Source organism: Lissotriton vulgaris, chromosome 5, assembly GCF_964263255.1.
Source record: "Lissotriton vulgaris chromosome 5, aLisVul1.2, whole genome shotgun sequence".
Lineage (NCBI taxonomy): Eukaryota > Metazoa > Chordata > Amphibia > Caudata > Salamandridae > Lissotriton > Lissotriton vulgaris.
Window position 1 is genome coordinate 312,992,501 of NC_141693.1, and position 288,358 is coordinate 313,280,858.

The following is a 288,358-nucleotide window of genomic DNA, read 5'->3' on the forward strand; positions in this document are numbered from 1 at the left end:
TGCGTGTATCTAACTCCAGTTAGTCAATCTCTTTCACCCAACATACAGTTTTCCACAGTAGTTAACTGCAGAATGGGTGAAAACCACAATACTTCAAAAATATATCTTAAATATACTTAATGTGCTGTATTTTTCAAGTGCTCCTATTAGCCGGCTCAGTGATACCTGCTTTATAACTCCCAGAAGAACTAATGCGGAGATGCCCCTTGGATTTTAAGTCTATGGCGTGCAGGCTACATATAAATACAAGCAGAGGGCATAAAACTGACACATATACACTAACGTGTGTACGTGCTTATCATGTGAATTAACTAGAATGGTCTAGGCAATAATATTTTTTTAACCCGATGTCAGGATTCAACATTTTATCTTTTCTCGTTTCATTTACCTTATTGCTCCTACCCGTTCTTACTAAAGAATGTCCTTCCAGCACTAACCAATAAAACAAACCACTAATATGTTTTATGTTCTAATGTTAGACTAGTTTTTGCTTTAAGGATAAAATCCTGTTCAGATTTTTTTACACAATTCTATTGTTTTTGTCTATTTTCTTGATCCAGAAGCCTACATTCTCCGTTTTACTGAAGTGTGATAAGAACAGCTCCCAGTTCTGAATCCACCCCTATACCCCCCAGACATGTTAACTTGACCAATGCATTGCTGGTTATAATCCACTTTAATTGATTAAACAGTGGGAAATAGCCTAGGGCTTGTGTGATTTGTTTAAAAAAAAATGAGGCGTGTCTAGCTGCAAATGGCCAAGGCAATGGCCAAGGGTCTCTGTGGGCACACTCGGCCTTCCTGGGGCCGACCCTAAATCGTATACACTGGGACAGCGCTCTGGGCGCAAAGAAAATTTGGTATTTGTTGTGGGGGCGGGGGAGGTCATATTGGTGTGACAGCAGGAGGTGTGAGGACGATGGGAGGGGTGCAGGGGGTTAATGGGGTGCTAACAGTTCTGCTGAGGAACATTAAGGGCTGATTACAAAGTCTTGAACGCAACCCGATTGAGACCAAGTGGGATGGAAGAGCTGCTGTTTGCATGACATTAAGTCAGGCTCTCCATGCTGCACCCCTCGGAATATTGGTAACCCATGCCAATGACCAGCCCGCCCAGGCACAAGGCTGGCCCTGGGCCTACGTGTCCAGATGTGAAATGCACCTGAATCCATTTGGCTGATACCAAATAGAATCCTCCGTGCTGCATGTGATAGACACAGCCCCTTAATTTGTCTTGACAGGGTGCCTTTTAACACATGGCTTCTTCCATGTTGGCAGTCAGAAAACACTGGAGGCGGGTCACCAACCATGCACCATTTACCTTCTACACTCAGAACTAAATGAGGGGTAAACATTTCACCAGCCACATATGTTAGTGAATTGGGACTGTTGACAAGATCTCAGTGCAACCACAGCAGTGAAATGTGGCTGTTGGTGGGTGTTAATGTACAAAAAAACACACACCTTCCCCCATTACTTGAGATGCTCCTGGCATAGGCCGCTTTGGGACACGTTTGTACATGCCTTACATAGACAATTTGATTTCTTTATGTACCACAGACTGCAAGCAAGCTAGGCCTTGACACTTTAATCAACAGGAGTTGGTCAAAGGTGCTCATGTTATAGACCTTTCAAGAATAGAAAGTGAAGTAGGCCACGCTGGGCTCAAATTTAATGTATGCAATAGACCCTTGCAGTTTCTTCTGGCTGTAAATCATTCAACCAACTCTTTTTTTATTTTTTTTTAAATTTGTTTTTATTGCAGAATTAGAAACCATTGCATACAATTGCTCAACCAGTACACTCATGGTGTCCCCCCGCATCAATCGTAAGAGCTTTGATCATACACAGCCATTCAGCCCGCATCCCGGAGGCCGGGCGGCACAGCGTCCCAGTTAGTAGCAAGACATCATGGTGAGCGTCCTTGAGGGACAATGGTCGAAATCGCTTTACGTATCTGCATTTTACCCCCCCAACCCCTAACCTATCCCCAACATCAGCCATCCTAGTCCAACATTCCAGTGCCACGGAGCCGCTGCAGTCCCGTTCCCCGTTCCCTACGAGGGCCTCGTCATGTCCGTCCCATGCTCCCCTGCCGCCCCCCGCTATTCTCCCACTCTCCACAGACCCAGTAAGCAGTCCCACTCCAGAATCGCTGCCGTATCCAATCTGCTTCCCGGCTCCTAGCCCACCCCTCAACAACCCCTAAACAACCCCTAGTCCCACCCCGCCTGCAACCGCTAATGGTGTGTGCTATGTTCCTGACTCTTGCTTGGGTCCCGCTACAGATCCGCTGATACCTCCGTACCCGTAAGCCTCGCGGTGTCCTCGAGTCCTATCCATTCAGTCCTCATCCTCCACCAATGAATCACGCAAAGCCTGCACTATCAATTCCCATGCACGTGCTGATTCTAAGGTCTTTTCATTATCAAGCTTGACAGCCTGCCTCATTCAGAGCACACTCTCGCACTCGGACCACCTCAGCAAGTCATTCGTCCACCTCCTCACAGACGGTCCCTCCCTGGACTTCCAGTGCCAGGTAATCTCTCGCTGCGCCAGTATCAGCCCTAGGTCAATAAACTTACTTGTCACCTTAGTGTGTTTGGTGTGTGGGAACCAGAGCAACAAGCACGCCGCCATATCAAACTCCACCTCCCTGTCGGTCACTTCATTGAGAAGTTCCCCTACCTCCGCCCAGTAAGCTTCTAATTTCGGACAGCTCCAGAGCAGGTGATCCATATCCGCCTCCGACGCCAAACACCTCGGACACCGCGCTTCCTGCACCTGGAAGTACCGTTTGATCTTCTCCGGAGTCAAGTAGGCCCTATGTAATACAAAGAAGTGCACCTGCTGGAAGCGCGCGTTCCTCGTGCCCTTCCACGTGCGCTTGAGAATATGGCTCCACACCGTGTCCGGAATGGGCCTACCTACACTCGCCTCCCATTTCGCTTTCAGCCCCAGGAGCGGTTCCAGCCCCTCATGCAGCATCCTATTATGTAGGTAGGTCACCGCCTTAAAGGTGCCAGCGGCCATCACTACGTACTGGCATGCCATAGTCGTGTCCGGTTCAATGAGCCCCCCTTTCCAGTGCTTCTGAATGGACGCCACCACCGCCGCATGCAAGAGGAAGCTTCCCTCCGGCAACCCAAACTGTTCCCGCAGTACCCCGAAGGGCACCAAGGTCCCGTCAACATACAGGTCCCCTACCACTTGCAGCCCCAACTCCTCCCATTCCGACAGTGGGGACCAATCGCCCCCGTGCGGCAGTGCAGTCAACATGCCTATCGGTATCTCCGGTGCATACGGTCGGGCCGCCTTCGCCCTCCTCAGACTCCTCTGCCAGCACAACCTGAGCGTCCGCTCCTCCATAGTGAGGCCTCGCAGCTCCAGTTTCTGCTGCATAACGATATAGGCCAGGACATGGCGTTGTATCCCCAACTCTTGGTCGCACTCCGGCCCTCTGAACACCCTAGCCACGTGCTGTGTAAGAACCTGAAGCTGCCCCGCCAGGTAATACAACTCAAAATCAGGGACGGCCATCCCCCCCTCAATCTTGGGGCGAAGCAACGTGTTCAATGCCACTCTACGGCGGCCATGCCCCCAAAGGAAGTCAATAACCATCGTCCGCAAGTCCCGAAAGATCCTCTGAGGAATCCAGATGGGCAGCGTTCGAAAATAATACAGGAGTCGTGGGAGCGCTACCATTTTCAACAGAGCGATCCTACCTAACACCGTCAGGGGGAGGGATGCCCAAAAGGACATACAACCTCTCAGCGCCCGTACGCACCGTCCAATATTGCCCTCTAATAGGTCCGCGGCCTCGTGGTAGATACGGACTCCCAAATAAGTAAAGCAAGATGGCTCCCAGACCACCCCCAAGTCACGTGCGGGGCAAGGTGCATCCGCTCGGAGCGGAAAGACACAGGTCTTCGCCCAGTTAACCCTGAGGCCCGACAACCGGCCAAACTCAGATAGCATTTCCATCGCCCCTTCCAGAGCCCGTTCCGTGTCCTCCATATATAGCAGCAGGTCATCCGCGTACAGCGAGATGTGGTGCAGCTGCCCACCGCTTGCGATCCCTGCATACCTGTCTCCCGACCTGGCACGCACCGCCAAGGGTTCAATCGCCATTGCGAACAAAAGAGGGGAAAGGGAGCACCCCTGTCGCGTTCCCCTACCAACTGGATAAGACGCGGACACCAAATTGCCCAGGCGTACTCGCGCCGTTGCCGAGGAATACAGCACCTTCGTCCATCTGCGGAACCCTTCACCAATACCAAACCTCACTAGCACTTCATCCAGATAGACCCATTCCAAACTATCAAAAGCCTTCTCAATGTCTACAGACAACACCGCCTGGGCACCATCCGTATCCACTGTTCCATCCAGTATCCCAACCAGGCGACGAATATTTAACGCTGTGCTTCTCGTGGGGATAAACCCCGCCTGGTCCCTGTGCACCAGGCCAGTCATGTGTGGGGCCAACCTGGTGGCCAAAATCCGGCTCAATATCTTGTAGTCTACCATCAGCATGGACAATGGCCTGTAGGACCTCACATCAGTCGCTTCCCTGCCGGGTTTTAGCAACGGCACTATCAGTGCTTCCCTCATTGACCCGGGCAGACCCCCCAACCTGTAAGCCTCCGTGTACACCACCAGCAGTCTGGGCGCCAAACTATCAACGTACTTCTGATAGAACTCTATTGGCAGGCCATCCACACCGGGCGTTTTATTTCGCGCCATGTGTTTAATGGCCGTCCTGATCTCGGCCAGCGTGATAGGCCCACCTAAGTCTTTTGCATCGTCATCGTCAAGGACCGGAAGCTGCCCTGACTCCAGATACGCCGCGATTTCGTGGGCCTCTACTCCCAGCTGACTCTCGTACAGCTCCGCATAATAGGCCCGAAAGCACTCCAGCACCGCCGATTGGGAATACACCGTTTCCCCCTGTGCATTTTTGATGCTTAGGAACGGGCAGCCTCTGAGTTCGGGATTAGCAAGCCTGGCCAGGAGCGTACCCACCTTATCCCTTTCGGCATGCGCTCTAATGGCGTATTGTCTGTAGTCATAGCTCCGGAGCCGTTCCGTTTCGGTGGCTACCACCTCCTTCGCCTCCAGCAACCAGGCCTGCAATTCCGGTCGGGTCGGCCTACGCCGCTCCAGTTCCCTCAGTTTTTCCTCCGCACTGGCAAGCGCATTCAGCACTGACAATCGTGCATTCGAAAACCTACCCAAGCATACACCTCTCACCACCACTTTCATCGCATCCCATTCAGTGGACCTGCATGTAGCTGTACCCTCATTCTCACTGAAATACTGATCAATGCCCTGTTGGACTGCGTCACTGAACACCGAGTCCTCCAGCGTGTCGGGCCGGAGCCGCCATGTTGGAATCGCAGAACGCTCCCGCTGCCATTGGACATGCACCAGCAGAGGATTGTGATCCGAGATGGTCCTGGCCAGATACTCCGTATGAGAGACCAATGGGGCCAGGGACCCGCTACACAGTACCGAATCAATTCTAACATGTAGAGCATGGAGTGCTGAGAAAAAGGAGTAGTCCCTAACATCCCTGTGTTGTTCCCGCCACACATCCAACAGCCCCCACCTATCCTGCCAATCCTTCCTATGCATGGCTAGCTTGCGTACCGGGGAGTCAACCAGGGGAGGGTGAGATCTGTCTAAGGCCACATCCGTGATCGAATTAAAGTCCCCTCCCAATATCACATGGCCCGCTAGGAAGGAGGCCAAGGACCCGGATAAACCATCGAAAAAGCGGGCCTGATCAACATTTGGAGCATATACACAGCTGAGAACCACATCCCGACCATATAACCTCCCCTCCACCGCCACATATCTGCCCTCGGGATCCACCACTTGATTCAGCACCTGAAACAGTATCCCCGCCCTCACCCATATCAGTACCCCTCTAGCGAACGCTGAGTAAGTGGTGCCAAAAACCTGACCCCTCCATCTCTTCTGTAGTGCGGTGCATTCCTGTTTCGTTAAATGAGTCTCCTGCAACATGGCACCCTGAACCCCCCTCCTCACCAAATACGCGTGCACTTTGCGGCGTTTGACCATAGTTCGCAGCCCTCGGACATTCCACGTCAGGCATTTCAAGTTAGGTAACGTCCCCATACCAGCATGGAGCGATCCAGTTCAAATGCAGCCAGTCAATATCCACACCATAGCAGTTGCCCCCCCCAGAACAAACTATTGAAAAGAAAACTCCCCGAAACCCACTCCCCAGGACAGAGCCCACAAACCCAGTGTCAGCCCCGATCCAAACCTGAAACCAAACACACATCTGACTAACCTGTGGTCGCCACCACAGAAGACCTTAAGGGCCCTGGGGGGGTGAGTTATCGCCGACCCCGGCAAGCGGAGCCCGCGCCCCGCGCTCTCCATCCCGCCATGCCAACGCGGCACCCTGCCCTGCTACCCACCCAGATCCAACAGGATGCCACCCTACCAAAAATCGTGTCCAAGTCCCACTGAAGAATCAGCCATGAAAAATCTCATCAGATGTCTGGGGGGTGACCACCGGCCCCTTCGAGCTTTCCGCCTCCGAAAGTTCCTCACCGGTCCTGCCACCGTCGTCGCCAGAGTCCGTCGCTGCCAGTTCACTCTCCGGCTGCGATCTCGTAATGGCCGCCGTCGCTGCAAGCGCCTCTCTCTTGTCCGCAGCCATATGGGCCTCCCGTTTCTCTCGCTGGCGCCTATTGCGGGAGCGGATCCTTTGGGACTGCCGGACCTGAGGCGGTTTAGGCCGATCTCGCCGACTTTTGTGACTCCTGTCCGTGCCAGCTCTGTATGATTCCAACCACAGCCATGCTTCATCCGGGGTCTGAAAAAAGTGCGTGGCCCCATCCAGGATTATCCGCAGCTTGGCCGGGAAGAGCAAGGAGTACTGGATGCCCTCCTCCCTCAGTTCCTTTTTCACTGCCAGAAATGATGCCCTATTCTTCTGGACCGCCTGAGTGTAGTCCAGGAAGATCGTGACCCTGCTGTTTTCCACCTCATATGGGCCGGAAGCCCGAGCTCTCTGGATTAGGAGGTCCCGGTCCTTATAATGAAGGAGCCTCACCACCATCGGTCGGGGGGGCGGCCAAGCGCTGGCGGGCGAGCCGGCACCCTGTGAGCACGTTCCAATGTGAAGAAGGAAGTAAGCCCCTCCGGTGCCACCACAGTCCGGAACCATTCCTCCATGTAGGCCACCGCATCCTCCCCCTCAATCCGTTCCGGCAGGCCTACGACCCGCACGTTGTTCCTTCTGTTGCGGCTTTCAGCATCCTCCGCCCGTCGTTCCAGCATGTCCAGCCGGGTCAGGATGTCTGTTATCTTATGTTCCGCGGTCACCACCGCCGGTTTCAGGTCCAATAAGAGCTGTTCATGGTCCTTCACCTTATCCGCCAACTTGGCGTGATCCGCTCGCAGGAGCCCCAGCCCCGTAGCGACCTGCGCAATGTCCTGCTGCAATGCCTCCTTGGTCGAGGTGATAGCATCCAGTATGGCATCCAAGCGTCGGTGTAGCCTTTGCTCCTGATGCATCATCGGCGGGGGGCCCTCGCCGACCTGGGTTAGTGCGGCCATCTTCTCCTGGCCCTGCTCCGTGGTGGTCGCTCCCCCAGCAGCCGCCATCTTAGGTTGCTTCGTCACCTCTGCACGGGCAGAGGGCCTCGCCAAGTCCCAACAACCAATGTCCAGTGGGACGTGCGTCTCAGCAATGATCGCGACAGAGTGCCACCACAATGCCCGCAACTCCAGGGAGCTGGAGAACCGGCGCCGTTCACCTCACTGCCACCAGGTCCGGTGGGCGGGGGAGGGGGAGAAGGAGTAGAGACGAGTAGTCGCCCCCAGTTGCCCTGAACAAATGCTGGGCACCAAACTCCCCGCCTTCAGGACCGCATCTACAGCTCCCACAACTCCGATCTCGTAGGAGCGGGCCACCCCGCCAGTCGAAGCCAATTCCGTTCAGTTTCGGTTTCCGAGGCCATCGGTCCGCGCCGCCGCCATTTTCTTCACACTCCGGGCGACACCTCGGCCGTCGTCTTACTAGGTCTCCACGGGGCCAAAAGTGCTTTCCGCCGCTCCCCAGTGGCTCCCCAACTCTTCGTAGGCCAGTCAAACCGACCAGGGGTCGCTCCGGGTGCTGATTTCAGGAGAATTAGCGGGACCCTGCACGGAGCTGCAAGCTCACGCCGCCATCCCGATCGGCGTCCAAGCCACGCCCCCATCATTCAACCAACTCTTTTAAGCAGATGCTGCATCCAGCCTTCTTGTCCATGTCACAATGCCCTTGACTATCTTCCAAACCCTGCTTGCTTTTTAGTAGCCCATCACCGGCTCCGTACCACGTCGCGTGACATACTATCAGCCACACACTCTTCTCAATAGCACTCTGGCTTCTGGTGCTTCTAGTGTTGTTTTTCCATTTTTAGAAGGGCTTAGTGCCAGCATGTACCATATTGATGGATAAATACCAAGACACTTATGTTGCTTTACTTGTTGTAGTGCATGATGTACATAGGTTAATTCTGTTACACAAAGGAGATATTTTCTACTACTTGGGTTGTGCGCTCTTTCCATCCTGAGATGTCAACCTGTATAGTTGGTCAAGTTGTGTACATAAGGGGACATGAGGCACCCTTCAATAGTAAGCACTAACCGGCTGAACTGCTGACAATTGAGCACAAACTTCTGTGAGTGACACACCTGAAATCACACAGTGCATCTGTCTGGTAAACCAGGCCAGTTTAATTTGCCATGTTTTGACTCTAAGAACGAGAGCTGTAATTCATGTTTTCGCAAGGCATCTTCTCTGAGTTCTTAATCCCATGTTTATACAATATATTTTGTTAACAAGCATTCCTATCGGGTTCCTGCACTGTTTTTCTTTTCAAAGGGTCCAACACATCCGTGTTTTATGGTCTTTTGAACACAAAACACTGGCGCGGTAGAAACCGAAAACGGGGGTATCTTGTGAGCTGAAATTTAATGGGGTTGAGACCCTATAACTCTCTAGAGCCTTGGCTACATATAAAACATGAAATAAAATACAATTAGCTCTAGCAGGGCAGATTCAAGTGCATGTCAACTGAGAATACGTTTACTATTGTTATCGGCAAGGATTATGATTATCCCACTTGAATATTTTCCAACAAATTTTCTTATGAACTGGATAACAATGCTGTGCAATTGTCTGTAAACAAATGCATCCCATTCCCCCTCAGCAGTGGACTTAGCATGCAAAACCCGCTCGCTGTCTGTCCGGTCCTGCGGCTGTACACAAGGGATTCATCTTCTCCACATCAGTGGACCTTGCACGCTGATTCATGGGCATTTATAACCTGCTTGCAGGCGCATTGCCTGACAGAGATTGTCTCAGCTCCTTCTGTGTGCTAGTTTCTCACCGGCAAGATGGTGGTAGGTTTAGCATTCTAAATAGTGCATATGCATACCCATGCTCCGTTCTGAAGAGACTGTAAATCAAATTGCTGAAACGCATCGACTGCAGAGAAAAGGAGCCCACCAGACAAGACTCATGATTTCTTTGCAGATCATTCCTTCAAGTAATCAGTGACATTGAGGTGCTATATACAAGCCTAGAGTCACTTCTTGACGTTCTGGCGGCGCACTGGGCTTACCCATATCTACGAGGCCACAGAAAGCCACCCTACCAAGATATGGTGTACGGCAACACAGCGCAAGTCACTGCTTTGCCTTACACTGCCTGGGTGAGGCGTACCATAGGCATTGCAGTGGGTGTTCCCACTTAACACCCATGGTTATTGACACATTTCCAGATATACAACATAGCGTGAACCTGGGAATGCTTCTAAGCCCTGCATCTGCCCAGGATAGGCCTATCTGTTGTTTTTGTGAAGGAAGGTGTCCCTTCACACAAACAACCCCATATCAAAGCAAGCACCCTTGCACCAGGGTGAAAGCGTGCCTGCATTGGTACATGGCAGCCATTTGTGGAGCAGTGCTTTGAAGCAGGACAGGAATGTTCCGTATCTCATCGATACCATGCATTCCTGACCTTTTCTTTTGATGCAGGGCAGCGCAACACGAAGCCTTGCAGAGCTGCCTGCGCCAAAGTGTTGTGAATGAGGCCCTTAATATGTAACTCTTCGAGATGGTCTGTTGTCTCAGGCAGCCTACCTATTGATGGTTCAAAGGCCTGAATAACGGGTTGACTGTCTTTTTAATACAAAGGGTTGACTGTCTTTTTAATACAAAGCACTGCGTTGGCAAGGATTGTGCATTATTTCAGTTATATGAGAATGTTCTGGTATTATTGTTTCTTTGTTTCAAGATAAATTAAAAAATTATTTTTGTATCGACATGTGTAGTGTCCTATATGACAAACAAAGCACAGCATTGTTATCTGGTTCATAAGACAATATGTTGGAAAGTATTCAAGTAGGATATTAATAATCCTTGCAGATAACAATAGTAAAGTTATTTTTGGTTGACTTGTGCACTTGAATCTGTTTTGCTAGACCTTATTGCATTTAATTCCAGGGGCATATCGTGGTCAGAAATATTGGGGAGAGACCTTCAGTTTATTCTTATTATTGGCTTGAGGGGGGCATTGGCGAGGGAGGGGAGTGTTAGGGGTACTGAGTGGCCCCCTCAGAAAGAAATACTTTGCAAAACAAATGACTGTCTCAAATACCTTAAAAAGAGATGGGGAGGGAAGTGAGAAAGAGAGAAAGAGAGAAAGAGAGGAAGAGAGGAAGAGAAGAAGAGAGAGATTCATTTGTGTCTATATTTAAAAATCCAGATGAAATCAGACAACGAATTCCTGTACCCAAGTTTTAACTACAGAATACGTTTAATTTGGGGCAAGCAACAACTAGTACATCCCCTTGAAGCTATGCCCTGACAGAAAAGACACATGCTATTTATACGGTTGAGCCAGAAACATTTAACCACAAGACAAGAGCAGTGGTGGGGGACCTGAACTGCCAGGATGGCTTGCCTTAGCGTTTGATTTACTCTAGTTGTGTTTGCTGTGCATCTCTGGTTATGCACTATACCTAAAGGTACCACTAGGCCTGATCGTGAAATTCCGCTCCGTTCGCAGAGTTTGCAGAGTTTTAGAGCACAGAGTTCCACAAAACTTCACAGATCAGAGTTTTTTCTTCGCTCGCCGACAACATTTAGTTGCCTCGTGCGAACCAGGAAAATTTTACTCCACTCCACCTACCGGCGAGATTTCTCAACGCGGGTGGTTGTGGATGGTCGTTACCACTTGCGTTGAGAAGCCTGCTCACTTTGAGGAAGCTGCCCCTGGAGTAGAACATCAACTCAAGCTGCAGAAAGAAGCAGCACTCTCTTGAGCCACACGTGGTGCCATTTGTGCTGATTTTACAGTGAGGGACAAACGCCTGGCGCTAAAAATCAGCACGAACGACACAACGTAACACACTCCGCCACCAGCAAAACTCCACGTAGTGCAGCATAGTTTTTTGGTCACTCACGGAACTCCGTCTGGGCCTAGTTACCACATGATCCCATGCCATAACGAACTCTACCACATTAGACCACGTCATAAGCAGGGTGTGTGGAATTATGCAATTGTGCGGGTGCCTCGTTCTCCGCGTAGCTATAGATTTGCTGCATTTACCACATAATTCACCATCTGCTACATAATGTGCAGATTTTAACAACAACAAAAAATTGTTTCTTGCTCAGGTGGTTCAAAAGTTACCAAAAACGCAGTGACTCATGTTGCCTTGCAGTGAAAGACCCTTTGCAAAGGTTGACTTTTCTGTTGCTTATTGTTATATTTGGTGATTAAACTGGTACTAATGATGTTCAACCAGTGCCCAGACATTGTTAACAAGTGCTAACATTACAAAAGAAGTAAGTTATACTATCACAAAATATGCAACGTTTTGCCCATATTTTGCCTTTTCTTGCCGCATAATGTGGCCATCCCCTGCCGCATAATTCCAGGGGCCCTGGTCATAAGGAATACTATTTTTAGTCCTGGGTTTTACTATTACCACCTATGGCATTGTGGGCATGGCGGTCTAGCTTCCTTTCATCTAAATCGACTACACTAACAGATTTGAAATCATTGATTTGTAAAAGGACCACTCAGGACTAGAACAGGAACGTCCAGGATAAGAACGTGGGGCCCTTGACGACATGGAGTCCTCTGGTAACCTTAAGCGTACTCAGGGATTTAAGTGGGATGAAAAAAAGTGTTAAGTGGGTCTCTAAAAGGGATGTGATGTATGCACACGAAATGCCTGTGATTCCCATGGTGTGCCACCCGACCTGTATTTTTGTTTCCTCTGCGAGCTTCCTGTTAAAGCATCCAAATATATAACACAATAACTAACACACACCTAAAACCAACCAGGACTATTGGCTTTGTCAGTGGTTGCTAGGTGTTTAAGATAAACTAGTAAATAAAAACAAGCGAAACAACCCAGGCCAGAACTAAATTGCTGACATGGAATACCTTAATATGTTTTTTTTATTATTCATTGTTTAGTAATCAATCAGTGCTTTTGCCATAAAGGTTAAGGACATGAGAATAGGACGTGATAGGGACCCTTTCAACAACAGGTTTTGGAACACTCCTGAAGTGAGGCACAGCGATAAGAAGCGATATGCAGAAAATCACACTTAAGGTCAAGCAGAGGCAGAGCCGGGGCCGTAATGATAATTCCGTGCACCGTGCACAAAGCATAAAGTGTAACTTAGTCTTGCATAGATACCACGGGGCAGATTTGCAAGCCACTTGTGCCACTTTTGCGTCACTTTTCCCATGTTAAAATTGACGCAAAAGTGGGGCAAGGGCTTTGTAAATCTGGCCAATCTGCGTGCGGGCAGATTTACAAGCCCCTTGCGTCTCATTTGCGTCAATTTTAACATGGGAAAAGTGACGCAAAAGTGGCACAAGTGGCTTGTAAATCTGCGTGGGGACAGATTTACAAGCCCCTTGCGTCACATTTGCGTCAATTTTAACATGGGAAAAGTGACGCAAACGTGGCGCAAGTGGCTTGTAAATCTGCCCCCACGTCGTTCCGTGTACACACGGACATGATTATCTGTCTAACGACCGACATGATTCGTAAAAAAACGCCCCGTTTACCAAGCGTAACGTCTGACATCAATTTTCTTCTGAGACGCTGGAGTCTAGGTCTCGCACCACCGCCTAAACTTTCTCACCACCTCTCCCCCACCCATTCTTCCTGGCTCCATAAATACCTGGGAAGGACAATCTGTCTCTATTGACCCATTTTCCTCACACTGCTGCTCTCTCGAGCGATTTACATCGCTCCCCGAGCCGGGGGTAACAGCGCGCCAAGGAAACACACCATGAGGAACCGCGCGTGCCCGTGAGGCTGCGAAACACCTCTCCTGTCGAGCACGCGCCCAGCTGTCTGCGCCAGCTCGTGCGCCAGTTTCAAACCCGCCAGGTAACGCGGTACGATTTCGGCGCACTAATTAAAAAGAATGGCTTTGTGCTGCTTTCATCAACGACGCAACACCTGCACACTCTTTGTTCCGCAATCAACGAGAGGCGAGTCATTAATTTAATGGGATTGGAAATTGTGCAGTCTTTTCTCAAGACCTATAATTCATTGCTCCTAGACATCTCAGAAAAAAGTGATAAAACAGGATTCCATTGTTCTCCGCACGAGAAACACAATGTAACTTCCTAGTTTTGTACACAATTAGTGTACCTAGGAGTGTTTGTTGCTTCGGGGCACAGCGTGACATGCTTCAGATACAGCGCATGGCTGCATGCATATGTCAGAAGTTGTAGTGGGAGAACAAACCACAATGCATAGCATTTGGTGTATCGGAAGTGGCCAATATCCCATTGATGGTCGGTTGTACGTTAAGATGGTGAGTTGTTGTAGTCTAAAACGAGTCTCTTGTATGTCATGATTCTGGGATATTGTAGCCACAAGCAGAGTAGCGGTTCTTCATGATTTTGGGGTGTTTTAGCCTCAGGTGAGCCTCTTACATGTCATGATTGTGGGGTATTGTAGCGTTCGTGAGTCTCTGGTATATTATGTTTGTGGGGCGTTGAAACTTAAGGCAGAGTCTCTTTGTGGGTTGTTGTAGCTTCTGGAAAGCCTCTTGTATGTCATGATTGTGGGGTGTTGTAGCCTCTGGTGATCCTTTTGCCATGATTGTGGGGTGTTTTAGCCTCGTGCGAGCCTCTTGGATATCGTATTTGTGGGGTATTGCACGCACAGGCACATTCTCTTTATTTCAAGACTTTGGGGTGTTGTGGCCTCCGGCGAGCCTCATGTATGTCATGATTGTGGCATGTTGTAGCCCCAGGCAGAGCCTCTTTATTTCAGGATTTTGGGTGTTGTATCCTCAGGTGAGCCTCTTGTATGTCATGATTGTCGTTTGCTGTAGCCACTGGTGAGCCTCTTGTATGTCATGATTGTCGTTTGCTGTATCCTCAGGTGAGCCTCTTGTATGTCATGATTGTCGTTTGCTGTAGCCTCTGGTGATCCTCTTGTATGTCATGATTGTCGTTTGCTGTATCCTCAGGTGAGCCTCTTGATTGTCATGATTGTCGTTTGCTGTAGCCTTTGGTGAGCCTCTTGTATGTCATGATTGTCGTTTGCTGTAGCCTCTGGTGAGCCTCTTGTATGTCATGATTTAGCCTCTGGTGAGCCTCTTGTATGTCATGATTGTCGTTTGCTGTAGCCTCTGGTGAGCCTCTTGTATGTCATGATTGTCGTTTGCTGTAGCCTCTGGTGAGCCTCTTGGATGCCATGATTGTCGTTTGCTGTAGCCTCTGGTGAGCCTCTTTGATGTCATGATTGTCGTTTGCTGTAGCCTCTGGTGAGCCTCTTGTATGTCATGATTGTCGTTTGCTGTAGCCTTTGGTGAGCCTCTTGTATGTCATGATTGTCGTTTGCTGTAGCCTTTGGTGAGCCTCTTGTATGTCATGATTGTCGTTTGCTGTAGCCTCTGGTGAGCCTCTTGTATGTAATGATGGTCGTTTGCTGTAGCCTCAGGTGAGCCTCTTGGATGTCATGATTGTCGTTTGCTGTAGCCTCAGGTGAGCCTCTTGGATGTCATGATTGTCGTTTGCTGTAGCCTCAGGTGAGCCTCTTGGATGTCATGATTGTCGTTTGCTGTAGCCTCTGGTGAGCCTCTTGTATGTCATGATTGTGAGGCACTGTTGCCCCTGGTGAAACTTTTGCCATGATTGTGGGGTGTTGCAGCCTCAGGCAGAGTGTCTTTAATTATTTTGGGGTGTTGTATCATCAGGCGAGTCTCCTGTGTGTCTTGATTGTGGGGCGTTGCAGCCTCCTGTGAACCTCTACTAAATTATGATTGTGAGAAGTTGAAATTTAAGGCAGAGTTTCATTATGTCAGCATTGTGGGGTGTTGTTGTCTCAAACCTCAGGTGGAGTCTCTTTATGTGATTGTCGGGTGCTATAGCCTTAAGCGAGTCCCTTCAATGGCACGGTTGTGGAGTGTTGCAGCTTCAGGATAGCCTTTGGTACGCCATGATTGTGGGTTATTGAAGCCACAGGCTAGCCTCTTCTATGTCATCATTTAGGGGTAAGCCTCAGGCAGGGTCTCCTTATTTCTTAATTTCAGGCTGTTATATCCCCAGGTGACCCTCTTGTATGTCATGATTGTGGGGTTTTGTAGCATTCGTTGAGTGTCTGGTGTAATTTGATATGGGGTATTGAAACTTAAAGCAGAGTCTCTTTATGCTATAAATGTGGATGTTGTAGCCTCAAGTGGAGTCTCTTTGTGTTATAGTCGGGTGTGTTGACCTTAGGCGAGGCTCTCTTATGTCATGATTGTCGGGCATTGTAGCTTCAGGGGGGCTTTGGTATGTCATGATAGTGGTGTTTTGTAGCCTCAGGCGAGGATCTGGTATGTCTTGATTGTGGGGCGTTGTAGCTTCAGGGGGGGCTTTGGTGTGTCATGATAGTGGTGTTTTGTAGCGTTAGGCGAGGCTCTGGTATGTCTTGATTGTGGGTCGTTGTAACTTCAGGGGGCCTTGTGATATTTTATGATCATGGTGTGTTGTAGCCACTGGTGAGCCTTTGGTATGTCATGATTGTGGGGTGTTGTATCCTCAGACAAGCCTCTGATGTGTTGTGATGTGATTGTTGGCTTTTGTAGCCTCATGCAAACCCCCCGTATGTCATGATTATGGGGTGTTGTAGTCTTTGGCAAAGCCTTTTTATTTCAGGACTTTGGGATTTTGTAGCCTCAGGAGATCATCTTGTGTCTCATGATTTTGGGTGTGGTAGCCTCTTGTTAGCATAGTTGTTGGGCGTTGTAGCCATTTGTAGTGGCTCTTGCCTGTCATGATAGTGTGATATTCTAGCTTCAGGAAGCACCTCTTGTCTCATGAGTGTGGAGTGCTGTAGCCTCACGCGGAGTTTCTGGCGCCTCTTAATTGTGTGGTGAGGTAGTCTCAGGCGTGTCTCCTTCATGTTATGATTGTGGGGTGTTTTAGCCTCTGGGGGTCTCTGTATTATTATTGTCTGGAGCCCTAGCCTCAGGCTAGTCTCTTGTATGTCATGGGTGTAACATGGTGTCATTTCATAACTTCAAACTTTGTTCCTCTGTCATCCCTGTCTTCTGTTAGGAGCTGCTATAGTTTCTGTACAAAAGTGATTTCATATTATGTTATTCTTATTGCTTTTAACCCCACCAAAGGAAGGTCCTTATAAGTGAGACAAACTCTCTGAAATGATAGTTCTGTTTCATTTATATTAAATGATTCAAAGGAGAAGGTTACCTTTAAGTAGAGTATACTATGTTATTTACACCATTTGAACATAGAACATCTTTTCATTATTCATTCATAATATCCTCCTAATGGCAGAGGGTTGTGTAGAATCTATCCTTGCCTAATGCTGTGAATGCCCTTACACTAGCCCTCTGATTCTTCAAGAGAGGGAGAAAGCCTGAAAAGTTACACATATAAGCTTTTTTGGCTAGTGCCTGAAACCGTGAATATTGAGGTGAACTCACTAGCAGTGGGAAGCTGCCAAACTGGCGCAAACCGAGGATATTATCTAGAGCAGTGGTTGACAAACCTTTTAGAACCAGGACCCACTTTTTAGAATGATAAACTTTTGCGACTCACCTACCTTTAAAGGACGTGACGAGGGGTGATTGCTGCTGTCTGGTTTGCTAAAGGAATCTTGGGGACATTCAAAAAGCTTCCCTGGGAAAGCATTCTGCCCGTTGCTTACCGTTGGCTTTGTGGTTTGTAACTCACATTTTCTCATTTTCTATTAACTGGATTTATTTGTTTTAGGATGCCCAGTGTGAGGTTGTCCCTCCCTAAAGAGTAAAGCCTTTCCACACTACCTCTCCTTGTATTTTTCCATGATTGCTCCTCCCTGCAAACAAGCCTGTAAATCTTGTTCCTATCTTGTCACATTTGCTGTGCATTCAAAGACAGAGATCAAGTTTCAGGTTCTCTCTTCTGAGGGATCTTGGTGTTTACTTTACCTTCTCTATCTTCAAAGTGATGGAGTTTATGTGACAGTCTTGTGGAATGCTGGGGCTAGGAAAGGTTTTTTTTTCCCACCCCTGTGAAGAACCGGGTTTTAGAACCCAGCTGCGCCAGGGGTACGCCCGAAGTCTTCAAGTTCACCTGTCTTAGAATACAGAGACACAGGATACTTCTCGGTGACATCAAAGATCACATTTATTGGCTGCAACCAGGAACAGAAGTCTACGAAGTACGACACAAGTAGGTTCGCTAGAGACTGCTCAATTTTTGTATTGCGAGACATTGTCTTTTATGCTAAAAATCACATTCCTGACAAACACCCATTATTTACGAATTGTCCAATCATAAGTAACATTGCAAAAGGTATCGCATGACAACAAACCCACTTTTCAGTTGTCCAGCCCACCATCAATTACACCGGAAAGCCCAACTTCATTGCTCGGACAGGCCGGACAAACCCATAATAAAAAACCACAACCCAAACCATAAACAGACCATAAAAGAAGGAACAGAAACAGATGTGAAGCAAGATAAAGGGGTGTGTGCGTGTACAATAAACTCAACAATGTCTTGTTCTTTGATCTCTATCTCGATCAACTACCGGACAAGGAACTGGCTTAGCAAGGTTAGCTTCAGGCTACGGGGTCAGTTCGCTCAGGTCACCTAGGAGTCAGCTAAAGTGTACGTGTACCAAAGACTCGTTCGGCCGTAGTCATCGGCCTATGTGAGGGCAACCACAAAATGGCTGCCATGCACAAAATAGAACCCAAGGGTTCAGAACGGAATCCCTAAATACGTAGTGAATCCATCGGTCTAACATGGCGAAATCACTCGTACTTGCCGCACTCACTAGTTACGGTTCGCTACTACCAAATTCGTAACGAAACCATGACCTTTATGAAACAGGTTCAGAATTCACGGAACCTCACCTGATAACATTGTAATGAACTGTGCAAGTATTTCAGAATCAGAATTAGAAAAGCACAAGTAAAGCACATTTTTTGAAGTTTGTTGAAAGCAAATACTTTAATATGATCAAAACAGATCAATACACTAGGTGATGCTATTACCACACATTATCATTTGTGTACTGTATAGTTTTATTAGTAAAACTGTATGTCTGTGCAAATCTAATGGTCATTTCAATTGAAAATGTGTTGTCTGTAATGGCAGTGTGCTATTCCACCATGCATATTCCACTCTACGTCTCTCCCCTCTACTCTGCACCACTCCATGCCACTGCACTCTATTCTGTACCATTCCAGTTTACAGCACTCAATGCCACTGCATTTTGCGCCACAGCACTCTACTTCACTTAGCACCACTCCACTATACACCACTGCACTTTATGCCTCTCTACTCTACTGTGCACCTCTCTTCACTATGCCAATGCACTTTCCATCACTGCACTCTTTGCCACTGCGCTCTACACCACTCCCGTCCGAGCCACTCCACTTTACTCTGCACAACTCTACGCCACTTCATGCCACGCCACTCTGCAACACTGCACTGTATGAAACTGCACTCTATGCCAATAAAATGCACTCTAAACTGAACCACACCACTTTGTGCCCCTGCACTCTACACCAATCCACTTTCTGTCACTCTAATCTACTTTGCACCACTGCAGTCTATGGCACTGCACTCTACACCACTTTACTCTATGCCATTACTCTCCACGCCACTCTACTCTATTGCACTGCACTCTACACCACTTCACTGTACCCTGAAACGATGTACTCTACGCCACTAAACTCTACACCGCTATACTCCACTCCACTGTATGCGGCTACAGTCTACTTCACTGTACTGTATGCCACTCCATTCTACACCGCTGCACTGTATGCCATTGCACTCTACTGTGCACCACTGTACTCTATGCCACTGCACTCTTGGCCACTCTACACCCCTATACTCTGTGACACTACTCTGCAATACTGCACTGTATGCCACTGAACTCTGTGCCATTTTACTCTGCACTACTGCACTCTGTGCCAATGCACTCTACAGCAGTGTACTCTGCATCACTGCACTGTATGCCACTCTACTCTTCATCACTCCAGTCTGTACTACTGCACTCTTTGCTACTGCACTCTACAGTGCACCACTCTATTCTACGTCTCTACATTCTATGACACGCACGGTACGCCCCTTTACTCTGCGACACTCTATGCCAATGCACTCTACACCAGTCCACTCTACTGCACTCTACAGAACGCCATGCCACTCTACGCCACTACACTCTACTCTGCACCACTCTTACTCTACACCACTGCACTCTACACCACTGCACTCTATGTCACTGCACTCTACTCTGCAACACTGTACTCAATTCTACTGCACTCTATGCCACTCTACTCAGCAACTCACTACTCTACCCCACTGTACTCTGTGCCAATGCACTCTACACCACAATACACCACTGCACTTTATGACACTTTACTCTGCACCACTGCACTCTACACCACTATACTGTGCACTACTGCATTCTATGACAATGCACTCTACACAACTGCATTCTGCAGCCCTCCTCTCTACGTCACTGTACTCTATGCCACTGAACTCTACAGTACTATACTTTTCTCTGCACCACTCTAGGCCACCACTCTGCACCACTCTAGGTGCAGGGTAGAGGACACTCTACCCTGCACCACTGTATGCCACTGCAGTCTATGCCACTCTACTTTACTCTGCCCCACAGCACTCTACATCACTGTACTCTATGCCACTCTTCTCTACTATGCAAAACTCTAATGTACACTACTGCATTCTAGGATGCTGCAATGCATGCCACTGAATTATTTGCTGCTGCACTCTATGCCACTGCACTCTATGCCACTATACTCCGCAACACTTTGTGCCGATGCACTCTGTACCAGTCCACTCTAACCTATGCCACTCCACTGTACACCACTCCACTCTTTGCTGCTCAAAAATAAGACACTTTATGCAACTCCACTCTACACCAGTCTCACTCTATGCCACTAAAGTTTAGTCATGCTGAACATCAGCCATGCTGGTGTACAACATGGCTAAAACACATTGGCAAAGCCAAAAGCTCTAACATAAGTGAGGCCTATTAGCTTTGCCAATGCTTGTTTAGCTTAAGCATAGTGTGGTAGCACACTGTTATTTAAGACAGCACATTTTCTAGTGAAATGGACATTAACTTTGAACAGGTATACAGTTTTACTGACAAAACTATAAGACAAACAAATGATTTTGTGTGAGAATCATAAATATTTATCATCAGTGGATCAGCAAGTAAAAATTCTTGATTTGTTTTGATTGTATTCAAATCTCTGTTTTCGGCACAATTCAGAATTACAAAGCAATGTGCTTCGTTTTGCTTTTCTACCTGCTAAATGTATATAGTTCATTTACAAATGTTCACATTTTGTTGTGTGTTACGAAAAAGGACATCTGATCCTACAGCCTTTCCTTTCACGCTTCTTGTACACCAGCAAGATTGTCACATAATTCACTTTAATAATCCTCTCACTTTTCAGTCACAGAAAGAAATGTAATCTTCAATCCTATGTTAAAAGAATTAGCAATTTTCAGACGACAGCCAGACATTTGGGGCCCGATTCACAGAACAAACTTAAGTCAAAATCCTAAACTTACTACCATTTTGGTATTCACAGAAGGCACTTACTCATTTTGGTATTCACAGAAGGCACTTACTCATTTCGGTATTCACAGAAGTTAGGAGTCCTAACTTTAGGACTCCTAAATGCCTTCTGTGAATACCGAAAGTCTTAAAGTTAGGATTTTTCTCAGTTTAGGAGTAGTAAAGTTAGGACTCCTAACTTTAGGACTCCTAAATGCCTTATGTGAATACCGAAAGTCTTAAAGTTAGGGTTTTTCTCAGTTTAGGAGTAGTAAAGTTAGGAGTCCTAACTTCACTATTCCTAAACTGAGAAAAGTCCTAACTTTAAGACTTTCGGTATTCACAGAAGGCATTTAGGAGTCCTAAAGTGAGGACTCCTAACTTCTGTGAATACCGAAATGAGTAAGTGCCTTCTCTGAATACCAAAATGGTAGTAAGTTTAGGATTTTGTCTTAAGTTAGTTCTGTGAATCAGGCCCTTGGACTTTATCTTTGAAGCAATTGCAAATGTGGCAAGATCAACAGACTTTAAAGGCATCTTTATGTATTGCTTGGAATATTCCTGACCCAGCAAAAATTGCTGATACGACTCACAGTTTGTGAAACACTGATGTAGACCTCAATCTTAAAATCTAAAGCATATACTGTATGGACTACTGGGCCGGCTGAGGTCTTGAAGTGTCATTGGATACAGGCAGCTAAAAGGATCTGCAGCAACTCTCCCAGAGTGCCTAGAGGCCCATTAGAGACCCCTCACTAAAGAGACAGATGAGAGTAATGACATCAGCAACTAAGTGAAGATAGTTATACCACTACGAGTAGAGGCTTTACCTAGCGAGCTCACTCCCCTGCACTCCCAAGAGACCCTTTCTTGCAGCGGGAACTCTTCCTACGCAGCATCACAGATAAACACGATCCTAGATCCGGCATTTTAGGAACATGGAAGCATTACCTGCTGGGGTCCTAGATTCAAGGAGAGCAGGGCCTGCTTTAGGGCAGTGACACCGATGCTGCCGCACTGGTTTGTGGAGGGGGATGCTGATCTCAGGGGGGTGCTGTGTTTAGCAATATCTTATGATTGGAGAGATGAGGGACACTTTTGCCCGGTGGTAGAGAGAACATCTGAGGCGGCGGTCATGAGTCGTGGGGGGCTCGAAAATTAATTGTCACACTGGGCACCACTAGCACTGAAGGAAAGTATCTGCGGGCCACAGCAGCGGCTCCCCTCACCGTACCAGGCAGGGCTGCTGAGTAGCCCAGAACATGTTGAAATCAGCGAGGTTAGGGTATGGGGCTTAATAGGCCGGTGCATCTCCTCCAACACCAATGCCTCCTGGTGGTTCTTATTCAAAAAGTTATTCCAAAAAGATCATTTACTCCTTGATGATCACACAATACTCAATTTATAAAGATGTGTCATACTTCAAAATATAATTAAAATGTCTTTATAGATGCTTCTTTTCACAATGTCACAACCTGCCAAAATGTGTTTTGAGGTAACTCCCTTTGTCAAGGTGCATGGTTATTGTACTATTTATCCTCATTGAAATAGTAATCCAAAATGGGTATTTGAATCTAATGTCATGTGTGTGCTGGAATGCGCTCCCTCCCTACCTTTCGTCTCCGGATATTTGTTTCTCATGAAACATGTTGACCCCACTGCTCTATTATACTGTAGTTAAAAGTAAAGACTGCAAGGCCCTTCTGTTCATAGGGCCTGCATCGCTGGGATTCAAAATGTATGTTTGTGGTTGGAGTCAGTTGAAACACATACCTTCCTGCATTGTCCAAAAGTCTCAGAAATGAAATTCTTAATCACAACAAGGAAAAGGTCCACAGTGCCACAAGCTGAACAAAATCTGGAATGGTCAGCTAACTATATAGCATTGCCCTACCTAAAAGGGATTTTTTTCTAATTCTCTTGTTCTACTATAATTTTGAGGAGTTTATTAAAGTTTTATGTATTGACCTTGACTGGACTTTCAATAAAATGCTGTTTGTAATAATTGTTTTATACCATATCTGACTGAGAGTGCATGTCTCTGTGTATGAGTTAGGCCTTAACTGCTTGACCAAGTTACCTTGGAGATTGAGGAAGCCTTTGGATGCTTCAACATTCAACCTGAGACCAAGTATCCAATATTTCAATCAATCCAAGAGATATTGAAAGAAATATATTTTTCGTTAGGGCCATAAAATGTGGCTTGATTTGGCTTTGTTCCTTGATCATTTAGTTTATCTAACCTGTTCTTGACACTGCCTGGGGCTCCGCAGTCAATAGGATAAGATTACAGCAAGATGGCGGCCGCGTAGTGGTGGCTGTTCGCAGCGTTGCAGTGAGGACATGGTTTAGCATCTCAAACCTCGTCTATGTAGCCGTACATCAACTACCTAATTTGGCCAACGATCTGGGAAAGTCTCGATGCTTGTAGCCCTTACCTGTCGGGTGTTCTGGCGGGGGTCGGCAAGCAGTTTCAGGCAGGCAGCAGCGCTTGTCTGGGCTATCCTCTCATCCTGCCGCTGGACCTAGGCGAGTGCTGGTGTGCAGAGCGGACGGAGCAGGCTGGGAGCAGGGCGGGGAGAGAGGAGTGAGAAGTGGAGTTCATGGAGCCCGCAGAGCTTGCAGAGAGAGAAGCGGCGAGGGGGGGCTATGGCTCTGAAAATAATCGCCGGCACTAAGGCTGTGGTGGCAAAAAAGAAGTCTAGGAATGATGGGGCAGCACTAGAAGAAGGAGAAATATCGGCGAAGGTGCAGACGCCCCCGGTGGAACCAGCTAAGAGAAGCAATCAGACATCGGTCAGGACCTGCCAGGCTACGGCTTCAATCGCTGAGATGTTCACTAGAAGCGGTAAGGAGAAGGGTACAAAGGCAACGGAGGCCATGAATGTTGGGGACGGTGCTGACTCTCAGGAGGCTGAAGATTCAGGCAAAGGGCAGAAAGCTGGTACTGGTGTTATGCAAGCCCCCCTCCGGGGGAAGATACTGGATGTGCCCTAGTAATCCCCCCTGCAATGGCAAATACCTATATAACTCATACCCATACAACCCCTGGAATGATAGATCACCCGATGGTGAGCCTAACGGGGCCAGACAGTGGGGTGCTAACTGCTAACAATGAAGCTATGAGCAAGGTGGGAGACGGAGCCAGCATCCAAGGGCAGAGTGACCCCGTTACGATAACGACTACGGATCAGCAGGTTCAGCAAGCTCTTGAAGCCTCTACAGGAAATAATGGTGATACGATTGTAGGGGGAGAGACTGGAAACTCAGTCTACTTGGATATAGAGAGCAGTAAGAGTATTCTGGACTCAGAGAAAGAAAAGGAGAAGGTCCCCAGTGAGTGCTTCTACTCAGTATCGGAAGGGGTGGAATGCTCAGAAGAGGAGGATGAACGAAGTTCCTATATCGGGGATAGTAACTTGGAGTCTGAGAGTGACCCTGAACATGAACTCCCGGTGACGGCAATTAAATCTATCACCCTATCAAAAACATATGACCAGCCCCAATGAGATTTAAGCTGGGATCATTCCTCCTCAATGCCACTTCAGGGCCGCCCTAGTTTGGAAACAACCCAACTCTCACTATTGGAGGTGATTCGTCAAGAAATTCTCGCGCACAGGGAGGAAACACGGCAGGATAGCCGCAAATCTCAAGCAGCGATGAGGAAGATGCAGGGCGTGGTCAGGAAATTATCCAAAGCTTGTGTCAACGTGGGGGACTGAGTTTCTAACCTCGAGGAAAGGGTAGTTACAACAGAAGCGGAGGTCTCCGCGGCTACCAGTAAGGTCGAGTCTCATTGCGCCCAAGTTACCGATATCCAATGGAAGCTAGAGGACATGGATAACAGGCTCAGGAGGAACAATCTGAGGGTCCTGGGAATACCCGAGGGAGCAGAAGGGACGGATGTTAGAGCCTATGTTATCAAGCTTTTTGAGTTGGCATTCCCGGAGCTATCTAGCTGGAATTGGTCTGGAGAAATCCAGAGGGCGCACAGTACTCCTTTCAAAATGCACCGCAATGCGAGGGAAGGGGACAAACCAAGGGCGAGCTTAATCTCCCTGGGCAACTTTATTTTGAGGCAGGCCATCGCTGAAAAAGTAAGACCAGACACAAAGAGGCCCAGTGAAGGAGTTTCATTCTTTGTCCGCCCAGACTATTGTCACACGACGGTTGAGAGGCGCTGGAGGTTAAGACAAATGATCAAGCCTTTTCAGGAGAAAAAATGCAGGCTTACCTGATAAATCCAGCACAACTGAAGATAATCAATGAAGGGCGGACGCAATATTTCGCATCAGAAGTAAAAGCGCAAGAATATCTGGACTCTCTTGGCAGTCAGTGAATTATTTTGTCCACCCTATAGTATAGTAAGCTTGGTAAAGTACGGCCACCTGATGGAAACTAAATGTAATAAGGGGTATCAAGCTTTTGAGGTAATCTTTAAGGTAGTCCTCACTGTTTTCACTGCAAACCATCACGTGCACAGACATAGGTCTGAGCGCTTCACGAGGGAGGGTGCTGGGTTCAGGGGGGCATAGGGGGCAGAGGGGGAGGAGAGGGTTGGAGGGGTGGAGATGGGGGTTGGAGTGAGGGTTGGGGGAGGGGTGGTGTTTTGGTGGAGGGGGGAAATAAATGCAAAAAAGAGAATTCTTGACACAAATGTAAATTTAATCCGGCATATTAAACGTGACTTATGTATCAAATACGTTCTCATCATTCAACTTATGTAGGCTAAAAAGAAGGTAGAATGTAAACAGAAGTATGTCCAAACTTAGGATTTGCTCTCTGAACGTCGGGGGTCTAATGATTGGAAAAACAGGGGAAGACTGTCTGAATTTGTAAAATCTGAACAGATGGACATCTTGTGTCTACAAGAAACGCATTTACCATGGGGGAAAAAACATTTGTTCAACTTAAGTGGATATGAGATCCTATCTTGCTCCTCTCAGACCTCAACAGTAAGGGGGGTGGCTATCATAGGAAAGGTTGGTCTAGGCGGGGCAAAACGCTTTAGGACAGATGCTATGGGCAGATGGGCACTGTGTGAGATGAATATAGGTATCACCATCTGCGGGATATATGTATCAAATCAGGCGACCCTGAGGTTTTCGAATGCATGGAAAAGGAATTGACTGGGTGGCCTGCCCCTATTGTGGTCTGCGGGGATTTGAATATTGCAGCAGATTTTGGGGGGGAAACTCCATATGCTGGTCGTAAACCCAGGGTCTTACGTGCTGTCTGCTTCATGTTGCATTTGCATGGATTAAGTGATGTGTTGGGGAACAAGGAACCGGGAAACCCGGGGTTTACATACTTCTCATGTACATTCCAGAAGTATACTAAATTGGACTATTTTATGGTTTCCAATACAGAACTTAGTAAGGCAAAGATTCAGAAACTATCAAAAATAATCTCAGATCACAACCCACTGACCCTGATTCTGAATTCCCCTAGGCCAGTTAAGAAGCAAAGGCCCTGGACTTTTGATAGAAAGCTAATAGCAGACAATACCTATGTGGAGCATATTAAGATCTGGTCTCAGGGGTATTTCGATGCAAACAGGTTTAGCGCATCACGAAACACTGTCTGGGATGGTTATAAAGCAGCATTAAGGGGGAGACCATTAGTTACGCTGCCCATACTTGGAAAAAGATCAGTTCGGAGAGAGAACAATTAGTGAATAAATTGGTAGAAGCGGAGGAACGACATGGGAAAGATATATCGCAGGGTAGAGAGGGGACAGAAGGTCAAGCAAGAGTCAGCTCTATCAAAGCGGAAATACATAAACAAATGGCAAGAAAAGCAGCCCCCGAATATCAAGCGCAGAGAGGTAGGCTCTACGAGACAGGTGAACAGGCGGGAAGGGCGCTTGCACTCCGTATTAGACAGGCTGCCTCCAAAAATGTTATAACCCGCATCGTACAGCAGGGCCAGGACTATGTTGAACCCCCGGAAATTCTGAATGTTTTTAAAAGGTACTATCAAACACTATATCAGGAGGAATTAACCGCAGAGATACCAACAGGAGAGCTGGGGGAGACAGGAATTAAACTGGATCAGGGGGACAGGGAAATCTAGGAAAAGGACATCACTCTGGATGAATTACTGGGAGCCATACAAGAGCTAGCACTGGGTAAGGCGGCAGGCCCAGACGGCATACCCCTTGAAGTATATAAAAAGTTATTAGAGGAAACAGCCCCATTGCTCCTTGATTTCTTTAACGGGATAATAAATACGGGTAAAACACCTGAATCATGGAAAAATACGAACATAGTGGTGTTCCATAAGAAGGGGAAGCCAAAAGAAAATCCTCGCTCTTATAGACCCATATCCCTTATAAACATGGATAATAAAATGTATGCAAAAATTCTGGCAATCCGATTGGGGAGGATCATTGGGAGTCTGGTTTCTCCCTGGCAGCATGGTTTCATCCCAGGCCGCGGTACCACGGACCATATAAGACGAACAATCACTCTGTTTGATATCCATGCTGCAGGGGAGGGGGGATGACAATGATCCTCCTCGACGCGGAGAAAGCATTTGATCGTGTTAGGTGAGATTATCTGTGTGGAGTGCTGGAGGGAAGAGGGTTTGGACCAAGAATTCGGAAGGCTATCCAAGCGTTGTATTCAGACCCAGTTGCTAAGATCCAAATGATAGGCGAAAGTTCAGATAAGATCTATATAACAAGAGGGACACGGCAGGGGTGCCCCTGCTCACCCATTTTGTTTGCGCTCTACATAGATCCATTGATACAGCGGATAATGGATAACTTAATAATAAAACCTGTAATTACAAAGGACTTTGAAACTAAAATCTTGGCATATGCCGATGATTTCGCAGTTATCTCTGTAGAACCGGATGCAGCACTGCTGGCCTTGATTGATATCACCAAGTCATTTGGGAGGTATTCAGGTTATCGTCTAAATGAAGAGAAGACCCAAGTGCTCTGCTCCCAGAATATAGCTAAATCGGATCTGAGGTTCGTTGATTCGGCTGTATATTTAGGGGTAACGATCAATGCTCTACCTGATCACAGCATTAGAGGCAACTTTGCCTTAATATTGAAATCAATGGAGGTAGATTTGAAAAGAATGGACACATTACATCTGTCAATAGTAGGGCGCGCTAACGTCCTCAAAATGACAATGTTTCCAAAGATTTTAAACATGTTTCGGGCTATTCTCTTCCTAATAGACAAAAAACTTATCAAATCAATAGAAGCTACATTCATGAATTTTTTATGGCAATACGGAAAGGTTAGAAGATCCTTAAAATGTATGTCACTGCCGCTGGAAAGAGGAGGCTTGGGGATACCTAATATAAGGTATTATCACTGGGCCTGCTTATTAACTCAAATGGCAGTCCTATTTGACCCTGCCGTGAATGAACCAAATGCTTCCTATAGAAATGACAACTCCCCGTCAATATATGAATTAATATTAGGAAGGGAGGCAATTGGGGTATTATTGAGAAGGACAGAGCAACGTTATTATAAGAAAATGAGATACAAGATGATAGAAAGTATCTGGGGGTTCTGGACAGCAGTGCAGAAATGCTTGGGAATTCCTAGGTATAACCATCATACACCCCTGTGGAATTCGGGGTTGTTCCCAAATTTATGTAGTGACGGTATGTGGAAACACTGGGAATGACAGGGTATTCTGACAGTGGGGGACATTATGATCAGGGAAGAGATTAGACCCTTAGAAGATCTCCAACAGAGATATCCCCTGCTAGGTAATCAAGACTTTAAGTATGCTCAAGATACCCACCCATACAATAAAATCTAAGAGGCCACGTATCGCTCTAGGCAAAAGGTGTAGTATACTAGACTATCTGATGGGAGGAGGGTGTAGAATCAAAGGCATGCATAGAACATTAATGGAGGAAATTCAGGATGACATGGAAAAAAACGAGGCCTCATGGGCCACAAAACTGGAAGATCCTGGTGTAGACCTGGATAGAGCACTACAGCTGGATAAAAGATTCTTACGCTTCTCTAACCTAAAGGCGCAACATTTTAAAACGCTTTTTAATCTATATTATACACCCTCTAAGCTATTTGAATAGGGGAAGAGGGAGGATAACAGATGTCCCAGGTGCTTGGAGGGCCCAGCGGATCTTATACACATGTTTTATCAGTGTGAAAAACTCAGAATGATTAAAAGAGAGCTCGAGGTATTCTGGGAGGGGCTGCTAGATATTAAGATAAGTCTTTCCCCAACACTGATGATTCTAGGCTGCGAAAGCAAATTGGCCTTAAAAGCGGAGACGGAGGCCCTGGTTTTTATCTCAGTAGCAGTACTCCGTATTCTCATCTCAGCAGCCTGGAAAGATACGGTTGCACCATCTTTCCAGATGTGGTTAACCAGACTTTTAGGCATACACAATTTAAAGGCTGCCCTATATGAGCTTAAGGGCAGAAGAGCACGGGAGATGGGTCTAAAGATTTGGGCACCCGTGGATAAATGGAGGGCCACTAGGCTGCAGCAGTAAACAATATAGTGCTGAACTACATAATGATGTATATAACGGTTTTTTATATTTGCTTTCCGTTCACTGTATAATCTGTATTTGTATGATTGTGTATATATGATGTCTCTCTTTTTTAAGGCTTCAATCTGTTCCAAGGATCCTATTTTTAATGTCGGATGATATTTATTTCTTGTATAATGAAGTTAATTTTTTATACTGTGTCAATCAATTCTCAATAAAAATTTAATAAAAATAAAAAAGGATAGGATTATAGCTCTGATTGTAATACCTTCACCGGCTTTATCCCAATTATTTTCAGACAGAAAAATGGAAGTACTCCGAGGCTGGGCTTATATCACCTCACCCCCCCAAAAAAACCCATAACATAATGGGTAGCCACAGCCAATGGCCCATAGGTTAAGAGAGCTGTGGTTCGGAAAAGGTTGGGAACCACAGCCAATGGAGATACCTAGCGGCATGGCAGGTGATTGCATTGAGAGTCAGTCTACTAAGCATCATAGGTCCTTTTGGTTGTAGTGAGGGTCATAGAATGCATTGAATCCTCCTTCGGGACAGACTTGGATCCATTTGCGGACGCATCTTATCAAGGATATTGGGCGGTACACTTTGCACCCCTATTGTGGGGCATCTTCCCTAACAGCGACACATGCAACACAGATATTTTCTTGTGCCTGTTATTTCAGGAATTTGGATGGATTTTTATCGACTTTAATTGAGAGATCATTTACTTTGAGTACAATTATACTGCTCTTCTCATTACAATTTGAGCCCTGATGAAGTTCCCTCAGAGGAACGAAACGCGTTGGCTGATGTCCACCTTTTACTATCTACAATAATAAAAAACATTTTTGACTAACTTGGAGGAACTGACTCTACTCTTGGTGCACCTTACCTTTCCTACAAAAAGGGTCATAGAATGCTGCTGGCAGTCTTATCCTGTGATCTACAGGTCACAGTGATAGTGCTCCTGAGATACTAGTGTATTGTGATACATTGGGCTAGCATTAGGGTAATACACACTTCAGCTGCTGGTCACAATTGAAAATTGCATGGTATTAGGCTGGCTGCTTTTTAGTTAAGGTCAGGGTCTTTTTACCCATAGGGCTGTTGAAATTCCAAAGTCGTAGATTGTAGCCTGCCGGGTGCAAAGTTCCAGGACACCTAAGGGTGGTGTCAGCCTTTCAAACTTCTGGAAAATTATATTTTTAATTCTGACCCACCTGGGTACAAAAGTCAGAGGTGGACTTTGTGGTCCTGTTATTAATTACAGGATCTGTCTGCGAGTGCAAGGATTATTTAGTTGCAGGACGTTTTCCTGGCACAAAGCAGTGGATGGATCCTCAGATACCTGCTTGGAACACTCATCTCATTTGATTCCCTGCTATACAGAAGTGATGGGCCTTGGTACAGGGAGTGATGTGCTTCTTCAAAGAAATAACAATGACGTTTGCTCACAGGCGCTTGTCCGTCATTCATGGTGACTGCTTAGAGGATTATTGCCTCTACCTGTGCAAAGGGTTCTTTGTGATTCTGTGGGTCTCTTTGGTGTCTTTTAAATGGTGGCACTAGGAGCTGCAGGGTGACTGTGGGTGTAGCTATGTAGTGGTCTACTTTTGCTCTTGTGGGTGCTTTTCTCCATCAATATCCTCTTTAGACTGGCCCATTAGGGTGTCATCATGTCCTCTTGTGTATCACACCACATCCTAGGACGGATAGGCAACTCCCAGTTCTGGAATCTGGAAAGTAACACATGTCCAGGAAGGTCAATTGTGTGTAGGAATGCAAAGTACTGGTTCGAATGGGGCTGTGTATATATTCAGTTATGACGGCGCTGGTCAGGGGTCCAGGTCCAAAGAACAACAGGCAATTTTCGACATTTTGGGGTCAGCCAATCATAGGAGAGAGAGTGCATCCATTGGCCTATCTTCAATAGTGAGCTAGTTCAAACTCTTCCCAGCAACCTCTATCAACAGCTACACCAACCAGTCAATGCAGAGCACCTCAACACTGCTGCATGCGTTTATTGTGCTCCTGATCAGTGGGGTGTTGTGGGTGTCATGCACCCTAATACAAGAAAGGAAAATGAGCCCTGGGTCCCCATAGGGTCAGAATTAAAATTCATAATTTGGATGCTGTGGGCTAATCACGCCCCGGGGTCTCTGTGTTACTGCACCTGCTTCTCTAATGATAGCCATGCCTCAGTCTACAGATCTCAGGTTGTTTTTTCTTCATCTTTCCTTTTCTCCTTCCTATCTCGATCTGTCTGTTCTCCCATCTTGTCCACCCTCTTGCTATCTCTCCTCTCTAGCTCCTTCCTTTTTCTCACTATATTTTACCTCTTACTCATCCTCACGCCTTCTTCCATGACATCCTATCTCTTCCCTCTTCCACTTCCCTTGCACCTTTTGCCCCTCTTATCTGTTTTCTTTCCTCTTTCTCTTTTCTCCCATTCTGTCACTCTTTCCTCTACTCCTCTCTTTCAAATATTTCACCCTCTCATTTTCCTTCATCCTTTTCCCTTCTCTTCTTCGCTTTTTCCCTGTCTTCCACACCTCCAACCGGCTCTAGCCATCCCTCCCCAAATCTTTTTACTTTCCCTTCTTTACTTTTTCCTTGTCCTCGACACCTCACACGGTCTCCCCCACCGTCCAAAAAATTCTGAGAGGGCGGACTTTAAAATAACTGCAGCCGGCACAGAGCCCACTGTGCAGGAAGAAGTACTCGATTATCTGAAAGGTGCCCTCCAGCACTTCCGTTTCCTACCGTCACTCACTCTGAAAACGTCACCATCGGACTGCGCCAGGACACAAACACAAGCGTAAACAAAATGTGAATAGCCTGGGACCAATGGATTCTTTTTAAATACCTCGGATGCGCACAATAGTAAAGGAGCACTTTTGTGTGAAGAATTGCATTCATGTTGGAAGGAGATTAGAACGGAACATGCAGAAAGGCTCAATTAAGCCTAATAGAGACAAATCATTGAGAAACGCCATTGTTGGAACATTAATTACACTGACTACTTTTTCATCCATCCTCCCAGGCTCGTGCTAGATAGACACAGGCTAGGGAGTGCCGTGCATTGTGGTTAACTTTGAAGGCCTCTGCGTCTGGGAACAGTATGGGGTTTAAGGTTTCTGAAATTAACGTGAAGACAGAAGAGGCACTGAATATATAGCTCAGGTTTTAGAATGTAGACGTATTTGTTATGTCCATTGGAGCAGCAAGGGAGCTTGAGGCACTAATCCAAATTCTGTAGCCTGACTGGGTAGTAAAAGGCGGCCATATCTGAGGTCCAGTGTCCCCTACCCCCACACACACTCTTAGGCAAGAGACCATTTTACCTTCTGCATTGGTAAGACCTACTCGTGGAATTAAGCTTTTTTTTTTTTTAGGACAGATATGTGTCCCTATATTATATGTATGTTATACTATGCATTGCTAGATAATGGAATACTCTCTTAAGATAGAAAGCTTCCATTGCTCCCACTTCCTTTGGAATCGCCCACAGACAGACTCACTCTAGTACATGGGTCTTCAAACTGTGGGGCGCGACCCCAATGGGGGCCGTGAAGTGATAGGAAGGGGGTCGCGCATTCCCTTCACACTTCTGCCGAGGCCCATAGCCAGGGCCGGACTGGGAACCAAAACCGGCCCTGGCAAAGTGCTCGGCCAGCCCCCAGGGAAGGGATTAAATGGGCGACGGAGCGCTTTGCCGGGGCCGGTTTTCGTCCGATTTTGTTACACGGCCGATTTTGCAGCTATGCTGCAAAAACGGCCATGTAACAAAAACGGCCCCCACCCTTGCGGCCCACCGGGGGATTGCCCGGTGCCCGCAACGGCCAGTCCGGGCCTGCCCATAGCTTCAGCCCCCCTCCTTCTCCATAGTGTCTTTCAGCCTGGGCTGCTACAGTGCAGCTCGCGCTGCTGGGGGCTCGGCTGGGAGGATTCTGGAGTCTTATCTCCAGCCGCCTGAGCTTTTCACAGGTCTTTAAAGACCATTTGAGTATTTACATGCCTTTGTTAACTGGTGACCTAAGCTTAGTTTTTTTAATAGTTCCAGTACCCCCTGGGCACCCACTCTGCCTATTCCTTACATTTGTATTTTCACACTTACTGCTGTAGTGTGAGAATGCATTTAATGAAAAGAAATATAAAGTTGGGTAGCCAAAAAGAAAAATGCCTGCTCTTGACACTAAATAGAGTTATAATTAAAAAAGTATGTATTAATTAGCTATGTGACTTTTCTGTCTTTGTTCTCTTTAATTATCAGTCATGGATCATTGAGGTAGCCCTAGCACACAATTAAAAGTGCTTTCTATTTATATTTGCTGTTCTAAGTATTCACAGATAAGTGCTAAAAATACAGCTTTAGGTGACTGCTTATTTCTGGGCCATCAAAATAATGAGCTGTATCAGCACATTATTTATTTCCTCCACCCTCGATCCCTGATTAATGCCATTATAGCAATAGTTTAACTTATATCTGAAACCCTATGCTTCAAGTTTCTGGGAATACACCCTGCATTCAGACAACTCACTCCTCATTCTCGTCTTCACTTTCACGCTCATCCTGCACTCACACTGATCACAATGTACTCACACTGATCACAATGCACTCACAGCAATCACAATGCACTCACACTGATCACCATGCACTCACACCATTCACCCGCTCACCCTGCACTCACACTGATCACCATGCACTCCCACTGATCACCATGCACTCACAACATTCACCCGCTCACCCTGCACTCACAGTGATCACAATACACTCACACTGATCACAATGCACTCACACTGATCACAATGCACTCACACTAATCACAATGCACTCACACTGATCACAATGCACTCACACTGATCTCAATGCACTCACAGAAATCACAATGCACTCACAGCAATCACAATGCACTCACACTGATCACCATGCACTCACACCATTCACCCGCTCACCCTGCACTCACAGTGATCACAATACTCTCACACTGATCACAATGCACTCACACTGATCACCATGCACTCACACCATTCCCCCGCTCACCCTGCACTCACACTGATCACCATGCACTCCCACTGATCCCATGCACTCACACCAATCACACGCTCACCCTGCACTCAGTGATCACAATGCACTCACACTGATCACCATGCACTCACAACATTCACCCTCTCATCCTGCACTCACAGTGATCACTCTGCACTAATAATGCGCTTGCACTGTTCACCCTTTACCTCACCCTGCAGTCACATGAGCACACTACTCACCCTGCACTCATGTGACACTTCACTCACCTCTCCCCCCCTCACTGCTCAATCTGTAGCTCACTCAAACAAGGCCATCACTAACCATGCATTATTTCGTCCCACTCTGTACTTACAGCCAAACCCAAATTCATATGGTCACCTCACTCACCCTGCAGTCACTCCTTTTACCCTACTCTCACAGTGTTGCATCGCTCACCGTGCAGTCACTTGGGTACTCTGGTCACCCACACAGGGTTTAGAAATTTTTGTCAGGAGGGGGTCCTTATGCCTGAAAATGTTGACAGGGGGGGTCTCGGCATCCAAAAGTTTGAAGACCTCTGCTCTAGTAGGATGGGTGCAAACGTCCTTCGAGACATGAAACGGATGGAATGTGTCTACTGTCAGAATTCTGATGCTTTCATAGAATCCTGGTAATATTTGTTTGCTTAAATTTTGTCTCTTCAGTTATTACCCACTTGGACTCCCTTGCACATATCTGGACCGTGCAGCTGGCCCTGAAGGTTTGCGGCCATTCTGGCTGTCTCATAACCAGTCACATGGAGCAGAGCACAAGGTCACTTTCTTATTGGCAGAATGACACCTATCAGAGTAGTTAAAACTACAGGTTATTTCAGAAATCTCCTCAGCGGTTCTTCCACCATTCAGAATCAACACTGGACTGTCTAATTATCCCCAGGGAGGTGGTTCACAAAAATGCCACAGGGATCATAAGCGACATAAAATGTAATTTGAACGCAATAACATCACAGGAAGTGACGTCACATGACCTTTGACCTGCTGTCACTCTCTCCTCAGCTGTTTCTCACCTATATATCTTTTTTTATTATGATTCTCTCACCTGTTGCTGTCCCTTTTTAGAACCCGATTGTCTCCACCTTTATCTCAAAGGTGCCTTGCTTATTGATCTCCTTATACCTCATGCCCTTCCTTCTCTCACCTCAAAATCTCAGATGTTCTGTCTCTATTTCAGGTCTCTAGCACCTGTCTCCAACCTCTCTTAAGCCAGTTGCCTGTCTCTTTCGCTCCTGACTCACTATCACCTCATTGTCTCTCACTGTCCCCATGCCTCTCCCTGGGCTGTTTTTCTCACCTGAATATGTCTCTGTCTAAAAGTTATATGCCCCCCATTTAGCTCTTCCCTTTTACCACCAATCTCTCAATGTTCTCCCTTCGTCAGGCGTCACTTTCTCACCTGCTCATCGCCCCGCCGCTATCACCTGTCTTCCCCTAACCCAGAGGTCTTCAAACTTTTTGATGCCGAGACCCCCTTGTAAAACCTTTTTAGGGGTAAGGACCCCCTTCTGACAAAAGTTTCTAGAAACTGGTACTCCTCATCATCATCTTTTGACAACCATAAATGCGCCTGTTAGACCTCATCACATCCATCCATCATTCATCCGCCCACACTTTCACACATCCATCCATCCTTTCATCCTTCCATCCATCCATCCATCCATCCTTCATCCATCCACCCTTTCATCTTTCCATCCATACATCCATCCTTTACCCATCCACCCTTCCATCCATCCACCCATCATTCATCCACCCACCTTTTCACACATCCATCCATCCATCATTCATTCATGCAACCTTTTATCCATCCATACATCAATCCACCCTTTCATCCTCCCATCCATACATGCATCCTTAATTCATCCACCCTTTCATCCATACATCCATCCACCCACCCTTTCATCCATCCACCCACCCATCATTCATCCTCCCACCTTTTCACACATCCATCCATGCATCATTCATCCATGCAACCTTTTATCCATCCATACATCCATCCATCGGTCCACCCTTTCATCCTTACATCCATACATCTATCCTTCATCCATCTATTCTTCACCCATCCACCCTTTCATCCTTACATCCTTACATCCATCCTTCATCCGTCCACCCTTTCATCCTTACATCCATACATCTATCCTTCATCCATCTATCCTTCACCCATCCAACCTTTCATCCTTACATCCATACATCCATCCTTCATCCATCCACCCTTTCATCCTTCCATCCATACATCCATCCATCCTTTACCCATCCACCCTTCCATCCATCCACCCATCATTCATCCACCCACCTTTTCACACACCCATCCATCATTCATCCATGCAACCTTTTATCCATACATACATCCATCCACCCATTCATCCTCCCATCCATAAATCGATCCATCATCCATCCACCCTTTCATCTATCCACCTACCCACCCTTTCATCCATCCACCCATCATTCATCCCCCCACCTTTTCACACATCCATCCATCATTCATCCATGCAATCTTTTATCCATCCATACATCCATCGTTCATCCATCCACCCTTTCATCCATCCATTCACCCATCATTCATCCACCCATCTTTTCACACATCCATCCATCATTCATCCATGCAACCTTTTTTATGTTCAGAAAGATTTTATTAATTTTTTAAGGCAAAAGGAAAAAGCATAAATACAAGCGTAATCAATCATAATATGTAAAATTAACATATAACCTCTTCTCTTAAAGGTGATCCATGACCACCAAGCATGAACTGAAAGAGAAGCATCTTTCCAACAGAAAGTAATGGATTTTAAGGCAGCTGTGATTAGAAAATTAAACAATTTTGCCTCTGAGTCCGAAAGGGGGTGAGTCAGGGCAATCGATTTGCAAATTAAAAAATTAAAGGAAAGATCATCTTGTAAAGGTAAAATTTTCAAAATTACATTCCATACTTCCAACCAAAATTTCATAATAACTGGACACTCAAATAACATATGGCGTAGGGATCCATGCAACCTTTTATCCATCCATACATCCTTCATCCAGCTACCCTTTCATCCTTCCTTCCATCCACCCTTTCATCCATCCATCCTTTCATACATCCACCCTTTCATCCATCCACCCTTTCATCCACCCATTCATCATTCATCCACCCACCTTTTCACACATCCATCCATCCTTCATCCTTACATACATCCATCCACCCATCATTCATTCACCCACCTTTTCTGTGCCTTTCTCATGGGGCAGGGGGGGGGGGGGGTCAGTATCTCTCTGCGTGTTTTTCCTTCTTTCCCGATCATGGGAGGGCATCTCTGTGCCTCCCTGCTTGGGGCGGGGGATGTGTCACGGGACCCACAGCTCCAGGCGCGCAATATCCATTGACCTCAAAGGGCAGGCTACACTACAGCCTGCCCCCCAGCCCCCTCCCCGACTTCCCCCAGTTCGAAACGGCTTCAGGGACACACACAGCCATACCCGAGTACTTGACAAGTCTTTTACTTGTTAATGAGGCTTCGATGTTTTTTAGGCATCGCCATGAGCACCCTCATCAGCCCAAGCCAGGGACAGAATCTGCGACCCCTTCAAAGGACTCCACGACCCCCCTGGGGGTCGCGCCCCACAGATTGAAGACCTCTGCCCTAACCTGTTCTTTATTGTTCCTCTATCTCACACCTGTCTTTCCCTCTCTTTCTGTCACTCTTTTCCACGTCTCTAATACTGTCATCCAGTCTCAATGGTCGTTCCCTGCCTGATTCTTGGCTGTCTCTGTCACCTGTCTATGTGTGTATCACCTGTCTATATTTTCCTCACACCTGTCACCTCTCTCAAATGTCTATTTAATCTCTCGCTCTCTCACACCCTTGTCTTTCGATTTCTCACCTGCGTCTCTGTAGTGTAATTTTCTGCTCCTTCTTTCGTTATTTTCCCCTTTTTTGCCCTCATATCTCTCCCCACCCTGCTGTTTTTTCTTATTTCTTGCTCCTTTCACGTGTTCAGGGGCAGCAGGACTCCTTTTTAATGGGGCCCTTCACTACGCTTGCAAAAATAAATTATTATTTTGCGAGTTTGTTACTTCCCTTGGATCTGCCTACCGCTGCGACTTCTGAATCCTTCTCGTGCCCACAATGTGGCTGCGAGGCACAGAAAGTAAGCAAGGCTCATTAGAGCCTTGTGTGACTTCTTTTGTTTGGCACTGCTATTACACTTCTGATGCCAGGGGTCGCATGGACAGTGCCAGGGGTCGCAGGAGGCTAGCCAGGAGCCCCAGCAGGCCCTAAATGACGTCCATGATTATTCCATTTGGCATGTCCACTTGCTGCTGGCACCTCAGCTGTTTCTCCAGCTCCTACTGGTTAATTGAGGCTGGCACAGTGAATGTTTTAGGAGAGACAGAGGAAAAAGAGGAGAGAGGAGAGGCAAAAGGAGAGGATAGGAGGAGGGATGCTAGCTGGTTAGAGGATTCTTGATATCACTGCTTTTATTTGCGAGTCCAGCTCTGACCAGAATTGAGAAAACACATTTTTGGCCAAGAGAATGACTCGGAGAGTGGCAGTCACAATCCAAGCCATCTTTAACCGACTGCAATCCAGGAAGGCAGGGGTACAGCACATGCCATTTTAATGGCTGTTAGAATTGTTCCCACTCAGGGCTTTTATTTCTAGTTGTGTAGTACTAACAGTGGCAGAAGAACTTGTACTAGTAATGGCACCACTAGTAGTAGTAGGCCTCTACATCTCATCTTCCGTTACAGAGGCGTGTGCACAAGTGACCTTGTAGCCAGGCATCTGCAGCACCAGCTCACAAAAGGTGGTGGCAGAACAGAAAAATGCTCACACTAAGACATTTTACACAGGTTATAAATAGGGCTCCCGGTTTAATGGTATTTATATTTTTGTCATTTCAGTCTGTATTTTTCCATATTTATTTTTTGGTAATTTTACTTGTATTTATCCATATTTATTTTAGGTTTTGTGGAAAAAAGAAGCTGAAATGTGTATATTTCTTTTTTTATTTAATGTACACTAGTGCCTGAACGTCTGGCAGGTTTCAATGATCTAAATACACACACACACTCAGATGATAAAATATGCACTTATAAGAAAACATGCTCATTTTAGTATCATGGTTGTGCAAATCTACTGCTGTTTAGGGCTCTTTACTAAAATTCTTTTATTTTTGTAATCCCCTTGCCTGTCAATCGGCACAGCTTTTGCCCTGGCAGTCATGATTGACAGCATTCAGAATCACTCAAAAACAACCCAATTTTCGGTTTTATCCACATTTAAAAATAAATACAGACAGGAAAATAAATGGTTTTCTGTCTGTATTTATCTGTAAAAATCTGTAAAAATGGAAAACGGGCAGCCTTAGTTATAAATGTGAATAAATTGATGTCAGTAAGGTGGATATTTTTTCCACCTCGAAGTTCCAAGCTTCATTTCAGCGCTTTAGACTTCGCCACCATTGTCTTTAATGTCATTTGATCTTCACTCTAATTGTCTATGAGATCACTCATGCTTCACTCTCTTTATCTACGGTGTCTCACAAGTTTCACTCTGACTGTCGATGATGTGCCTTGAACTTTGTTCTCATTGTTTACGGTGTCATTTCAGATCTGTGATCATTGCCCATGACATCACCGGAGCTTCATTCTCATTTTACTTTCTGTTGAGTTTCACTCTTGCTGTTTGTGCTGTCACTTCTACTTTACTGTCACTGCATATGTCACGAGAACTTTGTTTTCAATCTTTCATGTCATTTGAGCTTCACTATTATTGCCTTGAGCTTAAGCTTCACTCCCTTGGTCTAGGTTTGAATCGAGCATTATATCCCTCGCCAATGATTTATCTTCATAATCACTCTCTTTGTCAATGATGTCACTGAGGATTCACTCTTATTGGCTATGATATCACTTAAGCTTCACTTCTATGGTCTGTGGTGTCACTCAAGCTTTAACCCCATTGTCCATGATTTTACTTTAGCTTCACTCTCGTTGTCTGTGGTGTCCCTCAGGATTCATTCTAGCTTCACTCTCATGGTCTGTGGCGTCACTCAAGCTTCACCCCCATTGTCCATGATTTCACTTCTGCTTGGTCTATGGTGTCCCTCAGGGTTCATCTAGCTTCACTTCAATGGTCTACGGTATCACTCGAGGTTCATCCACACAGTTTATGGTTTCACTTCAGCTTCACTCTTGTCTGTGGTGTCCCTAAGGATTCATTCTAGCTTCCCATGGTCTGTGGCGTCACTCAAGCTTCACCCCCATTGTCCATGATTTCACTTCTGCTTGGTCTATGGTGTCCCTCAGGGTTCATCTAGCTTCACTTCAATGGTCTACGGTATCACTCGAGGTTCATCCACACAGTTTATGGTTTCACTTCAGCTTCACTCTTGTCTGTGGTGTCCCTAAGGATTCATTCTAGCTTCCCATGGTCTGTGGCGTCACTCAAGCTTCACCCCCATTGTCCATGATTTTTCTTTAGCTTCACTCTCGTCTGTGGTGTCCCTCAGGATTCATTCTAGCTTCCCTCCCATGGTCTGTGATGTCACTCAAGCTTCATCCCCATTGTCCATGATTTTACTTTAGCTTCACTCTCGTTGTTCATGGTGTCACTCGGGATTCATTCTAGCTTCCCTCCCATGGTCTGTGATGTCACTCAAGCTTCATCCCCATTGTCCATGATTTTACTTTAGCTTCACTCTCGTTGTTCATGGTGTCACTCGGGATTCATTCTAGCTTCCCTCCCATGGTCTGTGATGTCACTCAAGCTTCATCCCCATTGTCCATGATTTTACTTTAGCTTCACTCTCGTTGTTCATGGTGTCACTCGGGATTCATTCTAGCTTCACTCCCATGGTCTGTGGCGTCACTCAAGCTTCATCCCCACTGTTCATGATTTCACATGAGCTTTGCTCATTGTCTCTAGTGTCACTCTGGAGTCATTATTTCTGTCTGTGATGTCACTGAAGCTATACTCTCATTATCAATGGTGCCACGTGAGCTTCATTCTTATCATTTGTGATGTCACTTGCCCTTCATTGTCTGTGTCTACAGTCCCATTCAAGCCTCTCTCTCATTGTGTATCTTGTCGTTTGAGCTTCACTCATCTTTCTATATGATACCACTCAAGCTTGCGGACTTTGGGGTTTATTTACATGCCCCTAGCACCGATTATGCATCCGTTTTTTTGACGCACCGGCGGCACAGTGTGCTTGCCTATATTTACAAGGCCACATAAAGCCACCCTGCATGGCTTGTCATGGCCTGGTAAATATGCTCCTCGTTCAGGCATTACTCCGCGTGAAAGGGGTATCCCCTGTTTTGTAGGTGTTCCCACGCAACATCCATGGAACCTAACATATCCCAGATTTACAAGGTTTTGTAAACCTGGGATTGCGTCAGATCCCTACTCCTCTCCAGGTGAGGCGTAAGGGGGTGCAACGAGGAGAAATACATTTATTTCTCCTCGCTTTTCCTGTTTCTATGTGTGCTGCATTCTTCAGCACACGTAGAAAGAGGAAAACACCTCTTGTGACTCTTTTTTGTCTCTTCCTGCACCAAAACAATCACCCCTGCAGTGCAGATACCCCTGCACCATGGAGCAAGGGTGCGTACGTTGGCGTGAGGCAGCCCGTTGTGTGCCAGCGTAGGGGAAAAGTACAAGAATGTTGACGCATGGCAGCTCGGCAGGAAGGCTTGCTGAGCTGCCGTGCGTCAAAATATCATCAATGATGCCCTTTGTTTTTGACGTCAACCCGACACCCAGCATGAGATACATGCTTATTATGACACAGCCTCATCGCCAGTTATATATATATATATCAATAGAAATCACACAAAGTGCTTGTGCTGCTGTTATTACTGTCTTTGATAGGCAGATTAACAGTTAACAAAGAAAGAACATGCCGGAGAAGCGGTGATGACAGGAGGAGGGTCAAAGAGTAAGAGGGAAGGAAAGGCGTTTGTGTTTGCCTATAGGCTCAGAGCGGATAATAGTATGCGAGTCTGACTTCATGTTAGCATCAAGGTCACCTTGGCGTTCAATGACATCACCGTACACTTGAGACAAGTAGATTTATTCTACAATTTGTATTAGGCGCAAGCGTTAATGCCTTAATCCATCCAGGACGCAGTTCTAACAAGGATATATCCAGTGATGCGAAATCCCAGTTGCCGCACAGTGGCACCGGTCTCCGTTGAGACCAATCCTGTTGTCTTGTGATAGGACCCCTGGACAACCCAGAAGGGTCAAAGGTGACAGAATACTGGCATGTAAAGGGGTTGTGGTACGTTGCCTGCCTCCTGATTTTAGAAAATGTAGCACACGCCATTCATAACAAAAGCATTGTCCATGGTTAGATCCATGTAGTGCTAAACAATCGGATTTGTCGGTTTCTAATATCTACAACAGTCGGCTGGATCCAAGGTCGTCGCAGGTCTCCCTATGTGATGCATGTGTTGCTGTCCTGCTCTTGCTATAATTTCGTACAATGTGCTCAGAATCATGAACTTTTTCATGTTTGATGTGCTTGATTGACCTCACATGCATGGCCATCAGTTCACCCAAAGGCTAGGGGTAGCGGAAGTGACATCACATGCCATTGGTCCTTTACGTTCACCCCCACACACATGCTTATACATACCTACAGAATCACCAATACACACGCTCTCCCTCACATAAACACACTCACCTGCATGCATGCACACAGCACACATTTAAAAGCATTTGTTGGATACTTCAGCTGCCAGGGAGGGTCATGTTCCAGCAAATTGTGCTCCGTTTTTGTTACACGAGTGGTGAATATTGTTATTCACTATTAGTGTAATAAAAATGACAAAAAACAAGAAATTTGGACCTCCAACCGATGTCCATAAGGACGAGCTTCCTTCCCCGTGTTCCTGGCACCGATTTTGTCATCTCTGAAGCCAGGGGTCACTATTGCAGTGCCAACGGTCACAAGGGGCTACTTCTAAAAGACGTCCTAGCTCCCACGTCTCTTATCTCATCCATTATTCACAAGCACGTCACCCAACTGCTTATTACTACACAAACTGTAATACCGTGATAACTAACAATGCCACGTTGCTAAGCAAATTGTATCTGTTAGGATTGCTGTGCCTTATACAAAAATACAACATTATCTAGCAAGCATATGCTATTGAACTAGAGCGTAGGGAGTTGAATCCATTTGCCCAGGATCACACAGAATGCCAAGAGGAGAAACTCTCATGGAATCAGCGATAGGTCGTAGCGCGGTGTCTTTGTCCTGAGAGACAGCACGCAGCCACCTGTCATCTGCGTCCGGGAGGTCTGTCTGGGTGTGTGAGGCGGGACCCTCCGAGCACTGCACAATCACCCAGTGAACCGATCATCAAAGCAGATGCCTTATTTCTTGACACACCTGTCCGTCTAAAAGCATGAAGTCTCAACTTCCCTCTCGCCTGCAGTTGTTGCTTTTTTTCGTCTGCGTCTATTAATTTTTGCCTTCTCTTCTAAAAGCCCCCCGTCCTCCCTTTGTTTTATCATTTAAATCTGTACTTGGCGAGGAGTGCCAGGCAAACATATCCTAACACTCACCGGCAACCGTGCAACCCAAAGATCTGCTACAATAAACTCAATTGTGAAGCAAGTGCCACGACCACCACTGCAGCAGCAGTTGCAGAGGCACCAGGAAGCCACCGCAGTGAGCATGGGTAAAGAAACCTCTTTGCGCGCGAGAACAGCTTATTATTATCAATGAGGGATGCGCATCTGCCTGCGAAGGGTTAACTGCTCTGGAAAAGAAAGAACCGTTTGGATAAATCCCTCCTCTTAGCCCCCCGCCCTTCCCTCTATCTCTTTTTTGCGTCTCTGTAGTCTGCTTGCAAAGAGAGGATGCAATGTCAGGAGAGCGGGGGACGCGAGGCTCGGAGTGGTTGCCCTTCTTCAGTGGCTGAGACGTCCCCTACCTGCTCAAGCACAGAGGCAGCGCGCGGACACATGACAGAGCCTCACCGGCGCGCGAGCGAGGCGCCAAGGCGCGAGGCTGGAAATAGCCACCTTCCCAGAGAGGCACTTTGAGGAGCGCTCTTTTCTGCGCGAGGCGATGGATTTAGGAAGCCTGCCACAGAAGCACAGTAGGTTACTTCTTTTATTCTTGCTTCTCGTGCAGTCTGCCTTTCTCTTTACCTTTGTTTGAAAGATGGCCAGCTTTTCCCCTCAAAATATTACGCGGTCTAGAGGTCGTCTGTTGGCCAATATGCAATGCCATTGTGCGCTATAGAAACAGAAGCGCTGTGAGGAGGTATGTGTCGCAAGTAGAAAGGATGTAGGTGTTTGTTGGGCGTTGCAAAGGAAAGTCTTTTGGAGGTAGTGGCCAGTTTGTTATGAATGGCGGTGTGGTCAGTGGGTGGTCTGCTTTGCCTCTTGCAAGCCCCTGTCAGTGATCATGTGGTGCTGAAGTTTGCCAGTCTTTGCTAAATCTCGCGTGTTTGCTGCTGAAAATAATTAATCCTTGCATTAATTAGCCTCTCTGTCTCCTGAGAAAATCCCGCACACAAGACTAAAGTCACGGCCACTAGTAATTGCAACTCGGCAAGTCAAATTCTGACTTCTACAAATAACCCCCAGAGGCTGAGCTGGTTGAGTCTCATATAATCCATTCATTGATGTGGCTCTGTTGGTCAAGATTACGACTCTAGTGTGTAACTGGGAGTCTTGGAACAGCGCCAAGGAAACTTTGTGTGGCGCAGGAAGGGACGCGCCCAGCGCGCGAGAGCGCTCGCGCCGCGACGAAGACGCGCTGCTTTCCAGGAGTACGTGGCGTTCGGTTTGTTGAGACGTCCAGACTGGCTTGACTCCTTTCAAGCCAGCTCGTATTATATGCAGCACCGTTTGTAATCTGCAACTACTCAGGGGTTGCCTCCGAAGGCACTAAACGATGCAGAACATCGCCCCCAAGTGTCACTCTCCATGGCCGTGAAACACTATTTGTCCTCTCTCTGTCGCCAATTAAGGAAGCTTCTATTGCGTAACAGGTTGTTGCCTCAACAATGTGCGTTTGAATACCAGTGAAAAGTCTTAACATGTCACGCGTATTGGGCTGCGTGTTAGCTATTAGTAGCGCCGCGAGGTGGTTGGCACTTTGACTGTGCACTGTATTCTCATTCATCCATTAAAGCACGCCGATAAGCAGACCTCTCTCTCACTCTCTCTAGCAAAAGCCCTCCTTCAAGGCACTAACCCGAAGGGGAGACAGTATAGCTGAATTCGGACTCGGCGCCCGAGGCTGTTCTCGCCGCTGTCCGAGGTGCTGAAATGTTCCGCTCCTGGTAGGAGGCTCTCGGCTGCTGCAGTGGAACACGATGCCGGGATCTCAATACTGTTCTGTGTTGGTGGTATTTTTGTGGTATTATCTGGCCGGATCAGATAGGTTTGCGTCGGCGGTATTTGAAGTTGTTGGTGGGAAAGCTGCCGGTCGAATTTGTATTTGTCGTCAGTAACTTGTGAAGCGACTGATGTTAGAAACATACTACTGTTCTCAGTCCTCGTAGGTTGAATTTGTTATTGTTACTAGTAGTGGCATTGCGACAGATTGTAAAAATTCAAATACAGCCGACAAAATCAACTACCGATGTCACAAAACTGTTAATATGATCCAGTCAAAGTTGCCAGAAATTCAAATCCCACCTATAGAAAGCTGTATATATGAGATAGGAAATACCGCAGACAGTGCCTTAATCTGCTACTGTTTACATGCTGGAGCCAACACCGCTGACAACTTCAAATACCCCTGACAGCACGTTATTTACCTGTTCCAACGAATAACACCTATAAATTAAAAGCAGACACATTTAAGTACCCCAACACAAAACTGTTTCGTGATCCCTTTCATTACACGTATAACTTCAAGTACCGCAAACACAACACTGTTTACATGCTCCTGCCAATCCCGCTGACAAGTTCAAATTTAAATACCGCCGACTTAGTTCACATTACTAGTGCCTGACGTCAGCCCATGAAATATTTATCTGTGGACTCTCTCCCAAATGCTGCACAGTGCACCAATAAACTGTGTGCATGAAACAGGCACTGTGCATGCTCGTTGGCTCGGTTTCCAATGTTGTAGCAAAGTGCACATGCCCCCTCTCCTACCGAAAGAAAAGCAAAACCCACATTAGACATGGGGTCTATTTTCCATACCATATCCAGCCAACTCACTTTCAGAAAGAAACTCACGCCCCACTTACTCTGAGTTATCCTTGCACCTGCGTTTTCAAGCCAGACGGCTGCTTGGTGCCGTTCAGTTTGCAGATTCGCGTTGTAAAGGTTCATTCATTCATGATTCTGTGCGCTTGCTCTGATAACTCGTTCTTTTTGTGGGAAACCAAGAGAGCCGTGCATTTTCAGAGCAAAGTGCTTGGTTGGCTCTCTCTGGGGACTTTGAGGCACTTGAAAACCGGGTGGCATCAGGGTGTAGGTGGAAAAAGGGAGCTATGTGCTCCTGCTTTGCTCTTTGCAGACACCCACCACACACCAGTGTATTTTTATTGGGGGAGGGTTATAATACTTTCACAACTTCAAGACATGTGGGAAGCATCTGCTTGTAGCCTTCTCATTCTTTTGGGATGTGGCACTGGAAGCACAAAGTCACATCTTTCTATGTTTTTGTGTTTGGTGGGGCAGTAGCCACTTGAATGAATGAATGAAATTATATTTGTATAGCGCATGGCTACCCTACAGTGACTCTTTACCTGTAGGGGGCACCAGCTGCATGACTCCACCTTCATCATGTAAGCATAAACCACTTGAGCTGCCCTAAATCACTTAATTTTTTATAGCAAAACCAAAGGGGATGATGGGCGGAGCGTTGGAGCAAATCAAACACTCACCCCCAGTCAACTGATCTGGGTTTAATCCATCAACATTCTTTAGCTCACTCCACCACCCCAGTTCAGACATGGCCATATGCAAATCAGTCTGACCCTGTGCCTCGTGGCAACAGTCCAGCCCGAACTGCCAAGCCATGTCTTTCCTGGACCGGAAACAAGCATCCTGGGACCGGTTTCTGGCTAATCAGCCGTCATCAGCCAGGCTAGCTTGAATCCAGTAGCAAAGTGAGCAAGGGACCCACGTCTGGGCATACCCTGCCAACTTAGGGCGAACAAAGCGATACGAAAAGGGGATGATGGGCGGAACGTTGGAGCAAATCAAACACTCACCCCCAGTCAATTGATCTGGGTTTAATCCATTGTCATACTTTAGCTCACTCCACCACCCCAGTTCAGACATGGCCATATGCAAATCAGTCTGACCCTGTGCCTCATGGGAGCAGTCCAGCCCGAACTGCCAAGCCATGTCCTCCCTGGACTGGAAACAAGCATCCAGGGACCGGTTTATGGCTAATCAGCCGTCATCAGCCAGGCTAGCTTGAATCCAGTGGCAAAGTGAGCAAGGGACCCATGTCTGGGCATACTCTGCCAACTTAGGGCGAACAAAGTTATTTTTTATAGAGCAGGGGAAATGGGTATGTTGGTATATTATACGGTGAGAGGGCACTAGGGGTGACTTTTCAGGTCATAGTCACACGCATTGCACACTGCTATCTGTCTAATTCTCGTGGGGGGCTTGTTACATCTTGGCCCCTTAATCTTCATCGAATGGAGTTTTGTCCTTTATTTTTGAGGGAGTGTCGCATAGCACATATAATCTTACTAAAGATGTCGACACTACCTTTTGTACAATGATACTGTTAAGAGCGGACGCGGAAGGGAAGGGATTTTCATGCCCAACTCTTTTTTGTTTTTTTGTGTGTGTTAGACCTTAACCCTTCAGGTAGTGTTTCTCCAAACTTTTTGCTTTCTCCTCCTGGGTTTTGCTGATTCTCTTGTTAGGGCCTTCAGGCCTGGGGCACTTTACCACTGTAAATGCAGTGGAAAAGTGCACGCTCCTTTCCTGCATACGTTAGGAAGTGGTGCTTACATAGGGCTGCAAGTATGTGTCTCGCCAGCCATTGCAGGCTAGTGTGTGCCCTTGCACTGATGGTGCTTTTAGAGACTTGTCCAGCCTGCCATTGCAAGCTGGTGTGTGGTTTGCATCAATGGTGCTCTTAAAGACGTGTCCAGCCTGCTATTGCAAGCTGGGGTGTGCTTTGCATCGATGGTGCTCTTAAAGATGTGTACAACTTGCTTTGCAAGCTGGTTTGTGCTTTGCATTGATGGCACTCTTAAAGACGTGCCCAGCCTGCCATTGCAAGCTGGGGTGTGCTTTGCATCGATGGTGCTCTTAAAGACGTGTCATGCCTGCCATTGAAAGCTGGGGTGTGCTTTGCATCGATGGTGCTCTTAAAGATGTGTACAACTTGCTTTGCAAGCTGGTTTGTGCTTTACATCGATGGCACTCTTAAAGACGTGCCCAGCCTGCCATTGCAAGCTGGGGTGTGCTTTGCATCGATGGTGCTCTTAAAGACGTGTCATGCCTGCCATTGAAATCTGGGGTGTGCTTTTCATCGATAGTGCTCTTAGAGACATGTCCAGCCTGCCATTGCAAGCTTGGGTGTGCTTTGCATCGATGGTGCTCTTAAAGACGTGTCATGCCTGCCATTGAAAGCTGGGGTGTGCTTTCCATCGATAGTGCTCTTGGAGACATGTCCAGCCTGCCATTGCAAGCTTGGGTGTGCTTTGCATCGATGGTGCTCTTAAAGACGTGTCATGCCTGCCATTGAAAGCTGGGGTGTGCTTTCCATCGATAGTGCTCTTGGAGACATGTCCAGCCAGCCATTGCAAGCTTGGGTGTGCTTTGCATCGATGGTGCTCTTAAAGACGTGTCCTGCCTGCCATTACAAGCTGGTGTGTGCTTTGCATCGATGGTGTTCTTAGAGACGTTTCCAGCCTGCCATTGCAAGCTGGGGTGTGCTTTGCATCGATGGTGCTCTTAAAGATGTGTCCAACCTGCATTGCAAGCTGGGGTGTGCTTTGCATCAATGGTGCTCTTAGAGATGTGTCCAGCCTGCATTGCAAGCTGGTGTGTGCTTTGCATCGATGGCACTCTTGAAGACGTGTCCAGCTCATCATTGCAAGCTGGGGTGCGCTTTGCATCTATGGTGCTCTTAACGACGTGTCCAGCCTGCCATTACAAGCTGGGGTGTGGTTTGCATCAATGGTGCTCTTAGAGACGTGTCCAGCCTGCCATTGCAAGCTGGTGTGTGCTTTGCATCAATGGTGCTCTTAAAGACATGTCCAGCCTGCATTGCAAGCTGGGTTGTGCTTTGGATCTATGGTGCTCTTAAGGACGTATCCAGCCTGCCATTACAAGCTGGGGTGTGCTTTGCATCGATGGTGCTCTTAAAGACGTGTCCAGACTGCATTGCAAGCTGGGGTGTGCTTTGCATCGATGGTGCTCTTAGAGACGTGTCCAGCCTGCCATTGCAGGCTGATGCGTGAAATTGCACAGTTACTCAGACTGACCTGTTTAAGTCACTAGCCATCCTGAGATGACCTTTCACCTCTACCTGAGTACCTCAAGGGTGCATCTTAAGGCATGAAGTGAGTGGAAGGTAAAAGGCCGGGCAGATACCCAGATGCATCCCCTGCCCAGGTAATGAGAAAAACCCATGCATGTTTTCACTGCCAATGAGGTTTGCTTTTGACATTGGCTAACATGGGGAAATGATTGAAATCATTTCAGACTGCATTTGAAGATTACAGTGGAGCAGCCTCATGATATTTCATAGCATTGGATTTGCAGTAACATCTCTTTGCTGGTGGTAAAGGTGGCTTTGTCATAGTGTGCACAGAAACCCCACTACTAGAAAGTGGGCATTTATGTGCTCTAAACTGTTTGTGTGCCATGGTGCCTGGCTGCAGTCCGCACTGCAAGTTGAGGAAGCACATCCGGGCATTACCCAGCGACAGTTATGAAACACTGGGCATTCAAGTGTAACAACATACCTCTGCCATTTGTGGGCCTGGCTACAGAGATTGTATGAGGAGCACTTTGCCTCCAAAGCCAGATCATGGCCCCAGTAAAGATTAAGATCTGCATTCCAAGACAGACAAGACTGAAATTTAGGGGAGACATCTGTGGTTCAAAGGGCAACCCTTTGAACCACCCCCAACTTCAAAGGCACACTCCAGTATAACTACTGGTGCCATACGTCAGCACGGGTGAGATATGCTTATGGGGACGTAGGACCGGAGAACCTGGACTATGTCATGCACATTGCCAGAGGACTTTGTTGTGTACAAAGAGGATTACTGCCATTGAAAGGGACCATGTGCCCTTCCTGAGTAGTGGCTGGCCTGGGCCGACTACCTGCTTCTGTGTGACACCCTGAAGAGTGACCTCCAAGGGCTTGTCGAGCTTGCCGCCTGATCTCTTGAAGGTCTCAGTGACACCAAAGATCTCCTAAGAGGGACCCACAATGTCTACCGGTGACACCTAAAGCGTGGTGCCCTCTCAAGTGCCCACTTTGTCTGCTGGATGGCAACTGGGAGCACGGCGTGGGCGTGGAACGAAGAGCTGTGCCTGTATACAAGATTGTCTTGTGCGCAGCCCGAAGACTGTTCCGCTTCTAAGGTGTGAAACCCCCTCATCGTGGGGAACTTGGCAAGTATAAGCATCTTGTTGGTGGTGAGCGGATTCCCCAGTTGTGGGATTCAAGTAGCCCGCTTCATCAATCGTGCCGCATCTTTCTTGTGTGACCCGCTAACTGCATACCATTGTTTGCAGTGTCCGATTCACAGTTTACGTCCTTCACAGGTGGGGGCGTAACTGTATTAGTGCTTCATTGTACCTCGTGAAGCATTGCTGAACTTGCTCCTGTGTGTGTGACTGGAACTGTCTGGTGTGACCAATATGTACGTACACTAGTTGGTGTGCCTCATTTCCAGGTAGGTACGAATTATGCAACTCTTCATTGTGTGTGTGACAGGAGCTGTCTGGTGTGGCCAGAATCAATGTGCACTCATTTCCAAGGAGACACAGATTTTGAAACTCTTCATTTTAAGTGACTGGAATGGTCTGGTGTGAACAGTATCTCTCTGCACCCGACATTGTGCCCAGATTATCTGGGTGTGACTCTGATCAACGTGTACCTGACTGGGTGCCTCTGCCTTCCGAGAGGCCCCCCTGCTTCAATCTGTAATCATCAACTGTTCCCATACTTGGCCCTCAGCGTGGCAAACCAACTGCCCTCTTTTCACCTAACCCTTCCCAATGACACTGCATTACCAGCTAGTATTGCCTGGCTCGGGCCTGGGTGGTGAGAGTGACTGACTGGGCTGGAGAAATGCCTCTGAGAACTATCAGAAGCAAGACTGTGTGACACCCCTGTGCTTAGAAGAACTGGGCGGGTGCCGCAAGACCTCATAGGGACCCCTTTGGTGTGTGCCCTTGGCCCATGTCTGCTCCGCATCCTGTGGGTGAACTTCCTGAGTGGCTGCCAAGCCCCCTTTTGCTGTCTGCCTCCTAATTGACTTTGCTAGCTACCTCCACCTGTTTTCTGGGACCCTGACCAAGAGTGACTTCAGCCTCATGCAGCCTAGTGCCCTGGAGGGGGAGGACAGAGTTTCAACAATAGGTATGTGTAGTATAGTTGGGGTGAGTTGGAGGGTTAAGGTAGGCTTCGGCCATGGTGTCTGCAGAGTGTAACCGATTGACCTGCTGAGTATTACTTGCAGTGCATTAGAGTACTTATTGCGATTGTGTGCAAACACTTCCTTACGGACTTGCCTGATATCTGTTGCACCAGAGTGAGTGTGTGTGTGGGAGTGACAGTGGGGACCCGCCTGTGCTTCATGACATTTGTGGACGGTTTGCCCGATACATTGATTTCTTACCAGAAAAGCATTACATTTGACATTGATTGTCCACGTGCGGCCATTGCCTGCTGTGCTGCTAAAAAGTGGTACTTTTTTTTATGTGTGTTCATATATCTAATATTGTTGTGACCCGGGATGCATCTTCTAACTGCGTGATCTTGAATCATAGGAATTGTTTGGGTGGGCCTGGGGCGAACAACGTGCTGCTACGCATAAGGGTGCTGAGGGGAGGGGTGTATATTAGAACCTTTCCAATGTTTGAGTATTGCTGATGTCATTTGACCATGGCTGGTACTGCTAGCAATAATTCTAAAGTTTATTTGTGCATTATGTTCATGTTGTGTTGATTATTACACGTGTTGAATACAAATGTTATTTACATACATCTCAAGTGAAGTCTCTTTTGTGACGCTCAGTGTATTTATCGTGAGCGAGTGCTGTGCCAATGCTTTACACATTGCCTCTGTGGTAAGCCTGACCGCTGAGTGCCAAGCTACCCAAGGGTGAGCACAGGTTATACTGTGAGTGTAATCACCCACCCCTGACAGGAGTGGTAGGTTCTACCTGTCTGTGGTACTGCCTCAGCCAACCAGTAAGTGTCAGTTCCAACAGGGTGGATAACATCCCATGTCATATTCATGTTTGTTGTTGATGGCAGACACCATCATCACAGACTAAAAAAAATATGAGTAGATTCAGCTTTTTAAAGTAAATTGTTGCATTATCAGTCTGTAAATATGATCATATATTTGTTCTTGCACACAAGTTCGAACTTCACGAGGGCATGTGATCACAGATCTTGTTTGTTTTCTACAAAGATTACCTATGTTCCATTCATGCAACCTCAGAGTAGAGAAATGTCATGTGCATTTATCCATCAGCTGACTTATGTTTCCCTCATGTGGGTACTTATAAAGCCTTTCGGATTTTCCAAGGCTTCAGAAGTGGTGAAGTTATGTTGTCAGTTACCTTAGTGTTATGGGACAGGTGCCCTTCCCCGTGCTCATGACGAGCTCAGCTTGTCATGAGGCACAGTGCTTGTGTGCTCATGACGAGCTGAGCTCGTCATAACCACACCCGTTCCCGTGGAACGCTCAGCACTGCAGGGGAATTATCCCCGCGTGTGAGCGTTCCACGGCTCATGACGAGCTCAGCTCGTCATGAGCACCGGAGCACCGTGCCTCATGACGAGCTCAGCTCGTCATGAGCATGGATGGAGTTAATGTAAAAAAAAAGTCTTCTGAAAAATCAGTTTCTGTGGTGAGTCTTCCTTCGTCAACACCTATACAATCTTTGTATTATTCTAAAGCAATAAAAAAACTGAAAAACACAGAGCATGTATGTCAACCTCACTCAACACCTTTCCCTTCTGGAAGGGGATCTTGGAGAAGGTTGTCACCAACTCCCTGTGTTGCATATTGGGGGGTTCGAGATTTTATGGTTGACATTGGCTTGTACTCAACCTGGACAATACCTAGGCGGTGATCACAGAGGCAGTAATGACTTGTGGTAACGTTTCTGTGGTTGCAGGGGCTCTGTAATGCGGCCACACCCTGGTACGGTAGTGATGTATTTGGACGTCAAGGTAGATAGAGAGTTGGCCGTGAAGCCTCAGGCCTGGCTTTACAGTCATATGTGTCTGTCAAGATGTAAACCTCTACCAGATTCTGTCCTGCCTAACTCTAGCAGAAAGGACCCCTACTGTTTCAACTTTAGTGGGATGCAGACAGTGCTTGATTTGTAAAAACAGTAAGTACCAGGGCCCTTCTCAGCAGGTGACTGCAGCTTGCACCATCCATTGCCCCCTACCATTGTTGCTAATGACAGTACGGACCATACTCCTACAAGTGCGACGGTTCAGACTATTCCAATCCACCCAAAGCTATAACAATGGCTTGGGCGGCAGGTATTAGTCATTATTATTGTATATTGATTTTTAAAACAACTATTGTGTGCTCATTTCAAAATTAAGCCAACAGCGCCACCATGTGGCATAATGTCATAATACCCAGCATTGATAATTAAGTACCGGTGCCTAGTAAAGGAAACCACCGGCTCAAATTACGCACTGGATGCAGGGGTGATCACAGCAGGTTTCCCAGTTGGGGTATCCCCAGAGGCATCTGAGGTGGACGAAGGTGGTGCAGAAAGTCTATGCAATTCTCTTTACTAGTGCTTTCAACTACGAGATAGCCTGTCATATTTGTTGCCCACATCACCTTGGATCACTTTAGAGACCTGTGTGTCGTAGATCATGTGCACCTTGTGAGATATCCCAAAGTTGTTAAGGACACGTACGGACACTACACACTGGAATGCTGTGGCCCTTCTCCAGATGTTCTCCTTCTCAGAGAGCCAGAATTTGAAAGCAACATAGAGAATGGAGGGCATTTTGTTGATCTTGCTCCTATATCCTGGACATTCTGCCCTTTAAGCTATGTGTAATTTCTGACTACCCAAGCTTCAGACAGCATGTCAGACTAGTCTCTTTACTTATCCTAAATGTAACCAATGAGAGTGCAACATTTCCCTCCCTGACATTTACTGCCATGAACCAAGAGGTTTATTTGTAAAAAAATAAGTGCCTGGGCTCTCGTCAAGAGGCAGCTTGCAGCAATCCATTTCTCCTGTTAGCGCCGCCTTAAACAGAACCAACTACTAACCATGAAAGTGGGGAGAGGATGGGGCGTAATGGGCAGAGCAGCTGACCTTGCTGCTGGGGAAACAGGTTTGAGTCTCGGAGTCAGGTCAACATCCTGTGAACCTGGTCAAATCACTTACTCCCCCCATAAATGAATGGATCCTTAACAGGTGCTCATGAAAATCGCCTGTTGATGATTAAGTGCCGGTGCTGAGCTCCGAACACCACTGGGTCAAATTAAGCACTGTATAAACCCCATGGAGTTTCCATGCACTGCATAGTCAGTGACATGATTAGTGTTCAGTTTAGAAATCCTGCTCTACCAAGTCAGTCTCTCTCTCTCTCTCTCTCTCTCTCTCTCTCTCTCTCTCTTTCTCTCTCTCTCTCTCTCTCTCTCTCTCTTTCTCTCTCTCTCTCTCTCTCTCTCTCTCTCTCTCTCTCCCTGTCCTGTCCTGTGACACAGAGCTCACTTATTATTTCCTTATCGTAATACTATCAGAAGTAATTGACACTCTTCCAGACAACTTAAGGAGCGGGTGTGCTATATGTAGTATTATACCCATTGCTGGGGCCTCTACAGGCTGTTAAAGACCCTCTACCAGAGTTATCGTCAATAGTGGTTCCCAGAGAACATTGTCAGAAACCCAGCGGGAAGACGAGCTCCGTTGATGTCGCCGGATTTAATAAATGCGATTCATTTCGTAGAGGCATTTTGCAATGGATTAATAGAGGGAATTAATAAATAAAGAAGTCTCTCACCCAGAGAGTGAACATCCCCCCTCAATATAGTTTTACATCATTTGGAGGTTATTTACGTCCTCGCTTCATTTCTCACCATCAGTGCCAAGTAGTAATATGTCATGGGTAGGCGAAAGGAGGCGGTGGGTGGTAGGCTATTTATTTCTCCGTTGAGCATCATACAGGCATCTCTTCCAAAATGAGGACTGTTATCGACAAATGTGAGCTTCCTGAATAATGTGTGATGTGATTCATGCGCCTAAGATGGGGAGACGTGGCGGGTTCCGCGTTATTCCCCTCCTGATATGTCACAGCCATATGGCGCGTAATACGGCTGGCTCCCCTTTTAGAGTGATTGGCTCTGGCCATATGGCACGGTTGATATGCTTTTTAATACATAAGCGGTGTGTCTGAGCCATAAATCACTGTGAAAGGTTTTTTTCTCATAGCACAGTAATATTGTGTGTTTGACCCGGATATTCTAGACGCGAACCACATGCCTTCCGGCCTCGTGCTTGGAAATGATAACCTGACCTCCCGCTCTCTAGAGAAAAGGCGGCTTAGACCTGATCTGATCACCCTGAGCAAATATATCAAAGAGACTTATCAGTATCTGCAGGAGCAGCTTTGACACACAGAGCGCTGGTCTTTGAAATTAGAAGGCTGCGGTTCTGCCTTCGGGGGAGAAATGCTTTCCTTCGGCCAATCAGCACCAAGATGTGGCGTTGGCTGTCTTAAGGAACACGCTGCCCGCATGGACGTACAGATGAAAACTCAGCTCTGATTGGCCAGACCTAGAAACTCCGCAGGGAGTGTTGAATCTCTTAAATGCTCAGTTGATAGAGCCCCAATAGCTGGTTTGGAGGGTTATTGGGTGAGATGGGCTCGCAGAACTGGTTCTGAGTATTTCTAAACTTAAACTGTAGTTGATTCCTGACAATGATCGCTGTAGCAGCTTCTAACAGTTATTGTTTGGATGGATGTTACATGAGGTTATTTCTACCTACTGATTTGTAAGAAAGGCCTCGAGAATAGAAAGACCTTGGAAAAGTCTAAAAACTTTTTTGTACTACTCTAGTCCACCCATTTCTTTTTGCATTGGTATATATCACTTAGCTCAACATGAGCACCAGTTACATTACACAAGGAAACATTAATTTTTGGTAGGCACGATAGAGATTAAGGGGCACACGCAGCATGAAAAATACTGGCCACAAACGTGCCGATTCGCAGAATCGGCCCCTTTGCGACCTGTATTTTGCCATTTGGGATGCATCAACCCAAAAGCCATTCGCAAATTAGGTCATCGGAAATTTCGCTATGACCTATTTTGTGAATGTATTTAGGGAATCGCAATTTGCGGTTCCTTAAATTCCGTGCAATAAGAAATCTGAGTTTGTGACTTTGCATTAAGGAATCATAAATTACCTTTAGGTCCCCTGGCACCCTTGAAATTGCATTCGCAATTTGCAAGTACCTATTTCATACTCGCAAATTGTGAATGCTGTCCCATTCATTCCTATGGGCCTCTAGGCCCATAGGAACGAATGGGAAGGCATTCCCTTATAGCAAATCGCAATTTGCCATTCGCTATTAGGGAATGTGCAGGAATCGCAATTTATGTAGCGAATCCTGCATACATAAGGAATTGCGAGTCCTTTACAGTGATTCCTTAAAAATCGCTATTAAAGAATCGGAATTCCTTACTTTGATGCATGGGCTCCTAAGTGATCTGCCAAGAATCACAGGCGCTTTAGCTGACGCCGAGACTGGAACCTGGTTCCCTAGTGCAGCTCTGGATGTTAGGCCACATCATCTCCTATCTTCTGCTTTGTGTTGGCGTGTGAATAAATGCTTTTGTTTGCGAGTGTATTACCCAGTGAAGTTGACTTAACATGATTTGACTTTCATGGATAGTTTGAAAAACTCACTTGGATGAGTTTCTTAAATCCGTAATACTAAAAAAATCATAAAATGAGTATTGCTAAAGCTAACATTAGAAAGATTCGCATACAGACATGTCTAGTTGCATGTAGATCCTTTCATATATGTACCAAATCTAGACGATTCTGCATCTGTTGAAGTAATTTCTTTGAATGGCCACTTGGATGTGTATACAGGCATTGATTGCTGCATGCATGAACCCACTTATTTAATATACGTGTTTCTTTTTGAAAAAAAATGATTTGGGCTTTTCAAGCCTGGATAGATACATCGAAAGAAGTTAAACCCCTCACTGCGCTTGCAGTTGTTAATGCTATGATGGTGCTGATGAGAAAATAAAGTGATCGCTAGGCTGTTATTCCTCCACTGAGTTACAAAAACTTTAACAAAGTGAGAAAATAATATTTTTCGCTTGGATGTAGTTGGATAATTGATCAGTTACCGTGCCTTTGAATAATCAGAGTTGAATAATGCTTGCCCAATGTGCGATTGTATGACATACTTTTCTTGTATACCCTGATAGTCACAGACAGCAGCGCTTCCCGACTCTTCTCAACTAACTTTGATACAGCTCAACTCCCTCAGGGGGACTATGCAAACTGCCATAGCATACACACTACATCACTAGAGAGCCAAGAAAACAATTTATTTTTTAATTTGAAAAGTTTTATATAGCGCGAACATGATACCTCGTGATTTCAACTACTGGGGATTCTAAAATTCCCCATTTTAATGTCAACGAATCTACTAATTCGACCATGATCACAGGTGGCGTCGAGTTGCTTGGTCATCTCTTATGCTAAGGGGTACCACTGTATTATTGCTCTCTTGACAGCGCCGAGACGCCTGCGGGCATTTGTTTGCGCTATATTAAATGTTAAAAAATAAATAAATAAATTGTTTGAACCTTCGAAACAATTTTGATGTTGAGGAGAAACTTCTCAGGATGGTTAAAACTGCTAGTCCAAATCCTTTTCCCTTCCTTAACTAGTATATGTTTCTAATCAAGGTAGATTGCTCTGTGTGTCTTCCAAGGATATCCAGTTTGTCAGCAATAGATACGGAACTGCCAAATTAGGTGTGGCTGCTGATCGATTTCAGTTATGACTTTATGAATATCTTGGTAACACGGAAGTGCATCTGATTCTCCTCGGGTGCCGACCCTCCTGCCAATGCTCTGTCTGTGATGCCGATTGTTAACGGTGGTTTGGGATGCGGCCCGAGTAATTATCAGTGGCAAGATTAATTCAAGCATTCCATCCATCTCCTTTGATATACTTTAGAGTGTTGCACAGACTTGGGTCCTGTGCACACTGTCTCATTGGAACCAAGCTGTCCCCAGCCGATGAGTCCAAAACTAGGCGAAACCGGTCCTGGGTTGCTTATGTTCCGGTACAGGGAGGACTAGGCTTGGCAGTTTGGGTTGGACAGCTCTGATTGGAGCAGGATCAAGAGTGATTTGCATATGACTGGGTCCAAACTGAGCTGACATGGTGTCCAAAATAACAATGGATTGGGATGCGGCCTGAGTAATTACTAGTGGCTGAGATTAATTCAAGCAATCCATCCATCACCTTTTGTATACGTTAGTGTGTGGCACAGGCGTGGGTCCTGTGCACACTGTGCCATTGCAACCAACCTGTACTAGTCCTGGGTTTGTTTTGTTCCTGTTCAGGGAGGACCTGGCTTGGCAGTTTGGGCTAGACTGCTCCAATTGGAGCAGATTCAAGAGTGATTTTCATATGACTGGGTCCAAACTAAGGTGACATAGTGTGCAAAATAGTGATGGATTGGGGGCGGAACAGAAGTTGGTCGCCCGCCTCCCGCCAGCCTCCCGCCCACCGTATTAAATGATATTTAAAATCCTAAAATTAAATTTAAAATAAAACTTACCTTATTGTGGGCGCATACTTGCCCATCGCGGCTTCATCTGGGAACTGCGCATGCGCGGGAGTCTGCGCATGTGCATTCCTCACCAGGAATGCGCATGTGCAGGCTCCCGCGCATGCGCAGTTCCAAGAAGAAGCCGCGATAGGCAAGGATGCGCCCGCAATAAGGTAAGTTTTATTTTCAATTTAATTTTAGGCTTTTAAATATCATTTAATACGGCAGGCGGGATGCGGGCGGGAGGCACGTAACGGAAATATGCAGAGAGGCACGGAGATTTTTTCAATCTCCGTGCCTCTCCGCTAAAGTCTCTTATGCGACTTCCGCCCACCCCTAGTAACTACCAGTGCCTGGGATTAATTCAAGCATTCTATCCATCACCTTTATGTATATTTTAATGCTCTATCTATGTCATGCAAAGCCATCTGCTTAGTTGGTTTACTGCCACAGGTCGCATTTTCTAAATCTGATCTGTTTCAATGTAATTAAGCTTGTGGAATGGATGTTTTAAGGTAGCTTGCCGGTACTATATAAAGCATCTGGACCATCCAATAAGCATGTTAGAGGGATGCGTCTTGCATGTCATCATAGCTATGATGTGATTTGATTTGTCAATTTATAAAGCATGCGAATGCCCGAAGGCATCTTGGCGCTATGATAGACCCTCGACTCTCATGAATGGTAGCTAGAGCTGTGCAGAAAACAACCAGGTTTTTACTTCCTTCCAAAAGGATTCCAAGGATGGGTTGATTTTTATAGAAAACGGCAGCTGATTCCAGGTTCGCGCTGTATGTACCAGGAAGCTTCTTCCACCCCAACTAGCTCGTCTGAGTTTTGGGACCCTAATGAGTTTCAATTGGCCGGATCTAAGAAGTCTGGTTGGTTCGTATTGTTTTAGATGTGACTTCAGGAATTGTGATCCTGTTCCATGAAGTGCCTTGTATGCCAGGCACGGTGATTTGAATTGCACCCTTTTTGCATTTGGCAGCCAATGCAGGGTTTTTAGTTTGTGGCTGATTGCCTCAAACTTAGGTATTCCTAGAACGTACCTGGCTGCTGCATTCGGCAGGCGTTGTAATTTGGTTATGATTTTTGTCCTTGCTCTGGCATATAGGCCATTCCCGTAGTCCAGTCTAGACAAGGCTAAAGCTGTCACTACTGTCTTACGCGAATCCTGTGGTAGGTAAGGCAGTATCTTTTTTTAAGATGTACCAGAGTGTTGATGCCAGCTTGCTGGCTTGGGCGTCAAAAGAAAGATTGGTGTCTAGAGTAATGCCCAGATTCTTCACTTTTTCTGACGAATCTGGGCATCTACCCAGATTATTAGGCCACCAAGCGGGGGACCAGATGTTTGTGTCAGCCCCTAGTATCATCACCTCACTCTTCTCCCCGTTAAGTTTTAGGCAATTCTTTTCCATCCATTGGCTAACCTGTATCATGCATAATTGAACTTTTTCTGCTGTGTCCTCCACATCCTTGCTTATAGACACCACAATTTGGGTATCGTCAGCTTAGGATATTGGGGTGAAGCCACAGTCCCTTATAATTTCTGCAAGAGGGGCCACATATAAGTTAAAAAGGGTGGGGCTCAGCGAGGAACCCTGCGGGACCCAGCATGGTGAGTTGAATGGTTTAGATTTTGCTCCTCCTAATTCTACCGAGAAAGTTCTGTTCCCATTCCTAACAGTGGAAGTAGCATTAATGAAAGCAGTTGTAAATGGAAAGTGAATAACTTGATGCAGTCTCGATAGTAGTGAACAGCTTTGTAGCCTATGGTCCAAAACGACAATGAAACCTCAAATAGTGAAGCTTACACAAGAGAGACTGAAGATCCTCCTGAAACCACAGCACACTGCATAATGCTAAAGATAATAGCTGGAAAAAATTGGTCTCCGAAAATGTCCCTACAAAATCAAGTCATCAATCCTAAAAAACATAGCAGCACACGATTACAAGTAGTCATAACTTTAATGAACTCCACTCTCACCCCATCAAAGCCAAATACAAAAACATTTGTAAACTATTTGGCATACAAAATCAGTAATATCAGAGGACATCTCTGGTCCCTTAATTAGCTTACATTGCCTCTGTCCTCCTAAAATGACCCCAACACACATGTAATATATTTTTTTTCAATTTCCCCTCAACTCCTGGCGGATGATGGTCAGCTTTTTGCTCAGATCGGTGCACTTCCTGTGTGCCTTCAAATACAGCCAATCCAATGGTTAGTAAATTGGTACTAACGGAATTGGACTCTGTCAGTCACACGCCTGCCTCTCAAAGTGAAAACAGTTCAGATGTATGGCCATTTAACTCACCGCAGCAGACTGTATTGTGTAATCTGCAATTTTAGATCAGGTGCCGGTCCAGGCAACATCAGAGAAACTGCGACTGGAAGAAACCAAGATTATGTGTTTGGTTTTCTGGATTCGGAAGCCACCTGCCTTCTTTGCCCTTCCACACAGTATTTGATAAAACCATCTACTACGGAAAAATGTATATCTAGTAATAATGTTGCGGCACTTACCATATTTCCAATGTTAGTTTTCACCCTTTATTGCTGACAAAAATTACTAGTTAAGGAATCCGGGACTGTCATCCCAACTTGAATGACTGTTGAAGGTTCTGCAGACTCCTTTTCTACCTTTCATAACATGTAACATCTACATGAAGCAGCGGGGAACATTAGAGGTGGGTTCAGGTGTCGCCTTTCTCCAGCGTGTGGATGATACGCTTGCTTATCACCAAGCATCTTGCATCAGTTCACCACTTCTCTCAAGTCTCACCTCACCAGGATTGAATTCAGGATGGAGGAAAACTTTCTGAAACCAAAGCCACTGGTTACAGAATTCCTTCTACTTACTCACAATCTCCCAGTTTCCAACTACAGATATTCAGAACTATCAAAAACATTATCCCTTCCTCACACTTCAAGAGAGTGTACATTGGTGGAATGGGGACCTCATTTTTCCCTTTTGTTATTTGAAAACATTTCTCCCCTTGGAAAAAAACCTTTCCTGTCTCCTCATAAAATACAGGGGTGTACTCTATCCTTTCCAACCCTGGAAAGACGCACGCCTCACATTTTTACAATTGTAGGTTTACATCAAGTTTAAGGCTTGGAAACCAACCTGTGAGTTCTCCTCAATGGACCAAAAACTTACAACTTTATGGAAATTCATGGCATTTTGCTTTTTTTTTGTGTTTATTTAACAGATAGCGCAAACGTGACCCGAAGGTATCAGAGCGCTTTACATCCCACCAGTTGCGTTACATGAGGACACATTCTTTTTTTTGTTAGGCACGGGGAGATTAAGTGATTTGCCCAGAATCACAGGATGTTCAGCATTGTTGCCGAGACTCGAACCCAGTTCCCCAGATTCAGGTCGCCCTCTCTAGCCGTTAGGCCAACTCCTCCCTGCATGGTCAGCTTCCACTCCACAGACTGCCTACTATCCCCAGCTTGATGCCAAACTAGGGCTACTGCAAACGATCTGTCTTGTTGCCCAAATTCTTAAGTCCCGCCTACGAAAGGCAATTTGTTCCTGATGATCTGACCTGGGATAGAGAAACTGAATCCATAAATGAGGTTTAAGTTCATGCGAACCCTCCTGGCGCGCGGCGAAGCCTCGCCGAACGAGGTCTATCATTTTTATGAGCTATCAAAACAAACGAGGCATGGTGCGAGTGGAAATCCATGTTACTGGCGTAAAGATTGTATTAGCATTTATATTTGCCTACTTTCTGCTGCTTGCTGGCTGAATTATGTTTTATTTATGAATACACGTTCTGTTTATATCACTAACCAAAGTGAGGCGCAGAAAGCATCAGTGGGTGCCGAGAGATGCTAACTGCTGTCACACGCTCATTTGCTGGATGCTGATGAAGCGGGAAACGAAGAGAACAGTTCACAAATATCGCGAGATCTGAGGGTGAGAGGTGGGGGTAATGAGGACACGTGACCTAACAGTCTGGGGGTGCCTGCGTTCAATGAAAGGATCTCCTAGCGGGGTCCGGAACCTGTCCCCGCTCCTCCCCGCAGATCCGTGGTAGCCTCAGCGCGTGGCTGGTATTGTCTTCCATCGATTGATTTCTCTGTGAAGTCACTGTTGACTAATGCGCCTCGTGCCTGTCAGTGTCAGTTACTCAATACCCTCGCACAGTAGAAGCATTACTAACCCGCATTTTAATAATGCATGTCCTCAGATGCAGTTCGCAGTGAAGTGACGGCAGATTTCTTTGAGGAGGCCTGCCTGTTTCAAGGCACACACCTGAGAGTCGTCACGGCTGCGGCCTATCAGTGCAATATTCGATTCTTAATTCATTCGATGTCACGTGCTCTCAGCGGGTTTGAATCGTAGAAAAGAAACTTAGCATACCTGTCTTCCCGGCAGTGCTTCTTTAATTTCCACTTAATCAATCCACCTATCCATCCATCCATCCACCCCCACACCCATCCACCCACCCACCTGTCCTTCCTTCTGTCTATCCATCCCCGTACATCCATCCATGAGGTCACCACATCCATCCACCCACCCATCCATCCATCCACCCACCTGCCCTTCCATCCGTCCAGCCATCCATCCACCTGTGCATCTATCCATCCATCCACCCACCTGTCCTTCAGCCCCTCCAGCCTTTCATCCACCAACCTGTACATCCATCCATGAGGTCACCACTTCCATCCGTCCACCCACCCAATCACCCACCTAACCGTCCGTCCGTCCGTTCGTCCGTCCATCCATCCATCCATCCATCCATCCATCCAGCCATCCAGCCATCCAGCCATCCATGCATCTATCCCAACCCTACGGTTACTAAATACACTTCTTTTTTGTTGGTGACAACAGACCACTGATAGACACAAACAACTTGAAACTTAGCATCGTAATTTTTTCAGCTCAAAAGACAGTGCAATGTGGAAACAAACACCAAATTCACGGTTGTTGTTCTGTCTTCAGTTCCTTGCAGACAGGAGACATTTTGCTCAAAGCATATATATTTGTTTTATTTTCACTGTGCTGCCCTTGTGAGGTGTTGCACTGATATTTCATTTTAGGATACATCGCAGAGCCAATATGGAGATGTATAAAACAGTCAAAACACACAGTGCCTTGAGACCCTTATGGGTGAGTAGTCGTGCTTTACAAGTCATTGATTGATTGAACAGGTTCTAACATCTTAATTCTCTGTTTTTTCCACCCAACACATTTCTTTCCTCTCCCTTACTTGTCTTCACTGCACCATTATCCAGCGAATGACCTCTGCAAGCATTGTCAATGCCAATAGGTCTCACTTTAGTGTTCTTCACCTTGCATTTGACCAGGCACAACTTTGAACTTTTAGGCACACACGATCTCCAATCAGCCCTCACTCACGCTGGCACTATTCACACTATGCTCATACGTAGAGCCCTCCTGCATGGATACAGACCCTCCCTTCACCCCCCCTTCATACCAGACACTCCGCTCACCTGGACTCATACCCCATTCTTCACTCAAAGGATCGATGCTCTTGTTACCGGGAGGTCCTACACATGGGGGTTCCCTCAGAGGTGATCCTGCACAGGTGTGACCCTTATGAGATGCCCAGTACATGATGCCCTTGTCAGCCGGGGATACTGCACACGGAGTGCCCCTGATGATAGAAGGGTCTCCTATGGGTGCTCCTGTTGGGCGAGTGCTGCTCAATGGCACTGCCCATGGATACCCTTCTCAGTCTGGGTTCCTGTACTGGGGTACCCTTACTCTGCCCCATATTCTGTGCTGGAGTTCATGCTGCTCTTTTTTTTTACTAGAAAAGAAGGAGCAGAAAGTGATATGAGGATTAGGCCTGGGTGGAATTTCAATTATGCTGGAATAATTGAGTCATATCTGTAATTCCATGTCGCTCTTTGATGCGGAATTACAGATAATTAAGGGATTACTCCTGTTCGCATAAGTTAGGGGGAAAAATCCCACCGCCGGTGACCGCTCAACATTGCTAATTGTGCTTTGATGCATTTAGTGCTATTTCTTAGTGTAAAATGGCATCCTTGCGTCCATTTTGGATAGAGAAAATAGCACTAAATGCCGTAAGTAAGTTGTGAAAAAATTCTACCCCAAGAGCACATTTAGCGAGCATGAACAGCTACTTAGGTTCGCTATTCATGTTCTTTGCATTTAGTGCTATTTCTTAGTGTAAAATGGCATCCTTGCGTCCATTTTGGATAGAGAAAATAGCACTAAATGCCGTAAGTAAGTTGTGAAAAAATTCTACCCCAAGAGCACATTTAGCGAGCATGAACAGCTACTTAGGTTCGCTATTCATGTTCTTTGCATTTAGTGCTATTTCTTAGTGTAAAATGGCATCCTTGCGTCCATTTTGGATAGAGAAAATAGCACTAAATGCCGTAAGTAAGTTGTGAAAAAATTCTACCCCAAGAGCACATTTAGCGAGCATGAACAGCTACTTAGGTTCGCTATTCATGTTCTTTGCATTTAGTGCTATTTCTTAGTGTAAAATGGCATCCTTGCGTCCATTTTGGATAGAGAAAATAGCACTAAATGCCGTAAGTAAGTTGTGAAAAAATTCTACCCCAAGAGCACATTTAGCGAGCATGAACAGCTACTTAGGTTCGCTATTCATGTTCTTTGCATTTAGTGCTATTTCTTAGTGTAAAATGGCATCCTTGCGTCCATTTTGGATAGAGAAAATAGCACTAAATGCCGTAAGTAAGTTGTGAAAAAATTCTACCCCAAGAGCACATTTAGCGAGCATGAACAGCTACTTAGGTTCGCTATTCATGTTCTTTGCATTTAGTGCTATTTCTTAGTGTAAAACGGCATACTTGCGTCCATTTTGGATAGAGAAAATAGCACTAAATGCCGTAAGTAAGTTGTGAAAAAATTCTACCCCAAGAGCACATTTAGCGAGCATGAACAGCTACTTAGGTTCGCTATTCATGTTCTTTGCATTTAGTGCTATTTCTTAGTGCAAAATGCAACGTTGTGTCCATTTTGGATGTGAGGGGCCATTTTTGCATTAATAAATAATGCTAAATGCAGAATTACTCTTGTTGCTCAATTCCCCACAACCATGCAGAATTCTTAGGTAATTCCATGTGAATACGCTACACAGAATTAGGCTAGTTACGCCCACCCCTAGAAAGGATCCTCTGTAGAACAAGAATGCACGTCACGACAGGGTCATGACAGGTAGAAGAAGGGACCACAGTAGCATTAGTCCTGGAGAGATGGTCCTGGGACAGGACAACAAGGATGAAGGGCTGAGGGGATTCATCACAACAGTAAAGACCGAGAGGAAGGGACAGAAAATTGAGTGGCACATAAATAGGTTTGGAGTGTTTGAAGATTACGGGGGTTCAGGGATAGAAAAGGTGGGACAAAAAGAAGACTGATCAGCTGGTCACCCCTAATCACACACCTAGTCCTACTAGACCCACTCAATTCATCCTGTACCCTCAGTCAGCCCACCTCCTTAGCCCCAGGGCATCCATAACCTCAATCACAGAAAATCTGGTTGGTGATTGGGCAGTAGAAGAAGCGTTCATTGGACCATAGGGTCAACGCTTCTCCTCCAAGGGCTTGAGTGCAGAAGCATCATGGTTGCACTGGGGACCTGTAGCCCCTGCTCTCACTGTGCATTGCAGGTACACTGAGCATGCAACTGCCTTCCAGCCGCTCACTCCTGTGCGCATTCACACTGCACAAGTGCACTGGTGTCAAACAAACACACAGCCTGACACCATTGCATGACACATGCACACCACCGAAAAGCAAACATCCTAAATACCAGTGTCTGTATGTGAATGTGCAAGGCATGTGTACATGCATGTGCACATTCTTCTGTTCCTGTGTAGATGCTGTGGATGGAAACAGTGGAGAAGTGTGGCTCACTGGTTAGAGCGGCAGACTCTGAAGCAGTGATCGGGCCCGGGACCAGGGTTCAAGTCCCGACGCGGCAGGGTCTTGGGCTCAATGTCTGCGGACTCGATAATTATTGCCTCGGCGCCTACTCTAATCATGGGTCGCACGCTGCAACTCTGGGCAATAGCTTGCTTAATCTACACAACGGCCCCTACAAAACTTGGGTGCCCAGGAGGGGAATCTCACAGGGAGAGCCAGGAAGGGTTCCACAGCGTTATACAGAGCCGGGACGCCCCGTTGGGGGCAGCTATGCGTTTTACAAAATACACTACATTTACTACACTACTACAGTGGTTGACTTTAGTATTAAGGGGAAAGTGACTCTCAATTGAAGGTCCTCCGGTCACTGGTGGGAAAGTAGGGGCCTGCTTGTGACAAATGGTAGTCGATACCTTTGGGCCACATCACAAAACATGGCTGTCATCTTTCAATGTTATCCCTGCTTCTGGTTGTTACAGAAAGTGTGGTCAGCAATCCGATGTTGTATGTTTATAAAGAGGACCCCTGGCCTTCTGATGTGGTGCTGCAATATTGTGCACATAACTATTTCCATTTTGGAAGTGAGGGTGCATTTTGCGCTAAGAAAACAGAACTAAATTTCAGGAGTAAGTTGGGGAAAAATTCCTACACCGGGAGCACATTTAGCGAGCGTGAGCAGATACCTTCGACAAACAGGGCTTTCTTTGCATGAGGCATGCTCTGTTCTTGAGAGTGCATGGTTCACTTTGGAAAAGGTACACTCTTGCTTCAGGAGAGCAGGGCTGTCTTTGGAAGACGCATGCTTCTGCCTTAGGAGAGCATGTTTCGCTGTTTGTAAAGTGGCAGGCCTGCTTCCAGAGGGACATGTTTCTTTTTCCTTCAATGCAAGTGTCTCATTGGTTAGGGAGCATTCTATGTTGAATGGGAGATCTCGTGTTAGAAAGGTGCTGAGCTCCTTAAAAAAGAAATGCTGTCTGTTTACAATGTCAGGATACTCCAGAGTATTTTGTCTTTTGTATTCAAGTGAAAACCCCTTTGGGATATTTGGCTGTCTTCAGAATGTCAGTGTTCTACTTAGAAGGAGGGAGTGTCTTATTTAACAGGTATACCTCTCACTTTACATCTCTCTCGCTCTCTTTCCCTCTGTATAACTTCAGAATAACAAGGCTGTTTCCAGGAAGACATGCCTCTTTCCATAAGTTCAGGCCTCTCCTTAGAAGTTAATCTCTCTTCATGATGGGGTTTTTAAAGCTCAAGCAAAAAAGAAATGGCCTAAGCATGTTGGTGGAATGGGTCATTTAAAAAATGTATTAATGTAAGCGTTTGCCACAAAAAAAGACATGCCACATAATGTCCTTGCTGTACAAATAAACCTTTTTCAACCCCTTCACTGCGGCGGCTATTCTGCCGCAGTGCTAAGGGGGCGGGGCGGAAGAGCGGCGGGCGCATGCTGGTGACAGAACCGCTCCGTCACCAGCGTCGGTTGCGCTGTGCTTATGACGGAGCGGTTCCGTCATGGCCCCGCCCGCTCAATAGAACGCTCAGCGCAGGTGCGGAATTCGCGCCGCGCATGTGCGGCGGGCGGGCCATGACGGAACCGCTCCGTCATTAGCACAGCGCCACCGCAGCTGATGACGGAGCGGTTCCGTCATCAGCAGGGAAGAGGTTAAATCATGCACTGATGCGGCCGTTTTACCAGTGATATTTTTAATAACAATCCTTTCACGTGTGCCATGCATTTTCTTCTTACAAGTAGTGAACGAAACAAGGATAACTAAAACCACCTAAATGAATACTCAAATTGCAGGCATCTCAAATGTTGCAATCCCAGTTACACACTTTGTACCATTAACTTTAACAAGCATGTGCAAAACCAATAGGTCTCATCTATACAAGAGCTATTGGCTTTGCCAATAGGTTTTATTGCACACCAGCCTGACTGCTGTTCAGCATGGGTAAAAGTTAGTAGAGTAGGGTGGAGTGAAGTGTCATAAAGTGGAGTAGAGTGGAGGGGTATGGAGTGGCGTGGAGTGGTGTACAGTAGAGTTGAGTGGCGTTGAGTGGAGTGGAGTGAAGTGGAGTGTCATGGAGTGGCGTAGAGTGGAGTGGTGTAGAGTGTCATGTAGGGAGTAGAATGTCATGGAGTGGAAGGGCGTAGAATGGAGTAGGGTGTCAGTGGAGTAGGAGTGCCGTAGAGTGGCATAGAGTGTTGTAGAGTGGTGTGGAACAGAGTGGAGTGGCGTAGACGGTGTTGCATAGACTGCTGTAAAGTAGAATGGCGTACAATGGAGTAGATTGTCCTAGAGTGGAGTGGCATAGAGTGGAGTAGTGTAGGAGAGTGGAATGACATAGCTTGGCATAGAGTAGAGTGGAATAGAGTGTCAGAGTGGAGTGGAGCAGAGTGGAGTAGTGTGTCATAGACTAGAGTGGAATGAAGTGGCCTGGAGTGCCATAGAGGTAGTTGCATAGAGTGCCATAACGTGAAGTAGTGGCATAGAGTAAAGTGGCATAAAGTGCAGTACTATAAAGTAGATTGATGTAGACCGCTGTGGTGTAGAGTGCATTGGTTTTGAGTAAAGTGGTTTACACTGCATTGGCTTGAATACAGTGAAGTAGAGTAGAGTAAAGTCGAGTGGTGCACAGTAGATTTCAGTGGTGTAGAGTTTAAAGGCATGGAGTGGATTGGCACAGAGTGGGGTAGAGTGGTGTAAAGCACAGTGGTGTAGAGTGCAGTGACATAGAGTAGATTGTTTCAGCTTAGAGTGGGAGTGTGCATGGAAAAGTGCAGAGGTGTAGAGTAGTGAAGCGTAGGGTACAGTGGCAGAGTAGAGTGGTGTAGAGTGCAGTGTTGCAGAATAGATTAGAGCGGTGTAGAGTGGAGCGATGTGGAGGTTAGTGGCATAGATTGCATTGGCCCGTGTGGCCCAAGTTGAATGGTGCAGAGTAGAGTGCAGTGGCATGGAGTAGAATGACGTTGAATTCAGTGGCTGAGAGTGCAGCCTTTCAGAGTAGAGCATTGTAGAGTGCAGTGTCGTAGAGTGCAGTGGCATAGGGTTCAGTGCCATAGAGCAGAGTGTTTCAGAGTAGCATGAAGTGGCATAGAGTGAAGTGGTCCAGGGTAGAGTGCAGTGACATAGAGTAGTGACGTAGATTGTATTGGCCTACAGTGCAGTGTTGCAGAGTAGAGTGGCATTGAGGGGAGTCGTGCAGAGTAGAGAGGAGCGGCCTAGACTGGAGTGCTGTAGAGTGCAGTTGTGCATAGTAGAGTGGGGTAGAGCACTTTGGCATAGAGTAGAGTGATGAAGAGTAGAGTAGAGAGGCGTAGAGTGCAGTGTTATAGATTGCTGTGGCGTAGAGTGGATTGGCGTAGAGTGTAGTGCCATAGAGTGCAGTGATGTAGAATGCATTGGTGTAGAGTGACATAGAGTGGTGCAGAGTAGAGTGAGGTGGCATAGAGTGCAATGGCACAGAGTAGAGTGTCACAGTTTAGAGTGGAGGAGAGTTTAGTGGCAGAGAGCTCAGTGTTGCAGAGTGTCTTAGAGTGCAGTAGTGGAGAGTGATTAGTGTAGAGTGCAGTGGCACATAGTGATGCATAGTAGAGTATGGTGGTGTACAGTGGTGCAGAGTAGATTGGCATAAAGTGCAGTGGCGTAGAGTGCATTGGTTTTGAGTAAAGTGGTGAAGAATGCACTGGCGTAGAGTGCAGTGAAGTAGAACAGAGTGGCATAGAGTTGAGTGACGCAGGATAGATTGCAGTGGCATAGAGTGGAGTAGAGTGGGGTAGAGTAAATTAGCATAGAGTGGATTGGTGTAGGGTAGAGTGGAGTGGTGCAGGGTAGAGTGCAGTAGTGTATAGTGGAATGGAGTAGAGTAGAGTGGCATAGAGTGTAGTGGCATAGAGTGGGGTAGAGTGAAGTGTTGCAGAGCAGAATGCAGTGGTATAGAGAGCAGTGCAGAGAGTGCAGTGTTGCAGAGCCAACAGTCATAGAGTACAGGGATGTATGATAGAGTGCATTAGCATAAAGTGCCGTTGTCTTAGAGTGTAGTGGCATAGAGTCTTACAGAGTAGAGTATAGTGGTATTGAGTAGAGTGGTGCTGAGTAGAGTGCTGTGGCGCAGAGAAGCTTGTTTCAGAGAACAGTGGAGGGGTGAATAGTGGAGTTAAGTTGTGTACAGTAGAGTGACGTAGAGCGCACTGGTGTAGAGTGGATTGGTACAGAGTAGAATTCACTGGCGTAGAGTATAGTGGCATAGAGTGCCATGTTGCAGAGCAGAGTGACAGATGTACAGTTTTACTTTGAAAGTATACACCGAACAAACGATAATGTGTGGAAATGTCATCACCTAGTGTATTGATGTGTTTTAATTGTTTTAAAGGATTTGTTTCCACCACTCTTCAGAATTTCCAAAAAATGTGCTTCATTAGTGCTGTCCAAATTCTGATATATTCTGAAATATCTGCAGAGTTCATTTACATTTAAATTTTGTTGTGTGCCCTCAGTCCCCAGCACGATTGTCACATAAATCCTCTCACTTTGAAGTCAGAGAAAGAAAAGAAAACACCAAGCTCAATAAAAGCGAGCGCCTGACATTCGACCTCTGTCTTTGAATGCACAGCAACTGTGACAAGATAATAACAAGATTTAGAGTCCTGTTTATAGAAATCCAGTACTGGTGGAAGAATACAGTAAATACGGTTTGGGGAAGGGACAACCTCAAGCAGAACAGTCTAAAGCAAATGAAGCCAATAAATAGAAAACAAGTAAATGTGAGTTACTAACCACAAAGCCATTGGTAAGCAATCAGCAGAATGCATTCCCAGGGAAGATTTCCTAATGTGCCCAAAATGTCCTTAGGATATCAGACCGCGCAAGCTTTGACCTAAAACGGAGGTAGAAAATAAATCACCATCCAACTGGGTCCCGAAGTGCAAGCAAAATATATCAAGTGCTTAAAGTCTTGTTAAAAAAGCACATTTTGAACTGCTACACTGTGGAGGATGTGAACAATGTGCACAGGCGTTGTGCAGTCACTCAAAATAAATGAAGGGAACCAATGGGTGAAATGGTGTGACCCAGTTGCGACGGTGAATCTCGGAAAGACATGTTGCCGCCTCGAAACTTTGTATTCTGACTACAGCCCCCGTAGTTTGAAGGGAGCTTTCCTTTCCTCGACCGTCTGGGACCTGTTGGGTATCTCGGAGGGTCTACGTATTCCTTCTGGCCCCCTGTGATCTAATTGAACAGCACCACGGTTCTTGCCAGCTCCACTTGCAGTCCTTACTGATTAGCACCATACCGATATCGATGTCCCCTTTGAGAGAGAATTTTGAGGGCATGTTTCCCTGGATTTCAGTTGGCCATCTGCTATACTGATTAGAGGCGGTTTCGATCTAGACCTCTCGAGACTTTATATTCTCGCTATTACCAGCCTCAAGAAATAGCCCTTGTGATCTTGGTAATTCCTATTTAGGACTGATTAAATGAAAATCGAAGAAATCCACGCCTTGAAGAAATTGTATATATGATATGGTTTTCCTTGCGCCCTGATGAAGTAACTGTGGATATTTGTCAAAGTGGTTAATTTAATGAACAATAAGATACATTTTATTTAAATGAACTTTTAACTTGCTACTATTTTTTATGGAAGTCTTTTTTGTATATGTATGCTTTATGGTTATGATTAACCAAATAAAGTAAATGCTTGACTGACTGACTGTGGATATTTGTCCTTTCCGAAACGCGCGTCGGCGCTTTTTGTGCTTGTATTATTTTGTTCCTTTTCTTTGTACTTTGTTTTGCCTCATTTGTATTGTTTTTGTGTTAGGGTGTATGGCGTTGTGGTTGCTTGAGAGGATGCCTGGATGCATGAGAATGATTGGGGGCTATATGATGTGTTTAATCGATTGATTTGCACTGTACATATATGTATATATATTTTTTATGAAACAGTTATTATTGATGAAATCTACAGAATATTATATGTCTTTCTAAATAACCCTGGTTGTGTGGGACTATGATGATGTATATACATTAATGGATATATTACCTATAGATTTATAATTTTCTAGGAGAGGTTCTCTGTGTTTTTGGATAGTGACCCATTTCCAAGACAACCTAGTATCTTACATCAGTCAGCAGGTGCAGCTAAAGTCCGTCTCCCAGTACAAAATAGCACAACACTCTCCAGTGTATCCTGTTAGTTTATCGGGGAGGAAAGGCCCACATATTCACTGGCAGAAATCACAGCTTGTTTGTACTGCGACTCCTGCAGAACTTGTGCCTGAGCCCTGTCAGTAACTAGGTGGGTTTTCATGCTTAACGCAAAGTCGGACTGGGCGAGGCTTTTTTCCCCCAGTGGAACTGATTTCTTAATCCATAGAGAGCAGGAATAAATAAATGGGTTTTCTGCAATTTCTTTTGAAATCATTTTTGTTCATCAAATCTTGGAAAGCTTTTTTTTTTTTAAAATTACTTCAGAAGTGAAGCAAGCCTACTTCTGTTGCAAGCCTACTTCTGTTTTCATGGTTGCAGTTTAACAGTGCGGCATAATTATGAGGCAGAGGAAGAGATGAGGGAGCGCCCCTCCCCCTAGCTGCCTCTTGGTTCCTTTGAAAATCGAAGAGTAGATGAAGCAAGGCTCGAAGAGCAGGTCTGTCTTGGGCTGATAAAAAAAATCCATACCCTTAAAAAGCTTTTGATAAAGCCTGTAGGCGGAGTGGCCATGTGTGGGCAAAGCAAGAGTTAGTATTATATTGTTATTGTATTTGTATAGCGCTTACTAGCCTTGATGAGACACAAATGAGGGTGAATGTTTGATTTGTTCTCATTCAGTTCAACATTTGTGTGTCTTTTGCTTTCTCGCCATAAGTGCGCCGATTATTTCCAGATGAAGGTCCCAGGCTCACTGTGCCTCTGGTTTCGAGCTAGCCTGGCTGATGAGGGGTGATACCCCAAAACCTGTTCCAAGATGCCTGTTTCTGGTCCAGGGAGGCTTGCTTGGTAGTTTGGGCTGGACTGTTCCCATGAGGAACAGGGTCAAGTCTGGTTTGCGTATTGCTGGGTCTAAACTGGGGTGGCATGTGAGCAAAAGAACAATGGATTTAACCAAGATCTCTTGCCTGGGAGTGAATGTTTGATTTGTTTCACATTCTGTCCATCATTTGTGTGTCTTTTACTACACATGATGAGGCGTTGCAGCACTTTACAGTGAGTAGTACAATACTCTGGAACCCGAGATTAGTGGTTTATGGTTATTGGTGTTAATGGAATTAGTCTTGGGCTCTCGAGGAAACCATTCCATGTGTTTACTCCAGTTTCTTTATGGTAGATGAAACTAATTGGAGCGATTAATTTTATTGTGATCATTGGGGGGGGGGCTATGTAAGTTTATGCAAAAGATTGGCGGGATTAATAGGCTAGAGGATAATAGGTATTGTCAGGTTGTGGGCACATGGTTTTAAAGTAGGAGAGGTTGTGGTCTATGAAAAGAGTGGTCTGAAATTTGCAGAAATACAGTAAAAGATATTAAGGCAGCCATGATTGGCTGCATACCATTTATTGACAAGTCCAATGAGGTTTGGGCAGATACGTATGTTCAGTGCACATGTAAGTGACTCCGCTCCAGCTGGACTGGCCATTCTTATGCAGTGAATATTGGGAAATCATTTAGTGCAAGATTTACTATATTATGGAAAGTAATACAAATCTACAGTATTCTCATGCTTCAATAGGGCTTTTGGAGATTGAATTACATCTCAATAAGGGCAAGGAAATCTTTACATAATTGTTAGGTCTGGGCGGAGTTCGCAGAGTTCTACTCCGTAATACTCCACGAAGTGACACAAAAACTCTGCTGTGCTCTGCGTAGTTCTGCAAGTGGTGTAGTTTGGCAAGTACCACTGCTTGCACTGATTTTTAGCGCCAGGAGTTTATCCCACTCTGTAAATTCAGCTCTAACATCACTATGCACAGTGCAAGAGGGTGCTTCTTCATTCTGCCGCTCGAGTAGATGTTCTATTCAAGCGGCAGCAACCTCAATGTGAGTGGCAGATTTCTCAGCCGAGCGGTTGTGACCATATGTGAGCTGCCACAACCTGCCGCAACCACCCGCATTGAGTAATCTCGCCATGAAGAGGTAAAGAGTGCGATTTTTCTTGCGAGCATTCACCAACTTAACGTTGGTCAGGCTCTCGATGGGAAAAAACTCCTCTCCTCGTCACTTTGCTGAGTTTTGCGGAACTTTGCGCTCTGCCTGGACAGCGGAGTGGGCAAAACTCTGCGAACTCCACCGGCAGAGCAGAATTCTTTGCCCACCCCTAGCAATTAGTTTATAAGCAGTCCAGATAAAACATCCAGCATGTATTGATGCTTGTGAATACTTTCCAAGAGCGACTATTTTTATCTGAATGTGTCTGGAGCGATAACAAATCCATCCAGCATTTCTTTCTGGCTTGCACTGCAAAACACTGAGATGTATGTCATGCATTTAAACATGCATGCGTACGCCCCCTTCGGAGATAGTACTTTGCTGCAAAAGGGTTACTACTCAAGTAAGTAATACTGGGATCTAAGAGAGTAGTATCCGCAAAAACCGTATTTGTTATGGGGTGTCCTTTTCAATTTTTTCCTACCGACTGGGAGGAGGTATCTGCATTTGAAAAGGTCTGGCATGCCAGGCGGGAGCTATCATGAGTTTCTGTCTGCAACTTCCTGCCTCTAAGGCAGGACTTCCTGTCCTCACCTAGGTGAGTGACTGCAGTTTGACTTACGTTTACTCCATCACGCCTGAAATATGTAAAGAGGCCTGAAACCTGACAACTGTTATCCTGATTAATAATCACATTACCTCCTTCCTCAGCACCAGCAAGATTGGTCTGATGAAGGATGGACCATCAGTGAATTTGGAGTCTTTTGAAAATGTCCCAGTGAGCATCATATAACTGATGTTAACTGACATCTGGACATGTGGAATTTGCCACTGTTACTTTCTTACCGATTTGTCTACTTTTTCAATATCCTCCCGTAAGCGCCGGGTTCAAAAGACTTGATTCCAGCTCCGCAGCTTAGTCTAAAGCGCCTCACTTTATAGCGCTTTGTGCATGGCCTTCTGACCACTAGGATGTGATCCAGGTCTTGCACTGGAGGGAAGGTGGTAAGGTAATGGAAGCAGGGCTAGTTCTTCTTCTTAGTCTTGCCTGGCTGTAACCCTCTGTGGCAATTGAGGTAGGAAAGGTCTTACGCCCGGCCCAAGCTTAACGTCAGAACTGCTGACAGGCTAGGCATGGCGCCTTCCTTCAGGGTTAGGCACAATGTTTACTTTAATTGTATGAACTTGTATGAGATCTTCCATCCTATGCTGGCGGGATCCACCAATGAGCTGAAACCTGCAGTGATTGGAAGGTTACATTTTGGGATCCAGGCTAGGTTGACTCCCTCTTTCATGCTTCTGAAGGTGGCTAAACAGTACCATTTGAGAAAAAGTTAGACCTGGTGTTTAAAAGTAAAAACGCGTAGAAAATGACAATAAAGATTTTTGTTGAACTTAAAAAAAAAACGCGTAGAAACAATATATATGTGGTATGAAGCTCTATATAACACATTGTTATTTTTGTAACTGGATTCAGCTCCACCATGTTTGTGAAGGCTGAAAAAGGACAAACTTGATTTCCAGCTCTTGCCTGCTGAAAGAGCTGTAAACTTTGCTGCATGAAAGCCAGCCCCCTGGAGTGGTGTGCTCTGCTCCTGACAGAATGAGATGAGGAATGGAAAGAAATGACTCACTTAGTGGCAGGAAATAACATTGTTATATCATTATTGATGGCAGAGCAGATCCCCTTCTTATTAGAACACCAGTGACGCCAGATGCTGAGGGCCCTGGACACAGCAGTCTCTGACAGCAGAGTGAACATTTTTAACAACATTTTGTATGAGCTGGGGAAATGTAGAGATTTGTCATGGAGCAAATAAATGCTCCTCAGAGTCTTCTCTGTCTAATTTAGGGCCTGATGCACATAGGCTGGGCTTGTGTTTTTTGCACATTCACTGCTTTGGTAGCCCCCCAGCCCGTCTCCATTTTGCACTGTGATTAATGGACTAATGGGTTTCATTGCCAAATGTCCATTTGCAAAGAGTATCAAAAACCCCTGTCTCACTAACGTCGCGGCCGGTGCAGGCAAGAGCGGTGGGGTGGGGCGGGGAATAGTATGGGGGGGTGAAGTCAACAGACGACGACGAGGGAAAATAACATAAAATTAAAAAAACACTTACGTTTTACTCCCCGCATCGCCAAATCGGCAATGCGGGGAGTGCACGGTAAGTGTTTTTATTTTATTTTCCCTCATCGTTGTCTGTCGACTTCTCCCCCATCCCCTGCCCCCGCCCCATCCCACTGATCTTACTTGCACAGGCTGAGAGTGCTCACTAATCTTTGAGGCATGACTCCTTTTGCAAGTCCCTGCGAATGGGAGGGATGTGGGTGGGAAGAACTGCAGACCTCCTTCCCTGCATTTGCATTAACTTAATATCAGAGTTGTTTTTTTAAAGAAGTCCCAGTCCCTTAGATAGACATAGGCTGCTTTTAAAAATAAAAGGGATCATTCAGTGAATGATATCCGAGGGGAGCCTGCAGTGGGTATAGGTTCCACCGTTTACTCCTCTGATACCAAATGTACACATTCATAAGGTGGATGCTGTCCCAAGGGGCATCTTCCCTATTAGGAAATCCGATCAAAGATTTATAATTCAAGTCACAAACCATTGATACATTCCATTGTAATTTGTTAGGTGGAGGGAGAGCCCCAATGCCATGTCCCCTCCTCGCATTGGAAGTAGTCGCAAAGGCACTTAGCAAGTCTGAAAGGGATTTCCATCTCAAAATTTGCTTGTTGTACATGTGACTCACTTTTTTTGCAGGCCACACGCCTGTGATTTTGGGAATTGTAGACTTTGGGACTTTAAATACTATTAGTACATCGGGCACATAAACTTGTTAGCATCTTGAGCCTAATGCACCGTTATCCCAGTCCATGTATAACAACTTTTCATTTCACATGGGCTCAAAATCCTTTATTTGTAAGAGGAAATGCAAAACTCCAAGCATCAAAATGCAAACAAGAACACAGGGCTTACATGCACGTCTGTTCTTTGCTGTAATCTTTCTAGTCTGGTAAAAAAAAATGGACAGCATCAGTCTGTGTCTGTGTCCTGTAATCAACTGTGCACCAATCAATCCTTCTCTGAACACATTCAATCTGCTCTTGTCATGTTAGAATTAATACTTAATGTTACTCTCTCATTGAATGAGTTATGGTTTCTTGTTGGCATCTGATATTCTGCCATACCGCTGAACTAAGGTTTGCCAAAACCATGTACACCACCATATATTTTTAGATGCGGATGAGCAGTTATGTGTAACTGACCTAAGTATAACTAGTACAGCGATGATGGACTGCTGATAATATCACATATTACATTACTGATGACATCTGAGATCTATGGTGGTGCAAGTTCTACTTAGTTCAGTTGCATAACTGCATTTCATTTTTATTTTGCTTTAGAATGGTAGTTTTTATATTATTAGAGGCCTTTAACCTTTGTTTTCTATTGAACGTATATATATATATATATATATATAAATTTACTTTAAAAAAGGTTAGACTGGAGTTATAAATAGGTACGGTAGTAAGAGTTTAACTTGCGATAAAAAAGTTGAAATTCACTAAATAAACAACTATTGTTTTAAAACCAAAAAACACTGAAATTCACTAGTTGTATGTAAGTGACATTAAGTATAAATTGCACCGCAATGGATTTCAGGTGACATCGGTAATTTAATATGTGAGGTCATAAGCAGTCAATCGTAGATGTGCAAGTTATACTTTTGTCTGTGACTTACATCTGGCAAATTTCACTGTTATTTGGTTTTAAAACAGTAGTGATTTTTTCAGTGAATTTCTAGATTTTTTAACGTAAGTTAAAATCTGACTACTTTACATACGTACAAAAGAGATGGCTTGGAGATAGGTTAGAGGGTACATTTTTAAGAGGAAGGATAATGCAGGATTCAGAATACAAAAATACTATCAATGCAATTACAGCACATGCCATTACCAAAGGAACACACCTAATAAAACAGTATCTAGTTAGAATAGGTCTAAAACCGATTTTTTTCCTGAGGGCCATTTTCAGCTTGACCTTGAATGCCTTAAGGGACTGCAATATCTATGTGGTGTGATTGGATGGAGTTCCATAATTCCATAATTTAGTGAGTAAGTTCTTTGCCTCCTAAGCTTTTTTCCGTTTGATCTATGAGGAGATGATGAGCTCGATTTGGGCACAGATTTCTTGTCAACATTTTTGGTGTCTCGGGTATTTAGAAGAGTTAGTGTTGGTGATTTTCTAGATACTGCTCATACAGTGGAGATGATATTTTGGCTAAATTATGTTTGTTGCATGATATCTCCAATATGATATTCTGGTAGTGTACTCCCAGGATATTTTTATTATGGGACATAAAAAGACCAAACAATTATCCATTACAATTAACTATAGAAAACAAGCACCCCTTAAGTTGAAAACAACCCTTACCTTTACCCCATCTCTTTATCAATGACATTGCCACTTGAATTAGGGTATGTGATAGACAACTTTTTACAAAAAAACCATATTTTTGTAGTTTAATTCATTTCAGGACTGTTGTGATCATGCAGGTATGCTAAAGTTCATGATGAGCCACATTTATTTCCCTTTTTTCCTCCTGCTCGAAAGAAGGAAAGCCGAAACGTGTTGATGGCTTGTGTTTCTGTCACATTTCATCCCAATTTATGAGCTTGAAATTAACTTTAAAAAGTGAAAATGAAGTGGGCCATTGCACTGGTGCTTTGTGGTTAAATATTTAGAAAATATACCTTTTTAGAAACGCCAACATTTTGCTGTTACCAAACAAAGTCAATGAATTGAGTTCTAGCTACAACAATAAGGGCTTAATTAGGAGTCTGGCGTTCCGAGGAAAGCCAGGCTCGCTGGGGCGTGGCTGTCCAGTCACCTCCGTCCCGGCGATCTGACCGCCCTTTCAGGACTTCTACCGCCAGACAGCCATTGCTCCACCGCAGCCACCAGGGAATTACTGTTTCATGGCGGTCCTGCTGCAGTCTGAGGGCCGCATTATGCTTGAGGGTGCCCTGAGGCACTGCCTTGCATATTATGACTTTCCTTGCTGCCAGCGCTGTCATGGAGTTTCTTCCTCCATGAAAAGGCTGGCAGCGTTTAAAGAAAGGGAGCCCTCTTGCCCCTGTGCACGGGGGTTCATGCAGGAGGGCACATGTTGTGCCTCTCTGTATTTCTGCACCCACTGTGCGGGAACGTGCACTGGCGGTCCCATGGTGGTACTATTGAAGGCCCACAATGAGCCTTTTAAACAGCACCACAGCGGGACCGCCATGCCGCCTGCCTGCCGGACTACAAAAAACGTGTAATCTGGTGGACTGGCGGCAGTGACTCTTGGAGGCGCGGGGGCATTGCGGTGGCGAGCCGCACACCCTCGCATAGCCAACAGTCGTAATCGGCCCTAAGTGTCAAACCTGCTTACTGTTAATAAGGCTGAATCATGGAAGGGCTGACTCAAGCTTTCACCTATAAGAGGTCAGCAAAATAATCTCTATTAAGATTTGCACTTGTTAATAAAAAACGCCTCGTAGTTCAAAATAAAGAAATACTGTATTTGTGATGCATGCTTTGTATAGCTTCAATTTTACTTGAAATATGGCGCACATAATCCTCTCGAGTTTGCAGACTATCTTATTCGGTCTAGAAACGCCTTAAAAGAAATCCCTCGGCATAAACCGCCAGTACAATAAAATTCAGCTTTCAACAGACCTGGGATGCATTTTTCTACCTCTTGCTTTTCTTCTTTGTTTACCCAGCGACATCAAACAGTTTGAATAGTTTGGAGCTGTCAGGACTGCAAAGCGCGCAAGCGGCAGGTACCACGCAGGTCACCTGCGCCTTTTTTGCAGGGTTATTCTCAGACTTGCCTCTGAAATGATTTGAAAGCCGCAGCTCCGGCGCGGCGTTGGGCTCCCGTAACACGGTTAGGCGGATTCAGAGCCCGCACTGCAGATGCACTGATCACGCAGACACTAAAAGGTCTCATTCTGCTGCCTGATGATTTGATATCGAAGATGGATGGTGAACCAGCCTCCAGTCAAGTGTTTATTTACTGTCATCCCTCGGATGTCAATCTCTCAAAGGCGCCATATAGAAAATAATTGAGTTCACTGCTGCTTGCCACGCCTCTTTGCATATTGCTGATATTTCACTTTTGTTTGTGATGGAATAAGTTGAACTCTCTTGAAAGAGCTACGGATGCTATTTCTGATTCTTTTTTCCCCCTGATAGGCCCAAGGAGGAGTGCATATTCTGCATCCTTCGTTTTCAGGTTTGGCTAGGAGAATTATCTTCATCAGTTATGTATTGGCAGGACCAAAAAGATGGCAGCTTACAGGAAGGGCACAGTGTCAAATGACAGGAAGTTGTGTTGGCAGCATTTTCATACTCGGAAGTCATTGGATGTTGTGCTGTTTACTGCATGTCTGCGCCCATTTATGTTGTCCGCATGACACAATTATTGCAGCTTGTCCCCTCTGTCCATCTGTTCACTTCTTTCTTCCTTTCTCTTTCTCTAATCTTTCTCTCTTTCGTGTTCTTTTTTCTATCTTTCGTTCTTTCCATTTCTAAGTCTTTTTAATTTGCCTCTTTCATGAACTTTCTTCCGCTCTTGCTCTCTTTGTTTCCTTGTTTCTGCCATTCTCTCAGTTTCATTGGCTCGTTGTTTGATTGGTCAACAATTGTCTACAACACCTCTATAAGCAGTGTTTTGGAAAGGACGGCTTCTCATTAAAAGTAGCACCCCAGACATATTGTTTACAGGCTATTTGTATGTCACTGTTGAACACAGGGTGCAGACACACTCTGTTGTGTTTCTGGTGCATTAAATATCCCATGTATGACTATTGTTCAACCTACCCCACTGACTTGAGTCACACTAGGGTCCAAAGACATTTTCGAGATGATTTGTGCATCCCACAAAAACTGAGGAGTTTGGTATTTATTGGTGTAAATATTAATTACCTGCCACAAGTTTCAGAGAAATAACATGCATATTCCTGTGCTTTTTCACCCAAATCGTCATATTCTGGTATTTAGGGGACATTTTTCCCTGATAAATAACGGCAGGTTGGACCTGTTGATATTCATCACAAAACTCATAATTCCAATCTGTGCAGTAACAAGAGTTACTTCCTATATTGGAATTTATTGGCTCTATCGTACGGAGGGCCTTCAGTAGCGGCCGGCACAAATTAAAAGAAGTGAGGCAGGCGGGTGGTGCGGGGGGAGCACAGCAAAGGGGTAGCAGGAAAAGCGCTGAATTAATAATCAAAATTGTAAAACTTGCCTGAAGCTGCTGGCCGCTTTGCGCCTCGGAGTACCTCTTCTTCCGGGTCCTAGCAGACACTGGGATAACTCAGAGAATCCCTGTGCAATCCCTGTGCTGCTCTCATGCTATGAGAGCAGCGCAGGGATTGGCCTGAGTGGGCTGGCTTAATGCTCGCTCAGGCACAGGGAGTCTGTGCTGTTTTTCCAACCCAGCTGTGCAACACAGGTTGAAGAAGCCTAACTGCGCATGTCTGTTTTGCCAGCCTAAGACGGCCGGTCAAAATGACATGCACACTTACAAGTGCACATGTACAAGCAACCTGAGCCAGCTGCTGAAAGATTAAACAATAATAAAATAGGGCCATATGTATCAACACATTTCCCCATAGACACAGAATGGGTAAAAGCCTTTGATACATATGGCCATAGTGTTTTATTTCTTAGCTGTTGGCTGAGCCAGTGTGATGGCACTCCTCCGCCATTGCGGAGGAGTCGCCGCTGAGCCTTAGTCTCTGGAGTCACAAATGACTTCCATCTCTGCAGGAACCCTGAAGTCCCTAGAAGGTGGGGAACTGCTCATGGAATGCAACTCCCATTGGCACGGCTGCCCACTAATGAGGATGGAACTCTTAGCCACTCAGAAGGCGAAGGACTCTGGAACTCATCCTGAGTGGGTGTAAGAGCTGAGCAGGTGTTACGGAATACATGGATCTCTTCTACTATTGGTTGAAACACAAGTACAGCTTTAGAAATGGAATGTAAACAGCCATATTTTGGCTGATGCAGTTCCCAGCATCCTTCCATCATCTGACCTTGATCCATGGGAGAAGTCCTAGTTGAGGTAAAGGAAAATATATATACAACTTGGTGTCCTATTTAATTTCAATTTTCACTCCTCAAGTAAAGCAGTCATGGAAACAATCTTTCAAATGTCTAGTTCTCCACATCCACTGTAACAACACCGGTTTTGCATTATTACAACATATTCCCGAGGGATCTTAACAAAAAAGTGAATTATAAAAACACACTGAGTTCAAAGTGCAGTCCCTAGCACCGACCTGCCACTAAGAAACAAGAACAAGAGAGTGTAAAACATCCGAGGAGCTACCCTAAGTAGAGCAATCTTTCTAAATCTATTTCCATTTCTGTTCACTCCGTGCAATGGTTTCCAAATGGCAGAGAAATTACAGTTGAGATGCTGGGAAAGCACAGTCCCCCCGACTGGTACATGCAGTAAAGTGGGTATGCACAGATATAGATCACAGTACCAATGGACTTAAGCTGTATCTCACTTTGGAGGCCCAAGGAGGCAAAAACCAAACTTGGAAGTGCTTGTGGTTCAGTCAAAAGGGTCCTGGCATGGGAGTTCATACTGGTATGCTGCTATTGGAGCAACATAGCCTCATTTGCATATGGCTGCTCTCTCTCTCTAGAGTGGCACCATGGACAGAGCTGGACTGGCTTATAGGTCAATCTGGCAGTGCCCAAAGTGCTGCTTTGTTAGGTCAGTATGTAGGCCAGTTTTGGCTGTTTAGTGGCCTCTCTTATGGTCTGGTGGGCAGCTTTTACTGTTGATTTTTCTGGTATTACCACAAATATTACATGTAGCAAGCACAAACGCATGCTGTCTCACAGAGCTTGCAAATCACCTACACAGCTTGTCTTAATAAATCCAAAATAACCCGATTCTCAAACGTGGCACACATTTTTATCTATCTGATTCACTAATGGGGGCCATTTTTAGGTCTCACCTAGGCACGCTTGCGCTGTCTCTTCAAGACATGCTGTATTCAGGATATGGGCATAAAGCTCCACCCACTTTCTTGCCATCTTTCTAATTGTCTCCTGTCCCTGTCCTTTGTACATGGTGGCTTTTTATTGGTCAATAGGCTTAGTATTTCCGCCTCAGTACTTTCTTGTCTCTTCTTGTAACCTCCCATAAAGACACGCCCTGTTACATGTGTTGTTACTCCCTAGGTTTTAATTACATCCTTAATGCACTATTTTCTTAAAAGGCTTTAGGCAAGACACACACTTGATCCTAAGCTAGGCTGGCAGTGGCTACTTCACTCACTAGAACATCTCACATTTATATGAGATGTCTATAAATTTCCTTTCGTCAGCTCCCCACAGAGTACAACCGAATCCGAAATTAATGCAATAATTCTTTGTCACATTTCAAAGCTACTAATTGTATATATGGAAATAGCTATATGAATGTACTCGTAGTACTGTCTTGCATGCAATGCATTATGGGTAGGGCGGATTTACCATGTCTTCTGCAGGGTGCAGTAACATATGTGACCAAAAGAGGTCGGTGCCTTGCTCACTAAGGACCTCTCGGAGCAGCTTGCGGTACTGCACCGAAACATGCAGTGCTGGTGCCTTGCTCACTAGGGCTCTCTAGGAGCAGCTTGCGGTGCTGCACCGAAACATGCAGTGCTGGTGCCTTGCTCACTAGGGCTCTCTAGGAGCAGCTTGCGGTACTGCACCTAGACATGCAGTGCTGGTGCCTTGCTCACTAGGTACCTCTAGGAGCAGTTTGCGGTACTGCACCGAAACATGCAGTGCTGCTGCGTTGCTCACTAGGGACCTCTAGGAGAAGCTTGCGGTATTGCAGTAAGACATACAATGCTGGTTCCTGGCTCACTACGCAAGCATTTGCAATGCACTTGGTCTTGCATTACTTAAAATATGAGCTGTTGGCGTTGCATTATTATGTTTGTGCCCAGGCCTATTTTTCTGCCCCAGTTGGACCTGGAGATGATGAAAAAATGCTGAACTGGAATGAATCACCGAGTAATTACCAGTGACTGACATTAATGTAAGCATTCTACTCGTCACATCTTATTCCCTATGCGAACCTTCTATTTTTGTCAGATGTCCTATTAGCGCACACCTCTAAATGAAACCCTTGTTCTTCATGAAGGACGTTCAGCAGCCATGGCAAAAAAACTCTGTAGTCTTGAAAGTCCTCTAATTCAAATGTCATTGAGAAAAGCAGAACGGGACACACTGTTCTCGCCTCCTGCCCCCTCGCTTCCTTTCTAAATTGTTTTGGGGGCACAGAAAATGATGGACATGGAAAGGATATGAGCTGCCGAGAAGTAGTGCATCTGCTGGGGGCAGATTGGCAGGTCTGTGGGCCACCAATGAATCAAGCGTGACAAGCAGCCGGTCTCTGGCCTCGCTGTCCCTGCAGGCGCGGAGGCAGGTTCTCCGGGATGGGCCCTGGCCTGCCAGCCGGCCGGTGGAGAGGAACTAACAGCGTGCAACTCCGAGACAAATGGCGCCGCGGTGAACGTGCCGCGACAGTAGTGGAAAGGTCCAGAATTTGTAGCAGAGTACAGAGCAAGGTGTTTACCCATACATCCATGGTGTTTCTCAGTGCTACGCGGCTAAGAACGGCTACGAGCAGAGCAGACAGGGGAGATAAAAAGCTCCACCTATATGCAGCCCCCTTATCCTATGTCATTGTTTTTATTTGCGCTGCAGCCCCCACTAAGAACTTCAGGCATGGATGGGAAATAGGGAACGGGGATTATAAGCAGAGGATCACACAAGTAGGTGTCCTTAATTCATGCTGGGAGTGTATGGTAACAGAAAGATGCATTTTCTGCCCATGTCAGAATTCACAGGTGCTGTAACTTGTTCCTGGAACTCACTATCCCTCACCATAAGTGCACAATCCAATCTTCTCACTTTCAGGAGACATCTTAAGATTCACCTTTAGTAGGGAGTGCGCAAAATTTTGTAATTTGCTTTTACGTAAGTCCACTACATTTTGGAAAAATGATACGTAATTGCACGTAGTTCTGCGAATGATCAAGTTAAGCGGTAACTGGCCTTGATTAAGTCTCTGACCTTATTAGAATACACCTCCTTTTATTGTGGCTGGCAATCTGGGTTAAACCTGAAGCACACTTTAGTCACAGTGTGATTAGGCACTACATGAATCTTGATAAGGTTAGCCATATCCCCTGGCTAAGATGCATTAAAAACACTTTAGGCTTCCCTGATTTTTATACCTGCCCTACGGTCCTCTGGCTAGCAACCCACCAGAGAACTGTTTTTTTTTAAATTCTTTTTATTAAACAGCAAAGAAACAACTTTCATGGTCACAATTTGATGGGATAAGTCAAATTTCAAATTGACATACATACATAGTGCCATTGTACGATATGATGCTTTGAATGTTATTGTAATATCAGCTATGGCATATTGGGATCTTCGAGAGAGGGGACAGTTGGTGTGACACAAATATTACCACATAATCATTCCACTTGCTCCATATAGAAGACAATTTTTTAGGGCATCCTCTTCCTACATACACAGTTTTTTTCCTTGTCATGCACCAATCCTGTCAGCCTTCCATGCCTCCACTTTGGGCAGTACACCTGCGCCCCACAGCATAGCCAGATTCCTTTTAGCTACCATTAAGCCTAACGTGGCCCATATTTTGACTTTACTATTTAAGTCGGTGGGTTCCCAAACGTTCAAAAGACATCTTTTAGCCTCAAGTCCCGCATCTAGTCCAAGGACCTCTCCAAGACAGTCATGGACTCCCTTCCAGTTTCTCTGAATGTACACACATTCCCACAAAATATGCATAAATGTACCAGCCTGGCAACATTGCCTTCTACACATGCCATCGTCTGCCCCACCCATGCTGACTTGCTTAGACCCCGTGATGTAAATTCTATGAAGGATCTTAAGTTGGACCGATCGCAGTCTGGATGAGATTGTGACCTATCGTGGGGAGGCCACCGCTTCCTGCCACTCCTCATCATCGAGCTCCAGCCCATCTCCTTCCCAGTGCTCCCAGACCAGTGTAAGGGGGTCTAGGGCATTATTAACCAATTTCCTATAGCTTTCATTTGCATATACCCATCGAGCAACCTATCGTCCAACTGTGAGGACTCTGGCAGAGATTCTCCCTTTGGTAAATGTGATGTTATTGCATGTCTCACTTTCAAGTATCTGAAGTATTCTATGGTGGCCAAATCATATTCTTGTTGCAGGGTGGCGAATGAGACCATTTCACCCTTCTTCAATAGGTCGCCTATCTTTGTAATCCCAATCAAGTACCATTTCTCAAACCCCTTTGTGTTTTTCAGGGTGCCCAACTATTCCGAGTCCCACAGAGGAGTAGCTTGCGTGCGCTTCTGTTCTTACCCCAACCTTCTGTTGACTGCATGCTACACCTGTACCGAATGCCTGGTTGGCCCAGTCAGGGGAAATTTCTTGGGCTTAGAGTAAAGGGCCATGTTATAGTTACCGCCCGGCAGTAGCCATTTGTCTATCTTATAACCTGGGCCATCCCGGTGACGGTATGTGCACTGATTGATAGCAGCCAGGTGGACCGCCCAGTAACATTTTATGATGTCAGGGAGTCCAATCCCCCATCATACCAACTCAAGACTAATTTTGGAAAGGCTATATGAGGTCGACCTTCCCAGAGCAGTTCCCTTTGGAGACTCTCCACCTCCTTGAAATATTTTTCTGGGACCGCATCTGGGAAATTTTGAAGCGTGTAGAGAAAGCATGGTAGTGACATCATTTTGAACAGCGCTGCTCTCCCCAAAAAAGAAAGCAGTAGAGTTTTCCAATTGGCCACATCTCGCTTCAATCTCTGCAGTGGGGGGGAGCAGGTTACGTTCATATCTGGTTCTGGGGTCTGTTGTGATAAACAGTCCCAGATATTGGGAGCCCTCTTTTGCTTCCTGCATAGGACATCCTCTAGGGAAGGGAGGAGGCCTGCCATTGAGGACATACATTAAGGATTTACTCCAGTTCATTGTATACCGGGAATAGGTCCCAAAATGTGTAAATATGTTAAGCACTCTATGGAGCGATGCTTTGGGGGATGCGAGGTACAGCAGAATGTCGTCTGCGTGAAGGGAAATGCTGTCCTCCCATATTTCAGACCACTTCAAACCCTGGATTACAGGGTCTCTGTGAACCCATGCCGCCAAAGGCTCCAGGGTTAGGGCAAAAAGCAAGGGGGGCAGTGGACAGCCCTGCCGAGTCCCACGGCCCAGCGTGAATACTTCAGATTTTTTATTATTGACAACCACCTGCACCAAGGGCTGTGTATACAAAAGGCGCACCCACCTGATGAAATTGGGCCTGAATCCCATTTTAGCCAAGACTGCAAACATATATGGCCACTCAATTGTGTCGAAGGCCATCATCATGACACTATGACTGCTGCTCTTGAATCGTGCCCTGTCACCCTAACACACCATGCAATCTCCTCAAGTTTAGTGCTGTGTTCCGGTGGGGCATAAAGCTTGATTGATCCGGGTGCACTACTTTACCTATCACTTGAACCAAACAACTAGCCAGCAGTTTGGCTATTTTTTATGCTCAGAATTTATTAAGAAGATGAGCCTATAGGAAGAGCACTTATTACTGGGTTTACATGTTTTGTGTATGGTAACCAATGTAGCCACCCCTTGATCTCGAGGGAGCATTCGGCTTCAGCTTGTATAGCTCAATCGGCAGCCCATTAGGGCTCATAGCCTTACCTGACTGGAGGTTTTTAATTGCCTGGGCAACTTTGTCATTAGTAAAATCGCTATCAAGTTTGTCCCTTTCATCCGCGGCTAAGGTAGGAAGTAGTATGTCTGAGAATAGGGCTTGCGAGTTCTCTTCTAGGAAGGAGGAGCTCGCTCGGTAGATGGAGCGATAATAATCTGCAAATCCGTCGGCTATCTCTTGTGGATCTGTTATTATTTCCCCTGACCCCTTCATTAGGTCTGGTACTAGTCTACTCGCCAGCGCTTTTTTATTTAACCAAGCCAACAACTTTCCAGCCTTATCTCCCAATTCATACAGTCTGCCCTCTATGTCTCTACTCAGTGTCTTGGCCTTGTCAGTAGCAAGGGATCTATATTCGTCTCTTTTGAGTTTCTGGGTATGGAGTCTGTCTAGTGTCATTGGTCCATCAGTTTCCTCCTCCATAAGGAGGATTTTGTCCTCTTTGTGGGCTAGGTCTTTTGTCTTTTCTTTGCGCACGCCGGCAATCAGTGAAACTGCTTGAGCCCTTAGTACAGTTTTAAAGGCTTCCCACAGAGTTTGGGATGACCGCACTGATTCTTTGTTTTCTAGAAAGTCGTTTTCAATAGCTTTTGACAGTTTGCTTTTGACCACAGGATTCCAAAAATACCAGGGGTTGATGGGTGCTATTCTCCCCACCCTTTTCTCACCCAGGACCAGTTCTGCCCATAATTGGGAGTGGACAGATATGCTGCGGGCCAGGTGCCTAATTTCCCAAATATTTCCTATTTGGGACGCTGGAGTAAGTAGATAGTCTATTCTAGATAAGCTATTGTGTGCCCTTCAATGAAAGGTGTGTTGGATACTTTCCGGGTGATATACTCTCCACATGTCCACTAGGCTCAATGCATCTAGGAAATCAGGAAGCCACCTATGTGAGGGGCTTATATTACGGGGAGGACACCAGTCAAGGGAACCAGACACAACAAAGTTAAAATCACCACCCATGCTCAGGTGCCTTCTGGGAATGACAGTGTGATTTTGCCTAAATCTGTGAAGATTTGGCCCTGTAACCCTGGCGGGACATATACTGCTACTAGCGTGAGTGACTTCCTCTCCCACTGCCCTGAAATTGCAGCATATCTACCCATCCCATCAGTCCAGGTGTGTTGTATAGACAGTGGAAAGGAATTTTTTAACATTATGTCAACTCCCCTGGGACCCGTGGTAAACCCAGAATGAACCACCAGCCGTTAGCCCCATCTACTCATAGCTTTACAGGAGTTACCAACTAGGTGCGTTTCTTAAAGGAGGACCACATCTGGGGTGTGCCGCTTAATATGTTGTAATACAATACTATGTTTTAGTTTGTCCCTAAGTCCATTTACATTCCAATTTAGGAGCTTAAAGGTTTTATCCCAGTGTGTCCCCATTCATGTAGTCGTGGTTTGCGTATCCCATCTCTTGTGTTGCAATATTCAATGCTGCACTTTCTGATAAAATATGAAACAACCCAATCCCAACCCAACTACCCCCCTACCTGCTCCACTGCACTATGGGCCTAAAACTGCCCATGAATCTGACTATTCAGACTGCCTGTCGCCCACACTTTAAACTAAAAGTAGAATTTTGTGGGAGGGAAAACTCTGCCTCCACGTCCCCTTCCCTTAATCAAAAACATTGTGCTTCGCTAGGGGGGCCCATGTAATGCCCAGGTGTATTAACAAGACATTTAGTGCAATTATTCAGACCTATTGTCTGTCGTATGGGCTCTGCCACTACTTCATATCCGAGCAGCCAAATCCGTCAAACGTTCAGAGCGAGTAAATGGCACAGTGCCCACTCTAAACAGTGCTGTCAATCTAGATGAGCAGGTCCTCCATTTAGCGAGCATTATGTTCTTTTGCTGCTCTCCGACCCTCCAGCCAGTCTGCATCCACCTGAGGGTTTTCAAAAAAACAGGCTTTACCCTCAGCTTCAACGTGGCACCATGCAGGGAACAGCATAGTGTACTTGAGCCCCTTGTCCCAAACCCGTTTTTTCACCTCCAAAAATGACCTACTTTGACGCTGGACATTTAAGGTGAAGTTCAGAAAGAAGGAGATATCTGGATTCTCGTACCTCAGTGCGGTGCCACTCACGCAGTGTGTGATATAGCATTTCTGTCCCTAAAGTTTAAGAGTTTCGCCAACATCGGATGGGGAGGTGCTCCAGGTTTTGGTCTTCACCCAGGCACTCTATGCTCCCTTTCACCACAAAGAATTCTGATAATCCCTTAGGTTGGAGATGTTTAAGTATGAGTTCCCCCACAAAAAGGTCGGCCGCAGGACCTTCCGCCATTTCCTGCAGTCCAATTATTCGTACATTGTTTCTTCTAGTGTGACCTTCATAGTCATCTAACTTGTCCTCTGTAAGTTTACGAAAAGTCTGTAGGTCCTTGATTTCCTGTTGCATTTGCGATGAGTCTCTGATGAGGCTAGAGGTGACAATCTCCAGTTGTTTCACCTTCTCCCCTATTTTCGTCAGGTCTGCCCTGATCAGACGTACTGGCATCCATCCTGTGCTCCAGAGATGAGCACACCCCTGAGATGGCATCCATAATAGCCTTCAATGTTAGTTCCCAATGCTCCCCCTCCGGGCCGGTCACCATTTTCCCTTTAGTGTTGTGTTTGGAGTCAGTGAGATTCGGCAATGTATATTTATTGAGCTTTGTCTGTTGCGACCCTTTCAAGCCTTTTGCTCCCGACATTTTCTCCTGTTTATCCAGGACTAGCCCTTGCCTCCTATCCCGGGCCTCTCCTCTGTCCAAGGAGCATCACACAGGTTATCGGCACCCTTGTGTGCCTCGTAGTCTGCAAATGTCTGACCTCCCCATCTCAGTATTAGGGGAAAGCTCCTGAGGCCCACTTCAGACGTGTGAGTCGTTTTATCTGTTACCGATGAGCCACTCGGGCCCAACCAGCTGCAACTGTGGTGGTGATCAGTCTGGTCCTGCAGGTCCCGCATCACCCAGAGTCCCCAGCCAGGTCCTCAGACTTCAAATAACACTCTCCGACATTTACCGAATAATGGCCCCAGAGCGCTGTTGCAGCATTCGCGCACAGGCAGGCAGACAGGTTAGTTGTTGACAGGGTGCCTGGTAGGATAAGGGCACTGCGCCTTGCTCCTACTACTAATACCCTGCCCCCGAGCAGTGGCCATCACTCCACCTCGGTATCGTGCGAGCCAGTCCGTCTGGTAGCACTCGGAGGTCCAGAGGGCCGAAAATGCACGGATAAACTTCTTTGGGCTCTTCCATCTTCAGCACACCATACGGGCACCACTCTAGCAGCCTCCAATGAAATAACCGCCTACCTCCTCCTGGATGGCCCCAGTTAGTGCATCAGTGTCAGCAGCGGCTCCTCCATGAGTCGATCTTTCCTTATCCCGCTGAGTGCCTGATGGAAGCCACGACCACCGCCTCGCGTTGTTGAGGGGCCGGATTGGCTTCATCGCCACGCCCTGCTTCGCTAAACGGCAGTCCCCGGCACTCGATCACAGGAAGGCCACGATGTGCAGCGTTGATATCTCGGAGAATTTGGGGTCTCGTAGAGTCGTTTTTCAGATTATCAGCTCCTGTAGTGCCTCCGGTGGCTCCATCTCTGCTTGGGTGACGGATTGGTGAGTCGTATTGTGGGGAATGGTCGGGGATTTTACGGAGCTAGTCTATCTGGCCGCCATGCGGCGAAGCCATGCCCCCAACCCGCTAGATAATTAAAGACCCTTTCTGAAAGTGGACTATGCCCTCCAGAGTCTGTACTGAATCAGATAAAAGTACTGCTCGCTTGTATTGTCCCTTGGATACTGGACCAGTAATTGAATCCCATCTCATATGGGTCTTCAGTAGTTATCTGTGGACCCTTCTAACTCGGCTAAGATTCAGTCCTCTGCATTATCTGGCGGCTTTCTCACGGCTCTTGCCCTGTGTCCGTGTGACAATTTATCAGTGCAATCAACTTTGCACTTAATGTGGTTTTGCAAATTTTACCGCATTTTTATGAAAAAGTTTTTGTTTCTGGTTTTTAAGGAGAATAATCTGTCTGACCACAAGACAGCAATGTTTTATTTGCAATCCCTGCCTTCTATAAATATCTGATTTTCCTTTGATAGTTTCATTCAATGTGTTCTTAGATATAAGATATCTGACGTCTAATGCAATCTTTATGCCTTATTTTGTGCCTAACATGGAATTGTTTATATGCTCAGCTATGTGAGGAATTAATCTTTTTTCTCCCTTTGATGCACTTGACACTTTGTGTATTTTGGATCTTGTTTTTATATCTGGTAGTTGCATTTCAAATGCTAAATGTTATCAATGTATTTATTCTGTACGTATTTTATTTGTCTTTTATGTCTTTTAGCCGAACAAAGTGTAATTTGACTACTTTTGACATAATTACACAAAATGCAAAACTGACATTTAGCACTATGGTTTGGTGCAAAATGCACCCTTGTGGACGTGAGGATACATTTCAGGTTAGGGGAGAGAATGTGGCCTAACTGCTATGGCAGTTAACCTCGGAACTGGGGAACCAGGTTCCAGTCTTGGCAGGAACGCTCAACATTCTGTGATTCTGGGAAAATCACGTGATCTCCCCGTGCCTAACGAAAAAAAATAATGTGTCTGTCTGTAACATAACTGGTGCTCATGTAAAGCGCTCTGATACCTTTGGGTCTAGTTTGCGCTATATAAAACTCCACACAAAAAAAAAATGTGCAAAAAACAGAAGCATTGCAAACAACTGCCACTTGCATTCTAAATGTTCGGATTGTTCCTGCGAGCTCATTCTGAAGTTTTGCTAACAATTCTGTAAAATATACTGATAGTGGGCTTTGACTCCACCCAGCAGATATTTCCATCTCACCTCCTACTATTGGCTGTTTGGTATATTATTACACCCCCAATGTAGTGCTTCCATTTTAATGCATTTGGGACTATTTCACATCTGAAAATTGCACTCAATTTTCACCCATTAAATGAATGTTAAATTAAGGATGCTGAGATCTGATTTCAAAGTAGAACGTTTATTTGTAGTTTAGCACAGTACCCACATCTGTGTGACAGGCAGTTCACAACAAATCTTCTCCCTTCATGTTCCAATTTCAGAATCTTTCATGAAAGTACACCAGGCATAGCCGAAAATAAGCACTCTATAATAGATAATAAGTAAAAGTGAAAGTGACAAAATACAACACATCTTAAACAGACAATGTAACACCCCAATCACAACACACAAAGAAACAAGACAACAACAGCAAGACAAACATTAAACATAATCTATAAATCTAACAGATGATCTTCTACACCAATTTGTAGAACTGTGAGGCCACTCATTCAGGGTTATCAGTATCACTGAGCATGCCATGATGTTACATCCGCAGGTCATCATGCATTGTTCTGGAAATGGTAACTAAACTCCCTTCCTAAAGTCCACCATCACTCCTACACTTTGGCTACTCTCTGGACATTCCAAATCTTGCCATCTTGAGTGACCACATGGTTTTTGTTGAATTTGACCACACTCTTACAGGTAGATTCATCAAGCCGAAATCGGCTCGCAAAGGGCCAGATTCTGAGAATCTGGCCCTTTGCGAGCGCTATTTTTGCATTTGGGATTCATCATCCCAAATGCAAAAATCGCAAATCTAGAAATCGCTAAATTGCGATTAATTGCATTTAAGGAATCTCAATTTGAGATTCCTTAAATGCAATTCATGAACCATTTAAAAAATGCGAATTCGCAATCTGGGGCCGCTATTTACCGCGAAGTCTAACTACGTGGTAAATAGCCAAAACTTCGAAAAATGCACTAAAGCGCATTTTCCAAAGTTTCATGTTGCGCACACACATGCCCTAAGAGCATATGTGTGCGCAACATATGTGCACACATCAATTTCAGTGGTGCAACAGGGTGTCCTTTGGACACCCCTGGACCCTTGAAATCGCAATCTCAATTTGCGAATCGCTAATTGCGATTAGCAAATTGAGAATATCTTCCCATTCATTCCTATGGGCCTCAAGGCCCATAGGAATGAATGGGGAGATATTCCTTAATTGTGAGTCGCAATTTGAGAGTCGCAATTAAGGAATTATTAGAAATCGCTATTTTTGAAGTGATTTCTTGATGAATAGCATTTTGCTATTCCTTAATAGCGAATCTGTATTTTTCGCTATTAAGGAATCGCAAAATTTGTTCTTGATGAATCTGGGGGTTAGCCTTTTAAAAGTATGGCCATTTTTTAAAAAACAAACCCAGTTTGCGAATCCTAACACAATCACCTTATTGAAACTTAGCTTCTTTGACTTTCCACTTGGAATCTTAAAAATGCTTGACTTTCTACTGTTTGTTTGCCACCTTAAGAGCCAGCCACTTCCTCCTTTACAATATTATCTTCCTTCCCTTTTTGTCTCTTCTTAAATCATTGTGGACATAACTTAGACACAGGATCCCTGTTCCTTAGCAGTTTATAAGGACTATACTCTGTGGTGGCGTGGGAAGTGATGCAACAATACATCTACAACTATTCCCTCAACTTGGTGTTCCACTCACAACCAAAATCCCATGCCCACACAATGCTTTCCTTCAACACACAATTAAACCGCTCCACCTGTCGGTTCCATTGAGGTTCATATAATGCAGCGGTGCTATGGTGAATATTACCATGCCTAAAAAGCTTTCTAATCTGTATCATGTTAACTGCATCCCATTGTCAGTTACCAAAATTTCAGGATATCCCTCCCTTCCAAAAATCTGATTGAAAAACTCAATAACAGCATTAGTGGTGGCTTGTGCTACAAACTTTACTTCAGGCCACGTGCAACAATAGTCCTCCAAAACCATGGCAAAACGGTAATCCAAGGGTAAAGCATTAAAAGTTCCTGAAATATCAAATGCCTCCCTCTGCCATGGACACTCTGGCCATTCAACAGGACATCAAGGAGCTGGAATCACCTTCAACATTTTTTTGCTCTTGGCACACACTTCACACTTCTTCACAACTCTGTTCACCATCCTGTCTAAACGTAGCCACCAAAACGTTGCCCTAACAAGTCTTTTAATGGAAGACGTTCCAATATGTTCTTCAATAGCTAATGTCAAAATGTGGTCATGTAATCCACAAGGCAGTAGGCACTTTCCTTCCTTAAACAACAAATCACCTTGAACCTCAACCTCTCCAGAGATCTTCCAGAATGGAAACACTTCACCCGAAAAACAGCACCATGCGGTGCGCAAGAGTGCACAGTCATTTGAAGTTGATTGTACTGCCACTCGAGGAGAAAATCTTCTCGAGCAACAGCAAATATACTCAAGAAGCAGCTCTCTCACTGCAACCAATCGCAACGACCCATGTTAGAAAATGGTGCTAGGGGGTGCCAAATCTTGCTCCTCTTTCTGGAGGCTCACAGGAAAAAGTTCCGCCATGCGGCAATTGGTGGAATTTGGCCGTAACTCCGAGTTACGCACAGTTGCCAAATTCTGCCAATTCCACAGGCCGAATTAAACATTCCGCCCACAACTAAAATGAAACTTTATATTTTAACAGACAGGTACGGGACCACACCCAACGGCAAGATGTCCTCTGAAGGTTTTATGTGCCTATTTCAGCCGTCACACTGCCCTCTAACCTGCTCATGGTCTCCTCTGGTGGTTTTTGCCCTCCAAATCCATTGGTATGCCAACTTGAAGACACTGTGTCTGCGCTTTCAAAATACAGGACTTTCTTGGTGTTAAATGGTAACTGAAAATATTCAATTTCCGGAGGAAGCTCTAAATACAGAGTGGTTTCCATGAGACTGCATTTCTTCCTCAATACTATTGCGATGATGTTCGATTAAGCTGGCAGATTCTACTCCATAGCTGGCATTTCCTTCAAAAGTTGGGGTAATTTCAGTGACTGCCAATCTCTAAATCAGTCCCTGTCCGTACACTGAGGCACAAGGAAAGCCTCATGAAGGGACAGCAGAAAATGGAATGAACTTGGAGGTCTTGATACACAACATTTGCCAATAGTACTCGCTATTATTGAGAAGATGGTCTTGCTGGGTCGAGAAGTGATGCGCGGTCTGAAATATAATGAGGGGATGTACTCTACGCCACCAGAAGTGATGGGGAGACAGCGTGGCGCGGCTTCTTGCTCCATTCATCTTGCGTTTGCACAAATAGATGCTTCTGGGGGCAGGTGGCACCGAATGAAATACATATTTTTTGCAGTGCATTAGAGAACCTGCGCCTTTCTGGTTCAGATGCCACCCAGATGACTAGCGATCTACTACTATTCACATCAAATGGTTCTTTTGCACTAAACAAGGTGGCATTTTCAGTTTATTTTGGGCCACGTGCCCCCCTCTTCTGTCATAAATACACTTACACATAAAAATTAGCCAGTGGCACCATCCTTGTCGGTCGCAGTCGAGAGGCTAGGGATGGAATGAGCACATACGTTTCAGTCGGGGTTCAGCAAAATGAAGGGGGTATGATGATTCTACTGCTAAATGTACTACCTGGTCTGTAGACAAAGTTAGTTTTCACAATGTGTTCCATTCATCTCCTTTCTCAGCTGATGATGAATAGATTCAGGTGCCTAGATGTGACACGCTGGTCAGTAGGTGCTAGCTCATTCGCCGGTCAGTCTTATTTAGCCGTGACTGCGACATTCAAGAGCATGGAAAAGAATATCTAAGAAACCTATCAAACAAGTGACTTAATTGGGAACTTCATAGGGAACAAAATACTGGCTACCAACGTAGCATACTTATTCAGCGATACAACCAGAAATAAAATCCTGGGCAAGATGTTGGGTCAGATACCTACACGAGTGGAGCACGTCTGGCGTACCTCCATTCTCAAGCTCTCTCTCTCTCTCTCTCTCTCTCTCTCTCTCACTCTCTCTCACTCTCTCTCTTTCTCTCTCTCTCTCTCTCTCTCTCTCTCTCCCCCTCTCTCTCTCTCCATCCCTCTCTCGCTCTCTCTCACTCTGTCTTTGCTTGCTTCCCTCTCTCTCCCTTGGCGTGATTTTACGTATTCTCTCTTTGATTGCTTCTCAATCTCTTTCTCTCTTCCTTTCCTCGTTTTCTTCTCTATCCGTCTCTCCCTCGAATCTCTATCTCCCTTTGCTTGCTTCTCAACCTCTCTCTCTCCCCTTTCTCTCTTGATTCTCTTCTCACTCTCTTTTCCATTCCGCTCTTGCTTTTCTTTCTCCCTCTCTCTTTCCCTTTCCTTGCTTCTATTTCTCTCTCTTTATTGCTTGTTTCTCGCGCTCGCTTTCTTTTTCCCTTTCCTCGCTTGCTTCTCTTTCTCTCTTTTTTCCTTTCCGTGCTTGCTTCTCATGTTCTCATTCTCTCCCTTTGCTTGCTTCTCCCGCTCTCTCTTTGCTTGTTTCCGTCTCTCTCGCACACACTTCCCCTCGCTTTCTTTCTTTAATTGGCCAATAATTTGTTGTGACACCCCCTGTGAAGTATTTTGGCAAGGCCGATGCATCATTAAAAGTGGCGTTATGGAAATCCATACTCCGATGAGGGATGCAGTCGGGTGTTATTGATGATTGTCATTACTCTATCAATTGACTCTATTTTCCATCATACTCCTGTCCAGTCCGCCCCGATCGATAGCCTTTTGCATGCACAATTGAAAATATTCGCGGTGCTCTGACAGACGCCGCTTCCCGCGCGCCGCTTCCCGCGCGCCCCTCCCCCACCTCTCACCTCTCCCCGCTTCAGCGACGCGGGGCGTCTCATCAGACAGGCCTCGTAATGAGACGACTTTCGCATGGGTCGCTCTGAGCAGGCCTTTCTTTTATTACCTTTTAAAGACGATTGTGTACAGCGCCCGTCCATTACCTGGAGTGATTGAAAGGGAGCCCGGCGCTCCCTGCCACGAGGAGCGCTCCCTGATGCGGGAGTCTAGGCGCAGCGGGGCAGGGGAGGAGAGACGGACTCTTGTCCCTTCTTTACGTCCACGTTTAGGTACCGGCGGTAGAGATGGATTGGTCCCACCTCCCCATAAAGAGACTATTTGATAATTTGCATATCTCTGCTTCCCATTGTACAGCTCCCATGTCCATTCTCCTCTCATCGGTCCCTCATTTACATCTGCAATACTCCTTTCTTTCCATTCCCCTCCTTTTATTTGTTCGACTTACTCCCCTTCCACCCCTGCTTTTTTAATTACTCGTTTCTCCCCTTTTCCTTCTTGCTACCCCTCTTTTTCTTGTTGTTTTAAAATGTTGAAATACTTCAATTGATCTTTCTGGACACTCCTTCCCTTCCCTTCCATTCCCTTCCCTTCGTGCTTTCTTTCTTTCGTTTGTTCTTTTCTTCCTTCCTTCCTCTTCTTTGTTTCCTTCCCGCCCTCCCTTCTTCACTCCACACCCCTTTCTTCCTCACTCCCTCCCCCTTCCTTCATTTTCCCCCTCTTATTTCCTAATTTTCTCCCACCCTCTTCTTCATCTCTCACTGTCTCATTCCCTCTTCTTCCTCCCTTACTATTCGTCCTAATTCCCTCACTATTCTTCTTCCCTCCCTCACTATTCTCCTTCCCTCCCTCACTATTCCATCCACCCGTCACTGTTCTTCCTCCCACTCTTTTCTTTCTATCAGTCCCTTTTCCTCCCTCTCTGTTGTTTCTGCTTTCGCATTTTTACACTCTCCATTTTTTCCTGTACTTCCCTTCTCCTTCCCCCCAGTTCTTCATGTCATTCCCTTCTCCTCCCTTCCTGCTCTTCCTGTCCTTCACTTCTCCCCCTTCCCTGTTCTGCCTGTCCTTCCATTCTCCACCCTCCCTGTTCTTCCTGTCCTTCCCTTCTCTGCCTCCTTGTTCTTCCCGTCCTTCCCTTCTCCTCCCTCCCTGTTCTTCTCGTCCTTCTATTTTCTGCCCTCCCTAATTTCCCACCCTTACTGTCTACTCCCTCACTGTTCTACTCTTCCTTTTCTTCTCCACCCTTCCTGTTCTTCCTGTGATTCCCTTCTCCTCCCTCACTGTTCTTCCCATCCTTCCCTTCCCTTCCCTCCCTGTTCTTCTTATTCTTCCCTTCTCCGTCCTCCCTGTTCTACCTGTCCTTCCCTTCTCCTCCCTCCCTGTTCTTAATGCCCTTCCCTTCTCCCCCCTCCCTGTTCTACCCACCCTTCCCTACTCCTCCCTCCCTCCCTCCCTCCCTGCTCTACCCACCCTTCCCTACTCCTCCCTCCCTGTTCTTCTCTTCCTTCCCTTCTCCTCCATCCCTGTCCTTCTTGTCCTTCCCTTCTCCGCCCTCCCTGTTCTTCCCACCCTTCCCTACTCCTCCCTCCCTGTTCTTCTCATTCTTTCATTCTCGTCCATCCCTGTTCTTCTTGTCCTTCCCTTTTTTGCCCTCCCTTTTCTTACCATCCTTCCCTTCTACTCATTTGATGTTCTTCCTGTCCTTCCCTTCTCCGCCTCCATATTCTTCCTGTCCTTCCCTTCTCCTCCCTCCCTGTTCTTCATGTCCTTCCCTTCTCCACCCTCCCTGTTCTTCCAGTCCCTCCCGTCTCCCCCCTCCCTGTACTTCCTCTCCTTCCCTTCTCGGCCTTCATGTTCTTCCTGTCCTTCCCTTCTCCGCCCTCCCTATTGTTCTAGTCCTTCCCCTCTCGTTCTTCCCTATTCTTCCTGTCCTTCCCGTCTCCTCCCTCCCTGTTCTTCTTGTTGTTCCTTTCTCCGCCCTTCCTAATCTTCCTGTCTTTCCCGTAAGTTCCCTCCCTGTACTACACCTCCTTCCCTTCTCCACCATCCCTGTTTTTCCCGTGACCCCCTCCTCCCTTCCTGTTATTCCTGTCCTTCCCTTCTCCGCCTCCATGTTCTTCCTGTCCTTTCCTTCTCCTGCCTCCCTGTTCTTCTTCTCCTTCCCTTCTCCACCCTCCCTGTTCTTCCCGTGACCCCCTCCTCCTCCCTCCCTGTTCTTCCTGGCCTTCCCTTCTCCTCCCTACCTCCCTCCCTCTTCTTCCTTTCCTTCCCTTCTCCTCCCTCCCTGTCTTTCCCTTCTCCACCCTCCCTGTTCGTCCCTTCTCCGCTTCCCCCTGTTCTTCTCACCTTTCCTTGTCTTTGCTCCCTAGTCTCCTTCCTCTTGTTCATCTGTTTGCATCTTCTTTCATTTCTTCCATTTTCTTCTTTTTCCCATTCCTTCCCATCTCCTCCTTCTCGCATTCCTTCCTTCCACATTTCCTTCCGTCCTCCCTCCTTCATTGACCGAGCAGAGAAGGGTGTAAAGATATTTACCGAGAAATCATAGAGGTAGAGACTTTTACTGCAGGAAGTATAAAGTTGAGGCGGGGTACACTGCATAACGACAGAGATGGAGGTAGGCAGACATACGTCATAAAGAGTGATTTTGGTAGAGAGATGTGTTGCATGCATAGAGAGATGGAATTAGGGGATGCACGTCATAAACATGGAGACTGAGATACGAATAAATATGTTGAGGTAGGGGATACTGCACAAATAAAGAGGTGGATATCGGGTGAAATACTGCATAGACAGAGTGATAGGAGCCAGTCGGTATAATGCTTAAAAAAGAATGAGGTGGGAAATACTGCACAGAGAATAATAGGTCAATGGGTGTAGTGCTTATACAGAGATTTATGAAAAAAGAACAGATGATGGATGGAATGCTGAGCAAGGCAAACTTTCACCCCCAGTCAACAGATCTGGGTTTAATCCATGTTTTTTATGCCCACAATCCCACTTCCGTTTGGACCCAGCCTCGTTCAAATCAGTCTGACTCTGCTCCTCATGGGAACAGTGCAGCCCAAACTGCCAAGCCAGGTCCTCCCTGGACCGGAAATAAGCATTCTGGCACCGGTTATGGGGTTTCGCCCCTCATCAGTCAGGCTAGCTTGAATACAGTGGCACAATGAGCACGGGACCTATGTATGGGCATACCCTTCCTAGGATGCTTATTTCTGGTCCGAGGCCTGGCATTTCAGGCTGGACTGTTCATATAAGGAGCAGGGTCTAGACATTGGCATATTCTAGGTGCAAACTGGGGTGGGCAAAAATGTCTGGGCTGGGGGAGAATGCTAGATTTATTCAGCCTACCAATTTGTTGCTGTAGCACCATACAGAGATTGAGGCACAGACATTTTCTTTATACACTGAAAGTGTGGGGGGGGGGGGGGGTAGGTTGATTTCTGCATACAAAGAGATGTAGAGGTCAGTGGATATACAGCTGAAGTAGGGATTGAGGTATCGACAAATACTGCATACATTGGGGGAGAGGTAGAAGGTATTCTGCGTAAAGAGAGGAGCAGAGGTCAGTGGTTTTACTGCTGAAGCATAGATTGAGGTACATGTAGATACTGCATACACTGGGAGAGAGAGGTAGGAGGTATTCTTCACAAAGAGAGGAGCAGAGGTCAGTGAATAGACTGCTGAAGCAGAGACTGGGGTATATACATGTATGCATACACTGGGAGGGCCTGGTAGGAGGTATTCTGCAGTAAGAGAGGTGTAGAGGTCAGTGATATACTGCGAAAGCAGAGATAGAGGTATAAACATATACTGCATACACTGGGAGAGAGAGGTAGGAGGTATTCTGCATGAAGAGAGGTGTAGAGGTCAACGAATACACTGTTGATGCAGAGACTGGGATATATATACATCTATGCATACACTGGGAGAGCGAGGTAAAGGGTATTCTGCATAAAGAGGGTTATAGAGATCAGTGGATGTACTGCTGAAGCAGAGATTGAGGTATAGACATATACACACATACACTGGGAGAGAGAGGTAGAGGGTATTCTGCATAAAGAGGGTTGTAGAGATCAGTGGATGTACTGCTGAAGCAGAAGTAGTACATAGTGTCACTATGTACTACTAGCAGAGATTGAGGTATAGACATATACACACATACACTGGGAGAGAGAGGTAGGAAGTATTCTGCATAAAGAGAGGTGTAGAGGTCAGTGATATACTGCTGAAGCAGAGATTGAGGTATATACATATACTTTACACACTGGGAGAGCGAGGTAGGAGGTATTCTGCATAAAGAGATATACTACAAAAACAACAATTGAGGTGTAGCCATATACTACATACATTGGGAGAGCGTGGCAGGAAGTATTCTGCATCAATACATATACTGCTAAAGCATAGATTGATGTGAAGACATATACTACATACACTGGGAGGGAGAGATAGGACGTATTCTGCATTAAGAGAGGTGTATAGGTCAGTGATATACCGCTGAATCAGAGATTGAGGTATATACATATGCTTTATACACTGGGAGAGCGAGGTAGGAGGCGTTCGGCATAAAGACATATACTGCTAAAGCAAATATTGAGGTGTAGACATATACTACATACACTGGGAGGGAGATATTGGGGGTATTCTGCATTAAGAGATGTGTAGAGGTCAGTGATATACTGCAAAAGCAGAGTTTTAGGTATATACATATACTGCATACACTGGGAGGAGAGGTATGAGACAGTCTGCATAAAAAGAGGAGGCTGAGGTATGGACATATGCTGCATACCCTGGGAGGGGGAGGCAGGAGATTGTCTACTCTGCATAGAGAGAGGAGGCTGAGGTAGGGATTTATGCTACATACCCTGGGAGGGGGAGGCAGGATATTGTCTGCATAGCGAGAGAAGGCTGAGGTATGGATATATTGTGCATCAACTGAAATGGGCCAGGGGGAGGCAGGGATAGATCCCGCTTTAAGGCCGCGAGGCTGTAGGCGGCCGCAGCGCGCCTCAGAGTGAGAACAGCTCAGAGGGATGGCGCAGACGGAGACGGATGGGGAGATGGGACGAGAGATATCATGTTTATATTTTCCATTTGCAGATACAGGCATCGAGATAAATCACAAGATGCCTCCGCGAGCCCCATCCGTCCTGACAACTTGATTTCGGCTCTGTTTTCAAAAGTGCGATTTGAAGGGATTTAGCGCCAGGCTCGGGCGCCAGATAAAGGACGCATTCTCTCTCTTTCGCCAAATACATTTGAAATGTCAGGACATTAAGTCTGGCAGTCAGCGAGGAACAAATCGAGTGATACGAACCGGATGTAACGGGGAATATGCGAGGTGTCAAAGCCCTGGTGATAGGTAGCCTGTAGCGCCGCGAAGGGATTTTTGGCGCCCTACCCTTGCAGGACACCTAATACACTCTCTTCGCTCGGGAAATGTCACCCGCCGTGACCCTGCCACAAACAGACCTGACTGCTTCCGTCTGGCCGCCGTCTGTTACACTTACTGAGAAGACAAACTTTAGAGCAGCGCTGGGAATGGAAATGTGAAAGTGTACGTACTCACTGTCGCAAAGTGCTCGTGCGCTACTGAAAGTGGAGGTACTCTCCCAAATTTAAGCATTGCACCCATGCTAAGAGGAGCAGGTACTCCCACTTTCAATTGAAACAAAGTGCAGGCACTGAGTACCTGTGAGTGTCTTCTTATTCAAAGAACTGCTCTGTGGGGTGATACTGAGCATTTCAGAGTTTGTATTAGCCCCGTTGTACGACCCTAGCGTGTCCTTAATAAGTATGGGCAGAAAATCCGTTCCGCTCGCGGATTTTGAGGATTTTCGGTAAATTCGCAATCCGCGAGATTCGCGAATTTCCCGCAAAATCCGCAAATCCGCGAGCAGCGGATTTTATGGCTTGCTCGCACTGTTCGCGTGAGTTCGCGGCTTCCCAGTTCAACTTCGCACCCCGCGAATAAGCGCTAAATTACAGAAATACGATCTTAGCAAAACTGAAACTACTTACCAGGTTCAAAAGTTCAAGCTCATCATTAGTAGCCATTTCCTGTAGTGCTTCCTGAGGGGCCCCTCCAGAGTTCAGTTGCCTACTTGCAACTATTATGTGACCCTGCTCTGACCCTCAGAATAGTTACACATATGAAACAAAGGTCCTGAATTACAGCTAAGGGAGACAAGCAGGAGCCAGGCTGGAAGTTCAAATCCAGTGACACATTAATCAGCCCCTAATTCATTATTGTCAGTTGGGGCAGGGCAGGTGTTGTAACTAATTTTGCAACAATGAAAGCACTTAGCAAGTGCAAAAGATCACTAATCAGGAAGCACTAAGGTAGCAGGTGCCAGCTAAAAAAATATTCTGTGACACATTAATCAGCCCCAAATTAATTCAGGTCACTTGAGGCAGGGAAGGTGTGCTTTGCTTTGCCACAATAATGTACACTGGACAACCAGAGGGTGCTGTGATGAAACAGAGGGTGGCATGGGTGAGCCAGAGGGTGGCATGTGGTGACAGAGGGTGGCAGTGATGAAGAAGAGTGTCCCAAACAGGCTGGACACGTAGAAACAACAAGTTCGCAAAACTTGCGACCCGACAGGTAAGTTTGCGTTTGCGAAATTGTACAAAAACCCTCGCGACCTGGCAGAAACCCGCACGAACACAAAAAAAAATCCGCAAATTCGCGAGAATTCGCGGATTTTGCGGAGTGCGAGTTCGCAAATCTGCAAAATTCACGAACGCGAGATTCGCAAAATTCGCCCATGCCTAGTCCTTAATCTGCCTGTCAGAAAATTCCCACAGCGCACAATTCCTGTTCCAACTGTAATGTGCACAGTTCATAACTCCTCACTAAAGCAAACATCTGCTCTCTCATCACTGAAGTACAAACTCTCTGCTTCGTCACGAAAGTATACAGCTATGTTCCATCACTAAATCACACTCTTACTGTTCCATCGCTAAATCACACTCTTACTGTTCCATCGCTAAATCACACTCTTACTGTTCCATCGCTAAATCACACTCCAGCTGTTCCATCGCTAAATCACACTCTTACTGTTCCATCGCTAAATCACACTCCAGCTGTTCCATTGCTAAATCACACTCTTACTGTTCCATCGCTAAATCACACTCTTACTATTCCATCGCTAAATCACACTTTTACTGTTCCATCGCTAAATCACACTCCAGCTGTGTCATCGCTAAATCACACTCCAGCTGTTCCATCGCTAAATCACACTCTTACTGTTCCATCGCTAAATCACACTACAGCTGTTCCATCGCTAAAGCACACTCCAGATGTTCCATAGCTAAATCACACTCCAGCTGTTCCATCGCTAAATCACACTCTTACTGTTCCATTGCTAAATCACACTCCAGCTGTTCCATCGCTAAATCACACTTTTAATGTTTCATCGCTAAATCACACTCTTACTGTTCCATCTCTAAATCACCCTCGAGCTGTTCCATCGCTAAATCACACTCTTACTGTTCCATCGCTAAATCACACTCTTACTGTTCCATCGTTAAATCACACTCCAGCTGTCCCATTGCTAAATCACACTCTTACTGTTCCATCGCTAAATCACACTCTTACTGTTCCATCGCTAAATCACACTCCAGCTGTTCCATCGCTAAATCACACTCCAGCTGTTCCATCGCTAAATCACATTCCTACGGTTCCATCGCTAAATCACACTCCAGCTGTTCTATCGCTAAATCAAGCTGCAGCTGTTCCATCGCTAAATCACACTCCTACAGTTCCATTGCTAAATCACACTCCTACAGTTCCATCGCATAATCATAATCTTACTGTTCCATCACTGTATCCCACTCCAGCTGATCCATTGCTAAATCTCATTCCTATAGTTCCAACGCTAAATCACACTCTTACTGTTCCATCACTTTATCCCACTCCAGCTGTTCCAGCGCTAAATCTCACTCCTATAGTCCCATCGCTAAAATAACACTCTTACTGTTCCATCCCTAAATCACACTACAGCTGTTCCATCGCTAAAGTACACTCCAGCTGTTCCATAGCTAAATCACACTCCAGCTGTTCCATCGCTAAATCACACTCTTACTGTTCCATTGCTAAATCACACTCCAGCTGTTCTATCGCTAAATCACACTCTTAATGTTTCATCGCTAAATCACACTCTTACTGTTCCATCGCTAAATCACCTTTGAGCTGTTCCATCGCTAAATCACACTCTTACTGTTCCATCGCTAAATCACACTCCTACTGTTCCATCGTTAAATCACACTCCAGCTGTTCCATTGCTAAATCACACTCTTACTGTTCCATCGCTAAATCACACTCTTACTGTTCCATCGCTAAATCACACTCCAGCTGTTCCATCGCTAAATCACATTCCTACTGTTCCATCGCTAAATCACACTCCAGCTGTTCTATCGCTAAATCAAACTGCAGCTGTTCCATCGCTAAATCACACTCCTACAGTTCCATCGCTAAATCACACTCCTACAGTTCCATTGCTAAATCATAATCTTACTGTTCCATCACTGTATCCCACTCCAGCTGTTCCATTGCTATATCTCATTCCTACAGTTTAACGCTAAATCACACTCTTACTGTTCCATCACTTTATCCCACTCCAGCTGTTCCAGCGCTAAATCTCACTTCTATAGTCCCATCGCTAAAATAACACTCTTACTGTTCCATCACTGTATCCCACGCCAGCTGTTCCATCGCCAAGTCTCATTCCTACTGTTCCATCTCTGTATCCCTCTGCCGCTGTTCCATCACTAAATCTCACTCCTACTGTTCCATCACTGAATCACACTCCAACTGACCTACCACTAAATCACACTCCAGATGTTCCATCACTATATCACACTCCTACTGTTCCATCGCTAAATCACACTCCAAATGATCCACCACTAAATCACACTTCAGGTGTTCCATGGCTAAATGTCACTCCTACAGTTCCATCGGTAAATCACACTCCAGCTTTTCCATCACAGTATCACACTCCAGCTGTTCTATCGCTAAATCTCACTCCTACAGTTCCATAGCTAAATCACACTCCAGCTGTTCCGTCACTGTATCACACTCTAACTGTTCCATCTCTAAATCACACTCCTACAGTTCCATCGCTAAATCACACTCCAGCTGTTCCATCACTGTATCACACTCCTACAGTTCCATCACTAAATCACACTCCAGCTGTTCCATTACTGTATCCTTCTCCAGCTGTTCCATCACTATATCACACTCCAATTGTTCCATCGCTAAATCACACTCCAGCTGTTCCATCACTGTATCACACTCCAGCTGTTCCATTGCTAAATCTCACTCCTACAGTTCCATCACTAAGTCACACTCCAGCTGTTCCATCACTGTATCCCACTCCAGCTGTTCCATCAATATATCACAGTCCAACTGTTCCATCGCTAAATCACACTCCTACAGTTCCATCGCTATATCACACTCCAGCTGTTCCATCACTGTATCACACTCCAGCTGTTCCATCGCTAAATCACACTCCTACTGTTCCATTGCTAAATTACACTCCAACTGATCCACCACTAAATCACACTCCAGATGTTCCATCGCTAAATCTCACTCCTACAGTTCCATAGCTAAATCACACTCCAGCTGTTCCATCACTGTATCACACTCCAGCTTTTCCATCGCTAAATCTTACTCCAACAGTTCCATCGCTAAATCACACCCCAGCTGTTCCATCACTATATCCCACTCCAGCTGTTACATCACTGTATCACACTCCAGCTGTTCCATTGCTAAATCACACTCATACAGTTCAGTCGCTAAATCACACTCCAGCTGTTCCATCACTGTATCACACTCCAGATATTCCATCGCTAAATCTCACTCCTACAGTTCTTTAGCTAAATCAAACTCCAGCTGTTCCATCACTGTATCCCACTCCAGCTGTTCCATCACTATATCACACTCCTACAGTTCCAACGCTAAATCACATTCCTAATGTTCCATCGCTAAATCACGCCCCAACTGATCCACCACTAAATCACACTTCAGATGTTCCATCACTATATCACACTCCAACTGTTCCATCGCTGAATCACACTCCAACTGATCCACCACTAAATCACACTCCAGCTGTTCCATCACGATATCACACTCCTACAGTTCCAACGCTAAATCACATTCCTAATGTTCCATCGCTAAATCACGCTCCAACTGATCCACCACTAAATCACACTCCAGATGTTCCATCACTATATCACACTCCAACGGTTCCATCGCTGAATCACACTCCAACTGATCCACCACTAAATCACACTCCAGCTGTTCCATCACTATATCACACTCCAACGGTTCCATTTTATCTCCACATTGTTGTATAATTGACTTCAGGAATACACTACTTATATTGGTTCAGAAAGCTTGCTTCAATCACTTAACAAAGTAAAACGACTCTACAATTATGCAAAACCTAAAAATCACTAACATTATTCACCTACTGTGAGTAGCACAGCAATACCCCCCTCCCAGTGTACTCCTTGTGACTTTACACAAGACGTTACAGATGACATAACAAATGACAGCTTTGATAACGAAAATGAAGCTGCCAGGGTGGCGGGTTACTCTACACAGGCTCTGGTTACAAGCATGGCCTTTGTTCCATATGCACTGAGCATAACCAAAATACAAGCAGTTAGCTGTATGTGAAGCTCCATTGGGCTTGGGTATTTGGCTTGCAGCGGCAGCTCTTGTGAGGCAGGGCCTTTCCACTCACTGAACAAGGGTAATACATAGCATATTACACTCTGCATATCTGCACATACCCAGAGTTTCTCACTCCCATCTACTCTTTGGTAAGATGAGTTAACCTGCAACTACAGTGCCAACTCCACTACCCAAGGCCAAACTCCTGACTCAGAGGCAAGAAGCTCTGATGGTGAAATAAGTGACTGTGTTTACGTAAGTAAATTATTCAGGCAAAGGTTTTCAGTGACAGCTAGTACTTTCATTGAAATTCTATCACCTTTCAAGGGTGTAGATGACATTTCACACTCTTCCTCATACATAATTTACAACAACCTCTAAATATGCGAATTCGAGAGAGCAATTCCATGCTTGAAAAGCCCCCAAAAATCACAATAGATGGAGGGCAGATCGAATTTTGCATTTCCCGTTTCGAGACTCCGCATATGATATTTACAAGATGGAAGCATCGGCGTGTGTAGCTGTGATCCTAATATCGCAAGTGATAATCCACAGGCTGTGGCATTTGAAACCTGAACTTGCACCTATCTGGTTTTAAATGATTGTACTGCTGAATATCGACCTAGTATAGACTTACTATTCCTGTATCTACATCCAGCTACCTTGAAGATATATGTACTGCGTAGACCCATATATGTGGAGTTAGGTATAGAAAATCTAGACTTGCCTGTTGATTTTTTTTCAATATTTTGCTCTTGATATTGTGACTCATTGATATTCTGGAGTGGATATTCGGTGTGCACGCCATTTTAAAAACAGAGTTTACATCCAGGACTATGAGTAGCTGTAAGAAATTGGGTTATTGGTAGGGATGGGTGGAATTTGCATAGTCGCACTACGCAAAGCTCTGCGAAACAGTAAAAATCTCCTTTTTAGTTCTGCGAATACGTGGAATTGCTTGTTCCGCCCGTTCGCAATGCTTTTTTCCAGTTCGCGAAAGCTGTTTGCGTGCTCGGGGGGCAATATCTACCAAAGACGCATTTTGGAAGCACGAACAAGCAAAAAACTTAGCGAATCCGCGGATCGCTGAATTTTTGGTAATTCCGCGTTCCCCCGCTAAATGCGAAATTGCCCAAATTCCGCAAATTCTAGCGGGACGGAATTTACCACCCAGGCCTAGTTATTGGTTGAAGGAGGTGAAAGCCTCACTCAGGCAACAACTACAATCCTTGTAAGGGTAAACCACAATTGGTCACTAACTTAACCTGTGTGTGGCAGCCAAACCCCAATGATCACCTGAATAGCAATATTTGATCACCCTGTAATTTATCTAAAGTAATTCGGCTCCAGCCTCTCCAGGTGATCGAGCAGGTAGAGATATTTCTCGTAATCAGAATAACACAGTTTAGCAAGGTTAAGCCAGAAATAAAATATTGGAAGCATAAAAGACTGAGGTCTAGGCCAAAATTGTTCAAAAATGTGAATTTTCGAATATTTTAGCACTAACCCATTTCTTAAGGTTAGAGAAATCTTCTATCTTCCTTCTCAGCAACTGCCCTTCGGAGTTGATCAACACAAAATGAAACATCCCTCTAACAATGGCTTATAGAATTTGCACATCCACACTAACACTTCCAGTGGAAGTCCTTGAAAATGATATGTTGAATACACAATGAGAGCTTCATTAACAATACATGCTTTCTAACAACCTTGTACATTGCTATCACATTGGCGTCATTCACTTGGTGCTCTGCGAAGACGAGTGGAGAGATGAATTGAAGCGGGACCCTGGTTGGGAGGGGAAGTGAGCCGGAGCAAGTTGAACAGATCACAAGAAACAACGTCTATATTAAAAATAATGTGCTCGCACAAAGATATGAATTAACTAATTTTCATTATTAACTTTTGTAAGTGGCCTAGGTAAGTTGTTTCAAATGCAACATCTTTAATTCATTGGTTACAACTCTATGCATAAATAAAAAACTAATCATGGAAAATAATTTTCACATAAAATTTGCACCAACTACGGGCATTGAGTCATGCACGTTCGAGACAATGTCACAAGTTAAAGTCAACCATGATGGACTGCGGGTCGGCTATAGGCACCAGGTTCATCACAGGCTGAATGTTACCTTCGCATTTAGAAACTTTCTCGAAGATTTCTTGAGAAGATAGAGTCCTCAACAGGGCAAGGCAGCAGGCTGTACCCATGAGGAGGGCGCCTTTATCCGGTAACCTACCAAGGCTTACTTTGTCTTACTGTCTGCCAACAATACACAACCCACAGCAGTAGAGTCATTTGACCCAGGCTACTGGCAAAAGGCACAGCTGATTTGGGTACAAAAATGCAACCTTTCCAAAAGTGGTATTTTGGGGAACAGTAACTTCAATTCTGACTTTACCATTGAGGTGGATTTTAAATTACAGGTCAAAAGAGACCAAGAAGCATTTTTCTACCTGCTCCCAATCTAAAGTTAGCAATTATTGAATGTAATCAGGCAACACAGTGTTAGTCAATGGGAGAGATAGGCCTTACAACAGTGGAAAATATCTGTAGGAGTTTTTCACTGCCAGAACAAGTAAAACTTAAACCCACAAGTCCTACTTTTTAAATACCATGCACCCTGCTCTGTACTATGAGTTTTTAGGGCCTACCTTAGGTGTGACTTGTAAGTATTAAAAACGATGGTTTAGGACTGGCAAAAGGTTTATTTTACCAGGCTGAAATGACAATTCAAAACTGCACTGCAGACTGCAGTGGAAATCCTGAGACATGTTTTAAAATGCCACTTTAGTGAGTGCTATAATGAGAGATGCTGCCCACCAGTAGCAGTTCATTTACAGGTCCCGAGTACAGGTAGTTCCATTTACTAGGAATGTACAAGAAAACTAAATGTGGCAATTTGGTGTAGGCCAATTTTACCATGCTTTAGGGAGGGAGCACAAGCACTTTACTACTCGTTATGATGGAAAAAGTGCACAGAGTTCTTCTAATGCCAACAAAACTGAGGTCCGATACAAAAGGCAAAAATCTAGTGATGACCATGCTTGGAGGGCCAGGTCCAATAGTAGCCATACAAGGTCAGGCATTCCAGGGGTTTTGGCAGGACCCTGGACAGTCAACTGACAGAATCTATCTCCATATGATGGGGTCAGTGCCTTCCCTTTAACAAATGTAGAAAGCATGCTATAAATCAATCAATAAATATTGACCATTGCCAACTTAAAAGAACAGTATGTCCCATTAAGTCTGTCCATTTTACCTGTTCCTTGCAATATGAGCAGTCTTAGACCTGGACTGGGAGCTAAAAGTAGACCTGCTGGACTGCAGCATCCTCACAATGCTGCAAAATACTTTCCTAAACTGTGGCAAATTCACTAACCATGTGGTTGGAGAAATTTAAAAACACAAACTATGGCTGAAAAGGGGCCCTGCACTGCATCCTAAAGTTTCCTCCCGCTGCGCTGCACATGAAGCAGCAGACTCTCACTGTCATTTCTGGTGGCACTTTGCTCCTTCTCCTTTCCCCATTGCCGGAAGTCCAAGGGCGGGACTTCACAGGGCGGAAAAGGAAATGATGTGACCAGGCAATGACTGTTGCGTTTATCCACTGTTGCTCAGTGGACATCAGGGAAACTGAAATCCCTGCAGGCTAATGCCAGTCTCTGACAAACTGAGGGGTCTTCATACTTCATAAAGTATAAAGTTCCATGAATTTGCTTTCCTATGCAGGTGGAATTACAAGTTTTCCCCTCTCCTATTGGTTTATTAGGAGCTCTGCTGAGTATCCTCAGAGACTCTATGTGAATGCCTTGTCTTCCACTTGACCAGTCCTGGAAGTAGCAAAGTGCCACCTGGAAGGCTCCACCAATGTTCATATTTTTTCAACAAATTCCCACAAAGGAGGCGTTAAGTTGTATGTCTTTGGTAAATCCTTCACAAAATATGTGGAGACGCGAGATCAAAATATAGCTATTTTGAGACATTTATAAGCAAAGGATTTACCCAAGCTATAGCCATGTGTGAATCCACCGAACCAATAACCAAGATGATGAAACCATCACTTTCTGCTGCATATTATTGAATACACAACATTACACAACATGTATCTGTAATGCACACAATCCCCCCTTTGTTCATCCACGTGCTGAATTACAGCTGTTTATTGTTACTCAACTCAATGGTACTCTATTTTAAAGACGGTGGAAGTATAAAAGTCTGAGAGGAACATAGAACCTGTGTCAGTGGGGGGAACAGAGACTAGGGCTGTCGATGCGTTATAGTGGATTGAGCCCTAGACACGACATGGCACAACATAGACAGGTGAGGCGACTCTGGACTCTCCATTCCTCAAAGAGTCCACCCAGTGGCTGATGTCAGATTAAGGACCTGGTTTAGATGTTGGTGGACGGGTCACTCCATCACAACGGTGATAGATATCCTGTCCGCTGACATTTAAATCCCATTATAGCCAGTTATGACAGAGTTACCCGTCCGCCAACATATAATCAGGCCCTGAGTCTCTATACCCAAAAAACCATCTTCAGGAGAAAAAAAAACATCCTAGATTGCCTACTGTTGGTGATGGTTAAAGATACAGGACTGTTTTTATCGCCACACTGAATGGCCCCTTTAAACCAGGACACGCCCACAACCGTTTACAGGAAGAGATACAATTTAAAGCTGTTTGAGGGCCCCACTCGGCCTGTCCAGTTCACCGCCTCCCCTCGATACAGTCTCTATGCCCTGCAGCTATTTTCTTATTTTCCAGACATACTCATGTTAATTTCAATTTTTTTCTCTACCTGATCCGACAGAAAGCCGTTTCTGGTATTCATTACACATTCCGGGAAGAATAAATGACGCTGTCACTGCTGAGCCGCCTCAGTCCACTCTCAGACAGCGACCTCTGCTTCAAGTCAAGTGTGTTTTTGCGCTGAAAGGCTTTTCCCTCCGTCTACACTGAATGTGGATATTCAGGATTTAGCAGTCACGGACAGCACCGCTTCTCGCCTCGCATCACAACACGTCAGGCTGTCTTATCAGGCCTCTTCCACAAAACTCGAAAAGCAAAGGTGGATGTCCGCCTCGTGACAGGTACTCACAGACACCAGCACATGGCTTCAGCCATTTTGTGCATAATCTCTTGACTTTCGATGAAATGACAATAAACCTGACATAACAGCCCCTCTTCTGGATCCGTTCTACCACTGTCTTGCATCCAGGCCCTGGAAATTAAGGAGTCATTTATGATTGGATAATCCCCGATTCATGTAAAGGAGGAATGGACATGTCATCTCACTGCTGGCTCCTCGCCTCTGGAACTTTGAGCCTCTTTCCATTAGGAACCTAAAGAGCTACTTTTGATGATAGTCGAGATATGAAGACTTGGCTACTCATAAACTGATTCCAATTACTACTTTCAGTTGCGGGCAGGGCTTTAAGTGGGCCGGGTCCTGACGGTGCTCATCCCCGGCAGTTCTAAAAAGCAGGTACTGAGAAGGGTCCCTATCAGGCTCTCTGTTTTTGCCCTCATCCCCAGGATGAAAAAAAAAATTTGCAACTGTACCACTCACTCTTAACTGCCTGCGATGTAACTTCAAATAGACTCGTTATTGTTCTTTCACAGTCTCAGCCTTTCAGAACTGAAGCATGTTCAATATTCTTTACAACAAAGCCATAGCTGTTGCTTATTTAGCTTATGCAATTAACAACCACCTACAAAACCAATAGTCCTGGCTTACTGTAGGTGTAATTTTACTTGTCATATTAAATATCTGGATGTAATGGCAGAGGCAGCAAATTACCAGTCGGGTGGCATACTATGTTAAGCACAGATTTTTAGCTTACTTTTTAAACCACGCCCTAATTACTTTGGCCACGCCCCTTTGGTAGAGCCTCCCAGTTTTTTCATCCCACTGAAAACCCTAGTTGTAGGCACTCTATATCACTGTATTACACTTGACCAAACCTAAGCGATACAAATGCAAACTTAACCTTTATTCCAGTAGAGTCCAGCACAGATCCAAGAGGACCCTGTTCAGGTAAGCTTTTGAGGATGTATGCAAAATAGGTTTTCACATTCAATGAATCCAGATGGAATTAATTTACATGCTCAGTTAGGGCAGGCTCTAGGGCAGTGCGACCAGTCCAGCTGCATCTGGTGCTGACCTTGGGGGTTTGCTGTGTTTAGAAATGACATGAGTTTTAAAAAGTACATGTCCAGCAGTTTTCAGGCAACAATAAAATGTCAAGATAACTCTGGGGAGTAATTTTCCTGCAGGAGAGAAATCACAGTTTGTCTAGTGACATTTTCCACTCCTGATAAAAGAGCACAGAGGGTTAAGATGCCTGCTGCAAAAAATGTGTCCCACACACATGGCTGGACTGGCCGTAGCGGCACCGGGCATTTCCCTGGTGGGCCGGAGGGGTGGGGCCCCCTTTGCTTACTGGGGGCCAGTTTTGCAGCAGTGTTGCAATATCAGCCCCCTGTAAACAAAAAAACAGGAGCAGTATTTTTTGCTAGTACCCACCCCCTCCTCCTCCTCCGTCCTCCTCCCCTCCCTCCCAGTGCAGGTCGAGCAGCAACCTGCTAGGGCTGGTTGCTGTTCCCAGTCCGGCCCTGACCACACAAATCACCTGATTATATTTTATGTGGTTTGCTCAGTAGTTTACTACTTTTATCACAGAGAGACTTTTGTTACTTACAGTTCATGAGTTACAATCGTAATATAGGACAGCCAGCTGTAAACTGTCATCAAAGGACTCCAGGGATACTGCAAGGTATAAATTTGAATGTTATGTTTTTTTCCTGGGCTTTCAACATCCTAATGTTGCTAAAAATGGTTTGTTAGGGTAGAAATACTTTCTTTCTAGTAAAGCCAACCAATGTTGTACGTTTTAAATCCTGAGTTTGTGTTTCTCCAGACTAAACACTCTTAATATATACTGCCTACTACTTCCTGTGACAGGTGAATCCTATACCTTGTAATCCTCTTTGCCTTGTGTAACATTTTCTATAGACTGATTTATACTCGTATGTTTCATGGCTTTGAATACTGTGAGTTATATAAAGTGCTCTAACACCCTACACTGTTATGAGCAGACCTGTAAAACAAATTAAATACATGTGTGAGAGGGTCTATGGAGAGATGAGGGGCGCTGGCGGAGCATGGAAGTGAGGGGATTTGCGGAGAAGGAGTTTTTTTGTTTGGGGGGGTCGCCAAAAAAAAATTGCATTCTGGGCGCCACTGCATTAAGCCGGCCCTGTGCTCATTATTGATCCTGAAAACATTTCATGGTTCCCACTTTCCTGAGCCTACATTGGACACCCCTGCTTTTTCCCCTTCTGTGATTTGAATCTGGGTGAATCTAATGAGGTGGTTACCCCCACAGAGCACAGAAGCCTTTGCTAAATCTTACCGAACAGGGGTGTTCTGTTGCATGTTTGGTCATGTCATGCTAGTTGTCCATGGAGTGGCCATTCTCTTGTTGAGTCGCAAGGGTTCCGTTTTTTATGACTTGTACACGTTGGGGTCCCTTTCGTCTTACATTCACATTGAGAAGGAGTAGAGCATTTCTGTAGCATGTGCATATCAGGTTTTTGGGCTTACTAATTTTTATATGAAGGTTCCTGTGCTAACTACACACAGTGAAAGAGCTTGTACCTTTTGCAGATATATGTGGACCAGTCTTGTGATTACAAGTCTCATGTGGCGTGGCCCAATGTCACTATGTTTTGTTAATGCTTATTTGCACACCTCAGCATTTACTAGTCACCCCAAACCTACTTGTCTCTGTCCTACTGTTTTCACCATGCCACCAGAGTCTCTCTTTGGTTATCTTTTTCTATCAAAATCATCACTGAGGTTCTCTTTCCTCAGGATCACCTTTTTCCAGTTATCCTGTTCTTTTGTTTCCAGTTAACTGGTTTGCTCAGATAGAACTGACAGGGAGCCCATAAGCAGTGAATAATTTGAGCCTGAGTTTTCCAGTACTTGACACGAGCACTAATTGTCAGCACCAGCACTTTACTGTTAACAACAGCACTTATGACAGGTGGCACTGTTTGCATAATTTAGAGAAGAGCAGAACACCAATTGTTTAATAATTCAGTATGCACTAAAACAACTAATACTTGCCTCCTAAGTTATTGTTTAGAGCTTTGGGGGGCCTGGAATAGGTTGAATTGTCACACTTGTAGCAGTGTGCTTTTTAATAGTTGTGTAGGTACTGTCACTGGCGACGTTGGCAGTGGCAATGGGTGGTTCAAGCTGCAGAGGCCTCCTGACTAGAGCCCTTCTATTTTTTTAATACAAATTAAGCACTGCCCAATAAACAGATACATAACATGCACATACCTAGGGATAGCTCAGCCGAGCATGCATGTCTGTAATGGATGTGGGATAGGTCTCCTGCAGTAGGCGAGAGGTAGCTCTTCTGTCTGAAACAGGCGAGGGATAGGTTTGCAGACTGCACTGAGAGCAGGGCACAAGTCCTAGAAAAAGAAGTGGGGGGACTAACCTAATTAATCAGTATGCAAGTGGCATCGCAGCACGTGACATTACAGCACGTAACATCTCAGCGTGTGGCATCACAAGAAGTGCCATCAAATCTTGAGCCCTCACATATATGTTTAGCAGGTCTATCATGAGTACATTTGAGGACATTTCGAGTATACTTGAAAACCCTCCAGATTTAGGCAGAAGATTCACACTTTTGTAAGCTTCACATAAACGGATGTTGCCGTTTGTCAGCGTAAAGCTTCCTCTACCCATAGTGCTTTAAAAGAAAAAATAGGGATATTTAAATTATGTCAACGCCTCCTCAAGGGTAGTAAGAGCTATATAAATGCTATTTATTTTGTGCAAATACTGGGAAAGATCAACACATCTGACTTCTTACAGTGCATGCATATCTCCTAAACAGAACCTAAACAAAGCTGCCTCTCTCAAGTTTGTGTGAAGTGCTAACAAGGTGTGAGACTTTGTTTCCCCTCTGCTGCATTTGCTTCTAGGGGTGAGGCTCCTGACTGCTGCCACCAGGAGACTGGAACAAAATAAGGCCTGATGACCCCTTAAATTCACTCTTTGTTATGGGCCCAGCAGGTGTCTGAATGAAGAAAGCCCCCTCCCCACCTGCACGTTGTTGCGGATTGACAGTAGATAACAACGTGCAGGCGGTGCTGAAAGTGTTCAGGTGTTTGGAAAATACACTGGGACAAATTCAGCATCTTTTTCAGTGGGGCCCAACTTCCTGGCAAGGTGAACAGCGTCTGGCCTGTGAAAAAAGTCGGTGGACGCCGTCCACCCGCGTGTATCCTGTCCACCCGCGAGTACTCCCGACTCGTGACCTGACTGAGAGAGACACCCAACAGAGCAAGGGAATAATTTGCCACGGTGAGGGTTAGCTCAGCCGCCTTTGCGCTGACTGCAGCAAGTGAGGAGTAGTTCTGCCATCTTCCACATGTGAGAGATGGATGTCTGCCTTTCCTTCCTCCCTCTCACCCGCCCTCCGTTCCTCTTACCCTCCCACCCGCCTCACAGTGGTGAGGCTTTGACGTTCTGCACAGAAGACTCCACAGGCCAAGCGTGGCCAAGGAACGTCTTTCATTAAACCCACTTTGCTTCCCAGACCTCACTAGGGCCCGAAGATGATGACGTTTGATTGATGAGGCCTACTTGAGTCTCGCGTACGGCCAGTATATATTTCAAGGACCATCAATCCCTACATATGAGGCATTTGATTTAAAGTGCGGCTATATCGGATCACTTGGGGTCCAGTGACTGTTTGAGAAATTGCCTTCATTTGAGGCACCAAAACTCCGTAGTGTGGCTCTCATTAAGTCCTGTCTAGGATGGAGCAGTGTAAAATGGCCGACAGGCTTCCTGCAGGCTTGACGTCTACTGGCTGGAAGTTTTGTTGTGCATTGGAGTGGAGGGAAAGAGAAGAAATCATCTTATCAGTTTTAGCACCACTACTGAGACCCCATAAATAACGCCCTGGTATGGGCCTGGTATTATACTGCCCCATCATTGGCCCTGTATTGCTCTTCAGAGGTACCAGTACTCATTGGGGAGTATCACCTAAGTTCAAAATATATACATTAAGGGTTATTAGGAAATTCTTCATCCGGGGGCATATTTACAAACCCCTATCACCACCACTACGTCTTATTCAGTGACATTGTGATGGCGATAGGGGCCTTGCCTTATTTACAAGGCAGTGTTAAGCCATTTACCATGGCTTAATACTGTCTTGTAAATAAGGCCCCCTTGCACGCTGTATTTAGCGTGAAAGGGGAGGGCAATGGGTGTTGCAGTGGGCATTCCACCGCAACACCCATTGATTCTATTTACAAGGGCAGCATAATTAGGAGGCCTCACCAAAATTAAGACCAGGGAAAACTTGGTCTTAAACAGGCGCAACAAATAGAAATGCTTTATTTCTCCTGATTTTTGATGTTTCCTTTGTGTGCTGCCCTGTGCGGCACACATAGAACATCAAATTGCCTATGATGGTTTATGTTCCAATATCGACGGTAACTGCTGTTAATCAAAATGTGTCTTTCTCATAAAACAATTTGACATTGGGAGTTTATCAACAACTTCGACATATGTGTATTCTTTATATTCACGTAAACCCATTTTACAGCGTTGAAGCCAGAATGCAGTGCTTAATTTGAGCCAGTGGTTTCCGGTGCTTTACTCCCGCCCTTAATTGTCAACACTGGCTTGTGACAGTCTGCAACAAGGTGGCACTGTCTGGCTAATTTAGAGATGACTATAACAACAGTTCATTATTAATTCAATATACATTAAAAATTACTAACACCTGCCACCCAAGCCATTCCTGTAGCTTTGGGGGCCTGAAATAGTCTGAACTGTCACACTTGTAGGAGTGCGATGGTCAGTAGTTGTGTTGTTACTATCATTGGCAGCATGCCTGCGTCAATGTGTGGTGCAAGCTGCAGCGGCCTCCTGACGAGAGCCCTGGCACTCATTTTATTTTTACAAATTAAGCACTGCCAGAATGTGAAAGATTCTTCTTGCAAACTTCATAAATTATAAAAACTAGGATTCTGAAGATCAACTTGCTCTAGGGACAGTTCTAAAAGTGTGTCTGGAAGAGAATAAGGTACAATAATATCTTGGAGGGCTAGTCCTGAGTATTTTAACCTGTCATCATGTAGAGAGTGGAAACTAGAGGATTGTACCCAGTGCAGAGGAGATGTGATACTCCCAGCTTGACAGACGTCTGGTTACATTGTTCTGTAACCTCTGCAAGGGCAACATCAGACCTCTGAGAAGACCCATAATATGCTCATTTGGCTTCACTCCGTCCAATAGAACTATGGTTGCTGTGTACAAGTCTCTGTTGGGATATAAAGATGGGAAAAATGTGCACAACATCCCAAGAGGCTTTTTGATGGGTAGTTGGCATAAAGGTTCAGAAACAAGTAGGAATCAATTGCCTCACACGTCCTACAGAGACTTCAAACTATACAGAACGCCGCAGTCAGACTCGTCCTCGACCTCCCCCAACGAACCCACATCAAACCCCACGTCAGGAAGCTCCACTGGCTCACCGTACAGGAGAGATGCCAACTCAAGCTGCTGACCCACGAACACAAGGCTCTACACAACCAAGGGCCCACCTACATTAACAACTGCTTGAACTTCTACCAGCCATCAAGTAGAAATTGATCAAGAAGATTACGCTCCACCTCCCTTTCACTTGCCCACACTCCTCGCATCCACCGAAGCAGAAGTGGAGGATGCTCCTTCTCCCACATCGCAGCAAAGACCTGGAACAGCCTCTCCACTCACCTCCAGACCATCACCTCACTTCCAGAATTCCAACGAGCCCTCAAGACTTAGCTGTTGGAATGAGTCTTCCAGGACCTGCAAGCACCCGGATACCCTACCAAGTGATTAGCAGCGCAATATAAATCCCGATTGATTGATTGTGGGAGGCACCTAGGCTCCATGATGGATAGGTGGCATACAGGCTTAGACAAGGGTAGGTGGCGTGTAAAATCAGAAATCCTTTATTGAATTCATTTTAGTAGTTTGATGCTGTGATCTTTTTTAGTGAAATGATTTCATGGAGTCATTTTAGTACGCTTCCATGCAGTTTTTAATTTTATATATATTTGTTCAGTGGGGTGCTTTGTTATTTAATGTTCGAGTGGTTTTATATATTTGTTTAGAGGGATACATTTTTAATTGAAATGAAATTCTGTATTCACGCAGTGTGATGACGTGAGTTTGGAGTGCTTTTTTTTTATGTTCGTTCAGTGAGATATACAGGCAGATTCATGAAGCTTAATTGCACTCGCAAAGTGCCAGATTCTGAGAATCTGGCCCTTTGCGAGCACAATTTTTGCATTTGGGATTCATCATCCCAAAAGCAAAAATCGGTAAATGCGATTTCGCTAAATTGCGAGGAATTACATTTAACCCCTTCCACGCTGATGACGAGCTGGGCTCGTCATGGCGTAGCCTCCTCGCACGCTGATGACGAGCCCAGCTCGTCACGTAACATGCGATTTTAAAAATCACAGCATGAGAGCGGAATTCCGCTAGCGCGCATGGAGTTAAGGAATCTCTATTTGAGATTCCTTAAATGCAATTCATTAACCAATTACAAATTGCGAATTCGCAATTTCGGGCCGCTATTTACCGCGAGGTCAAACCTCGTGTTAAATAGCGAAAACTTAGAAAAATGCTTTTAAATGCATTTTTCTAAGTTGCATGTTGCACACACACATGTCCTTTGGACATGTGTGTGAGCAACACCAATGGTGATTACATTTCAGGGGTGCTACAGGGTGTCCTTTGGACACCCCTGGCACCCTTGAAATCGCTTCCTCATTTGCGATCGCAAATAAGGAATGTGTAGGAATCCCATTTTATTTTGCGATTCCTACATGAATCCCGTTTTGCGAGTCTGTAATAGCGATTCTTTATGAATCGCTATTAAAGACTCGCAAAACGGGTCTTTGATGAATCTGGCAGATAGTGTTATGGACAGGGTACATATTTATGCAGTGTAACGGGCCACGGTTTAACATGTCCATAACAAGAATTCTCTAAAATGCAATAACGAAAGCACACATTGATCCATGTCTTATGCATGCAAGGAATTCGGCCCTCACAACAATTTAACGCCATGAACGCAGAGGATCACGGGAGGTTCGCCCCGTGGTTGCACCACACTTTCATCTCCTCCCATCAGTGTCTGGCTGGATTTTAACCGGCGCTCGCTGAGCGCTTCCATCTGCGGTGAACCACAGGCAGGCTGGCCTGGTGCCAAGGCTTGTTTTAAGCTCTCCTACATGCATTGTGGTTTGCTTATTGCAGCTCCAGAGGGGTTTATACCGGAAACCTGTGGATGTGCTGGCCGGTAAACCCTTATCGGCCCAGTCTTCCGACCTGTCTGTTGCGATTTTGACATAAGCGGATTACGTGTAATTGCACCAGTGACTGAGCAAATTTGTTTTCGTGACCAATACATTTTTCGATAGCATTTGTACTGACCAGCTGCTCTAACCTGTGCATTTGATTTGGTACAAGTCATTTTTCCCCGTATGGGCCAGGTCCAATGGCATTATGCAGCCGAATGAAGCACTTTCTGATGTCAGTGTTATTTCACAAATGTGTCACTTTGTTGCACATTACTGCTATCAGGGCAAACTAAGGTTACTTCTCATGTTTACCAGTTTACTACTAGGGGTGTTCGACATTCACGCAATTTGCTTTTGTGAAATTACTCAAAACTTTCTGAAAATTTCATGAAATTATGCATAATTATGCAAAATTCAAATCCATTATGTACCTCTTCATTTTAGCACAAGTGCGTTAATTTTTGAAACGATGACACATTTTATGCTAAAAAAAATAACATAAAAAATAACAGCCGCTCGCGTCCAGGTTTTTCGCTTTGCACCAGCGCTGCCGCTACAATTTTACCACAAAGAGCAGCGTAATTACATGCCATTACATAATTTCTGGAATTTCATGGTATGTGAAATTCCCAAAATTACATGAACTACGCTGGTATAATTCAAATTTTGCCCGGGCATAGTTAACACATGACTAGAGGATTCAGCAACTGAAAGGTAACCAGTTATTTGCTTTGCACAGTATCCCGCAGTACTTTGCCAGGCTAATGGAGGCCGTACTGGTGCATCTTGGGATACAATGGTTGTAACCGGGTAGTCCTACAAATCTGGTCTTGATTTTAAAACCTTTGATGTTAAATTCTCTGCAGGAGGCATAGGAACCCTTATAGGGAGTGCATCAGTTCATCACAGTCGGTCCTATAGGAACCGTTGAATGGGCCTGTTTCGGCTCATTGCAACAAGTCCTCTATGGGGCTTCACATGGACAACCTAGTATCAATCCATACCAGCTGTGCCTTTAGGGCCCATTGGGGAAGGAGTTTCAGTACATCTCAGCCTGGACTACAGAGGTCTTTAAAGAGAAAGCATGTGTCCATCACAGAGTGTTTTTCGGAGACTTCAAAAGGAATAGTATCAGTTCATCAAAGCAAAACCTATCGGATCTATAAGTAGTCAATATCTATCCATTACACCAAGGCCTACTGGGGCCTTTGAAGGGTCAGTAGCAATCCACCACATCAGCCTCTAGGATCCTTAAACATCAGAGTCTAAAGGGACCTTTAAAAGGACCCTGTCAGTGCATTCCAGGAAGGCCCTAGCGAGTAGTTATTATGAGATAAGATGTGTACATCACTGCAGGGCTCATTAGAACTTTTAAAGGGACAGTACCTGTACATCATTACAGTAGACAGGGAGACTTTGAAAGGTCTGTCCCTGCAGAACAATAAGGTATTTATGGGATTTTAGAGGCAGCACCACTGCCAACGTGAACAATGAGTGTGCACAGGAAGACTGCATGTGACGGATAGGGGTGAAAGACATATGCCACATGTTGGCAAGATTAGAAACTTTCATATACTATGTGCATTGGCGAAGGTAATGTGCCTGTGCTGCAGCATACGCCAATGGAGGTCAGTTGTCTGGTGTGCAGCTTGAGTCAGCCAGTAAACCCCTTCCTTGGGCGGGGGATCGTTGAGGCGCAATCTACGGAGCACCGCAAGAAGTATCGCTAATTAAGGGAAAAGTCACTGGAATCAAAGGCTGTATCTCTACGCTCTTGGCATGAGGCCTTCCTTAAAGACAATCCCATGTGGTTTTCCTCTGTCTCTTCAGTGCTCCTGCTGGTGTTTCTGATGAGCTCGCATCGTAGAGCAAAATGCTTCTCTTCCCAAAGCCTAGTCTCCCTCTTACGCGTGACTTCAATAATGTAGAGGGTGCAATGTCTTTTTTTTAGAGCCTGCAGGGTAGGGGTGTCCAACGCAAGTTCAGGAGCACCATGTCAGATTTTCATGATATTCACATGACATTAATGTACATGCAATCAGTGCAAACGGATACCATTTACAAGGCCAGCAGTCAGCCTTAAAACCTGGCATAAGCCTAATTCCCTGGGCCTATGGTGGACACCTATGCTCAATGAACAAACATCTAGCCACCCACCTCAATCACAAGAACCCTCTTTACACCACCCAGTTCGGCTTCAGACCCAACCCCAGCACTTGAAACTGCCCTCATCCTTTTGGATCCATCTGCCCCCTTCAATACCACCCCACGCCCCATCCTCCATGCCTACTCAATGCCGGCATTCAGGGACAAGCTCTCAGCTTCACAGGCCGCACCCAGTCAGTCAGCCTGCCAGGCTCATCTGCTGAATCCCACAAGCAGGGCACAAGTCCTAAAAAAGAGAAGTGGGGGGACGCGGACGTCACAACAGGAAGTGATGTCACCAAAGGTGGCTTACACCATCAAACTCATTGCCTCCCCTTAGATGCGATTGCATCAGAGAAGCCAGCTTGTGAGCAGTGTTCTGAATGGGCTCCGATCTCGCCCCAGAGAGGCCAAAGATCGAATGTGTGAGTCCATTTGCTCCAGTTATCGAGCTCCCGGTAAAATAAGTGGGGGGACCTCGACTCGAGCACTGCCCACAAGGATCCTCTCTCAGCCCCATGCTGTTGAACACCTCCATGGCTCTACACACCAGTATCATTCACACCTGCGAAATTAACACTATGTCCTAAGCAGACATCCATCAAACACCTGAACCAACTTCTTTGCCCATAGGTCAGAAGTTGCCATAAGGATAAAAGCCAAATGCCTCTAGCTCAATACAGACAAGACAGAAGAAGTCATCTTCGGCAAAGACACTTCACCACGGGACTGGACCCAGGAGGGGCTGATGCCTGACCCACACCCGCCTACCTATGCGAACAACCTCAGAATAATAACCGAAATTCAGCTCACTATGACAGGCCAAGTGAACCCAGCCTTCGCCTTCTATTTTCAAACACTCAACGTACTCAAGAAGATTTTCCAAGTGGCTTCTTTTCAACACCCGCAGAGCTGTCATTCAGGTCCTCATCACCAGCAAGTTGAACTACAGTAACACGCTCTATGTATGAACGAACGCGCAACTGACCAAAAGACTCAAGACCATACCAATTCAGCTGCCAGATTCACATGCAGATTCCCGCACATCAACATCACCCTGCACGTCAAAGACTCCCACTGGCTCCCCTTGCACAAAGAGGCAATCTTCAAATTCTTAAGCACACAGAGAAAGCCTTGCTCAACATCGTCCCTACCTACCATAACTGTTGCAGTAACTTCAACATACCTACCCAAAACCTCCTCTCAGCCAGACTCCTAATCGCTTACATCTCCCACATACTTAGAACCAGATCCACTGGCTGGGCCACTTCCTACCTCACTCTCAAAGCCTGGCATGACCTAGTCCTGCACAGCATAATCACCTCCTCAATTCTTGAATTTTGCAAGAAACTGAAGACATGGCTCTTCACCACGTCTCAACCCTTGCTCAGTTCGCGCCACTCCCGCTTTTTAGGCCCAAAATACGCTCTCAGGTGAGTCATGTACTCTTATATAACATATGCCATAATCCTATGTGTTCTATACTGTCAGCACTTTTAATCATGTGTTGAGTTGAACCACTGAACATCTTCACTTGTCAGTAATTGTCACACAGATAGAAGAAACTAATACTTGTTTGCGCATACAAATGTTTGCTTGATCTAGGTTGAATTGTAATCCCCTAAAGAGATTCAGAAATTCCAGATCTGCACTGTGGGGAATCAGTAAGTGTATTTCAGTGACCTTTTTTTCCCTGTGGTTGGAAAGTTCCCACTGATGTCACTCATAAACAATATCATTTCCATTTCAGTGAGATGCATGAAGACAACAGAGGAGGCCGAAGTCAATTATGTCTGAATATGTATTTTTATGCGACAGAGGGTTTCAGGGCGCTCTGTTTCCATGAGTGTGGCTTCATAGCACTCTGAAAGTTATGGTTCTTGTGAGCCTTGGACTCAATGACCTCAGTCTGTTGTGTGATTGTTTGAACTGGATCATCACCAGTAGTGTGAGGCTGGATAGTTTATTGTTTTCATGTGTTTTGTTGTTAGTGAGATGTCATGGTTTGTTGTTAGGTGTGTGTAGCCAGAGGCCATTACCAGTTCAATCCGGTAACCCGTGTTTGACAGAAGAGGCCTCCATACCCCTGGCCTTTGTCAAGGGACAAGAAGGTGGATTCACTTTTCAGTTTCGTTTTTCTTTGTGCCCTGAAACTTTGTTGACTTTATTAAGGGTGGTGTTTCTAGCCAGAGGCACTGGGCCGAGCAGCAGCTTAGTGTAAAACATTAATCAGTCTAATGGCGGAGATTATTGTGCTGCCTTTTGTATTACAAATTATAGCCGAGCCTCTTCCCAGGCAGAGCTGTCAATATTTAATGCGCAGTGAATGTGGTTACTTGAGCTCTCAGCGCCATCTTTCTCTCCGAAGAGCGTCCCGTGTGCGTCAGTTGGGCTTTACGCACTGCATGCATCTACTAACTTCACGTGTACAGCTTGACGTATGTTGTACGTGTGTATCCATGCAAGTATGTAGCTAGTATATGAAAGCACATACATGTTTTTGTATTGGGACTTAAGTACTGCAAACCTCAGTCTAGGCACCAGTGAACACATTTTTAGTGTGTGATGGAAGAACTGGGGCCTTGGTGGGCGTGGTCTGAAAAAGAGGCGGGGCCTGGAGCCTATCACTGAGTGCCCGGCTTTGGAGAGACATTGGAGAAGGCACGCCCTGTAGATGGGGGGGGGGGTCTGTTCGTGTTACTGGCTTACCAAATAGTCCTGTTTCCTTAAAAAATGCCACCTCCCATAATCTGGGGAAGTTTAAAAACCTGTAATGGATTTTAACTGCACAGAGCTTCCACAGGCAAGCTGAAAACCCACTCTGTGTAGAGGTTTTCAGCACACTTTATTTTCACAGTGTGGCATAGGTTCATCAACGGGTGACCGTGTGAAGAGAGCCAGCACAGTGTGACATAGGGTGGTGCTGTGTTGGTTGGCAGGTCTGAAACTTAGCAGGGAAGCAAAGATGTGGTGTGGGTGATGTGGGAGGGAGAATTATTCAACCTTGTGCACGCTTTTCGCAATGTGATTGCTGTGCGTGCAGGGTGAGTTTGAAAGTGAAGGGCGAGAATGAGGAGTGAGTTGTCTGAATGCAGGGTGCAGTCCCAGATTCTTGAAGTAACTCAACATGTTATTGAGGGCTGGCGTAGGGTTTCAGATATAAGTTAAACTAATGCTGTTATGGCATTATTCAGGGACAGGGCCGGACTGTCCGTAGCGGGCACCAGGCGTGTTCTCTGTGGGCCAGAAGGGTGGGGGCTGGTTTTGGACCAGTGAGGGACGCTTTTGGTACAGGGGGGCTAATTTTGCAGCAGTTCGGCAATATTGGCCGCCTGTACCAAATCCAGCTGCAATGTTTTCCACGTGCAATCTTTTTCCCTGCCACCCTTCCCCGTGGCCTGTCCAACTCAATTGCTAAGGCTGGTTTACGTTCCCAGTCCGGCCCTGTTCAGGGATCTAGGTTTTTTTTCCAGTATTTGTAAAGCGCGAACAATTACCCGAAGGTGTCAAGGCGCTGGGGGCCGTCGGGAAGATTAAGCGAGCTATTGCCTAGAGTCACATGGTGCTGGGCAGACCCCTGCCGCCGGAGATCGAACTGTGATCCTCAGCGTCCAGTGTCAGTCGCCCTGGCCGCTGCACCACACCTCTTCCACTCCAGGTTGGAGGAAATCAGAGGAAATCAATATTATGCTCATCCTGAAGCAAACTTCCAGTCTTGTGTTTAGGGTTGCCAGCTCATTATATTGATGTCCCAGACATTACAAAAATAAGCAGTCACCTAAAGCCTATTTTCAGCACTTATCTGGTCATACTTGGAGCAGCAAATATAAATAGAAAGCATTTTTAATTGTGTTCTAGGGCTGCCTGAACGATCCATGACTGATAATTAAAGGGAACAAATACAGAAAAGTCACATTACAAATGAATACATATAATTTTATTTATAACCCTATTTAGTGTCAAGACTGAGGCATTTGCAAGCTCTTTAAACAACAAATGGCTGGTATTTTTCTTTTGGCAACCCTACTTTCTATTTCTTTTTATAAAAAGCATTCTCACACTACAGCACTAAAAGTAGAATCCAAATGTAAGGAGTATTCCAAATGGGGGCCCAGGGGGTACTGGAACCAGAAAAAAACTAAGACTTGTTAAACAGTTTACAAAGTTATGTAAATATGCAAATGGTCTTTCAAAGACCTGTGAAAAACTTGGGTGCCAGAGATGACACTCCAGACACTGCACAGCCGAGTCCACAGCAGCTCAAGCTGCAGCAGCCCGGGTAGAGACACATGATGGGTGGGAGGGAGAGGGGGGAGGCTGAAGCCCTTTCAGCCTTATTGGCATTGCAAGCCTGATTACCATCTATGTTCATGTATAGGGGTACGTCAACATGTCAAGGTTCAAAGTGCAAGTGAGTGCAAATGTTACAAAATACTTTGCACTTTCTAAGTCCTCTGAAAATCTTTGCGAATGTTGCTTTGTTTTCTAGCTTTACCACATCCACCTGAAAATTGTAACTTTTAAAAATGCAATTTATATTCCATATAGCCTTACTTTACACTAAAAAGTAGGTCTGCATTAGATAAACTTCACACAAAAGTTAGTGATCTGTTGCACAATGCCGTTCTGCAAAAAACTCTGCACAAGATACATTTAGTAAGATGCATTTTCCATACCTACCCATTGTGCCTCGAAAAACTGAGCAAAAGGTAGACTTGCAGAAAAAAAGTCACCATACATTTTTCAGCTTGGCTGGGTTCACTCGGATTGAAAATGATCCTGGTGTGTGGTATGAATGATCCTGTAAAACGTAAAAAGACTTTAAATGAGTGAAGGCAAGCCAGGAAGCAATGCAGATTTCACAAAGGGCAAATTTAAGACCTTTGCAAAGCTTCAACGGTGGGCAAAGTATATGTTGCCTGCCCCTGTATGGAGGACTGATGTAATGGGATTAGGTTAGTGGCTGTGGATCACACTTAGGCACCCTCTACGGATTATGTTAGGTGTGGTGGACACATATTAGCACACAGAGGATTCTGGGAAAAATTGTACCAGGTCATTTTGGATAAGGGCTCTTTCTGTAAACACCCAACACTTTCCCGCCTGAGTCTCGCTGAGGGGCGTATCACAAGCCCCTGCTTCCCATGTGGCACAGGAGGGGGGCAACCCTTCAGAGAGACCACATTAAGCCCAATGCCAATTAATATTTGAAAGGTATTTGAGACTTAGGGACCTCTCTTTATATTCTGCGGGGAGAGGGACATCATTGTGCGTTACATCGCTGTTCGGCATTGCCGTGCTTACTTCTTAAGAAAAAACACAAAGGCGGTTGATCAAAGTGCTTAATTTGTAAGCAAATAAAGGCCAGGGCTCTTGACAGGAGGCAACTGCATCTTCAGACATCTATTGCCCTTGCTAGTGCTGCCAATGACAGTATAAACACACCTACTAACCATCACACTGCTATAAATGTGACAATTCAGACTATTCCATGCCCCCAATGCTATAAGAATGGCTTAGGCAGCAGGTATTAGTCATCATTACGTTATTTTGAACGAATAAACAATTGTTCTTTTTCCTGGTCTTTAAATGAGATTTATAGCGCTACCTTGTGGCAGACTGCCAAAAGTCCAGGGCTGACAATTAAAAGCCGGTGCTGAGCACTGGAAACCACCGCCTCAAATTTAGCACTGTCCGTTAACTTCACTATAAGTGGCTATAATAATAATAATAGCCTACGGAGCCCGGCTGTACCATCTCTCAGTAACACATCACACATTCGTATCAATAGTCTACAAATCCGACTCAAACCTCTTTTATTGGCATATCACCCATTGGTGCCAACGTTCCAATGAACCCTGTGAGTTTGCAAGTTTCTACAAAGAAATACAGCACACAAAAAAAACAGGAACACACATGAAGATGGCAAAGGATGTGGACATAGCCACATTCTGCATGTGAAAGGGGTGTGTGTTTAAATGCTGCTGTTGTGCGCCCCTCCACCTCCCCTATAACAACCCATGCTTTCCAATTCTCCTGCAAGATGCGGTCCCACTAAGGGCCAGCTTTAGGGCTAATGGCACCTGGTGCGACAATCTCTTTTGGTACCCACTTCCATGAACTCCTCCTCGGATTCTCTCACTACCAAATGTGTCCCTCATCTCTCAATAGCCCTTCTCTCACATACACTTTATTTATTTTTAAGCTCTGGGAAATACTCTGCTATCCACATCAAACACAGATATGTTCTTTGCAGCAGGCATATTAACCCTCAGTGCTGCTTTATGGCAAGTAAAAAACTGCCACGATGTAAAACTCCGATCTCTTTCTCTCTAGCAGTAACATTACTCACAAGAGTTATCTTGACCTTTTTATTGCTCCTTGAAAACTGGCTGCACAAGAAACTCTGCAGTAGGTGCTACTAAATCATAACTTATTGCTAGACACAGCACCCCCCACCAGGTCCGGACTGGGAACCAAAACCGGCCCTGGCAAAGTGCTCGGCCGGCCCCCCCCCCCCTCCCCACTAGAGGGGGGGGGGGGGGGGGGGGGTTGGAGGTGCCGCCGAGTGCTTTGCTAGGGCCGGTTTTCGGCCGATTTTGTTGCAGGGCTGATTTTGCAGCTGTGCTGCAAAAATTGCCCTGTAACAAAATTGCCCCCCAGGGGCTCAAATCTGGCCCCCACCCTTGCAGCGCACCGGGGGATTGCCCGGTGCCCGCTATGGCCAGTCCGGGCCTGCCCCCCCCACCCCTTCTAGGTCAGCACCAAGCAGGGCTCGAGTCGGGGTACCACGCGGGTGGACGGCATCCCCCCACTTATTTTACTGGCTTTTTACCGGGCGGATGCCGTCCCCCCGCCGAAAAGATAGAGCCGGTACCCGAGTCTGCACCTGCACACGCGCTCAGCACTCACCAAACCTCACCTCCTATTGTCAAGAGAAGGCGAACAGAGCTCTTTAAATTGTTTCACGTTGATGGAGCAGTTCAGTATGTTATACGGGCGTTCGTAGCCGTATATTAGAAAAGGTCAGTATGTATTCAGCATTATTGACGGAGACCGGCAAATTTACTGTGGGCAATAAATACGCACTGAACAAGAACAGCTGTAATTGCCCCTACGGTGATGAATTCCAAGGTAAACATTCTGCTTTGCCCTTTCAACCTGCCCCCATCTCCTTGTAACCTTTGATAATTAGAGGGGCCTACATTTCGTGACGTCACTTCCGGTGACACCACCTAACTTGGAGCGTCCCCCCACTTCTTTTTTTAGGACTTGAGCCCTGGCACCAAGTGCCTCGTCACCGGTCGCACTGCCCTAAAGCCGGCCCTGACTAAGGCCACATTTTCCTAAACAAGCAGTACATGTCCCAAACCCTAATGCAAAAGGTCACACCTAGCGACAACACGTTAGCTGAGATGGTGGCAGTGATGCAGGATTATACCAGTTTTGCAGGCATCCTGACACTTACCACACAACCTCTCCCATCCCTTAGTTTCAGAGGCTTAGACCCAGATTGTTTAAATCTGGTGGGAATGGATAAGAAAGGCCATATCAGATTGGTTGAGTTTCCCTATTTCCTGGTTGGGCTCCTGGACATAATAATGCTTACCTCCTCCCCCACAGATTGTCCTCTGAGTACGAGCCTAGGGGGACAGAATTGTATTCTCTCTCCCTCTTTCGCTCTCTACAGAATGTAGTTAATTGTGTAAATAAATAGGTGCTGGTGGAGCAAATGTTTGCAAAAACAACAGTTGATGGACAGAATGCAGAACAATGTCATACATTCACCCCAGTACAGAGATCTGGGCCTAAATCCATCGTATATTTTGCTCACCATGCCATTCCAGTTTGAACCCAGCCATATGCAAATCAGTCTTGATCCTGCGCCCAATGGGAACAGTCCAGCCCGAACTGCCAAGTCTTCTCAGGAGCCTGTTGTGATGTGTGTCAAATGCCAGGATACCGAAGTTGCTTGTTTCGATTCCACCCCTTGCCTCTTACTTCTCTACCACCCTACACTTCTGTCTCTGACCACCACTTAACCTTCCTGTTTCATTATCCACTATCCTACAGTACCTGTCTCTCTTTTCATACCTTTTTCTTTAATTTTTCGTCTTCTCTCTTGTTCAAAGTCTGATAATGAAGAAAAAGACATCTCAGTTGCCAAAATGAGACTTAGTGCCCGCCACCTTTAAGCACTGGTACAAATTAAGCACTCTTTACAGGGCTGCTGCAGCGTCTTTTCTACTTCGTACTTTTATAGAGAAGCCACTATTTTCTGTATGTGTTGTTAATCTGAAATTGATTTTGACTGAATTTCTGGCCAAAGGCATAATAAAAAGTATTGTTTCCATTGTTGGTCAGGAAAGAAAGGCAAACCATGAGGCTTCCAGCCCTGAATGAGTCAGTCAAAGGCTTTCTCAGTTAGGCACCGACTAGACTTTCCACTAAAAGGGCTGATATTGTGGAGAAAGCTTTTCTTTCAAGCAGATAAAGCGAAAATGAACGGCGATGTCCCGTAATTCTTTCGAAAAAGCCATATTTCTCTAATTCATTACCGCCGGCGAGGGGAGATATTACGAGCCGCTACTTGTAATGGACAGTAATGTGTCTGGGGCACGACCGCGAGCCACGCGCTCCATTCAACAGCCCAATTAGAGCGCATTGTGGAAAAGACACTGTGTCCTGATAGACTGCTCGCATCGGAAATCGCACAGAAGAGAAGCGCGAAAATCTATGAACTCCGGTTCTCTTGATGTTGCAGCCCGCAGTCCTGGCAGACTCGCAAATGCGAGAATCACCTGAGCTCGGGGCCCATTTAGCACCCCGAGAACGTAATGAAAAGCCAGACAGTGACAGGAGCGACGCTTCTGCCACAACAAAGTCATATCAATAGTGACTTGTTTTATTTTTTTAACATAGTGCTTCATATCCCTCTTCTAGCCGCGTGATTTATAGATTATTAGATCATGAGGTTCAATGGTACTCAGATTACTGACCTTGAAAGTAAGGACGAATGAGGCTGACTCCTTGGGATTAGAATGAATGAATTCCAGACTTTATTGGTGCACTTTATCTGAGTGAGCTATATTGGTGAGTTATCTGCCCAGTTATGCTGAGTTTTATTACTGTCATATTACGATGCTTATCACATACGGAGCACTTATATGTCAGGCTGTGAAGTAAATTAGAACTCAGACCTTAATTGCCTTCAGGAATTACCACAAATGTCTCCTTTTAATGACTGTATAATATCGTTTTCATCACTTCCTAGCCACATCTGCTGAAGAAAATGGAGCAAAAGCATAAATTAAAGTGGTTTGTTTAACCCGTTGCATGCTGATGACGGAACCGCTCCGTCATCAGCTGCGGTTGGGCTGTGCTGATGACGGAGCGGTTCCTTCATGGCCCGGCCGCCGTGCCTGCGCAGCGCTGATTTCGCGCCTGCGCGGCGCTGATTTCGCGCCTGCGCGGCGCTGATTTCGCGCTTGCGCGGCGCGTTCTATTGAGCGGGGCGGGCCGTGACGGAACCGCTCCGTCACGAGCACAGCTCAACCGCGGCTGGTGACGGAGCGGTCTGTCACCAGCATGAGGCCGCCGCGCGGCCGCCCCGCCCTGTTAGCGCTGCGGTGGCATAGCCGCCGCAGCGAAACGGTTAAAGGGTCTTGCAGAGTTTGAAGCAATGATCAGACTTGCCTCTAAAAGGTTGGTGGGACTTGGGAGGAGTCAGAAACATGTAAGGCTTGGCTCCAAATGGACCAGTACAGACACTGGTACTACATGTTACCAAAAGCCAAAGTCTGTATGCCTTCCCAGCCTATTCCATAGTATTCTGATTTAGCCAGTGTGCCACTCTGCCCTGGAAAACTGCCATATTTTAGTTGGCAAACTGCACCTTGAAATCTGGCCTTTTATGGCATAAGGAAGCTTTCCTTGGGAGCAGACTCGCGCTGCACGAGATGTGCTGGTATCAAGGAGGTGCTGTCTTAACTCCTACCTGCCGTGCTTAATTTGAGCTGGTGGTTGCAGATGGGGAAACCACCCAAAACACTCAAGATGATGGACGGAATGTTGCACAATGGCAAAACATTCACCCCCAGTCACAGATCTGGGTTTAATCCATCGTTATTTTGCTCACCACGCCACCCCAGTTCAGACATGGCCATATGCAAATCAGTCTCGACCCTGTGCCTCATGGGAACAGTCCAGCCCGAACTGCCAAGCCATGTCTTCCCTGGACCGGAATCAAGCATCCTAGGACCGCTTTCGGGGCTTTCAGCCCTTATCAGCCAGGATAGCTTGACTCCAGTGGCGTAGTGAGCACTGATGGGGCCCATCTGCACTCATCACCGGGAACCGGCCCTTAGTTTTCCTCAATAGATTTTAATCCAGAGCAAGAGAGCAAAACACCAAAGATAGAGAGGAGGATGAAGAAAAAGACAGAAAAACGTGACAAAGGGAGAAAGCAGGGATGAAAAGAACCTACAAGCGTGAGATCAAGAGACGGGGAGCGTCTGTTGGTGGATTAAAGAGGCATGTGGTGGAATCAAGACTAAAAGGGTGTAGCGCTCCCACTATCCATATGATTTCGGGGCAAATGCTAAAGAACATATATATGTGTATATATGTATATATCTCTATGCCAGATCAAAATAAGTATCTGGTCTCTGGCTCCCATCAGTCACCACTCGGAACCGCCCTTCATCATTTGGGGCCCCGAGGACCAACACTGTACCAGATCTCGGTGTATTGACAGAAAGAAGAGATCTTCCTGTAAGTCTGTATGTGTTGGTATTATGGTGCAAACCATATGTGTTGGTAAGGTAGCTGATGGGGTTGAAGAGAAATCTACAGTGCAGTGCAAGAAAAACCAGGAAAAGAATAGGGGTGAATAAAATTGGTTTAAGGAGCAATAATTAATTTATTAGGGTTTAACTCCTAGCACCAATGTTAAAAAATAGCTCAGACAGGGTGAAATTATAACCTGCCTAGTGGTGTGACGTGGTCGACATGTTTCAGCAAACCTGGCTATTAGCCTTGCTTTCTTCAGGACCTATTAGTTACAGCTACTGCAAACAAAACAAACCCAACGTGACAGATAAGTAAAAGAGTAAAAGGTAGTGTAGGAACGACACAGAAAAGTCACCTGAACCTCCAGGTTGTGTCTGTTCCAGACCTCTTCTTACACTCAGCGGCGGGCTGAAAATACAAAGCATGGCGTGAGCTAATCTCCCCATAACTGTCTACAACAAACCTATCTAATACACCTCGTGCAAATTTATCCACATAGGTGTAGTCCAGAACCTGAACTCTTAAAAAGGCACACTGACCCAGCGTAAATGAAAACGTGATGAATGAAATATTTCAAGTCTCACAGGGTACCCCTTACCTGATCAGTAAGAGATAAACACCTCACCTCGCTTGGCTGCGGCTCAGGACTGGTGAAGCACCGCTCTATAAAAAAAGGGGGTGAATAAATTCAAAGTCAAGAATCCTTCACCGTGTAGAGCCTGAATTTAATCAATGAGAGCACTACTTATAGTTAGATGTTAGCATATGATGAGGAGTAATGTCATAGCCATTTTAGCATCAAATGCATGTATCTGATGTTGCAAAACATGTTTTAATTGGACCCAAATATCAAGTGTGCAAAGCCAGGTAGTGTAAAGCCAGGTAGTGTATGGCGGTGGGTGTCACGTCACCGCTAGATTATAGAATATGCCCAATGTTGCAGGACTCAAATGCCAGAAACGCTCGTATCACAGCGTACGACCCGCCAGGTTCAAATGTTACTTGCAGCAGTAACACATTCCCCAACCATTACAGGGCTGTGAGCGCGTGGGACAACAAAAGACCCAGAGGACCCGTTTTCTATCTGCTTGTCGGTTAAGGACTCTATTCTGAGGCTCAGAACTGCGCGCTATTGCCAGGGAGCGTAGCGCGCACTCACCTATCCGTCGGTACTTCCTCGCGGCATCTGTGCCGTCTGGGGAGGTACCGGCGGGATGTTTACACCATGATTATGTAGCGTGTTGACTCATTGGTCCGTTCAGCTCACGTGACGCGCCAAACAGAGCGTCACGCGTCAGCAAAGGAACGGAGCCCCTGATTGGGGCTGCGTCCCGGCTAGGTAACCAATAGTATGCCTAGTCAAGGACAATAATAACAAAAAGCTCTGGATAGAGCGCAACAGTTAATGACAATTGACAGGGTGCCCACCGCTTTGCTCGATCTATGTCAGAAAACGATCAAGACACTCCCGGTGGTTGCACTTTGCAGAATCTGACGTGATGCACAGTCATCTAGAATGTTATCTATTGAATGACACAAGTGTCAAAAGGGCCTTAAAAAAACCTTAAAAAAACCAAGCAGTGGCATAAAACAGTATATAATGGCCATGAGGGCACCTATGACTAAGTCTAATCACTACATTGAGATAGTAACTTTGGGATGAGACGGATGTCATTAGGGCTTTAAGAAAAACAAGCATAGGCATAGAATAGCCATGAGGGCACCTTAGATACAGTTAGATCACTATACTGAATCGGACACATAACACTATACTGAATCGGGTACACCATACTGGGAAGACTCAAAGATAACATTCTAGATGACTGTGCATCACGTCAGATTCTGCAAAGTGCAACCACCGGGAGTGTCTTGATCGTTTTCTGACATAGATCGAGCAAAGCGGTGGGCACCCTGTCAATTGTCATTAACTGTTGCGCTCTATCCAGAGCTTTTTGTTATTATTGTCCTTGACTAGGCATACTATTGGTTACCTAGCCGGGACGCAGCCCCAATCAGGGGCTCCGTTCCTTTGCTGACGCGTGACGCTCTGTTTGGCGCGTCACGTGAGCTGAACGGACCAATGAGTCAACACGCTACATAATCATGGTGTAAACATCCCGCCGGTACCTCCCCAGACGGCACAGATGCCGCGAGGAAGTACCGACGGATAGGTGAGTGCGCGCTACGCTCCCTGGCAATAGCGCGCAGTTCTGAGCCTCAGAATAGAGTCCTTAACCGACAAGCAGATAGAAAACGGGTCCTCTGGGTCTTTTGTTGTCCCACGCGCTCACAGCCCTGTAATGGTTGGGGAATGTGTTACTGCTGCAAGTAACATTTGAACCTGGCGGGTCGTACGCTGTGATACGAGCGTTTCTGGCATTTGAGTCCTGCAACATTGGGCATATTCTATAATCTAGCGGTGACGTGACACCCACCGCCATACACTACCTGGCTTTACACTACCTGGCTTTGCACACTTGATATTTGGGTCCAATTAAAACATGTTTTGCAACATCAGATACATGCATTTGATGCTAAAATGGCTATGACATTACTCCTCATCATATGCTAACATCTAACTATAAGTAGTGCTCTCATTGATTAAATTCAGGCTCTACACGGTGAAGGATTCTTGACTTTGAATTTATTCACCCCCTTTTTTTATAGAGCGGTGCTTCACCAGTCCTGAGCCGCAGCCAGGCGAGGTGAGGTGTTTATCTCTTACTGATCAGGTAAGGGGTACCCTGTGAGACTTGAAATATTTCATTCATCACGTTTTCATTTACGCTGGGTCAGTGTGCCTTTTTAAGAGTTCAGGTTCTGGACTACACCTATGTGGATAAATTTGCACGAGGTGTATTAGATAGGTTTGTTGTAGACAGTTATGGGGAGATTAGCTCACGCCATGCTTTGTATTTTCAGCCCGCCGCTGAGTGTAAGAAGAGGTCTGGAACAGACACAACCTGGAGGTTCAGGTGACTTTTCTGTGTCGTTCCTACACTACCTTTTACTCTTTTACTTATCTGTCACGTTGGGTTTGTTTTGTTTGCAGTAGCTGTAACTAATAGGTCCTGAAGAAAGCAAGGCTAATAGCCAGGTTTGCTGAAACATGTCGACCACGTCACACCACTAGGCAGGTTATAATTTCACCCTGTCTGAGCTATTTTTTAACATTGGTGCTAGGAGTTAAACCCTAATAAATTAATTATTGCTCCTTAAACCAATTTTATTCACCCCTATTCTTTTCCTGGTTTTTCTTGCACTGCACTGTAGATTTCTCTTCAACCCCATCAGCTACCTTACCAACACATATGGTTTGCACCATAATACCAACACATACAGACTTACAGGAAGATCTCTTCTTTCTGTCAATACACCGAGATCTGGTACAGTGTTGGTCCTCGGGGCCCCAAATGATGAAGGGCGGTTCCGAGTGGTGACTGATGGGAGCCAGAGACCAGATACTTATTTTGATCTGGCATAGAGATATATACATATATACACATATATATGTTCTTTAGCATTTGCCCCGAAATCATATGGATAGTGGGAGCGCTACACCCGTTCTGTCTTCACTAACTAGCCTGTCTTTTTATTGACCCTCTGGTACTCTGTTGTGAATACTGTCAGTTGGGCTTGTATTCAGAGCTGGTCATTAAACTGCCCATGGGTCCCCCCTTACTGTATGTGTTTTGAAGGAATCAAGACTAAGCAATTTTGGTATTTGGCACGTGGACCTTTTTGATAGCACTTGCTGTGGGCTTCTGAGCAGAACTTCAGTTCACAACACTTTTTCTTTTACAAATTAAGCACTGCCAGCCACACACGGTCTGGTGGATGCTCGTCCTTCAAGCCATCGGCGCTGGAAAGGTGAAAGCCCCTGAGAAGTGCTTGGAGGCGAACTGCTTAACAAGCCTTTGATCCGTCCTTCTGTACCAGTGACCCCAGGCAGTACCCCCACCTGGGCATCTCTCACTCCATGAAAAAGAACATCCAGCTGCTGCTGTCTGCAGCAGGCAGACTCAGGGGCTGTATGAGCATTAATAATGAAAGGACTGTGAGCTCTGAACTGTACGTACTGTGTGGACGGAGGAGGGGGAATGGGAAAGAGTCATGCCTGGACCATCTTTCGCTCAAAAAGAAATATAACATTTTGGGAAGAATTAGAGCACTAAAATCAAAAAGTTTAACTGAAAAAAAAGAAACTTGACCACACCATCAGTATACACCTTTCTATAGCAAAATTAGATTGCCTCCTCAAGCCATAAACAAGCATTGGCATAGAAAATCGATCTGATGTTGTTTGCCGACCTTTAGGCTCTGTCAATGCTTGTTTTGTTTTGCCATAATACTTATAAAATAATACGGTTATGCCGGGATTCCTGATTGAAGCATGGGAACATATGTTCTGGACATCATTGGACAATAATGTGGACATATACCAGTAGCTTCAGATTGCACTTTGATGGGAAAAGGAAGTGGGACAATTGTGATGATGATTATCTGTTTGTAGCACTGAAAACTCAATAAAATATGTTTTAAAAAAAAATTATACTTATAAAATAATATTTTCAAGGAGCTGCCAGAGTCTTGCCAATATCAAAAATAAAGACTTGCTAAAAGTAAAATAATTTTTTGGCATCTCAAAGAACACTTGACAATGCAGTCCCTGTATTGAAGGGACTTGCCACCATGCTGTCATTCACAGTAGAGTTAGCCTATGGCTGTCAAGTAGGCTTGCCCATTGCCCCATGCATTAGTCGGCATAAGAAACATGTGATTGACACAATAACAGACCAATGGGTGAAGAGGTGTGGCTGAGAGGCCACATACCTGAATGTATTATGTATATAAGTTTTTGTAGAATCAAAAAGTCTTCACTAACTCCAGACCTAAAAAGGGCTTGTTTCTTTATGTATCACCAGGTCCCACAGTGGCTTTGAAGCACTGTAAATAACAAGTGTAATAATCATCCACCTCACAGGCTGGACAATATCTCACTTAATCTCCCCGACGGCCCCCAAGATGGCTCAGTGAGTTAAACGCATCTTTTTCTATCTGGTGTAACTTAAAGCCTACAGGCTCCATTTCAGCCCTTCGCAGCCTATGCTGATTACTTGGAGTCCAGTCAATCAGTAACTCTGTTTATCCACAGGTCTATACAATGGTAAAACTAGAGTAGGAAGTGCTCCATAAAAAATAAAACAACACCAGTAGTGGTAGTAGCCGCACTAGTAGTAGGAGCAGCTGTAGCACTCGTAGTAGTGTTTTTACCAGGGCACCGAAGGAGAGTGGATAAAATGCTGGCATTCCTATTTACCTCGCAGAAACTACTTGCACTAGTTTGAAGTGCACCTATTCAGCTAAAGTGCTTCTTCCCGTGCGTGAAGTCAGCGTAAACACGCGTCTGCAGTACCTACGAGTACCATTCATACTCGCGTACCTGAGGGTACTAATGTGCAGGATGATGGAGCAGCCACACGATAAAACAATATCTAATGAATAAATAGCCTGTAATGTTGCTGCAGTGGCTCAGCCTGCCCCGGGGGCACTGACTGCTAGACACTGAGAGAAGGGAGAGCTAATCCCATATATCTCCTGTAATCAGTGCTGTAAACCCGGCCTCCAGTCTGCCTGAATTCGCTTTTTTTTGTTAAATGCTCATTTTATGGAAGAAGCCCCATGATGTGTTCCCTAAAACAATTCCCGTGGCCTCCATGCCTACAAAAGCAAGGACTGGAAATGCCAAACAGTCCTGGGTACAGTTTAACACCAGTCCCAAATTGCACTGAATAATGGAGCCAGACAGGAAATATTGGAGTACAATGTAATGTATGTATTTGGTGTGAAGCAATATTTTTTATAGGCAGACCCGAAGGAGAAATTTTGAAATAACCCCATAACTCAGCCTTTTCTACATTGCGCAAGCATGTAAATAGGCCCAGGTGACATTTCAGTTATGCTGGTGGAATTTGCGTAATTTCTTGTTGCGCCTGTTACACAAAATTCCTGAACTAAAACCATTACACCACAATTACACGTGTTGTCAGCAAAATTATTGCGTGAGAAGGAACAACGCTAATGAGCAGAATGCGTCTGGCTTCCGGTCACGGTTCTTGTTTTTTTGGTGCTATTTTTCTAATGTGATATGATCTCAGGGACGTATTTAGTGCTAAAACATAGCACACAATGCCATATTTGTAATACTCATAATCATGTGCAATTTTGGAGTAGTTTTACAACATTTTGCACTACTAAGTGAAAGCAAATTGTGCAGATTTCCCACACCCCTTCATGTGAAGCACTCTGGGCCAATTTCCACTTTGTCCTAATGTGGAAAACAGCATAGCCACACCTGCTTTCAAAATACTCCAGTTTGTACAGAACCATGGGCTGGTGAATGCCCACCAAAGTCAAACCTGAAAAGTACAAAGGCCACAACAGTTTTGCTTTACTATGTAAAGCACCAAATTTAGGAGATCTTCCATTTGGAAAGCACCGTACTCGGGCCAACATTCACAATGCCCCAGCATGTAGAGCACCATAGCTACACCAGTTTCACCAAGGCCAGTATTTGCACAATATGCAATGGGCATTAGACATGCAGGTTTGCTCCAGACAGTGCCTCAATATGTAAAGCACCATCCAAGGCCGGACTGGCCATACTGAGCATCAGGCGTTTCCCTGGAGGCTGGAAGGGTGGGGGATGGAGTGTTACTGCGGCCAGTTTTGTAGCAGTGCTGCAGTTTTAAAAGCACTGTAAAGTTCCTAGTATATTCAGCAGTCTTCAGGCAATAATAAAAGTGCCAAGATAACTCTGGTGACTAATGTACCTGCTGGAGAGGGGAGGGAGGTTTGTCTAGTGGCAGTGTTGACTCATCTAAGGTAGCACAGAGGGTTAATATGGCTGCTGCAAAGAATGTTTTCCATGAATATCAAAGAACAATACTTTATGTGCATAGCTCAGCAGGTTGCTGCTTTTGTCACATAGATTCTTTTGTTACTGTGCAGTTCATAAATTACTAACGTAATCTAGCACAGTGAGCTATGAACTGTCATTAAAGAGCGGCGTGCAAGCTGCATGGTTCAGGTTAGAAAGTTGTATCTTTTTCATGGTCTTTCCTTATCCTGATGATGCTAAATAGGTTTGATGGGTAGAAATCAATTCTTATTAATGAAGTCAACCCTAACCACTGTGTTATGTTCTGGATTCTGGGTTTGTGCTTCTCCAGACCATACACTCTTAAAAAGTGCCTACCTGTATGGGTGGCATGTGAATCCTGCACCTTCTAGTCCTTTCTGCCACGGCCGGACTGGGAACAACAACCAGCCCTGGCCATCTGCTCGACTGGCCCCGGTAGCGGGAGGGGGTTGCTTGTGAGAAGCACTGCTCCCGCTGCACCGCTCCCACTTTTGTTACAGGGGGCAATATCTCAGACAGACCCCCAGCAACAAAACTGGCCTACACAGGTCCAAAACAGGCCCCCACCTTTGCGGCCCTGCTCTTTGCCTTATGTAACATTTTCTATAAACTGATTTACACATGCATGATTCATTGTCTCTGTATGTGTGTGTGATGTAAAGTGCTTCAACACTGGAATGAGAGGTGCAATAAAACACATAAAATACATGTGAGAGAGGGGATATGGTGAGATGAGAGGTACTGTTAAAGAGTGATCGTGAGGAGATCATTGAACAACCCCAACAAAGATTGTCGTATCCTTGTGCACAGTAATGTCATTATTACTATGCTTTAAAGGCTAATGCAATTGAATATATAATGATAAATGTCCTGTAGAATGCACCACTTGTTCTCAAATTTCCTTGGGGGGGAGAACCTCCCCAAAGCCCCCTTTGTAGCGGTCGGGCTCGCTCGCTGCACTCACTATGCACCATAAGGGGACTGGGCTGAAAAAATGTGCTACACAATCCTGAAGGCACCAGCCCAAGCCCATATATCCATAATGCCCAATTACACAAAGTACCATCTGCAGTACAGAATCCACAATGTCCAGATGCATGTAAAGTTGTATCCTCCATTGTGGTTCATTTTTATAACCCTCCATTGAATCCATTGGCCATAGCAGCACAAAAGATTAAGGGAGCCAAGAGGTGAGGGCAGCCTTGTCCAATTGTAAATTAGCTTACATACAGAATTGAACTATAACTATGTTGGTGAGGCTGATTTCTTTAGCTCGAGTTGTGGTGCACTGGGAGAGTGTGATGAGCAGTAGAGCTATGTTAAACCTGCAGTGGATAAGCCCCGCGTGTGGTTTTCGACTGATCAATATGTATGTGCATGGAAATTCCCACTTCCCTTGTGTGCAACTCATTATTGCTCAGTAGTGGTGGTATAGCATTGTAACATAAATTTCACATGTGCATTTGTCACCCCGGCAGTACCATGCAACTCATAATCAGGCCCATAGGGCACCACCCTGGAGGTACTACTGTGATGATAGCAGTGGGAGGCCGGTAATTTCTCTCTAGTGCCAGGAGCCTGAAGATCGAATCTCTTACTCTGCAGGTTGACGACAAGAGTGGCATGCTGTGAATTGCTCTTGTCGCTGGTCCTTGAAATACAGCTGAGTGTCAGCCGATAGCATATCAGTGCCTCCAGATCTCCGGCGGGCCAGAGAAATGACGAAAATATCAAACTAATTTAGTGCTACTGGAGGTGGCAGACTGGCAGCGTCAGGGACTGAGGATGGTACAGTGCAGGCAGAAGTAGGGCACTTACCCTCACTTTTTAAGAACAAAGTGATACTAAATGGGTATTCACCTGTTACAACGCATTTTTTACTCCGCACTACCACTACAACGCAGGCATTACAACGCATACCGTTACAACGCATTGCGCTGGGGGGCGCTCTAGGATAAGAGGTAAGTTTAATTTACTATCCAACACCTTCCCTAGGGTCCACGGGGACTGGAGTTAGAATAGTAAATTATACTTACCACTATCCAGCACCCCAAAGCGCTATGCGTTGTAGCGGTATGCGTTGTAAATACCGCGTTGTAATGGTACGCGGAGTAAAAGTATGCGTTGTAACGACATACATCCTACTAAATGAGAACAGCATGGCAAGGAAAGGCCCAGCTTCCTTCAAAAACATTGACAAGGTCCAGAATGGACCGCAACAGAGCAAGGTTCCCTCCCTCAGACAAAACAAGTGGCGAGTGAGTAGAAACAGATCAAGCTTCCTTCGCATACATAGATAAGGAACAGAATGGACAGCGACAGAGCAAGCTTCCCTCCCTCAGACAAAACAAGTGGCGAGTGAGTAGAACAGATCAAGCTTCCTTCGCATACATAGATAAGGTACAGAATGGACAGCGATAGAGCAAGCTTCCCTCCCTCAGACAAAACAAGTGGTGAGTGAGTAGAAACAGATCAAGCTTCCTTCGCATACATAGATAAGGTACAGAATGGACAGCAACAGAGCAAGGTTCCCTCAGACAAAACAGGTGGCGAGTGAGTAGAAACAGATCAAGCTTCCTTCGCATACATAGATAAGGTACTGAATGGACAGCGACAGAGCAAGCTTCTCTAGCTCACACAAAACAGGTAGAGCGTGGGTAGAAACAGATCAGATTTCTTTCCTTCATAAACAAAGATAATGTACAGGAAGGACGCCTGGGCAAGCTTTCCCAGCTCACACAAAGCAGATACAGCAAAGGTAGAGAAAGACTGAGTCGACTTCATAAACATTGGCGAGGAAAAAATTGGGCAACAACAGAGCAACCTTCCCTCTTTCAGACAAAATAATTGATGCTTGGTGGTCATTTCTAAATCTGACAGACGGGACATCTGTCAGGGCGATGGGGTAAATTACTCTGTCGCCCTGGCGGATAAACAGGCCATCCTCCAGATTATGAATCTGGCCCTAAGTTTCTTTCAGAAACATAAACAAGGTAAAGAATAAATACTGATTGGAAAAGCTTCCCTAACTCCCACAAAGAAGGTATGTCACAGGCAGAGAGAGAATAAGATCCTTAAACATAGTTAATGTACAGCATAGACCACAACAGGACACGCTTCCTTCTCTCAGTCAAAACAGTTAAAGAGTGAATAGCAACAGACCAGATTTCCTCCATAGATGAGCTACAGAATGGACTGCAACAAGGCTAGCTTTCCTAGCTCACACAAAGCAGTTACCACACAGGAAAAGACAGACAGTTTTGGGGAGATCTGTCAAGCGGGCGCCAAGAAAAAGGGGTGGTCACAAAACACTTTTCTCTCATGCCATTTTCCACTATAAACAATACTAGCCAAAACAGCTGAACAGAATTACACCAAATTTGACAGACAGCTAGATCTTGACCAAAAAAGTGTGCTTTTTAGGTCTCGGATCAAGACGGCGTGCATGCGATGTCTCGAACCGAGACATGCTGTATCACATCCCTCCCATGCTCCTCACTTTTAGCTGCTGCTTTTGTGTGTCTTTTAAACTCCATGTCTTTTGGGTGGTCAAACTGTCCCAATTGTCCTGCTTTTGTTGTTTTTGTTCCACCCATGGTGATCAGCCCTTTCACATGTTTTCTTTCTCCTGTATTCACTTGTGTTGTGTGCGACTGACTCTTTTGTTAGTTTGGCTTGCCACTTGATTTCAGAAAGATGTGTTTTAGGGGTGATGAATCAGCTGCGTTTAAGCATATGTAAGTTTTGCATGTTTTAAAGCAAATGCGCTTCTTCTAACGGTGCATGCTTTGTTTTCCGGTATGATCCATGTTGTTGTTCGCTTTTTTAAATTTCTGTTTACAATCCACACACATGAGGTCAGTGAGGTAATTAGTCCCTGTGTGAGTGACATCTTTTTAAAGCAATTAACAACATGGACCATACTGGAAAACCTTCAACAAAGCACGCACCATGTACACTGAGCTGGTGACCGTTTGCCTGTTCTCAATACTGCACACGTTCACTTTTAACGGTAGCATAACTGCTAAGTTGCTCGTGACCTGTGACAACTTTTCCTGTCTTCGGACTAGACAAAACCAACTCACATACTGGAAAGTTGCACTTTTTGATACGTATAGACTGCAAAATCCAAGTTTGGAAAAAATGCAGTCTATGTACGCCAGATTGTCTGGATTTTAGTTGGCTCTCAGCCCGACCCTGTGCACCATTCGGTTCTATGTTGAGATGTTTCTGCTACAATAAAAATGTTATCTGTAAATTGTGCAGATGCTCCTTGAAGCCAGATCTCCGCTAGATCAAATATTTAGAACACATGCTAAATGTGATAAGTCCGCATTATTGTCGCATGCAGAAGGGACATTGATTTCAGGGTATGATCGTATGTGCGTTTTTTTATTACTTGCTAAGTCCATTTCCTGGTTATTTAAATCAACGTTTTGCTGCTAATGCGATTGTGGTGGGGCCAATGCAGTCTGCTTGAAGAGGGCCATACCGTATTTAAATATGATCGTATTTTTTACACCTGCAGGCTTGGTGCAAATGGAAATTGCAAAGAAGTTACCATTTTACGTTGTTTTTTCACATTCTGTGGTCGATTATCTCCAGAGATGAGAAGAGAGTTTAATTTGCAATTTTATGAGCACACGCTGTTCAGGTTGTGTTTATTTGCATAAGCATACTTACATGTCAAATCTGGAAACATAAGCATTGTAAATTAAATCGTATGATTTTATATAGCGCTGCTCAAAACCTTTATGGCCTCACTGTGCTTTACAGCCTGTAATTTTCAACAAAGACACAACCGCTATAGTAAAAGGCAAGATTCATCGAAACGCGTCTTGGACGCAAGTTGTGCAGATATTGTGGTAGTGTAGACAAGTGGACTCTACTGCAGTAGGGGTCAGGGGCACAAGGTCACACCTATTGCCCCCACTTACCATAGAGATCAAGGGCTCGGCACTCTGCAGGGCTATTCACTCAACTACTGGAAATTGTTAATTATCAATCTCTCTGGTGTAATTTTTCTATTGCTAAATAATTGCATTCCAAAACTTTAATCCAAATGAGGAAAAGCAGGACTACATCTCCCAGAAAACACTGTGTTGTCGAAGGAATTGCCAGGACAAGGATAGCGCCCCTGGTGACATGGGGCCCATCCGGTAAACACACTGAAAGTTGCTCCTGCCTGGAGTTCTACTCTAGGTAGCGCTCTGGAAGTAAGCAGATATCTTGAACTCCTGCGGCATTCTCTACTCGAAGCGATCTGCATAGTGTCTCTCTGGTTCATTTACTCCTTCACCCCATGCTTGGACCGTTTTGTTAAATCATCCTTCCCCGGTTTAGCTCTGTTGGCCATCACCCACTGTGTCATCTTTGTGCCATATGGTTGGCCAGCAAAACACACAAGATGATGGACGGAATGTTGCACAATGGCAAAACATTCACCCCCAGTCACAGATCTGGGTTTAATCCATCGTTATTTTGCTCACCAAGCCACCCCAGTTCAGACATGGCCATATGCAAATCAGCCTTGACCCTGTGCCTCATGGGAACAGTCGAGCCCGAACTGCTAAGCCATGTCTTCCCTGGACCGAAATCAAGCATCATAGGACCGGTTTCTGGCTATCAGCCGTCTTCAGCCAGGATAGCTTGACTCCAGTGGCTTAGTGAGCACGGGACCCACGTCTGGGCACAGCTTGGCACCCACCGGTCAAGACTATCTTTCGAAGATGTCATTGTCATTTGAGTATAGAACTTTTTAAGTGCTCTTTGAAGGGCCAGGGCTTCCAATGAAGCAGGTTCGGAACCAGTTCTACAGCACCACCTAGCAGTGGTGCCAAATATTACCGGTGACTTATAAATGTGACTTTTTGGTTTGTTTTTTCAGCGCTCCCGAGGTGAAATAGCATTTTAGCTGGAGCACTGGAAGTCCCCACATTATTCCTGGCTCAGGTTTTCCTCACTCCATGCCAAAGCCACCTTGATGCAGTTGCTGTTGTCTGTGACACTACCCCCTGCAGTGTCACTCATGCAGGCTTCGCTTTTGGTCACCTCAACAGGATTGGCTGACCCCGGGGCTTCTGAAGCTGGGATCTCTATTCAACATCTCTTCGGATGCGGGCTGCCACAGACTTTTGCAGTCCCAAAGTACAATTTAATGAGGTGGTGTCCTGATTCTAAGAAAATTAAACTACACGAAACATATATCCAATCTACACCACAGAATTCCACATCATGCCACAAAATTCAACCCCACACCATGTAATTCCACTCCTGTACATGCCATTCCACAACACACAATACCACACCACATAATTACACTCCATGGCACATACCACGCCACATAATTCCAGTACACTCAATACTACATAATTACTGTTAGCATATTTCCGCTGAGCACCATGCCACATAATTCCACTACACATACCTCCACTCAACACCACACAATTCCACTACATTCAATCCACAACAAACAATTCCAATCCACATAATTCCACTCCACACTACATACATACATCCACTACATAACATATGACTAAAAGACATTCTCATTGACAACATCAATAGCTCTTGGACTGCTGAGACCTATTGGCTTTGCCAATGCTTATTTTATTTAGTTTAAATCTGTTCTAAAAACGACCTTAACCCCTCTGAGCCCTAAAACTTCCCCAAACCCCTAAAACAACCCGATCTGCTCAGCCCTAAAACTACTCCCAACCCTGTAACCATTAAAAACTCCCTCCCACCCCCCCAAACCACAGCCCCAACCCCACTTACCTCACAGCCTCCTCTCCCGATCCTTCCTGGGCCTGGGCCTGCCCATTTCAGAATGTAAACTACGCATATGCCTTAACCACACATATGTGTGGTTAAGGCATATATGTGGTTAAGAAAAGCATGGTTGCACTTGCGGAGAAACGGCACGCGCGGCTTAGCCCACGTTGTAAAGGCCGTTTGTATGGTTCTATATTACCATCCCATGATGCAGGTGACATTTATAAGACACTCGGCTTTGGCCTATGGTTTATGATGTCACCAGAACTCCTCAATGTCAACATAAGACCATATACCCTGTATGTATTCTTTAACAATTCATGCACACATTAAAAGTAATAACATTTTTACCATTCAACTTGAGAACTAGTGACAGCCCCAAGGTAGTGCCTCCCAGAGTAATGGCCAGGGTGTTGCGACTTTACCTGCAATATAGTAGAATAAAACAGCAGGGTTGGATTGGGATACAAAATAGACCGGGACACGAAGAAAATAGTGGCCCACATTTGTGGATTGCCTTTCCGCAAAACACTGCTGTGGCGAACTTATATGAAAAGAAGAGGGGGTGGGAGGGGGGTTGGGGGGTCTCCACCAGAGGCATCTTTTCTTAACTTCACTTAGATAAAAAAAATGAATGGATACGTTCAAACCGGTGGACTCCACCTGAATACAAGTAAGACCACTTCTGCTCAGGCCCCCTGCCCCGCTCAATCTGCATATATTAATGGCACAGCGAGAGAAAGGGAGACACCTCTGCCTGTTGGTAAAAAGGAGGCAACAGAGGCCCATCTGTATTCAAAAAGGCCACTCAGGCACCCACTTGGCCCCTGGCCGCATCGTAAAAGCACACACTGCCCACATCCGCCACCAGGCTGCCCAAAAAAGCGTTGCTAAGCTAGAACTCGGATACTGGCCCCTCGGCCATTGCCCGAGTGCCCGCCTTACCAGTCCGACCCTGTACAACAGTTCTTTGTAATAATAGTAGGACAATGAATTATGTAATCTACTTTTTGTATTAAAATATATTGTACATATGTATATTGGCGCTATATACTTTTAGATCATAGCCCCAATTAATTATACAAAATGAATTCCTTTGCTAAAAGCGTTCAGATTTTTGGGCTGTTGCTCAAACCCCATACCATTCTTTCTGCAAGATGATTAGATTTCAGCGCCACCTGTGCAGAAACCTCTAGCTGTTCAGTGACAACCTAGGAGACAACATTCCACTTTTAAGGCTTAACCCGTAGGTGCTTGATGAAAGGGTACTGGGGGTGCTACGGCATCATAGTTAAACAATATAGAGAGTAAGGGATAAATTCACAAAAGTGAACGGAGAGTACTCCTAGTCCCCTGGGTTCCAATATGAAATAAACATAAGAGGAGTACCATCAGAAACTGCCTGGAGAAGACAGTCTGAGTGGGATGACTACAAAAAGAAGAGAGTTCTTCTGGTTGGTGACCTGCTTCCTCATCGGGGTCCACCCTGATAGCCGAATGCCATCAGGGTGTGCTGCGACACCTGAATTACAGTGGAGCTGGTATTTGTGTGTGTGAAGTGAACAAAAAAGTGTTAAAAATTGTCCTGGTATACTTGTGTGAAAATTTTATTTGCAAGTCACTGGACAATAGTAAAATCAAGTGTGTGGATACAAAAAGGTATATTATGACCATGTGTATCACTATGTGTTAGGTCTACATGTTTCAACCCGTTAAATGGAAATTCCCGGGTTTTCTTCAGGACCGTAGGAAAATGGGTGGTCAGGGTACACTAACGTCCTGCCAATCCTAGATTCCTTAGAGCTACAGACAAAAATCTGTCGTAGGCAAAAACTCACACCCAAATGGGCGGGAGAAAAGCAAAAAAGACTCCTGTTTTGGGTCTTTTGGGCTTCACGGGGTGGAGGGAAGGATAGCCTCGCAAGAAACATATTAGTTTTTACGAGGTTCAGTGGCAGTGTACCTACTCGCCTCTCCGTGCGCCCCGCTTGACCAGCTTAACCGTGCTAGGGTACAGAAGGCGAAGGAGCCAAAAAGAAGTCTTTACATTTTGTTTCTAACTTGCCACTTTTATTGTGCTCAATGACATCAAACATCGGGCTATGTCTTCTGACAAACTACTGCTTATTTTTTAACATAGAGATAGGAGTTTACTTTTCTTTCTCTAAAGTCAAAGTGAGAGGATTTTGCCAACTGAACGAGGAGACAGTCTTGCTGGCAATCAAACAGATTAAAAGGAAAGGTTGCTGGATGCAGTATTGTATTGTAATTGCATTTATATAGCGCTTACTACCGCTGACGAGGCGTCTAAGCGCTTTTTCGGTGAGTAGCACGCTACTCCGGGACCCGTTGAGGATTAGTGTTGAATTAGTATAGTGAAACATGCAAGTACATTTTAAGTGGTGGATAGGTTAGTCAGTTATTTGACTTTGGAATGATAGCAGAAGGATAGAGGAGGAAAAAGGTCTGTATTTATATAGCGCTTGCTGACACACGCTATTCAGGAAGCCCATAAAGGATTATTGGTGAATTAATATGGTGAAATATGAAGTAATTTCAGTGGTGGATATTAGTCAGTTATTTGGAGTGAGAAAGATAGCGGAGGGATAAAAGGGAAGAAAGGTTTACATACATATAGTACTTGTCACCCCTGATGGGTGTTTAAGCGCTTGGTCTGCGCGCCGTAGTCCGGTGCTCAGACAGGGACCGGGAGTCTGTGCATGTTCTCCACCCAAGCTGTGCAATACTGCTGGGTGGAGAGCATGCTAAGTGTGCATGAGTGTTTGGCTGGCCCAGGCCCAAGACAGCTGGCCAAACCGTCATGCTCCGTGAGCCCCTTATTAAACATTGGAATGGTAATGCTCCTAGCTTCTACCAGTCATTAGAAGCCCGGGGCACTCCATTGTTTTAAATGGAGCTCCCAAACATTCCAATGTTCTAATGGGAAAGGGAGCCTTGCAAATAAAAAATGCTAATGTGCTTGGAACCAGTACAGTGCCCTGAAGTGGTCTCGAGTGACAATGACGTGGTCAAACTTTCTCATACAATATCGAGTCCACCTGTAAAATTCACATGGAGATGCTGTATTCCACGCATTAGAAGACAGATACAGCCATAATGACTTCAGTCTCTGGTTTCAACAGGATGGGCAATCTTTTGTGACATGAGGTCAAGCCTGCCAACAATTGTTGGTTCAGAGAAACCTCCTGATCTAAAATTGATCTGAGATTGTTAACTTCAGAGCCCCACAAAGGGAGCAATCCCATAATATAGGTCTAGTTTTTTATGGTCACTAAGGGTTTTTACGAGATAAAAAACTGAACTACGAGTTGCTGGAATTTGCTGTGGGGGTACTGGAGTCATTTTCTGCGTGCTCTGGGCAAATGTAAAGTGTCACAGTGATGGCTAGGGTAGTGGAGGAGCGTGGGGTTTAGGGCAGGCTTCTGCCTGTCTTTGGAAGCACCGTCTGCTCCCCTGTGCTGCTGCACCTGTTGGGCAGGGGCCTGGCTGTGCTGCTGTCCATAGTCACTGCCCCTGCAGCAGCAACATAGGTCTGGTTTCTCCCGGCCCTGGAATATCAGGTCTGAAGTTTGCAGACCCGACCATTGCAGGTTCTGATACACATGGAATTGTGGGTGGTGAATTCTACCCGGAGTTATCACTCTGGGTGGAATTCAGCTACTCATAATGAGGGAAAAACTGATACTGGTGCCACTTTTGACGCGAAGCCACCAAGAAGCCTTTGACCTAACTTACAGTTGTGTGGTAACATTAACATCTGCCACATTTTGGGGGAAGTGATGAGTTTGAAGAAGGAGCCAGAGGTGGATTTTCCTCCACCAGAAGAAACTTACAGTTGGGGGAAATAAATATGCCGGCTATTCCTCAGGAATTATCACTTTTTCTAGAAGTTAGAAATTTTTATTTATCACCCATTTCGAATCGGGCCCATGATTTCATAACGAGGCACACGTGTTATTTATCAGTAATAAAAAGGAGAAACTCTTAATCAAAGGAATGTGAAGAACCTGGGCAATAAGAAAATATAACAAAAATACACATTCAAAACCTTTAAAACAGTCAGAACAGGTTTAAATTTCAATTGTAGATACATTCAGATTTTGTCAAATTAGAACAGAAACATTGCAGAACAAAACCGTTTGCTGGCAGTTGTGAAATACAGTGTTTCTTGAAGGAAAGATGTGAGGATTTGCAGCATTCCCGGCAAAATAGCATTTTGTGTTCTGAATCTCTTCCTACACTGAAAAGAAAGAGCATTTAATGGCCTTATGTAGTAATTTGGTACGACAACTAGATGGTGCTCTAAGGCTGCTGGCTTTCTTTGCCATATTTAAGTGTTAGTGCCACTTCCCTGTATAAATGGTTTCCTTCGGCATGTGAACATCTTTTTTAGAGACCAGTGGAGGGCTGCCAATGACCACTGATCCACAACATGCCTACTTTCTACCCCAAAATGTTGTTAACAGAGATCTTTGGTGGCACAAATTTCATGTTGTATCATTTGAAAAAATCTGTTCCATCCCGTAATTATTTACCCTAATAAACACACAAAAAGATCACAAAAAGTTTAGGAGATACTATGTTTTTCCACAAAGATGTACAACCGCAAAACTATAGCAATCTAAACCCTCCAGTCTTAAAGCACATGCACTGGCTTTTTACCATTTACACCTGTTTGGACCTTGTTGGAGGGCAACTGCTTATATTGCTTTGAGTCAAAATAAAAGATTGTGGCATTCCTGTGAGAGAAGAGAACGACAGGGGATAGAACAAAGCAAACATTGCATCACCACAGAATCTGCATGCTCGCCCGCACACCTCCCCACATGGATTAGGGAGGTCTCTGTTCATATTTCATATTTCTGTCATTAATAGGCCTATTAATAAGAAGCTGCCTAGTGCATTGTTACACTGGTTTCAGTTTCTGAGTTCATGTTAATACGCAGGGCTTGGGGTGCAATTTGAAAGGCTTAGGAGGCTGCCTGGGTGGGGATTTCTCTCTGTTTACACATCTTTTCTTGTATTGCTCAGTCGCCCTTTTCATTCAGCCTTGCATTCCTAACTCTTTGCACATGATTGCTTCCTCTTCCTTTTCATTCTCTTTCATCCCTCGTCTACTTGAAAACAGAGAATGTTGATAGCTAGTGACACAAGTCTTGTTGCAGAGGGCTGCATATCCAAATCACTTAATGTGTCAGGAAAGTGTGGCCTATTTAGATGCACTGCAGTGAGTTTTCTGGGGGATGTTCTCTCATGCTGATCACAACCCACATCCTAAGAGTGACAAAGGGGTAATGAAAGTAATTGTTAGGTAAACGTTCCCAAGTGACGTCAGCACATCACAAAATGCAATAAGTAGATGGGGTTAGAATAGAATAATGTTCTATACATTTTCCTCAGAGGATAATTGTAAATTTGTCAACACTCAATCGGAAGGGTATTCCACAGTCAGGGAGCGAAGACCCTGATGGCTGCTCTATGTTTGATTGTTTTTAACAAGGGATCACGAGCAGTGGGATTCTGTTCTGAATGTGATCAGCGTAGACCCTCTATTCTTTGGTCTCCACCCGGATGTTAATTGTGGCTGAATTCAGACCCATCAGGGCCATCTTAGAAACTACATACATTAGCAAGCATGGACAAAAAAACGGTTGTATCATTGATTTTGGAACCTTAAGGGCCAAGCTGGGTAAAGAGCTTTTTGTAACTCTCCAGCAGGTTGGGTGATTAAGTTGATTTCCTGATAATTGACTATTTAACTTTTGGACTTTTTCACAAATCTTGCAGAATGGACCACCCAGCCCCCTTTCTTATTAAACATGGACTAATGTAAATACCCTTCCCCCTACATCTATCCTCATCATGTGCACTTTAAATGTACTGTCTGTAAATTATTTGTAATGAATTTCTCGAATACCTTTACTCCTGTAATTAAATGTATATTTTCGTTGTTTTTAAAAAAAATTTAAAGTCTTAGGGTCATCATGTTTTCTTTTTTTTCAACTGAGCAAATTTTGGAATCACTTTTTTTTTGGCTCTAAATCATGGAACTTGTAACTAGATTTGTGGTAATGTAATTTCGCACACCTCTGCTTTCCAATAAATATTTTTATCTTTGACTTTTTTATTTGATAATTGAAGCAGCTCTGAGAATTATGTACCAACCACAGGACTGCAGTTCAGTGTAAATTGGCAGAAAGAGTGAAATACAGAGTAGAGCTTCCAACAGCTGGTCCGCCTTTCACTAATGCGATGGCCCTGAGCAGGCAGGAGTATGCAGGCGCCTGTGGGCAGCACATTCATTATGATAACAAGCCCTGACCCGGTGCGCTGCACGAACCTTTAACAGGGTGAGCCAGGCAGTGCTTCCTATCAATGGGATGGGACCAGGCAAGCAAAGACTATGCTTAAGTGATGTTAAATTGCATCCATGTAGAGGAACATGCTATAAATAGGATAGATCAGCTTCCAGTCGCGGCCGTCACAGATCAGTGGGGGCAGGGTGGGGGGCGAGGGGGGCAGTAAAGAGATTGAAAATATATATTTTTAAAAACCTACTGTACCGCCGCGTCTCTCCTCTGTCTCTCCTCCTCGTCCCACAGTACCGGTGGAACTGGACAGGAAGCACACCCAGGCTCCCTAAGCCAATCACAGTGCTGAAATGAAGCCTTTCGATTGGTAAGCACCCAGGCTCCCCTAAGCCAATCACAACGCTGCAATACTGCGTTGTGATTGGTCTGAGTACTGTGATTTGGCGCTCAGCCAGGGAATGGGAACCTGGGCATTTTGTCCACCCAGGCTGTAATGCAGCCTGGATGGAGAACATGCTAAGTGCGCATGAATGTTTGGCTGGTCCCAGACTGCCGGCCAAACATTCATACACACTTGTAAAGTGTGCGCACCACTCTCCCTGCTCCTGTGTCAGAGCAGCCTGCCCGGCCCTGCATAGCTGACATGGCAGGACAAAATCAAATGACAATAACCTCGAGTTATAATTTTATTTTTCCTTTATTTCGCTGCTGCACAGCAGTGGGGCGATGCTCCTCCGCCTTAGAGGACGAGCCGCCACTGTCAGATTCATTGATCCTAGGAGCTGAGCTAATCCTAGACTTCTAAATGCCAATAGTGTATTATAATGAAAAGTAAATTATTGAGTGTTCACTCAATAATGAGTGAGAGTTCACTGAACAATTAAATAAGGAGGAGGGAAATGAGATGGCATACAGAGTATGGTGGATAAAAGGTCTTCTGTCTCGTGGACATCATTTGGAGTAGTCAGCGGTCGCAGCTGTGACCTCTAGCTTGCTCCCTGCTACTCCTGTTACTTCCTTTCCGACCCCTGGCCTCAGAGGAGGCAAATGTCTTTCCCTCACTGTTGATTATAGAAGAGACTGTGACTGTGTGCTCTGGATAGGGTGTGAGGTACACAGCTCAAAGGGGCTGGTTTCCGAGGTGGGGTCTTGCAGAGCCAGGGCTAGTGTGTCCATCCCATGGCCACACGGATAGATGACAGTAAAGCACTCTCAATGGTTTTGTGTTACAATACTTAGCTAAAACCTTCCAGACCCACTGTGATGGTGACCATCTTTGGATGTGCCGAATACTGAACTGATGAAAGCTCTATAAACTGCCTCAAAATGCACCGGGTTTTGTCCAATGTAGAGATGGTAAGCGAGAGTCCGGAGTCTAACCCAGTGCAATAGTCCATAAAGAAATTTGAATATGTTAAATTTAGGAACAGATTCATTTTTTTTATATAATGCGGGGAAGCTCAGCAACCAAAGTTGCTGCCCTGCATTGTGCAAGCGGGAGAGAGAAGCACAGTCTCATATTTACTAATAAAAATGGCTTGTTGCTGTGCTCATCCCCTCTGCTGGTGCACAAACAGGCTGCCAAGTGCCAGGCCCAAACGTTGCACCATAGTGCAAAGGGGTGTGTGTATGTATGTGATGTCTAGTCTAGGTTTTACACAGTCCATAATCCCATGCCTAGACAATCTCAATAACATTCCACACACTGGAAGTGGGCAGCACACGTGGAACGTGTGGAATGTTTGGAAAAATTAAAATCTCTCTCCAACTTGGCACCTTGTTCAGGGATCTGTTATTTTTGAGGCAAAGCCCAATCTGACTATATTAGTAGACCCAGATTTGCATAAAAACCTATACATGCTCGTGGTGAAGTACCACCTTTGTATCAACTATTGCTGGAAATGGCACAGAGTAGCTCAAAACACAGTTTGAGTCAAGAAAAGGGCACCTTTACAGCACAAAATAAAATACCTTTTGGGCTTGAAACTAAATACACTTCCAAGACTTTGTACCAGAGCAAAGTCACACACAGTCATGCAAAACGGCACAAAGTCTTGGTAAATCTGCCCCATAGTCTTAAACTAGATATTGATTTGCCCTCAATTAACATGAGCATTTAAACATAGGAACTAAAAGAGAAGCTGGATTTTCCATCCTTCAAGACATTCAACAGCATCCAGGGCCGCTGGTGTTATGCAGCACTAGAGGTCCAGAACTATGTAGCGGACAAAGCTAAATTGGTGGAAAGGCAAGTTATGCAGCATTTTAAAACAGCTAAATATAGAACTTATGCCAAAGGTTATAGAATTTTTTTAGGAAGACAACTGTTATATATTTTTTTAATTTTATGCACCAGCAGCTAATATTTTTGTCTTGCATTGTGCCACAGGAACGCACTTTTCGCGACATTGCGCTTTCTGCTTCCTTGAGAAAACAAGCACTAACATGTGCTGAAATAAAAGTTGAGCCTTCTTTATAAGGCTCATCCCGGCTACGTTGTAAAACTTGCCGTTCAGTTCACCTTCTGTTCACAGTTCGAGGCCTCTGAATGGACCTCTTTCTATTAATATATAACCCTGCAGAATAGTATGGTCTCGGTTATATGTAGTATATATATGCCTTAGTGGTATACCCAATTAAAACAGGGCCTTAAAAGAGAGGCATTGTCTTTCGGATTCTTCTATAGTTCTAGTGCCATGTCTGTGATGGCACTCATTAGTGGTTGTATGACAGAGGCACGCATGGTTAAACCATGTGTGCCTCTACAATGCAGCCCTAACAATGAATGCTTCTGAACAATGTATGTCTTTACCACGCATGCCTTTATCACGAATGCCTTTACCACGCAATTTCGTGGTAACGGCATGATTGTTAAAGGGATGTGTGGTAAAGATCACACCCCAGCCCCTTCACTCAGAACCCTAAAACCCTGCCCCCTGCCTTATAAACTACCTGACCTACCCCAGACCCTAAAAACTACCCCACCTCTAAAATGTAAAATGACCCCGACCCCCTTCTGCTAAGAGCCCTAAAACCCCGGCTCCTGCTCTATTAACAACCTGACCCCCAGCCCTAAAAACTACCTCCATCCCCAAAACCTAAAATGACGCCGATCCCCCTCCTGCCCCCAGCACTAAAACCCGGCCCCTGCCCCATAAAAAATCCCGACCCCCAAGCCCAAAAAACGACCCCACCCCTAAAACCACCCCTACACCCCCACACCAGGCCCTATTCCCTCTCACCTGTCTGTGTTGAGCTCTCTGTCCCGTCTCTTCCTGTTCTTGCCCATCCAGACATCTAGATAGCCCACTGCTTTAACCACGCATATGCGTGGTTAAGGCAAGCGTGGTTGCGCTTGCGGGGAAACGACACGTGTCGCTCTGCCTGCGATTTAAAAATTGTATCCCCTCATGAATCTGTGGTAATATTGAAACAGAGCATTTTCCATTTGGGAAACTTTGCTGCGTTTTCAAATACTTGAATACACGAACCAAAAAGGTGAGAGGTGACTTGTTAACGTTTGCAAAGTGAGTCCTGACCCTCTCTACCGTTTAGACCAATTTACATAACTTTTGCTTGACAAATTATGCAGAAGATAAAGGATTATGTGGCAAAAGCAGCAAATTCTTATTTGGGCAGAAAAAGCAATGGCCATGTGATTGCATTTGTCCCACCTGCTGACAGCTTTTCGCTGTCTGCTGTCAAAGCTGGCGAAGCCAATACCCAGAGTGCGCTTTGGGTCAACCCATTGTTTCTCATTGTTTAGCCTTCTCAGAAATCTCTTTTTGTAGCTTCTTAGTTGATGCCTTTCTTTCCTCTTGTTGCGTTTGTCCTTACGCTAGACCACAGCTTCTTTACCATCCTTTTGATGGAATGACTTGTATGTTTACGCTAATCCCTTTCAGAGAACCGCTTTTTTTACTTTTCCTTGAACACTTTTTGGAGTGCATGTGTTTTCTTCCTCTACTCTGTTGAGCTGCCTTACCCTCATATCCCTGTCCCCATACATTTGTGTTGCACCCCCACCCCCATACACCACCTCCGCTTCCTCCCACCCCTGCGCATCCCTCTTGGCATGCTAGTTTCTTTTTAGGTCGAGCAGACCTTACTCTCAATGCGTGAGCATTGAGAGTGTCTGCTTCAGACCTTTTGCCGCCCGTATGGGGAATGAGTTGGGAATGAGGACACGAATCTGTTACGAGCTGCGTTTTTCCTCGCGGGAGCGCGCGTCTGATACCTGCGCATGCGCGGTGCAAGCCCTGGCTCTCACACAGACACAGGCAGCCCCCACCCCTCTGCATGCACGCACGCACACACACAGGCGCAAGCCCTCGCTCACACACAGACACAGGCAGCCCCCACCCCTCTGCATGCACGCACACACACACAGGCGCGCGCATGCACACGCAGGCACACTATCCCCTGCCTCGCATTCTCTCAATCACACACAGTCACGCATGCGCACACACATGCACACACACACACGCACGCACACACGCATACACACAGGCCTTCACATTAGCCCTGGCCCTCCCCTCCCCTCCCACTCACCGGGCTCTTTCGGCGTGTTTCGTGTCTCCTCTGCAGCGCTGGTCGGAGTCGGCCGGCTTCACTGCTTCCTCGGCGGCGGCGGGCGGAACTTCCTGCTGGATTGCAGGCCCCGCCCCCGTCTCGGCCAAAAGTGCCTGACTTCCGGTTTACACGGAGCAGGGCTGCGGCGGTGATTTCGAATGCTCACTAAGTTATTGAATGTTTTTTTTTACTGCTTTTAACATAAAAATGCGGGCAAAGCCAATAAAATATAGTCTTGTGACTACCCTGCGCTTGTTTTTGCTGATGTTGTTGTGGTGGCGAAACTCCAGAGCAGTTTCAATACGTGTGTTCTGATTTCGCTTTGCTGCCCTTTGAGTGTGATATGTACGGTCAGGGGCATTTAGGAGAAGGCGTTGCGTACATCCTTTCGTTTGGTCTCAGCTAAACTACCCAAGGCCATTGTTTTTATGTGCCCGTGCACGAGCTTGCCGTTTGCTCAGGCATTTCTCCTCCCCCTAATTAGTCACCCCTGCTGTTGCTGCCCACGGCCGGCCGTACTTTGTCTCCCATTTCCCCCCTCCCCACAGAAATTCCAAGAGCTTGTTAATGATGCTTTCTCTGCTGTAGCTATATACCAAGTGAGAAGTGGGCTGTTTCAGAATGTAGACACTTCAGTGGCTGGTTCTTGTTGAATACTCCCAGTGAGCAGACACAGCATCAGTTGTGTGTTGCCTGTGTGTTTCTAAGCACACCGGATTGTCGTGGTTATGCAAATGTTCCCTGAGAGCAACAGCCCTTTTTGTCTCGGTCTGCTACTTTTAAGGCAGTGCTTTAATTCGAAAGACTGGGTAATCTAAATTGATCCCGACATAATCTCTGAGGCATTGACCGGGCATTTGCAACAGGTTTGTACCACAGAAAAATACTTTTACGTTGGTTAATGCAAATGTTGCACTCACAGTAGCCTTTTTTTGTGCTACTGTATCTGCACCAAAGCTTCCACCCATATAGATACCCAATTTATCGCAATTGAGAGAAAGGTAAATCTGACGTATAAATTAATTAGCAAAAAAACCTTTTAAAGATGGGCTAGAATAGTAACGAAGATGATTTTGCATAATATGCAGAGGGTGCAAATAGAGATGAGCTTAAAGGGAAACAAGAATACAGAGCATCTATTATACGGTCAACATAAAACATGTATACATGTGTAACCACTTTGAAAGTAATACACTAGTTGTAGGGTAATTCGAGCTACGTAAACACTTATAGCCTTAAGACAGAAAACCAAAGATACATATGAAAACAGCCTGTTACTCTTCTCTGCTTCTCTAGTCCCTATTTAAAGAAATAGTAACTACATTTAGACAAGTAGCAAAACGGTTAATCTGGGGGCACACTGTCAGCTGCTCCTCTTATTTTAACTGTTCTGAAGCATTAAAGTTTGCACTGCCCTCTTTTCCTCTTTTTGCCCTCCTTATCTCCAAATCAATTCATGTTCCTCACAACAGTCACGTTTTTTTGTAATTTTATTCTATTCTCCATTCGGTCTGTTTCTCTTCCTTCAGCTAGAAAATAAGTGAGGATTAATGCTAGCCTGCTCATTACACAAACAATAACAAGCTACAGAGGGAAAAAGACAAACAGGTCGTCCTCCACTCACCTTGTAATATCAATACACGTTCATCAAAGGCACCTCTTTTTAGGATAATTATATAGGTGGAGGTGGGGGTTTCCATAACTCTTTCTCCATATACATCCCTCACTTGCAACCAGAGGTAGTGACCTCCCACTTTATTGCCTCTAAATTTCTAAAATGTATGTTTTACAGATGACAGTCACTGGGCTAAAATACCCCTATAAAACATAAAGGAGTGTAGCTGTGAATGATGTATCAGAAACAGATCACAACAATCTATATGTGAACTTAAAAAATAGTGAGGGCAAGATGGCACCTAACATGCGCACCGCCAATAGGACGAGACTAGTGGTAGCAATGTATTATACAACTGACGATGCTTGCCTTCATCGCTTCCTTGCATGCTCTGCAAGCTAACTGAATTTGACCTACAGCCACTTGCGTTTACAACAGTTCTTTTTGTTTCAGCTTGGCAATGCTAAACCGTGAGCTGGGTTCTATTTATTGACAAAAAGATTGCTCATAAAATTGGGGGTAGTTGTTTAACAAATGCCCTCGGCTGCCTTTGAAGGGTGTTGATTGTTCAGGGGTTTATTTATGACTTATAATTCATCTAGCGTGTTTTGATTTTCTTTACCATCATTTTAATTTACCTTCACGTGTTTTTTCCCCGTTTAAAATCCTTTATTCCGAACTTGCCTTTTTTCTTTATTGTCCTGCAATTAATTTTATTTCTTCGTCTTGGCTTGTCCTGCCTCTGACTGGCTTTTCTCCTCTTCTTAATACTTTCTCTCTCTTCCCAGTTCTCTCAAGCAGCCTCTCTTCGGACTGCTCCCTCTTTCATTTCTCCGTCTTTCTGTTCTTACCTCTTCTCTTTCCCCTCTAATGACTTTTGCTCAGTCTACTTTTATTTTCGCCTTTGATTCATATCTCAGCTCACCTCACCGTCTTTTCCTTTCACTCTCCCTTTCTTGTTCTTTGCCTCCTTGACTCACACCGACACTCATCAATGGGCACTCTCGTCCACTGCTCTCTTTTTTCTAACATTCTTAGGAACTTTGCTGGGGTACAGGGTGCGAAATGCCAATGAAGGCTGTACTGTGCATGTGAGGCCGCACTGGACACTCGAGGCTACATCTCGGGATGTAAAGTCATACATGGGCAACTGAGGCTATACTGAGTATGTGAGGCTGGCATATGAAGCCTATACGTGGGACCACATTTTGAAAACTAAAAGACCAGGATGTTTAACAAACATAGAAGAAGGACTACAATTTTACATCTGCCAGGCACACAGAATGACTTAAATGACAACGCTGATCTACACCGAAATACAGACAATGTGGAACCGAGGGACTAAATTAATTGCAACTTTTAAACCCAGTATCTTGCATGTTCATTACATTACTTTTTGGTAACAGCTGTTAACTTGCCCTACAATGAAACACATAAAAACGTGCCTCCCTCTGTCTTTAGTCGACTCTCTCTAAAAATCAGGACATGTGCTAAAATTGTTGAAATCCAATGTGACAGCTGGTGCAAAACCAGGACTGTCCTCGTAAATCCAGGACGCCTAGTCACCCTCGGCCCTCCAGAGGCTGGCGGCCACGCTCTTCTCTAGTAGTTAGTGCTAGCTTTGAGGCAGGGGCTCCCAGTAAGGTACTGCAGCAGAGGCAGGACAGTGGCGGCTCCTCGAGGGAGTGCTGTGGGGAGAGGCAGGGTGGGGGTAGTAAACTCCGGCATATGGCCGAACCGAGTTAAGTACATAAATAAATAAACAAGCATTGACATAGCCAATAGGACTCACTCTATCTATCTATCTATCGCCCTCGCTCTATCTATCTATCTATCGCCCTCACTCTATCTATCGCCCTAACTCTATCTATCTAGCTATCTATAGCCCTCACTCTATCTATCGCCCTCACTCTATCTATCTAATGACCCCTCCTATCTACCTATCTATCTCCCACACACTATCCATCGCCCACACTATCTATCGCCCTCCCTCTATCGATCGCCCTCACTCTATCTATCGCCCTCCCTCCTATCTATCTATCCATCGCCCACATTATCTATCGCCCACACTCTATCTATCGCCCTCACTCTATCTATCTTTCGCCCTCACTCTATCTATCTATCTCCCTCACTCTATCTATCGCCCGCACTCTATCTATCCATCACCCTCACTCTATTTATTTATCGCACCACCACAGCATCACTCAAGGGCACCACAACATCACACAGCATCACTGAACGCCACAGCATCACTCGTCGCCACAACAACATCACTCAGAGCCACCACAGCATCAATCTGTGCAACCATTCAACAACAACTGGTTCAAATATATTCTCTCAATGTTTCAAGCTTTATTACAAATGTCACAAAAAGATGTTATTTCACTTCTGTTCTTGGATTTTGTCACAATAAAATACACTGAACATAATCTTCACAAAAGTTATTTACAAAAGTTTAAGCTATTGCCATTATAAGTTACAATACCTTTTATTTAAGTATTAATTATTAAAAAAAATTAAAAGCCATTGTTATTTGTAATATCAATACATCTAAGTCACGTAAATACAACACATATTGCATTACAAATGCTGTAGGTGTCACATTTGCGAAAGTTAAAACTATTGGCATTGTAAATGATAAAGCTATTAATTTCGCTATTTTCAAAATCAAAACATAAATACAAAATTTGTCATTTACAATACCAATAGCTCAAACTTTCCTAATGCGAGACCTATTGCATTGCAAATGCTTGTTTATTATTCCTCCCCTTCAGTGCCTTCCATTGCACGTCATTTACCCTCACCCCTCGACGGTCCACCTTTATTCCCCCATCCATCCTGTTGTGCCCTTTAAATAACTAAAAATTAAGTGCTTTGCAGGGCCGTGCGGCTGCAATTTGTTGCATGGCTGCTCGTTTCTCACACATTTTAGTCACTTTTTCTTTACTTTACAACTCCAAAAGGGGCACATGCCAGGGCCGGACTGGAAAGACAAACCAGCCCTGTCAATTCATTTTGACCTGGGGTGGGGTTGGGGGGTGCTAGTGAGAAGCACTGCTGTTGCTTTTGTTACTGGGGGCTGATATTGCAGCACTGACGCAAAATAGGCGCCAGTAACAAAAATGGCCTCCACCACTAAAAAACTGGCCCCCATCATTCCGGCCCACCGGGAAAACCCCTGGTGCCCGCAATGGCTAGTCCGGCCCTGGCACCTGCTATATTGGAACGGTACGGAAAAAAAATACACACACAAAATGATAGTTCCCTGTTGATGTACCCGCACATAAATGCCACATGACCCATATGTGTGCACAGTGAATGCACGTGAGCATATTATCTTGCTTTTTTCTGTTCATGTTTTAGGATGCCAATGGATCTGCAATAACCATTTTTTTGTGAATGCTGAGCAGCTTTGGCAAAAAGCATTGGCAAAGCTAATTGTTCTGCATTGACAAAGCTAAAAGGCGAGACCTATTGGCTTTGCCAACGCTTGCTTTATGGGTCCCAGCTGTATTCCGCATTGTTTTCTGCACTGTGGGGAGCCCTCTCTGCTGGCAGCAGACCTTTTCCGAATGATTTGCGCTTGTGTTATTCTCCACCTTCTGCTCAACCTCTCATTGAATTCATTGCAAGTGCAAGGTTTGCCAGGAGATTTATTATTGCAATATGCGCAGAGCCCAGCCTGGGAGCAGGCTCAGCGTTTGTGAACTGAAGAGCAGGCTGGAAGAGCAGCCAGAGCCAGGATTCAAGGGCCCAGCTCCAGGGACTACAAGCCATGTTCTTTAAACAAGAGGGGAAGGTCCATTTAGTTTCGCCTGGCAGTTGAGTTTGTCTCCGAAACAAGAACAAATAAACAACCACTGCATCGGGAATAGGCGACTAGCACAGACTCTAAATCACGAATAGCCAGCAAGAGGCTATCTCTCCTTAACAGGGATTAATTTGAGCCAGTGTTTGCAGGTGGGGGCCACTGTCTCTCTTTTGAGGGTACAGGAGCATGGCTGTTGAGCTTAGGTCATCTCACTTAGAAAAAAAAAAGTGTTGGGTCGAATACTTGAATTAATCTCACTCACCTGCACTCACTCAGGCCAAATTCCAGTCAATCAATCAATCAGAGATTTGTAGAGTGCATTAATCACCCCGAGGGGAATCCAAGCACTATGCAAATAGTTTATTTTCTCTTTTTGCCATATCTGAAAGGAACCAGCCATATGAAAATGGGTCTTGGTTCTGAGCCAACAGGAACAGTCCAGCCGGAACTTCCAGACCAAGTCCACTCTGAACGGAAACACAACCTACCACAGTATGGTTTCAGAATATCTACATACAAAGGGATCAAGGCAAAACACGAACCGCACCTAACACCCAGATGTGTGGGGCTGTATGTGTCTATATGTGACGAGGAGTACAATCCCTCTGTACTCCAAATGTAAAAACAATTTTCAAAACATTTTTTTTTCACTGGTGGTCCAGTGCCCACAATTATATTACAGTATATTAGGTTATTGAGAGTCCAGCATATATTCATCAAGAATTTATAATGGTGATATATCCAAGTATGTGACACACAACGTAAATCACTGTATCTGATGACAGTATCTCAGTTGAAAAAATATTCTTTATTCATTTGCTTCTTTTAAAAAGTGTCATTAGAGTAGTGATTTATAGTAGCCAACACGTTTCGTCCTACATGGACTTCTTCAGGGCTTCAATTAGTATATTGAAAGCTTGTGTTATGAATTGGAGAGTAAATTCCAATATTCTTTCAATGTCAAGGCCCTCTATGGAGTGTCAAAATCCAATTTATCTTTTAGACCACAATGGAACATTTCTCCGCCCTTTCAACTTCCAGAATGTTTAGTCCCACTAAGAGTGGCTCACAGAGAAACTAAAAAGTGATGGGTAAAGTGCTTAAATGAATTTCAGCATTGGTCTTTATTAATGCTGCAGTGCACTCCTTTGTTTACTTTGCTCACCGTTCCACTTCAGAGAGGACAAATGTAGCGTTTTTACTTACCTGTGGCTGAGATTAAGCATTAGAACCCATCACTTTTGTTTTTTCTAATAGATACAGCTAGATTCTGCTGCACTATGAGTATGGAATCCAACAAGTCTTCAAATCATGCCCAAAGCCCATCTTGCACTATTTCTTGCAGAGGGCAGACTACCTCCATTCTTCTTCATTTGTACTGTTCTCGCTATAGGTACAAGGTGATTATTGAAATACTTTAAGTAGAAATCCATAGTAGTTGTTGATGCAATAACTTTGATATCATGCATTTGAGTCATCCTTTACGCAGCCTCCCATAACATAGGCCTCACCTCACACACCCTACTGAACACATCCATTAATCTCCGATTAGGCAGTGTCTACACTCTGTCATCCTGGACCTGATGTCTGACATCAGGTGGATGTACCATGTTACAACGCATACCATTACAACTACCTACTGTTACAACGCGACCATTACAACGCATACCATTACAACGCATAGCGCTTTGAGGTGCTGGATAGTGGTAAGTATAATTTACTATTCTAACTCCAGTCCCCGTGGACCCTAGGGAAGGTGTTGGATAGTAAATTATACTTATTCCCTATCCTAGAGCGCCCCCCTGCGCAATGCGTTGTAATGGTATGCGTTGTAAAAGTCGCGTTGTAACAGTATTGCGTTGTAACAAATGCGTTGTAACAGGTGTATACCGACATCAGGTACTAGGATGAAGACATGCATCCACCCCTGGAAATGGGCACACTGAGCAGTCTCAAGGGATAGTAAAAGGGAACAAGAGTGCATGAGCTGCACTCAGATATGATGCACAACTGTGTCCATGTGCATCACTTTTGTGGTCCATCAGCATCCTACAGATACATGTGGGGCTGTAATATCAAGAGTGCCTTGAGACACAACTGGTGTGCACGCCTTCATCTTGCACCATCGGGCACTTTGGTATTACTGAGGAGTCTGCAAATGCATACATGGCCTCTTCTGCAATACAGATCATGCTGAAGCACCTGTAACCCCAGCGTGATCCTAAAAGGGTGTGTTCTCATTTACACGGGGACATGGAAGCACTTCATCTCCGTGCCTGTGCCATATTATAGACATGGGGACAGAGGTAAAGAAGCTGGAACTGGACACACTGACTGCAAACAGGTGGCGCACAGTCAGTCTACCTGATGAGGGCAACCCTTGGGAGGTGGATCAACCCTCCAGCCACTCACTGAATGTTCCATTCAGGTGGATCTCTGTCCTTCTTTGAAGTGCAGGCCGGGTTGTCGCCTGCACAGTGAAAAGTAGACCAATGGCTCCGCCCATCCGGTTCTCCTTTCAATAATGCACTTCCCCAGGGCATGCACAAGTTTGCGGCTGTGCCAGGGCCAGTGCATTCATTGTGAGAGTGCACACGGCCCTGCTCTGTGCCCAGTGCAAACCCTGGAAGTGCACCCTACGTATAATATAGGCTTCGGACTCACCAACACGGGCCTGTGAACAGCTCTGTCTTTCATCTATATCTAGCCTTAGGGATGAGTTCCTGGTCCTTACCTTCTGAAAGCTTTGAATATTCCCAAAGAAGTACAAAGCTGCACATTCACACAAAAGGCTAAACATCAGGAAATGTTATACAAAAGGAGGCAAGGCACCATCCAAGCAGTCAGGAGTGTAATTTCCCCACAAACAGCCTTGCAAAGACTGACATTTAACTGGAGCTGGCAGGCGATATTTCATTCCGACACCTTGCTCACAGTACCTCCTCCCCACAGGTCAAATGCCACTATGGCCAGGAATAGACCGCTAACTCTCTTGACTAAAAGACAGAACCCATAATTGGCAGATGTAGATTTCCTTCCAATCCCAATATGTCACTCAAGTTTGGCTTGTTAGCCAAGAACCTTCACCGTCCTAATGGATGTTTCCGCGGTGCACAGAGAGCTGTCTCACTCGATTTGAATCTGCGCTGGGGTGAAGAGAACCATTTTCTGCATTTAATATATGGCGCACAAGCGGCAGAAATAGCCTATTACCAAAGTAGCTGAATGTTAAGCAATGGACGAGAAACACATCTTGCCTGGAGCCAACCGCAGAGAGCATCCAGGGAAGAGTCTGCCATTTCCAGTCAGTGGATTGTTCAACTAGGAAACAAATTAGAGAAAATACAGTGGTTAATTTGAGGCGGTGGTTTACGGTGCTCGTCTCCAGCCCATAATTGTCAAAATAGAAACCTATGACAGCCAGCCACAAGGTGGTGCTGTTTGCCTAATTTTGTGATGAAGACAACAACATTTGTTCAATAATTCTATGTACATCAAAAATTACTAATACCTGCCACCCAAAGCATAAATGAATAACTTGGGCAGCAGATACTAGTTATTTTTATTGTATAAAAAGTCTGAATTATCATTAGTTGAGCTGGCATTGGCAGTGGGTCGTGCAAGCTGCAGTGGTCTCTCGACCAGGGTCCTGGCATTTATTTTTTACAAATCAAGTTATGAGAAAATGCAAATGTATTTTTCGAGTCAGAAATCTATGTGGGGTAGCATCTGATGGACAATATTTCGGAAAAAAACGTTAACAACATCAACTTGCCTTTACGCTGGTATCTGATGACTGCAAATCCTCAGTGATCAGACAGTCCTGCTATACTAAAAAATGTGTAATAATCTGCAGGAACATTTCAGATTTCTGGAGGAAAAGGAGAAAAACATTGTGTAAGCAACAGCACAAAGTCATAGTTGTTTCTGATCACAACTCCAAAAGAATGGGACAAGTCGATTAATATTTATTTTCAACAATCCTGAATGATTAATAAAAAGCAACCTAAAATAGTTAGGGACTTCGGGCCCAATTCACAGAACTAACTTAAGACAAAATCCTAAAATTACTCCTTTTGGTAGTCACAGAAGTCAGGATTTTGTCTTAAGTTTGTCTTAAGACAGACTTAAGACAGACTTAAGTTAGGATTTTGTCTTAAGTTTGTCTTAAGACAGACTTAAGACAGACTTAGGTTAGGATTTTGTCTTAAGTCTGTCTTAAGTTTGTCTTAAGACAAACTTAAGACAAAATCCTAACTTCTGTGAATACCAAAAGGAGTAAGTTTAGGATTTTGTATTAAGTTAGTTCTGTGAATCGGGCCCTTCATGCAAATCTCTCTCTAGCAAGAACTTGTGGTTCCTGATGTCAAAGCCTTCATCGTTTTGTGTCCTGGAGACATGTTTTCTTTTAATTGAGTTTTTATTAAAGGTGTTTCAAAAACCAAACACAGTAATCTTAGATGTAATAATTCTCTCTCTCGCAGAACAGATAGATACAAAGCATAACGACAGTGCATAATGCAATTTGCCAATGATTTACATAAGGTAGCATAATGTGGATGGTCGCATGGTTCCAGGGCCACAGGTATCAGGGCTGGAGTGCTGGACATAATATCTGCCTTCCATAGCGGTGTAGCTCATGGGTGGAGTTGTGTGATGACATGCTGGCTGCAACTTCATACATCTTTCTGATTGTGTGTTAATACATCCAGCATTGTGCACAGGCTTGCTGCTTTCCGTTGCAGGCAGGAGTCATTGGGTCACTGAGTGATCGCGGCTGGGTGGCTTTGCATTGTGTTGTATTGTAATACAACACAATGCACACTTACATCCTCCTCCTTTGATGTAGGGCACTGAAGCACTTGCTTACATAGGCAGCATGTTACGCTGTGTACGATGTGTGGTTTGATGGGTGTTATCTTTGTTTTGAGATCATATGTGTGAAGTGTTTCCATATTGTGTATGATGACCATTCAGGTGTGGTTACAGTGTTAGGAACAAAGCACTTTTCAGTGTGGTGCATGAAGAGGTGTGAGTGATAGGTGCACCGTTTTTGGTTTTCAGTAGGCTGGAAGCTTTGAGCAGCTCTGAAGTCCCTTGATAGTATTTCTTATGATCACAGACCACTGGACTGTCCAATCTGAGAAAAGGATTTTTTTAATGTTATGATCTTGAGCATTCTTTAAGGAACTCATTATCCATGGAAACCCTACAAATGGGCTCAGCTGCTATTAGAAGTAATGGAGTCAGTGTCTGCAGTAGGTTAAAAGCTGTCATTCCAATGCTTTAACCCACTTTCTCCCTGCTTTCAGATTCATGCAGCGGTATTCTAACAGAAATGTACAAAATGTAAATAATCTTCAATAGCTTTTCAACAATTTTGTTTTTCTGGAAACTAAGAATTCTGTGTTACCTGCGTTTCCCACAGAAAAATATGTGTTGCAGATTGGTCCCGCCTCTAGTACAGCAGTAAAAACCCTGCTGGAAATGGGAAAAGTCCAGAGTCACAAAAGCTGCAGGGAGAGACCACGTGCATTGGACCATTGAAGAGTGAACGGAAGTGACATTGGCTTCCTTGCAGTACAGAGCATTTCTGCATTCATTTTTCGCAAATTTGGAGTACTAACTCGTAGGGACATGGATAATGGTACCTGTGATGAAAGAAAGACACTCACTGGACGAGGTCATTTAGGAATTTTGGGTCAGACACAATGTAATACAAAAGTTAGCACAGAAAATAGAGATAGGGTTCAAGTGTGTAAACTAAGATCACATTTTAGGGTAGAAGTGTGTACCAAGAAGATCACATTTTAGGGTACTAGTGTGTACTAAGATCACATTTTATAGTACTAGTTTGTACTAAGATCACATGTCAGTGTACAAGTCTGTACTAAGACCACATTTTACGGTACAAGTGTGTCCTAAGCTCACTTTTCTTAACTGTCATGAGGAAACTCTGTTGACCAGGATCAAAACTACCTTTGTGTCATGGGTGATTCATCCAAAGTGAATAGCCACTGGTGAATGGTTCAAAGGGGGAACAGCGCTTTTACAACGCAGGCAGAGCCACATGTTCTGTTTCCCCTCAAGCGCAACCACGCTTGCCTTGACCACGCATATGCCCTAGCCACAATGCACGGTTGAGGCAGTGCACGGTGCAGATATCTGAAAGGGCAAGAACAGGAACAGGAAGCTTCTGAACAGAAAGTTTGACAGGGCCAGGTTAAAGGGGCTGGGCTTAGAGGTGAGGGGAGTTTTAGAGGTGGGGTCGTTTTAGGGTTCTGGGGGTCGGGTTGTTTATAGGGCATGGGGTTGGGTTTTAGGGCTCAGGGCGGGGGGTTTGGGGTAGTTTTAGGGATGGGATAGTTTTTAGGGCTGGAGAGTCAGGTTGTTATAGGGCAGGAGCCAAGCTTTTAGGGCTCATGGCGGGGGTCAGGGTTGTTTAAGGTTTATGGGATGAGGGTAGTTTTTAGGGCTCAGGGGTGGGGCCAGATTGTTTATAGGACAGGGGTCAGGGTTTTAGGGCTCAGGGCGGCGGGGCTGGGGTGTGATTTTTACCACACATCCTTTTACCAATCAGACCTTTCCAAAAAAAAGTGTGGGGTGAAGGCATCCATGGTAAAGGCATGTGTGGTAAAGGCATGCGTGTTAAAGGAATGCGTTGTACAGACGCATTCGTTTTTCGGGCTGCGTTGTAGAGACACACGTGGTTTTCCCATGCATGCCTCTGTCATACAACTGATTCAAAGGGTTGAGCAACTTCTGCTGACATCTCTGTGCAGCACAAACCTCAGGGCCTCGATCCCAGCAAATCAGCAAAACTCCCTCCCTCCTGATATCCGTGCACAGCCTAATCTTCTGGCCTTCCGAAAATCTCTGAAAACCTGGCTGTTCCTGTGAGCCTCCCCTTGCGACTCCGCCTGTACTTATTCAGCACTGGGACGCTCACGGGCAGCCATGCGCTTTAGAAATCCTGTAACATTTAACATTTAACATTTAACAGCTCAAAGTTTTATCCATATGAGGCCGATAATAGTAAAGACCTTGGGTTTTGTAGAAATAACACTTTTTTCTAACACCTAAAAATATTTCACTGTATGCAGTAATTTACAGAAAATATAAGTATTATCTCGCCAGATTAAAACCCTAAATTAAATTCTGGATTTTAACAGTGTGCCACAAACTAAACAATACTCATACCATGAATACAAACTAGGGATGCAGCCAGGGCGACAAGTAACGAAAATCTGAAAAGGGTGCTTTATGGGGGTTATCGGGAAGTCAGGAATAACTACAGAATCCATCACTCTGTAATGGAATGGTGAGCCACGGTGGCCTGAGTGCTCAGTGTATTCTCCCCCATCTGGGCAGATGCCTGGCGCTTTCATACAGATTTACGGTCTCCGCCGCCCAGCGCTGAATCTCCAAAACGCATGACTGAAAAGCATTCTTCCCTGCATACATTTCACCCAGGCTTTTTATTTTATTATTCTCGGCCTAAGCTCTGGCCTTTTCAGAGAGGCAAATCAAACGCTGTCTCTTGCAGGGACGAGCGAGTGAGCAGAATACATTTAGGGATGGATGTGGAACAGTTATCCTAGCGATTGACATATTTGTCTGCTTCCGCTGACTTCTATATTACAACTGTCGTCGAGGCAGAATGAAAAATTGCAGCAGACAATTCTCCTGGAGCTGGTAAAACTCTCTCAATATTCCGTCCAAAGCAAACCACTTTGCAGTCTATAGCCAGTAATCATTTCCCCACTTTAATGTATTGGCAGTTTAACATACTTTTAATTACAGCAATAGAAATTTGGGCACCCCATTGAAGAAAATGGAGTGGCTCAGGGCCAATAATTGCTTCCATAAACCTTTGGCTCCAACATTCTAATACTTGGCATTCTGTTTCTCCATTTTAATTTACAATATTCTCCCTCAAGATAGAATGTTCTAAAAGACTTGTAGCCCTTCTGCCTGGGGATCTACTCCTTGTTAAAGGCCCTCGCCCTCATTATAAGCCCTCACCTGTGGGTCTGGCTTATAACTTGGTTCCAGGGTCTTTAACAACTGGTGAAGCTATCAGATCCCTTCTACGTCTAGAATTATCATGATTTTTCTTTTGTTTCCCAAAACAAATGATTAACCCCTTCCGTGCTTCGAACGTCCAACAGTCGTCGCGTGCACTACCTCGCTGGTGCTGCGCACGACCGTTGGACGTCCGAATCCCGTTAGCGCGATCGAACGTCCGCACTGGGGCAGAATGTTCGACGCGCTAAACAGGTTAATTATGGGTTGGTAAATAACTAATCTAAACAGATATTTATTTCAAACATATGTATTGACAAAATTTAATATTATTCCAAAATCATTTAACTAAGTGAATAGGCTGAGAGGTACTTGTCTTTAAATCAACTCTAAATGCATGCTCTGAGCCTGCCCAATTGAAATACTTCATGATATGTCTTTTTTCAATTAACGCTCTAACCAAATATTTAAGAAACAAAACACTAGTTTAGAGTTTATAAACCTGGAGACCTGAGAAGGCAGAATCAAGGCAGCAAAACCAATTGAAAGAGCCCTGACTGGGGCATCTATGAAGAGAAGTGTGTCTAGATATGGGATAAAAGGCCTGATTTAGAGTATTGTGGATGAGATACACAGTGACAAAATGCCAGAGGATGTAATGCACTTGCAAAACGGTGGATGGGATATCCGTGATGATTATGATGGAGTCATCCATCTGCCAAACGCTAAATCAGGACCAAATTCTCCAATTTATTAAGTCTTTTCTAGGAATATAGGATGTTTTTGAGTAACAACATTCCACAAAAACTGGAAACAACCTCTTGGCCATGCTATGGGTAATCTTCCTTACTGTCAGTCCTTGTTTGAGTCCTTTTTAGGTCTCGCCTGTCGATATGCGCATGCGCATCGAGCAAGCGAGACTATGGGGACTTATCCACTCTTTGTCCAACTTGCAAGGAATCGTGGCGATTCCTTGCAGTGCCTGTGACTTTTAAGCTCAATGTGCATGTGCATTGAGCTTAAAAGCGTGTGCACATGCCCCCAGCCGCCTGCCTTGCCTACTCTCCCAGCTGGTGCCGCTCCACCCCCTGCGGCATCAAAGGCTTTCACGGCCGGCCGGCCATGCTTTCAGTTTCACGACCGGCCGGCCGTGTGAAGTGCATTTCAAAGCCCGCTCTCCCTGCTCCGCCCCCTGCTCCGGCCGAGACGCATTTCTCCTCCCTCCTCCCCCCTCGGCTTAGCTCTTGTTTTGTGTGCCGTTCTGAAATGCTGGCTTTTCAGTGGTGTGCTGGTTGCATTTCACCATCTTTTTGGTGCTTGGTTTCCATCCCATGGTGACTGGCCCTATTGCTTGTACTTGTTCCCTCTTTTTACGCTAGTTTCAATGTACTATTGTTTTTCCAACTCGGTTTGTGTTTTCGGAATTTGGTGTTTCTATGCTTTTCAAGCGAAACTCGCTCAGCTGACACAATTTGCTTTTTCAAAACAAGAAGGTAGCGTGTGCAAAAACACTTTTATAATGATATGCTTTTTGAGCCCAGGCGACCTATGTTAGATCAGCACACGCTGCTTTTGTTTGTTCAGCACCATGCCCGCTTCATGGTTCATATTTTGCTTTTCATTTTTCAAGGAGTTGGAGCATGTGCCACAACTCTGATGCTAGATTCAATAGGATTCGTATTTTTCAGAGTAAAGCAGGCACATCATTCCGACGGAATGATGTTTCTAAGATACAACTAACGGACATTTCGAAGTGTGTTTTATTTTTGTTATTACACTCCAGTTTGGTCTCTAATTTATTTTGGCACATTACAGCATGTAAATGAATTACCAGGGACACGGCATACCTGTCTCAAGCAACTAATCGTCACGATTAACCATTAAAATTATGCGTTGGACAACATCAGTGCTTGAGGAATGTGTTTTTTGGTAAGTCACTTGCGTGGTCAAGCTGAGCGGTTTTCTTAACTTTTCTCTGTACTCAATCATGATATTCTGACATTTTGAAATGGCCGCCTTTATTTTTTTAGACTTGGACATTTACTCTCACACTGCGTAGAGCTGCATGGTGTGGATTCGTTTGACTATCTTTAACTACGTTACAAGATGCCCTGAACCGTTTCGTCAAAGTAAATAAGAGCGTGATATTGCATTGTAATGGCTGTCGTTCGGACCATGTTGAATATGGGAATCCATTTATACTCTATTATACTATGTTTTTAATTAACGTTGTAGAATTATGCGGTATAATTTTCATGGAATTGGCTTTTTACAACAACTGTTTTCGAAATGGTGTTCTAGGTTTCGGGGCACACAATTTCTGAACCAACTGTTTTTTGCCTTTTTTGATTGGCCTTATGACCATTAAACATGGCTGATGCTGTTTCTCAAGGTCTGAGCCGCCTTCTTAAAATCACAGGTGGGATCTCTCTGGGTCAACCAATCAAGAGTACTACAAATGGCAGTCTAAACCCACCTACTTTTTTCTCGTCATACACACGTCTGTTGGTGTGGAGCTTTCGCATGTAGAATGCACATAGGTAAGTGGTTGGGCACTATGGTTCTAACTGAGACATAATGCTTTTAGTAACAGTTTCAGTAGCATGCCTGACCTAATTATAGGTTCTAGTCTACCTGTGTCGCATCTGGAATTTTACTGGCCTTGACTAACCTGGCAACACTATAGCACTTTATTTTTTCTTTCTATTTGTTTCTGTAATTTTCTTACTAAAGGCACATCCTGCTTAAGTATTTGGCTTTGGTACAATTTTCCAGCAGTGTATAGTTACTGGGCATCTCACTGTTCTGTTAGTCATAGAAACTTGTAGGTTTGCGCAGCATTGAGGCACTTAACAGACTTTGACATCAAGTTGTTAGCAACCTTGGTTTAATTTTTTCTGTCTTTGATTACCCTGTGAGGGTATTTACCATATCTTAGCTGTTGTCTCTATGTAATGTAAAATATGTCCCCTTACATTCAATACTACGTCTGCGTGCAATGTTTACCGCTCACCAAACTTTTGGAGAGTGTTAGTCACCTCTCTCCACTGTTTCACTTACTCCCCAGTGATTTACATCTCTGAAAGGCATTGTGTGTTCTTATTCGTTCTAATTGTTTCTCATACATGGTTGTTGGATCTATGCTCCTCCTCTCTCCTGTTTGACTCTTGTCTTCCCATACATTATTACATATTTTGCCTTATGAATGTTGTCTGGGAAGAATTTTTTTCTTTCTTTCATTTTAGTGTTATTAACCAGATGACCGATATAATGGGTAAAAATAATTACCTTACGAAATGAACGGTTGAGTACATGTCACCCGTGGACACGCCATAGATTGCGGTAGCAACCACTTTAATTCACTGATATGTCTTGCTGCATTGCTTTTACAACATATTTGACTTCATGTTACACAGATATTTGCAAGGTGCCACTAATCCGTGGATCTAGCTCATTTGCTGCTGACGTTTTTGATATGTACAGATGCAGCAACCTTACTCATTTTGTGTACTTTGTGTTGGTATTGAGTACTTCCTGAAAGACTTCAGTATAAGCAAATAAGCATTTGGTTATGTCTCGGTTTGCTGATCACTCACACTCACCCTCACTCACCCTCACCCTCACTCACCCTCACCCTCACTCACCCTCACCCACCCTCAACACCTCATCCTCACTCACCCTCACCCTCACTCACCCTCAACCCCTCACCCTCACTCACCCTCACCCTCACCCTCACTCACCCTCACCCTCACCCACCCTCACCCTCACTCACCCTCACCCTGACTCACCCTCACCCTGACTCACCCTCAACCCCTCACCCTCAATCCCTCACCCTCACTCACCCTCAACCCCTCACCCTCACTCACCCTCAACCCCTCACCCTCACCCTCACCCACCCTCACCCTCACCCACCCTCACCCTCACTCACCCTCAACCCCTCACCCTCACTCACCCTCACTCACCCTCACTCACCCTCACTCACTCACCCTCACTCACCCTCACTCACCCTCACTCACCCTCACTCACCCTCACTCACCCTTACTCACCCTCAACCCCTCACCCACCCTCACTCACCCTCAACCCCTCACCCTCACTCACCCTCACTCACCCTCAACCCCTCACTCACCCTCACTCACCCTCACCCTCACTCACCCTCACTCAGCGCAACCACAGCATCTTCACTAAATATATTTAATAAACTTTAAGCTATTGGCAATATAAAATAAAATCCATTTTATTTACGTATTAATTATTAATTGTTTTTTAAAGCCATTGAGTTTTTTAATATCAATACATATAAGTCCCATTAATACAAAACATGTTGCTTTACAAATGCTAGAGGTGTCACATTTACAAAAATTATAACTATTGGCTTTGTAAAGAAGAAAGCTATTAATTTAGCCATTTAGAAAAAACAACACATAAATAAAAAACAAAAAAATAAATAACACCTATAGCTCAAACTTTACTACTGCGAGACCTATTGCATTTCCAATGCTTGTTCTGTCTGACACCTGTGCTAGGGATCCTGTTGTTAATAAAGTGACGAGGAAGACGGATGTGGAGGTAATGTCCAATTCATTAAAAAGCTCTTAACACTGTTTCAAAACACCCTCAATTTTTTCTTTCAAGTGTATTGAGCCTCAGTTAAAAAAGATTTACCACAGTCATAGAAGGTCATGTGTGGAAGCTGAAAATGCTACTCAGGATTTCCAGTTCAAGAGCTACATTTCTACCCACTTATGTTACTGAATGGATGCAGATCAAAGTCGTAGCTGGAAATTAAAGAGGAATTGGTTGGCAGGTGGAAGATTGTGTTAGGGATCAACCCAACAGGCAAAAGATCCTTTTGGCTGGGGTGCTTATACCGGGTATACTAGGTCATAAATCACACGACTGAGATGCCGCAATGTCTTCCGACAGATGCCTTGTGTATGGGGCACTGGCGATTTGGTGATGGATTTTTCGGCGGGTTATGCTTCATGACTTGATTGTTGGTTTGACTATGTTGTGAATAGGGATGGTAAGACCAGTTTGGCCATTCTGCTGACCTGCACCACCTTTGGATACCATATATATGTCCAAATATCCAGCTAGGGCGACCAAGGAATGGTGCATTATTGTATCCCCTCCAAGGCTCATAAATCTGGATTACCTTTGCACGCGGGCTGTTATTATTTTGTGGAAGCCCTCTGCGCAGATTGCAACCGCCTGATTTGATTGTGTTAATAAGTGTCAGACAAGCACGTCTTGGAGAAGAAGCCTAATTATGCCCTCCAGCATTGCAGCCGACGCACTAAAATATTATCAAGATGAATTTCATGTCACCTTGTAATGGCTTCTTGTTCCGTCTAATTTATGTGAGAAATTAACTTCAGATTTTTTTCCGCTCTTTTCAGCATCTTTCTAGTTTATGTTCAGTTTTTTTTTTATAGATTTATCTACATGTCGACGGGGATCCTTTTTAACCTTGCAAAAGAGGTGTGTTGGAGAAGGTTATCAAAAAGAAAGCAATTGGAGTGCAAACATTCTAATAAACATAGGGTCAAATTTATCAAGGGATTGTGTTGCCCTTGCATCACACAGGGGGGTGAAATAGCAACCCAATCCCTAGGTCAAATTTAGCAAGCAACGCAAGGCCACATTGTGTGGCTTTGTGGTACTTCGTAAATCGGGAGTAACGCAAGGCAGCGCAAGTTGCTTCCTTACGTTAATGTGCCCGGGGACGGCGTTTCATTGGTGGAGCTAAGGTGTTGACTGGCATCCACCCATGGATTTTGGTGCACTCCCAAAAATATCAAGACAGATAAACCTATGAATACGTAAAAATGCTACCCCTTTCCTGGACAGGCACAACATGGAGAAATATGTTTATTTCTTCTTGTTTTTTCTTCTTTGTATGAGTGTTGCATTCTACAGCACACTTAGAAAGAGGAACATTCCTCTGAAGATTGTTTTTTTTGCAGGAAGATAATGATAATTACGCACTTATATAGCGCACGACTACCCAGAGGCATCTCGGCGCTTGTACGAATACCACCGAGGAACCCTTCCTGGCCTTTCCCTGTGAAGTGCCCACTCCTGGGCACCCCCAAGGTGAAGTCAGGCATCCTCAGCGTTGTTGGGGCCGTTGTAGAGATTAAGCAAGCTATTGCCCAGAGGTGCAGAGTGGGGCTCATGATCAGAATAGGCACCGAGGCGAGAATTATCAGGTCCGAGGAAATTGAACCCGAGACCCGTTGAGGTGGGAATTGGACCCTGGTCCTGGCCAGACTTCTGCATCAGGGTCTGCCGCTCTAACCATTGAGCCACACTTCCCTTCCTGCAGAAAAATAATCCTGCCTAAAACACAGGCACTCTTACACCAGGGGGCAAGAGTGCCTGAGCTTGCGATAGGCCGCCAAAGGTGTGCCAGCGCAGGTAGAGAGCAGGAATGAGCCATTTAATGTTTAATATCGCAAATTCTTGCCATCTTCCTTTCAAGCACAGCAGCACACCAAGTTGTATTGCTGTGTTGCATGAAAGTATGATAATTCTGGACCATAATCATCTAACTAACACACACACAAGCTGTGCTGTGCAAGACTGAACGCCAGTGATAAAAGAAGAAATCAAATCGTTGAATGAATAATGTATCCATATGTCTGTTTTTGAAATATTCAGTCTTCGTGCATTCGGAGTCTATCAAAGCGCAGCGCCATAGAACAAATACAAGAAAAACATAAATTAAACATTGACGTCATCACCAGAGCATTGATTACAGATCAAATGTTTTAATTGAAGGGAGCGATAAAGGGGTAAATAGTTTCAGGGAGGAGCAGAGTGGTGGTCAAAATCGATGTGTACGGCTGCATGAAACTGAATTGAAGATCACTTCATGATGCAGCTGCTGTGTGGTGCTCCTCACAGCTGTACTGCACCTATTTATAGCCCATCAGGTTACCGCTGCATCTCATAGCCATACTCTACAACACATGCTATCACCGAATCGCACAGCACCACAAAATTGTTCCACCATTCTCCAGGATGATACTGCAACACTCAGGCACACAACTTCACAAGATCACTTGACTATAAGTGAGTGCACTACTTCACCACACAGTAGTATCTGCTACTCTATGAAACATCCTTCTTGCATATGACCAGTCGCACAGACAGTCACATTTTTTTCTGCCGAATAGCCACACAACAGTACTCCTCCCAACCATAAGACATCCCTTTAACTATCAAGCACACAACAGCATCTCACTAGATCATGCCACATTATGCTAACATTGTTTTAGAGTTCAGCACTCCACTACAAAGGGGCATATTATCAAGAATGGCGTTAAAATTATTGTCGTTTTAGCGGCAGGAAACTTCAGCTAAAGCAGCAATAATGGGCTTGATAACATGCCCTTGAGAATTCCAATAGAATCCCTCGTTCACACCAGAACCTGGGCTTCTATGGGAATTCACAAGGGCATATTATCAAGCCCGTTATCGCCGCTTTAGCGGCCGTTTCCCACCGCTAAAGCAGCGATAACGTTAACACAGTTTCTTGATAATATGCCCCAAAGTTCCATACGAACTTACAACTCTATCACGCAGCAGAACCACAAAAGAGAGCATCAAACATTAGCTCAGGTACAGAGCATCACAATATCTTTCCACCACAAGGTGACATGAAACATTTCATGACAGTGTAGCGTTCCAGTACCCAACATCCAACTATTGTTCAATCACACATTGTTAGAAACATCACCACACAGTACCACACTAGTAGTACTCTAGCACACAGCAGCATTCTACAGCATTATGACATATTGATATTATGGCTCCTGGGCATACACACACAGGGGGAAACAGTTGTGAACCACCACACTCAAGTACACCAGCACTCCACCACACACCAGAAGACAAATAACTCACGCCAGATCAAAAAAACACAAACCTATCACACAAGTAGATACTTTTTCACCCATGTATGCTTTAGCACTTTTCAAACTGTTTTACACCGCCACTAATTCGACAGCACCAGTGCTTAATTTGAGACGGTTGTATCCGGTGCTCAGTACCAGCACTTAATTGCCTTAACCTGCACTTATGACAGTTGTCATATGGTGGCGCTGTTTGTGTAATTTAGAGATGAGCAGAAAAACTTGTTTGTTAATTCAATATACATTAACAACAACTAATACCTGCCACCTAAGCCATTCTTAAAGCTTTGGTTGCCTCGAACAATCTGTATTGTCACACTTCAGTGTGATGGTTATTAGTTGTGTAAGTACAGTGGCAATGTGTGGTGCAAACTGCACTGCCCTCCTGACGAGGGCCCCAACACTTATTGTTTTTTATAAATTAAGCACTGGATAGCACATTGTTATTCATCGACTCCATGACGGCACAACTGTAATGATCCTACTAAAATCGCGACCCTTTTTGATCATCAATTTGCTACTATACTTGAAGCAACCCCACACAACTTAAAAAGTGTTTCAATCATCTGCTACTGGCTTTCTCCAAGTCTTAGATGTAGAACCCCACCTCTTCATTAATACGTCATAAATCACCCAGAAAACAATAATAATAAACAGGTAGTTGATACATATTACATAATTTCCCATTCTGTATACTGAACGCTTTGCAGTTGACAAGTGCTTGTGGATGTAGAAATCAGCGCAGTTCTCCTTCTGACAAGCCACTTTCTTTCAAGTATATTTGCTCCATTTTGCCCTTCCTCGTGAGCTCCTTGATCATTTGTGTCGTCATTGTTTTCTCTAATTGATTTACTAACATCCTCATTTCCAATCAATCAATCATGGTATTTGTAAAACACGCTCCATACCCGTGAGGGTCTCAAGGCGCTGAGAGGGAGGGGAGGGTTGGGGGGGTGCTGCTACTGTTCAAAGAGCCAGGTCTTGAAGAGTCTTCTGAAGGCAAGTAGGTCTTGGGTCTGCCATATGTGGGTGGGGAGGGTGTTCCAGGTCTTGGCGGCGAAGTAGGAGAAGGATCTGCCGCCGTATGTCACACGTTGGATGCGGGGGACTGCGGCGAGGGCGAGGCTGGCGGAGCGGAGCTGGCGGGTACGGGTGTGGAAGCTGAGTCTGCTGTTCAGGTAGGCTGGTCCGGTGTTGCGTAGTGCTTTGTGTGCGTGGGTGAGGCGCTTGAAGGTGATCCTTTTGTCGACGGGGAGCCTGTGTAGTTCTCTCAGGTGGGGGCGTGATGTGGCTGCGGCAGGGGCGTTGACAATCAGTCAGGCGGAGGCGTTTTGGATGCGTTGTAGTCGTCGTAGATGTTTGGCTGGGATTACTGTGTAGAGTGCGTTGCCGTAGTCCAATCTGCTGCTGACGAGGGCCTGTGTCACCGTTCTTCTTGTCTCGGTTGGGATCCACTTGTAGATCCTGGGGGGCATGCGGAGGGTGTTGAAGCAGGAGGAGGAGATGACGTTGACCTGCTTGGACATGGAGAGGGAGGAGTTGAGGATGAATCCTAGGTTGCGAGCATGGTCGGTGGGTGTTGGTGCTGTTTCCAGTGTGGTTGGCCACCAGGATTCATCCCATGCTGTGGGGGTGGGTCCGAGGATGAGGACCTCCGTCTTGTCCGAGTTCAGCTTCAGACAGCTGCTCCTCATCCAGTCAGCGACGGCCTTCATTCCCTCGTGGAGGTTGGTTTTGGCGGTGTGTGGGTCCTTGGTGAGGGAGAGCATGAGCTGGGTGTCGTCGGAGTAGGAGATGATGTTAAGGTCGTGATGGCAAGCCACTTGTGCGAGGGGGGCCATATAGATGTTGAACAGCTTCGGGCTGAGGGATGAGCCCTGGGGGCCGACACAGATGATGTCGGTGGCTTTGGATCGGAAGGGTGGGAGGCGGACGCTCTGGGTTCTGCCGGAGAGGAAGGACGTGGTCCAGTCAAGGGCCTGTCCTTGGATTCCGGCTCCTATGAGGAGTGTCTTTAGAGTGCGATGGCAGACCATGTCAAAGGCGGCCGACAGGTCCAGGAGGACGAGTGCTGATGTTTCGCCGTTCTCTAGTTTGCGCCTGATGTCGTCTGTGGCGGCGATGAGGGCTGTCTCGATGCTGTGGTTGCATCTGAATCTGGACTGGGACGGGTCCAGGAAGTTAATGACTTCGAGGTGGTGGGTCAGTTGCATCGATTTTCTCGATGACCTTTGCAGTGAACGGGAGCAGGGAGATGGGCTGGAAGTTCTTGAGTTCCTTGGGGTCCGCCTTGGGCTTCTTGAGGAGGGCGTTGAAATCGGCGTGCTTCCAGCTTTCTGGGAAAGTAGCTGTTTCCAAGGAGATGTTGATGACGTTCCATTGTTGGAGTGCGATGGCTGCGTCTGCTTTGTTGAATATGTGGTGTGGGCATGGGTCTGACGGAGATCTTGAGGGGATGGAGTTCAAGACCTTGCGCGTCTCATCGTCATTGACACTGGACCAGGAGGTCAGGCAGATGGCGCTGGTGGTGTTGACATGGGAGGAGGAGTCTGGCGTGGTCGGGCGGTCGTGGTGTTGAAGCTGTCGTAGAATCTTCTCTACTTTTCCTGGGGTCCGCCAAACATCTTTGCAATTGTTGCCCTTCTTCTTCTGAGTCTTCTTCTCATCCTTCTCCCATCCCGCTAAAATAATATTTTTATTAATTTTTGCCCTCTTTTGCACACTTTTCTTTTACTTTGAAGTATGGCCCAGAGGCCAATGCCAACCGATGGCCGGCCCGCAAGACAGGTGTGGGCCGGTTCAGACCAGTGACGGGCAGCGCAAACTGTGTCGTCGCAGTTTTAATTTTCACAGCGGGATGCCCGCGATAGATGATTGGCCGATAGACAGGTGGGGGTTGGGGGGGTGCCTGGGTGGTTGGGGGGGCAGCCAGGTGAGGATAAAAGGGGGAGTGCATCCCCACACAGTTTCCTGATTTTTTCCTCGCCTGGCTGACCCTGACGACCTTGTTGCTGTGCCCGCACCCTGGACCTTGCTGCTGCTGCTGGGGAACGCGGCGGTGAAGCTGCCTTTCTTACCACCCTCCCATCCCCTTAGACATTTGCTTTTTGTGGGGCAGGGAAGGAGTCATGTTTGGTCACAAAACAGGTACACAACCTTGGCATCAGTAATTGAAGTGCAGACATATTCTGAATTAGGAAGCCGGGGCTGGGGTTGCCGTTAAGGTGTAGGGAAGAGGTGTGGACTCCCGCTACAGCAATTGTCCCTAGCCTCTCACGGTACTCCACCACATGGCCTCGGAGAATGTCAGGGGATGGCGTCTGCGCCAGGGGACCAAGGTATGGCCTGGTTGCCCAGGCCCATCCAATTCCGTGCCAGGGGAATTCCTTTTTGGGTTGGCTCTGGCATGGTATGTTGGGGGTCCAGTTTTCATGCTGGCCCACGCTCCCTCTGTTTAAAGGGGGCAGGTCCCTCACCTGTGGATCTGTACAGAGTCTTTCAGACCAACGTTTTCAGGATTACCAGCTTCCTCTGCTATGTTTTAAGAATCTGACCACCTTGACAAACCCTTGAACCTTATGGAGAATTCCTTATTTGTACTCTGTTTTCTATCGTAATTCCTGATTTTTTAACCTTAAACTTCTTTTCTACATGTTTTCTTCACCCACCACAAAATTGCTTAACACTACTGTGTATTTTTCCTTAGTTCAATTTCAGTTCAGAGTTATTATTCTCATTTGGACAAAGTTTTTTCCAGCTATGATGAGTCGTGATCGTCGTGATCGTCTATTCGCCAGTGTGATTTCAGCATCCAATATAATCTTAAAAGATACTAAAGGCTAACTATGCAATGCCTTTGATTTACCTGTTAATCCATCCCATTTCTTTGGAGGTGTCATTTTTTCACTTCTGCTCCTTTACCGCTAGTCCTCACATTTTATTAATCCTCCTCTGAAAAGCACAATTAAAACTGCAACACATTCCTAGTAATGTATAGATGTAGATTTTCACCCCGACAGCAGAGTCTACCTATGGTAAAGTATATGGAAAAGTAAAAAAGAATGGTTAGTTACCTCAAAACAAATGGGTAAATATATTTTCATGGTAAATATTTTTGTAAATTAATTTTATGTATTTATTTGAAATGTAGAACAAAAATGTTACAACACTTTTAACTTAACTTTGAATAACATTTTTATTTAATTGATTTAAATATATTAGTTGTAGTTAAAATTATTGTGATGATGGTTACATTAAAAATTAATTCCCATCTAAAATGAAATAAAAAAATATATGCCGCAATAATTATTAATAAAAAGGATGTATAGAATAAATTAAAAAGTAATGCATTTTTAATGTAATCTTATGCTCATTTTTTTCAATAAAAAGGACGTTAAACGAAATATTTTAAAAAACAAAGTTTATTATCATTATTAAAGTATCTTAGCATGACTATTTTAAAGAATTTTCTTAAACATTATTTTCTATGGGATTTTATTTTAGCCTGGACCTCCATTATTTTCTAAGGAAGGGTGCTGATGTACTAGTGGTTGGTTATGTGTAATGCTAGAATAACTTCACCTCTGAGCGGAGTAATGTGCTACTGTTAAGGGTTCCTTTTTGGCTGTAGTAACTTTAGAAGTATGGTGTGTGTATAGCAGTGGGCTTACTTTTTTGTTGGGGGTGCACGCCCCTCCCAATCCTCCTCCCTAGCCCTCCCTAAACCCCATCTTAACTTTTTGCTAGTTCCCTCCCCTTTAGTCGTAAAGATTCCCTCCTTTTTCAGCTCCTCCGTTACTAGTGAGATATACACTTATGTGTGTGGAAACTCCACTGTCGGGGCAGAGATCTCCTCACTAAAAAAGATAGGAGTGATGGCGATGGAACGCCCACATGCAAGTTTGTGATTAGTATTTTGTATTACATTTTCAGTATCATTGTTGTAGTATGAACGTGCTACAAAATGCGTATGTCCAGTCCTGGGCTAGCATTTAGAAATCTAATAGATTGTGGGAGTTGTAGTTGGGAATCCATTCAATGGAACCAATTTTTACACTTGTTTGAAAAGCCTAGAAACTCGTATGTTGTTGTGAAGTCATTTGATAACTCTAATGGCGAAAGGACCTGTTGTAAATTGGAGGCTCAGTTGTCCACTGGCACAACTTCTGACTGACTGCTTATGATGGGTCATTGTTCTTTGTGATCTCCTGCAAGGTCCAGAGTAGTTGTTTCTTTCTCAAACTGTTCCTAATGCCATTGCACCGATGAAGATTGATATGAGACCCTCCACACTGATGTAGAGGGGTGATTAGTGGGTTGCTCTGTGGCGCGCATGAGCTCCCAGAGGAGTCCTTTGCCTGAAAGTTATTCAGCTCTAGAACTTGAGGCATCAGTATCACAGAAAAAAGGTACATCTTGCCAGGGAATCTCACTCTGTAGCCAAAAAGCACTATCCTTTCCAGAGAGACATTGACTATCGTGTAATGCAGGGGTCCCCAAACCGGTCCTGGAGGGCCGGATCCATGCCATATTTTTAAATAACTACATGTATCTCAATGGGGATATCCCAAAAATCTGGCATGGATTCGGCCCTCCAGGACCGGTTTGGGGACCCCTGGTGTAATGGAAGATTGCCCGTCAAGCCAGTGTCTCCGAAAGACTAGGAGAGCACATAATATGATGTTTGTGGTATCCTCAACAGATTAGCTTCAAAGAACATACAAATGACTACATAATTAGAAATAAATTTTGATTGGTTGATTATATGTCCAATTGACCTTAATGCATTTTTCCCAGTTAGAGCAAGAAACACTTAAGCAGGCTTATAGGTTCTGATTCAAACAAAGGTGTTCAGGTGAGACGACCAAGCCATCGATGCTACCCAAGCCGGACAGGCCTTATGTGAAATGTCCTCCTGTGGGATGAGAACACTAAAGAGGGAAGATCACCATCTAAGGGAGTGTGGATTTGACTAACCTTGAGAATGTTCTTGTTTTGGAAGTGCCATAGCAGTGAGATAACTTTAGATAAATCCAAATTCCGAAGGATATGTCCTAAGTGAGCGAAAGGAAAGGTACTACGAACTAAAAGAGGAGAAACAGGTGAGGTTTTTAATGTGGAATAATAAAGTTATTATAAATAATTATTAGTATTAGTTATAAAATTATAATTCTTGGAAAATTAATACTACCAGTACCACCACTAACTCTACTACTAATAGTAATTGTAATACCTATTCATGTAGGCAAAAGTTTAATTTAGATTATCTCTCATTGATTAAGTTACAGGGGCTATTATCCCCAAAAAATAGTCCCAAATTCCCTGACCCTAAGATTGTTCATCTCAGAAGGCCGCGTCGAATATCAAACATATAGCATGATGTTTACACGTAGATCTCTGCAGCAGGTGGTCAACCCGCTTAGTTATCTTACCAGCTAAGCAGAAGGGATTCTGGTGGCCCCCCAGGATTATTTGGCTGAGCGGCAGCCTCATAGATTACAGTGGACGGAGCCTGTGAGGCGAAGGAAATGAAGAGCGATCTGGGAATTAGCCTCTAATAAATGAGACTGGGCCCTCGACAAAGAGATAATAGAAAATATAGGCCATGGGAATACAAATTGATAATGAATTTGGTTAGTAGAAGAGCCAGGAGCCAATCCCAAAGTAGAGGGGGGCTGGGTGGGAGCACAACAAGCAAGAAGGCATGCATGGATGGCCGTGTGGCTGCCTTCTGCAGGTCACTGATGTCTGGACTGTGCTTAAATAGCGCATTTATGTCAATACCCTCATTACAAGTTGTCAGCTATTTGCACCAATAATAGCTTTTGGCGGCGCTCTGATTGTGTAAAATAGGTCCAGCCCGGCAGTCAAATGAGATGATTAATGTTTAGTAACTTTTATCTGCTGGTGTGCCTTATTTAGACTTGTGGTTCTACCTTTTTGAGTTTTCAGGCAACCGGTTTGTGATCTAATTCTACATTCTGTTCCCATCACTTTTGTTAGACTACTCCCGCACCCAGCGCTGGAGACTGCTCCCAGAATGGGACATTTTTCTGTACGAGTTCCTTGTACATTCTCGAGGGACGCATCTGTTCCTGCTAGTATGCGAGCATTATTTGGTAATATTCATATTTATATTGCACAACAGAACCCAAAAAAGTAGTTTGAGCTAGCTTTGCCATCAGGCATACAATCTCTGACACATACAAATAAAACAACACATATACAGATTGAAAATACATCTATATGCTGTCTGGAGATATAAAAGAGAGGCTTAGAGGGATAACAATTTCTGCTGAAAACAAAATCTAAGATTGTGATCTGTTTTTATAAGTTGGATGACACTTGATTAAAAAGTGTCCATTTCAGAAATCATACCCTTCCATGGAGTAACCCCCAGATTCATCATTGTCATGTTTTGCGAGTCCTTAATAGCGATTTTTAAGGAATCACTATTAAAGACTCGCAAAACGGGATTCATGTAGAAATCACAATATTTTTTGCGATTTCTACAGCTTCCTTATTTGCGATTTGCTAATCGCTAATCGCAAATAAGGAATGCCTAAAGGCCCATAGGAATGAATGGGGAGTCATTCCTTATTTGCGATTAGCAAATAGCGATTCGCAAATAAGGAAGCGATTTCAAGGGTGCCAGGGTGTCCAAAGGACACCCTGTAGCACCCCTGAAATGGTAATGTACACTGGTGTTGCGCACACACATGTCCAAAGGACATGTGTGTGTGTAACATACAACTTAGAAAAATGCACTAAAGTGCATTTTTCTAAGTTTTCGCTATTTACCAGGTAGTTAGACTTCGCGGTATATAGCGGCCCCAGATTGCGAATTCGCAATTTTAAAATGGTTCATGAATTGCATTTAAGGAATCTCAAATTGAGATTCCTTAAATGTAATTATTCGCAATTTAGCGATTTTTAGAATTGCGATTTTTGCATTTGGGATGATGAATCCCAAATGCAAAAATAGCGCTCGCAAAGGGCCAGATTCTCAGAATATGGCCCTTTGCGATCCGATTTCGGCTTGATGAATCTGGCTGTAAATGCCTGGCTCTGTAAAAAAAAGTATGCGACAATATGTAGCCCCCATTAAATTTCTTTTATCAGAGGAATAGGGAACGTCTCCAGGCAGTGAGTGATCCTCGGGTATACTTGGCCATGATGGCAGAAGGTTTTGACGATAAGAAACACGAGTTTAAGGTTGGGTAAGTGTGCAATTGACAGACATTTGAAATCAATTATGGCTTAGGAAATGATTCTTTCTTTCAAGGAAATAATGAATCCATGTGCCCTTTTGTGAACCACTTGCAGATGAATAGCCGCTTTCTATCTCTGATTTCATATCTGCAGACCTGTGAATGTTACATTGCTAATTTCAATCCTGCCATTGTATTTTCACTCAACAATGTTAATTGTTCTGCAAATGAATTCCCCAAAGAGCTCCTTTAACTCTGTGCCTCTGTGTTGAGCATGATGAATTGGTTCTGATACATTTCGTGTTAGAAAAGCATAAAATGAACCTATTCCTTGGGTCCTGGCAAGTTGTTTCGTTTGACATTTCGCTCCTTTCCAGCTGTGTGAGTACCACATTCTCTGACAAAAGTAAAAGGTCAGTTGCAAACATCTCAGGGGAAAGTGAGTAACCAGACCCATAACCTTGAGTTCATGTGCAATTGACATATTTCTGTTGAAGATCATACCCAGGTGCCTCATTTTGCCACTGGGGTCAGTGGCAGGCAATGAACCCCTGCCAGTTGAAGCACCATGAACCCAACCCTACAGGGACTAATTTCGGGCGCTATGTTCGTCTTGTTCCTCTGACCATAAACCTGCCTCTTTCTCACAACCAGGAATCCACAAGCAATATGGACTCCACCCTGAAATCCTCAGGTTGACTGAAGCTAATGAGTCTGGTAGACCCCCTGGGACACCACAAACTGTGTGATTAGATTGCTGTTTAGCTGTATTCATATACTCTCTAACTGTGTATGGTATGCCACTGCTCTCTACTGGAGCATCTCTCTGGTCCATTCCAAGGCATTCTTCTACCTCCTTTGAACCTTTGTTTTCTCAGACCCATTGCTCGTAATCTTCTTGTTTGGGGTTCCTCAGAAATACTCCAAGGTTTATTGATCTAGAACCTGGCCTGATCATTGTAAGTCTGTACTGCACGTCCGTCCCTCACCTCCATATTATAGTGGTGGCCCTACAGGAAATCAGATTTTGAAACAGGAAGTTCTTCGGAAAAGAGAACAGGATTGGAGCAGAGCTGCTCGGGTGTCAAGACAAGCCTTGCATGTGACTAGCTCTATCCTAGCATGCCCCCATCTTTAAATTTCCAGATTTCTCAATCGGCTGCCATCTCCTCTCACCATTCCCAAATACATCTTCCTTGCTCCTGCCACAGGTTCAGTGTAGTACAAGATTGACGGCAAATATAATGCGGCGCTTGACCGCGCTCACCTCATTTAAAGCACTCCAGCTTTGAAACATGAAGAAGTAATTTCCAACCAGAATAAAGATCCTTTGCAGAACACAGGTGAATGTCGGCACGCCCCGGGCTGCTGTAAAACATCTTAATTCCAGTCCAAAGTGCTCTTCGCTATTGATCGGGAGAGGGCGTGGGGCAGGCAGGCTGGTTCTGATGGAGTGGAGGCTGATTAACAGCAGCCTGATCAGATTAGAACAGCAGAGCCCAGGCAGCCTGCATCGGATCTGTGCCATCAACACTGCCTGTCATTGGAAAAGGACAAGGCTGTCTGATCTTGTAGTTGCTGGAGGGCAAATTATCATCGCAGAGTTAGAAAACAAAACTCTACAAAAGCAGTAGGGAGAGCTGGATTCATTGTTTTGTGTATGACAGTCGTCCATGAGGTTTAACTCTAGTGTCTTCATGGATGCTGGATACACATTACATTTAGGGCCTCTGGAATCATGCAGCAATGGCAGAATTATTTCACTATGTTCATTTTAAAACAAATTAATACTGTCTGGGAAAATATTTCACCTAAATGTTGCAAACAGCAGCTAAAAGGGGACTAGTTGACCTTGGCAAGGGGCAGCCTTTGTGCGGCTCTACACATGGTTCTCCATTTGAAGTAGACGTAAAATATGATTTTTGGTGAAATCTGAAAATTATGCAGAAAAGATGGATTGTAGCTAAATACAATGGATACAGAATTATATGGAAAATGCAGTGGGCATAACATTGAATAGTTTCAGTTGCTCTGAGCATATTGCCAGCAGAGAAATAGCATGCATCGCCCTGCTGTGCAGATCGCAATTGATAATAATGCAAAAGAAAAGTGCCAGTGATAAACTGAATAGTCGTGATAGATGGTAATATTGCCTTCTTTAAGATGCACTTTTGAGGAACTCAAAGCAAGGAAAGATGAGTTGATCCTGGAAGGGCTTTAACACCTGAAGTCTGCAGCTGAGTCATGGAGACCACCGCGGATTTCCAATCCCTGTGCTTATCTTACCAGCTTTAGTCAGCTGTTTGAGTTCTTACTACATTTCTGTACAGTAAAACCCATGGTTTTTAATGCATCTATTCAAGTTATTAATGAGCACAACATTTAATGCAGTTCTTGTTTGCACACATACAGCACACTTTGTGAATTTTGTATAATTCATAATGTTTTCCAATTTTGGTGTGTCTCTGCTTTGAAATAAAAATGTACCAAACATACAGTGAAATCCATATGCTCTAATAAATGAAGGCACATTCCGCACAAATACTTCTCTGAAGATGACATTGCTGGCTTTTGGAGCAAGAAGAACTTTTTATGTGATCTAACAATATACCGTGCATTAAACAGTAAAAATGCTTTTGACGAATTAACACCATTTGGAACCTTTTCTCCCCACACAATTATGCACGTATTTTCGATTGCCTCTAATCAGCATCACCACATGGCGTTCTCTAATGTATGATTTGTAGGCATCCCATTTCCTAGTTCCACATGCATTTTCCAAGTTTCACATTTCATTATTGATTTGTTATTATCATTCTGACTAGGGGCCTAATTTGTTTTTCTGAATGCGGGCAATCCGTAAATAAGCGCAGATGTCCCATATAGCCTCCTTGGAGAGTATAGAGCTTCTATGCACTCTAAATAGGATGAAAATGGCAACCACCTCTTTTTAGCGGATGTCCATTACCGGACAAAAAACAAATAAGTACCTTAATTTGATACCTGAAACAGCAGCAAGTAAACTCTTAAATGTGGTATTATGACAACATACCTTATATAAAATTATCTAATACAAACAAGTTCTTTATACACTAGATTAACAGCGGCATTTCTTTGTTTTAGCAACTGTATAAATGACCTGATTAGATAATTTGAAGGGGTGGGTGTTGCCTAGGTTCACACACAATCGAGTCAAGACCCAATTCTTGATGCGGCACGCATCTATCAGGTGGCTCCACCCAAGGGCCACCAGATTGGAAAGGATTAATCGAAATATATCGAAGGTTGGTGCCTGATATTTGCTAAGTAAATTCCTGGAGAACAAAATCCCAAATTCCAATTTCGTTTTCAAAGTGATATGATGTATTTTTATTAGTTGCCAGAAGTAGTTAATATAAACTGCCGACACCTGTTTCGCCCATATGGCCAGGTGGTCAATGGCTTCCTCAAAGCAAAAGACTCTCGTGCTCAGTGTGTCTTTTGAGAGAAGGTAGTGTTCTTCTTGAAGACATAAGTGGTATTCCGAGAAAGAAGGTCTCTGAGGTCATGTAAAAGATGATCTACTTGAGCTTTTTGACTGAGTTTGAATTCTATTCACCTCTCTAATCTTCAAAACTTCATCTCCATAACTGGGTTCCAAAGAGACTGTCGGAGATTAATGACATGATAGCTAAATGTCCTTCTTTGTCCTTAAAGCATCTTTTAGAATGCCACTGTCCATTTAGAAGAACTGACCTCAAATTTCATAAAACAGTCAAAACATATTCATCTATTTTCAGATGAGGTCAATTTAATACTTATTTTGCTACAGCATTTGGCCTTGCCCTTTCGAGAAAGTGGAAGATTCGCCCCTTTTGAATTAGCGAAGGCTTATTGCAGAAAGTAATGCAGTCCTGATGTCCTTGAAGATGCTATGCCATTCACAACATTGTTTGGCTTTCCCTGTAGACAGTGCACCCAGGGCTGTCATCATTCTCTCCACTCAATGCAGACCTTTACCTTCATAATGATGTAAATAAGAGCTGATGCAAATGACCAAATCAAAAATGCTTATTTTATTAACCACCAAAGGATGAAAATCTATTTTTATTTTACCTAGACTACAATTTACGACCTTCCAGTAGACAGTATACATTTTTCAGCAAAATATATATTTACCCAATGAGCTCTTGTGGCAGTTTCACCATTGGCTGTGTGGACCAATCACCAACACCAGTGATCCTACGCCTATCATCTTCTTATTGAACATTTGCTTATGTGCATAGCCTGCCTTTGGGAGCCCAGATGGACCTCTGTAATTAGGGGTGGGCTATGAATTCCACTCCACAGGCAGAGTTTGCAGAGTTTGGCCCAATCCGCATGGAGTTCCAAAAAACTCAATGAGTGAGAAAAATCCTATACTAGACCATATCCATGCGAGATTTCTCAATGCGGGCGGACACGGCAGGTCACTACCGTTCACATTGAGAAACCTTTCGCTTGCATTGATGAAGCTGCCACCCGAGTAGAACATCTGCTTGAGCGGCAGAAAGAAGCAGCATCCTCTTGCACTGCGCATGGAGCAGTTTGAGCTGATTTTAAAGCACAGGGAAAACTCCCAGTGTTACAAAGCAGCACGAACAGCGCATCTTACCGCACTCCGCCACTTGTGGAACTCCCTAGGGCAGAATGTTCTAATAGCCTTAGAATCCTTCATATCAGGCTCTACCATCCATTAAAGGCCCGCTGCCTTGTTAAAGGCCCTTTAATAATGGAGCATGCCTTTAATGGCTGGTAGAGCCCGTTATGGCGGGCTCTAAGGCTATATGAGAGTGAGACCACACCCCTGGAAGAATGTTCACTATACAAATAACGTGTGTATAACATAACAAATATCTTTCACCCATTGAAGGACATTCTTGACCACCATATCTTGGAGTAGCCAATTGTAGAATGCTGCTAACACTCCGCTTACTGCAGACTGCATTCCACAATGTCATCACATGAAACCAAATTACAGATCCAACTGTGTAGACAATGTGAGCACTAAATCCAACTCTAGGTTAGCGAGATGAGAATTGATTCTCTTCACAGAGGTTTTCTGGCAACAAATTGCATGAAATCAGTTTGGTGCCAGGGTTAATCTGAACACCAGAGCCCCCTCTGATTGTATCTGAGCCCCATTGAAGGCACTGCTCATCCGCAGACTCACAAGCCATTTGTCAGTTTTATTTACAAAGCGTGAAATTCTGTCCTTTAATATTTTTGCTTGTGGTTGAATGGGTAAATTCAAACTGATGTAAAGCAAACACTACATGCGGACACAGTACCGCAATGCAGTATTTTGTCTAAAATCTAGTTAGAGTGCAGTGCTTCAACCTCAATAACAAACAGCAGAAGAGCTGCATAAGAAAATGACTTAAAAAGCACATACATGGCTACACCTGAGCTCCTGTATGCCATATACTGTTTATCACAAACGTCTTCCCAAGATATTCTGAGAGAATCTTGGATCGCCTGGTGGTAAAAGTCTCTCTCAGTAAATTGTCTAAATTCAAGAAAACTTTGGGAGATTTCTAGGCGATGAGAATTTTCCCTCTCGTGTTTTGGGGGATATGTAATACTTTTAGAAATCTTAGCATGGTCGAAATTCTGAGCATTAAATTTAAATGAATGTATTTTAAATTATATAAGTGGGTTGAATCCCTTACTGATGATTGCCATTGATCTATTGGGATTCGTTCCAGTGCCTCAAGTCCTTTCTAGAATGGATTCTCATGGGCATATCCAGTCCTCAGCAGGAGATATTCATTGATGTTTTGAAAATCGAACTAGTGAATAGAGTTCAGGCTAGTGGATACTCCTGGACATCTTAGAATTTGTTCTATGGGTTAAAGGCCCCAATAGTGGATTTGTGGATTCTCAAGGGTGGGCTGGAATTTACACTTATGGTTATAGACTTCACAAATGGATTATCATGAATGTTTCAGGGATGCTACAATGGTTAGAATCTTCCATTTTGGATTTTCAGTTTTCAAGGATGTTACGAGAAAGCTAAAGTTGGCAATAGTCCTCCCTCTGGGATTTTCAGGAATTCCTTAAGAATTTTGTGAGATGTAATTGTCCTCAATAGCAGATTCAGAGGGAAGAAGAAAGACAGGAGTATTTCAGTTGTGGCAACAGCAGGTCCAAATTTATTCTGAGCACTGGAAGGTGTGCCGGAAATTATATTGCTAGAACGAGCTAAACATGGTGATAGGGGGTCAGCTGGAAATTTTACTGGAGGCAGGAAACCATACAGATGCATTTTCTGGGATCAATGATGCAGATAAATTACCTTAGGCATTGATTTCCTTCTTCCAGCATTCTCCTACACCGTCCATTTCATGTCTTCCCCGGGATATTATTCAACTAATTACAGTATCAGGGATTCTGAGGGATATGGGGTGGACTCAAGAATTGCTTCTACCTTTTCCCCAGTTTTCCAAGAACATTCTGTAACAAAGATGCCTTTGCCACTGTCAGTGTTGCCAACTACAGTAAGAACACAACTACTAACCATCACACTCATACAGTTGTAACAATTCTGACTATTCCAGGCCCTTAAAGAGATAAGAATGGCTTTGGCAGCAGGTATCACTTTTACTGCATGTTGAATTAATAAATAAATACATCTTGTTGTGCTCATCTCTAAAATAGACAAAGTCCTACCTAATGTTCCTAAAACACACATACACACTTAGTCGTACATGCCTTCTACCCCCCCCCCCCCCGCCCCCCACCAACACACACAAACACACTCACAGAATCCCCACAGTATATTGGGCTGACAATTTTTGATGCTTAGGGCATACAGTCTAGTGGGTGAGTGTTAGATGTTGAACAACAAGGCCTAAATTCTAACAATGGAGCATTGCTTATGTCAACCCTTGCTACAAAATAATCTTGGTCGAATCTATATTGGGAATTGTAGTGTCTTCCAGTGACAGATTGAAAAGCCAACAACTCTGAAATGCCGGAATGGTTGGTCTAAAGTCAATCACATGTTAGAATACTGCCGGCACTGGCTATGAGCAGTTGAAAAGTAATGGAAGGGAATGTATCCTTTGTAATAAAATGCCACTGGAATTATGTGAGTTTGTGGCTGCAGCATTTACTGCATAATTATGAAATTGTGTCATGTGCCACATAATCCGCCATCTGCTGCATAATCTGCAGATTTTAACAAACAAAATCTACTTTTAGCTCAAATGGATGAAAAGTTCATAAAAACATGGTGACACGTACTGCTTCGCAGGGTAAGGCCCTTAGCAAAGGTTCACTGGTCCCCTTTCTGTTGATTATGGCCGTATTTGGGTTGAACTGCTACTAATAGGGTGAAACCTCTGCCCTGTCTGTGTTTACCTGTGTAAAAATGAAAAAAATAATGAATACTATCACAAAATGTGCCACATAATTGCAGTGCCTCTGAATATATGTTGTTCCTGTTTACTTGCCATAAACCATTTTGTGCGAATTATTGTCTAATTTGTAATACTAATAGCGACCACACAGTTGAACGTCTGCAGCAGGGTGTGGAACCTACCGGACTATTTTACCAGCAACGAGATACAAAGAGCAAAGAAACCAGCTCCGCATTTTAAACTGTTCGTTATTGTAAATGCTGTGAGCTGCTCACTTACAGAGGGATAGGCTCCCGCTGAGAAGAGAGCGGCTGTTCGAACCAATCAGAAGAAAACACTTTTCCGCACATCAGAGAGATCAAAAATCCAACTGGATATATGTTTTCAAAGACACAGAGCCATACTTTCACCTCGAGTTTTATGTGTCGCGCGGCATTTTCCTGGAATATAGCCGCGCAGCCGGAGCCCATCTAGTCTATCGTTAGGAAACAAAAATAGAAAGACCCCCAAAATACGGAGAGGTAACCAAGCAACGAACGACCTGGAACCTATAGATTTATGTAATGGTGTCAAGCATTAGCCTAGCGCCAAAGAGTGTTTTGGGTGTAAAGAGATGTTTGCACCATGGCCTAGCCCCCAGCCACGTATACTCAACCATTCATGATGAATAGCAAGGCAGGCGCTCCTTTTTTAGGGCAAGGGCAAGCATCCCGCCATCAAAAGAGGCTCCTAAAAGAATGGGCAGTTGGCGAGAGAACAAGCGAATTTGTGATGTAATGGCAAGTTAGTCCTATAGAGAAGGTTCCAGCAACTGTAGAAGACAATGGCCGACTTTTAAGCAATGGATACAGCGCCACCTCCTTAGCAGCATCCTTTTAAAACATAAATGGAATTTTTAAAAAAATGGAAAAGGATAAAGGGCACAGCGAAGAAGGAAAGCCAAACAAAATTGAATTGAAAATTAGTGAAGAGCCTTAAATTCAATACCTAATTAAATAAAAAAAACTCACATAAACAGTGTGTTGTTTTACAATTTAACTGCAATGCTGGCTTAGAGGAAATGTGGTACAACATCATAGTAAGTACCTTGAAATAAATATATGAAACTCAAATTCAATTGGATAGTGAAATATAAGTATTTCATGTGATTCAGACTTCTAGAAATCAGGCCTTTATTGTCTGTCACAGCCCATCATCTAGTGCATGTTCACCCAGAACATAAAATCTTACAGCACGTGACACAAGGCACTTAGGTCAGATAAAATCTTGAAAATGCAGACCTTAATGCCTAACGTACACATCTTTTTTTATGCTTGCAAACAGTGCCTGACTTTTAGCAGAGGTATAAATGTCTTGTCATATGTGGAAATCCCATTTTAGGAGTCAGTAAATTATTGCAAAAATAGGTTTAAACTTCCTAAGGAATCGCTATTGTAGAGGCATATTTTAGGGGCCCCTCTCTAGTAGCAATTCTTTAGGAGATGTATTTAATATTTACTGACTACTGACTCCTGAGTTGGGGTAGTCAGATATTTGCCAAACGACCACTGCCAACTCTCAAACCTACCTTAAAAAATAAGTATACTCTTTGTTTTAACCCAGTCCCGTTTCCTTTAATGAAGACAGGCTGCATTTAAAATAGTACATTTTATTTAAATGCAATCACAGACGTGGCCTGATGGCAACAGCAGGCCACCATCCCTGTGATGGCATCCAATCAGAGTAAGTCACACTTTGAGAACAACATGAATTAGGTAGGACTGTGACCCATTCAGAAAGGGAATTTTGCAAAGTGACCTATCGGTACATAGGTCAATTAGTATAATTTCACTTTGTTTGCAGAAATATGATTGTAAATTGAAGCCAGTATATTACAACCATTATTTTGTACATCAGGAGTCTGGACACCAACTTTTCACCGAGCCCGGTCAAATTAATTCATCACTCTCTCTCAATCCTTTACATTCTCTGAGCCTCTTCCAACACAGCCCCTCATCTTATATTATTAAAAATATTCCTACCAGTTGCCTTGGTGTGAGAGAGGTGGGTGCAGGTGGTGTGGTTTAGAACTAGTTAGAGGTTCTGCTTCCATGCATGACTAAGGTCCAAATGGGGTACTAAACTGTTGACCTCTTCCAAGATCTGTGAATGCATCTCAGTGGTTAACTCACAAATGCCATCCACTTCATAGTAAGGAAGCAGGTAAGGTGTTGATCTACCTTCGGTGGTTCTAGACTAATTAAATCAGATTAGAAGCAATCAACACGAAATACTTTTCCAATAAAGCTAGAACAAATAATTTTCTTTTTGAATAATTTTTAATTCTCTTAAGAAATTAGACCTTTGCACGTTGACCCCTATGAAACTCACGAGAGGCATGATTGGTTGTTGATTGAGGATGGTTTATGTCGTACACTTCTGTTAATCTAGTCTGCTGTATAAACTTAATTTCTTAATCTGGATTTCACTATTCGATGGAAGAGAGAAATTCTGCTCATAAACAACAACTTGAAGTTCCATTCCATATAGAATGGCCCAGTGCTGGGAAAAAAAATTGGTAAGAAGTGTCACAAAGTAAGATAAGAGTGTTTGGGTGGCAAAAAGTTAAATGAAACCTAAAAACCCTCATTTGTAAATAATTAGTATGTGGAAAGAATAAAAACCACCAAAGTTAGTAATGGTGGTGTACTGTAGATTAGAAACAAACTGATAGGGTATTCTGCTTTAATATGTGATAAGAATAAAACAGTGATAGTAACAGGGCTGGGAAAAATACTTTCCCCAATGAACTGGATAAATACATAATGCTTATTATCCAAACAGCAAATTGATGAGGTGTTTTGTTGGATTTATTTTGAGAATCACAAATCACTTCTTTATTTTCACAAATCCATTAATTTGTGTACCAAAAAGCCCAATTTATCCTTCAGTACATTTGTTTCTGTCCCAAATCGGTTGTTAATTTTTAATAATCAATTTGTGTTTTTTATGAATTGGTTCATTTATACTCATGTTGTTTTTAGGGTAATCTGGATAAGTAAAAAAAATCAGAGTCCAGATTTCAAGAAGAATGTTTATAGAGTCATTTAATTCATCCTCCTAAGAGATAGGAAGCATTAGATATTTGATTTTTAAAAACCTAATTTTTACATAGCAAGAGTATCAGTTGGAACTGTCCCAATGAATAAGATACATAAAGGAAATAGAAGTCAGAAAAGCTGGTTATTTCATACAGCATAATACAAGTACACACAAATAAATGGTTTGTACTAAGAAACATACTAGGGTGGCATAGTCAAGTTAAAACAAAATTAATAGAAACGTATTTAGCCAAGCAGGCCCTCTAAAAGCGATACTGATTTAAAAAAAAACAAATTGCATGAGAAGGAGTAAGACTATTTTTTACCAGTAGATGCTTAGAAATGTGAACCATAACTGCGGGTAAGCCTCACATTCATTTTTAGACAAACATTACACTGGGCTAGGAGCTACTAAGGTAACAGTTTTCATAATTTACATTGAAGAACTGATCAGTCAGATTAGTTTTGAAATATTGGAGGTTTAAGCAGGAAATAGGAATTTGATTTGTAATTTTATAAAATTTCCATAAGTTGTATTTTTAAAAATTCTAATGTCTTAAAACTTGATGTTTTTTTGTTTAAATACTTTTGAGTATGCAAATGAAATGTTTGTGAAAACTAAGGTGCTTATTACAATGTCGGTCGGAGTGGTCTCCGACAGACACCATCTCAGCCTTGGGACTGACCGTTCTCTGGTCGGCAGTTCCTACTGTCTGATTACGACGATGTGACCGAACACGTTTGGTCACATTCTCCCTTTTCTCTATGGTAGCTTGTGTTCTGGCCCTAAACTGGCCATAAAACAAGCTTCCATAGAGAAATGGGGTGTGCGGAAAACCCTGCACCCTCTAGATTGATTGATTGATTGATTTTTAAATGTATATACCACATGGTGCCTGTCATATAGTGCAGGGATATACAGGGGGTACCCTAGGTACTCCCTCGACCACCAACCGTTAGCCGCGGAGGCAAGAGAACCTACTAGGGGCTCCCAAAGTCACTTTCTGACAGCCTTTCCGTGTCAGAAAGTCCGGCACGGAATGACTGTCTGAAATCGACAATGTAATCCTGATAGCGGAAACAACGTCCATAGGGGATTACAGTGTAGTTCTGACCGGCCAGAAGAGTGCGAGAGCTGGTTGGAAGCACTTAGGAACGACCAGCCGGAAGAGTGCGAGAGCTGGTTGGAAGCACTTAGGAACGACCAGCCAGTTTACGTTCCAACCGAAGACATTGCAATTGGAAAGTCGGACCGCAAACTGATCGACATCGTAATCAGCCCCCAAGAGATTAATTCCAAATGCATAGGCTATTCGGAACATATTAAAACTACAAAGGTGAAAGTATGGAAAAGAAGTTCAAGGAAAATTATAGTATGAAACTAAGTGAGCATCTGTGGACATATATAAATTGTGTTTTGTGGTATGGTAAAAATGTAATGCAGTTCTAGGGAACACAGGGGGCATATTATCAAGGGGGTTTATCTCCGCTTTTTTGGCTTTAAAAGCCAAGAAAGCGGAGATAAAATTATCTCCCTATAACCTAGCTGCCGCTAACACCAGTTAGCGACAGCTAGTAGGAGATAGCGACCATCTTGAGCCCCACTTTGCATGTCAGTGATATTTATCACTAATGAGATGCAAAGTGGGCGTGCCAAGATGTTAGAGACTGAAAACAGTCGCTTACATCGCTATCTCCTATTACCAACTTTTGGAGATATTCGCGCTAAGCGGGAATATCTCCAAAAGCTAACACCTGCCCTGAGCAGTTCTTAGCCATGTTATCCAATGGGAGGTGGATAACATGGCTAAGAGCATTAGCTCGCTAATGCATGAATATCGCTGACTTTTCAGCGATATTCATGCTTTGCGGCGATTTTTACAGCATTTGCGTTAAACCTTGGTAATACCAAGGTTTATTTGCGGTAAAAATCGCCACAGCGCTGTGGTAAAGTTTTGTCTCTAACCAAGCAATAGCGATAATTATCGCTATTGCTTGGTAATATGCCCCACAGTTCTGTTGAACTCCTAGAGGATTGAAAGAAGAATGTCATTTGTACAGTATTCCTAGCAGCAGTACCTTCTAATAATTGCATGCACTGGTAGAATCTGTCTGTGTAGAATCGGAAGTGATCTGCAATATAATGAGGAGAAGCGGCGGAAAGGAAAAGATGGGCTGAAAGGGAAAACAGTCACCTACTGCACTCCCATTTAAAATAAATCTTCAAACTTCAGCACCTTTCTTCAGGAGAGAAAAGACGATCAGAAAGGAATTCATGCTGCGAAGTGTTTCTTCTCGAAAAGAATTGGCTGCTGATTTCCAACCTGGGCCTATGATAAAACGTTTCTCAGCATCACTTTCAGGAATTTAGTTTCGGCATGGTAGCAATTTCAGTCATGGAAGAATAATAGAATCATTCTTCTGGTATCGTAATGATATCTTACCCAGGGAATTTAAATAAATCAAAGTTTGGATTGGTTTTTGTGAAATTGGAGCAGAGGTGCCCCAGGGGGACACTGCAGAGCTTGCTTCAGCACAGTGAACAGAGGTCTGTTTCCCGAATTAGATCCCACTTGGTTGACAGAGGGTTTTGGAAAGATGAAGAGATCAGTGGCGGCTGCTAACTTGCAGGCATAGCAGGCAGGCACAGGGTTGTAATGCAAGCCCCCTGCAGTACCTGCAGTGCAGAGGGTGCACAATCCTTCAGGAGGGGGAGTGGGGGGGGGAGTGGGGGAGTGGGAGTCATTCAGACCAGTGTCAATGAATATCTGTGAGATATGCCATATTCAGGGGCCCCTCATCACACTTTGCAGTTGGACCCCATTGTTTTGTGTGTGCCATTGGATGGCTAAACACAAACGCACGCACATGCACACACACGTTCAGCCATCCTCAAGCACAGGCACTCGCACCCATCCATTCACAAGCACACACACATAGTCACACCCATCCATTCACAAACACATGTGCACACATACTCACACTCATTCACTCAAGCACACACTGTGTAGTCAGTGATATTTGTGAGTTCATCACTGAGATTTATTCATGGATCTTGGATGGATGTGCACATGAATGGATGGGTGTGAGTATGTGCATGCATGTCTACTTGTGAATGCATGGGTGTCGTACATACTCACACCCATCCATTCATGTGCACACCCATCCAAGATCCATGAATGCATCTCAGTGATGAACTCACAAATGTCTTTGACTACATAGCAAGGATGCAGGTATGTGCTGACCTATCTCTGGTGGTGCTAGCTTACACACCCATTCAGAAGGACAGACTTTCACACACTTGCAGTTACCCATTCACATCACACACATGCAAATGCAAGTATGTTCATACATACACCCAAATACATGCACCCAAACATTGAATGAAGCATTTAGCAGGCAACAGTGGTGATGGCAGAAGCAGCAGATGGCTGGAGAAGAGACCAGCACAACAGCTAAGGAAGGAGTTAGAGGCTTCGGGAGGGTAGCCACAAACAAAAGACCCCCCTGCCATCTCTCATTGACTAACCTTCTCAGGGAACATCCAATGAGGGGTGGGCCATCCCTAACTCGTCAGATTGGGATGAGGTCAGTGAGATTTGCTGATTCCACCCCACTCTGTGACGAGCAGAGTCTGCCCTGGGTACTTTAGGGCGTAAACCTGAAACACCGGGTGCTGACTCTATCTGTGATGCTCCCCCTTATCACGAGAAGGAGGATCCTTGCAGGGCTTTGCAGAGCTGACAATGACTAGGGTTGGGCGGAATTTGCATAGTCGCACTACGCAAAGCTCCGCGAACCGGTAAAAAATCTCTGCAAGCACGCAGAGTTCCGCGAGCACGTGGAATTGCTTGTTCCGCCCGTTCGCGATGCTTTTTTCCTGCTTGCGATGCTGTTTGCATGCTCAGGGGAAAATATCTCAAAAGCACGCATTTTGAAAGCGCGAACAAGGAAAAAATTCTGCGAAGTCAATTAATTTTTAGCAATTCTTCGTTCTCTGCGGAACGCAAAATTACCCCGAATCTGCAAAATCCGTGAGCGGAATGGAATTTAGTGCCCAGGCCTAACAATGACTATGACCTCAGGACGAGAAATTGTCAGCCTGGCAAACCATCGCTCAGTCTGCCAAGCGTTTGCACATAAGCACATGTAAAGCATCAGGTTGCCTGACCCTGACAAGTTGAGTTTCTGTTCGGCTGACCTTTGTTCAGCCTGACAATCATCTTGTTTTGAGAAAATGTAGAGGGTGGGGCAGAGCCCTGTGCACCAATGGTGGGCAGCGATTGGTAGAGATTGATGGAATGTCACAGGTCTTGTTCTTGGATATTCTTAATTGGGCCGGAGCATTTAATTTTGAGGCAGTCATTGTGTGAACCATGAAGTGAAGCCTTTCTATTTGAGCCCTTCAGGTGCATTGTGAGGTTTAGTACTCATTGAGTGGTGAATGAGGTACATGGTGACTTGAGAGGAGTTGAGAGGAGGTGGCCTAACAGCTAGGGCGGTCGACCTCGAATCTGGGGAACTGGGTTTGAGTCTTGGCAATGACGCTCAACATCCTGTGATTCTGGGAAAATCACTTAATCTCCCCGTGCCTAACAAAAATGAATGTGTCCTCATGTAATGCAACTGGTGCTCATGTAAAGCGCTCTGATACCCGATTCAGGTCAAGTTCACGGTATATAAAAAAAAAGAAGAGTATAAGTGTAAGAGAATGCATGAGTAAATGATGGATTAAATAAATAATTTTAGGATGGTGTAGTGCTGTTACCACATAAGTGTGCATTTTTCCTAGTGTGCTTGAGGTAGGACGAATCACTTCTCACCTCCCACCTTCTGCATTCCACCCTGTCTGATCTCTTTTTTCTCATCTGGGAGAAGCTCATTCCTATCTAAGAACGTAATAATGCAGAGTGCTATTCACACCAGGCATAACCCAAAAAGACTCCGTTCAGGCTCACCAGTGGATAGTGGATTAGCACCAACCGTGTACCCTATTATCGTCAACAACATCCCTTCTTATGAAAATATAAATTGCATCCGGACAACAAGAGAGTTTATTTAGTGTCAGGGCCGGCTTTAGCGCTGGTGGCGCCAGGTGCAAAATTCCTTTTTGGTGCCCCCACACTCCATGACCGCCTCCATGGATTCTCTAACTACCTGCAGGCAAAAGTGTTCTTCATCTCTCCAATTGAAAGTTATTGCTAAACACAGTGCCTCTCCCTGAAGTCAGCATCCCCTCTAAAGGTCAGCAACCAGTGCAGCCACATCGGTCGCACTGCCCTAAAGCCGGCCCTGTTTAGTGTTGTATCCTGAGCAGGAAAATATGTTCTTACATAGGTTACGAATGTCGACATGTTTTACAAAGATGAAGTTCTACAATTTCATCCAGAAAAAGTCATGAGAGACTTCATACAACATACCCCGGTGTAAGTCGGGCCGAGGTATCTATGTGTTGGAACACACACTATCACGTCATTAACAGCCAAAACACAATGGCCAGTGCCTTCAACAGTCATGAAAATTGTTATTACAGGAAAAGGCCAAAGGCACAGTAGCACATTTACCTGCTCATCAGGTGAGTGATATCAGATCCATGAAGTATCTTGTCTTCTTAGAGAGTCAGAACTTGGGACACATGGTAATTTAATTTCTAATTTAAAATATTTCTAAAGCGCAGCGTACACCTTGCGGTTTCTTGGCGCTGGGGGGATTGGCAACTGAGGGAGAGAAACCAGAAGAAAGGATAAGAGGAGATATTAAGAGAGTTTAAGAGGGAAAGGCCTGGCTGAAGAGGAACGTTTTCAGATCTCTACGGAAGGGGAGGTACTGAGTGGCAGAGCGGAGATGGTCAGGGAGTGGTATCTCTCATCCCCGTGTTGGGTCATGCGCATTATCTCTCTGAAATGCCACTGTGTCAGAGACGACCTGCTCACACTGCCTATGAACTGAGGTTTTCTCTAGTGATGAGAAGGTGGCTTGACCGGCTTCCACGTTGAAAAGGTTTCTAAAGTCCTCCTCTTGTCCCCTACTAGGAAGGAGCAATGCAGATCTCCCAATTTTCCTTCAGCCAGTAGAGTATAGTGAAAGCCAGCCCACCTCACCTTTGCGCAGGAGAGTACTGGAAGCATCTATTCTGCCCTGAAGATGGTAGAGCTGAGCCAGCCCATCGACTCTGTTCTTGCACTGAAGAGCGTAGTGTCAGCCATCCTTCTGTCCTGAGCAACGGTAGACCCCGTAGGTTCAAAATGTGTGTCTGGTGGGGGGATATGTGGAAATTATTGCATTAGGACAGGTCTTACTCTTGTTCTTCATGTTCAGGAGACTGATCATGGCAGCCTAGCTGCTACTAAGCCCTTTTGAAAACCATATCATGATCGGAGCATCCTTGATATCGAAAGAAGTTTTGTCACTACATTCACCCATTCACTAATTTAACCAGTGGCATGGCCACCTCTTTGGATGCCTGTGGAGGACCCTAAACTTGCCGCCCGCGGCTGCATTGAAGAGCAGGGGGGTGCTGGTGAGATTCCACTGATTGCCGCTCGCAACATCAGCATTGTAGATTGGGGGCTGTGCTGGCGATTGCGGCCCCTAGACGGCAAGTAAGAGCAGACCTCACTTGGCTTGCTATACCACTGTATTCAAGCACATGTTAATTTACTCTCTGATCAGATTATATTTTCTGGTCCTGATTCATTCAATCATACTCCCTCATTTATGCAGTCATCCATGTAATTCCTTGTTCATGGAGACATTCAGCAGCTCTACAGTCCCGCTGTAATCTGTGGTTGATAAACAGATGGACTCTATAGCTCTCCGAGGGACCCAGAACAGCCAGATGTTTGATTGTTAGGAGCTTCTCTGATGAGGGTAAAATACATCTGCTCGGGACACATTGGCAATGAACCTTCACGGGGATGCTAATAAATCGCAAGGCAAGCACTTGAACATGTAATATGTAATTATCCACGCAAAGCTTTGAAGACCACTCAATATGTTGCAGATTTAACTTTTAAATTGATTGCAGGACTCGAAACAGAGCTTCAAAATATGAAATGCCATTGAACCTGTGAGCTGTAAAACCATATATTGCCACAAGACAGGGTTTTGTAGACACTATGGCATTGATCGTGAATGGGATCAGTGTTCCCCGCCATCTCAGTAAACCCAATTGCGCAGAGGTTATTTTTTATTATATTTTAAGAAATTGTTTTAAATGTATAGGCATTTATATAGCGCACTACTTACCCGGAGGGTCCCAAGGCGCTTCGACCGCTGCGAAACCCTTCCTGGCTTCCCTGAGAGATGGTCCCTTAATGGGTATCTCCAGGGTGAGACCAGGCATCCCCAGCGGTCTGGTGGGGCCGATAGTGAAGATGAGGCGAGCTAATGCCCAGAGTTGCCGAGTGTGATCGCTGATCAGAGTGGGCACCAAGGCGAGAGAATTATCGAGTCCGCTGACCCTGGTCCAGAAACCTGCCGCGCCAGGAATCGAACCCTGGTCCCGGGCCGTCCTCTGCTCTCGGGTCTGCCGCCTCTAACCAGTGAGCCACACTACTTCATGTAGTGAATATACCGGTTTTAATTAACTATACATAATAAATTTACTTACTTACTTACAATTGCGCAGAGGTTGAAATTACGAGTTGGGTGGTATTTAATGCATCAGTTAATTACTAGCTGGATTTAATATCTATCCTTCATTACATTTCTGCAGGTCAAACCTGCTGAAATTTGACAACGGAAAAGTGTACGGTATTCACCATACCTTATCGGTTAGTCTGCTGTAAGAGACAAACACCACATGTTCTTCTCCAGAAACTCGCAATAGCTGCTATTTATTGCAACTGATAAATAACATGCCCCATGGTATTGTAAAGTCCTGGATTCGAATAAACTTTGAATCAGGGCCTATGTTGAAGGTGGGCAGGGCTTGTAGCGAGGGTCAGGTGATGCTTTGAGGTAAAAACCTCAGGTCAAACAGAACCCAAACTTCCAACCCAGATTCAGGTGGGAAAACATGGCAGAACACCCATTGCAGTGCTTGGCTCTGTCCTGTGGTATACTCCAAGCCCTGACCTGAGATCCCTACTGCAAACATCCCTACTTTATGAAAAATTAAAAGATATTGTATTTCAAGGAACCAAATGCTTTTCTACACCGATCAGTCTCTGCCAATATTACCAAAAACTGATCAGGCATTCACCACATCTAACAGACGGAAATCCAGTTCTCCAGGAACCACCTGATTTTCAGACTTCTATTGCGGGTGCATGGTAACATATCGGTGCTCAATAAAACACACACTAATATAGAGATAAAGATAAACAGTTCTAACATGAAGTAACCAAATGAAGTCATGACTTTGGACCAAATTCAAAGGAACAGCAACACTAGAGACTATTTGTTCCCTATGGTGGTAAATCTGTGCTTTGGTGGACATTGAGACAGCATGAGATCTCTTAACAGTGCACCTATCTCTGACCGAGTTCTGATGACATCACAACCAATAACAGAGCAATGAAGGAACATGACAGAATTGATGCATCTGAATTACTCAACCATAGAGAGTGTGGAATAGCAAAGTAATGGACTTACGTTCTGATTGAGAAACTAGTCGATTGATCAAATAGGAAACATGAAGAGTGCTGAGAACAAAGCAGTGCTTAATTTGAACCAGTGATTTCCAGCGCCCAGCACCGGCACTTAATCAGCACAGCAGTTTGCATGAGCACTAGTTAAAAGCACGGGGAGATTAAGTGATTTGCCAGAATCACATGATTTTGAGCCAACGCCAAGACTCAAACCTGGTTCCCCAGCTCTGAAGAAGACTGCTCTAGCCATTACAAGACATCCTCTCCCCACTTTCATGGTTAGCAGTTGGTTCTGTTTTAGGCAGCGCTAACAGGAGAAATGGGCTGGTTCAAGCTGCCTCCTGAGGACAGCCCCAGCACGTATGTTTTTGCAAATTAACCACTATAACAAAGTGACAGTGGCTCGCTGACACCGCAACTGAGATATTCCTACTTTAATTAGCCTTGATGCAAGAGTTGCATTAGCTGCTGAACCACTGTGTTGCACACTGACAATAAAGTCCCCACTCATCAGAGTGGTAAATCCAAATTAATGTGGTTGGGCTGATCTTTCAAACCAACAGGATAACCAATACAGGCCTGTGCTGTTATGTCTCCACTAGCCACGTGTCCAAGCTCAAGTTCCTTCAAGCTACTCGTCATCAGACACAAATCCATCCATATTGATACTGCACCGTAATTCAACCCAGCACTAGAATCAACCCCTCATCCTCAGATTCCACCTACAGTCCAACATACTGATTTGACCTTCAAACCCCTCTCTTCACTGACATTTATTAGAAAGATTATCCTCCCAACAGGTGTCCCTTATTGACAAGCCAGGCTTCTGCAAAACGACCACAAATGTCTCATCTTGTTTCCTCCTAAAATATCTCACAAAACACATCTGCTATTGCAGGACTTCAACCTGAAGCCAATCCTTGGTTTAGTTGTTCGGTGATATACAAAGAACTAATATAAAATAAGGGACTTGGTTCTCTTCTGATGCAGGTCATTCCCATCGTCCAACCATGTTGAGAGAAATTGTGGAACCGTGGTTGCGAACTATACACAGATGCCTAAAAATGCAATTTCTGAGCAGTGTGAGGACATCCAAGCATCAGAAATGGGCGATCAGCTGCAGACCTTACTCTATCAGACAGGCCAGCCCTTAGACAGAGTACTTTGTAGTGTTTCACTTTCGTCAACATCTAAATTTAAATGAGAATTGTTGTAATATACCTTGAATACCTCAGCATCTTTTCAAAGTCCAGCATGCAGCTTCCTCTGCTAAACGACCACCAGATTTGAGACCAAAATTGGAAGGTAGTGGCTTACTTATTGGTGCTTGAAGGTGAAGGCGGACCGGTATGTACTTCTGCTGTTTGTGGTGAAGCCTATCTCAGATATGCGCTGTATTTAGTGGCCATAACTTATTCCTGCTTCAGCCACTACAGAGAACATTTCCAACAAGCAATGCCCTTTGATTAGGTTAAGTTGGCCTTTCTGATATCATTATTGACCATATTAAAGATGCATCCTGTCCAGAGTTCCTGGTCTGCAACTAACCATCTGTCATCTGGCAAATAGCTTGCAATCTGATCAGACAGCTTGCAGAAGGATTTTGAGCTCAGTACCAGAGCAAATACACTGTAACCAAAACCTAGAGAGTAACTGACCTCTGTTCAGTTGATTGTAAGAAAAGGTTTTTTTTGGGTCATGTAAAATGTTCCTAAAAACTTTGTTCTCAAAGTTTCACAATTGACCGCTAGTCCTGCTGGCGCAGGTCCACCTTTGCCACGCACACTGCACACTTCAGATACAGAGACTCAGGACATCTAATGTTCATTCTAGAAAATAAGAAGAACTTTCCCATTTTACAAAACAATTACAATTTGTCCACTGGCCTTTGTTCTGTGCCTTCCCTTCCCTGATCACACTTGACCCGCACGTCCCGCATCTTCTCGTCTCCTTCAGCATCTAATTGCTTTACCTGTCCACTGCGCATCCTTCAATTTCCGCTTCTATTAGACGCGAGGAATTGGATTTCTGTCCTCACCGTCCTACTTTTGTAGCAGTTTTTCTCCCCCTCATCCTCTGCTCAAGGACGGTCCCTGAAGCTTAAACCTTGCGAGGTGATCTCATTTGCAGTTTTTAACCTGATTTAACATTTTCAGGCAGGATGCTTATACGGCACCATTCTTCCTTTTGTTAAAAAGGTGTCTCACTGGAAAACGTAAGTATTAGGATTTCATTGTGGGCTATGTCTGGAGGGGGTGAATCCTCTTTGCTTGAACCATGCTGAAAATCCCAAAGGCAGGCGATCACAGACGCACATGGGCACGCACACACACGCAGGGATGCAGGCATGCAAGCACGTATGTGATCATGCCGTCACACATACACACCAAGGGGCAATATTTACAAGAGCTTATTGCCACCATAACGTCACTTTTTATTGGCGTTCTGCTGGCATTAAGCCCTACCACGTTATTTATAAGGTGGCGTTAAGCCACTAAAAGTGTAAATAAAGTCCTTTTTCACACAGCACTTAGAGTGAAAGGAGCGGGCAATGGGTGTTGCAGTGGGCGTTCTGCCGCTACACCTATTGCTTTTGATGCTGCCCCCTATTTGCAAGGGTGGCGTAAATATGGGGCACCGCCAAAAATAAGACCTGGTCTTAACCTGGCGAAACGAGGAGAAATTATTAATTACTGCTCATTTTTGGCGTTTCTATGTGTGTTGCATGCAGCACACATAAAACTATCAAATTGCCGCCAGTGATTGTGCAGGAAGGTTTCCCTTCGTGTACATGAACAAACATTAAATAATGATGAGTTGCAACCTCTATGATTGCTGCAGAATGCAGGACACATAGAAGTTATAAATTGCCACGAGTGATTGTTAATGTGCAGGAAGGGATACCTTCCTACCTACGACCAATCATTCCCTGAAATGCAGATACCCTTGTACTATGGTGCAAGGGTGTTTGCGTAGGCACTAGGCAGCTAGATTGAGCTCCAGCACTAAGGGAAACACAGGGTGCACTGCATTCTTGTGAATACGGAGCATCCCTGCATTTTGAAACTGACGGAGAGCAGCGTTAGCAATTTTGTAGCTACATCGCGCTCTGCCAGTTTATTAAAAATATGCCCCTAATTACCAAACCATGATGTTGTCATAAGCGACATCCTCGTCATCTGCAGCAAATCTAGTGCTCTCATTCCCAAGAGAAAAAGAGGAAGGTTGATTGTGCTTGGACAGTATTATTTCACAAATCTCGCTGCGTTCTCAACTTGTAATTCATGGGAATAACGTCATGCTCATGAATTACGTCATAGTTCATAGGCATGCCATCATTCCTATGCATCACATGCAAAGCTAAGCCTCTGGCCCCTTGGTTGATGTCACCAGAATGCCTCAATGGAGTTATATAATGATATATAGAGGGCGCCTATAGATCTGCCTCGTCTTTTGCTTCAGGTGGTATGAAAAACATCACAGCTCTTTGCCTCATTCGAAGCCGATGAGAGCATTGTCGATGTTGTACAATGCCATGAATGTACAGCATCGAGCTGCAAAACCTCCGTGCAGTGCTGCCGATTGCAAGGTCATGTCTTTGTGGCAAGACGCATTGTCTCTGTGAGTCATCAGTTTTCAGTCCCAGAAATAGTAGCCTAGGGTTCTTTTGTATTTATTGGCTTAGTTGACTGCGGAGAAGGGCCTTGACTCATGAGAGCTGGAGCTAGAAGGTGGATCAAGATGCATTCCTCCTCCCTCCACGGTAGTAATAAATAGCATATTACTCTCAGTGGATCTGCAGAAGTAGTTTATGCCACGCTGTCCTTTTCAATGTAGAATTTAAAAAACTATTATTTAACCAGTACCCCAGATGTTGCATCATGCAGGATATCATTAACTAAGCCATGTGAGTGTGGGCGGGGCCAGTTCCCGATTAGTGTAAACTAATTGTACCATGGAGTCTCTGAGGCAAGACATTACAGTTTTCGTATTTAGGGCCTCATTACGATGTCGGTCGGAAAGGCTCCGAGCGGGATTCGGATTTTCTTAACCCATGTCGGAGCCTATGTTTCCGACCGACTCGGAAACATTTCCGACCGACCGATTACGAGAGAAGGTAACCGTTCTGTCACTGAGGCAAGACATTTCAGTTTTCGTGTTTAGGGCCTCATTATGATGTCGGTCGGAAAGGCTCCGAGCGGGATTTGGATTTTCCTGACCCATGTCGGAGCCTATGTTTCCGAGCGACTCGGAAACATTTCCGACCGACCGATTACGAGAAAAGGTAACCGTTCTGTCACTCCGACTCAGTTCTGACTGGCATTCGGAGACTCCGAGTCGGTCAAAGGCGAATCGTACAAGTCTGTGGACCGGTCGGTTGGACTCCCTGAACCCGAGTCGGTCATAAATGATTCCAACAAGGAGTCGGTCGGAATGCTTTCCGACCGACATCATAATGAAACCCTTAGTTAGGAAGTATTACGTCCATGTTGTTGAACATGATTTTTGCACCACAGCGGTAAAAGTGTTAATAGAAGGTTAGTGTAATCCTGATTAATAATGTTTCTCTTGGGTCACGTTTAGTTTCGCTAACATGATATGAAACACATATGTAGGTTGCCTACTTAGGCCTGGCACTAGTTGAGCACCAGGTCAGGACTGTGCCATTTATTGATCCAACATACTGCAGGCCAAGGGCTACGCAACCCTTTCTGCTCAGCAGCATGTCCTGCAACTGCCTTTTTTAACAATCCTTTATACAGCGGACACAGACCATAAAGTGCCTCCCTGTATCTGAGAATGCAAGATCAGCTTCAGAAGCATCGGTCAATACAATATTGTGAGGAACCACTAATTATCAGCTGCAGCAGGGTTTGTCCCTTTCGTTGTGTATTACAGTCAGCCACGGTGACGTTGAGTTGGGGCATGGTCTAGTGCGCCGGAAGTAGGGATGCAAGGGTTGCCCTTGCACTCTCTGATCTCATGAAAGAAGACCAAAAGTAGGGATGCATGGATTGCTGCAGCACTTCCTGATCTCATGGAATAAGACCAAATGTAGGCATGCAGGGATTGCTACAGCACTCACTGATCTCATGGAAGAAGATGAAAAGTAGGGATGTAGGTTTTGCCTTTGCACTCACGGCAGAAGACCAAAAGTAGGGATGCATGAACTGCCGCAGCACTCCCTGATCTCATGGAAGACGACCAAAAGTAGGGATGCAGGGGTTGCCGCAGCACTCCCTGATCTCAATAAGTAAGACCAAAAGTAGGGATGCAGGGATTGCCACAGCACCCCTTGATCTCACAGAATAAAATAAAAAGTAGGGATTCAGGGGTTGCTGCAGCTCTCCCTGATCTCATGGAATAAGACCAAAAGTAGGGATTCAGGGATTTCCGCTGCACTCCCTGATCTCACGGAATAAGACAAAAAGTAAGGATGCAGGGATTGCCACAGCACGCACTAATCTCATGGAAGAAGACCAAAAGTAGGGATGCAGGGGTTGCCTTTGTATTCTCTGATTTTACGGAAGAAGACCAAAAGTATGGATGCATGGATTGTTGCAGCACTCCCTGATCTCATGGAAGAAGATCAAAAGTAGGGATGCAGGGATTGCTACAACACTCCCTGATCTCAGGGAGAAAAATTAAAAGTAGGGATGCCATGGTTGCCACAGCACTCCCTGTTCTCACGGAATAAGACAAAAGTAGGGATGCAGGGGTTGGTGCAGCACTCCCATATCTCATGGAATAAGACCAGTAGTAGGGAGGCAGGCATTGCTGCAGCACTCCAGACTCATGGAAGAAGATGAAAAGTAGGGATGCAGGGGTTGCTGCGGCACTCCCTGATATCACAGAATAAGACCAGAAGCAGGGATGCATAGATTTCCGCAGCACTTCCTGATCTCACGGAAGAAGACCAAAAGTAGGGATGCAGGGATTGCCGCAGCACTCCCTGATCTCAAGGAAGAAGACCCAAAGTAGGGATGCAGGGGTTGCTGCAGCACTCCCAGATCTCACAGAATAAGACCAAACAATCTAGCTTTAAACTAGACTGAGATACATTAAGATATGAGTTTTCATTCCGTTCCACTAGATTTGACTTGGTTTTCCAGTGGTGGTTTCACCAGATTTCTAAGGATCAAAGCCATGAAGACAGAGAGCACACTCCTATTAAAGAGCTCATCCTACCATCTTGTATCCATGTTTTTTGAAAGTTTTCTGAATTTCTTAAGTGTTTGGCGTGTGAGCGGCAACAAGGGAGTCATCATGTGGCCTCAGGAATGATTAGGTTGGACGTCCACTTGCTCACTCAGTAACTCCATAATTTTTTAAAAATAATGATGTTACACGCGTGGCCAACATCCACACTCTAAAACTGGTTCCAACTCCATTGGGGCAAACCATGGAGCCCCCAACATATATAGGATTTTTATATGAGTCTGATTATCATAGGAGTATTATCAAGATGATTAGATCACAGATATGGCAATTGCAGACCAATTAATCAGGAGCTCTCAAGTAAGGCCAGATTACTTCTTCTCTACCCAACTTTTACAGATGAAGGAGTCCGGCATCACAACTTGGGGCCATAGTATCAAGAAAGGGCGATACATTATCGCCACTTTTATCGGCAGGAAATTGTCGCTAAAGCGGCGATAATGGGCTTGATAACATGCCTTTGTGAATTCCAATAGAAGCCCAGGTTAACACCTTAAGACCCGAAGTCTCCCTAGAGATGTCTGCGGCAGCGGCGGTTTCTTCACTTGGGCGGAGGAACGTTGCCCCCCCACCCGCTCAGGGCCTCGCTGAAAAAATAGAATGACAATGAAAAGATTTCATTGCCATTTTATATTTCCGATGTGCCGACTCGCTGCACTCCAGCAGCCAGCCTTCCCCGAGCCTGGAGCCCTGCAAGGCATGTCAGGACAGGAGCAGTGGCTGGCTGGATGCTGTAAAGTGCGCAAATCACTTTGGTCAGTTGTCTTGCGCCGGCCAAAGTGACATGCACGCTTTGAAGCTCTCCACCTAGCTGTCTTAGACAGCTGGTTGGAGACCAAGCACAGGCATAGAAATCCTGATGGAACGCCAAGCCAACTCACTCCATCCAATCCTAGCACTGCTCTTACAACATGAGAGCAGTGCTAAGATTGGTTAAGAGAGTTGGCTGGGACCATTCTGGAGTGGAGAAGAAGATTGGGAGGAGCGAGAATGTGCAAGCCAGGTAAGTGGCTTATTTTATTTTCTTGTCCTCCTGCCCTCTACACCCATCCCTCCCCCTCTCCACTTGGATGACATGACACTGGCAGTTGCGGTTTATCCGGCACTCCAGCCCTCAAACCTGGCACCCGCCACTAGTATGTGGTATCACACAAACTGAGGCAGTTAGACAGAGCCAGCGAGAAGGCTCCATCAGCCCTCCTTTTAGCAGCAGCTTGATTGACAGCTCGGATGTGAGTGTAGGTTATGGCTGCGTTGTACTGGGCCTATTTAGCGCTCACCAACTAAGCAACACTAACTCCAGGTCTGTATTTTATACGATGAACGAATTCCCATGGTGGCTGGGGTGATATATCCTGGTGTGGCGCATATGAAGTTGATAATTGGAACACTTTCTGAGGTGTGATTGTTTTGCACATGTGATGCTAGTACACCACACACTGTATCTAGTGTCGTTCAGTATGAGCCGTATTCAAAGTATTATCTGCCTTGTTTCCTGATTGGTTATCTATTTCATCAGGATCTTTGGTATTTGTCTGTATGTATGCAAAAACAACAGTTGATGTACAGAATGCAGAACAATGTCATACATTCACCCCAGTACAGAGATCTGGGCCTAAATCCATCGTTTTTTTGCACTCCACCCCACCCCAGTTCAGAATGGCCATATGCAAATCAGTCTGACCCTGTGCCTCATGGGAACAGTCCAGCCCGAACTGCCAAGCCATGCCTTCCCTGGACCGGAAACAAGCTTCCGAGGACGGGTTTCTGTATGTATTCTGTTGTGCATAATGGTCCAGTTCCCCCCAGAGCTGCAGCCTCCAGTGGTCACCAAGGGAATGTCGGAGCTGGTGCTGAATTGAAAGAAATTTTTAGAAACATTATGAGTCAGTGAGGGAGTGAGGACCAGGACATGTGCCCTTGTCGTCAGCAACCCTTAAGATGCATTTACGGGGGTTTCTGTCTCTCTGCGTTTTCCCCACTTCCTAAGACCATAAACTGTGTTTAACCTGTGTTTGAGTGAACCCCCTGCCTTAGTGTGAGCACTGCATGTTGAGGGAGAGGCAGACGATAAGGTTGCCAATGCCCAGGGGAAAGAACTGGGGGCCATATTATCAAGAAAGGGCGATACATTATCGCCACTTTTATCGGCAGGAAACTGCTGCAAAAGCGGCGAAAATGGGCTTGATAATATGCCCTTGTGAATTCCCATAGAAGCCCAGGTTCTGGTGTTAACCTGGGCTTCTATGGGAATTCACAAGGGCATATTATCAAGCCCATTATCGCTGCTTTAGCGGCAGTTTCCTGACGATAAATACGGCGATAATGTGTCGCCCTTTCTTGATAATATGGCCCACGATTCTATATTTTGGCATCATTGAGATACCAGAGTTTACAACTCGCAGGTAGGACCAAGAGAAAGTGAGTAACACTAGAACTCCTGGATAAAGGGCTCGGTGGTTCCCTCAGTTGGGTGCACATCTTTACAGTGGGACAGACGTTTACAGCACTGAGTACCCTGAGTCAACCATACTTCCATCCACGTATGTAGCTTAGTCACCAGGATATACTTACTGCAGTTCAGAGGAAGAGAACATTAAATAGACTGAAGGATTCTCACTGTGAAATGAAATGACTGAAGAGGCATATTTAAGTCATTTCATGTGCACTACTAAACTGTAAGATTACAGGAAGAAGCTACCATATTGAAACAAACTCAGAAAGACTCATTATTTTTTTCAAAAATGCATTAGTCATACATTTTGGAGAGCATTAACAGACATAGATGGATCTGAGTTTTTGAATATGTAATTCAGAGCTTTGCTTGCATTCAGCTTACATAAAGAATAGAGGGCACAATGTATGAAATTCCATTCACGCACAGTGGCTGCAAATTACGCACTGACATTTTTTGCGAATGGAAAGTAATTTTGTAAACTAATAGGTCAGTTTACAAAATTCCAAATTGTAGTTGGTCACAATCTGGCCTATGTCATCAATATTCATGTGGGAGGTCACAGATTGGCACTCATTATGATTAGTGGTCATCAGAGGGAGGGGGGCCTGCTGGCGGCAGCAGACTTCCATGTCTGTGATTGCTTTTTAAATAAAGTACTGCACTGTCATATAAAGTTATAGAAACCGGCTGCGTTTCTAAATGAAGCATTTATTATTTTTTGTTTGTTTGAGAGATGGTAGAGGTTTCCAGGACCAATGCCAACTCTCCATCAACCTTTTTTTACATTCACAAAGAGAAGGGCTCCCAATGGGACGCCACCCTTTTACAAATGTATTACCATATCAAAGAGTCAGGACCTTATCAATTTTTTGCGACCTGATTTCAGCCACCACACATGGGCAAATACCATAAAGAATCTCTATTTGAAAGCAATGCCCAACAATCACCCCTTCCAAATAGATTTGCTATCTCCATTGAAACCCATTTTGTGCAAATCACAAAATGGGTTTAGACATTAAAAAAACCTTTTGTGGTTGCAAACTGTGATTGTGTGAACTGCAGGCTTTGCGATGGCAATATGGCTTTGTACATCAGGCCCAGAATGTTTTAGGCCAATTTCAGGACTAGAGAGTGTTTTATGAATTGCAAGCATGATGATATGAATATATATTTGTAAATATGTTTTTTTCTTATTTTGCAGTAAACAAAAATGATTAGAAATAGGTAAAGTAGGAGTGTTATATTCTAATCCATGGTTAATTACATAGTTCACTTCATAGGGTATCAATGAGCTCAGGTCAAGCTAATCTCGAAATTGCGCTTCACAGGGATATTAGACGTGTGTGCAAAAACACAGGTTTAAATGAAATCCATTATGGCCGTTAATTTGCCCAAAATGTACCAGACTCACGTGTAGGAATAGGAGATTATATGATTATGCTCTAAACAGAGCCTTTATTTTTACAGAGTTTTATATAGCGCTAACTTGACCCAAAGGTATCAGAGAGCTTTACACGAGCACCAGTTGCATGAGGACACATTAATTTTTGTTAGGCACGGGGAGATTAAGTGATTTGCCCAGAATAGCATGAAGTTCAACTTCATGCTAATTTACCCCTTCCGAAGTGCGAATTCGCAATTTAAAAATAATTATGCATTGCATTTAAGAAATCTGAAATTGCGATTTCTTGAATGCAATCGCAATTTTAGAAATCGCAACATGGTTGCGATTCCTAAATTTGCGAAATGCATGATGCATTCCAAATTAGTCAATTGCATTCGCAAACGGCCGAAAATTGTGATTCGCACCGTTTGCAAATGCAATTGACTTTGATGCATGTGGGTATAATTTCTTAAATTCCAGGGCCAGTTTCATTGCCTTTTATCTTAATTTCACCTGATTAATTTCTTCAGATACAGGACCAGTGTAATTTCTTTTTAACTTAAATTCACCAGAATCACATCACCTTTCACAATGAATAATTCTGGCAAAGACCTTTGAGTTATTTCTTAATACTATTTCAGTTACATCATTTACACTTCACACAGCACAGCTCTCTAAATTTACATAGGAAGCATAGGTCCTGAAAAACACGGTGAAGCTTCCAACAACCCAGCACCTGGCAAATAATTTAAAAAGGTGAAACATCAAAGTCCTTGCCCATCTGGCTGAAGAGAGACTGGCATCTGTTTCCTACAATTTCGCCCTGCTTAAATTGTTAATGGACTTACTTTCCCTCCTTCTTTTTTCTGTGTCAGCCTCCAACAATTCCAAATCTTATGCTTTGAAAGGAAAAGATGGCAAACACCATGTTTATTAGAAAACATTTTCTATAGGAGAGTTTTGTCTTCGACCTGTTAATCTTTAAATCCTCCTTGTTCAATAATTTTGCACACTAACAAATACAAATTGGAATGTATCTTTGTAAGAATTCTTTGAAAATACTATTAGATCTGTGAAAACGACTTTAATCAAAGTTTGCAAAACTCTGCGTAGAACATCCTAAAATTGTGCAGATGATTGAAGGGTACATTTTTCTCTTCAGCAATTGCACATTATTGTGTGTTTTTCATCACTTCACCTTGATATTTGTGCCCTTAAATGTGTTCTAACAGGTAAACTTTAAGGCGTGGTCCGAAATATATTGTCTGCAGGGAATGGAGGAAAACCGAAACCCTGACTACTTACTGGATGATAAATAACTTTAGTGCCTAAAGGGTCTCAAAGTTAAACCACTTCCTTCCCCACAAAGCAGCCATCAATAAAATATGTTGATAACTTGAAATAGTGATATGATTCAAATTTACATTATTCTTGAAAAACATGGGGGCATATTACCAACAAGTAGCGATATTTATTGCTAAATAGGCTTAGCGACGATTTTTTTATCGCTGCCTATCACTGGATATGTTAGCGGAGAAAACATGCTATTAGCAACGTTTTTCTCCATTGTGCTAAAATATCCAGCGATAGCGGCGAAATGCGTGAATATCGCTGAGAATAGAGCGATATTCACGCATTAGCGATGAAATGCTCTTAGCCATGTTATCCACCTCCCATTCGATAACATGGCTAAGAACGGGTCTGGGCAGGTGTTAGTATTTGGAGATATTCGCGCTTAGCGCGAATATTTCCAACGCTACGCCTGGCTTGCTAATAGGCAATAGCGACGTTAGCGACTGCTTTCAGTCGCTAACTGGTTGGGTACGCCCACTTTGCATGTCATTAGCGATAAACATCGCTGATATGCAAAGCGGGCCCCAAACCGCTCGCTATCGCCTAAAAGCTGTCGCAAACATCAGTTAGTGACAGCTTGCTAATTGGGCGATAGAATTATCGCCGCTTAGCGGCCGAAAACGGCCGCTAAATCGGCGATAATTGCCTATCGCCCCCCTTGGTAATATGCCCCATAGTTTTTATTTATGATTATGTCAAACTTTAGCAATGAGCTGTGGTATGAAGTGGATGCATTAGTCCACTGAGCCACTAATCCTTGTAGCTAATATATTTATATTGGCTTAGCCTAATCAACGGGGTACAAGGCCTTGAACAGCAAACTTAATCCCCTCTCATCTCACACTTCTTGCTTAATCCTTACATTTATTTATTTGCACAAGTTATAAAGCTCCATAGCCTCTTTTTCCAGACTTATGCAATGCAAGCCCAGTTCGTTGCTGGACTTAAGAATGGACCAGTGAAAAGGGAGAACAGCACTGAGTCCTAAGATCATATATGTTTGTTGTTGAAAAAAATCTACTCTTTATAAACAGTGGCCAAAATGAGATCATTGCAGAGAGTGGCATCAAGTGAGTTGATATTTCTCTTCCATGAGACCTCAACTATGGATCTCCTCCCAGTGACAAATCTAACCCTAATCCCAAAAACAGACCTGTGGATTCCTCCTCCATCAAGAGGCCGAAAAAGCCAAAGTTCAGTTCCTATTGCTGAGAAGCATTGCCATTTCTGCAAATCAACCAGTTACATATCTCAATAAGAGCCTTCATAATGATGTATAGGACAATTTCAAAACCACCTGCCCCACACATCACAAAACCGTGTTTATAAGATTTAGTGTATGCAAACCCAGATGAACAGACAAAGTTTAATCGTGCAACTCTTCCCCTCCCCCAGAGCCACAGAAGAGTGGACAATCAAATTACAACACCCTTAGCACCAGGAACAAACAACCACTGCAACAAAAGCCCTGGCAGCCTTCAGAATCTGGTACCCAATAATTCCTTACTAGCAGTACCAGATCAGCAAGCTTTCAGTTCATCCTCCAACCACCATTTACAAGGGAGAAACATAAGAGTGGATCACTTTGATCCATACCTGACATGCTGGAACACTCAGGGCCTGATTCACAAAGTAAAACTTACCCTTTTGTGAAAGTTTACTACTTTTTGGTATTCACAAACTACCGGTGGATTTTTACGACTCCGCACACCTTACACTTATCTGCATGACGTTTTCCGCAACTGGAAGCTCTATAATCGAGGCTGAGAACTCTGCACACATAGGTATAGGAAGTGCTGAGTCATACATCTTCACAGATAATTTGTTAATACCAAATAGTAGTAAACTTACACAAATGTGTAAGTTTACCTTTGTGAACTAGAGAGGAGAGGGGAAAACTCTTGGAACCAGATGAAAGTAGGGAAGCTTATGACGAACCTTGAACGGCACAACAAAGATGAGGCATGCAACGCACTTGAAATAGCCATCCAGACCAAGGGATATCAGCTAAAGAAAAGCTAATAAATACCTTAAAGTCCATTTAGATTTAAATGAACGCAGGAAAGCCATGAAACACTGTGCAGCGATCTATGAAGGAGAATTAGATGTCCACCACCTATTTCGTTAAAATGCTAATTGCACGTGACACACAATTACAGCCACCGCTCGCGGATCTAACTCCATATTAATTCATATATCTTTTTGTTACATTACTGAAGCTGGTAACTACGCAGAGGTGACTTGCTACCTGCCTCTTATAAATAATCTGGATGGGGCTTTTGGGCTTTGACCTCTGTTCAAAAATCCGAGTTTCCCAGCTTGGTTTGCACTATACAAATCTCACTACCTACATACAAACATACGTGACTTTTCCCGGATCAACTATACATACTCAAACTACAACCATGTGGAGCTTAGTTTACAGTAGCAAAGTTGTCTGAAGCCAGTGGCGTCCAACCCATATCTATCTATCTATCTATCTATCTATCTATCTATCTATCTATCTATCTATCTATCTATCTATCTATCTATCTATCTATCTATCTATCTATCTATCTATCTATCTATCTATCTATCTATCTATCTATCTATCTATCTATCTATCTATCTATCTATCTATCTGTCTGTCTATCTATCTATCTATCTATCTATCTATCTAACTTTTATTGTTTATTTATTTATTTTTAATATTTTTATATAGTGCAAACTAGACTCGAGACATCGGGTATCAGAGCGCTTTACATGAGCAGCAGTTTTGTTAAAGATGGACACATTCATTTATGTTAGGCACGGTGAGATTACATGATTTGCCCAGAATCACAGGATGTTGAGCGTCGCTGCCGAGACTTGACTTGAACCTGGTTCCCCAGCTTCAAGGTCGACCACTCTAGCTGTAAGGCTACATCTTCTAGCCAGACAGCCAGACAGCCCTGTCCGTCTATTTGTCTGTCTATATGTCCGTCTGTCTGTCTATCTATCCGTCTGTCTATCTATCTGTCTGTCTGTCTATCTATCTGTCTGTCTGTCTGTCTATCTATCTGTCTGTCTGTCTCCCTCTGCTGTGTTTATCTGTCCTCGTTCTGTTGCTGTGCCCACATCTGTATATAAAATGATGACATCTGGTTGTGCTGGTTCGCAGCTGCAACTTCACACCTTGGGATACACTGAGTCATTTAACAGCCTTGTGCCTGGAACGGATATGTCTAAAGTCTGCTTCTCAGATTGGTCCCAGAGATCTTCAAATTGTCAGATTGTTTGACAAGTTCCTGTAATTTGTTCCTGAGGACTGGACCTACATTCAGCCGACGTTCCCTGTTCCTTTCCACCGCACTCCCCTGAGCCCAAAGATGTGCTCTGATTACCATGCTCTCTCTCTCTTCTCGCTGTGTCCTTCCCTTCACCCTCACCATCTTCCTCTCTCTCCTCCAGTCACACTGTCTCTCCTCCTCACTCACTCTATCTCTTTGTCCTTGATTGCTCTTAAGATTAAATGCAACGACAGAGACATTGACATTCAAGTTGCTCTCTCTGGTGCAGGCCACCTCCCCCACCACGCTCACGCGCTTGTTTTGACATGACACAAAAGTCACAGACTGTGGCCATGTCTGCATGACTGGTCTTTCGTCTTGACAAAGTGATGCTTTTCACTCCAGGGAACTTCTCAAAAACCTTAGAAGAGTCGAATCACTCAATATCTGTGCCTTTAATAATTGATTGAGCATTCAGAGCAGAAACATGCTGTGACAACGGCACCACTGTGTCCCCGCTTCACTCCCCGTCACCAGCCAGAGCTCAGAGGTGTATCATTCTGTAGGGAAGCTTGGAGAGCTCCCGACACGCTGTGATCTGTAGATGGCCGAGGAGGAATCAGTCACACCAGTGCTTAATTTGAGCAGGTGGTTTCTGTTGCTCGGCATCCAGTACTTAAGACAGTCTGCCACATGGTGGCGCTGTTTGTCTGATTTAGAGTGAGCACAACAACAGTTGTTTACTAATTCACTATGCGTTAAAATTGACTATTCAGACCCCCCAGGATATAGCGGCATAAAAGTGCAAATTTAGCGGCACAAAAATGTAAATTTAGTGGCACAAAAATGTAAATTTAGCGGCATTATTGCGGCACTTTATTTTACTCGAAATAATTCCTTTTCAGCCCTAAATCAATAAAACCTGTTTTAGCATAGTATTCCTCTTTGAAATAGGCGTGGTTAAAGTTTCTGCAGCTCTACAGAAGCACAGCTCCTATCTACTAACCTACTAACCTTGTGGGAGGGGGCGTTTTTTCTCCCTGGGATTTTCTAGCGCCCATGAGTGCACCCCTGCCGGGGCACCACTTTCACCGCACCCTGGGTGCAGTCGCACAGCTCCCCTTTGCTCCATGTGTGCAGTCACACAGCCCCCATTTGCTCCCTGGGTGCAGTCACACAGACCCCCATCTCTCCCTGGGTGCAGAGGTACAGCCTCTTCTTGTGTTGCGTGCACTGACTCCCTTTTATGGGTAGTGCTGACAGGGCAGACATCTCGCAATAATCATCCTTCAGAACCAGGTTCCCCAGTTCCAAATTCAGTAGCTCTGACCATGGTGTCACATCCTCTCCCCCACTGAGAGAAACTCGCACGGCCTCAACTATAATCCAATTGTGCCCGCTATAAACACCTGGATGCGGCTCAATTTAAATGACACACTAGACAAGAGCAATATCCTGCCTACAAAAAAAAGTTACATTATCCTGGAAAAAGCAAATACTCATAGGGAATACAAAATTAAGTAAAGCATGTGAAATGTAAGTAGGAAAAACATGGTTACTTTAACGCTTTTACACTCACTATTCAGAAATCAGTGAGTGCTTTTGCCTGAAAAGTTAAGGGCACAGAATGGACCCATTTCAATGTGCATTGCTTATATCCTTACAGAATGTAAGCAGTATAATAAAAAGACCAATTCCCTGAACACCGAGACGCAGTACACATTTTGTTTTCCAATCCATGTGTTGCAGTGCCTCCCGCACTGGTGCACTAGTTCCCCGCCAGGGGAAAACAACGCTATTCAAAGAAAGACAAGTAAACAAAAGAAGAGCTTCACTGGCAAACTCTGTAGAGTGGCACAAATGTGTTTAGGTATGAATAAAATCAATCTGCCCACTTTGCTATCACTCTGTTTGGCTTTATTTAGTTATTTTTCATGTTTTGAACCTTTCTTTCCCACAGCTTCACTTTGGAACATTGCTTTCATTGGGCCGGTACTGTCCAGTACGTAGTACACAGCACTTTTTTATATTGAGAGAGAGAGAGTACCGGCACTTCTCAGAAACAAGCAGGTACTCTGTTACAGAGTACCTGCACTTCTATTTATCTATTTCAAGCACTACTCTGGAATTGTACAATATCACAAAAAGACGTCAATTACATGTTTTTCTTTTTTGGATCCATTTCGCAAGTGCACAAATCAAGGAACGAAGAAAAGAGACTGGGAGAACCGTTTCTGAAGGCAGGGATTTCAGTAGGAGAGAAGCTGCTACACAAAGAGAGGGAAGAAAATGGAGGAAGAAAGAAAGGGGGAGGGCAGTTGAAGCGGCAAAGCAGACACAGTGTATTCTGTGCGCAAGAAGGAAAAGACAGTCCTTTCCCTTCTCTGCGCGCCCCTCCCGTCCCCGAGCTGGAATCGTAATTTTTTATTCTTTCCAGTCCCTGCAAGCTAAAGAGAAGCGATACTTTCCTCGCCTCGCTCCTCTTTCATAACTTTTGTAAACAAAGGAGGAAGCAGGCATCTAATAGCGCCGTTTGACGGGAGGACGTATGGGCGCACAACCAATGAAATTGCATCATTTTTTCATGCCTACCGGGAGAGTTATTTTCGCGGGCAGTTAGGTAAATATCGCGCCCGTCGCGCTTGCCAGCTGATTTCGCGATTTTTTCGTGAATCGCGAAATCGCGAAATGCTGGAGGGTCTGACTATTACCTGCCACCCATGCTAATCTTACAGTTTGGGGGCCTGGAATAGTCTGAAATGTCACACTTGTAGATGGTGATGGATAGTAGCTAGTTTGGTACTTTCATTGGTAGCTATAGCAGGGGGCGTGGGTGGTGTAGGCTGCAGTGGCTTCCTAATGAGGGCCCTAGCACTTAAAGCTTTTACAAATTAGGCACTGAGTCACGTAATGTGCCCTGGGTGGCTTTAAGAAAATGAGCCCACCCTAATTTTCAGATGAGGTAATCAGCTATGGGCGCGGAATAGAAGGCATGTCACATATTACGATATTGAGTAACGCAATATTGTCCTGTAGTAATATCGTGTGGAGAACGCCGACTACTACAATATCATACAATTAAGTATATAGAGGTAAGCAGAAATTCACAGCTCTAAAACTTTTACATACCATGACAAACTATATCTTCAAGGTACGTAGATATGTAGTTAAGAACGTTCTATACTTACCTCTATACATTTCTTCCTTCATAATATTGTGGTTGTAGATGTTTTATGCACAGTATTTTGAGAGGATGTTACTACAAATTGGACAGTGTGGTAGGTTGTGTTGGTTTGTAGGTCGGGTTTTTGGCCTCCCACAACGTGCTTTACTCAATTGTCCAGAATTTAGTAAAGTTACAAAATGGAGACAAGATTTGGTACTTCAGAACAGTGTCTCACTCCATGTGTTCACACAAAAGACAAAGACTCATCTTGTGGTGATTGTTGAGCACATGACCAATCCAGCATGAAAGAACTGGAGTGGAGCAACTCTCTTGCCCCACCCTTGTGGTTAGGGGAGAGGAGAAGCAGTGTACATTTTGGGATCACAGACACTTTTATTTGTTTCTTTCAAGTTGTTTCCACCAAGTGCTGTTTGTTAATGTGCTACCACCTGTAGAGAAGCAGGCCACTGCCCATTTTGGGTAATGTAAATGTGTGAGGTGTGCTAGACACACACTACAGCAAAGCTGTATAGTGGGAATATATGACGTTACAGCATATGCAATTACAACGCATGCTTTTACAACGCAGTCTTTACATCGCAACTACAATTACATTGCATGATTTTACAACTCATGCCACTACAACGCATTTTTGAAAACTATCATTACAAAGCATACCATTACAATGCATACCATTACAATGCATACCATTACAACGCATACCATTACAATGCATAACACTTTTAGAGCAACAGTAGGGTAAGTGTTGGATAGTGTAGGGGTAAAAATTACTATTCCGACTCCAATGAGTGTGACAGTAGGGTAAGTGTTGGATAGTGTAGGGGTACAAATTACCAACTATTGGATAGTGTAGGGGTTAACAGGCACATGCATAATTGTTGGCTTTTGCAATTTCTTAATTGCGATTTTTAAGGAATCGCAATTAAGAAATCGCAAAAGCCTATGCATGAAGAAATCGCTGAAAAATTTGCGATTTCATTGCGACTCGCAAATTGCGAATCGCAATTAAGGAATACCTCCCCATTCATTCCTATGGGCCTAGAGGCCCATAGGAATGAATGGGTAGGCATTCTCAATTTGCGATTCGCAAAATCGCAAATTGAGAATGCGATTTCAAGGGTGCAGGGGTGACCAAAGGACACCCTGTTGCACCCCTGAAATCAATTTGTGCACATATGTTGTACACACACATGTCCTAAGGGCATGTGTGTGCACAATATGAAACTTTGAAAAATGCACAAAAGTGCATTTTTCAAAGTTTTCGCAAATTACCACGAGGATCAACCTCATGGTAATTTGCTCCCCCTAAGTGAGAAATCGCTATTTTTTTAAACTTTCATGCATTGCATTTACGGAATCGCAAAATGCGATTCCTTAATGCAATCGCAATTTGAGAATTCGCAAATATTTGCAAATTCTCAAATTGCGAGGGCCTTCACCCTTCATGCATCCCAAAAGCTAATTTTGCGATCGTGGGCCCTATGATTTTTTTTCCTACGCTCCAGATAGAGTTGTCATGTGGCTATCAGTTGATCCTGTTGCAAAAGCTCTACAAGCCTTGTCTTTTTCATTCAAGTATGGATAAAAGGCAGAGCCATAGAGTAACCTGGGAAAAACAGCCCCTGTGCCTTTATTCTGTGGGGTATGCTACTTTGAAGGAAAATATGGACTTTGGTTAAAACCAATAAACAGGTTCTTTGTTGGAGCATGGAAACAATAGTGCATCAGGCCTGTGACAGATATTGGACACTCCCCTTTTTGCACCAATTTTGGTTATGAAAATATTATCTCTGAGTTCGACAGATTTAAATTAAAATCTGTGCTGGATCCCTTCTTACCATTGTGGCATGTTTCACAAAAGGTCCCACTCCTCACCAAAGACTAATGTCCAAAGTGAAGTCCGTATGAGCTTTTTTGTTTGATGTAGTGTGAGCTCTCTGACTAATGGGAATACTGCCCCTATAGTATCAATATGGGATTGACTAGCTACCCAGTGGTGCCAATGTTCACTTGTCAGGGCGAACAATTGTACTAAAATTGTGTTGTGGTAGGTAAATGAATACTTTCATTGTCACTTCCCAAACATAAGTTAAACCAAGTGGGACTCTTTGTTTCTTAATACATATAGTCAACATGTTTCTGCACTAACCGTTGCCTTACTAGCTCACAGACGTTCTTCAGCACTCGGACCGTTTTGTGCTTACTACTCTATGGCCCACATGCATCAAGCGTTTTTGCATTCGCAAACGGCGCCAATCGCAAAAATCGGCCGTTTGCGAATGCAAAAACTTTATTTGGGATGCATCATTTTATTTTAATTTTTCGCAATTTAAGAAATCGCAATTTTTTGCGATTTCTCAAATTGCGATAGCATTTAGGAAATCGCAAATTTTGCGATTTCTTAAATGCTATGCATGATTTAATTTAATTTGCGAATTCGCAATTAGGAAGGGGAAAATTACCATGAAGTAAACCTTCAACGTAATTTGCGAAAAGTTTCAAAAATGCATTTTTGAAACTTATATTTTACACACACACACGCCCTTGGGACATATGTGTGAGTAAAATGTACTTACGTGACATTTCAGGGGTGCAGTGGGGGGTCCTTTGGACCCCCCCCTGCACCCTTGAAATTGCATTCTCATTTTGCGATTCCTTAATTGCGAATTCGCAAAATGAGAATGCCTTCCCATGGATAGGAATCAATGTAAAGCGATTCCTTAATTGCGATTCACAATTAAGGAATCGCATATAAGGAAAATTAAGAAATCGCAAAAACGTTTGCGATTTCTTGATGCATAGAAATTTGTGAATCCTAAATTGCGATTCCTTAATTTTCGCAATTTTAGGAATCGCAAATTCCTACAATGATGCATGTGGCTGTATCCCTTTTAATGTAGAAAGTGTGGTATGATTTGACAATGTAGGAAAACAAAATAAAACAGAACACCAGTTGCCTGAGCAAATGAGCTTTGTTCTCCAGACTTGGTGAGATAACTTCTGTTGCTATCTAGCCCAGGCTTCATGGTACAGGTGATAGGTAGGATCTGCCCTGGGTATGTAAGGCCCTTATATTGGTTGCCTAGGCAAGGCCCTTTTGATCTGTTCCTACAAACTTGTCTGTCGCTCTCCCCATGACACAAAGTCATTTTATCCAAGACGGTGATCTGTCAAGATGATCAGTGTTAACACTTTGTGATATCTGCTGCAACGAAGTTGGAAATATCCACCATTTTCTGCCAGGATACTGTGATAGTGTAAAAAGGTTTCAGATTTACCGGTCATTTGTGGTATTTTAAGAATGCGTTGTGAGGGTTAAATACCAAGGTCCTATTGGTTTAGCTCTGAGTTTCCAAAAAATGCAAATGCAGCACGTCTAAGCTGTTTGATGAATGGCAAACACTGTTCCATGCGTTTGCAGTTTACATATTACCTTCCCACTTTTCTCTTATTCGCGGCGTGAGATTACCTTACATGCGTGAAATGTTACGTGGTCCATGGTGCAATAATATTGTCCAGACAGATCTTTACAGTGTAATAACAATGCCACCAGACCACCATGCCTCCAGTCAATGAGGAGTCTCAAAGCCAGTCAAAAAGGGCGCCTAGAATCCATAAGCTCCATGACACATAAGAAAAGTGCACAGCACTATGCTGGTAACATAACATAATGTAACAAAACTAGTATGCCATGACGTAAACGTGATATTTTGTAGCTACAATGCCTTGATTGAATGAGGAGCTGGGATTCCAAAAGCAGATTTAAACTATGTTTTCCAAAAGTTAACACTGCAGAGACAACTGAAATGCACCAAAACCTCCTGCGCTTGTGTGAATTTTGGTATTCACAGAAGGCACTTACTCGTTTTGGTATTCACAGAAGGCACTTACTCATTTCGTTATTCACAGAAGTTAGGTGTCCTAACTTTAGGACTACTAAATGCCTTCTGTGAATATCAAAAGTCTTAAAGTTAGGATTTTTCTCAGTTTAGGAGTCGTAAAGTTAGGAGTCCTAACTTTACTACTCCTAAACCGAGAAAAATCCAAACTTTAAGACTTTCGGTATTCACAGAAGTCATTTAGGAGTCTTAAAGTTAGGACTCCTAACTTCTTTGAATACTGAAATGAGTAAGTGCCTTCTGTGAATACCGAAATGAGTAAGTGCCTTCTGTGAATACCAAAATGTTAGTAAGTTTAGGATTTTGTCTTAAGTTAGTTCTGTGAATCGGGCCCTAAGTTTCAAAACATACAGCAATGTTATGGTCACCTCAAGTCCACATTTGTGTATAATTCATTCTAGGGTTAGAGATGTAGGTCAGTTTTGATGTTAATAAAATGAACTAATTGTTAATCTGTTTGACTTCATTTTGCCTCCATTGAATGTCAAATGAAAGGTTTCCCACACTACCATAAGTAGGGCAGTGAGCCACCTGGGTGTCGCTCAGGATTGCTAATCTCACCATCTCAGTTTTCACCCAGGGGCATGGTCCAAGCCCTCATTGCCTTCTATACCACGTAAGGAAATTCTATTAAGGCTTTCCTCCTCTTCGCCTAGACCTTGGATTCATGTCAACTACTTCGCATTGGTGGTCTTCTACCTCCCAAGGAACAAAATCAGGCCCAGCTTGAAGGGTCTCCTCTTGAAAATGAAATTGGCCATATTTGAATAAATGTTGTCCTACGCTGAAAGGTCAAGAGTTGGCCTGGGGAAAATTTGTGCAATTTTCTTTGTAGAAATTATTAACAATTCCCCCAAAATTATGCCTGATTATTTGGAATGCTGGTCTGGCAGTTTTTGCTATTATTTAGTGCAAAGGGCGTCCTCATGCCTACTTTGGACTTTAGGAAACATTTCAAGCTAAAAACAAAATGTGCAAAATCACGCGTGACACGGACAACAACCACGCATTCTGTTCCTTTGCATTGCTACCATGCTCAAGTAATAACATTTTTACCAGAAGGAAATCTCAGATATGTGACGTGGCATAATGGCACAATCAAAGGCATTTCGAATAACAAGGATAATGCTGGAAATTATTTAAGATTACGGCGGTGTAAGCACACGTTTGTCCAGATAAAGTTGAGAGGCAGATCCACCACCAAATTGCCATTTGCACAACTCAAAAGGTCTTATTCTTCTTTGAGTTCAGACATGGTTCCTTCTGGTCCATGTCAAATTAAGGGTGCTCCATTTCCTTTGTTTGTAACCTTTGACCCAAACTGGAACCTCAATCATTTATGTGTTCTTGACCACCAACATTTTGGTAGCCTGAACTTCTTCATTTACTTTCCCTGAAGTGGTGTCTTGGGCTGTGGATATTTCAATTGCAAAATCCACAGATGACTTCCGGAGTTTGCCTTCTTTGGTCTCAAATGCATGGCACCTTGGCACATTCTCTTCGAGCTCCACCAGGGTTCCGCCTGCCTGTATATTATCCAACATTTAGTCTCTCTGGTGATGCTTTCAGACCCCCTATGGTCAGACACCGCTACCTGACAGTTTCCCCTTCTGGTGTGATAGGTAACTTTGGATGCCCCGAGATAACCCAGCAGTGTCAGCGCCATCCTGAGCATCTTGATCTGTTCTCTAGTGGAATATTTGCCCCAAAGTGCCTACCTGGAGCCCTCCAGATGAAACATTTAAGGTTGATTGTGCATCCACCATCTCAGGTGCGCAAGCTCATTTTCCAAGAGACAGTCCATGGAATGATCGTCTCTCGCGTTCACTTTGACACGCTCTGTCAGCCCACCTAGTAACTAAGGATCACATTGGGAACTATTTATTTTCACCTTCAGTGACATTCTGTTGTGCCATCTTGTTATTTCAAATAATTATCGGATCAATAAAGTAATGACCAAACATGGTGATGACTGGCTCACAAGTCACTTACTAGTATCCAAGTAAACTTTGCGAAGGCAAGGGTGCTTGTTATCCCTTCTAACACCTCAAGGTTCTTGAGTGATGTATCTGACCACTTCAGATGGTGTGCCAGCTGTTTCTTGCCCAACGTCAAAGGCAAGATTGGCCACCTTTGCACTCAGGAGATTTCCCTCTCTTGTGGAGACAGTCACAACAAGCATATTGGTAAATATTGTGAAATAGTCCTTGGACCTGAATTTTCACAAGTCTAGGGTGGATTCCAAACACCTTTATTCGGTTATAATGGGTGCTCTCGATAGAAGGCGGCTCCATGAGCTGAGCTCACTGCTTGCAACCTTTGTATCACAGATGTAAATACCACTTGCACCAACTGAGCCCTTCAACCTTCCAATGCTGATAAAGTGAGTACTGATAATTTGGGTATTAACAATGCCAGGTATTCTTAGAACTAGCATAAACTCTTCCAGCACTCGTTTCATAAAAACGTACTACTAAGAATAATATCTCTTCGAGCAAGCAGAGGGTCAGATCAGGTGTGAGAAAAGATACGGCAAGCACCTTAAGTAAGGTCCTGGTATGCAGGCACATGGCAGAGTATCAGATAAGGTCCCTGGTTAGCCATTCCTATACCCTGTGCCCCAGGCTGGTATGCCCACCACACACAGCCTACCACAACTTGTAAGCTATCCAAGGATCTCATTGTGTGACTAGAGGAGTTGGATGATTTCCTGTCTAGTCTTTAATTGATATATTAGAAGATAATATGACTTATAAAGTGCAGACTATGCTCTGCGTATTTTTGTGCTGTCTGACACTAACAGTAACTTGAAGCAGATCTAATACAGAAAGGGTGAAGTTTTTAAAGCCTTCTTATATTTCAGGCGGTCTGATTAAACAGGTCTATTTCTAGGAAGTTCCGTAGGGTGGCTGCCTGTGCCTCAGAGGACCTTCCAGGCTTTGAGTTTTCTTAGTAGCTGCAAAAACCAGCTGCGTGGAAGACTGTGAGTGGAGGCCGCAGCTAAAAGAGTATACTAAAGCCATAGAGCTCGAAGTAGCGGACTCTACTGGCCTATTAATCTATGCGAGGGCCTTTAACAAGGGAGCGGGCCTTTAATGGCCGGTAGAGCCCACTATGGAGGGTTCTCTAAGGTTATTAGAGAATTGTGCCCCTAGAGGGCAGAATGTTCTAATTTGTAAAACAAAAGTCTCACGGAACCTAAAGGGGTTGAATTCTCTTTGGGCTCTGTGAGGCCGTTGTTTTCAGCAACAGCTGTAAACAAGCATTAGAACGTTGATGCTCCGGACTTCCCTCAGCCATTTGAAGCAGGGAGCACCCCATTGTCTTCAATGGAGCACTCAAGATTCCAAAGTTCTAATTAAAGTTTGAATGTCAGTAACAAGTGATGACACTGGCAACCATGTTCTCTGTTAATACAGCATGCTTCCTATCTCTTGACCTTTCACTCAGATTTGAAAGACTGCTAGCAATCTGTACTTTGGGGGATATGTACAAGGAAGTGGCAGAGCGTGTCGTTAGCCTCTTTGGGCTAATGACACACTCCACCACTTCTGAAACGCAAGGCTGCACCATATTTACAAGAATATGGTGTTGCCTTGCATTTCCCCCTGCGATTGTGCTAACGCAGGCACCTTTGCACCAGAGTGCAAGGGTGTCTGTGTGCAGGGGAGGATTGGTTATGTGTAGGAAGGTGTCCCTTCTTGCACACAAACAAACAATCCTAAAATGCCATTTTGTAATTTACATGCTTCTTCATGCAACAGACATTAAAGTTACAAAATGGAATTTTTTTAAAAGGTTTGTTTATGTACAGGAAGGGACACCTTCCTTTACAATAAACAAACCGTGGTATTTTGCATTCTCCATGTGTGCTGCACAGGGCAGCACATATGGAAAAGGCAAAAACAAGGAGAAATAATGCACTTCTCCTTGTTTCGCCAACTTAAGCCCAGGATTTTCCTGGTCTTAATTTTGGCACTGACTCCTATGTACGCCACCCTTGTACATAGGTGGGCAGTGTCAAATACAATGGGTGTTGCAGTGGAACGCCCACTACAATACCCACTGCACACCCCTTTCATGCTAACCATAGCGTAAAAGGGTGCCTTATTTACAAGGCATCGTTAAGCCACGTTAAGTGGCGTAACGCTGCCTTGTACATAAGGCGCAGCCCCTATCACCACCACAATGTCTGTAAAAGTGACATTGTTGTGGCGATCGGGGCTTGTACATATACCCCTTTGTGTGTTACTAGCTCCTTTAATGTGTATTACGACCTGCTGTGATAAATATAAGCTGTTTGATATGCTTCGTGCCCTATACACCATCTGAAGGCACCTCTTACCACCACCCACTTCCCTAGTCTCATTTATTTGTAACGTGAGTCATTACATGCTCCAGTGACCCATCCACCTATTGTCACCGAGCTTCCTCCATGTTCTGGATGTGTCTGCCATCGCGACAAATTCTTGGAAAACCTTGTACCTGTGGCTCACACTCTTTTTACACCCCGCACTTGATTATCACTCCCAAGTAGTGAGTTGCGCTAGAATAATTGTGGCTGAAAATAGATTCTTGTTCTAATTACAGTGCCCTCTTTTATCATCCCTTGCTTAGAAAAGTGCACTTGCTTTGATGATCTCATCCGTTTTGCTGCAGGTAAGCAAAATCGAAGATGAATGATGTGTAACAACCCTGAAACAGGGAATAGAGGATTTCTGTACATAATTTCAAGTGCCCTGTGCTTCCTCATCACTAGGATCGGAGCATCACATGTCTGTGTTGTATCTAGGTCCCAGGCGAAATTTTGTAGCATGCCAGCATAATTCACGAAATTTCGCATTCTGCTTATTATGCAAAATTCCTGAAATGATGCCATTGTGCCATGTCGCATAGTCATGCACCATTCATGGCGAAAGTTTACCACCGGCACTCGGTAATATTATGAATGGCCAGAAGGAGAGTGGCGTTGCTCAAGCTCCAGGTTTTTTCTGCGCTACATTTATACGGCAAAATGCATCCTCAAATCAAAATCGAGGTGAGGATGCCTTTCACGCTAAAATATAGCTCTAAATGATTGGCTTCTATTTGACATTATTACACTTAACATAATTTTCTGGAAATTTCACGTAATTACGAGTTGGACGAGGCCCTCGCTCAGGGTCACCCCCAAACTTTTTGCCTTCACCCCTCCTGTTTTACTGAATTCATTTTTGTTGCCCTTATGCCTCTGTGCACCTTACTGCTGCTTACCATTGCTTAACTACTTATGCTCTCTCCCTAAAACATGGTACAACTGAATTACACCTGATTGGCTCATTTAATTTACTTCCTTAAATCTTTCTTTTTGATAGTTATAAGTCACCCTGAGGGTACGCCCTAAAACGCCCATAGGGCAGGGTGCATTGTATTTAAAAAGTTGGACATGTGCTTTTAAGTTTTATATGTCCTGATAGTGAAAAACTCTCAAATTTGTTTTTCACTACTGCAAGGCTTACCTCTCTCATGGGATAACATTGGGTTACCATACTACATTTAATAAGTGATAACTTTTGTTTGAGAGCAGTAGGAATGTCATGTTTGTTGTCTTTGGAATTATAATTTAAATCCCTCCTTAATTGTAAAGTCGGTTTTTAAGTCACAATTCTGAAAATGTCACTTTTAAAAAGTTGCCAATTTCTTGTCCTAACAATTTGATGCCTGCAGTCTGTTTCCTAGTCACATGACTAGGTGCATGTGGCTTTTGTGCACTCTTCCTAGACAACCACACAATAGGGGGACTGGGTTTTGGCAGGATGGACCATCCTGACTGGATAAGAGGGGCTGAGCTGTCACCTGCCACATTGCACTTCAAAGACACTCCGTCAGCACACACACAAAGGACTTCATATTAGCCTATTGTGACCGCAGACAGACTTGGACCACAGCAGGGAGGCAGGAAATTCCTACACTCCTGTAGGGGAAAGAGTCCAGAAGTTTCTTCAACTTCAAGGTGAACACCAAGTAAAAAAAGGGAACCCTCAGGCCCACTCTTCAGTACACTCCTGGGCCAAATGATTCTTCATAATAAGGACTGCGATGCTGCTTGAGGCCTCACCTATTGTCTGAGAACGAAGACTGGACCTGTACACTTCATCCCAGGATGAACTGACTCCAAGGGTTAACTGTCTGACCTCCTATCCTGAGCTACAGGGGCATAACAAGTTCCAGAGACCGCTCTGTAACTGCCCAGCTGATCTGCTGCACCGGACCTGCCTGAACATGCAATTGAACCTGCCTGAGCCCTGCTGGCCTCCTCTGGAGTGTGTTTCCTGAGCCCCAAGAGGTGACTCCCAGGTTCTTGTTCCTTGGTGTGGTATCAGTTGAGCTCATCTTAGAAGAAATGGAGAAACATTGACGTTTTGGGCTCTCTGCGACCACGAACCAGCCCGCTCACATCAAGATCTCGCCGCCCACGCTGACGGCCAACGTGAAGCTCCGGTGAACCTGACTGTTCAGGGTAAAGTGACTTCCAGTGACGACCCACAATGCAAGATCTGATCTTCGCGCTACAGCATTGACAACACATGGTGACTGCCAAGACAAAGCTCTGACAATCACTATCCGCAAAGCCTGACAAGATTTCCGTGTTTAATCGATGATGATCTGTAATTCCCAGTCCGTTGTTCGTACTACAGCAACGACCATCCGTGATGCTATTCCTTGCACCCTCCTGCACTATGAACTAGAATCTGCGCTCTGGACTTTAGAAAATCACTTTTTCAGTAGGACTAACTTGGTACCCATATCCAAACTGTGCTCCATTGCAGTAGGTCTTAACTTGTGACTTTCAACTGGTCTCTCATGACCAAATAATCAGGAGTGGTGATGTTTACTTTTAAATGCTATATTTACCTTAGATCTTAGAAATTGCTTACCCCCCATTCTATTGAATGCATTTTTGTCATTTTGGTGTCAAATAATTTATTGCATTTTACTCTAGTTTTCTAAATTGGTGTGGTATTTTTCTTGTGTTGTGCTTTCACTTTATTATTGTTTGTGTGATGCATAAATACTTTGCACCTTGCCTCTATGTTAAGCCTGACTGCTTTTGTGCAAGCTAAGGGAAGGTTAAGTGCAGGTTAAGTGACTTTTCAGTGACTTTTTGTGGTTCAGTCTGACTGATTGTGGCTGTTACTTGAGTAGTTTTTTACCCTTCCTCCACCCTCGACCAACAAACTAATTAGGAATTCCAGGAATTTTGCACAACCCTAGCTCTATCCAATATCTGGGCAGTTAACCTTGGGGAGAATGAGTAGAAAGCAAGTCTGGTCTGGTGGTGGTTGATGTTTAGCAGCAAGAAAATTGGTTCAGGGGCCCAAAGTCTTTTTGTAGGAGCCCAACAGCAGTGCTGCCGAATTTTAATGTCGCCTAATATCTAGTCTGCCTCTTCTTGATTTCACCTTGTGCATCTTTCCCTCATCAACTTGCACTTTCAGTTTCTTTATCGTACTCTTGAAGAACTTTTTCAACCTTTCTTTTTGTCTTTGTAACTGTTTTCCTACTTTTCAGCTTCTTCCTTTTTTCTCACTTTCTGTCTTTCTCTCTCTTGATCAGAGTCACATTCTAATGATAAAAAATGAAGGCCTGGTCCCCAAAAATTAATGACAGTTTCCACTACCTGCAAACGCCAGCACAAATTATGCCCTGGGAAAGGTACCTATCAGAACTCCTAGCCTTGGAGGGTGTGTTGGGGGTCAAGACACATTTTGATCTCACTGATTTCCATCTGAGAGGAAAACAGTATGAAAATGTGCAATTGTATGGTATTTTCTGTTTCGGGCACTTGAAAAGCCCACATTCTGCCACTGCTATTACCTCATAGTGCTTTTGGCAAACTGGTAGCTGGTCACATGCTTCCTACGCAGGGCCGGAATGGGAACCCAAAGCAACCCTGGCAAATTTTGTCAGACCAGCCCTCATATGGTGTATAGCGAGTAAGCCTGCACACTACAAGGGGATTTAGGGGGCTCCCCCCCACAAATGTGGGGAAAAAATGGTGGATTCTACAACACATTTTTCATTATATATTTGATTATGTTAGTATTTAAAGCATAGTAAATGATGACCTTACATTGTACCAGGATACTGCAATCTTTATTGGAGCTCTTCAATTTTTCCCTTACAATCAACCTCCAACAGCGCCACTCATCTCTCCATGGCCTCCCCCTCACATATATTTCATTTGTTTGGTAGGTATGTTTTAAGAGTGCTTGGTCTGGGAAAGCACAAACTCAGGATTCAGAACAAAACTCAGTGGTTAGCATTGCCTTTATGTCTAAGAATGTATTTCTATCCAAACAAACCCTTTTTTAGAAAAATTAGGATAATGAAAGACTTGGAAAAAAACATAACTTTCTAACCCAGATTACAATTGTAACTTGTGAACTGCACAGTAACAAAAGGATCTCTGTGACAAAAGTGGTAAACCACTGAGCTATGCACATAAAATACTATTCTGTGATCTGCATAGGACATACACTTTGCAGCGCATATTAACTCTCTGTGCTACCTTAGATGAGTCAAACCTGTCACTAGGCAAAACTCTAATTACTCTCCAGCAGGTACATTAATCACCAGTGTTATCTTAGCACTTTTATTGTTGCCTGAAAACTGTTGGACATACAAGGAACTCTGCAGTGCTTTTAAAACTGCTGCCCTGCTACCAAACTGCCCCTCCCCCCACACTTCCAGCCTCCCGGGGAAACACCCGATGCCTGGTGCAGCCAGTCCGACTTTGTGCGTGACTGCTACACCTTGTAGTCCTCGCTGTCCTAAGTAACATTGTCTCTATATAACATTTTTGTAATGCAAAGCTCTCTGTCTACTTTGGGATGAGTAGAGCTATCAAATAAATAAATATATGGAAGAGGCTAAGGAGAGATGAGGGGCGCCATTGGTAGGTGGTAGTGAGGGAATCCATGAAGAAGGAGGTCAAAGTGAGGGGCATCAACAAATATTGTCACACCTGTGGCCACCAATGCTAAAACCAGCCCTGCCAGGTGCCTTGCATTTTAAAACAATTCACATCTGGAATGCAACTCATCGCACATCTGTATGGGGCATTTATGAGCTCTTTTCTGGTAAAAATTGCAACAGCTGCTAAATGCACTGAAAACACGTCCATTCTCCTGAGGGGCCCTTGATGTATGAAGCATTATTTCTACATCTTTTTTCCTCCACAAACAGCCTCGAGCCTTTTCTTATCCATGTGAGATCCACAAAGCAAGCGTTAAAATGTAAATAGGCTGCTTTTAATGAAGGGAATCCTCTGAGGTTTGATGGAGGCAGCACTCGCTGTTCTCCATGCCAGGCTATTCCAACATGGGTTTCATTTTTAAGCATTTCTAGGATGCTAATTTCTGTAGCAGACTAGTGAGAAGATGGGATCAATTTCTAGATGTTCACAGACAAGATGGCCGCCTTCTAAACGCGCAGCTTGGGGAAGGCTGTAGGAGACACTCCAAGAGAGTAGGGACCACAAGAAATATGAGTTATACTCCTTGCTGATCGGCTGCCCTCTTTATTCCAAGTTGGGGTTTCGGAAGTCAAAGATTCAACTTTAACTACATAGTCAGGAAACGTTACCATTTGCTACATTTCCTCACTTTGCCAGATCCAAAGTTTAACTTCTGTGACTTTAATTCCCTGCAGTCGTTTAACAAGCGAGATGTTATTGGCTGATCAGCAGGCGGAATCTTTCCATGTGTGACTCTAGCTAGCCTATACCCTGAGGGGTCCTGGGATGAGTTGAAGTATGTATACACCAGTTATTCCACTGCTCCAGATCCCATCCTAAGGAGCGAGGCTTCTGGCTGGTGTGGGTGGACGTTGAGTGTCTATCGAGATGTTGCGGTGCAAGGCAGTGTAGCTACTCGCAACTCTGGCTGGCGGCCGAAGCATGTATCTGCTGTGAACAGAGCTACTTATGGACCTTATTTTTTTCAAAAGAAAACTTCAACAGCTTTGCACTCTGTGAGGTTGCGGAGCGTTTTCAACTTAGCACACATAATTGTAAGACTCTTATTCAGTGCTTAATTTGTAAAAAAAATAAGTGCCCGAACCTCGTCAAGGGGCCCCTAAAGTTTGCACCACCCATTGTCTGTGCCAGCGCTTCAACAACCATACCATTACACCTGCTAACCATCACACCCCTATAAGTGTGAACATTCAGACTATTACAGGCCACCCAAAGATTTAGGGATAGCTTGGGTGGTCAGGTATTAGTCATATTTAATGTATGTTGAATCACTAAACAACTGTTGTAGCGGGCATCACAAAATTATACTACCATCGCCACCATGTAGCTGGGTGTCATAAGTCGCGATATTGATATTTAAGTGCTGGTGCCCAGCACAGGAAACCACCGGCCCAAATTATGCACTGCATTTTACCACCTTAACATATTTTAGTAAAAACACGCTATGGGTGCTTTTACAAAACTGAAAGAACACTGACATCCATTCAAGAAAAACCTATATGGCCGGAGATTTACAAAAAAGGTTCTCGGTCACCATATATATATATATTTGTATTGAAATACTTTTTTTTCATGTTGTGCGAAGCCCCGAACATGAATTCATTTTGAAGGTTTTATATAGCGCTAGCTCCACCCGAGGGTATCAGAGCGCTGTACATCAGCAATGGCATTACACAATAGTAAAACAATCATAGTAATTGAACAACATACGAGCTATACAGGTGTTAGAACCAATACAAAATACAGGTAATAATATAGGTAAATGCTGTGAAGAGACATCTCTCCGCTTAAATTCTTTTAATGTAGCATTTTGGTTGTGAATATGTGCAGGCTTAAAACATTTTAATTTTCGAGCAGCACAAACAGTGCACACATTACACTTGAATGTCACCTTGGCTTAAGAGTTATATAATGTTTGCATAGCTCTACACATGTATTCCGCACGCAAAACATCATATGGTTATTAAGTCCTGCCTCTATAAATTTGAATAGCGGGGGAGTACCATTTCTATGTCTATGAATGAAGGGGTTTTTAAACTGTCAAACAACATGGTGATTTACTGATTGAGAAAGGGTATGCGCAGCCAAAATGCGTCTCAGTTGACAGTTGGTGCCGGGTCCAGAGTGACCTTGCCTCATTAAATCTGCCATATATATATATATATATATATATATATATATATATATATATATATATTGAAGCAAAAGCCCTCGAGCTTTGGAAAGGCACACACCGCTCTCTCGTGCCATCCGGCTGTCTGTGCCTCGCTGTTTCATGCCTTCTGTCTTCCTTGAATTGAAGTAAAAATCCGACGCGTTTCGAGGCAGTACGCCCCGTATTCATGGATGAGTAGGGGGAGGGGAGTGACGTCTCCATGATTGAATTCCCCCTACTCATCCATGAATACGGGGCGTACTGCCTCGAAACGAGAGAGCGGTGTGTGCCTTTCCAAAGCTCGAGGGCTTTTGCTTCAACATATATATATATATATATATGTATATATATATATATATATATATATATATATATATATATATATATATATATATATATATATATATATATATATATATATATATATATATATATATATATATACACAGTGCTTAATTTGTAAAATATGAAGTCCAGGTGCTCAAATCTTTGTAGGAGGCCACACCCACTTATGCAATTGGCTCAGCCTACATCCCCAACTGGCACGGAAAGCGAGAAGTAATAGCAACTGAATTCCTACCTTGGTAATATGATGGTTGACTTGAAACACGTGTTGGTTTTCCATCTCCTTGGTAAAGATATCTCAATAAAATCAAGGCAACCCCGCAAAAGAGACTGGATGTCATGACTTTTGGAACCGAGCATAATGAACCTTTCTTACCATATACGTCCTGACTCTAAGGTTGTGCTGAAATGACTATCTACTTCAGTTGGATTTTGTGTCTCCCCAGGCTGGATTTTCAAATAACACTCTAAACTGCCTGGACCAGTCTAGTGAAAGACAGTTTCACACCGTACCCACTTTTCAATTCTTTTGCTCTGAGAATTTGATGAATTCACCACTAATATGTGTACATTTTGTTGCCAAAGGATAAATGACATGATAGAGTTCAGAGGATCAAGCCCAATATGAAGGCATCTATCACATGATGAATATATTGGACCCTGCTAGATTTCACCTCTCTGGCATATGCACGACCTGTAACTGATTATTGTGCATCATTCAATCCTGTCATATGCCCAATATAGACATCTAAAACCTCTGATTATTTGCATATTATATGCATATATCAGGTCTCCAAAATGTGCATATGACATAGGCTCATGTAAAATGCATAGTCAAAAATATGTCTAGAGTTTACAATGCAGACCCATAATATGTGGTATCTGAAAATGGCACTTTTCAGAGGTGCAAATTTACTCAGGCCTTACAGCCCAAATAAAGGTCCAGTAAACTGCACATGCCCGAGTCTGAAATGTCCATCTTTGCAGGCTTCTTTTTGGACCACTCGCCCTGTACTCGCATAGCCCCTGTGCTCACCCTGCACTCATACAGTCACACTGCTCACCCTGCACACATACAGGCATCTGTTCACCCTGCACTCATACAGGCATACTGTTCACCCTGCACACATACAGGCATCTGTTCACCCTGCACTCATACAGGCATACTGTTCACCCTGCTCTCACACAGGCACAGTGCTCACTCTGCACAGACACACATACACCCACCAGAACAGATACATACATTAATTACAGCAGCCTTAGTTTTTGGCTTCCTTACAGACGTCCTGCATAACAACAATTCTACCTACTACTGCACCTAGCTGGGGGAAAAAAGTATTTTGCCGGTGTGTTGTTGCTGAAATGTCTCTGTGAGTCACTGTCACACTCACTGGTTGCAGACTGAGGTGTTGTAGTGTAGATGAGAATAAAGTCTGAATGACATGACTGACGGTGAGAAGAGCTTTGAGAGCAGTTCCGTGTGCCTTTAAAAGACACTGACCGAACCTGCTCTCGGACACTGACCAGGCCGAGCGGACAGAACCCAAACTAACAGCAGCACTTGTTGAGGTCAGATACGTGGTGTCCTAATTTAATTGTGCTGCGGGGCGGCAGCAATAATTTCTGGGTGCCTGGGCAGGAAGGAAATTAAAATCATCCTGCCACAGCCTGTGCCTGTAGGGGCCTAGTTCATCCTCCCTGGTATCTGTTATGTTGTCCAGCTGATCGACTTGAGCGGCACCAGCGGATCCATTCTGGTGCTAGATAATATAGAAAAACTGCACACAGGGCATGCCATTGCGATTTCAAAATGATTCTCACGCATTCAGAATGCGGGCGGCCAAGCACTTTGCCAGGGCCGGGTTGGGTTCCCAGTCCGGCCCTGGGTGCAGCGGGTCAACTCAGCTGCTAATCATAATAGTAAGTCAGCTGAGCCCAGCCCGTCTGGGCACCGAGTAGTCCGAAGTGAGTGGGTGAGGGCTACTTTCAGGCTCCTAAATTAAATGAACGCTACTTATACATAAATCAAGAAGAACAAGTCAGCCATGAATAATACTCACAGACCGGAGAGCAGCTGAGACAGGTCTTGCAGCATGGCACTGTGAGGCGCTATAACTGGCAGCACATGCAGTGGCGCGCAAAGAAACATAACTGCTGCTCACCCCTCACTCAGACAGTGACTACTTCCTGTAGGCAAATCACATGAACCCCACTGTGCGATTGTTGTTGCGCCCTTCACGTGATGGCAACGTGGCCGGCCTGGGCTAAATCTCGCATCAGTAGGTAGGATCAGATAAAGCAGCCACAGTCGCGACCCAGGGTCTGACCTGTGAGAGCCTCAGGGTGCCAAAGGTAGGAGAGGTCACCAGTTCAAGTTGCCACAAACAGCAACACTCGCATGCCAAACCCCACTGCTCCTGCCACAGCCACTCACGCAACCTGCCACAGCTCAGGGCAGGCCCCACCTTGGTGTTTTGGTATTGGGCACAGTACTACCTCCGGCCGGATGACGTCAGGCCTGGCTGTAGCGAGTGCCAGCGACACGCTGCGCGCCGTGGGCGGGAATTGCAGCAGCAGGTTAGGCTATTTGATACAGTGAAAAAAAACAGAGTTGCTTTCATGAAAGGCTCCGTGCCCGCGGTGGTGTTTAGTTTCAGGCAGCATGTAACCTGAAATTTGTTTTTTAGCAAAGGGAAAGTGGATGCAGCTGTGCATATGTCAGCCTGAGCGAGAGTGTACACAGTGCTAAAAAAACAAGTTTCAGGTTACATGCCGCCGAGTGTAGTAGACCCGGCCCTGAGTAATAAGTGCCGGTGCTTAGCACCGGAAAGCACCGGCACAAATTAAGCACTGTATATATATCCACCTCCAATGCTCACCTTGATACAAAGCAAGCGGGACACATGCTCCGAGACAGACAAAGGATTTATTAAAACGTAGCAAAGACACAGTCTTTCCAAGTCCGTGAAACGCTGTAAATTATGGGCAGACGCGTTTCTGGCCAGGTGTGGCCGTCTTCAGTGCCGGTTAGTCACCATCATTCTTTTGTTTGCAGCCAGATCGGTTTCGGGAATCCTTTCCCTTTCTCAATGGCATCTGCTAACACTGATGATTAGGCATGCACTATGTTTAAAGAGCCTGCCTCCGTGGGCGTGGTCACATAAAACGGCCTCCTGGATCTTGCAGTGCATGAACCAGTAATCTCGAGTGAGTTCATCATTGTAGCAGTGAAATAAAAAAAAACCCACAGGGGTTTTAACATTTTTGTTTTATTTCACTAGAAATGACCACGACCACATTAAACCTCTTAATGAAGTCAGAAGGATGGGCAAAACCAACAATGACATAGTGGATTCGCCTCAGGCCCCCAGACCCAACTGCCAAGCCAAAAATGTATTTATGTGGGGGTGTCACACCCCTCGATGAAGCTTGGTCCCTCATCATAGTTTCATTGTGGATAAAGGTAATATGTGCACTGAACGGTGGCAGTTACTCTGTCAGAAAAGAAATGACCTTTGCAAAAAGAGATATTGCGCAGTTGTGGGGTTCCCCACGGCCTCCCACCATGTCGGTATGGAGGGAGAATATGGACTGGTGCATGTTTAGAGAGAAGACAGTATATTTGGCTAGGGGCAAGCCTAGGGCGTGGAGCAAAATTTGGGGTCAATGGAACGCCTACCGAGGGAGCATCTGCACACCCCCCTTCGAAGACACCGTGGACATTCCACTTTCCCCCTGATCCGGAGGTTCCTGGAACGATTTATTCCTTTTTGCCTATTGTCTTACTTCCCCACTGCCTCCCCCCTGACCATCTCTTATGCCCTCCTGATCCGTTATTTGGTACTGTGGGTCCCCCCATCGGAGCTTGACATTGTCTATAACGCCTCAGTCTCTTTCCTTTGTTTTCTTTTTTCGTTCTATTTCAAAAAATTTAAAATTTCTATATCCTGCCTACATCCTGTGTTGCCGGAAAAAGATCCTGTGTTAAGTCGAACCACTAGAGAGCGGTCGCTGGTTTGTGATTTTGCATGAATGCCTCCCATGTCCTAGTGGCCGGCCCGTGTGGTTGTAGGCCCATACTTGTATTATTATTAATGAATTTTATATATTATTATTAATGAATTTTATATAGCGCCTTGTTACCCTTGGGCATCCCCGCGCTGATCCAGAAGAAGACACTGCCCCTATAGACACCAGAACTAAACAGTGAATAAGTGGGTTTTTAAAAGTTTACGAAACCGAAGAAGGCTCGTTTCCGAGCGTAGGTGCAAAGGGAGAGAATTCCACAGCGTGGCTACATTTACAGAGAATTTTCTACCCCCTGTTCTTGCTTTCCTCACCCTCGTGACCTGCAGCAGGTATTGATGGTCAGAACGAAGGGAGCGGGAGGCCTTGTAAGGCTGGACCATATCCCCTAGGATAGGTGGGCCTTCCCCTGCAAAATTTTGTGGGCCATGCAGAGTGACTTAAATTTGACCCTCTCTCTGACAGGGAGCCAGTGCAGCGCCCTCAATGCAGGGCGAGCAGATTGACGTCTAGGGAGGCCCGTCAGGAGCCTGGCGGCCGCGTTCTGCACTTGTTGCAGTTTGTTCAGAGTAGATTCTGGAGCACCCAGAAACAGCGCATTGCTAAAGTCCAAGCGCGAAATGATGAGCCCCTGAATAAGTAACCTCCTGGAGGCCACTGGAAGGAGGGGTAAGATCTTCCGGGCTGATCGAAGCAGGCCAAAACACACGCCAGCGGTCTTTTTAGTGTGTGTTTTAAAGGAAAGGTCCTGCTCGAGCCACACCCCCAGGCTCTTGATCTCCTGCTTGGGGGTGGGTACTGGTCCCAGGCAAGTGGGCCAGCTGCTGGGGGATAAAGATGGAGAAGAATTCCCCAGCAGCATCAGTTCCGTTTTGGAGCCGTTAAGCTTGAGGGCTGAGCTGCACATCCACGTGAAGATGTTATCAAGACACGTGTGCAGCCGGTCTGGATGGTGAGCCGACTGGGAAAGGCCTACCACCAGCTGGGTATCATCAGCGTAGCTGATGATCTTGATACCCAGAGGCAGTACCACACTCTCCAGGGGGGCCATATAAACGTTGAATAAGGTAGGGCTCAACGATGAGCCCTGTGGCACACCACACTGGAGAGGAAGCGAGGATGATTTCTCGTGGCCTTCCCACACCTCAAAAGACCGGCCTTCCAAAAAAGAAGCAAACCACTTAAGGGCCGTCCCAGAAACCCCCACCCCGACAGCCGTTGGAGAAGCACCTGATGGTCTACGGTGTCGAAAGCAGCACTGAGGTCCAGGAGGATCACTGCCACCGATCCCCCTGAATCCACAATGCTCCTAGCATTCTCCACAACTGCCAGCAGGGCAGTGTCAGTCCCCTGACCGGGGCGAAAACCCGTTTGGGAGTCGCCCAGAAGGGAGTTGGCCTCCAAGAAGCCCGATAGGCGGCTGTTCACCAGCTTCTCCGCCACCTTGCTGATGCCGGGGAGCAGGGATATAGGCCTAAAGTTGGTGAGGTCGGCTGGGTCCAGGTTCGGCTTCTTCAAAAGAGCCTTAACAACCGCTCCTTTCCAACCAGGGGGTACCACTCCCTGGGTGATAGACAGGTTTATAAGGTCCGTCACTGGACCGCCGATGGTAGGAGCTACCTGCTTCAGATATTTCATGGGTGCAGGATCTTTCGGGGAACCACTTTTCAAGGATGACATGACTGTCAGAACTTCCTCCACAGTGACAGTACCAAGAGAGGCCAACTCCGCTGTTCGCACCCTGGGCTGAAGGCTTACGCTACCACCAGAGGAGACATCCCTAGATGGCCGGGGAAGAGATGCAAGGATGTTATCAATTTTGGTTTTAAAGAAGGAGGCCAATTCTGAGCATTTCTCACGGGGGTCCTTGTGAGTGACCAGGGGTTCGGGAGTTTTCAGGAGTTCTTTGATGACCCTGAACGATTCTTTCGAGGAGTTGGCCGCAGAGCCTATTCGCTCCTCAAAGAATCCCGATTTTGCTACCCGAATAGCAGATTTGTAGGTACTAAGAGCCGCCCGATATTCGGTCCGGCTCGTTTCACTCCAATCTTTCCTCCAGGTCCGCTCGAGCCTCTTGCAGCCCTTCCTCAGTGTCCTCAGCTCAGGTGTGTACCAGGGCGCCGATCCCACTCTCCTCCCTCTGGTAAGTTGTTTCTTTTTGGGGAGGAGAGCGTCCAGCGAGTTAGTGAGCCAGATGTTTAAGTTCTCATCTGCGACTAGCGGATCAGACCCTACGGGAGGGCGAGAAGCCTCCAAATGTACCGCCCAAGTGTCCACTGGGAGCCTAGACCAAGCTCTTTCCACGGTGTGTACTCTGGGGGCCGGCGCAGCTGAGATGTCAAACTGCCACTGTGCAGGCACCATAAAATGGTCTGTCCAAGGCAGAGCAAGCGCTGGGCATGATTTCAGGTTGCCCAAGTTAGAAAATATAGGATCTAACAAGTGGCCCTTCCCGTGAGTAGCACCCGAGTTAGCCAGGTTGATCCCAAAAGCTTTGAGGTCGCCTAGCAGATCTACTCCCAGGGAGTTGGAGGGGTCATCAAGGTGGATGTTAAAATCACCTAAAGCCACAAAATTACCTGTGGAAGAGGCAAGAAGTGCAGTGGTTTCAAGGAAAGAATTGAAGAAGTTTCCCATGGTTCCGGGCGGGCGATAAATCAGCAGTCCCGTCATGGACGTAGTAGATGACATGCGGAGAGAGAATTGGCAACTTTCACAATCGCTCACCCCTCCATCCTGGGCCTTGCAGATTAGCGTGTCCCTGTAGAGGATGGCAATTCCTCCTCCCCTCCCCACAGGCCTATCTAGATGAAAAATAAGAAAACCTGGAGGGAGTGCTCTTACCATATCAGGGCCCGAGCTGGCGGAAATCCAGGTCTCGGTAAGGAATAACACATCCAGTTCATGGTCCAGAATAAGGGAGTTAATTTCAGTCGCGTGACTAGGTAGGGACCAACAGTTCAGCAGCGCCATGGAGAGCCCTGATTTAACAGGGACCGAGTCCTGGCCCGCGATGCAAGCCCTACAGGGTAGAAACGGGGGCGTACCCTCCTGGGCGAATTTGCATGTGGTAGAATGCAACGTCCGCCAGGCCATGAGTTCCTCCCTCCCGTACCTGATACAGGTGCGAGGTGGGGCAGATGAAACGGGCATAAGGACCAGCCCTGAGCCCGTCTGGGCCCGGACGGGCACAGACGGGCTGAACTCTGGCGTAACTCCGGCGTCAATACGGCGTCCCCGCTGCGCGTTACCGCTGCGCGTCAACATGGCTGGCTATATGCTCGCAGAGCGAGTAGAAACAGGACTAGCGCGATGGGAGACACTCACCCAGTATGGCCGCCACGTGCAAGGGGCAGAGGGACCCGCCAAACGCGGTGAAATCACAGAATTACAATGCAGGTAAGATGACAGCCGTGGAGGTATGCGGGCCAAGCTGAGTTAAAAGCAGGGGCTAGGTGCAGAAATAAAATAAAGCAAAACGGACCCAAAAACGGGAAATTTTAAAAACACACAATGCTGCCAAAATACGAGCGCTACAGATAAGCGCTACCGCTGGAATTGAGCGCGCTGCTGGTATTTGCCTGGCTATATGCTCGCAGAGCGAGTAGAAACAGGACTAGCGCGATGGGAGACACTCACCCAGTATGGCCGCCACGTGCAAGGGGCAGAGGGACCCGCCAAACGCGGTGAAATCACAGAATTACAATGCAGGTAAGATGACAGCCGTGGAGGTATGCGGGCCAAGCTGAGTTAAAAGCAGGGGCTAAGTGCAGAAATAAAATAAAGCAAAACGGACCCAAAAACGGGAAATTTTAAAAACACACAATGCTGCCAAAATACGAGCGCTACAGATAAGCGCTACCGCTGGAATGGAGCGCGCTGCTGGTATTTGCCTGCCTATATGCTCGCAGAGCGAGTAGAAACAGGACTAGCGCGATGGGAGACACTCACCCAGTATGGCCGCCACGTGCAAGGGGCAGGGGGACCCGCCAAACGCGGTGAAATCACAGAATTACAATGCAGGTAAGATGACAGCCGTGGAGGTATGCGGGCCAAGCTGAGTTAAAAGCAGGGGCTAAGTGCAGAAATAAAATAAAGCAAAACGGACCCAAAAACGGGAAATTTTAAAAACACACAATGCTGCCAAAATACGAGCGCTACAGATAAGCGCTACCGCTGGAATTACCGCTTGTAATGATATTTGTGCACAATAAAGTTTTTCAAAAAAAAAAAAAAAAGAAATGACCTGACACAGTTTAGGAACATAGAAATCTACAGTGTATGAACAGTAACAAATGTTTTTTTTCCTGTGGTGAAAAGCTGCCGTGCCAGTGACAGTTATAAGATGATCCCACTTTTATTGCATGTTAGAAAAAGGCTGACAATCTACTGATGACCAACAGATAACTTAACAGAAATATGGAACTGTAATATGCAGTTGCTTGTACATGTAAAGGAAAGACAAAACTAGTACTGATGTTTAATAGATGTCTTACGGGTAGGACATGAGAAGATAATCAACAGACTTTCCTGCAGTAATGATATGAAGTTAATAGGATGCAGTGCCATTAAGAGCCAGTAGATGTCCTCACAGACGTTAAATGCTGGTGAAAGATGACCACCTGGCCTAATGTACAATAATGTTTGTCAAAAAAATCCTTCATGTCTTTAGGATGTGCCATAACAGATGAAGACATGTAATCCTCTACCTAAGCAGTAATGCCATTGTAATTTCATTAGATGATGTAATTTATCCTGTTAGTGGAAATGCAGACCTTTCTCTGCATGCTATTACTGTGAAACCTTCTGGTGGCTAGCCTAAAAGCTATTACCTATCAGTGCCCAGTACACCAGCCAGCAGGTTGCTCATAGCACATAGCTGGTCTTTGGACTAAAGTTGTGATAGCATTCAAAAGATGCGATCTATATATTACATTCTTTAGTTAATCTCACATGTGATTGTTTTTGGAGGCAGACGAAAGATTTTCCATTGTCCATTAAGTGTTTCTCAGTGAAGACAGACAAAGATTCACAATGTCGAGTAGGTCAAGTATTTAACCCTCATGTGGCTTCTTTTGGGAAAAAGGACCATTTCCACCCCAGTTTAAATTCTAAGCGGAACTTTACAATGTCAAACTTTAGTTGGTAGTTTTTTTTTCTGAGGACACGTTTGTGCTATTCAAGAAATCGAAAAGTTACTAGTGAAAAAAACACGCCTTTCATATTGATTCATTGATTGAACCATGCCAAAATAATGCAATTTGTAAACATATCAGGTGCACAACATAATCAAGATAATTGCCGCTCATTAGTATGCAAGCTGACAACCTGTTTCGGCATAAGACTTCATCAGGCAATAGCTGGACTACGCGCAGTAATAGTACTCAATTACCTTGCACTCATGCTCCTGCAAAGAGCGCTATGGCAGAAGGCCGGCCGTACAGTTTGTACTTAATGAACATCAATGGGCCTGAGGAGATTTTCTCACAATGCCCCAGCATTTTTAGGTCGAGCAGACCTACCCTCAATGCGTGAGCATTGAAGGTGTCTGCTTCAGACCTATTGTGGCCCGTATTTAGGAATGTGGACAGCTACCAGACGCGCGCTTTGACGAGGTCAGATTTCACCTCGGGAGCGAGCGTCTGATAGCTGCGCATGCGCAGTGCAAAGCCCTTGCTCACACACAGACACAGGCAGCCCCCACCCCTCTGCATGCACGCACGCACACACACACACACACACACAGGCGCGCGCATGCACACGCAGGCATACGGCACACATACAGGCACACATACAGGCACACTATCCCCTACCTCGCATTCTCTCTCAATCACACACAGTCACGCATGCGCACACACATTCCCTCGCGCACACACGCACACACGCGCGCACACACTCCCCCCCCCTTTCCTTCCCTCCCCTCCCCTCCCCTCCCCCACAGGCATACACACAGGCACGCACGGACTTCGCTTCAGCCCTGGGCCCCACTCACCAACTGCGCTCTTCCGGCGGGGCTCCTCGCGGCGCGTCTCCTCATGTAAATCGGGGCTCCCTCAGGTCAGAGGAGCCCCACAACAGGCGCCACACTCCTCCTTCTCCCCGGCCCCCTCCTGGGGACCCGGGCTACCTCGGACGGCAGGGCGCTCCATGCGCCTGCAGCTCGCGGACCTCGGGAGGCGGGACTTCCGGTCGGCCGCGAGCGGATTGGCCAGCCGGCCAAGAGCTTCCGGGTCGCCGCGGGGAACGCGGCGGCGCCTGCCTCCCAAGGGATTTTTTACACCCCTTAGTGCTTGCTGCCACCATAGTTGAAGAGTATTGTTTTATTTTTCTGATCACTCCAAGACCTATTACACTGTAGGATTTCTGTCTGTTATTAAACTGTATATTTTAGCATGCTATCATTGTGTTGGGATTCCTGACAATTAGCACAGGTACACTGGACAGCTTTTTGAAGTTGTATTCCTTACAGTGGGATTTTCCAGGTTCCCTAATTTGCACACTTTACATTTGTTTTAATTTGTAATGTACCGCATTGTGCAAATCCTCAATTAAAAAAAAAAAATTATGGGTATCTGCGGGAGCAGGAATTTTAAGAGATACTTGAGGAGAGATGCATGGTTTCCAGCCAATAATCGTGCTGTAGCTGACTTTTATGTTTTATTTTCTCATCAGTTGTATTACCTTGAACAAATAGAGCATATTAACGCTTGCGTACTCTGCTTTTAATAGTCAGACTTGCCAGCTCAGAGCTAAATACATTGCTTTTTCTTTGGAAGGCTATCTTTTACTTTTCTACATCCGATGTGCAACTCAAAAATTTACATCCATGCTTCTCTGTACCAGTGCTTTTTAGAGCACGAGTGAATTTACTAGCGTTGTAAAATGTGAGGCAATGCGGTTAAACTAAAAGCAGTTGGGCTACAAAAGGTGACTAATGTGTAGGTACTAATAAAGAGCGATAGAGGGAGTATAAAGTTACCATCATAGCATGCAGTTCCCGTTTTGGTAGCACCAGCCTCTCCAGTAACATCAAAGGGAATAACAAGGCAGAGGCAACCTCCACACATCTGCTGGAATGCTTACTGCCAGCAACTAGCACATACTTCCCATTCCTCCTCTTCAATCTTCCACTGCGGTTAGGGAAGTTTCACATACACTGTAGAGAACTGTGTGTCTCGATGTACTCTGACAACCTGCTCCTTTTCATAAAGGAGCCCCACCACACCCTCACGAGATTCATCGAGCTCCTTGATATCTACAGTGTGGCCTCAGGCCCTAGGCTCAACTGGTCCAAATTTGCTCTAGTACCCATCTGTGGAGAGGTGTCACGCGACTGGGTAGACCCATGCCTCAAGATGGCCAGTGACCGTGTTTTGTTATCTGCGTGTGTCGGTCGCCTTAACCCAACCATGATACTCGGACCTCAACTTACACCCCCTGGTGGCCTGAACGCGGCATGATATGTCTTAGTGGTCCAGGCTACTGCTGTCCTTAGCAGGTAGGGGGCCCTTTTCAAGATGGTGGCTTTCCCCCTCCTCTTTTTATATGTACTACAGCACTATCCACACTCGATACCGCCCTCGTTCTTTGCAGAATTACAGTCACATAATACCACCTTCCTCTGGGCTGGGTAAACCCCACGGTGTCTTTTGCAAAATGCCATTGCTCCCATTAAGAAGCATTAATGGACTATTTGCTTATATTTCTGGGCTAGCAGTTTGTTAACATAGATGATTGATTCTGGGCAAACATGAGTGCCTTCGCCCAAAAAAGCTTTGCCCCATCCCCCATCTGTCGCTATAGCCACCCCAGCTGTTTAGCTTTTTCCACAGTCCTTCATTTTGGCTTGAGTTGTTTCCATTGTTTGGGTTGCTGCTGTTAAGCTTCTCCCACTGTTGATTAATTGTGGTGGACTGTTACCTTATTTGTTTTTTTTGGTGAGGGGGGCTCAGCTGCACAACCATTCAACAACAACTGGTTCAAATATGTTCTCTCAATGTTTCAAGCTTTATTACAAATGTCACAAAAATATGTTAATATTTCACTTCTGTTCTTGGATTTTCGTCACAATAAAATACACTGAACATAATCTTCACAAAAGCTATTTACAAAAGTTTAAGGTATTGCCATTAAAAATTACAATAACTTTTTATTTAAGTATTGATTATAAAAAAATAAATAAAATCCATTGTTATTTGTAATATCAATATATCTAAGTCACGTAAATACAAAACATCTTGCATTACAAATGCTATAGGTGTCACATTTGCAAAAGATATAACTATTGGCATTGTAAATGACAAAGCTATTAATTTTGCTATTTTCAAAACCAACACATAAATAAAAAATGTGTCATTTACAATACCAATAGCTCAAACGTTCCTAATGCGAGGCCTATTGCATTGCAAATGCTTGTTTTTGCAGTTGTTCAGAAACCCTTAACCACAATACAGAAAACTTACCCAGATAAGACTCTCAGGCATCCACATTAACAAGCCTTTTTACTCATTTTTGGAGGTTTTGTGTCCCAACCCAATTAATAGAGTGAGGACCGAGGGTCGGGGGGGGGGGGGGTCAAAAACAAAGAAAGGGAAAGCCTAACACACCCTCTCCCCTGCATGTCATCTCCATCATTGGCCATCCCATCTCGCCAGAGAATGCTCCAGTGGTGGGCAGCCCTCGTTGTAAATAGAGGAGCTGTTCTGGGATGTTCGTGAGGAGTGGGGGATCCCAACAGCTAAAACCGCCGTACACCTACCCGTTTTTTAAATTCCATCATTTATTAATGGGTGGTATAGGGGTGATTAAAAACGAATGAGTATTTGACACTTCAGACACCATTATGCGACTTGTGTCCTACCTAGGTTGCCAATGATGAGACATGACACCCCGGGGTGTGCAAGGCCATCCCATTATTATTTGGACCTCCTCCCGGGGTCCTACCTCCAATAATTGGCACACAAATCATCCTAAAATGAGTAAAAAGGCTCATTAATGTGGATGTCTGGTTCCTATAATTGAGAGCCGTATTATCTGGGTACGTTTGCTGTATTATGGTTACGGTATTATAAAAGGGCAGAGTGCAAACGGTTACCTACACCATTTTCTCTCTCATTCCCCCAGCCCCCCAAATAAAAAGGGTCTTTTGCACGTAGTTCTTCAGAAACTCAATTTTCAAAATTTTACATTTTGTAATGTAAGCCATGGCTGTCTTGCAGGCCACTTTCAATATTGCTTAGTCAAACACCTAGCTTTGTTCCCTAGGTTCTGTTTGTGCGAGATGGTAAATTGCTGTGGAAATATTGAATTGAAAGGGCACTGCCGGGGAGCAGTGCGATATTAGAGTCGTTTCCAGCTGCTTTGCATTCTGCAACAGTTTTGATGCAGGAGACAGGCAGGGACTGATCATGCCCCGACACAAGCTCTACATTTCCAAGGTAATAAGCTCAGAAACCTTCCAAAAGTTCAATTTTTTGGCAGACTTGATATCCACAGCTCTCTGGTGTGGTATGTTGTAGGCTGTGACATACTCTGATGTGTAGAAGGAAAGAGACTGTGCCATGATCCCCAAGCCTCTTTCTACCCCTTTAACCCCTTGCCCGCGGCCGGAATTCCGCTCCTGTGTGGCACATTCCGATCGCGGGTGTGGTCGTGACGGCTCCCGGCCGTCATCAGCACACGAGCACTGTGTGCCATGACGGACGGGAGCCGTCACCAGAATGCAAGGGGTTAACAAGGGCTTTCACCTCAGATTGAAAGAAAAGCTGAAATGGGCTTAGGGGCATATTTAAAAAATAAATCATGCAGCACAACGCAGCAGACCAGTTTGCTGCGCTGTGTGATACAGAAAGGGCAGGAATGCGCAGCATTTAACAATATGTGGCCCATTCCTGTCTGCGCCAACCAAGGGCACCCTTGAACCATGGTGCAAGGGTGCCTGCCTTGTAAGCAGGATTGTTTTTGCGCAGAAAGGGGCACCTTCCTGCAAAAAACTAATCCCTGAGACATTTTACGCTTGCTGTGTATCCTGCAGAATGCAGCACACATAGAAAGAGGAAAAATTGAAGAGAAACACAAATATTTTGCCTTGTTGCCCCTCACCTGGGAAGGCGTAGCATTTTGACGCATTTCATGCATTTCCAGGTCTACCAGTAATGATAAATTTGAGAATGCGCCAAAATCCGTGGGCGGATGCGTGGGAACACCCACACTTCACCCGTGGAACGCCTCCCTGGTGCTGAGTAACGCGAAGCAGCGATTTGCTCTGCGTTGTGTTATTCCAGATTTGTCAAGCCCCTCAGGAACACACACGGTGGCCTTGGGTTGCTTGATACATTTTACTCACAGTTGCATAGCCCTTCTCCCCCCCTTTGTGTGGCACAGGGGCAGCACAACTGCTTGATAAATATGCCCCTTATTTTCAATTGAAGTATCATTAACGAGGTAAAAGAACAGCAGCAATTCAGCAACCAACAGAATACCTTTCACAAAGCAAACCTTGTGATGGAATCATGATACCTAGATCAATTTCCAGTCAGTGTTGTTGCTTCTAAAAATTATTTATGGGTGGTAAATATTGTGCCACTTTTGCAATTATGAGGGTGTTGCCATGCAATTTGTCGTTTTTTAAGGCCCCTTCCATTTACTTGCAACCTTGCAGTTGCTGATGTAAGCCAATCTTCTTGAAAACATGTTTTACCTGTAGTAACCTGTTTTCTCTAATTTTCATCAACATTTTCTGTTCCCCAGAACTACCTTCCCTTGCTTAGTTCATACTCATACTGAGGGGTTAAGAGGAGGCAACTCTAGATATTTTGGGGTTTTCTCAATATATGTGAAACAGAACAAAAATTAAAAATCTTTTTTTGCAGAGGTCTTCTACAATTGAGCCCGGGTACACCACTAGGCTGGCTCTCTGAGGTTTGAGCTTGGTCTAATTGTATCTCCCTCAAGAGTTTACAAGGCTTTGTTTTATTTTGGGTTAGGCTCAATAAGAAGAACCCCTGTGGAAACGCATTCCTGAGATCGCTGCAAGAAGTCATGGCCATGGGCAACTTTTAAGAAATGGTGCTGGCTAGGCCTCTGGAGAGCGCATTGAAACGGACTAAGTGCAGCGAGCTCTGGACTAGCTGCACATTAACGCGTTAACTGCGGCGGTAATTCCACCGCGGTGCGGGAGTTTTCGTGCGCGGGTGGGGCGCCGTCGGCCAATGGCCGACGGCAGCACTGGGGAGGTAGTGCTGCCGTCGGCCATTGGCCGACGGCAGCAGAGAAAGGGTTAATCAATGAATAAACAGCCAAGCTCATTAAGGGAAGACATTGGCAGGCTCAGCAAGAGGTGGTTCTGGGAGCTTTTGATTATCTGGCTATATTTCAAATACGCTCCGGTGTGGTTATGAGTTTTATCGTGCCAATATATTGCCCTAATTCCCCCTCACTTGAAATGTAAAAAAACAAAAAAGGCTCTGTGATTACAAATTCGTTGATATCTAAACCATCACACACCAGTAGCTTTTTCGTACAAAAAAAATTAGCACACATGAGGCTACCTCTATTTAAGTCTCACAATAGGTTAAATTACATGGAAGCTGTGACACTTTGCTATAGGGCTGGTTCATCATCAATCTATTGCTCTGGAGAAACCTATATTTGTTCCGCATAGTTGATTATGCAGAAATTGGCAGGGCAGCTTCAAAATATTTTAAATATTTTAGTTTTTGGGTGTATTCTTTATATGATTTTAGTATGTGGAATTTTATAGATTGCTGTTTTGACTTTTTGGGAAGGCCATCTATTGCATGGCTTTATTTCCAAGACAATAAACGATTGATAGATAGATTGATAAATAAATAAATTGATGACTGTGGTCAGGATATCTCCTGGGTGTCTGTGGTTTCTGCCACCTTGCAGAATAGAGCACTTGAAAGCTAAATAGGGTTGTATCTGAGTTTGTACTGGTTGTGGCAGAAAGGTTTAATTTTTTTTAGGGATTGCCTGAAAATCTGCTACCTTGTGATTAAAGGCACCTGGTATGGTTTATCTTCTATCTGCTGTTCACTACCTAGGTTTTCATACATATGGGTGACACCACTCCTTTTGATGCTTCTGTTTTAGGTCAGAAACTTCAAGGAAAGCAGCGGATATCAGTCTTTTACCGGTTTCACATCAGTCTTTCACCACTAGTGGTCAAAGTGCAAATAGGCCAGAAGGGCAGCGCCTTAACTTGACCAGTGGAATGCTCAGTTGATCCTGTGTATCCCGGAAACACAGCCGCACACTGCGGGAAGGGACATTGTGGCACATTCTCAATTCAAGATAGGCAAAGAGGGTGTGCTTTAGAAATGTGTCCCTGTGACCTCCTTTCTGATGGAGGTGGTGGACGCCCTAATGTCCCTTAGTGGCTCATAAGACCGATGAGGCAGTTGTTGGAGAAGCAGGGGTGTCCCTACCAGGCAGGGTCACAACGTGGAGAGTGTACTTGCAGTTCTTTCCAAGCATTTTATTGGTCCAACTGGTAATTTCCTTCTGTGGCATTTCCAAAGTGTAAAGCTTACAAGGACATTTTCAGTAGAAAAGTGAAACATGCAGGAAAGCAATGGCTGCTAAAATAATAGGACAGACCTATATTTTTATACCTGTAGTTCTCTGCTGCACTTTCTCATGGGTTGGTGGTCCGACACGTGCAACAGATGGGTCTTGCAAATTGTTCAAAGAGGCTATGAAATGCCTTTCTCTCCTTCCCACCCAATATCTTTCCCACACCAATTAGTAGGGATTGTGTGAGGACTAAAATGACGAGGTAAACACAGGACTTTGGGCCATATGTATCATCAAACTATTTTGCATTTCCTAAATAGCGAATTTTAAGGAATTGCTATTTAGGAAATGCAAAATGGTATGTATGAACAAAATCACTTTTTAGTTGCGATTCCTTAAGCTTCCTTATTTGCGAATTCGCATTTTGCGAATTCGCAATTAAGGAATAATTTCCAATGCATTCCTATGGGCCAGGAAACCCATAGGAATGAATGCAAAATAATTCTCAAATTGCGAATTCGCAATTTGCTAATCACAATTTGAGAATTATTGCAAGGGTGCAGGGGTGTCTCAAAGACACCCTGCTGCACCCCTGAAAAGAACATGTGTGTGCATATGGCGCACATACATGCCCTATGGGCATATGTGTGCATCATATGCCACCTTTAAAAATGCCAATTTGTGCATTTCTGGAAGAATTCGCAAGTTACCATCAACTGAAAGTTGGTGGTAATTTGCGAATTCCTAAACAAAATTCGGAAGCTAAAATTGCTACATACATAGCATTTAAGGAATCGCAAATTTGTGATTCCCTAAATGCTATGGAAAAATAAGGAATCGCAAAAGTTTGCAATTCCTTATTTTGGGAATGTTTCATACATTCCAAAACGTGCAAAACGGCCGTTTGCGAGTCGCAAAGGCCGAAATTTTGCGAATTTCGGCCTTTACGATTCAAAAACAGCTTGATACATATGGCCCTTTGTGCGCCTTCTCTAGGCGTGTCAACTCATCTGTAGAGTCCACCCAGCTCACCAAAGACAGTGACCAAGTCTCCTGCATAATCCATGACAGGGACTGGAAGAACAGCCATGTGTATCCCTGGACAGAGCCCACTAGGGCCGGACTGCCATTAGCGGGCACCGGTCATTTCCAGGGTGGGCCAGAAGGGTGCAGGCCAGTTTTGTGCCAATGGGCCCACTTTTGTCACTGTGGGCCAGTCGTGCAGCAAGTTGTCAGGGCTGGTTGCTGTTCCCAGTCCGGCTGTTGTAGCCTACACCTCCATGAGGTGAGGAAAGGCAATAGAAAACATTGGGCCCTCAGGGCGTGCGCCATTTTAGGTGTGTCTGCATTAGAACTTTAACAATGTCTGGAGGGGCTTGACCTTCAGCTAGCGAGTCCTGCCGCGTCTTGACCTCAGCGAGCATGCGCGTGCCAGACGCGCGAGGAATAAAAGCAGCTAAGCTGTTCACATTCCCGCTTTCATGCCTTCAATGTAAGTGGAACAGAGCACAGCAGGTGGAAGAGCGTGCCCTGAATCTGTCTCTGCTGTGCAGCAATAACAGAGCCGTCAGTTGCTGCTTCCTCGCAGGCTGCGCTAGGAAGTCTTTGGGGACTTATGGTTTTGTAAAAATATATATGTGTAATCTTAATTGGAATGGTTTCCAAGGCCTCGAGCCAGTGTGATTCTCACATTATTAGTCGATGCTGCGGCCAGACCTGGTCCAGCGCCGGTCACGCTTGGGATCGCAGTTTGCACCGGGGCCGTGTGTTGCATCCAAGTAAAGATTCTGGGCCATATGTATCAACACATTTCCCCATAGACACAGAATGGGCAAAACCCTTTGATACATCTGGCCCTCTGCGGCTTATTTACAAGCCCCTTGCGCTGCCACTATATCATTTTTTCCCATATTAAAAGTGACGCACTTGTGGTGCACGGGGCTTTTGAATTAGCCTGTCCATCCATTGAAAAACCAGTACCATATCCATTAACACTGGCCTCCTTCTGGGGCTTAATTTCTAAGAAACATAAGTACAGTCTCCCAAAGTTTTCCTTGGGTCCCTGCAGAGGTTGCAGGGCTTTGTGAATACCAAGTCTGTTCTTGATTCCACCTCATGTCCCTTTCATCCTAAATGTCCTGTCATTTTATCATGTCACTCTTGTATGTGCTTTTTCAACGCTTCCCTTTCACTTTGTCACTGTGTTTCTATCTTTCTCTTTGTTCTACTCCCTCCCTGTTCTGCTTTTCTCTCTGTCTTGCTCTGGGGCAGAGTCTGATGATGACATCTATGTCCTGGTCCTCAAATATGAGTGCTGGAACCTACCACCAACATAAATTGAGAACTGCTCTTACATGGTGCCTTAAGTCTTCCATCTAGCAGGTTTTAATTATTAAAGAACCATATTTTTAATGATTTCCTAAAGGACAGCAAGTTGCGACTGTCCCTGATTTTTTTGGGGAGGTCATTCCATAGTCTTGATGTTCCAACAATGAAAGTTCTTCCACCCCACATGACACTCTTGGTCTTGGTCAATGTATACAAAGGGGGGGATTAACCAGGTTTAGCTCGGAATAAGGGTCTGATTCTTACAGGTAGAAAGACTTTACTTAAAAAGAAGATAAAGGGAGCATCCACAGAGGGCTTTTTAGCATAATGACTTCATTCGTACACTTGAATCTTACCACTGTTTCCCTAAAATCACTTATAAACTCTGAGCCTTTGGAAGCATCCACGGTTTACAAAGGTTTTCAGGTAAGGCCATCAGGGAGACTGTTGCCGTGGTACTACTTCAGATGGACAGCAGGGTCTCTCACAGTAGCTCTGTCTGTCTTTGGAAATGAAAGTGGGATTTTCCATATCCAATGTATATACAGGAAGGCCCTTCTGCAGCTATCTCTGCTGGACAAGTCGAGTTAGCCCATGATTGAGACAGTCTCCAGAGTTGTTTATTCTTTGCTGAAACTGTAAGTGTTTTCAAAGAAAAGCACTAATCATTATTTGAGATAAGCAGTGCTTAATTTGAGTCAGTGGTTTCCGGTGCTCAGCACTAGCACTTAATTGTGAACACCGGTACTAGTGACATTCGGCCACAAGGTGGCGCTGTCTGGTTGATTTAGAAATTACCCCAACAACAGGTAACTTTTAATTGAATATACATCAATATGACTATTCCCTGCAGCCCGAGCCATTCTTATTGCTTTGGGGGTCTGGAATAGTCAGAATTGTCATATTTATAGGAGTGTGATGGTTAGTAGTTGTGTTTGTACTGTCATTGACCGCATGGCAGGGGCAATAGGTGATTGTAATGTAATGTATTACTTGTAAAGCGCACTGTTGCCAGCCGTCGTCCTGGCGCTGTATACCGCTGAGGAACCCGTCCTGGCTTTCCCTGTGGGATGGTCCCTACTGGGAGTCCCCAAGGTGGAGCCAGGCATCCCCGGCGTTGATGGGGCCGTTGTGGAGATTAGGCAAGCTAATGCCCAGAGTTGCCAAGTGGGACCCCTCGTTAGAGTAGGCACCGAGGCGAGAATTATCAAGTCCGCTGACCTTGGTCCACAACCCTGCCGCGTCGGGAATTGAACCCTGGTCCCGGGCCGATTTCTGCTTCCGGGTCTGCTGCCTCTAACCAGTGAGCCACACCACTCCACTGATTAGAAATAGATTGAAGTTATAGAGTAGGAAAGTTCCACAAGGTGATGAGTTTAAATGAAAGTGTACCCTCTCCAAGAGGAGATATATAGAAAACTTGCAAGAACTTGATTTTTAGACTTGGCATGAAAGGATGTAGCATTTTTCCAAAAGGACCTTCAAGCCAAAATCTCTCTTTTTTATTCAAATCAGCCAAGACAATCTTGCTTGTCCTCGTGTTGACCATATGCCGAAGATGGCTGACCGTAAAGTGCATTGGGATGCTTGGTACCATATATTGCACTTTATATAGTGTCATATGTGCTTGGGACTCGGTTGTCAATAAACACTTTGCATAGGAGATTCATTGATCCAGATGGCTAGTTTCTGTTAGCCGCTTCAACGCAGCTGTATTCCCCGCGTGCGCGGAACGGACACACCCACTGTGACGTTGGACGGCCATCAAAGAGGTTAAGTACTCTTGGTTGTTGTCGACAAATGACTGCTTTCCTATTGCATGTGGGTTTACCAAGGGCTACTTTGGTGACCTGTGCAAAATGTGTGTAATTCCCTTTGTTAAAATGATGCAAAATTCACTAAAATTTGTGCAAGAATATTCGAAACGCCAATTTGGCATTTGGTGCTATTTTACATTGTGGAATATGTCCTTGTTTCCATTTTGGATTCTAAGATGAATATTGCAATTAAACAAATACCTAAAACCTTCATGCTCCCGTTCTATTTATTTGCATTTTTCCTTTGCACCTGTGATAGTTTTTTTACCCAATAGAAGTATCCTTTATATGACATGGTGTTAAGGAGTAATCTTGGGCATTTCACGTAACAAGTATAATAGGTAATGCCTGAAAATAGTGAGATTCTGCAAGTGTAATTGAGATTTCGTCTGGTCTACTTCTTCAGTAGTTTTTATAAAATGAATATGGAGAAGGGGTCATTAACCCTGTCTGAGGCTGGAATTATAAATAGACGATTAATACCTGTAGGAAAAGAATCAATTCAGCCTACGTTTTATGACCTAGCCTCCCATGAGGTCACCATGGACGTAAATTAGGGGCTGCCAGGGTTAGTTGCCGCTAAACTTGACTTACCCGTTAATGACCCTGTCATTGTCATGGATCCCCCTGGTCTGGAGTCAAGATAGCAGAGGCAGACACAGAAAGTAATCAGGACTCTGAGAGAGTATGTTTTGTAGTTACCATTGATTGCCATTTCCTAGGCCCTCGACAGCCTGATGAGAGGCTAAAGTTGGGATGAAAGCTGAAACGTTTTCTATCATCACAGTTCGGCGTGTGATCAGGGGTGGCTCTAGGCTCATGGCCGCCCTGGGCAGGGAGCGTAGGTAGGGGGCCCCGGAAGAAGGGGTCCGGGTGGGGCTGAGCGCGGAGGCCAGTGAAGAGGGGGGGTCAGGGTGTTTGGAAGTGGAACAGAGCCAGAGTCCGCCAAATCCGTGCCAGGGGCCGCCACGCAAATATGTATCCATCCTCAGAGGATTATTATATTTAGGATATATATTGGCGTGGTGGCCCCTGGGGTTTGGTGGCCCTGTGCAGATGCACAGCTTGCACATGCCTAAGGCCGCCCCTGGTGTGATGTTCTTTCTGCTACCTCTGGCATTTTGGTGAATCGTCCCTGATGAAGGTGAGAAATTTAGTGAGCTTAGTATTGAATCAAAGTGGTCTATCAGATCTGCTGGGCCTTTGTGGCTATCAGACAGGTTGAGAGTGTACCAAATACATTTGGAAAAGAGGATTCAGGGGCAGCACTGCTGCTAATATTCGGCCTATCAGCAACTACCACCATCTATTTTCATACCCGAAACTGTTTGGTAGAAAACAATGAAGCTATGCTTTGGCCACTCTCTTGTGGATATACAATTGACTTCCTGATACAGGACGGGAGGGTTAGTCTGCTATAAACAAAAGCACAGATTACTAGAAATCATCTACTGGTGCCACATGGAGGTAGCTTCCATTGATCCAGTCATAGTCATCCATCATACGCCAACCTAGTAGGACTACCAAACTCACAAAATGGCCGCCTTTCTGGCTTCAGCTCTTACGGCCACTTCATAGTATCCCCAGTGAGTTTGTCTTGAATAAATACAGTGGCACGTAGTGAGTAGTTCTACAAGTCCCAATACTGGAAATTGACTGCTCCAACCTAAGTGTAGACACAGTTTTCGTCTCCTCACAGGATGCTGGGCAGAGGCTCTATTCTGACAGTGAGCTGTTAATGAGTTCTAATCTCTAAATGACTAGTATGTTGGAAGAGATAGAAAGACACAAGAACTCTGTATAGCAGGGTGAGTATTGTCTTGAAAATAAATCAGATTTCTAGACCCTCTGGACTCCTGAGAAGCATTTGGTCCAGAGACCAGGGACCTCTTTATGAGTGTCTTGGAATTTAAATACGTCAAACCAAAACTTGTGTTGTTTTCTACGAATCTTTAAGCTGTTCAAAACAGCCGAAATACTTTTGAGAAATTGTGGGCAGTAATGGAAAAATACCAGTTGAATCAGAACTGGAATTACTGATTGAACTGATTATGTAAAGTTCTCAGTTGAATCTCATGATTCCACTTGGAATATTCAAGAAATGTGCGCGTCTTCAGTTAATGAAACCCAAGTTACGTTAACTCTGGGGTGCAGACTTATCAGGTGCGGATCCAGGACACCCAGTGGTATAGGGAACATAGTTTGCCCAAGCCTCATGTGGTAAACCAGGGGTGTCCAAGGTTGGTTCATGAGGGCGGGATCCATTGGTAACCATGAGCTATGTAAATGAGTTGTGTTAGATTTGTTGCATGTAAATGTATTTTACAATGCTATCCTGGAACTCTGGCATGCTTCCGGCCCTACATGAGCTAGTTTAGCATCCACTCTTTAGAACCTAGAACCTGAAAGGTTACAGAGACAAAGGTCTAGCTCATAGACCAATCAGCAGTTACCACCGGTTGCAGTGTCAGTGCATATAACTAGAATTGGCAAAGCCAATAGGTCTCACCTACATTAGATCTATTGACTTTGCCAATGTGTTTTAGGCCTGTTGTACACCAGCCTGGCTGCTGTTTGACATGGCTAAAAGTTAGTGGCATAAAGGAGGGTGTTGTGGAGTAGACTGGAGTGTTCTGGAGTGGCATAGAGAGTTGTGGAGTGGAGTGGTGTATAGAATAGTTGAGTGGTGCGGAGTGGAGTGTCATGGAGCGGCATGGCGTGGAGTGTCATGGAGTGGCGTAGAGTATTTTGGGGTGTCATCGAGGTAATAAAGTGTCATAGAGTGGAATAGAGGGTTGTAGAGCTTAATGTTATAGAGTGGGGTGGCATAGAGTGCCGTAGAGTGTTTTACAGGGAAGTGGAGTAGAATGCAGTAGAGTGTCATAGAGTGGAGTACCATGGAGTGTCGTAGAATGGAGTGCCATAGGTTGGCATTGACCAGAGTAGATTGTCGTAGAGTGGAGTGGCATTGTGTGTCATGGAGTGGCGTAGAGTTGAGTGGAGTGCCATAGAGGGTGGTGCATAACGTGAAATTGAGTGTTATAGAGCAGAGTAGCGTAGTATATTCTTGTACAGTGGAGTGGCATAAAATGGAATAGTGTAGTAGAGTGAAATGGCATAGTGTAGAGTGTTGTTGAGTGGAGTGGCATAGAGTGACATAGAGTGTTGTAAGTGGAGTTGAGTAGAGTTGAGTGGCATAGAGTGGAGTGGCATAGACTGCTTCAGATTGTCGTACAGAAGAGTGGAGTAGAATGTGGTGGTGTGGAGTGTCGTAGAGTAGAGTGTTGTAGAGTGGTATAGAGTGGAGTAGAGTGTTTTAGAGTGGAGCGGCATACAGTATCGTTGGAGTGCCGTACAGCAGAGTGAAATGGCATAGAGAGTACTGCATAGAGTGGAGTGTTGTAGAGTAGAGTGGAGTAGAGTAGAGTGGTGTAGAGCAGAGTAGATTGGCGTAGAGTGGAGTGCCATATAGGGGAGTAATGTAATAGAGTTGAATGGCATAGAGTGGAGTAGAGTGTTGTTGAGTGGAGGGGAGTAGCGTGTAATAGAGTGGAGAGACAAGAGTGGCATGGAGTGGAGTCACATAGTAGTGAAGTTGAATAGAGTGGAGTAGTGTGTCATAGAATAGACTGGAGTAAAGTGGCATGGAGTGGTGTAGAGGGAGTTGCATAGAGCGTCATAGAGTGGAGCAGTGTCATAGAATTGCACAGAGTAGAGTAGAGTTTAATGGAGTAGAGCATTATACAGCGGAGTATCGTGGAGTGTAGTGTCGTAGAGTGGGTTACTGTAGCTTAGAGTGAAGTGGTGTAAAGTACAGTGGTGCAGAGTAGAGTGCAGTGTCATAGAGTGTAGTGGTGCAGAGTGTATTGGCATAGAGTTCAGTGGCATAGAGTAGTGTGGTTTAGAGAGCAGTGTCGTAAACTACAGTGGTGCAGAGTAGAACAGAGCGGTATAGAGTGCAGTGACACAAAGCACAATTTGTGTAGAATGGAGTAGCGTGCAGTGGGGTAGACTGAAGTGGCGGACCGTAGAATGTTGCAGAGTAGAGTACTGTGGTGTAGAGTAGTTGGCATGGAGTGTAATGGCATGGAGTGCATTGGTTTTTAGTAAAGTGGTGTAGAGTGCACTGGTGTAGAGTGCACTGGCGCAGAGTGGAGTAGAGTGGCGTAGCATGCAGTGACATAGAATTCAGTGACGTAGAGAAGATTGTTTCAGAGTAGAGTAAAGTGGCATAGAATGGAGTGTTGCAGGGTAGAGTGCATTAGCATGGAGTAGTGGCATAGAGTTCACTGGCATAGAGTGGAGTGGTATAGAGTAGAGTGCATTTGCGTAGAGTGCAGTGGTATAGAGTGCAGTGTTGCAGAGTAGAGTGGCATAAATTGGAGTGGTGTAAATTGGAGCGGCATAGAGTAGAGTGGTGCAAAGTGGAGTGGAATGGCCTAGACTAGAATGATTTAGAGTGCAGTGGTGAAGAGTGCAGTGGTGCATAGTGGAGTGGGTAGAGTGCATTGGCCTGCCGTAGATTTGTACAGAGGAGAGCAAAGGGGTGTAGAGCGAAATGGAGTAGAGTGCAGTGTCAAACTGCAGTGGTGCACAGAAGATTACAGTGGAGTATAGTGGTTTGGAGAGCAGTGGCGTAGAGTGCAGTAGCGCGGAGTGGAGTGGCATAGAGTGTGTTCACAAAGAGTGTATTTGCTTGGAGTGCAGTAGAGTGGTATAGAGTAAAGTGGTGCAGAGTAGAGTGCAGTAGCATAGAGTACAGTTACGTAGAGTGCAATGTAGCTGAGTGCAGTGGTGTAGAGTGGGTGGGCATAGAATGCAGTAGCACAGAGTAGAGAGTTGCAGAGTAGAGTATAGTGGTGTGCAGTGCAGTGGCATAGAGGGTATTGGTTTTGAATAAAGTGTTGTAAAGTGCATTGGTGTAGAGGGAACTGGCATAGAAAAGAGTGGAGTAGAGTAGAGGGCTAAAGAATGGAGAGGGACAGGGTACATTGCAGTGGCGTAGAGTGGAGTAGCATAAAGTAGAATGGTGCAGAGTTGAAACGAGTGGCCTCGAGTACCATGGCGTAAAGTAGATTGTTTTAAAGTAGTGTCAAGTGGCATAGGGTGGAGAGGCATAGAGTAGAGTGTCGTAAAGTGCAGTGGGCAGAGTAGATTAGAGGGGCTTAGAGTGGATTGACATCCAGTGTTGTGGCATAGAGTGTAGTGATGTAGAGTGGTGTAGAGTGTAGTGGCATACAGTGTATTGGTGTAGAGTGCAGTAGAGTGGCATAGAGTACAGTGAACTGGCATAGATTGCAGTGGTGCAGAGTATAGTGGTATAGAGCGAAGTGGTAGAAAGTGCAGAGTAGAAGTGGCGTAGTGTGGAGTGGTGCAGAGCGATGCAGAGTATAGTGGCATAGGGTGTGGTGGTGTAGAGTTCAGTGGCATAGAGTGGTGCAATAGTATACATTGCCGTGGGATAGAGTGCTTTTGCATAGGTGGAGAAGTGTGGCTCAATGGTTAGAGCAGCAGACCCTGATGCAGAGGTCTAGCCCGGGACCAGGGTTCAATTCCCCGCCTCGGCGGGTCTTGGGCTCAAAAATTCCATGGACCTGATCATTCTCGCCTCGGTGCCTATTCCAATCATGGAGTCCCACTCTGCAACTCTGGGCAATAGCTTGCTTAATCTCCACAACGGCCCCCACAACGCTAAGGATGCCTGGCCTCCACCTTGGAGGTGCCCAGGAGTGGACGCCTCACAGGGAAAGCCAGGATGGGTTCCACAGCGGTATTCGTACAAGCGCCTTGAGACCCTTGCGGGTGAGTAGTGCGCTATACAAGTATCAGTTTACATTTTTACACTTACATAGAGTGGAGTGGCATAGAGTTCAGGTCCAAAGAGTACAGTGGTGCAAAGTAGACTGTCCTAGAGTGCAGAGATGTATAGTAGAAGGGCAGAGAGTGCATAGTAGAATGGTGGAGAGTAGAGTGGCATAGAGTACACTTGTGCATAGTAGAATAGAGTGGTGTGGAGTGCAGTGACAGAGAGTATAATGGTGTAGAGTGCAATGGCATAGAGTGTTGCAGAGTAGAGTATAGTTGCATAGAGTGCAGTGGTGCAAGGTTGATTGCTCTAGAGTGTAGTGGTGTAGAGTGCATTGGTTTTGAGTAAAATGATGTAGGGTGCACTGGAAAAGCATGCAGTGGTTAGAGTAGAGTGCAGTGGCGTAGAGTAGAGTGGTGCATAGTAGAGTAGAGTGGTGCAGAGTGGAGTGGTGAAGCATAGAGTGCAGTGACATAGAGTGGAGTGGTGCAGAGTGGAGTGGGGCTGACTGCTGTGACTCTGGGTGAAATGGCATAGAGTAGATTGCTTCACAATAGTGTGAAGTGGCGCAAAGTGGAGTGGTGCACGGAAGAGTGCAGTGGTGACATAGAGTGCAGTGGTGTAGAATGACGCAGGTCGCAGTGGTACAGAGATTAATGCATTGCCACAGAGTGCAGTGCTGCAGACTAGAGTAGAGAGGCATAGAGTGGAGTGTCATAAAGTGGAGTGGTACAGAGTAGAGAGCAGTAGTGTGGAGTGGTGCAGAGTAGTGTTGAGTGGGGTTAAGTGGAGTATGCATGATGTGGTAGCACACTGCCATTATAGACAGTACTTCTTCAATTGAAATGACTATTTACTGATAAAAGTATACAATGCACAGTGATAATGTGTGGAAATGTCATTACCTAGTGTACTGATTTGTTTTGATCATATTAAAATATGTGTTTCCACTGCTCTTCAGAATTATCAAAAACATGCTTTGCTTCATTTGTGCTTTCCTAATTCATATATATTCTGATATATTTGCACAATTAATTTAACGCCATTTAAATTTCATTGTATGCTAGTAAAAGTAGACAGCATGATTGCATGATTGTTACATAAATCCTCTCACTTTGAAGATAGGAAAAGAAAAGTGAACACCAAGCTCCCTAGAAGATAGAACCTGACATTTGCATCTGTCTTTGAATGCACCGCAAAAGTGACAAGATAGGAATAAGATTTAAAGGCCTTTTTACAGAAATAAAACACTGGTGGAAGAATACAGTAAATATGGTTTGAGCCACAGAAGGGGTGAGCTCAAGCTAGACAACCTAAAAAAAACAAAGCCAGCAAATAGAAAACAAGCAAATATGAGTTACAAATTAGAAAGTCAATGGTACGCAATGGGTGGAATGCCTTTCCAGGGAAGCTTCTCAGATTTCCCCAAGATGTCATTAGCAAACCAGAGCAGCTGTGCTTGTCTGGTAGGTTTTGTCCTAAAAAAGGAACCACAATGAGAACTTAGATTACCGCTGTATGTGCATCAGGGTGTGTAACTAGCTCTGGTGTAGTGCAGTTTTTCCAGTCGTGCTGGGTTCCTCCAACTAGTCAGTTTGTGGACTGGTGTTTGGAGTCATTTGCAAAGGACAGCATCATTTCTTAACCTTTAGTTGGATCTAATGATGCTAGTACTGTGGACTATCTTGCTCTGCAATACTTCACAACACTTCATTGCAATCTTCCAAGATCCCCTCATTCTGTCTCACTTCATCAAGGGTCCCTGAATACATTCCTAAATGTTTGCATCCAGGTGATAATGTTTTTTAAATCTGTCGCCCCTTTCTCTTCTCACTCAACAATATGTTATTCGTTCTTTAGATGGTGCGAACTTTATTTTTTGACCTTTGCGCACCACACTATTTTATGTATGTAGGTCGCTGATGTTTCTCTGCAGCTAAGGAGCCGGGTCCCAGCGGAGTGCATGTCATGTGCGCTCGGAGGCAGATTCGGTACAATATGTAGATGATGTTCGGGCATAAAATAATGCATCTCTCAGGATGGCCTCTAAGTTATTTATAGCCCGCGCTCTTTTGTTCCCTTCTCGCGCTGCTTGCTCTTGTTTCACACCCCTAAACTCAGGTCCAGGAAGGGAGGCTTTCTTCCTTTACAGGTGCCTCGGATTCTGGGATGTAGCTCTGGCAAGGCTTAATGAGGGATGTATTCTTTAGAACAGGGGTGTCCAACGCCGACCTCTGCAGTTTTTCAGGATAACCGCTGACTACATAAATCTGTTCCACTTAAAGATTCACTCTATGTAAATTTATCTTACATGAGTATCTAAAAAATCTGGTCTGCGACCAGCCCTCTGTGATCAGAATTCCTGAAGGCCCATCAGATGCATCAGCCACGACCTGTGCAGGTAAGAGTGGTGGGGGGGGGGGGAAGGGGGGTGTTTTTGACAGACAATGATGAGGGAAAATTAAGTAAATAATTAATTTTCCCTTGTCAATGTCCGTCAAAATCCCCCTCCATGGGCCCCAGCGCTCGTACCTGCACGGGTCGCGGCTGAGATGCATACCAGTCTTTTGGGAAAATAGGGACAGTCTCAACAGGTCAACGTCACTCTGGATCCAGCTGGGTCGGGGTGAATAAATCAGATGTAAAAAAAAGCAACCTTAATTAGATTTTTCTGTCTATTTATTTATTTGAGAGTTTTATATAGCACTAGCTAGACCCGAAGGTATCAGAGCGCTTTACAACAGTAAATGTTCACATCAAAGATAACAAGTCTATACCAAGAATCTGAGTCAGAGAGTTTTACAACAGTAAATGTTCACAACATAGATAATTAGTATATACAGAGCAGCTAAGTCACATTAGATATGGGCATTAAAATGGGACATTACATAATTTTTTTTAACCTAATTTTCACGGTTTTGAGATCTGGATAATGCTCTTAATTGTTTCATTCCCATTATTTCCCTGTCCACAAAAGAGCTGTGTGTTTGGGATACCAATTTTAGATTTTTCAGCCATCATTATTTCCACTCACTGGTCACCTGGTGTCATATTCATTGTCTTTGTGAAGGGTCTAACCTTATACTATGCACTTGTCCACTGGCCTCACTCAGATGTATGAAATGCCACTTTCCTGCAAAGGAAGAGCATTAACATCAAGAAAAACTTGAAGCTTCTGCTCAGTGTTGGACATGTTTGCCCGGGTTTTGACCTACCAGCCATCCGACCTTGAGGCCCGTAACGCTGCCTGCACTTTTCCTGCCCTGACGGCCGTCCCGCTGGTCCGGACGCAGGCGGTCTGGACTGCAACTCCCGGCATTCTCCACTGGCGACCACCATCATCGTCATCCTAAAGCAACAGGAGGCGCTTAAAACCGCTCTGTGCCTCCCGCAGCGTGGGACGCTTCTGCTCAGTGTTGGACATTTTTGCCCGGGTTTTGACCTACCAGCCATCCGACCTTGCGGCCCAGAACACTGCCTACACTTTTCCTGCCCTGACGACCGTCCCGCTGGTCCGGACGCAGATGGTCTGGACTGCAATTCCCGGCATTCTCCAGTGGTGACCACCATCATCGTCATCCTAAAGCGCCAGGAGGCGCTGAAAACTGCTCTGTGCCTCCCGCAGTGCGGGACGCTTCTGCTCAGTGTTGGACATTTTTGCCCGGGTTTTGACCTACCAGGAGGCGCTTAAAACCGCTCTGTGCCTCCCGCAGCGCGGGACGCTTCTGCTCAGTGTTGGACGTTAGCTACCAACTATGAGCAAGGGTAGCGGCAGGAGGGCAAGGTGTTTTAGGCACACTTGATGCATTCCTTATGAGGTCCGAATCTGTTCTCATACACAAAATTGAGCTTACGCAAAGGAGACTCTCTTTAGAACCCCGTCTAGCCTCCTCCGAAGTTCTCCCAGCTGTTCCTCCGATAATCACAGATCCACTTGCTGAATGCACGCCGCTTTAGGCTACCTTATCTCCAATAGCATTACTAGACGATGCCCCCATTCCAGTTAGTGTCCCCACTCTCCCACCCCCAGCCAAGATTCTCACTCATAACCAACGATCAACATTGGCAAAGTGAAGGGAGGGTGCCTCTACAGCCTTATCTAAGAAAAGGAAAGTGGGTGGTTTGCCACTTACTACACACCAAGCCAACAAAGTGGCTAAAACTAGAGGGATGGTTCGGGGTAACAAAGGCAGCTCCTATGGGGTTGCAGACACTAGCACCTCTAGTATATTAGAGATCAGTGTACAGGCTCGTCCCCTTGAGGTGCCAAGTGACTCTAAATACCATATTTTAGAAAAATTTGAAGAAAAACTCATGACATTGCTTAATCCTCTATTTTCCAAGTTGTCAGATATTGATTCCAGATTGATTAAAAATTGAGCAACAGCTTTCCCTCCCAAAACTCACTCTACCTAAAGGTGCGTCTAGTGGTCCTATTGATTGTGGTATAGCTTTACCACCTGCAACAAATTTACCCACCACTGCTGTCGGTGCTGGCATTAATCCAGTTGTGCAAGCTTCTCTTGCAAACGCCAGTACCACTCTTCTTAGTCAATCAAAGGTTGTCCCCACGAGGGAACTATCTGGGGGTAAAAACAAAGGGATGACCCTACCTCCTGATGCCACGCCCTACACTATTATACTGTCTAATGTACCCCCGGTACAACCCGGCAATGGGGAACACTGGGCATCGCTCAGGAATAAGGCCCTTTATTTTTTAAACAACAAAACAGGACTGGGTAGACATCTATTCCAGGAATATAAAATGATCCGCAGAATTCCATGGATAGGGAAATCACCAAAAACTAGCAGAGGTGATTGTGTGGTGTTGAACTTTGGGTCCCCGTTAATAGTGAAAACCATTTTAGATGGGGCAGGGACAAGGCAATTGAGTGGGGAATATATTAGCATCTTACCATTGTTTTTTTTTAATCGAAAACCCTCAGACACTGTCTATTGGGATGGGCGACCATAGAACTACTCTTCATGCTCAGGGAATTTATGAATACAATGTACCTACCTACTACAGTTATGATCTCCTTTCCAATTTGGAAGACATAGACTGACTGGGCTATTTGTCCTGTCCTGAAAAGTTTCCATCTCAGGTGGCCGACTTTAGTGCGGGTGATTTAGTCCTGTCTCCCACCCAAAGCGATCTCCATCATTCCCACGGCAACTCTGGGCTAACACAGCGAAAAAATCTAGGCTCGTATGGAATCAGAAGGGAACTAGACTGTGGTATGCTTTGCAGGGAGAATTCTACTATAAAAGTTGTCGATTCCCTCACGATAAGGCGCAGCCCATGTCCCCTTTCAAGAATTGGAGTCCCTACGGACAACAGTGTTGGTTTAAAACTTGCTTCCTGGAACATTGCGGGGCTTGTAAGTAAAACAGCCTCAACTGATTGGTCTTCATTTATTGAGGAACAAGATATTCTGTTCTTCCAAGAGACTGGGGCGGTGGACCAGATATTCCGCCCAGGTTATATCAACTATTCAAAAAACGCGGGAGAGCGGGGTAGGCCCAAAGGGGGCTTGACAATTTGGGTTAGGCAGTGCCTTCAATATAAGATAGAGGAGATATACATTGATTCTAGGGATATTCTTATCATTAGGTTACACAAGGGAATCGAAATTTGCCTAGCTAGTGTGACGGTAAGTTTCAATTCTATTAAGGACACGGAGGCGAGGATTATGCTTTTCTTTCTCCGCCATTTATTAAAACACAAAACGCACAGCAGCCCAGAAAAGCTCTTATTGTATTGGAACATCATCATCGGTTACAATAAAAGGAAGAAAACATCAAAATAAGCAACATAGTGCAAATGTCTCAGACTTTAACTTCAAGTCCCAGTACTCCAACTTGTAAGGATCCGAGGGTAGTCCTTTCACAGTGTCCATTATCCATATATAAGCAGACCCCTCTCTCCGTTCTTCCTCTTTCTTCGCGAATTACGCAACATCTTTACTGGTCCTGTTTGGCACCATCATTACCTAGTGACAAAACACAACTGCGTGAGAGTTGTACAACCAAATGCATGTCAGCAATACAAAACAGACAGCAACAGGCATGAAAAGAACAGCATCAACTGGAAACCTACGTACTTACTGGCATACGGGTGGGACGTCACACGCGGACTATCTGGGTGGGATAATCCTCGCCTCCGTGTCCTTAATAGAATTGAAACTTACCGTCACACTAGCTCGGCAAATTTCGATTCTATGGCAGGACCGGAGGCTCAGATTATGCTAGTTTAAAGCTTACTCACCACCAAACGGGCAATGTCCACCACTGGCTTGAAGTAAAACTTCTTGAAAGTGGACTCTGAAGACCAATCCGCTGCACGCATCAAGTCTTCCAAGCATGCACCTACTGCAAACGCCTTGGAGGCCATGGCCCCTCTGGCAGAATGTGCCCCAAAACGTTTAGTATCGATACCTGCCTCCTGCATGACCCAGCGCACCCACCTGGCAATTGTGGGGGAAGAGACTGCATGGTGTGGTTTTCGCAAGGCAATCAACAACTGACGTTCACCCGGAGGGCGAAGATCCCAAGTCATGTCCTCATACGCTTTCAAACAGTTCACAACACATAATTTTGGGACACCCACAAACGCAGGATATGTAATTGTTCTAGAGCCAGACTTGGTACGGCGGCCAACCGTAAAGGTGACGCCCTCAGGCGAAAACACCCGTGCGGACACATCCAGAGCTCGAACATCAGACACTCTGCGACACGACACCAAGCATAACAGCATGGCCAATTTGTCCGAAAGCTCCTTCAGAGACAAATACCTCTTAGCCTGCCAGGAGAGAAACAGATTCAAAACCACAGTCACGTCCCAGAGGACGGAGTAACGCGGTTCCGGCGGCAAAGCCAACCGGACACCTCGCAAGAGCCTGCACACAAAAGGATGTTCTCCCACTGGGGAACCGTTCACCGGCAGGTGCGCAGCAGAAATCGCTGACCGCATGGCATTGATAGTGCGATACGCCAAACCTGCCGTAGCCAATTCCGTTAGGAAGTTTAAGATGGGAACCACTCCTGCGACCAAGGGATCCAGGTCATGTCGAAGACACCAACGTACCCACTTAGCCCAAGCGGACTTGTAGCGCCTCGACGTACTGGGAGCCCAGGCCTTGGACAAGAGTCCTTCAGCCGGTCGCGAAAGGCCTGGGAGCGACCAGCGTCCCCTGAAAGCCTCCATACCATGAGGCGGAGAGAACCCTGCACGAGGAGGTGATGAGGCTCCTGATCCGGGTTGAGAAGCAGGTGAGGAAACTGGGGGAGTAGGATTGGAAAATCCCAGGAAAGTTCCAGTAGAACTGGAAACCACACTTGCGACCTCCAGAACGGAGTCACTAGGACCAGCTCCGCTGTCTGCCGGCGCAGCTGAGCCGCCGTTCTCGTTATCATGGAGAAGGGAGGGAACGCATAAGGCGACTCCCGACTCCAGTCCTGAAGAAACGCGTCCGTGGCTTCCGCCACCGGATCCGGCCTCCAGCTGAAGAACCTCGGAAGTTGATGAATCAACCGTGAGGCAAAGAGGTCTATCGAAAAAGGACCCCAGAGGTCGTTCAGCCATCGAAAAACCGATACATCCAGTTTCCATTGACTTAAATCCCGTAGATACCTGGAATGCCAATCCGCTACTTGATTGGACTGTCCCGGCAGGTACTCTGCCTGCACCGACACCTGATTGTCCAGGCAGTAGGCCCAAAACTCCTTCGCTAGATTCGCTAGCGCACGGGACCGCGAACCTCCCAGATGGTTCACATACCGAACGGCTGAGACGTTGTCCATCTTCAAAAGGACACACGACTGCACCGTGTCCTTGGTCCAGCACCGAACCGCAAAGGACCCCGCTAGGAGTTCCAGACAGTTGATATGCAACTTCTGCTCCTCCGGCGACCAGGCGCCGCCTGTGGAAAATTCTCCGCAGCGAGCGCCCCAACCTGCCCTGCTGGCATCGGACTCGATCACTAAATCCGGGACCGACCCAAAGATCGCCCGACCATTCCAGGCTTCCATGTGAGAAAGCCACCACGTCATCTCCTCCTGCACCTCCTCCGAGAGAGGAACCAACTGATCGTACGACAAACCTCTGCGCAAATGAAACGCTTTGAGGCGCTGAAGGGCCCTGTAATGCAGCGGCCCTGGGAAAATTGCCTGGATGGAAGAGGACAAGAGGCCCACTACTCTGGCAATCTGCCTCAGCGAGGTGTGGGACCTCCCCACCGTCTGCCGCAGCACATGACGGATCTTCGACAACTTGCGGGCCGGAAGACTGAGGACAGACTCGACAGAGTCTATGATGAAACCCAGGAACTCTATCCGTTGAGAGGGAACCAGAACAGACTTGGACTCGTTTATGACAAACCCCAAGCTTTGCAGAAGCGACACCACCATCTGCAGGTGTTCGCGCAGCTTCCGAGGACATTGGTCCAGCAGTAAAATGTCGTCCAGGTAGACGATAAGCCTGACGCCCTGACCGCGCAAGAATTCTATTACCGGGTGCAGGACTTTCGTGAAGCACCACGGAGCGGAAGACAGACCGAAAGGAAGGGCCGTGAACTCGAACACCTGACCTTTCCAGAGGAACTGCAGGAAACGACGGTGCGGGGGATGAATGGGAACCACCAAATAGGCGTCCTTCAAATCCAACCGTACCAACCAGTCCTGCGACAGGAGAATGTCGCGCAACAGATGGATGCCCTCCATCTTGAAGTGGCGATACACCAGCCACCCATTGAACTCCTTGAGGTTGATGACAGGGCGACGCCCGCCGCCAGGCTTGTCTACAAGAAACAGGTTGCTGATGAACCCCGAGGGATGCCGAGTTGAACGACGAATGGCCCCCTTGCGGAGCAAGTCCGCGACCTCCTCGTCTATCAACAACGCATCGGCCTCCGAGAACACCATCGGAGAAGGGGCACTCACCTGAAAGGGTTGGTCGTAGAATTCTATATGGAAACCGCGGACGGTTTGTAAAACCCATGCGTCCGCGGTGAGGCATGCCCACTCCCCCGAATAGGCCGCTAACCGGCCGCCAACACAAACTTGATCTGCAGGAAGTACACTCACCGGAATTGGAGTTGTTTCCTGCTCCTTTCTTGAATCCGCGACCTCCAAAACGCTGTCCCCTGGTGGGGTAGAAGTTAGTATAGTTGGCAGAGGTGTTATACTTCCCTCGTCCGGAGCCTTGCCCTCTGTTGCCGGCATTTTGCCCTGCACGGCCGGTCGCACGGCCCCTGCTGCGACCAGCCCCGGAGGAAAAACGTTGATGGAAAACACGCTTGATGCTGGATTGGGCTTTGTCCAGCGAGGTAAAGGTAGACACAAATTTTCCCAATTCCTTAATGAAAGGCTCGCCAAAGAGACCCCCTTGGGCCACAGCCCCCACCTCCGAAGAGGCCAGATCTCCAAGTTTCGGGTCCAACTTAATTAGAAAGGACCGACGGCGCTCTGTGGAAAGGGCGCAGTTGGCGTTACCCAGAAAAATGATCACACGCTGCGCCCAATTAGACAGCACCTCAGGGTCAATGGACGCACCCGAGACCTTTGCCTCCTCCGCCATATCCAAAATTTTTGTGATCGGACCCACCGCGTCCAACAACTTATCCTGGCAGGACCGCCAAGAACGGTCGATGCCCTTGCGCGGGTCCTTCATGAACTTGGCCAGAAACGTCGCCATCTTGGCATCCAGTTCCGGAGTCATGGCTACCTTGCCCTCCAACGATGGTCTAGGGCATTCCCCCCTCAGACACCCTCTGGCCTCCTTCTCCAGAGGTTTGCGCAGCCTGCTCGCCACGAACTTGGCCACTTTGTCGCCCGGGGCCCAAGCCGCTGACCGCGGATGAATAATTTCATCCGGGTCCAGCATGCCGGAGCTGTCCCGAGGCAACTCCGCGGCCGAGCTCGAAGGACGCCAGGAACGCTCCGACTCGTCGTCGGTATCTGGGGAATCCCTATCCGGGGAAGAAGGTGCAACCTCCGAAGGCGCCACCGGGACCGGGGCGGCGGGCTGCTCCGTGGGGGGGGGCGCGGTCGCCTTTGCCAAGAAAGCGTCCCGAAGATGCTCAAAGGCGCCCTTGTCCACCCCATGGGCACGCTCCGACGGCCCTTCCTTGCAAGGCTTCTTCGGTGCTGGAGGACCCTCCCCGAAGGACCTGGAAGATCAGCACGCGCCAACTTGGCGCACTCCTCGACAATACGAGCTGAAAGGCGGTCCTCCATAGGGCCGACTACCTCAGTCACACACCTATAGATAGGACTATCAACCGCCTGTTAGAACTCCTCATCATTCAGGTAGGAATGGGGCTCCTCATAGTACTCATCCTCCATAATGGGAGCTACCCAGACAGGCGACCACACCAGACTTAGACTCTCAACGGTCACCACAATACAGCCCCAGACTCTAGGGGGTACAAGGAATTCTAACAGCCCGGAGGACCGTACAGCTTTTGGGCGGCAGGAACTGACCGCATTCAGGGCGCACTCGAACCCAATACAGCGCGCCGACCCACCACAAGGGACCAGGTCCGCCCCCCCCACAGCGCGCTACCACACCAGGGGCTAAAGAGTGCACAAACCGGCAACACCGGCAGCAACGCGGTAAACCGCAAATACAGACCCTCAATAGGGCGTAAAAGTGACAGAGTCACTGAAATGGGGCTACAGACCCGGCAACACCGAGCGTCACTGAGGGGGCACGAGGGCAAGGCTCTGCGTCCGTTGGATTCCTCAGCGTGGCTCCTCTGAAGAGAAAACCGCGCGAAGACCAACGAGACACTGCAGTGCCCTCTAGCGGCCGATACACGCCGCGGAACCACAACGGGACAAGGTCGCGTAAGGAGCGGAACTCCGCCCCCGTGACACTATCGGGACTCTGTGGAGAAAACAGCCTCAATGCTTACACAGATCCCGAAACACAATCAAGAAACCCCAAAAGTGAGGCAACCGCAATAACCCAAGAGCAAAGAGAAAACACTTAACTGGCTGCGGGAGCAGCGAAGAAAGAGGAAGAACGGAGAGAGGGGTCTGCTTATATAAGGATAATGGACACTGTGAAAGGACTACCCTCGGATCCTTACAAGTTGGAGTACTGGGACTTGAAGTTAAAGTCTGAGACATTTGCACTATGTTGCTTATTTTGATGTTTTCTTCCTTTTATTGTAACCGATGATGATGTTCCAATCCAATAAGAGCTTTTCTGGGCTGCTGTGCGTTTTGTGTTTTAATAAATGGCGGAGAAAGAAAAGCATAATCTGAGCCTCCGGTCCTGCCATAGAATCTTCCTGATCTCCTATTTATCAATGTTTCCTCCAGGGGCTTGCAAGGTGGGAAAGCTTCAAACACCATAGCAGTTCTCTACGTCTTTTCAACAAATCAAAGAGGTCATAAAAACACAATAATAGCCGGAGACTTTAATTGCACTTTTGAACCCCTGGATTTACAGGATATGCATTTTAGCGTAGAGGAGGATGAAAAATGGTTGATTCCTTCTCTAGATCTTACTCCAATAAAAAGGTGGTCACGTGCAGCACTGCAACTAAAAGTCTTTTGCTTGGAACATGGGGTGAGAGCAGCCAAAGAGCGTACGTTATCAGACAAAACTGGGCTGCCAACATACATTAGTGGTCAACGTACTAGTAGCATAGACAAGAAGGAGTTTTGGATCAACCTGTCAGACATGAAGGTTCACTTTTGCCCTGAAAGCGACCGTAACCCTTTGCTTCTTTCCTTGCGGGATTTGCATTCAAACCATGTAGAAGCTTTGATACCTCACGTTGACTCAGTAGAAGCTCATTTGACAAACGATACACAACGTCTCAAATGGGCTAATGTGGTAAATGAAGCAGATCATGTGAATCAAATGAGTATACTGGTAGCCAATGCTATAGCTACTCTCCAGGCCGACGCTGCACATGATGTGTCCACCCTTAGAGCCGCTCAGGTTCATGAGCATCTTTTTAGTGATCTTAAAAGTTTTTTAATCGCAAACCTAAAAAATTGGCTAAGTCCCCATGTCAGAAGGCCGCTGTCTGTTATAACACTTCTTGCCGCATTGCTTATAGATCTCTAGCGGCAGCATCAGGACTAATGATGGTGATTTAATAAGAGAGAAAAGGTTGGCTTATAAGGTAGCAAAATCGCAGGCCAAAAGGGACTGGGATGAAGATCACTGGGCTGACCTGCTCAAAGCTTGCACCGGCGAGACATGACTGCATTCTGGCATCTGGTGAAGTGGGGGAGTGGGGACCTAAGTAACGCTCCTACGAATCATGTGGCGCCAGATCAGTGGGTTCTTCACTATAAAGGCCAGTTCGCATGTGGCTTAGTTGTCCAAGATATTTTTGTAATGCCGTCTCCTATTCCCGCCATACACATAACTAAGAAAGAAGTGGAAAATGCACTCCTCCTGGTCCCGAGAAGCAGGGCTCCTGGGCCAGACTGTATCCCTGCGGACCTGTTCCTCCAAGATCTTGACTCCTGGTCATTGTACATTCAACTCCTACTAAATGCAATTGCTAAAGGAGCATCATTGCCCAGTAGCTGGGCAGGACCAGTAATTCTTCCAATTCACAAAAAAGGGGATCGTTCGATACCAGGTAATTATAGGCCCATAAGCCTAATTGACTGCATTCAAAAGGTGTCAGCTAGGGTGGTGCTATGTAGAATTCAGGCATGGATGGAGGAATGTATTATCCTTTTTGATCTTCAAGCGGGGTTTTGGCAATGCATTAGCGCAGTGGACCAGGTTTTAATGTTTATTCTTATATACTGCCGCACTGTAACCTTGGGTAGAGGTACTATCTATGCAGCCTTCGTAGATCTTAAGCCAGCATTTGACTTGGTCCAGCGTCCCAAGTTGTGGCACACCCTGCTAAAGTTGGGTATGCCGCTGGATATCCTGTCTTTTGTGGTCAAACTACACATAAGCATGGGCGGAAAATCCGTTCCGCTCGCGGATTTTGCGGATTTTCGGTAAATTCGCGAACGCACGCGAATTTACCGAAAATCCGCAAATTCGCACGCAGCGGATTTTTTTTTCTTGGTGAAACAATTTTGCGGCGTGCGGCGTAAGTTCGCAATTGCGAACATGTAGGTGCGGCGGGCAGCAACAATCTCCCACTCGCGAAATTACACAATTTGCAATTCTGCACAAGAAATCCACTAGCACGCAGCATAGACCTTCTGAAAATGATGATTTTTATCAGAATAACTCCTCAGGTTGACATTTGCCTGCCCTTTTTTGGATTTGAGGCCTTTTGACTTTCTTTGGATCACTTTTGGATTAGAAATCAACTTTCACAAGTAAGTTTGTTTGGGGCATTACATTTGCTGTTCTGCAGAAAAACGAGTTTTGCTAAACTGAAAGCACTCAGCAGGTGCAAAAGTTCAAATTCATCATTAGTAACCATTCCCTGTAGTGCTTCCTGACTGGGGCCCCTCCAGAGTTCAGTTGCTAGTTGCAACAATTGTATGACCCTGCTCTGACCCTCATAGCCGGATCATAGAATAGCTACAAGTAGGCCACAAAGGTCCTGGAAAAAAAAATTGCACTGCAACAGAAAGCAAATGACAGATAAGGAAGCAGGTGCCAGACTGGAATTTTAAAACAGTGACACATTATTAAATCAACCCCAAATTAATTCATGTCAGTTGAAGCAGGGCAGGTGTGCTTGCTTTTCCCCCCCATAATCTACAGTGATGATGATGAACCAGAGGGTGGCATTGATGTACCAGAGGGTGGCATGGGTGAAACAGAGGGTGGCAGTGTTGAAACAGAGGGTGCTGTGAACCTGTGATGATGAACCAGACGTAGAAACAACATAGTCGCGACCGTTGCGTGCCGACAAGTAAGTTCGCAATTGTGAACTGGTACAAAATCCTCGCGAACTGGCAGAAACCCTTGCGAACACTATAAAAACAAAAAAATCCGCAAATTCGCGAGAATTCGCGGATTTTGCGGATTGTGAGTTCGCAAATACGCAAATTCGCGAACGCCAGATTCGCAAAATTCGCCCATGCTTAACTACACACAGACAGTTACGCTCAGGTCAGATGGGACGCGGCAGGTAGTACCACTGAAAAGTTCCCGGTCGAGAAGGGGGTGAGACAGGGATGCATCCTAGCACCCACCCTCTTCTCTCTCTACATTAATGGGGTAGTGAAATATTTGGAAGATTTCCCCACAGATGCTCCGCGTTTAGCTGGGGTCAAGATCCAGTTACTAATGTTCGCCGATGACACTCTTATTCTCTCAAAGACGAGACAGGGACTTCAACGTGCCCAACTTTAAAAACGTCATCAGCGATGTTAGAATGAAGGAAGGGTCTTTGGACCAAACGGAGACATTTTCCTTTCTGGGGGTACTAATGGACAGAAAACAGAGCTGGAAGCCACAATTAGACTGCCTTTCTGTTAAACATGTTCAACTTTCGGCGCCTTGCTCAAGGAGCACAGGTGCTCATACACTAAACCCATAACTCCTGTGCTACAGATTTATAATGCCAAAATTGGCGCCTCAATCCTCTACGGGGTGGAGTTGTGGGGACATGTCAATTTGGATTCTTTAGTGGTGGGCCAGAATATATTTTAAGGTCCCTAAATGGCCTTCTCCAATACACTCTATTGGTACCTCTTCTCTTGGATTTGGGATGCCACTCAATAAGGGATGTGGCACATTATAGGCTTGTAGCATATTGGAGGCGACTATGGGTGACTCCTGAGCTCTCACATTACACCCTGGCCCTCTTAGAAGTTAGGGATCTAGATGTTAACAGGAAAATTGTGTGGTTCAGGTGTGTTAAAAACATACTCTGTGAGCTGGGGATGAGCCGTTTGTGGTCCGCCCCAGCCAGAAGTGTATTTCCAAGTAAAACTGAGCTAAAGGCAGCCTATTGGAATTTGATCAATAATGAAACGTTTTGCACTTTGTTCCAGCCGTACTCTGTCCAAAGCTTTTCTAGAAATAAAGCACGAGCCTAAGTATTTGGGATATTGGGACTTAATTACTTCAACTCGAGACAGGAAATTATTCCACCAATTTAGGGTGGGATCTTTGCCCACGAATACTTGTATCTCTAAATGGTGCAATACTAATACCAGTGTTTGTCCTTTCTGTCCGGACAGGATTGAAACATCAGGTCATATCTTTTTTGTCTGTCAAGCCTATACTCAACCCAAACGCACTTGGCTGAAACCCGTATGCTCCAGTCTGGGCACTAGGTCCAATAGTGAGGCCTTCCGAATCCTAAAAACCTCAGTGGACGGCGTGATTGTGGCTACTACAGCAAAGTTCCTGGGCTGGGTGTGGGTGATTGAAAGGAGACGCTTGTAATTGTCCACGTTCTGTCTCACACCTCTGTATCTTCAATATAGCACTACGCACTTTATTGTATTGTTATTACTCTCCCCTACAGATATAAAATCAAATGCCAATTTTTTATTTAGGTTGCCCAATATGGGTTTGTTTTAGAGTCTCTTTAACGTATTTATTGTTTCACAATGGATTTCTAGGGTGCTAGTTTTAAATAAAAATTTTAATTAACAAGTCTCTTGTTTTAGAATCATGTTGTATTGTTCATTTGGCCCTCATGTCTGTGTTGCTCCAACTTTTGTGATTTTCTTATAAATCGAAATAATGTTTATAAACTGAAACTGAAACTTAATATACTCTGTTATGGTGTATGTATGTTTCTGGGGCTTGTTTAGTTCGCATGACTGCCCAATATGTGACTCTGGGAGACACTTGTTACACATTCTGCACCTTTCTAGGCAGAGCCATTCGAATTATGCAAGTCTTCAGCCTCAGAATGTTGAATATAGTAATGGTAATGGTTTTAATACACCTAGAATATGATCCATCACCTGCTGTTTAATTTGCAATGTCAATAAAAAAATATGTACAAATATGTTCAAAAGTTACTTAAAAAGCCCCACAAGTAGTGCCCTACAGCCATACCTTTACAAAGGGTAACTAGTCACTTTTCAGTTGTGGATTGCTGTCTTTGGGTGTTAAATTGGTACTAATGAGGTGAAACATTTGACTAAAAGTATAAACGTGTTAAAATTAAATGTTAAGACCTGCCAATTCACACAGTTCCACTGTGTGTTACACAATTCCGGTTCCCTTCAAATGGTTACACAATGAGAAGCTGATATCACATGGTGGCAGAGAAGACGAGCTGGGAACCCCTAACAGGACGGGGTTCTGTCTAGTCCACTGAGACCCTGAACAACCGATGCCTATTAATGGCTGTGAAAACATCAGCCCCAGGAGGTTGGTGGTGGGAGGAGGTGGATGCACCTCTTACGTAGTACTTGGCCCTAGGCCCTTCCCCTCCAAAGCCACACTTACTCCTTCCAGGGCAAATTAATGTTGTAAGTTTGCAGGTCTGATATTGCAAGTGTTCCTGCAAAAGAATGTACCAAATTATGCTGCATAATTGGACTTTTTTGTCACAAAATTGTCCCTGCAATAGAATGTGATTAATCATAGACATATAATTCCAGTCTCTGTCCTTATTAGCCAGTTCCAAATCTTCTCCTCCCTGACCTTAGTGTTGGGTGGTGTTGAAGTGCTGCTGTCACAGCTGAGTGCAATGAGAAGATGTGGTCAAGTGGCTAAGTGGCCAACTCTTTAATCAGCAGCTGCAGGATCTAAGTAATTCCTGTTGTCCCACTTGACCCAATTGTATGATCCTGGGCGAATCATTTTATATCTCAGGGGCTGCTGCCGGGCCTTCATCTGCCACCATTTTGGACCGCACAGCAACAATCAGCTAACTGTCGGGGACAAGTGGCAGGCAGAAAATGAATACTAGACCTGCTCGCTGTAAGAGGAATTGCAGACACTGATGACCAGAATGATAATGCGATGGTGAAAAGCACAACATCCGCCATTTTGTGCAGGGAAAAAAAGGTCTGCATGTCCATGCACGCAACCATCTATTGAGAAGAGTGCCTCAGAATCAACGCAAAAGCAGCAAATTATTAGTGGGGCATTACATTGAATTTCTTCTGCCTTCAATGTTTCAAATCTTGGCTATTTTCTGTTTTAAAGCACGCTTCATGTCTTTGGTGACTTTAATTAATTAAATGATGCATTTTTATCACAATGGTCCTCCCATCAGGTCACAGTAGACGGCCCCATGAGGTGTAGGGGTGCAGAAGTGGGCGCAGCAGAGAAGAGAGCTGGGTTCCTCGTTCTCCCAAATATGAACAATGGAAAAATGTAGTAGCGGCTGCTATCGGACTTGGGTGGTGGGGTGGGGGGGACGTGGGGGAGTGGGGTAGGCAGGGGGAAATGAAAAAGATTTTTTTTAAAGCACTTACCTGGCTTCGGACGCTATTGCCACCGACTCTGCTCTGATCCTCTTCATCTTCTTGTCTTTTTTCTGTCTGGAGTCCGGCATCCCCCAGGAAACAACAGAGCCACTGCAGTAGGAAAAAGAAAATTATAATAACGTTACGTTATTATAATTTTTTCTGTTTTCCACTGTTTGGAGAGCAGTGGGGCGACACTCCTCCGCCATAGCGGAGGAGCAGCCACTGGGATAATGAGGAGCATAGCATTGAAAGGCACTTGGCTGAATCAGGTCCAGCCAATGGTTAATTTGTACTGGGGTTCTTGTTAGGAGGCAGTTTGCACCAGCCCATTTTAACTGTTAATGCTGCCTAAAACAGAATCATCTGCTAGCCATGAAAGTCAGGAGAGGATGTGGCGGAATGGCCAGAGCTGCAGATTTTGGAGCTTGGGAACCAGGTTAGATTTGGCGTCGGCTCAACATCATGTGATTCTGGGCAAATCACTCAATCTCCCAGTAAAGTGATGTATCCTTAAGTGGTGCTCATGAAAAGCGCCGGTGTTGATGATTAAGTGCCGGTTCTGAGCACTGGAATTTCCGGATCAAATTAAACACTGGGTCCAGCCCTTTAGAGGCTCGGACTTGTCCCTCAATGAGGAGATTCCTGATAGTGTTTGGCTAATTATAAGGGCCATGGAGTACTGAAGAGTTTTTACAGCTGAGATATCAAACGTCATCCAAAAGAGTTGGAGAGGTGGCAGATTTTCTGGATATCTCCTGCAGCCTGTCCAGATGAGACCTGTAAGGTGGTCATTGGTCGGGGTCTGGAAGACTCGGTTGCTGGCAGTCAACAATGCCTTAACAATTGGATCCTTTCTGTTTTCCATCTAATTGTTTGTGGTCATCAGAGCGGAACTTATCACGATTGATGAAAATAACTTGGGGTCCTGTTATCAATGCAAGTCTATGGACCTGTGATCAGGTGTCTCCGGAACACCATGGGTTAATTTCCAATCTACCCCTGTCCCTCATATCTTAGCACTGTTTTAAGTGTTAAATCACTCTGGCTACATGATGTTGTGTTTAAGTTTTTTTTCTTTTGTGCCACAACGCTGAGAAACTCTGTACAGCTTAAATGCACTTTGCTAAAAAATGATCACAACATCATTAACAGTGTAACCCCAGAGGACTGTATCTAGAGCAAGGATACTTTTGACAGCTGGTCCTTGTAATCTAGGGGAAACGAGGAATATAGGGTTACAGGAGAGTGACAGATTAGGGGACAACAGATCAGAAGGGTAGAGGACAGAATTTTATTTTTGGGGAATGTCTATGCAGTGTATAGGTGGATAGCTCAGTGATCAAAGCTCTTACAGAGATGCTGGGTATCGCAAACACCTAGGTACCCAGTCTGCCCATGTGACATTCAGGGAAGATGATGAAAGAGATTAGACCAATCAACTGTTTTTATGAGCTTTGCTTTGAGGTATCTTTTGTCGAGATGATTGAGCGCTGGAGGCACCTCTCCTAGGTATGGTTGCTGTCGAGTGTTGCGAGAGATGCCATTGGCCACGCAATTTGAGAAATGTAATGTAGCAGTGTTGATTGGGTATTTCACTTCAAGATAAAATCCCATAGGATGATTCTTTCTGAGCAGGACAGTAGTTTGATCGACTTCTAGTCTTACAGTCTTTAACACATTTCTGTTTTTCCCAGGAAGGTGGTCCTGGAGGTAGGATCTAGTGAAGTTTGTTTACAAGAG